Source organism: Catharus ustulatus, chromosome 5 (genome assembly GCF_009819885.2).
Source record: "Catharus ustulatus isolate bCatUst1 chromosome 5, bCatUst1.pri.v2, whole genome shotgun sequence".
NCBI classification, from domain to species: Eukaryota; Metazoa; Chordata; class Aves; order Passeriformes; family Turdidae; genus Catharus; species Catharus ustulatus.
Window position 1 is genome coordinate 49,895,402 of NC_046225.1, and position 288,358 is coordinate 50,183,759.

General features: G+C 38.5%; 2 protein-coding genes and 2 long non-coding RNA genes across 14 annotated transcripts; 3 read left to right on the forward strand and 1 right to left on the reverse strand.

The window, feature by feature from the left end:
* Positions 1–10,262: 10,262 nt before the first annotated feature.
* On the reverse strand, positions 10,263–73,931 carry LOC116996609. Of its 5 annotated transcripts, none has more exons than XR_004417967.1 (6): positions 73,847–73,931; positions 53,569–53,805; positions 34,051–34,227; positions 30,413–30,589; positions 11,775–11,859; positions 10,263–11,142 (listed from the first exon to the last, which is right to left on the reverse strand). It is a non-coding gene; the product is annotated as an uncharacterized LOC116996609 (long non-coding RNA). The 5 variants fall into 5 exon arrangements; XR_004417966.1 differs by having other exon boundaries at positions 11,775–11,856; positions 34,051–34,272; XR_004417965.1 differs by having other exon boundaries at positions 34,051–34,272.
* Positions 14,600–34,263, forward strand: LOC116996611. Its single transcript, XR_004417970.1, has 4 exons — positions 14,600–16,492; positions 17,389–17,579; positions 22,466–22,533; positions 34,177–34,263. It is a non-coding gene; the product is annotated as an uncharacterized LOC116996611 (long non-coding RNA).
* On the forward strand, positions 71,898–142,184 carry GABRA2 (gamma-aminobutyric acid type A receptor subunit alpha2). Of its 4 annotated transcripts, none has more exons than XM_033060458.2 (10): positions 71,898–72,337; positions 74,141–74,229; positions 76,745–76,860; positions 101,679–101,746; positions 116,213–116,433; positions 118,717–118,799; positions 121,642–121,785; positions 122,556–122,708; positions 130,950–131,152; positions 135,079–142,184. In XM_033060458.2, the coding sequence occupies exons 2-10, from the start codon at positions 74,159–74,161 to the stop codon at positions 135,385–135,387; spliced, it is 1,368 nt and encodes a 455-aa protein (XP_032916349.1). In that variant the 5' UTR covers positions 71,898–72,337; positions 74,141–74,158; the 3' UTR covers positions 135,388–142,184. The 4 variants fall into 4 exon arrangements, with proteins under 4 accessions (XP_032916349.1, XP_032916350.1, XP_032916347.1 ...); XM_033060459.1 differs by lacking the exon at positions 71,898–72,337 and adding an exon at positions 73,114–73,132; XM_033060456.1 differs by lacking the exon at positions 71,898–72,337 and adding an exon at positions 73,453–73,542.
* A 27,319-nt stretch (positions 142,185–169,503) lies between these two features.
* Positions 169,504–238,662, forward strand: GABRG1 (gamma-aminobutyric acid type A receptor subunit gamma1). Of its 4 annotated transcripts, none has more exons than XM_033059674.2 (9): positions 169,504–169,718; positions 189,429–189,577; positions 197,117–197,184; positions 213,498–213,718; positions 217,348–217,430; positions 218,603–218,740; positions 218,870–219,022; positions 223,811–224,022; positions 229,556–238,662. In XM_033059674.2, the coding sequence occupies exons 2-9, from the start codon at positions 189,466–189,468 to the stop codon at positions 229,832–229,834; spliced, it is 1,266 nt and encodes a 421-aa protein (XP_032915565.1). In that variant the 5' UTR covers positions 169,504–169,718; positions 189,429–189,465; the 3' UTR covers positions 229,835–238,662. The 4 variants fall into 4 exon arrangements, with proteins under 4 accessions (XP_032915565.1, XP_032915564.1, XP_032915563.1 ...); XM_033059672.1 differs by lacking the exon at positions 169,504–169,718 and adding an exon at positions 170,802–170,988; XM_033059675.1 differs by lacking the exons at positions 169,504–169,718; positions 218,870–219,022 and adding an exon at positions 170,802–170,988.
* The last annotated feature ends 49,696 nt before the right edge of the window (positions 238,663–288,358 follow it).

Genomic DNA, 288,358 nt, shown 5'->3' on the forward strand with positions numbered 1-288,358 from the left:
TCTAAACACTGATAAATATTAAACATGTTTTAGTGAACTTTTATATAAACATCTCCTTTAAATTTTCTGGTACTTTTAATGTGCAAATGAATGTCTTAAAGAAAACCCGAAGGTCACTTGGATACCTGGGAGTGCCGTAGTCTCCTACATTTGCATACACTATCACTCTACACTATAAGAAGCATGAACTGCATTCACACTAAGTTTATTTCATTCCTTTCTTTACAGCTGGCTCAGGATCTGCTTTTTCTGTGGAAATACAGGCATACCAATCCTATTTAATTTCCCTGAACTGTGCTGTAATTGCACCATAATAGAGTTTAAATTTGTTTAATTAAATCACTTACATTCTCAGTAATACCCCCATTTGAAGTGATAATAGAGGGACATAATACTTCTTAATCACAACTTTATAATCACAGTTGTAACTTTTAGACTTTTCATTAAGTGTGGTCAGTGATGAAGCACAGCATTGTTTCTCATAATCTACAGCTGCAAATTTTACCTACAACTGATGTCTGTGAGTAGACTACAACTGCTGCATCCACACCTGATGGAAACAGCTCTGCACAATAGATTTCTGCTTTCATAGCTCTTAAACATTCACCATACCATGCACTCACATGGCCTTCATTTATATTTGTCAGAGTAGCAAATGGCTTATTCTTTCTGATTTAAAGCATGACCCATGCAGTGACCATGGTAGGATTGAAGATTACTTCCAGTAGAACAGAAATTAATATATTAGTGGATCAGAGTTTTATTGTTATTTTCTCGAGGAAAGTAAAAGCCCTACCAAAATTCTAAAAACCAGTAACACTAAAAAAAGTGGTTAAATGGTGCTTGCAGTTCTTGCTTTGACAGGTTCTGTACTCCACTTCCTTCTACAAGCAACAGGTTTAGATTGCCTTAAAAAGATTACCTAGAAAGCATCACTAATTTTCTCTTTTGCATATGGATATTGTCTAATACTGCAACAAACATAGGACCTAAGAAATGTGTATTTGTTAGTAACAACTTAATGAGCTACTCTCAGAAAACTAATTAGTCAGTCTCAGGGTTACAGTAATTATTTTTTTAAAAAAGAAACACATTGATAAATCTTTTTTGTGGTGTTTCTTTGGGTAGATATTAGATGATGATGTCAGATTCAGTGCTGCACTCTTTTGCTAATGATTGCATTGGATCAAGGAGGACACGAACAATTATGAACTTGTCAGAAGCAAGAAAGTAAGTAGCTGAACCAATGCTTGAGCTGTAATTAAAAAGAGCCCTGTAGCTAACAAGAAAATTGTGATAAATGAAGCAAGAAATTGCTTTTTATCTGTTGTGTCATCTACTCTTTGCCATTAATATTTTTAGAATAAAAAAGTAATGAAAATCTTTTGTCATGTTTACAGTCACAAAGCCTAACAGCCATTATCATTATGAACAAGGCTGAAGCTTGGGATGGGCAAACTGACTAGGGGGAGAAAAAGGATAGCTGGTAATAATACTTATCTGTCTCCGATCAAAACAAAGTCATCTTTCACTGGTAATCTATTAGTGAGTTTGGCCTTTACCTGCTGCACAGTCGCTTTTGATTCTTCTGTTGCAATCTGACCACAAAGTGATTATGCAGGTTAGTACTGTGCATTGCTTTGAATCTTTACTTACTATGTTTTGTCTTAAAACCAGCTTTAAACTGGGAGCTATTCCTCTCTTAATAGAGCAGGCTTTATGATGACTGCAGACTATCCGGGTTGAAAATTTTGCTTCTGTTTGTCTTTTTGAAGTCTTATGAAAACTAATCAAGAAATTATAGTCCTAGTACAGTAATTTCACGAATACAAGCCGCACCAATTTGACCAAAAGTTTGGTGGAAACCCGGAAGTGCGGCTAATATTCGAGGGCGGCTAATACATGAACAATATTCTAAAAGCTGCCAACACGGAAGTGAGAGCCCGCGGCAGCCCCAAGCCAAGCTGGAGCCCGGCTGGCCCCGGCAGAGGTGGGAAAGCCTGGCAGAGGCGGGGCCAGCAGTGTGGGGGCGGGCGGCAGAGCCTGGGCCAGCAGGGCGGGGCAGGGAGGGTGGCAGAGCCCAGGCCAGCAGGGCGGGGGAGCCTGGGAGAACTGGGGCTAGCAGTGCAGGGGAGCATGGCAGAAGCAGGAAGCCCGGCGGGTGGGGCTGCCTGGCAGCGGGGGAAGCCCAGCAGAATTGGGGCCAGCAGCGTGGGGGAGCCCGGCGGTGCGGGGGCCTGCAGTGCCGGCCAGGGAAAGCAAACGCGGCGGCGGTGCAGACGGGAGGGGGCGGCCGGTGAGCCTGGCGGCGGCGGCAGCCCTGCCGGCCGGGCGAGCAAACATGGTGCGGGGCGACCGGCGTGCCTTGCAGCGGCGGCAGCGGCCGGCCCGCCGGCAGGGCGAGTAAACGCGGCAGCGGGGCGACCGGCGTGCCTGACAGTGGCGGTGGCGGCTGGCCCGCCGGCAGGGCGAGTAAACGCGGCAGCGGGGCGGCCGGCGTGCCTGACAGTGGCGGCGGCGGCTGGCCCGCCGGCAGGGCGAGTAAACGCAGCAACGGGGCGGCCGGCATGCCTGGCAGCAGCGGCGGCGGCTGGCCCGCCAGCAGGACGAGCAAACGCGGCAGCGAGGCGGTGCTGACGGGAGAGGGGGGGCCAGTGAGCCCGGCGGTGGCTGCAGCACCCCCCGGCCGGCCCCATCGGCAACCATGAGCGGGCCGAGCCTTCCTGGCCCCGCCCCGAGTCAGTAAACCCCACTATGCTGTGATCCTGTTACTAATTGGCCAATTTGTGAAAGCTGCGCACGGATTCTCGCTACGAACGAAAGTGCGGCTAATATTTGGGGTGCGGCTTATCTATTGACAAAGACAGCAACATTGTTGAGGCACCGGAAGTGCGGCTTATACTCCGTGCGGCTTGTATTCGTGAAACTACTGTAATTCTTACTTTGATGGTTAGGTGGTGTATTTGAATTATTCCATGGCTATATGATGAAACTAATCTCAGCAATATGTTGAATAATACAGCTCTGAACCTTAGACTTGTTGGTATTAATTACCTGCAGTGAGCTATAGAGATGAGTGAATGTTCATTCAGGCTTTGTGAAAGCAAAGATGTGTCAACAGTAGCTCTGACTGAAAAAAACACTGGGATGATTTTTAGGCTTGCTGTGTCAGCAACCTACTTGTGGTGCCATGTCCTGCATCCTTAACAATGACAACAAATGCTGAATGCCAGTCCCTGTGCCTCCTGCTCTGCCTCGGCCAGGCCTGAGCCCCAGGACCTGCCCCAAGCCTGTGGACCATGGCAGGCATGGTTCCCTCTTCCCATCCATGATAATCCAGTTGTTAAGGCTGGACACTCAGAAAGTGAGCTCCCATCTCCAGATTTCTCTCACTATTCCTGGTGTGGCGTGCTGAGCTAGTCCTCTTATCCCAGAGCTGCTCTCAAGCGAATTGTATTCTTGCACAAGGTAGCTCCAAAATCTCTGCAAGTCTCTTGTGTATGTGTGTGTGTTCAGTATGTTGAATATTTGAATACAATGTTTTACCTTTTTAGGAGTGAACCTTGATCTGTTCCTATTATCAGACACTGAAGAAAATCTGTGTGGTCTTGATGTTACAATCTTCTGAAAATAACAACAGAAAAGTGTTTTCATCTCCCCTGTTCTTTGCCAAAAGCATTTAAGTACAATTTATCTGAAAACATTCTAGTGTGTAACTACCAAGACAATCAATTGCCACGAGAAAGCTCTTAGATATGAGTGATTAGTGACTAGAGGCACTGATGTGTTTTTAATTATTTATTTTGTAAGTAATAGGATTTACTTGTAAAAGGGGTAAGAGCAACATAGCATTTATTATAAACCTCAATGCACTATTAATAAGGCAAATTTCCTTAATGGACTTAGAGAGAAATACTTTTTATTAATCTATTTGTTTTATACATGTGACAAAATAAATGACAATAAATGCATGAGAACCTTCATGTTTAGCTTAGATTACTTGTATCATCATACTAACAGAGATTCCTAGTGATGGATGATGCATATAGCATAATGCTTTCCCTAACTATCATTTCTTATGCACAGCTCTCTGTCACGATCTTGCTAAAGGATGTGGAAAAAAAAAACCCTTAAAAATGTTTAAGAAGATGATCTCTGCCACCATTAACTGGCCCGGAAAGACATCGTCATCAACAAATTTGCATTAAAAATGTTAAAACTGTTATTTCTTTCCAGTCTTCCCTTCTCCACTGAAATTCCTCTGCAAGCTTAACATGAGAAATTCCTGAGAAACTGCAGTGACAATACTCTGCAGCCACAGTATATTTCCTGTTACTCTTTAGTACACTTTAGAGCTTTGTAAAGTCAATGGCATGTGCTGTTTCTAATTTAGTTCACCCCTCTACACTGCTTGACAGTTTCATACTTTGCCCCTTCCCTCCTTGGAAAATCAGCAGTATACTAGAAAAAAAAACCTGCTTAGTGAAACATTTAGAGGATGTGGAAGAAAAATAAAAATCTGCCCAGAAATGAAAAGTAAGAGGCCATGATTTTTAGTGTAGTGTTTTGAATGATCATTTGATCATAGCTGATGCAACCTGTGCTGGGAAGTGATATCAGTTAGCAGGAAAACTCATAAGAAAAGTCAGCACTTTAAATTTGAAACTGAGCAAAACTTAAATTTGAAATGAAATCATTGAGGCCATTTGTGGCCCAAAAAGATATTATAGTCTTCACAGCAATTACAAGGTGACATACAGTGGCTTATTTATGGTACTGTATGTCACTACAGAGACTTTTAACATTCTGAGTGTAAAATTCTATTAAAATTAAGGAATAATACCAAGGGTTTCTGAATTGAGCACCTAAGGTTATTTTATGCTGTGCTTGTGCTGTTCCATCGATAAACAAATGCTCCAATTATGCTACATTTTGCCATATAACAATTGCTGAACTCTTTCAAAATAGAGCAATCTGTAAAAAAACCCATTTCTGTCATAATTATGCTTTGTTTTCCTTAAACATTTTGACAGTGTAATTTATCTCCTAAGTGCCAATGTCCAGGAAAAAAAAAAAATCTGTTTGCTAATCTCTTTAGTTCTAGGGTTTAATGTGATGTTAATAATCGTGCCCACAACTTGCATAGATTTAGCAAAGGCATGAATCACAGCACAATTATATCTCTGAATTGAGGAATTTGTAAGCAAGCCAAAGTACTTAGCAGTTCCTGCTGTAAAAGTAGTGTAAGAATATGGTACAGTGTTTCCAGATGCAGTTCTATTACAAGCTGCAGCAAGAAAAGTCAAGGGGAAAATTTCATATTTTTATGCGAAAGCAAAGAAGAAGCTGTTCATGCGAGGGTGGTCTTAGTAGCCACAGTAATTTCACAATTATAAGCCACATCATTTTGACTAAAATTTTGGTCCTAACCCGGAAGCGCGGCTTATAATCAGGTGCGGCTTATATACGGACAAAGAACAAAAAGTTGCTGTTTCAGTTTGGAGGACAGGTGTCTGCTGAGAAAGGCAGGAACTTCTCTTTGAAATGGAGAATGTAAACCCCCTCCTTCGAAATTATTAAAATTTTGAAATCAAGGGGCTTTCAGGCAAAAATATGGGAATAACAGTTCTTTTCTAGGGGAATTAAAATAGAAATACAATACTACAAAGAAAAAAACTCCAAACCCTGACAAAGTCAGAGTCCAACCTGACACCCCGTCAGGCAGGGTGTTGGTAGCAGTTCCATTAAATGATGGTTGCATCCTCCTGCAGTGACAGATGTGATTCACCTGGAGCAGTGCTCCTGCAGAAGGTGCAGTTTCCCTCCGGAGGTCCAGTGGTGATGTGGAGAAATCCGGTTTCCCTCTGGAGTCCAGTGGAGAAAGGGGCTCCCTTAGTGTCCCAAAACCTCTGTTTTTATCTTGGTAAGAAATGTTGGGCTCTTCCCCCTGGCTGGAGCAACTTCCAATGGGATGCAGTAATTTTATCATTCACACAGTGGGACTCAATGGGCCATTAGCAGAAAATGACTTGCTGGAGGAAGGATGGGTTGTGAAAAGATAAAGAACAATGCCCAACCTGGTTTCAATGGATGGCCTATTAGCAGAATATCTGCCGTTGAGATAAGGATCACTGCCCCCACCGTCAACAGATGGTGATAGAATAGATACCTTTTATCACACTCTGTGTTGTAACATGCGGTTTATAATCAGGTGCGGCTTATATATGGACAAAGAATGAAAAGTTGCCGACATCCGGAGATGCAGCTTATATTCAGTGTGGCTTGTAATCGTGAAATTACTGTAGTTTCAATTGAGGCAAGAACAATAGAAGTGTAATTATTAAATATAGAAACCTAGGAAATTCTAGTCTAAAACTACCCTGTAGTGATGCACGTTTGAAGGGTGCTTTATCCTGACTGCACAGTAGTTATTGGTTGCCCTATCTCACTACTGCCTGGCTTTTTATTGCTGAAGGAAGATTTACTGCCTTCAAGGATTGGTAGTGTTCTGGGAGCTTGTGCAGGCTCCCGTCCCACTGGAGGGAAAGGGAAAGGCCTGGCAAAGAAGGGGTGGGGAGATGCTCTTATACCCTTTGTTCTTCCTTCAAAGAAGTAACTTATATGAAAAAAGGTCTAAGGAACTGGGGAGGCTGTCTAGTCTGGTACAGCTGAAATAACTTGGCCAGTGCTTTACAACTAAGTGATGAGTTCCCCTCTGGCTTTCCAGGTTAAAGAAGGGAATGGAGTTTGCCCTGTGCCTCAGTTACCATAGAAGGGGCCTGTGGCTCTGGCCTCCAGAGTAAAGTAGGGAAACTTTGATGTATCCAGTTCTTCTGGCCCAAGCAGTACCAATTATGTATAAATAGTTTCTGACAGATGTTTGTGTGATGTGGTCTCAAAAGCTGCTAGTGATGGAGATTTCTCTGTTTCTAGGAAAACTGTCTTAGGAAAACTATCACAATGCTTAAGGTTAGAAATACATCTCTCTTGATCTCTAGACCAAATCCCTCAGGTGCAGTATAAGTCTGATGTTCCTTGACCTTCCTGCAATGGACACAGAAACAGATTGATCTATTCTCCTTGCAAGAAGATTTTGCATATCAGAAGGATGCTCGGTCTCCCTCTAGCTCTCTTCTCTCCAAACTAAGTAGCAATTAATTTAGTCATTCCCTATAGGATATTTCATAGCCTTCTGATTATTTTTCTTGTCTTCCTCTAGGTTCTCTCCAGCTGATCCACGGATTTCTTCAAACTGATACTCTGTGGGAAGCAGCAGTGCTGAACAGAACAAGTTGGATGCCTTGCCTAAACCCTCTTTTTTTCTATAACAGAGCTTTTAGATTGATGTTGTTGGGTACTTAAGTTAATTATTAGGTCAATAGACTTTCTTCTTGTGTTTGGGCAGCTAATCCCACTTAAGCAAAAATAGAAAATACTTTTTTTCCCAAAAAAACAATTTCAAAAATTTCTTGAGGTTGGTTTCGAATTTCAGGAATTGATTTAAAAAGTCACCCAAACTTCAGTAGAATCAAGCCAGAAAATGTCAGTCTGTTATACCTTTTGAGGTAAAATATACATCCTGCCTTCCCATATGTTTACAGATCAAGTACTCTACAGAACTGACATATCCATACCACAATTATGGGCAGTGAAAGCAGTAACCATACCACTGTTAACCACCTTTATCATAAAATCATTTAGGTTAGAAAAGAGCTTTAAGATCACTGAGAAAACCTAACCTAAATCCTGTACAGTTTGCTCCTACACAACTGTTTTATTATATTATGTTTAATTATATTCTGGTATTAGAGGGGTTTTAATAAAAAGAGCATTTTGTGACTAACCTTCTAGAACCTAACTGTTGAACTGCACAGACAAGCCAGATGTGGTCAAAATATTTAGAATATTTCTTAAGCAGATTTGAATATTCTGGACCAAACTCATCTTTTTCATACAAATCTTCATCTGTATATTAGTAAAATATCTTGTCCTAACTGAGTAGATGTGACCTTTTTTCTTACTCTTGTCTCTGTATTATTATTTTACTTTGATTGATAAAACTTACAGCAGAGCAATATTTTGCCTGTCAGTTTCTCTTTGTGAATGTTCTTCCATTACTTCCTTGAGTTTCCTGCTTTGTTTACTTCTGTCTCTATAATTCATTGCAGTCTTTTTGATCGTCTTTCAAATGTTAGGAAGCATCAGCATATTTTCTCTCTTTTGTTCAGTGACAGTTTGTCTGCAGCTGAAGTCAGATGATGTCTTTTCACTGTCGGTAATATTTTGGTTACATTAATTTCTGTTGTTACTATTTCTTAGCAGGTAGGCCACTGATAGGAGCAGCATAATAAACTGCCACCATTAGCATTAGCTACGTCTTAATGCAATAATGCTAATGTTGCAAATAATTTTCATTGCATGATGAATCAGAGAAATCTAGAGGCTTTTTCTAAGACTGTAAGTCATATCCCATATGCATTGTAGTTTGTTGAGCTGTACACAGTGATAAACAGAATCATTCTTGAATAGTGTTAGGGTGGCTGCAGATTCTTTTATTTTTTTCTGTTTAAGGTACGATGGGATCAGTATTTTTATTTCTTTTGTTGCCTGAGAGCTTTCTGGAAGTAGAGCTTCTGTATGCATTTAAGTTAGCAGAAAAATTTACTTTCTTCTCACCTATGCTATATGTACTACCAGTAAAAGAAGCAAATAAAAATTTAGAGGAGTAGAATGGTTGCAGCAATAACTTGGAACTGCCTAAGGACAAATGAATTAAGCTTGAGTACCTTAGACCACTTTGTAACAGCACTTTTTAATTTTCAGTCCAGAATTCATAGTTCAGTAGAGTTATCTCTACTGCTTATACACATCTTAGCAGTGTAGATAGTACATACAGTGTAGATGGTACAGTGTAGATGGTACCTACATAAAACTAAATGCAGTTGTACAGGAGAAGTCTTCCAAAGCCTTCTCTTTTTGTTGTGCCCTGAGCAGCCTTGCAGCTGATGTGGCTGAGCAGCTGGGCACTGACCATACTCTGAAGCCTCTGCAAGATCCTCAGGTCACTCTACCTCTCCACCTCCAACAAAACCATCCTCACAAACATGAACTCTCAGCACCCAAAGACTTACATGGGATCAATAAAAGCCATGAATCCTCTGGAAATGTCTTTCATATTAGTTGCTTTATCTGTAGGGTTTTTTCCCATGATCATCCAGTGCTTATTTTTATTGCTATTCAAAATGTAAGAGGGTGGGAAACAGGCAGAACTACCTTCCTAGCTTTGTAGGGTTCCTGAAAGAATAGCTCTGAGAGATGCTGAACAGTGCTGAACATTTTCTTAACTCTCAGTTTTAGTTGTTATGACACATTCAACACCTCTATTCAGTCTTTCAGGCAAAGCACACAAAAAAACGTATTGGGTGATCTATACAATTTACAGCAAATAACATCTAAATTGGATGCTAGACTGAATAGACCCTGGTTTGTTGGCAGGGTGTTACTTTTTCCTCATATGTAATGTCTGATTTGCTAACAAAACTCAGAAAAAGGGCTGTAATTGTAATTAAATAACATAGGCATGAATGGCGTAAAATATAAGTTTAATACAAATATATAAAGCAGAAACACTTGTCATTGTTTTTGTTCTTTTAATTCTTCCCAAAGATGTCATAACCCATCAGACTGTGGCCATTTGTCTGATTTGAAAATCTTTCCTTTCAACAAAAAGTGAAATGTTTCCATGGAGATCAGCCAGAGATAGCCAAATGACGAACTTCTTGGCTGTACTTTCGGTTTGGTTTCTATGGTTTCCAGACAAGGAGGGGGTAATGTGAAGTCACTGAGGTTCTCTTTCTTTTCTCTTTCTTTCTTTCTTTCTTTCTTTCTTTCTTTCTTTCTTTCTTTCTTTCTTTCTTTCTTTCTTTCTTTCTTTCTTTCTTTCTTTCTTTCTTTCTTTCTTTCTTTCTTTCTTTCTTTCTTTCTTTTTCTTTCTTTCTTTCTTTCTTTCTTCTTTCTTTCTTTCTTTCTTTCTTTCTTTCTTTCTTTCTTTCTTTCTTTCTTTCTTTCTTTCTTTCTTTCTTTTTCCTTCCTTCCTTCCTTCCTTCCTTCCTTCCTTCCTTCCTTCCTTCCTTCCTTCCTTCCTTCCTTCCTTCCTTCCTTCCTTCCTTCCTTCCTTCCTTCCTTCCTTCCTTCCTTCCTTCCTTCCATTTTTCTTTCTTTCTGTCTCTTTCTGTCTTTCTTTCCATCTTTATGTCTCTCTCTTTTCTTTTCTCCCTCTCTCTCTCTTTCTCTTCTCTCTCTTTCTTTTCCTTCCCCTTCTCCCACCTTCTATTTTTGCAGGTTAAAGGTTACTGCAAAACAAGTTGTGTGGGCCCACAACAAGCAAGGGTAATTGTTGGCATCTTGGTCCTTGAAAAACCTTACATAGGTCAATTGTGCAGTTTTACATTTGCCCTTATTCTAAGATAAAGAAATAAAGAAAAAGTGATAAGACTTTCTTAGCATTCTGAGCAAAGTTATAGGGAAAATAAGTTTATAATGACTACATTTACCTTGACTGTGCACACAATGAGAAAATGGTAATAGGATTGACACCACACACTCCTTTTTAAAGGATAAAAAAACTAACAGTGAAATACTGCATCTTGGAAACATCTCAAGGCCTTCAGAATAAGAAATGCTGCAGGTCTCACTAGCAATACCAAACTGAATGGAGAAATTGAGGTATTAGAGTAGTAAGCAGGGTAGCTAATGGATTTCTATACAGCAGCAAGAGAACTCCATAAAGCAAAAGATAATTGTCACCTTGGCATCTAAATTCTCATCTTTCTTCTCATTCTGCATGCCAAAATTGTTTTCTTCAAAAAGTGTCACGTGGTTGTTTGGAACTGGTAAATACATCCTCTCCATGTTACTTCAGAGAATGTTATAAAGCACACATTCCTTCTTCCAAAGAATCCAAAGGGTGTTTTGCTCTCCATCCTGCTTCACTGTTTCTTCCTTTCCCAAGTACAGTAATACAACTTATTTCCACTTCTTAATTTTTTTTTTGAGGGCTAGTTCAATTCTCATCTTTGCCGTGTTTCTCAGAAGGCAGCTTCTGTCTGTTGCCACCAATTGCATCCTTCTTTTTCTGGCTCCCTTGCAGATACAAATTTATGATATTGTAATAGAAGTCATAAATAAGAATAAAGAAAAAAAGACATGATGCTCTTGCTATTTGGAACCATCTGAAGTGAGAACTGAGTGAAGCTTGATGACTTAACAAAGGATCTTATATCTGCCCAGTATGTACCACTCTATAAATTTAACTGTCCATGCTGTCTCCAGACAAGAAACTGATAAAAATGAAGTATGTTACACAACCTGCTGTGAAGCCTAAACGCATTTCTTTCAAACAAACAAACAAACAAACAAACAAACACGAAAGAGGAAAGAGTTTAACAATTCAAGCTACTCCCTTTCCATCAAAAAGGCTGGTTAAAGAATTGAAAAAGCTGGTCACACACAATCCAACAACTTTGTGGTTCTAAATTAAAAAAAATAAATTAATTAAAAGGTGAAAACCCCCTAGATAAACACAGGGCACAATACATATTGAAAATAAGATCACAGAATATTATTCAGATATATAATCTCTTCTTTCTAAAAACTTTGAAAAGTATTTGAAATCTCTGCAGTAAACAGATGGTTGGTGGTAGTAGAATAAGAGAAAGAGACGAGAAGGCATCACCAGCCTGACCCACAGTAAATTAGCGAGGGGGCTACAATACCTTAAACATGTGTGCAGCAACGGAAGGTGGTTGGTGCTGCTGCTTATCCTCCAATTGATTCCTGGTCACAGCGTTCACTGTTCTGCTGGTGAAAGGAGATCAAGAGATGGGAATAAGCATTGTAAAAATGGCACAGGGAAGGGTCATCCCTTCCACTTATGGCAGTCTCCCCTTAAATTCTCTTGTGTATCACTACAAGACTGAAAACAGCTGGAAGTGGGAATATGGTACAATCGTTGTTTTAAATACCCTGAGGTGAGATGCAGTTTGCAGAAGTATTGTCAGGGGAATCCTGCTGAAATTGATTTGTGTGGTATGAAATCTGATTAATACAAACATCTAAAATATTCATCCTTTACTTCAAGATCACTCTATGAATGGAATTTTTTAGGTAATGAAATTTAATTGTTACCTGGATTAAGTAATAAAAAAATTAGTTCAAGACATTCACTAATGCCCATTTGTAAAGCATAAAAAACCAGGGTTTTCACCTATGTAACAATTCCTAATTGTGTGCAATACAGAGTAGAACTTATTATTGGCTTGCAGAATGGCGTCTTATCTCTTGTAGAAAAGATTCTCCATGACGGAAAATATTTTCCTGGAGGGTATAGACTGCATGCTGTTCAGTGCATTAGCTTTCAGTGAAGACTGTGCATTGTGTTATTCATTGCCATTACTCTGCTTTCCTTTAGTTATATAACCTGTTAAGAATGATAGATAATTTTCGAAGTTTTTGCTCATCAAAGCAGTATTAGTTGAGATGTGGCACATGTGCCAGATGTGCTTTATGTTCCAAGGCTTGACAACATTTTGGGAAGGAATTTTCCCTAAAAGTCAGTCTAAACCTCACCTGGAACAACTTGAGGCTGCTTGCTCTTCTCCTGTCACTTTTTACTTGGGAGAAGAGACTGACACCCATCAGGCTACAACCTCCTAACAAGCACTCATAGAGAGTGAGCCTCCTTTACTCCAGAATAACCAACTCTTTATCAACTCCATTGCCCTTCTCTGGACATGCTCCAGCTTCTTGTAGTGAGGGGCCCAGAAATGAACACAGGATGCACAGTGTGGCCCCACCAGTGCTGAGCACAGGGGGACAATCACTGCTCTGGTCCTGCTGGCCACACTATTGGTGATACAGGCCACTGGCCTGAGGCAATGGCCAGAGCCCAGAGCTGCATTTACTTTGCCACTACAGTCCCATGCCTGGAGTGGGTCACACTCCAGGAACAGGAGGCCTTAGGTGTGGCTTGAGCTATGGCTCCATGGCCTTTTTGGTTGCCAGACTGCATTCAAAGGAGGCAAGGAAGAGTGGAAGGTTTTTTGCATAGGATAAAAAGGATTTCTTACTTGGGTGAATCTGTGGGGCAAAAGACAAAGATGGTAAAGGTGCAACAACTTAAATATGGGGGAGGTTCAAGGGGAAGGTACAAATTCTTAGCAAATTGGAGAAATTCTGGGGAAGGGTAAAGGGTAGGGCTCACAAAGGCATTGTCCAATGAGGGAGGTAGGAGGGGAAACTGGGTCACACGGACTAATGAGACCTCAGTTTTAGGGGATTTCTAAAGGGGAATTCCAAGCAGGAGGCTTGCACAAAGTAGGATTGACAGGTAATTCAGGATAGATTGACAAGGTGGGTGGGAAGGTATAGTTTGGGACTAAACCATTAACTTGGGCTATAACAGAACATACCATTAACAAGAAACACACTGCAACCCTGGCCTTTTTGTCCTAACTGGCACATGCTAGCTCCTGCTTTGCCACTGTCAACCAGCACTCCCAGGTCCTTTCTACTGGCAGCTTTCCAGCTCTCTGCAGTAGTTTCTCTGCTATGACCAATCACATACCCGCTGTGTGAAAAGCAACGCTTCTTTTTAATGTGTGCCAGATGCGCGTCCTGCAACATCCATGACCTGCAAGAATGCACAGAGGAGCTAGCTGTTATGCCTGCTCCCCCACTCCACAGTCGTGTGACTGATGCTGCCACACAGCAAGGATGTGACTGCACTTTGACTGGGTACTGGATGTGCAAATAATCGTGACAGGAGAGGGGGATGCAGTTTCCAGTGCAGCAGAAATAAACCTATGGCCACCCTCTGGCTGCAAGTGTAGGTGTCACTTTCCTCCTCTGCACATTTTTGATAAGTTGAAATAGAATCGCATACCATAAATTATCTGCAACAATCCCTATCTCCTCAGTCATACCTTTCTGCAGTGATCTCTGTTACTTAGAAAAGGAGAATAAATTAACAAGCATGAGGGTTTTTACCTCTGATTGCAGCCCTGGGCTATCTCCTGTTACCAGAACTTCACATTAAAACTGTTGGTTTTCACCCTTCTGAGGAAATCTTTTCCACTTAAGCTCATGACTCTCCTTTGCCTCTTGGCAGAAAGTTCTCTCCAGTCTGAAGTTTAGCTAAACATGCTTGGAGATGACTGCAAGAATACTTGAGTGTTATTCTGCCAGCATAAAAAACAAGGAAAGACTTCTTATATGTTTGAATATTTGACTTTTGAATAAAAGACTGGAACAAAAAAAGCTTCATGAAAATGAGTCTGATGTCATCTAGCTAAAATTTAAAGACAAAGTGATGTTAACTACATGATTTTGCTTACAATCCCCAAAAGGATTCTGAGAGAGATTGTAACCAGTGAAGTCAGAAGAGCCACAAAAGCAGGTGGTTGATAAAGGTTTCAATCCATGGTGAACTAGATATGACTTTGTGAATTCCAAACAACAAAACTTTCTGATGGAAGGGAGAAAGAGGTAAAACAAACAAACAAGCAAACAAACAAAAAAACCCACCAAAAAAAAAAAAAAAAAAAAAAGAGTTCTTAAACCTGCAAGGAGAGCTGTGTGATGTGCTGAGGCACTTCCAGCTTGTCCAGTGCATATATTCCCCAACCTTGACCGCAAAATGAAAATGTCAGATCCCTCCACAAGTCTAGCCATATCTTTCCACTCAACTTACCATACCACCTAACAAGCATACTGTGACACTGCTGATAAGATGTCAGAATTTAATGTAATTTTAACTGTTACTGACATTTTAACTGCCATTTCTGTTGTAGACATGCAGCAGTCTCCTGACTGAGAACTCTACTGGATGTCAATGGCACTAACCCTGTTGCTGAAATCAGGACTGATTTTAGGCATCCAGAAGTCATGTTGTAGACCCTGCATTTTAAATCAGTCAATACCTGTGCAAGAAACTGCTAATTGCTCCAGAACTTGGGAAGCCTTAAGCAGAAATAATAGGTTGGTTACTGAAAAGAATAGCGAAATATTTTATTTCTTTGTAAAATTACTTCCTAAAAGTATATAGCATGGTGCAGGAAATTAAAGATCTGGAAGTCAGTGTTCTGAGTCCTTTTAATATTGAAATTGAATAATGAAATTCAAGATTCTTAACCTGAATGTTTTGAAGAAGGCGTATTTTCCTCTTTTACTGGATATTATCTGTTCAGGATATTATACTGAGACATCTTTTGTGTAAAAATGTTATTAATGATCTGCTTTAACAGTTTTGTAGCTTAAAAATTTACATTTATACACAGATATATCAAATATCATAGTAAAATCTGTCTCCCAAGCAGTCCCAACACAGTGTCTCCATTTGTATGGCAGCAGCAAGGCTCAGTCATATCCATTCCTGTTTTGCAGATCCTTCAGAGGTCACCAGATCACTTGGGCAGTTTAGATAACCTGTCCAACTCAGTGAGTTTACAACACGTGGGACAGCAAAGAGATGCTTTAATGTGAAGATTTTCACTCTAAGAGCATGAGAAATGACGAAAGGGGCGAAGAGACAGGAAAGGGGAATGTTAAGGAATGGTACGTGGCATGGTGTGGTGTTATTTGTGATTAAAGAGACATTCTGTGACTGGGAAAAGTATTATTTTGAACAGGTGAAGTGGCAAAACACGAAGTTAAATTGACAAAAAAAGAGTCACATTGAGTGCAAAGAGGGAGGATGCAGTAGTTTTGACACACTCCTGCAGTACTCATCTTTGCTAGGGAAAAGTTATTTTTAATAGACATTCAAATTTTCATGTAATATAAGTTGCATCTTTCTTCTAAACACACAAACTTGTCAAATTGTGTAGTGAGCTGTACAAAGTTTCATCCCTCGGAAGTTAAAAATTGAGGTTTAATTTGGTGCAAGTGGCATCCTGACCTGGTTTGACTATTGCTTTCTCTCGTTGTTATACACCATTTTGGGACTTCCACCCACACCAGTAAAGATCCAAGCAAGTTCGACGGTAAATAAACTGTATTTTAGTTCCTGTTGTTGACCTGTTGCCAATGCACTGCAAACACGTCGGAATATTTTTCTGAAGGGCCATCTCCATAGCGCTGCTTTGTCCCGAGTGCAGCCCGAGCCGTTCCCTGGCGAGCCGAGGCTGCTGAGCCCCGGTGTGTGCGCTCTGCTGGGAAACTCATCCTGGCTTCCCGCCGGGAGCGTTTCCTGGCTCGGGCACGGCACAGCCTTTCCTGGCTCCTTCAGGCAGAGCAGGAGCTCCTTGCTGCCATCTATTGATAGCACGGCCGAAAGTCAGCCCTTCGCGGGGCCGGGAGGCCTTCGGGGGGCCGGGAGGCGTCAGGGAGCCGCCCCACACCGCTTTTACGTCTCTGTTCGTAGAGCTAACATGGGGGAACGGGGGGTTCTTCTCAATGATTGAATTAGCAGAAGATAGTTTTAATTTGACGCAGGGTGAGCGAAACTTTTGCATAACCCAATCTTAACGCCGGTCGCGGCGTGTGAGGGTTCAGAGCCTCAGGGATAGGGAGAGAGGGAGGGAGGGAAGGGAGAAAGGCCTCTGGGGCTTTGCCAGAATGAATTTCACAGTGGATTGCAATAAGAGTTAAAAGAAGTGACACAGAGATCATAATAATTTTAAAGCAATAATTAGACAGTTTGGAAGCATGAAAATCCCTTTGCAGGGCTGTAGAAAAGGCAGAGGACCACGGAGGCTCCCTCAGAGAGCCCAGGGCAGAGCGCGCAAGAGCAGCGGCACAGCCACGGGACTGGGTGACAGGAGCTTTCTCCTGCGAGTAGAAGGAATCAAGTGATATTTTATCCTTACTATCTTTGCTCACAAACACCCACTTTAAGAGTAAAGTGCCACCAAACGTTATACACTCAAAGACGTTATACAGATATATGTGAGCTGCTTGCTGTTGACTTAATATTCATATGAAAATTCTAAAATTAGACAGGTAATGTGGAATAGATGAAAGGAAAAACTCTACCTTTAAAAATTAACCTAAAACCAACACACTGAGGTGTACTTGAGTCAAAATGTGGTTTTCTGTCTTACAAAGTTTTTTAATATTTTTTCCTGTTGTTAGTGTAATTAAGGATAATTAAAAGATCTGCAACAACTGCAGTCTACATCTGGAAGGGTAGCATATTAATGCCATTTTCATTTTTTCACAGGTCGTAGGGGTAAAGCAATATTGAATATTGCACAGATTATTTTTGTGTTATGTTTACATCAAAATAGAATGCATGTAGGAAAAAACATCTCTCTCAGAAATAACCCAGACTTTTTTTCCAGCAAAATATAATTAATAGATAAGAGTGAGAGTATTATTGTCTCTTACTAGGATCATACTATTCCTCAAAGTCTGTGGTCTTCCCCTTGGGACTCTCATTGAACCAAGCCAGCTGCTGAAGACAACACTTGGCTAAGACATAGCTGCTGATGCTCATGATGCATAGCCTGGTCTGTGTCTGCGTGATCTTGCAGAGCCCCAGTGTCAGAAACCTTGGACACCAGAACAGACACAGCCTCTGAGTGAGTGTTGCTGCTCTCATGCAAATGTGTGAGTGCCATTTGGTAAGGGTGGGAGGGTGCAGTTTGCATTGGCTCAGAGATGGCTCATGTGGCTACTTTGCCAAATGCCTCAGATCCTCATTTGCTGCCTGTCCTCATACTTGCATACTCCCTGTGCCAACTCATGGTGCTGGGGCCTGGCCCACTCTCCTGTTCCAAACATCCTGTGTAGGCATGATGTGTCCACTTTACTGGGAAACACCTAGGCTGCCTCTGACCAGGTGAAATGAGCAAGGTTTGCTGAGGTATCTCCTTTCTTGCTGGCATTCCAAGCCTAGCAGGAATAAATTATTCTTGATGATCTGCCTCTCACTGTCCACTCCCAGTGTCACCTTTACCATCCACCTTCCCAGTTTCATAGCTCCTTGTTCAAGCGGGTCAACCCACAAAGCATTTAACTTGGGTCCATTTGATTCAAATCAGGGAGAGCAAGCATCTACTTTGCAGTAATTAAGAGAAATCAAATTTTTTAGACTGCTTTTTTATCAGTCTTTTCACTTAAACTCTGCTAAACTTCTTCCCAAGGTGAACTTTTTCTGGAAAGCACAGAGAAAGAATGAGAGAAATAATAACCAGCATGTGTTTTTCAAAAAAATGTGCTCTAGGGGTTGTTAGTGACAACCTGAAGGGTTGGAAACCATTTTGCAAAGAACAACAGAATGGGAAGGTAGTGCCCAGAGAACTGGGACCTGTGGAGAGGCTTTGCAAGATAAACATTGTAAGGAGAATGTCAAATTGGTTTTTTCATGATGTGTTTTTCCACTGAGAATCTATACATGAGCTTAAGGAACAACGTCAAGACAATAATGTTTAATGCTGGAATTATAGATTCTCTGTTCTGTTTGATGTCGATGAGGCTACTGAATGCTATGTTCAGTTCTGAAGAATACTGCATTCAGTTCTGAAGTACATAATTTACAAACAAAACATTGGAGAAGATTCAGGAAAAAAAAAAACTGTGGGGGAACAAATAGAAAATAGGCCTTTACATAGTTCCCTGAAGACTTTCAGTCTGTTTAACTTATCAAGGAGAAATTTAAGTGCTGAAAAATCTATTTATAACAGTGAGAACAAACTTTGATAAGAGATGTTCAGTATCTGACTTGTGAAAGAAGAAATATTTAAACTTGAAAAAATGAAGTTTCTTATTAAAAAGACTTGTCAGAGTGGAGCAGGTTCCTCAGCTCTAGAAAGTTTCTATTGGTGTTTAATCATTCTTTTAGTTAATTATTTTGTTTGTGTTATGTGTTTGTTTAGCTTGACTTTTGTTTTTGTTTTTTGCTATTAACATTACCTATCAACATTTTACTTTCAGTCTTAAATGTTGAGCAAATCTTATCAAAATATAGTATTCTTTTGGGATATCAGAAGGTGGTACTGCCCTACTGCTATGTGTTCTCTGCTGAATTTTCATAAACTTCTGATAGCTTTTGGTGACCTTTGTTTAATTTCTGCTAGACAAGGCACCATGGTGGCTGACCATACAAGCATTACAAATCCACAACACTGGAATCTCTGAGAGCTAGAAATTTTATCTATGAACTAATTGGGGGTGCCTCAGAATGAGAGAGGTAGTATTCGGCATTCTGTGTGTGTGTTCATGTTTTTCATTTAATCCTCATTAATCATTACAGTTTCCATGTAGCTCACACTCACACACTGGTTATTTCATCTTCCATAAATCCCTGAGATATGGAAGGGTTGGTCAGTTGTGTAACAGGCTATTCCAGGTAAGAACTACTTTGTACCAGGTGAATTTTATCTGAAGTCAATGCAGAGAGTGAGCAGGACAGGTCATAAAAATCTATATTCTGTGTCTCTAATGCAGTGGAGGTGTAACTGCTTTCACCTCAGGAGTAGGAAAGCTCTTGGGACATCTTTTGAGTTGTTAATTCTTATACCATCTTTCTTAAGGATCTGTTTTATCTATTTATAAGGGTGAAGAGGTATCTTTATTTTCCACTCTGCAGTTGCCACAACATGGAGCAGGAGCAGACAAATATAATTCAAATTTTTTGGAACAGAACTTTGCAAAAATGAGAGGATAAAATATTTCCTGTATGACAAATTTTTGAAATCTAACCAGAAATACTCCTTTTAGATTATTTAGAATTTTTAATTATTCTTTGACTTTTCCAATTGCATGATCTTAAAAAAAATATTTCCAAATGTGAATTTATCCTGAGCTTACAGATGGCCTTTACTCACTGTACATAAATCCAGTTTTACTTCTGATGTACTTTTAAAAAAAAAACGTTTATTTGTCAGACTATCTACTTTTCAAAACATAGATGATTCTTAAGTAGTCTTTAATTAAGCACAACCTTTCAATAAGTTATGGCTTATTGCACCATTATATACAGCATTTTACCAGTATATAGCCAAAGTTTTGTGCAATTGTATGAAAGCTTGAAGACTTGCTTTTTAGAGCAGACATATCTGCAGGTAAAGTTGTAAAATAAGTGAGGACATTTGATGTTACAGCAACAAGAAAATTTTTTCTATTTTGGTAACACACAACTTACACTGTTTTTACCTGTATCCCAAGTATATTTTCATGGTTAATTAATGAATATTTTTGTCCCCTTTTCAGGCAGAAAGATGGGTATGGTAAACTTCTATGAGCTTTCAGCTCATAAGATATACCATCACTTCTGTTTTTGTGATTGCTGTCTGCTGTCTATTTCTTTTATACAGTATGCTTCCTTTATACATGCAGATCCCCTTCTAAACCATAAGCATGACTCAATTTTTTGACAAGTTATCTCGGTAAGTTGCTGCTACCTCTACAGCAGTGATGTATCCTTTATAGCAAGAAGATGCTCTTGTTGTTTTGTTTGTGTTTTGACCAAAGAGTTTTTAGATTTATAGCCATTTCTAGTATAGTTCAAATCAAACTTCTACCCAATGTTCCATACTTGATATGATTCGTAATGCCACATCCTTGTGTTTATTTAAAAACCTTGTTTAAAAAAGCACAGGATGTGAAGCAATACAACATTTACAAAACTTCCTTCTAGAATCACTGGCATTCCTTTAGATTGAGACATTTGGGTTCAGAGCTAAGTGGCTTCCCTTTGGCTTCTGTTAGTAAAAAACAGATTACTTATTGATTTCCGTAACTCGTTTAAGTATTTTGTGTCACCAAGAAAGCAGTCAAAACATAAACGCATGACAAATTGCTCTCTGAGTGTTAAGGCCATGAAGTTCACTGGAAATTTTCTTTCTTGTCACCTATAACAAATTAAAGGCAAAAAATTTACCTCAGGAAAATACAATGTCCTTATTTAAACAGGAAAGTCTGATTTATGTATCTTTTTCCTCATCATTTTTTCTTATTCTCTGTGTGTGCATGACTCCTGCAGCAAAAAGCATAAGATTAAGAGAGTAGCATGTCTGAGAGAGGCTATCTGAATTATTTTACGATTATTATGCATCTGTTCAAAGTCCACAGACAATGGAGAAGCTATTCATGAGCAGGTTTTAAAATAATGTTTATTATCATAAAAACAGATGTACTTTTGATTTCTGTTTCATTGCTTTTGAATACCTTAAAATTGGTGTAAAGGCTCTGAAATGTTTCCTGAGTTATTATTGTATCACTTTGCCATAATTTAAAAGAACTATTAAATGTGACTTATTAATTGAGTGGCTTGCCCACTGGATTTCATTGTTCATAAAATGCACAATTTTTTACAGGATTCTCAAAGTTGCTTTCTACTCAGCTTAGGGTTGGAATGTTTTTTGCCTTCTCCAAACATCAGTGCTTAGTGTTAAGACCAATAGCTTTACATGCCAGGTAAGCATCTCTCCAAAACCAGATGCCTGCCATGGAAAGACAATGCCAGGAAGATATGGGGGTGCTGGGGCTCTGTTAGAGCTGTAACCATTGACTGCAGGCACATGAGATGGATACACGTACTCACAACTACCTGATGAGATTTTAGCAGGCCGCAGCACCGAAAATCTTATTTTTACATGCTATGTCTTTGCAGCACATATGCCACAAAATTAAGTACTGTGTCACCTGCTTGAAATGGAGACGTTTCTCTATGTGATACTTCTGTTTACTGCATCTGGTAGGCTAATTAAGTGCTCATTCCTCAAAAACCACTGGCCTATGGAACTGCACAATGCTGATTTTGTAAGAAGAACTGGAAAGCAACCAGCCCAGTTGTGCTGACGTTTACCAATTCACCAGGCAGTCAGGGATTACTTCGAGGTCACTGACCACCAGGGACCACCAAAGAGTCTCCCAGGACAGAAGATTGGGTGTATAAAGGAGAGGGAAAATAGGTTAATGATTTTGGGGAAATAATTGTCATCTTTATATTTATTCTGGGAGAATCAATGAACATGAATGTAACATACAGTATATGAACAGGAGCTTTTTTTCTACTCAGTATGCTTGATTTTGGAGGAGATATCCCTTTGTGGTATCCCTTATTCTGTCTAAATAAATTCCTGCTTCTTAATGCTGCGTTGGTGTTAAGGTGTTTCATTGATTTTTGATAACACTTCTTTCATTGTTGCAGTTAGAAAACCTAAGTAAGGTAACAAGATACTGAATATAACAATTTTAAATGGCCAGATAGTTCACTACTGAAGTTAATGTGAAGGTTTTTTCATCCATTGCAGCTGTTTATGCTAACAGAGTTGATTTGGTAGAGTATTATCCTTTTATACACAAGAGTCAGATTTGTCCCAGTGATTTCAAAGCAAGTATGTCTACCAGACAGGAGCTGTTAAGTGTGCCAGAAGTCTGAGAGCAAATTAAGACAAATATTCTTTTATCCTCTCTGATTATAAGGATTAATTGTATGTATCCTTTCCTTTATCTCCTACAGTCATGTTGCTTTGATGAATGTTATATGGATTAGCAAAACAGCAGTGTCAGAGGAGCTGTGCTTTGCTGGTAAGTTTTAAGTGAAACACGTACTGTGGTTGTTGCTATTTGTATCCTGCCTCTCATTTGTTTTGAGGTGAAATTAAACGCCCAAGAGGGTTTAGAATTCTCTGCCTGGTGCTGGAACAGGCCACTTCTGCTTCATGCCAGGCGACACCAACACTTTTGGATGGTATGTGTGTATGGGTTTTTTGCTCTGTCTCTGGGAAAAATGGTGAAACCCTCAGTTACGATATTGCATGAAGCTTCCAAAGCAGTCTGAGAAAAACACCACTCTGAGACGCTTTCAAACTCTTGGAAAGAGTTGCAGAATGGGATGTTATATTAGGTAATAATCCATTCTACTTAAAGGAGAAGAAATTATTTATATTGCATGAAGGCAATCAAATATATTGTAAGTGTCAATCATAGACATGGCTGATGAAATCATGCAGAGGAATAATCAAATATCCATGACTACTTCAGCTAAAACTCATGCAAACATTCTTTGATGTATCTGAGGAATAAAAGTCCTTTGTTTAGAGACATAGCTGTTATTAAATGTTGGTTATAAATGCTTGCATCCGCAAGTGGTTCAAGAGCTAGCCCTGTTCTGAAGCAGAGTAATAGCTCCATCATTTAGGGTGTGGAAGGTAGGCTACCAATTTAACAAAGGAAGTTGTGAGACATTTATTTATGAAAATTAAACATTTACATGTTTTGACAGCATATACTTGGATCTTTAAAGGCACTCAAATTGTATTTTTACTCAACACTGTCTTTCAACCACGAATCCCTGAGGATGTTGGAACAATACAGCTGGGTGATATTAAAAAAACTCCACCAAACAAAAGCCTATCTCCCTCTCAAGCACAACATTCAATAATACCTGTGACCTCACCAAGAAGAAAGCCAAATATTCAATGGATGAGAATATTGCACAAATATTCACCAGAGAGGCATCAAGCCAGAAAGCTTGGTCCACTCCTGTCTCCATCAAAACCCAGGAGATGTAAGCTGAAATTAGAAATCTCCAGTTTCAAAGCAGCAGGCGCCTTCATAGGAGGATAATTCAGTATTTGAAAAGAGGGGCACTATTTTGAAAGATATGACACTGCACAATTTCTGGTACTTTAAAATTGAGGCAAAATATTTCCTACAATGTTTTTACATTTCCCACGATGGTTCTGTTTCTCTCTCCCTCTTTTTTTTTCCTTTCCTTTTTTTTTTTTTTTAAGGATGCAAAACTAAAACATGTATTTTACTTAGGATGATTTTAATATTTGCAACTACATAAAAGAGAGCTGGACATGAGCTGGCAATGGCACACTTGCAGCCTAGAAAATCAACCATGACCTGGGCTGCGTCAGGAGACTTTATAGTGGTTCTCTTCCTCTGCTCTGCTGTAGTGAAACCCCACCTGCAGAGCTGCATCCAGCTCTGGGGTCCCCAGCATCAGAAGGACATAGACCTGCTGGAACAAGCCCGGAGGAGGCCAAGATGGTTAGAGGGATAGAGCACCTCTCGTATGAGGAAATGTTAAGAGAAGTGGGATTGTTCAGAGTGGAGAAGGGAAGGCTTTGGATTTACCTAATTGCAGCCTTCGAGCACCTGAAAGGAGCCTACAAGAAAGTCAGTGGAAGATTTTTAAAAGGGCATGTAGTGACAGGATAGGAGGGAATGGCTTTAAACCGAAACAGAGTCAGTTTAGATTAGATACTAAGAAAAAGTACTTTACCGAGAGAGTAGCAAGGCACTCAAACAGGTTTCCCAGAAAAGTTGTGGATGCCCCATCCCTGGAAGTGTCCAAGTGTCTGGGATGCTGCCTTCCCTAGGTTTGGCTGGCAGGGGCTTTCTCTTGGAACTGAAGGTAGCAGTGGGGCTTTTGTAAATTAGTTTGGATGTTTAATTATTTCTTTGTCTTGGACATTGTTCTTTTGTTTGTTGTCTGTAAAAAATCTGTTTATTTATTCATGTAAGAAGTGTGTAAAACGTCAGTATAAATCAACTGATGGGGCTCTGTCTAGGTGTGTCTGCAAGAAATTACAATGATCCATGACAGCGGTTACCCAAGTTTTAAACCCTCATACATCATTGTGAAGTATTAGATTTACTTGTATCCTGCATGCAAGTCATAAAGAAATGAAGAATGTGTGCGTTTTGTTGTTTAGTAAGCTGTACATCAGCAGTGATAGGAAGGCCAGACAGATAAATGTAGGTAATGTAGTGCCTTTCTCTTTGTTTAAGCTCTGTAAACATGGCATAAAATTGGAGCTCTCTTGCTGTCTTTTGTTTAGTCACTTACATTTTTATTAGTTGACTGCTTTCTATCCCCATTTCATTCTTCTTTATTACCCTTCTCACCATTGCAAGAGATTGCTTCATAGATAACTAGACAAAATTGTTGGTAAGAAAGGACATTCTTTGAAATACTCCTGTTATTATTTGTAGAGGGCAAAGAAAAGTGACTTCTATAAACCATTTTTTTTTTTTTTACATTTTGTAGGAAAAAACAGTATTGAGTCATCTTTGATCCTATGAGCTTAGTCTACTTAGCTGTAGTGTGTCTGAGGGAATACATTTGGAAATATTTATTGCCTGAGAGACAAAAAAAACCAGGAAAAGTGGTGATCTAGTAAAGAGTAGAAAACATGAATCATAGTGTTTTGTTTTTTCTTCTCCTCAATCTAGTGTGAAATAAGAGCAATCAGACATTTGTATTCTTAGTTTTTTGGATAAACTACTTCTGAGTGACAGTATTCTAGGTAGTTCTGTCAAAATTACTATGCCTTGAAAAATGTATGGGAACACTCCAGGAATGTCTGGGCATCTCATTTGATACATAATAGAAAGTTATCCCAGAATGACTTCACATTAATTACTGCTGTTTTTCCAGTTAAGACAGGTGCAAACAAAAAATGGACTTGTTATAACGAAATAACACCCATTCTTATAACTTTCAATACTCAATGAAGTATGTTGAATGATTTTTTTGTTGTTGTTGAAAGTGGTATTTGACATACTAAGTTATGGAACTGATCTCTGGGTGGTGTAAAAATAAGTCTGCCAGTTGTATGCAAGCTACTTTACCTGTCATGCCTGTTCAAATATATTTTAATTTAGGTACAGCTAAAGATAAAAGCTTGAAGAAATAAACTTCAACCTATTGATGCATGTATTTATATTCCTGGATCACTGGTCAAGGGCAGTTAATTACTAAACCCAAAAGTCCTACCTAATTTGAGTCTGAAAATCTAAAACATGTTGTGACAGCAAGTTCTACCCTTTGCTGTGCCTCAGTGTGTGGCTGGAGCTCTGTCAGGTGCACGACAGTGTGCAAGGGGTTGGAGACCCTTCCTAAAGATGTATACTTTAACTAGGAGATAAGGAAACAACTTTTTCAGTCATTTTGGAAGAAACCTAAGAAAGGAGGGAAGCTAGGACTTTTTTGTGGAACATAAAGCATACTTGGTTCTTCAGTGGCTTTGGTAATAAATAATATTTTGCTTTAACTATTTACTTATGTATTTATTATTAAATGCATAAGTATATCCTTATGTATAATTAATATATAGGATTAATGTACATATATAAAGGATATGCGTGTATATTTATTTTTAAATATTACAGGTAGTCATCTTTTATGACATCAATATTACTGGTGGTAATTTAACTAGTAGTACAACCTGTGAGGTTGATGGGAAGGATACCATTGTGGTATCAAAGTACAAGATCAGAATGATTGATTCAGAAGCCTGTATAATTGAAGTCTTGATACAATGACATTAGTGGTATGAATTTGGTTTTGGTGCTCCTAGACAGGCGGAGTCCACTTTGAAAAGTGAATGTTTTCATGAGGAGACCTCACGTTAGGAAAAATAGTTACTGCTGTGAAACTCTGCTGGATTTTGGGGAAAATGGGAGCTTTGCTGTATGGTGTTCCATGAGAAATCTGCCTGGTTCTTTTCATCAGCACACTTAATTTGAAATGAAACATCTGTTATAAATGCTTATTCAACTTCACTGCTTTTAAACACCAAAAAAGGAATTCAGAGAAAAAATATGCTAAACTAACATCAAGGAGCCTGATTAAACTGGGAAGATGCAGAGGTAGGACGAAACAATTCTTATTTTTGTGCTGAGTTATTTTACACTGTTTAGTTTGCAAGGTTTCTTTCGTGATAGACTGTAACAGCTGCCAAAGGATAACTTTAATGAGGTAAGGACTGGTTTAGCCTTGACTGTAAATGGTTCCTATGTTGTGCTCCCCTGCATTAGCTGTATTCTTGAGACGCATCCTTTCATACAAAAGAGGTTTAGAGAGTAGAATGAGAAAGAACAGACTATAAAATGAACATGCTAACAGGAATTTAAATTTTAACATCTGCTGTTGTGTTGGTACTGTGGTTGATGGAAAGTTACACTTGAGCATGCTCACTGCAGAAGTACTTTTTGACTAAACAGGACTTTTGTATGGAAATAGGTGCTTTCCCCAGGAGGAGAGAATGACCTACAAAGGACAGATAAAGAATGAAGCACACAAATTTTCCTGGAAAAGCTACTGCAGTGTTTCCAAAGCTTCACCAAAATATTTAGATTATAATATTCTCTTTATCCTTGTGTAAAATCCAATATTTTGGTTATGGCTACAGGTACAAACTGAAGTCATAGATTCACTGGAAAACTTAAGAATGAAATACAAGAATGCATATACATCAGCAGAAACTAGGTAGCAATGAATTGAGTCAGAAGGGACTGCTGTGCACAATATTTTGTACATTACTCAGGGAGTTGGAGGGCAGATCAGATTTGGTAGTGAAAGGCTGGAAATGCTCTGAGTGATGAAGCTATCCATCATGAGGGTAAAGTCCTGGGTATGTTGTGTCAGTACTGACTTATTGAATGGCTCCATGCTATGAAATTTGCTTCTGTGGAAGCTTGCTTTAGTGCCAATGTATAGAGAAGTCAGCTAAACATTTCCAGATACCTCAGGGGTTTTTCATCTTGTTAGATGAGCAAGAAAATTTAGCACTTCCCTGAAGCTCAATGGGCTCTGACCCAGCAAATTATCTTGGATCCAAAAGCCATTTGAATACTGAATTTGGGCTATGCTTAAATCCATAGTCTTTTTGCCTTACCTGCTTTCCCATCAGAGATTTTTCTGGGAATGATTTTTGGTTTTTTTTTCTGTTCTTGAAGTCAGCCCTGTCCGTTGTGCATTCTTTTGTAGGAAAGGCAGCAAAAATTGCTGTGTGTATTTACAAATAGTAGGAATTTGTCCCTTGGGAACAACTGTAGAAATGAATTTAAAGACATCAAAACTGGATGCTGAAATTATGCTGAATGTTACTCAGGAATCATGGAATGACACTATTGAGGTTGTAAAGATAAGTGAAATTGGCTATTTTCTGTAGCGGCCCCCTTTTGCAATTTAAACTTAATAGGCAATGTTTAATCCTTACTGAATATAAGAAAAGACTTCAATCTGTTTTCAGAATAAAAAATTATTAGGTGATGTTTGTCCATCAAATACAACTTAAAACCTTCTAGTTGACAACAAGTGGTATTTATGTTCCTCTAAGAGAAGATTGATCTAGATGATTTCCTGGGTTCTCTTTTAGTCCTTCATGTTCACAGTTCCTAGATGCTGACAGCAAGGGAACATTCAATCAGTTCAACATGAAACTAAGTAAAAAATACTTACGATTTTTTTGTGATGCATAATTAAACTCTATCATGTATTGCCCCAAGATATCATTGCAGACAGATGGCAAACAGGAACCCAAAAAGTCTTAAAATTTTATATATCTCTTCACAGTATTTACAGTTGCACTAGAAGCAGGAATTACAGAAGGGATATAAACACTCATACTTCTGCTGTTTATCAGACAGGAAGATAAAATGAAGTTGGTTAGTGTCAAATGTTCTTATTTTAGAAAACCATACATTGTTTTATATGAGACAAGGTCTATGTCCTAAATTCTGTGCTCTTTAATTGAGTAATGGGTTTTTCGTGGCAATATGGAATTCAGATCAGTTATGCCTTCTCTATGTGAGTCTTTTTTCATGCAGTGCTTTGTGCTACAAATTAGGAGGCATTAATAATGACAATGCAAGTCCTAAAAAATTCACTGTTTTCATGGGTAGGAAATTATATCTTTTACCCATCATAAACCAGCAAACAGTGGCTTCTGTTCAGTATTCTATTCACCACAGAATAGTTTGACATGTCTTTGAACAGATGTTTTAGTGTTTTAGGTGTAAAAGATTCTGTGTTGCTGAACAGACATACAGCTGGCTGACTGGCTGTACTTTGAGCACTAGTGTAGTTAGACCACAGCTTTAGTGAAGTAAATAATAAAAAAATACTAACTTTTAAGGTTAGTCTTGGTTGTGATAAAATGAAAAGCATGTTCCCATAAGTTTAGGAAGACAGAGATTTGTATTGCTGTGACACTATAGCAGATTTAGCATTCATAGAAGATCTAATTTTTTTTTTACCATGATGAATGCTTTGAAAAAATCTGTTCAGAATGTTGCTAATTTACACTACTGGAATGAGCAAATTTAGAGGTGATTTGTATGTACACTATTCATAGCACATCTGAGTGCTGCATATGCTGAGAACCAAATTCCACCAAAGAGAATTCTCAATGAGACTCTGCATTAAGGAAAACACACTGCTGAGAGCAGGATTATTGTTTTTCAGAGAAAATATGCAGACAAACCGGGTGGATTTTCAACCCAGGGCTTACTAGAAAAAAAAAAGGAGTCAACTGTTTCTTAATATACTATGTTGTAACAGAATATACAGTCTATATTCTTCTTAAATAACTTTATATTTTATGAAGTATGTAATAATTTCGATTACTTCAATGTGTTGCCAGTGTTAAAGCTAACGTTATTGGTATAATCTATTTAAATCCTTTAGAGCTATTCCATCAACTTAGTGACTATTCCATGAATCAGTCAGGGAATGTGTGAAAATACACCTAGGTTTTGGAGAAGAAAACTTTCACTGTAATTTCAGAAATTCTCTTCAGATCATAGGAACTGTTTCTGACTCTAAACAAAGTCCTTTTTGTTTTTTTTCCCAGTATAATATTTTATTTGGATTTCTTTTTTAAATTAATCTTTTCTCTTAGGTAACGTAAAAAGGAGTAGAAAGGCAAGGAGATCTGTTGCAAGAATGACATATGCCTCATTGTGTATATGATGACATATGACCAAAATCTGGTTAGAAAGCAGAAAAGTGCTCTGGAGGGTTCTAAACAGGTAATAATATAGATATTTTTAAGTGGAGGAAAAGCAGAAGTTTGTGTTGCTCTTTTAAGCTTCTGTAGGAGTACTTCAGCTGTTGAAAAAAATGGCTCAGCTTCAGTGGTTATTAGCCCAGAGAGCGTTGTCAGTCATCTTGACTCCCTTGAACTGACACTGCAGAGTCAGTAACAGTAGTTGCCAGTGTTATTGGCAGTGTAATTTGGGGGATCCAAGTAGCTTTGGTTTGAAATCAATTTATAGAATTCTGATTTTTTTTTTCAGAAACATTCCCTTCTGGTTTGAGGTTGATTGAGAGCAAAGAGGAAAGCACTGTGCACATGCACACACTGAAGTGCACAGGTCTCCACAAAACCATGCACAACAGAAGCTTCTATAGCTTTCTGTCTGTGGCATCATCTCTCCTAGATGTACCAACATAGCATGAAATTATCTTTCGCAAATAGAGCAACTGGTTACTGTGAGAAATGTGGTGAAAGCAGAGTGAGAAAAACAGCAGGGAAGAAAAGAAGTTTCAGGAGGCTCAGGAAGAGCATTCAAAGCAAGGAGAAATCAAAGTGTACCTTCAGGGCTGGAAAACATTTTAGCTATTCTAGAAAACACTTTGGCTTCCTGCTACTTGATTTCTCACCAATAACACAAAATCCCACACTGCCATTGAAGACTGAAGAGTCAGCAAGAACCTCTTTTCCTTAGCTTGTTCAGGCACCCACACTTCTGCCCATGGCTCCTGAGCCTAGTAGGATTGGACATGCTCCTCTTCCCATATGGGTGTTGAACATGTGGCTCTGGATCCAGCTTTTGAAACCTGCTTAAAGAGAAATGCAACAGAAGGGAGACTTGTTTTAGTAGCTGACAGTGCACAAGGAATGAAGGAATTGTTATTTATTATTAGCTATTTTAATTGTAAAAATTGCCTATAGCAATCCAGCAGTCTTCCGGCTAGAATAATCCCTATATGATGGGTTTGTTTTTTTGTCTACACCTCTATGCATGAACAAGATGCTGTGCTATGTTCAGTAGTGTTTACAAAGCACTGGGATTCTGGGATGAATGTAGCCCGAAAAATATTTATAGGTATTTCTGAAAGAACCAAGCATTTCCTTTTGAAATTGATGTGTTCAGTGCTTTGAAGTCCCTTGAGAACACAACTAAGATAAAATCATCATCATTAGGTTGTGAGGTACCTTTGACAGCTGCAGCAAGGGTCCACACCAAATTTAAACTGAGATTTTCTAAGCTCACATGGCGAAGTGTAGGTCTGGTGTAACCAGGGTCTGTATTAACATTCAAATACAAATATTTTGGCTTTGTATATCTTACTTACTGGTGCTTACTAAAAACTACGTATACCTTTAAAGAACTTGGTCCATCACTTGTTTCTATTGATCATCTGTTGGCAAATAAGGAGTTTTTTGTAGACATATGAACTTAAAAATAATAAGATTCACAGCATTGTACAGTACCTGATGCCAGTTTTATTGTTGGAGTTATTTGGTACATTAGTCCTTATAACTCAGTGCTATTAGATCCACTTGTATAAAGAGCCATTGGTAGTAAGAAGTAATAATTAAAGTACTCAACACTTGAGTTATTTTTATTTAGGAGAGGAGAAGGAAAATGTATCATTTCTGAAGATACTAAGAGGTTAATGCTTGTAGTAGGGCAGCTCTGCACAGCTTTCTGAAAAGAGAGGGAAAATTTCCCTAGAGGGAACAGGAAAACTCTCTAATAGTTCTATTCTTTAAATTTGCTAGTGGTTATGCATAGTTAATGAAGTTAAATCAGTAAGAATTTTTCTTCTATTCAGATGAAATAAAGCTCATAATATAATAAGGTTGTGACATATTGCTGGCTGAAAAATGTCCAAGAGATTTAGAACCATCTTCCCACATGTAGTAGTATTTAATAGCTTGTTTTTAAACATCTTTTTCTAGTTTGTAAATTCAAAATGCTCTTTTATACCAAAAAAAAAAACCAAAAACCAAAAAACCCAATGGTATTTGAGCTTAAAACTACAAGGAGTATTTGTTTTGCATACAGACATAGAGTCAGAGGAACCATTTTCCATATAGAATTTAATAATTATTCCATGAATGTAGGAATATTTAAAAAAAAAAAGCTTAAAATTCTTAGTTAATTATATAATCTTGTATTTTATAACTGGATAACATCCTGATTTTCAATAAGAGCAAGAAAGAGGACCCCAGAAACTACAGACCTGTCAGTCTCAATTCGGTATCTGGTAAAATCATGAAAAAGATTATTTCAGGAGGTATTGAAAAAATTTCTAGGACAACACAGTGATTTGACACAGCCTACAGGGCTTCATAAGGGGAAAGTTCTGCTTGTCCAACCTAATTTCCTACTATGACAGGGTAATCTACCTAACTAATCTAGAACTCCAGTAGATACAATCTTTTTGGACTTCAGCAAAGCTGTTGATGTTGTGTCTCAGTGTCCTTGTGGACAGGGTGTCCATCCCACAGCTGAGTAACCATGTTAGGCATTGGGACAGCAACTGGCTCATGGGTCTGGCACAGAGAATTGTAGTGAATGGGGTCAGGCTGTGTCTGGACATCAGGCTGGTGTCTGGTCACCAGTGGGGTTCCACAGGGCTCCATCCTCAGCCCAACCCTCCTCAACATCTTCATTAACAACTTTTACATAGACCTCAGGAATACTAAGTAAGTTTGCTGATGACACTAAATTGGGAAGCACTGTTGACTCCCTCGAGGGCAAAGAGGCCTTGCAGAGAGACCTGGACAAATTAGAGATGGGCAATCACCAATCCTGTGAAGTTTAACAAGGCTGAGTGCCAGATTTTGCACCTGGGATGGGGCAACCCTGGTTGTATCTATAAACTGGGGAGTGAGAGGCTGGAAAGCAGTGCCACAGAAAGGGACCTGGGGGTCCTGGTCAGTGACAAGTTAAATATGAACCAGCAGTGTCCTGGCAGCCAGGAAGGCCAGCTGTGTCCTGTGGTGCATCAGGGACAGCATCACCAGCCAGGCAGGGGAGGGGATTGTCCTGCTCTGCTCTGCACTGGGGTGGCCTACCTTGAACACTGTGTGCAGTTCGGGGTCCCACAAAGAAAGACATTAAGTTATGTGGGGGCATCCAAAGGAGGGCAACAAGAATGGTGAAGGGTCTGGAGGGAAAGCCTTATGAAAAGTGGCTGAGGTCACTTGGTTGGTTCAGCCTGAAGAAGAAAAGACTGAGGAGAGATCTCATTGCAGTCTGCAGCTTTCTCACAAAAGGGAGATGAGGGGCAGGAACCTCATCTCTTCACTCGTGATAGGTGACAGGACTCAAGGAAATAGCATGAAGCTGAGTCAGGGGAGGTTTAGATTGATTGTTAGGTAAAGGTTCTTCATTCAGAGAGTGTTATGTGCTGGAACCAACTCTATGTGGCTTGGTGCTGGGGCCACCCAGAGAAGTGGTCACATCACCAAGGGTGGCAGAGTTCAAGAAGTGTCTGGACAATGCTCTCAGGCACATGATGTGACTCTTGGGGAATGATTCTGTGCAGGGCCAGGAGTTGGAATTGATGATCCTTGTGTGTCCCTTCCAACACAGCATATTCTGTGATTCTGTGTCTATAAATTATAGATCATGTGCTTTTTTCTAATTTGAAATTCAACAATGTATCTAAGTTGCCATCTATTTTAAACTAAGGCAACTTGTGCTTTAATACTTTCAGAAATCTTACTAGTTGACTATGTCAAGCTATTTGAAAGAATTGGCAGAATAAGTGGAGATAATGATCCCTGTAAATGACCTTGAACTGTGAAGCCATAAATAGACCATAAATGCCATTTTCAAAATATGACATGAAGTTTTATTCTCATTATACAGTATGCATGTAACTCCTAGAAGTGATTCAAGCAGAGATACATTCCCAGACTATACCAGCTTTACCATGAGAACAGAATGGGAAGTGAATTATAGTTTCTTCAGTTATAATGTCTTAATAAGATACAAAATGATTTATATGTGGAAAACTTAAAATGCTGACTTGTTCCACTTATCACTGGAGCTGCCACACTTCATATTTTCACATTTAATGTTTTCAAATAAACTGGTAACATTTTCAGTTATCCCTACTGAATATCTTTGATTGCTATATGGAAGAAAAGCAAAAATGTTATTTCAGAAAGAACTGGTGTAGCACTACATTTCAATTAAAGTTCAAATCTTTCCATCTAGGACCAATAAAATTAGTTTAATGACTGTGTAATTGGACTTTGTTCTGGTAACAAACAATACCTGTCAGGAAAATGCTGTCAGTATCCTAGTGATGTGTGGTACTCAAGAACATCTCTTCCTGGCTACTTTTTGAAGGCCTCAGAACAGCCATAAGAAGTAAACATTTTCTTTCACTTTTGCTTCTAGGTCCATACAGCCTTGGTCCAGTGAATATTTCCAGGGTCTTTTGTTGCTTCTCTTAAAATGTAAGGAGAGATTGAGGTGCTGAATTGCTTGGAACAACTGCACAAACAAAAAAAAGCTGACTTTTGATTTCTTGGTTCCTCAAAAATTACTGAAAGCTGTGCAAGGCAAGTTATTGCAATTTTATGTGTTTGATTTCTTTACAGGAATGGCCACACATTCTTTAGCAATTTATTTCTTGTATCTTTCCCTGAATTCAACACTAGTGGAATAAATAATTTTCCTGTGAATATATTAGCTCAATTAATGACTTCCTGCTCTAAGTATATACAAATGAAAAGTCACTGACAATTATAAGTATGAATTGACTCAAATTCTAATATAATTTTAATTTGAAATGTGGGCTTCAGCACCCAGTAACTTGTTTCCTTGCCAACAGTAACTATGATCTCTTGCTTACAGCTTGTGTGTCTGTGTATAGAAATACAATGTAAGTCTTCAGTAACAAAGCAATAAAGAAATCAAAATGGATAGACAGATCAAATTACAGTAATTTCACGAATACAAGCCGCACCAATTTGACTAAGATTTTGCTCCTAAACCGGAAATGCAGCCAATATTCAGGAGCGGCTAATATGTGAATAATTTTCTGACATTTACAACCTCAGAAGTGCCAGCCAGAGTGTCAAGCCGAGCTGCTGCAAAGCCGGCATTTTGCGATTGTTACAAATTGCTACTCTGTTGCACCGCGGGTGGAGCCTGGCTGCCTGCAGGCAGCACGGGGGGCGGGGAGAGAGGCGGGAGAGCTCCCTACCACAGCCCAGGGGAGAGACGGTGGGGCACCCGCGCCGCCATTGCCGCGGCTCGGGGAGACGGCGGGAGCTCCGTCCCTGCCTGCCACCACAGGGCAGCGCCGGGCCGTGGTGACCGAGCCCAGTGGCAGCGGCAGCTGGCCCCCAGTGGCCCCGCCGAGCGGCAGCGCCGGGCTGGGCTACCTGGCCCCGTCAGCAGCCCCTAGCGGGCCGAGCCTGCACAGCCTTAGCTGAACCAGTAAACCCCGCCCTGCTGCCGTTCTGTTACTATTTGGCAACTTTGTTGCACATGGGTCCTCGCTGCGAACGACAGAGCGGCTTATATTCAGGTGTGTCTTATTTATGGACAAAAACCGAAATATTTGCCAACACCCAGAGATGCGGCTTATACTCAGTGCGACTTGTATTCGTGAATTTACTGTATACTCCACTCTGAACATAGCTGAAGCAATCTGCTCTTATGCATCAGGCCTTGATTATAACTCTAATTCCTTCTCCACATAGTCTGCCTCCTATATTAATGTGTCAATTCAAGTACTCTTTATACTTGTCCTACATTTGATTAAAAAAGAAAAAAAAATCACATCTGGGCTATATAATTTTAGAATAGGCTCCATTAGTAATGATGACCTTGATTGACCTTATTTTTTGTTTTAGAAATGTGCATATCACATAGTCAAATGAGCTAAAGACCCATTTTCTAAGAGAACTTAGAAATGAGAACGTAATGTTAGTGAAAACAGAATGAGCCTGATCTGAAACCAGTGTGTAACATTCAATCATACAAGAGAGCAGGGAGAACAGGAGGCATGCATAATCCAGCAGATGTGGTTAGTGGCATGCAATATTCAAAAATGTCCCTGCAAGTAGTATGGATACAGTATCTCTGCTTACCACACTTCGCCTTACCTTGCAATATGTAGGAAAGAATGTGCAATTCGATCGGACTGTACATAGGGGAGAATTTGTATACGTAAATTGTGAGCCAAACCTGCACAACTGTGCTGCTCCAATATGGTAAAAGTTCCACTGGGACATAGTCTTCTATGCCTTAAAATTCCTGATTTAGACACCTGAAATCCTGAGCTTCCCATTCCAGGATGCTAATGATTATAAAAGGTTTTTTGTATAAAAATTCAAATAATTGCTTTCATGATCCTCAGAAAATAAATGCTATCCACATGTGTGAATTTGGGGAGACACATATTCAAAAGCTGTGAAGAAGATTTTGTCTGTAGATGTTTATAGGAGAATGGTTGAGGGGTTTGTTTCCCTCCTCTAAAGAGTCTAAACAGACTTACATGGCTTACAAGCAAGTCCAAAACACATCCGGTCCCAGTTTCCCCAAACATTCAGCTTCTGTTATTCACTGCTGTAGTGTGTGGATTCCTATGGGATTTAGGCCTCCAAACCATATTTCTTTACTGATGAGCCCTTCATGCACTGAAAAACTTCTGTCTTTTTTCTTTTTGAATACTTTAACCTTAGCAAGAAATCAGTTCATTAATAAATGAAGAAGAGTGAATTAATTATGAATTGAGAATGGCAAAGATTGAGATTCTCTGCAAAATTTGTCATATATGCACACAAACTAGAAAGAAGAAAAGGTCGTACAGAAATAATTTCAGCAGAGGACAGCTGAACAAGTGAGGAAACACTTGAAGAAGCAGAGCCTGGGGGACTTGCTGCTCTGAAGAATTCATGGCATTCTGTTGTGTTCAGGGTGAGCACTTAACCTGTCACTTGCTTGAAAATGGGAGAAAACCACACCTGTTTGTACTGATTAGTAAATTGAGAGTAGAGAAGAAAGAGATCGAGGTGAGCCTTCCATACACTTAACTTCTGCTTCTAGAAGCACAACAGAATTGTAGCAAAAAACATATTTCTAAACATATAAAACCATTTTGAGCAGAAGTGTTACGATTCTTATAAAGTTGTTTTGTATTAGGCATGCTTTGAATTGTTCTTTTCAAAGTGCAGTAGAAAATCGATGGCTGTACAGAGTGCAGCAAATGAAATTAAGTATCTTTGGATTTAATTTCAGAGTTTTATATCATTCTATGAAATCAGCTGGCAAAAATTAATTCACATTTACTTGAAAAGAGTAATATCACATGTTCCAAAAAGAAGTGCTGAAGGACTACCAGTTGTATTAAAAATAATAATATGTCAAACAATATAGTTATTTAATGACCTGTTTTAGGGACTAGCAATTTAACGGCATAAGTAACATATTTTTATGGAAATGATAAAACATATCCATGAGTTCCAAACATTCAAAGTAAATGTAAGGGAAACCATTGATTTAGAGTAAAAAGGTTGGACATACAGGCAAAAAAAGCAAAAAAAAAGAAAGACTGACAATATAGAAAGATGTCTGTAAAAATTTTGTAATTATAGTAATTTCACGACCATAAGGCGCACTGGACTGTAAGGCGCACTTTTTTTTTTCAATGAGGCTCCGCCCCCAGCTCCCCCTACGCGGTTGCTGGCCGAGGCCTCGCCTCAACCCGGCAACCATGGGCCCCCGGGCCCGCCCGGACCCGACAGGGTCCCAGGCCCACATCCACTTGGCAGGGGCGCCTCCACCCGGCTGCTGTGGCACTGCCAGCTCCCCCCACAGCTCGCAGCTCACACTTCTGGGGTGGCAAATGTCGCAACTTTGTACATTAGATAAGGCGCACCAGACTTTGTACATCGTATAAGGCACACTTCCGGGTTCGGGGCAAAATCTTAGTCAAAAGGGTGTGCCTTATAGTCGTGAAATTACTGTACTGTAGACACAGTAAAATATAACTTATCACTCCCAAGTGTGACCTTAAAAAGGAAAAGAAAATGCACACGGGCATGAAAGAAAACCTGTCCAGAAACAGTCTTCTCTATTTTGCAATTTTGACCTTAGGATTTGTATTATTTATTATGTTAATTCCACAGGTTTCAGAGAGCGTTTTTTCCCCAGAAGTGGAATGCCTTGAAAAATATCTTTGGAGGAAACTGTGAAGTTTCCCTCCTCCAAATCATCTCAATTAAAGATTTCATCATGGAATCTGTCCTTACGTGGTTACAGATGAATCAGGCTTTGCTGGAGAGTGAATTACCAGATACATAATCAGCTTAAGGTGAAGAAGAGCAACAGAAATAGATGGAATGACATATGGGAAAAGATAAAATGGCGTTAAAAAATGCATAACTTGTCTTCAGAAATGACTTCATCTGTGATGGGCTTTGACGATAGTTTGCAGCTATTGGGAAAAGTGTGAAATAAAAATAAGGAAAAAAATGGTGTGAAACTTAGAGTATTTTTGTTTACACCAAGATTGAATTCAGCCATATGTTTTCTGTAGAGGTGGCTGTACATTCCTTTCAGCCTATATCCACTAGATTTTTCAACAGTTTGTGCTCTGTCAATAAAGATGGTATACAGACCTAATATTTCATTAGCCCTTTGCCATCCAAATCTCTGCCCAGATCACATTTTTATAGGATGTGGAAGATTCTTATATTCATTCAACAGATAGGAAGGCTTTCAGTGTGACTGCAGGCAGTATCCCCATGCAGGCTTGTGCATCACCTGCACAGCCCAATGGAAAGCCATACCAAGACTATGAAATATAGGATACTGGAAGGACCTCAATTGCCTGAATTGCCTTGTAAGACTTTACACCAGAAGGGTGTGGCAGGGCAGGGAATTGAACCTGCTTGACTCCTCACTTCCCATGTTAATGTTACTGTGTCATGCTTCCTCCCTCTCTTTTGTTAGACATGTGGTTTTATTTGGGGCATGGCATGATGGGCAGTATTGCTGTGGTATGGAAGCAATCCTATCCTATGAACAGAAGTATCACTCAATTCAGCCCTTTTACAAACAGGAATAGGTAAGCAGTTAGTCCGAGGTGGCAAGTAATTCTATTCCTGTGATGATACCCCATTTTCTCCAGAAGGAACACAGATCTTTACATACCTGTAAATCTGTTTATTTCATTGTGAATGTTGCACTAAACCACATGAAGCTGTGGTCAAAACTGAATTAGTTGCAAGTAGTGTCTGCAATGTGTCCAAAACCTTCCTGCAGCTTTACCTTCAGGCTTCCCTTCTTCCCGCTTTTTCCTCTCAGTTCCTCTTATAATTGTATTGGTATGTGAAGCTGGTTATTGTTTTCTTCTCAGTGGTGCCAGGTGGTCACCTTTCCACTGTGGCAGTTTTAGTTAAGAGTTGGCTTCCTCGTAGCTGGATGTCTTTTCCCATTAGTTGGTCATTGCTTGTTAATGATTGAGCTGCTGTTTCATGTTTGCTGCTTTCCGTTCACAGCTCTCATCTTGTTTCTCCAGTTGACATGTCAGTAGACTCCCTGACAACATCAAGTATCCCCTTGTGTTACCTCTGCTTCTCTTGCTGCTTCTTCTCTTTCCTGTGCCTGGCATTCTGGTTCTTGTTCATCGGGTTTATTGTTTGGAACAAAAAGTCTACATATCAATGCTGCTTATATTTCTGAGGTTTTATTGCACTGTTTATCTTCCATTGTATTGTTAGCCTTAAGATCTAGAATTTTACTAAAGACAATTGGGCTATTTTGAATTTTTTTGCATAATTGTTGTACATAGTAAAACAGTGGGTAATTCTGGGTATGCCGTGGTGGTTAAATTATGTATGTTTTATTTGTGAAAATGCTTTGGACATTTTTAGAGTTTCTGTTCCTAACCAGCTCTCTGTGAATTTTATTTGTTAATGGTGTTAGCAAAAACTTGAGACTGGACTTTATCATCTATTTCAGAAATGCAATATAGGTAACATAATTAGGCTTCTTGATAAGGAAGCAAGATCTGTTTTCAGTTGAAATATATAGGTTAATTAGCATGGAATGTGGATCAGAGACACAGCGCAGCAAGACTTTGTTTTTCAAATTCTGATCTTCAGACATCAATATATATTTTTCTATTGACTGTGCCAATGAATGAATGAATGGTGTGTTTTACAAAATCAGACTTTAAAGTAGGCTGCTAGTAGTGTCAAATCTTTTAGAAAAAGAATTGAAGTCAGAGTATTTACCTCAGTGGAGAGCATTAGTCATGCATTAATGGGCTCCTCTAAAATCTTGTATCTGTGTCACACAGTTCCATTTTTGTCAAAAAGGTCTTTCTGCCTGCCCTGTGTTTGCAAGGAAGGTGCCCTAAAACTATGACTGCTTCATGTACGCTTATAATTATTTCTGTTCTGAGGAACAGAATAACTCTTAGGTGGCTAAACAGCTTTTGCCTTTACATGCATAGACCATGTTTGTGAGATGAAATGGTAGCAGCATAGAGAGAAAATGTCCTGGGATGTAGTGATTTTTTTTTCATTTATTTGAATTTCATTAATATTGTATGTGTACTTTATTGTATTGCCACTATGTATAATAACAGCAATAGCTTACGCTGCTTACATTGCTGATCACCAGCACACAACTAAAAGGTTAAAATCATGTGATATCCAGAATCAATGCAGCTGATGGGACTTGGATGATGAAGCCGTCTTGGATTGAGCCTCAGTTTTGAATCAGGCACTAAGCCAGAACGAACCTTCTGACTTGTGCTAGAAGCCAGGGTGTTTTTTTATCTTGGGTTGGTGGGTACCAGCCCATGATTTGGACATTGGATAGTTGTGTCCCTCTTACCTTTTTATGTCTGTTTTCATAATTCAGATGGCTTAGCTCTTTCTATCCTATGCAGACTAATATGTCAGCTATTCTTTTGTGCTGTTCCAGAGCTTTACCAAGACTCAGGCACTGTCAAAGCTGTCTGCAGTAATTTGTGTGGGAGGTGTGTGAGGGGACTTACGCATTAACTGTGCTGAAATAATTACTGCATTTGACTTGCCTAATAAGTGGTATTTTTTGCTACAAAAAAAATTCTGGACAGGGGATAGAGGAGTATTTTACTCATTAAACTCTCTACTCACTAATTCCACAAAGATGAAACTATATAATGCATTGATGTAAAGAACCAATTATTTCTAAAAGATGTAGGAAGCACTATTTATGAAATAGGTACAGTTTATTAGAATTTTTTGTGTGAAGTTTAAACTCAGAATATTGAAGTCTTTGGGGAATAAAATGTTAAGTAATTCTGCAGTCTTATTTTTTTTTTAAGATGCTGCAGTTTCCCTGTGTTGCCATGGTAACATACTTTCTGTATAATTGCCAGGCTGCCTTACAGTGATGCAAATAAGTAAAGAAGTTGTCACATGGCATGACCTAGACTTATATTTGAGTGGAGTCTTACTGCCCACAGAGCAGCAATAACACCAAAGATATCTGTCACCTGCAGAATAAGGAATTACATGTTGCTGAAGTGCTGCAGAAACAAATGGCAGGGAATGTGAAGTACTGGGACTTGCTGTTACACAGGACTAGAAACCCTCCCCCAAACCTGCTCCTGCTAAGCTTATTTTTTCTTGTGCTTTACATGTGTGAAGGATTAGAACTTTTATGGCTAACACCAACCCCAAGCAGGTTATTTAGGAATTTAATTTGTCTTGGAGATACAAAAAGTCTGGAGCAAAGAGATTTGCAAAGAAAGAGTTATAGCTCTAAACAGAAAAATATGGCCTCTTCTCGGAGATGAGTTTGTCCTGGGATCCAAAGAACTCCTCTCAAAAAGGGATGAGAAAAAGGGAGAATTGTGGATGGGAGAGGAGAAAGAGGAAACCAAAAGGGAACAAAAGCATTAACAAGTTTTCCTTAGTTTCTGTTTGATGAAGGCAGCAGTTACATCTTGCACACTTCAGGATATTTTTGATGTGATCCAATGGTTCCTGGCAATGCCCCCTTACAGGAGCCCTTCTCTTGGCCAAGCTTTCTGCCCTAAGTCCTCACTGTATCATAATGCGTTGCTCCAAAAGGAAGAAAGAACTGGGGTAATATCTGGTAACGTCTTAGTGATGAGTCCTGGGCACTTCTGACAAGTAGTCTGAGTATACTCATCACCCGATTCAGCTCAGGCTGAAATAAGTTTCTTAAAATACAAATTTTAAAACATAAAGGTCAGAAAAGAAATAAAACCGCCCAAACCAATAAGCCACCACAAAGTACAGTTCTGCCTCAGTCTTGGCACTGCAAGAATTCCCTAGTTGCTCCAAATTACCCATTGTTAGGGCACAGTAACTAGCTCAGATGTTCTGTATAGCATTTGCTTAGAGGTTTCCTCTCTTATTGGACCTCTTTGTTCATTTTTTGAAGGTGGATTCTGCTTAAGCTCCCTCTTTCACTGACTCAGCATTTCTGCTATGCTAGGTGCTGGGGGATTACACTATTTTGTTGGGGGTTTTAGCAGTTCTTTCTGTAAGATGTTCTTTTCGTCTTTCATTGTGTTCAATAGAATTTCTTCTTGATTTTCTTATGCATGGCTGTGAACTTCCTCTCTCGTGAGGCTACTTGGAGCACTAGTAGTAAGAATGATGATTTCTTATCCCTTGCTACCAGGGGTTAGGTTTATTTTCTCTTTCCCTCCAAATTTGCCTCTAATTACAATAATTTCACTATTATAAGCCGCGCCTGATTGTAAGCCACACCTCCGGGTGTCGGCAACATTTAGGTCTTCATCCATATATAAGCTGCACCTGATTATAAGCCGCATTTTTGTTGGCAGCAAACTTTACCGAAGTTGCCAATTAGTAACAGAATCACGGGATCACGGGGTTTACTGGCAGGTGCCGACCTTGGAAACATTATTTCCAAGTGAAAAAAGATACAAACAATAGCTGCAGCAGTGTACCCTGTAAGTTTATTTAAAAGCGGGAAAAGATACGAACAATAGTGTGGTCATTTTGCAAGCATTTTCAATGGATCCGCGTTGCCTTTAAACAGCTGCTCAGCTGCGCGGGTGGGCAGGCGGTCAGGCGGCGGAACTCTGAGCGGAGCCGCTCAGCCGTGCAGGTGGGCAGGTGGATGGCCGACGGAGCTCTGAGCGGAACCGCTCAGCTGTGCGCGCGAGCGGAGCCGTGCTGCTGCCACGCAGTGCTTTGCCACTGGCACCGGGCTCGATCGCCCCGGCCCACCGCCTGCACCACCACCGCCACTGGGCTCGCCCCAGCCCGGCGCTGCCCCGTGGTACCAGTGGGACCCTGCCTCCCGCCGCCGAGCAACAGAGTAACAGTCGTGCGATTGCGGGTTTTAGTGGTGGGTGCTCAATTTGCGAGTTCGGCTCAGCCCACAGCTCGCACTTCCGGGTTAAGGATGTTCCGAACTTTGTTCATATATTGGCTGCTCCAGAGTGTAAGCCACACTTCCGGGTTGGGACCGAAATTTCAGTCAAAATGGTGCGGCTTATAATTTGAAATTACTGTAATTAGAATTGTTGCAACCTCACACAGATATTTCTACCATGTTCCTTAATTAGTCTTCCTGGCTTCTGGCTCTTTCTTCAAATTATTTTAAGGCTGTAAGAGAACTTCATCTTCCTGGATTAGGAGAAGGATTCATTGCTCGTGCACAACAGAGAGTTTGTGACTTCCAGCTTCACATCAGCTTCTTTCTCAGACCATATGTGGCAAAATAGTGAAAAAAACCCCAAAAACCTGACATATCCTGCTTTCTGGGAAAAGGTCATATCATTGCAATATATATAATTGTAATTGTGAGTTATTATGGATACATCATGACTGTTTTTTTCCCTATGAGATTAGATGCAGAATAAAAAAATAGAAGTGCAAACCAGGGGTGCTACTATACATAAAACTACAGGATAGATTCAAATTGCATGTCCATTCAAGCCACATGGGAAGCATAATAATATTTTTTTCCTCTTCCTTACCCCTTGAGGAGAAGAGTATGGCAATTGAATAGCTGTATTTCAAATCATGATTGGATTTCAAGATTCACTTTTTGTTTTCACAGTATGGTTGGTCTTTATACTATCCTTTTTGCAGAAATGGATTATGCATCCAGAATGCAAAAAATAATGTCTGAGCATATCTGACAGAGAATATTACCCTAGAAAAACCGTTATACATCCCTCCTATGCAGGAACTATGAAAACATCACAATAAACGTTCTGAGCATGCAAACTGAAGACCATAGACTTATCACTGACACTAGGACAGGATAATTCAATCTTTAGTATTCAGGACACACAGCTGTACTAATATCAGTTTCTTCCTTTTTGCTTGTTTTAGAACAAGCAAATATCAGAATTTTAGAACTCTGATGTTTAAAAAGAGGTATTAATTGTCTGAATAAAAATGACCATGTCTATATTAATTCTCTATTAAGCTTGCTTTAAAAACTCTGGTTATTTAAATGTAATAGTAACAAGAAAAAAAAAGAAGTCTCTGAAGTTTCTGCACATGCCACCATTAATCAGGAAAATCACTGCAATTCAGAACTATTCCTCATTATAATATTTTACACATCCCATTAAAAAGAATGTGTAAGTTGTTTGAAGGCGGAATGATTTTGTTGTTGTCTGTATAATGGCAGGTTGGTCTACTGCTTGTACCCAATGCTAATAAAGATAATAGTCTATAATTGCTATGTTCAATAAAATTCTTGTAGATGGGAAACACATAAAAATTATTGTGTGAACCTCAGTAAGGTAGATGAAGACTTGCTTAGATGAGTCTGTTGGGAAAAAAACCAAGTATTTCAAATATAACACAGGAATTTTAAATTGCAAGTCAGATTTATTTCCATTCCTTTCTGATTATATTCTGTTTTGCCCTTTTTCACATTCTTTCTTTTTCATTATCCATCCTCTGTTGTTCAAATGAACCACTGATACTTAAAATCTCAAGGGAAAATATGAGACATTTTCAACTTATCCCAGCTCTTGTTTCATCCTCAAAGCACCAGCAAAGAGTTACTCTTCTCTCCCTACTATTTCTGAAATAAAAAACCAAACCAAAACATCCCAACTGTTATTTGTTTTTTACTTTGTTAAAGCAGCTTAAATTTCTATTAGTCATAGCCCTGAAAATAATGAAGGAAAGCAATGGATTTCCATCCTGAAAATTGCATCAATATTTTTAGATATCTTTCTATGGTACTTCAGTGTATGATATTCACTTCTAGGAACAGTGTGGTGACACACACACACAAAATAATTGTGTATGTTTATCTCCCACTTCACTCTGGTTCTGCCATTTTTATGACATGAATGCAGAACAGAAACCCAGAACCTCAGGAGTTCTTGCCCTTCTGTTCCTATCAAAGTGCTATTTAGTCTTGAGCATATTACAATGACAGCGTGTTTCCATGCTTGTAACCCCTTCTTCAAACTGAGCAGGAAACTATTTCTTACTAAGTCATCTCCCTGGGGTGTCCTAAGGATTAATTGCTATAAGTGCAGTTCCTGGAACACATAAAATTCCCTATAAGTATCCATTTATAAATGTTATATCATTTCATGTACTTAACCATATTAGAGGTTTTTTTTTACTTCAGTAGCCCCAGTGATATCTGTTTCTATTAATTATTTTTACTATTTTCCATTATTCTTAAACACAAACTAAATGGCTTTTGCTGTGAAAAAGCAAGTTCACCAGACTGATGCTTTCTTCTGTATTTATACATACCTCTGTCCTTTTTTGTTACTTTATTCACTTATGTTTATCTTTGTCAATAAACTTTTTACTCCAGTGGTTTTCTAACTCTTTTTATGTGTATTAGGGGAAGTAATTTAAAATATGGAAAGCAGAATAATTGCACAACCCAGTAGCAGAGAAATTAAGAAGAGAATCAAAAAGCATCTCACATCCTTGCAACTTGCAGAGTTCTCTGTATCAGTTTGAAGAATGAGAAAGATGTGGCAATGAAGATTTCAGGAAGCTATGACTTGAGCTGGCAGGCAAACAATAAGTATGTTTTAAAAAATAATTTCATTAAATTCTAATTAATTTAGCATCCAGTTAAAATTTTGCTTAGAAAGTTGTTCTTGAAACTCACTCCTTGTCCACCATTTTTCTATTCCTTTTATTCACTAGAGACCTGCCTCCTCTCTTCATGTGTAGTCTTACAAATGCAGACCGAAATTTTCTGTCCTGGAATCCTATAGGCAGAGGGTTCAATTTCCTGCATTTTTCTGATTTCCTATCAGCATTCCTAATGTATGTTCAAAAGTGTCTAAACATAATTAATGCATTTTCCAAAACCAAGTCAACCCATCCTCTTGTCTCCACTCTTTCCACTAAAAAAGTGCAGTGACTTCCTCCATTAAGTAAACAGAGTTTAAACAACTAATTTGGTTTAGTCTGCAAGAACAAATAGGTAGAGAGACCTAATGTGATGGTCTAAATGAATTCCTCACCAACAATGAAGGTACCTCATTATTTCTGCTTATGTGGTTGAATTCCTATCTTCAGGATTTTCTTTGTTTCATTGTCATTAGCCATTTATTTTGTAGTATTAGCAATGTCAAGATAACTCCACATTTAGAAGTCTTCCCTTGTCTTCTCGTTATTTAAAATAAATAAATTGATAAGTGTCATCATGAAGCTGGCTAATTACTTAGGACATTCATGGCCAGATCAAGATAACCCTGGTCCCTGCTGCACAAAAAATGTTCCAACCAAGATGTACTCCATATCTTCTTAAGAAGCGTTGATTAGGGCTAAAAACTAATTAAGGCTGAATTCCACATATGTCTAAGCATATTCCTTAGCTGGGGGACACATGCAGTTCTATTGACTCCACATTCTTGTCTGTAGCCTTAAATTTGAATACCTTGCTGAATCAGAACAAATTATGAAGATGCTAAAAGGGAAAAAAAGGTTCATTTGCTCTAAATGAAAGAATATACAAGATACATTTTGATTTTGGGAAATATATGCAGTCCTTTCCCACTCCACAGAAAAAAACCTCAACATATTGAACTTGCCAAGTACCAAAGGGATATTAAGGGCTTATTACTTTCAAATTTAAAATCTACCTTTGATTTGTCTTAGCTCAAAGCCTTGGAACTGTGATTAATTTCTGAATGACCTTATCTGACTTCTGATATGTCTTTGGCAAGGACACATATTTGAGGCAAATTAAAATCTTGGACATTCTATAGAACACTTATCCTGAGATTCTGTAAATAAATATCTTCCTTATGAATTTAAACTAGCCTATACTCATGTATTAATCGATTCATGTCTCAAACAATATAATGAGCATATGAAGCTGCTCAGAAACTGAGATCACAGGTGTTTGGTACACCAAAGATCACAACCCACATTTTTCTGTACAAGCAGTGATACTATGCAGCCAGTGCTTAAGATTCTACAGGAGAACTTCTATACTCCCAAACAATCATATGAAATGATTAGGTGATTTAAGCAGTTTTCCCCACCCTCTGGAGAGGAAAGATAGCACTGGGGGATTTTGTGCATTCTCTTTTTTTTCCCATCCAAGTGTATCCTGCTTTGTAGCAAGGGAAAATCATCATCTGGCTCCCAGCAGTAAAAAATGCAAAGCTGATCGAATCTGGCAAGAATTGACCTGGGTGAAAATAGTCAGTGTCTCATTTACTGCATGCTAAGATGGTTGCACCAGGAAAGTACTAATTACAGGTGTGAAAAATGGAAACATCTATGTCCTTCATGCCTCTTGGAATACTCATGATTTGCCTGCTTCTGACCATTCTCCTCCCACACCAGGAGTCTTAATTGCTCAGAAAAGAGCCTGAAATTAATCTTTCAAATTCATCTGGAATTCTTCCATGACACCCTAAAAGTTGCACTACATGTACAGTTTTACTGCTCTCAGATCACCTTCTAAGAGTGAGGATATGGTTTTCTTGTGGCAAGCTAGAGGCTCATTAAAAGAACATGCAATTCACTGTTTTTTCAACAAAATGTTAAGGTACAGTTTTAGTGGCAACTATCAGATCTCTGACTAAATTAGGTTTTCCAGTAGGAACCTCTATAGATTCCAAACATGTTCATATATATTAGCAGAAGTTAAATATGTGAGATAAAGATTTTGGCATCGTGAATTAGAATTGATATGTTATTTTTGACTTTAGAGTTTGAGTTTGTGCCTTTATGCAAGTTTATTAAAGAATATTCCACTGATTTTGAAAGGTACTGTAATAGGGTGATCTGTTCTCTGTATACATATCAGCATCTGGGACCAGCCAAACCTGTTAAAGACCTGCTGTTTCTAAGAAATAAAATTCTGTGAAACATCACCAAGCTTGGCTGGGATGGTGGAAGAAGGAGAATACAGGTTTCCTAATGTTGTGGTTATCTGCACATTGAAAGGCATGTTTTTATAACAGAAGAAAATTTAAGATCAGGACAAAACTTGTGATGACTTACCCTTTAAAGTACTTTATGCATAAATTGGGGTCAAAGACAATTAATTATTTGGATGCTATCTAATGTAGCTCTTTTGTTTTTTAAGCATTATATGTTTTGATGTTAGAAACTTCTTTTCCTTTCATGACTTACTCATCATTGTGGTTCACTAACTGATGACAGTGATCGTATATCATCCTTTAGGCACTGAGTCACTCTGGAAATGTGGATTTCCTGGCTTCTTCTCAAGAGAACAATATATTGAAATGACCAAATAAAGAAGATAGGAGAATAGTTCTTAATGGTAAATTTCTTAGGTTATCAGTAGGAGAGAAATTATTATTACAGAACTTAGGGTTGACTTCCCAAATAGTTTTGTTCTTACAAAATATGAAGTCCGTCTCTGAAACTCTCCCTCTGAGGCAGTAATGACTTGCATTAGGAGTTTGAGATACATCTACCAGTGGTCTGATAGTCTTAAAAGACCCAATGCACTCAATTGTTTGCATTAACAAGGAAGTGCAAACAGATTACATGTGATCACCCATTAGGCTAAAAATTCCTAAAAGCAAGCAAAAAAGCCCAGGTGGCTGCTACTTTTCCATAAATAATCTAGAAACATTGTGAACCACTGTGGTTTGGTTATGGTCCAACTGTTTACTAAGTTTACTAAAAATGGATGTCATGACACCTTTTGGGCACACAATTAATTCTGGGAAATTTATATTTTTCTGATCCTTTTGCTCTTGGATACACTGGAAGGCATTCTATCTGTTGCTTTTCTTGTCACAAGAGATGAAAAAAAGCTCTTACTCTTCATGGGGTTTTTTTATGCAGTCTATTGTCTAAAAATGTTTGCTGCTTATATCTTGATATAAATCTTTTCTCAGTCTTGTACTCCCTTCACAAATGTGGGCTAAATACAGCAAATTCAAGATAAACAAAGCCAGAAGTGTACAAATTCATATTGAAAATGAATCCTCTTTCTGCAAGGTATGGAGTCCTTTCCTCAGGCTGACAATTAATTGAGTCAATGGACACATAGAATCACAGAAAATTCTGAGCTGGAAGGGACCCACAAGGATTATTGAATCTAACTCCTGCCCCTGCCTGGCCCATGCCCGAGTCACACCATGTGCCTGACAGCATTGTCCTAACACTTCTTGGACTCTGCCAAGCTGCTGTTCTCACTACTTCCCTGGCGAACCTGTTCCAGTGTTCAACAACTCTGAGTGAAAAACCTTTTCCTGTTACCTAATCTAAACCTCCCCTGACTCAGTTTCATGTTGTTTCCTTGAGTCCTGTCAGTGGTATCACGAGAAAGAAGAGATAAGTGCCTGCTCCTCCTCTTCCTCTCACAAGGAAGGTGGAGACTGTGATGAAGTCTCCCCTCAGTGTCCTCTTCTCCAGTGACCTCAGCTGTCCCCCATACAGCCTCCCCTTAGGATCCTTCTAGGTGAGATTCTGTCCTGACACTGGACTGAGAAGAAAGTTCACTGTGGCTAGTCAGTGGTTAATGAGAAAAAAGTTTTTCAAATAAAAAGTAAAAATTGTGACCTGGTAGGTAAATTCCTTTATACACTACAGTTTGTGAACACATAATTAGAGACTCATTCAACTGTATGCTTCATTTATGGCAGACCAACTCAGGAATATATAAACAAGTTCTAGTCTTGCCTATTTAATTGATTGATGAGAAAGTATCTTGTTGTAATTTAATAAAACTGAAAGTAACAAACGTTTTCAAAGTGTTATTATTTGTCTTGGGATATAGACTATAAGATATGCAAGATGACCCTAATTTCTCGCTGGATTCCAAGACCCAGGCTGCTTTTCATGCATGGCTTCTTTTTTTTCCTCTGCATAGTAAATATCAGTCTTTCTTTTTCAACAGAGATTCAACATATTCAGGCTCGAAGTCTTATACATTGTGAGCACTCAAACTGCTTTATTGTCTATTTTTCCCAAGATTACCCTCACTTTCTCCCTTTTCCCAGAAAAAAAAAAAAAGACTACTAATGTCAGACCCCTTTACTGTATCTGTGAATATTTTCATACTACTTTTTCTTGGAATCTCCATATCCACTGCTTTCCATTTCCATATCTAGAGCAATTTTTTAATGGAATAAGTAGCAAGGAGAAAAATCATTATCATTCTTAATTTCTTAAGATATTTGTAAATGTTAACTAAAATCCTTTATTTTATTATTTGTGTATGGAAGGTTATGACCATTGAAGAAATTGTTCAGTCAAAAAAAGCCTCAGTGCAGAAACCATGTATCTGCTGGTGACACAAAACTTACTGTGTTTTGTAAGTGAACACAGCACACAGTATCACTAGGACATCATTGCAGAATGTTGCTGTATATTGTTTAATTACAGGTAATAAATATAAATATAGTATCTAGAAAGAAGTAGCTTAAGGATGTACTGTATTCTTGATCTTAGAGGAAGGTACAGAATAATATATTGCCACTGTCTTTGCCTTTTGAAAGGGGTTTGGTGCCGAGGCATTATTTTTACTTTGAAAACTTTCTTCTTAGATCAAATTTCATTGCTAAAAAACCATTCTAGTTGAGGCTAGCCCTCATGCTGGCTGCTCTCGTAAATCAGAATGGCTGAGTGTGCCCCATATGTCTTGGCAGTGAGGGTACCATGCACTACTACAAGAGCAGTTGTGGATGCCCCATCCCTGGAGGTGTTCAAGGCCAGGTTGGATGGAGCTGTGAGCAACTTGGTCTGGAGGAAGGTGTTTCACCCCATGGCAGAGAAATAGATGATCTTTAAGGTCCCTTCCAACCCAAGACATTTTTTGGTTCTATGATATGCTAGAGCTCAATGAAAAATTAGCAGCAGAAGCATCTCTGGTGGGAGGTGGCAGAAGTGGCTTGACTAGGAAAATGCAACAATTCAATTTCAAGATGAAGTTAAAAAGCATTTTTAGGGAAAGGTCCAAACAGGGGGGCAATAAAATGTCTAGCATGATGGCAGCAAGGATTAGCATTGCCTAGCAGCTATTCATTTTAGTATAGCTGTGTGGCAATCCAAGTACAGGAAACAATTAGTGCATAAAAATAACATCAATACAAAAACGGTGGTTGAAATCCTGTGTAACTTCAGAAACCATTCTTTGCCTAACTAGCTAAATTGAATCAGCTGTTAATAATGCAGTGATCTTCTGAGAGATTCTGTCCATAGAAATGATTTACAGTAATATCATGATTACAAGCCGCACTGACTATAAACCGTATCTCCAGGTGTCAGCAACATTTCGTTCTTTGTCCATACATAAGCCACACCTGATTATAAACTGCTCTGTCGTTCGCAGCGAGGACCTGCATGCAACAAAGTTGCCAATTAGTAACAGAATTGTGGGATCGTGGGGTTTACTGGCTCGGCTCGGACCATGTGGGCTCGGCCTGCTCAGGGCTGCCGATGGGGCCAGGTGACCCAACTCAGCGCTGCTGCTCGGCAGGGCCGCTCGGGGCTGGCCACCGCTGCCGCTGGGCTCGCTCACCCCTGCCCGGCGCGGCCCCATGGTGGCAGGTGGGGACGGAGCCTGCCGGCACCCGCGATGGTGGCGGCAGGCAGGGAAGGAGCCTCCCTGCTCTCGCGGCAGTGGTGGCAGGCAGGGACGGAGCTGCCTGCTCCTGCGGCGGCGACGGCAAGTGGAGGCAGGAGCCCCCCGCTTCCCCCCCGGGCCGTGGACATGGCAGCACGGAGTCCCCGCCTCTCCCCTGGGTTGCGCTGCCTGAAGGAGGGAGTCCCCGCCTCCCTCCTCCCCCGCACTACTGGTACGGAACCTGCCTCCACCTGCCACGCAACTCAGTAACCAATCTGTAACAATTGCGCAATGCCGGGTTTTACTGGTAGGTGCTCAGCTCGGCACCTCGACTGCACTTCTGGGGTTGGATATTTCAGAAAATTTTTCACGTATTAGCCACTCCTGAGTGTAAGCCACATTTCTGGAGTGGGAGCAAAATTTTAGTCAAAATGATGCGGCTTATAATCATGAAATTACTGTACTCTTCATATGCCCAGAAAGCAGTGTCCAAAAGGATAAGCAAAAGTTTCTGACTACAGAGGTTTCTTGCTACTTATGTATTTATGGTTCCTTCACTGAAAAGGAAGCAACAGGTATGTGCTGGGATCGTACTTTTGATGTGAGATTCAAGGTAAGACTGGATAGACATTACATCCTAAGAAGTAGAAAGTGTTCTAGTTTCAAATTGACACATGCATCTAAATCTATTTATTAATTGTATTTTCAAATCTTCAGGAATAAATCTTTCTGGTGTCAAAATGTATGTATGCAATAGTAGATATTATGTCCAACAACTCTCTGCTAAATAAAAATCTTCTTGGCTGACAGCATATTTGCAAGCCTGCCAAATAGCTGGTGGCTGACACAAAGGCCTTATGCCTCCCAGTTAAGCACCTTCCTTTCTGGATTCCAGTACAGCCTCACCATGGTGGGGTCCTGCTCAATGGTTAATTTATTCAGGGACCTGAGCTGACAGAAATTTGGGTAGAGTTGTGTAGTTTAGTGTTTGAAACTGGTCCATTGTAAGCAAGACAAATGCTAAGGATACAGTATAAGGAGAATGTTTGGACCACTTGATTACAGCTGGGGGTTAGTTTCCTTTAGCTGCAATATGAAACTACCTCTTACTTGCATATAAAAGCATATACACATATATACATAGATACAGATTAACAGATTACAAAGAAACAGTAAAGAAACAGCTGTGTCAGTAAAACTGCACGTGAGATGGACATCGCTTCTCTGCCTTTATGTTTACTGACATCTGTTGTCACCTCCCTTTTGCTATTTTATTCCTCTTCTCCCCTAGGACTGGCACATTTCCGAGTGGTATGGACCGGACATTAGCTCCACGTCCTAAAACCAATCACATCACTGGATGGTCTGGGGAAAGAGGGAGCCCTGTGCCATTGACAGAAGAGGTGGCTACTGCAGAAAGGCAGATGCTTGAGGACTGTGACTTTAGCCATGGTTCAGTGTAGTGAGTTACTGAACATTCCTATCATGCCTCTATTTTATTAACAAGAAGTCCAGACACTGTGATCAAATATTGGTCTTCTGACTATCTGAATTACTGAATTGATAGTTTGTTACCTGTACCTGTTTTGGACCATACCATCTCACTTGCTAAGTCAAAGTGTTCTTAAACATGTGGACACTTGTCTGCCTGGTTTTATTTAGCAATAGAGACATAGCTTATGTGATTAAGAGAAAAGTCTCCAGGGGAAAATGCTCTACATATCCCACAGCAGTAATTTAATCCCAGTTCTTTTAAGCAATAATCACCTTTCATATTCCCTCTAATGAGTCAAGTACTTCAGTGTGCAGGACTAAGGTGAAGGTTCCATTCCCATGTCTTGTGATTGGTATGAATGAGTCTTGGCTCTGCAGGCGTGAGGTCTCAGTTGTCAGTCCATGAAGGGGCTGGGCTCTTGGCTGTGATTCACATCTGTGAATCTGGCTGAAGTTTTGGATCAGATCATGGAGTGTGTTTCCACACTTATTTTCCTTCCATCAAATCAGCTATTGAAAGAAAATGAAATTTTGTCTGAGTTGTTGCATGGTAAACACTCAGGTCACATGCTGGCACCCTTGCATTCTAGGTACCTCTACTATCTAGGGTCAACCAACAATCCTACTGCAGTTAAATTAATAATGAGGATGTGACCTCAGAGAAAACAAAATCATCTGGACTCTCATGAGTATTTGGAAATGCAATTCTTTGAGATAAAGGCCCCACTAAATACTGAAAGTGCTAAAATCTTTGAAAGAGTGTTAAAGTTAGTATATTGTCTCTTGTTCTTGTAAACCTCTTGGACAGGATTTCATGGAGAAGCTGACTTTGGTTTAATTGAAACACATAAGAAGGCAGTGTTCTGGTGTTTTAATTACAGCAGAAGGAAAAAAACAGCAATAGCAAAAAGTACTTGAGTAGTAATTTCAAGAGGTACATTGGCAGTATTAAGAAATCTCATTCTTGCTTATCATTGTCAACAGGGGGGACATTGTTTCTTCAGCTCTTTCCAGTGAATCACCAGATTATCACAAATCAGTCTCCAAGTGCTACTGAAATAGCATGAATTGGAGAGATGAGCAATTTTCTGATGTACTCTCTATCTGTTCATTTTAAAATCTGTTCATTTAAAATGGCTTTTTCCTGTGGATAATATGGGAAATTAACTTTCTACATCCTCCTGTTGCCACCATAGACACATTATTTTTGGGGAGCAATATCTTCCAGACATATAGACTGCAGAAATTTCCATTACTACACGTCAGCACAAAGAATACATAGTGAATGCTTATTAAGTGCACGTAAAAAGGATGTTTGTTTGTAGTGGAGAGTAAATTGAGCTGAGGAATGTGATAGGACAGGATTTCTATCGCTTTCCCTTAAGATGCCCAAGCACTGATGAGAGCAAGATCAGACTGATCACCATGGTTCTACGTTAAGGAACGAGGGCATGCTCCAGTTTGGTGAAGGTTTTAATTGCAACTAAGCATAAAGACTCAAAATATTTGTATCTCTCCAGATTCTTTTAAGAGCTGGAATTAAAATTTCAAAGGGAAAAAGTGATCTTCTTTTCCAAGCTCTTAAGGAAAAAGATACATTTTCTGCATAAAGAAAGAAAAAGTTTTCCTTGTAAAACTTACCACGTGTACTTCACCCATACACTTTTGCATAGTAATCCTTATATTAGAGCTGTCTCAAATATATTTGAAAAAACAGTGTTCTCAGTTAGAAAGCCAGTGTCTGTAGGATGTCAGACTGCTGGGTTCCACTGAATTGTTTTATTAGAAGTTCCTTTCTTCCTTTTCGAGATAAATAATTTTCAAGGGGAAAAAAAATACAGCTAATGCCAATAATTTGACATTCCTACGTTCCCATCTCTTTTCTGATGTTGAAACTGAAACCTCATTTTACAAAGTAGTGTCTTTTGAATGAGACAAGGACAGTGAGCATGCTATGGATGTATTTCAGAGAGCAGCTGAAAAAGTCAATCAATTCAAATAAAGTCTCCTTCCTTCCACATTCTGTTACTCAAACATTTAATTGACTCAACTATAGTTATTATGAAGTGCCAATCTAAAATGTTAAAATAAGATTATTGGAAATGATTGTTTAAAAATCTTGGCTACAAGCAGGCAAACATAATCCAGGTTGTAATTTTATAGCAAAGTGTTAAAATTTGATTATATTTAACTCAGATTCTTTACCCAGAGTAACTCATGCAATCTTTGCACAAAAAACAGTAATTTATATGTGCAGTAGTGCCTCTGGGATGGAAGCAAATATTGCATATTATGGCAGAAATGTGCAGTCTGTATCACAAGAGTTCACTGGCAAAAATACTTATGATATGGAATATCAGTCATGTCTCTTGAAATCAGAGAGAAAATATTTCTGTTGGTCATGATCACTGAATTTATTAAATGGCTTTTCAGTCTACTGAATAAATTAATACCAAAGGGAACTTTATTGTGAAAGGCCCTAAATGAACACAATTTACTAATGTAGTTGGTTTCAAATACAGTAAATTCACAAATACAAACTGCACTGAGTATAAGCCGCATCGCTGGGTGTTGGCAAACATTTTGTTTTTTGTCCATAAATAAACCGCACCCGAGTATAAGCCGCTCTGTGTTCGCAGCGAGGACCCGCGTGCAACAAAGTTGTCAATTAGTAACAGAACCGCGGCAGGGCAGAGTTTACTGGCTCGGCTCGGGCCATGAGGGCTCAGGGCTGCCGACAGGGCTGGGTGGCCCAGCTCGGCGCTGCCGCTCGGCGGGCCCGCTCGGGGCCGGCCGCCGCCACCGCTGGGCTCGGTCACCCCGGCCCGGCGCTGCCCTGCGGTGGCAGGGGGGGCACAGAGCCCGCCGGCACCTGCGGCGGCCATGGGAGCCGGGGATGTAGCCTGCCTGCTCCTGTGGCGGCAGCACGCGGGGACGGGAGCCCCCTGAGCCACGACCAGCCGGAGATTCCCCCGAGCCGTGGGGCCAGCAGGAGAGAGCTGCCCCGCCTTCCCCACCTCCTGTGCTGCCTACACGGAGCAGCTCCACCCGCCGCGCAACAGAGTATCAATTTGTAACAACCACATAAATGCAGGGTTTTACTGGCAGGAGTTCGACTTTGCAGTTTGCACTGACTTGGTTTGCACTCCCAGGGTTGAAAATGTCAGAAAATTATTCACATATTGGCCACACCTGAATATTAACCGCATTCCTGGTATGGGAGCAAAATTTTGGTCAAAACGGTGCGGCTTGTATTCGTGAAATTACTGTATATCTGACATAGTTGTGTCCCTGGCTTGATGAAATGTAAGATTTTTTTTTTTTTGCTCTTGTTTGTTTAAACCTTTATTTGGACTGTAATGCTTATTAAGCATGCAAATACACCATAAAAAATCTTAGAGGGTAATAGCAGAACTATAGCTATAAATTCAGAGAAAGAAAAATACAGCAATGCCTTGGTTTACCTCTTCCCACACTTATTTTAAAGACTGATTATTTAACACAGTAATTCAACCTTATTAGTCATACTAAAACTTTACATGAAATCATATGCCCAGCATCTTCATGTTTTGAAACAAGTGATACAATCTCTTTGAAATGGCCAGGGAGACATTTGCTTTATATTCTAAAATGAATTTTTATGAAACTCCTACATGTGAATGAGAAGTTGGGTTAACAGCTCTTTTAAATACTCTAGTGAAATAGCTTTAAAAACCAGTGATTGCTTTGCAGAAACCTCTACACAGCACAGTTTGCAACATGCAACACTTTCCTGTCTCATGTTGCATAAGCCACTGGATACTAAACTTTTTCTCCAAAAAATGTTTTGTGTGACTTGTGTATCAGTCACCTTTGACAAAAGGAAGTATATCTCTCTGCAGCACAAGGAATTCAAATGCAAATTACTTTATTTTATAGTGTATATGATTTGAACTAATACATTGATTAAAAGGATTTGTACCAATGGGCACATAGGCAGAAACTTGGGCGTTAAGTTCAAGTAAGGATTTACAGATTTTGGTGTTTCTACTTTGCCAGCTACTTACACACTTTCTACTCTGCCAAAAGCAGAATGGATGTTGAGATTTTCTGTACAATTGGAGCAAATTTGAAAATCTAAAATACCCACCCACCACTCTTCAACCAAACTAGACAAATCTGAAGCATATGGGGAAAAGAAAGAATAACTTATCTCTCTCTCTTTTTTTTTTTCCCCAGGTAGATTCTTCAGAAATCTCAGTGAGAAGTGCAGAGTAATAAAAATCCTGTGTGTGTGTGGTGGGGGGTTATTTTTTTGTTTGTTCTTGGTTTTTGTTTTTCCTCCAGAACATATGTCTTCTGGAAATAGCTTTGAAGGAACATACCTTGATAGCAATATCTCTGAATCTTCTAACAATCTCCATCCTGTTTGGTTGTTTCTTTGTTTCTACACAGCAGCCTATGGTCCCATGACTGAGGTAGAGTTACTTCTGTTGGTATGTATGGTTGTTCTGTACATGGGTGGGAAAGTTCCCATAGTGTCACACAAAAGTAGGACAATGACTCTGGTGCCCTTATGGGAGAGGTGGGTCAGAATGTATTTGTCAGATAAATACCTGCCTAGGTAAGAACTAGTAAGAACTAAGTGCCCTCAGTATTTTCTGAAAATAGAAAACTACTTAATTTTTAAAGTGGTTGCAAACTCAGGAGAAGATGTGTGTAAGTAACAGGCAGCTGTTCTGGACATTGAGCTCTCCCTCTTTCTGCATGCCCTATGTGTTGAGGTATATAACATGAGGTCGAGATTCTGCTTAAGTCCTAGTTTGGATGCAGCCTCAATTGCCTGTCTCACCACAGAGTGCCTGGGACCTAGGGACTGTGCACACACCAATGACTAGAAAAGCTACGGACAGGCAAGACCATGACAGATCCGTTTTCCTCCTGGGTGCCCTATGTGAGGTGACAACTGCACATGCAAAGGGAAATTTACTTTCCAGAATACCACTCCTCTGGTTGTAAACTACATGCATAGAGGTTAAAGTGATTTCTTGAGTTTCTTGATATGTTTGCACTTGACTTTTAGAAATAAAGATATCTAGCTGAATAAAGGAAGAATTTCTTGTCGTTATATACCTTCAAAGTGAACCACCATTGGCAAAGTTCTGATGAGGAAATGCAAAATTGTCTCCAGTGTATCTATGTAAGTCAATTCTCATCAATTTTTTGCTGTTTAAATGGGAATGATATCCTTCTGTCTTTAGAAAGGCCTGTAAAATCAAATGGTACAACTGGAGTCACAGGGTACATTCACTGGTTGATTGCAATCACAATAGGGCTTGAACACTATGGTTTTAGTTTGTAAAGCCCATGGGTTCCTTCTCTAAGGGTCTGAGAAATGAAACTGTGAAATGCTGGCAAGCTTTAATTCACTATATACCTCCACAGGGAGGATTTTAGAGGTCTGCAAATTGTGAAATGCTTGAAACCAAAGTGCATTAGGTCATTATGTAACAGGAGAGAGAGAAGGATGATAAAAATACATATTTCAAAACTTTATATGGAGCTCTGAGTCCTTTATCGGAAACATAAAAGTATACAAGTTAAAACAGAGATCACTGTGTCTTCATAGTGGTCCAGTCTGCACTTGTAAAATGAAACAGAGAATGTGCGGAGAGGGCCAAAGGCTTGCCTCACAGGAGAGGGAGGAAGAGGAAGGGAAAGGAATGCTGGACACTGGCTTACTAGTAGTTTCAGCCTACATACAAACAGCCTGGATATTGCTGAGATTTAGTTGCTGTATAATTAATTAATTTAAGCCTGGAGAAATGTCTATGTCATTTTAAATCTAAATAAACCTCTTCATCCATTAGGGCACGATGCAGCATTTTGAGGCATGTGTGCATTCCTCGAGAGCTTGGGCACTTTACTGAATCTCCATGTGGACAGCTTTCATGGTGCAGTTTAGTATCAAAAGAAAACCCCCCTACCTGGCAGCAGTGCTGTCCTGGAAATGCCTTTCTGGCATAATTTAGGTAGCTTCTTCTGCTGGGCATAGCATGACTCAGACATCAGCAGTCCCTCTCCTGGCCAAGTGTGTGAACAACTATTCCTTGAACTCCAGAAGACATTTCCTTTTTCTTTTCCATTTCTTTTTTTTTTTCTTTTTTTTTTTTTTCTCCTGATACTTAATTGCTTTTTGCTGCAGAGAGACATATAGTCCAACTTCGAGTTTTATCAACGTCCTACTAAATTTATCTCTGTATGAAAATAGGAGAATTGTCTTTTATGATTTTTACAAAATTATAAAATAACATTTTGAAAAAGCTTTTCTGTGTTTCTGATTTGTAATCCTGGATAAGGACCCAGAAGTGAGTTGATAAAAGTTGTAAGCTACTCTGTTAACTGTATCCCATAGTAATAACAGCCCAAAGTGAGAGAAAACTGTTTGTTCTTTTTATTTATACTTACCTATTTATCTTCTTTCACTAATCAAGATTAAAAACAAGGCTTATAATTCCTGGGGGAATGCACCCTCTTGGTGAAAACAAGGAAGAGAGAGGGGACTCTTGACCTTTGAGACTGACTTTGACAGATGACCACACTGTAGAAAATACACAAATGTTCAATCCAGCTTTAATATAGCAATACAGCAGTATCCAATCCAGCTAGTAAAGAAGCTTTTTTGGTGGAATAAATACTTCTGTCCCTCTTCCACCTGTGTAAAACTGACTCCTCTCTACCAAAAAGCATTTTTGTTCTATATTTTCTAGTTTCAATGGCATACAATTCCATTTCCAGGTATCTCTGAATCTCTGTTTTCTACTTTTAGCCCTAGATATCAAAGTTCCTAAATGAATTCATGAGATAATTTTCTTTCCTTATTATGGTCTTCTATTAACCTTTCTCATTTCTCTGAGATTTATTATCTAATCTTTGCTTGCCAGTGGCTGGAATACATTTGCCCTTTGCTTTTGAGAGTTCTGGGTACAGTAAGAAGGATATGGATTCTAATGATATTCATTCTTAAATGACTTTGCTAACATTTTTCATTCATTTTTTACCTTCCATCCCTTTTTGGGATGGAAATGAACAGTGCATATCTGCTTAATCAAAATCAGGCCTAATCAATCACAGGTTTTTAGTGTGTAGATATAGATACACACACATCTATGTCATGGTTCATTCTCTCTAATAGAGAAAAAATAAATTTGAGGTAGTAGCATATCAAATAAATTATGGTGATGCTGCAGGGCCAGTAATTTTTACTATACAGTAAAATTATAGTCAGATACTATATTATTAAAAATATATTTTTTAAAAAGACTGACAGTTTTGTAAAAGTACTTTCCTGTTCAGCAGAAAATCTACAAAGTTGATCTTCATCCATGCATACATTTTCATGAACCTTGAGACACCTCACTTATTTCTAACTTCTGTCAGCATGTATCTTAATCTCCTGAGTTATTCAGAATATATGTTGCTATAAAATATACAACTGTGATGTCACTGAATCCATACTGAGCCTTAAGGGGAAAATCCTAATTTTACAAAACAAGGGAAAGAACTGAAGCTAGTTCTCTATTTCTTTTGGAAGAAGATAGAGTTTGTCTCATACCAACTAAGAAATTAAAAAAAAAAAAATCAAAAAAGAGATAATTTTGTGTTTAAAAGTTCAAGAGCAGTATGGTAACATATTGTAATACTATATCTTTTTCATAACCATAATGAACTGACATAGTGAGGTTGCTTAGAAAAAGGCAGGTTTCATGTGTAAGGAATCAGTAGGGCAAGTTTCATGTGTAAGGAATCAGTATACACATTATTTGTTTGAAAATAAGATTTTCTGCAATACAGCTCCATCCAAAAACTGGACAGAGATGGTATTTAAATATCTGTGCAATAGATGCTACCAGTGTTGCCAAACTAACAGACATCAGCAGTGTCTGTAGGTGCTTATGATAAAGTGTTCTTCTCAATTTCATACCATATTTGTTATAAAATTATTGTTATCATTAGTTTGATTTTTTCTTCTACCACCAAGCAATAGTGGTGCAACATTCAAGATGTATAGAAGTAAAATAACTCACTTGGATCCTGCCTATAGCTTTCCCAGTCAACATAGTTGAAAAAAATTTCCCAGAAAATATAGTTGAAGATGGTGAGAGGTTTCCAGTATTTTCAAAGTTTAATCAAAGAATGAGAAATATATCCTAAAACAACAAGCATCCAGAAAAATTATTCTCAAACAGTTGGTTTGCTCCCTTTTTCTTAACAACAGTTTTGTTTTTGTTTTTCTCTCTCACAGTCTCCTTTTTTAGCTGTCCCATTTTGCTAGAAATCCTCTATTTCCATGGGTACATCTATTTGAGACCTGTGATTACCCACCTCTTTTGTCCTTCAGCCACATCTCTTTTGCTATGATGTTTCCTAAATACAACTTATCAGAGCTGGCTACCTGTTTTTGCACCTCTGTCTTCAGCCTTCATTGTAGTAGGCACAAGGAAAAACTCTTGACCTTCTTCTGTAATACAAATAATCCTGTCATTTCCATGGCCCTTTTGGACAGATGTTCCAAGTTTCAATTCCTTCTTCTGAAACACCATTTAAAAGTTGATCATCATTCCTGACACGACCACATAAGCATCTTATGCTGAGGTACTAAAACTTCATTTCTCCTGCAAAAATCTTCCTGGTGTGTCCTAGGATCACAATTGCTTTACAGTGCCACTTTACGTCAGTGATTCAGGAGCACGTCTCTTCTCTGTTTCTGAATAATGAACACTGAATTTAGCAACAGTATAAAAGAAGGTACTTGCAGACATGAGACACACTGTGTGCTGAAGACCCTGACACAGCTGGAGCATCCGCCAGACATATCACCTAAGGGGTATCCAGCATTTCTGGACCCTTACACATGATCCTTTGACAATCTGCCTGTATCCATGCCCCTGTTAAGAGTGCAGTAGCAGTGGTCACTATTCCCTGAGTAGACTTTGAAGATCTTGAGGAATCTTTCCCTTCTGAAAGATCTTCCTTTCTCTTTTTCAGTTCTTTTTGTATACAGATTTATTTCTGTTCCTCTCGCCTTTGATGTTTCATGCCTTATGAAAAGAATATGGCCATTCACAAGGCCTCAACTATCCAAGACCATAAACGTTTAATTTTAAACTGTTACCGTTAAAGTCTTTGAACTCCCCCCAGTCCAGCATTAATTTTCCTGGGTTACTTGCCTTGAGTTAATTAGTTCTCTGTGCTCACTGCTCACATCTGTGATTTGTTTTAGAGGTTTCCTTACTTGCTCAGAAAAGGATTTCTTCTTTCTGCATGTGAGTGAAATGTAAAAATGGTCTTCAGTATTCTGCAGGATTATTACAGTAATTTCACGAATAAAAGCCGCAGCAATTTGACAAAAGTTTTGGTGGAAACCCGGAAGTGCGGCTAATAGTCGGGGGCGGCTAATATGTGAATAATTTTCTGACATTTACAACCCCAGACGTGCCAGCCAGGGCACCGAGCCAAGCACCGGCCAGTAAAAGCCGGCACTCCGTGATTGTTACAAAGTGTTACTGTGTTGCCCTGGCTCCCTGCAGGCAGCACGGGGGGCGGGGAGAGAGGTGGGAGAGCTCTCTTTCCTCCTCTGCCGCGGTTCGGGGAGGACGGGGGGGGGGGGGTGCGCCGCCATTGCCGTGGCCCGGGGAGGACGGGGGGGGGGGGTGCACCGCCATTACCGTGGCCCGGGGAGGACGGGGGGGGGGGGGGGGGCGCGCCGCCATTGCCGCGGCTCCGGGAGCTGACGAGGGCCCCACGCAGCCATTGCCGCGGCCCGGGCGGGGGGGGAAGTGCGCGCAGCCATTACCGTGGCTCGGGGAGGAGGCGGGGTGCTTTGTCCGCGCCTGCCGCCGGCGCCACGGGCGCGGGAAGGCTCCGTCCCCGCCCGCCGCCGCTGCCGTAGGAGCGAGGGAAACTCCGTCCCTGCCTGCCACCGCGGGGCAGCGCCGACCCGGGGTGACCGAGCCCAGTGGCAGCGGCGGCCGGCCCCGAGCGGCAGCACCGGGCTGGGCCACCTGGCCCCGTCAGCAGCCCCTAGCGGGCCGAACCTGCACAGCCTTAGCTCAGCCAGTAAACCCCGCCCTCCCGCGGTTCTGTTACTAATTGCACGCGGGTCCTCGCTGCGAACGACAGAGCGGCTTATATTCGGGTGCGGCTTATTTATGGACAAAAACCGACATGTTTGCCAACACCCAGAGATGCCGCTTATACTCAGTGCGGCTTGTATTCGTGAATTTACTGTAATTCAGGAAGATGAAAATCGTATTGTCATTCTCTTTGGGGAAAGCTATTATTATATCACCATTAAGTACTGATTAAATATACATTGTCCTTGTATAAATATATTATGTTAATAGTCCTTCCATTATCTTATAATACTTCAATACATGTAGAAAATTCCATTTCTTTTAGTTGATAATGTGTTAATTTTCCTTTACATCCTCAGTCCATCAGATAACAGAAAAGAGATTGTGGACCATATGCCAAACTTTAGATCTTAAATATGTTTCATAAATACTGTATGAAAATCATTAGGTTTTTGGGGGACTCATCCTGATACAACCAGTATAGAGCAACATGTAGACAAACCTAGGTTTATAGCACTGAAGCCATGGAATTTCCTACTGCTGAGTGTTCATCCTGCCATCTCAAAGATATAAACATTATCAAGCAACTTTTTTTGCTCCTATTGCCAAATTCCACACTGTTAACAGAATCTAAGCTGCTTTGAAGCTTCTTCACACTTCTTTCCCCAAAAATTGCAGTATACAGATGCTCTCACTCAAACACAGGTATTTGGGTGGAATAATGTGCTAGTTCCTCCCATTCTTCTGTGAAATACATCCAAAGAACTCACCTTCAAATTAGTCTCTGAAGAGAAAACCCTTGGAAAGAATTATGGGTCCTGTGGAAGTCATGAGAATTGGTTGGGATTTTACACTACAGCTTGGTTAGCCAGGTGATTGGAGTGCAGAAATACATAAAAAACTTGAGGAAACACACCAACAGTATGCAACCAGTGGCATATGATTAATGTTTCACAAAGTGCATTTTGACAGAGTTGAAGTACAAAACATAAAATAATGAAAAGTGCAAACAAGCAGTCTCTGTTTAAACAATATGTTTGAATAGTATTCAGGATCAACTTAAATTTACTCTTTCATTTTCAGCCAAATAGAACCATATTGTATAATTTGAGAAGACTTACATGGCTTTACAAGAACTGTTTATAATTTTTGAGACTTGTTCTAAATGTGGCTGGTGTATTAGTGAAGTACAAAATTCTTCATTGCCAAAATATTTTTTTCAGTTTAAGGGATGGAACACCACTGACTCATTTTACATTTAAAATAATGTTCACAAAATTAAAAGTAATCATAACAATTAGCTTTGAAATAGTAATTTTCTCAGTGTTTTGATGATGTAACACAGAAGCAACTTGAAGCCTGTGATATTTTTCTTAAAATGGAACAGGCTAGTAAAAATGCAGGAAGCTGAGAACAAAATTACTCTGAAAAATAAAGACAATTAGATAAGTAAATTATATTTAAATAATTTAAAAAAGTCTTTATAGTCTCTTTGAATATCTTGATCCATTTGATTTTTATTTTTTTAAATGCATGATAAGAATTAATTAGAGGAAACACTCTGTTTATACTGAATTAAAGATAGACCTGCTGCTGTGCAGAAAGAAAAACAAAATATCCTCCATTTCCTGAATGTACTCATGAGGGATTGGATTGAGTCCCTTATGAATAAAAAACTAGAGAAAAATTATCTTTTCTGCAATCCAAACTACTCCAATGAAAGTGTATGAAAGCTACAAGTCTGCCAAATTGGGTTGCAGACAGATACATCTCTAATATAAACTGAATAAAGACTATCTTGCATGTTTTCTTCCATTTCTTGAATGTCAACTGTTGGTGGTTTTTGGTAGACTGATCTCTTTTTTTTAGCTTCAGATTTTAATGTGGACTTTAGGTTCAGAGAAATAGAAAGGTCCTTATACAAATGGAATGCCCTGCTAGTCCTTTAAAATTTCAAAAACTGACTACGTTTTTTTTTCCTTGAAGAGAAACAGATTGGGAATTGTAACATCCACATAGACTTCTTTTTTTTTTTTTTTTTTTTTTGGTGGAAATAATCCTGTTGGGCAAATCATAATTCAAAAAATACACAGTCAAGGAAGTTCTTGGTGAACTGTTACTTGTGGTAAATGGGAAGCAAAAGAGAGGAGTGGGAATTCTGTGAGGACTGTAAAGTTGGAAGTTTAAGCTGTGAGACTTGGTCAACTGGATTAAAAAGATGACTCTTCCATGCCTCTTCAATCTCTTACATTCCAGATCACTGTCCCTCTGTCTCTGGTGTTTGTGACAACAGATTGAGATACCTAGGGAGAGTCAGCTAGCAAGCCTGTTTGTGACATCTGGCCATGCTCATACCTGCTTTTCAATACAGTGGCAATTTGGGGTTAGCTAAAAGCTTCCTTCATCAAATGTGGACCTGCACTCCCCAGGTAGGGTGGGGAAGGAACTGTCCCTGTGCACCCACAGCATCCCTGAGGGCTTTCCAGGGAAAAGGGACTCGCAATGCACCAAATCAAGAGTCTAAAGCCAGTTGGCACAGTGAGGAAATAGTGCAGAGAGAAAAAGGAAACCCAAACAGGGAAGAGGGGCCTGTTGCCACATTGCCAAAATGTGGCATGCAACTCGTCCACCCATGCCATGGGCTACGGGCCAGGCCAAGGTGAAAACCTGTCCAGATTATTAGACAGACAACAGAGAGCATCAGAATGAGCTTAGAGCACAAGGCCAGGTACCACAGAATCAATTAAAAAGGACACAACAAGCTCTCTTCTCAAATAATCTTGGTGATGTTGAATGAACTCTTACCCTAGGCCCCCCTCTTTGTGTGGTCAACTTGAATAGCAGCATGCAGAGCTTTTGGGTAACCTAGTTCTTGCTTTGTAGACAGTAGCATATTATTTTTATTGCAGATGCTCTCTTGTGTCCGGCAGTTGCTACCCAGACTCTCACAAACCAAATATTGTGTTGACATAAACTATCTGCCATGTGCAACTATTTATACATTCTCACTACATCTGTGAGATATGATGGCAGTTGTTTATACTTGAAAATTCCTTGCCAGTTACCAGCAGTTTTGACTCAGCTTTGCTGGAATGAATATTAAAATCCAGCCCAGTTTTCTCCCCCTTTGGAGCATGGATGGCTACTGCAGACTCACATATGAAAGAGAAAGCATGTTTTGGATTCCCCTAGTGAGTCATCACTCTTTCACTGGTGATTCATTGCTTGAAAGATGAGGAAGGTAAATCAGGACTATTTATATGAGCTGTCATCCATTTATCTGGTTATTTATTTATTTTGGCCTGGGGCATTCTCAAAGCAACCGAATGCAGCTGTGCTGACAGCGGCCAAGGTCTGAAGCTTTTTTTCAGGCTCTGGGCTGTACTTGGTATCTGCATGGTTGGAAGTGAGGAGAGATGAGATAGAGAACCTTCATCCACACAAAGATCTCTCGTGCTTACACAAGGAAGAGTGAAGGAAGGGTTCATACTGCCAACCTAGGTGCATGCTAGGAGAAGTCATTGGGTAATTCAACCTCCTCCAGCAGAACAGGCTGAGAACTCATCTAACCATGTCCTCAGGTGGTAGGGTGGTTCTCATCTGCCCAGCTTGGAAGCTTCCTGATCTCTCTATCTGTTGGTACAGCAAGGGGCTGTTTAGGAAACAGCAATACTTAGAGCAGGCACTGAAATCCATCAGTTTGTTTATGCAATTGTCTATACTGTGATTTAGTTGTCATCCTTCATAATATGTCATCTGCAGTGTGCTGAAAAGCTAAATTCTTCTTTTAAATGCATAAAAATAGTGTAATGGCAGTTAATGAACCCGGATATATATAGCTCCATGCTTCTGAAAAGTGTGAGCAGACTGCTATAAACTACAGCTATGCCCCTAAGCAATTATATGGTTTATGTTTTTTCCTAAAAAACAAGGGACATAGCACAACACTTCTCCTCCTAGATCCCATCAATGAAGAAGCTACATTTGTGTTCACGCAAGTATGGAGCAATGTGATTTTTTGTTGTTGTTGTTCTTGCTGAAGCTAGGCAAGACATTTCATGTTAGAACTCTCTTTCGATTATGTGTTGTTACTGATAGAAGAACACCTTTGTGTGCGTTTTAGCTAACATTAGTCAAAGACAGGAGTAAACTCTTTGAAGTCCTGGGAGGCAGAATAATTTTGAAAATGCAAACTTTTTGCCACCCAAGATAATATAGTCTTGGATCAGCAACAAAAGCTTTCCTGACTAGGAGCAGTTATTGAACAGACTGTTAAATGTATTCTGGCAATTTATATAAGCAGCACTGAAATAAGGTCAAAGGATGAACTTTTTTTAATAAGAAATTTAGAAAAGTGTCCATTAAAAAAATTTAAAATATAAATGGGCTCTTAGTAGGAATAAAGACTCTATTATTATTTTCTGCTCAAAATCTAGCACTGCCAGAACTGCCAGTTTCAGCAATTTTCAGGCAATCTTAAGGTCTGTATTGTGCTTCTTGTTCTAGAATTGTGCTTATTTACAAAAGACAATACGTTTTGAATCAGTTTGTCTGAAAAGTTCATCCCTTCTTAATTCCTTTCTTTGACATACTATACTCAATTTAGCTTTCTGCTTATTTTAACTGATCTTTCATGTTACTGAATCCCCAGAGGCAGAATTTAAGTTATTAAATAGATATTTTAAACACAGAAATATCACCACTCAATTGTATTATCTGCCTACAGCCTTCATTGTGGTGCAGGAAAGAAATGTGCAGAAACACATTCTCTAAGAAGTTGTCTCAGGCTCTGAGGCTGACCCTGTGGTCATTGATAAATTTGTGTGCATCAGACATTATTTAGGATGGCCAGTATCAGCTAGAGACAAGGGGAGATGAGGCCTTTGCAGAAACAAAGATAACCACAGACAAATGATTCCTCATATTACCAGGCTGCAAAGTCAGCACATGGCAACTTTTTAGGCCACACAAAGTGGCAGAAGTCTAGTGTCTTTCCCTTCTTTCTATTCCGGGAAAAAGGGTTTATTATAACTGGCCCTACATTTGCAAAATTTTCTCAGAATATCAATCTTATTGTAGCAATACAAAGGGTTTTGGGTTTTAACTTTAAAATGTATTTAAAATGAAACTCAAAGTAGTTCTATGCTGTAACACTAATTTTTAGAAATTAGGTATATTTCTATCTTTCTAATAAAAAAGTTGCCTCCAATTGGACACCTGAAACATGAAACATCATAGATCTGTGTTGCTTTACCTTAAAAACATCTTCAGAGTCCAATAAATACTTGAGTGAACAACTGAAAGATGAACTGTATTTGTACAAATAACACAAAAGTAATTATATTTACATAACAATTTAACATCTATCTTATTTGTCAGCATTTTGTCTTGTCTACTCAAACAAAGGTCTCATTTTGCAATAAACTCATTTTTAGACATAGCTATAAAGCAGAAAACAGGGATTTACAGATGAAGAAAAGTGTTGCTTTTATAAAAGCAGATCTCCCCTTCCTCTCAATTCAGACCAAGAGTCATTAACCAGTTCTATTTGCCTGAGTTTTCCTATCCCAGCGGGTAAATGTGTTACATTGCCCTCTGCCCCTTGTCTTACTTTTCTCCCTCCAAGGAAGATCTACTCTAAAAGGATGATGAACATTTCACTACTCCTGATAGACAGCAAAGACTCTCTGCTCACTCTTTCTGTAGATATCTTTGTATTTGGAGAAAACTAAAAATCGTCATGTGGCATTTAAGGTTCAAATCTGGGAGAAGTATAATCCTGGGAAAGAAGAAACATTCATCAATATTTAAGGTGGGAAAGCTCATTTCAATTTCCTGTTCTGCTGAACTTCTCAGTGCACATTGGAAAGCAACTTAAAGCCGATTACACACCGCTGAAATAAAGCTGGCAATGGCCCTTTGCTTTTGCTCTTCAGTCAGGAAGATGATATGATAGCTAGAGCTTTCAAACAAGCACAGAAACTCTCCACAGTCTGTAAGTGACACAGTCAAATGGAAAACTCTGAGTTGCTCAGACCCTTACAACGGTGGGTGCTTCATAAAGTTGTAAGGTTTTTTGTGATTCCTTGTTATACTAGCATCTACTGTTGGATGGTGCATCTCAAAATAATTTCAACTCTGAGAAATTTGGTCTTCAGTTTTGCATAAGGAGGAGTTTTGGACACCTGAGTCTTCTTACAAAGATCTGTTTTCCCTCATCATTTTATGGGGTTCCTGAAAAAACCCAGTTTCTTCCTTCTTTTTTCTCAGACTAGCAGTCATGTACCAACATGATGAGCCAGTGTAGGGACTGACTAGGTTAAAAACTAATTCCCCCGTCCAAAAACATAATGATGTTTGATTTCATCATTATTTACAGAAATAAGATAACATACATGTTTAAAATTACATAGAAATTATGTCTTGGATATATCTCAAACACTTAAACATATATTAACTATTTAATTAATATAAATAGAAATTTTAAAAGGATTAAACAGTCTATCAAGTAATTTTTTATCATATTGAAATATGTTTTAAGCCTTTTTAGCGATAAAAATATTTATAAAAAGCATTTATTTATTTATTTATACTAGAAAGATCCACTGCTTATCACATACAAAAATTTCTGATATATCACTTCAATTTTCACACATAAGCATCACTTCATTTAACTCCAGTGATTATTGTTTATATCCTTAGAGCTCAGAGTGCTGTTGGCCTAGATATAAGGGTGGGGATTATTCTCAAGCAGTACAAAGTAAATGCTGATTACCTCAATCTGCCAAATTTTTTCTGGAAATGTTATACTGCAGAATGTACACCAGATCAGAATTAAGTTCTATTTTGCATTACTTGATTATGTCCATGACATAAAATGATTACTGTGATCTCCCTAGTGGCTACAAATCGGAGGTATTGTTTTTGAGTAATTTATTTTGTCTGAAGGAAGGTGTAACTCTGTCATATAAATGATTCTTTTAAGCACAATTTTAAAGGAAGCATTCAATCTAGTGTTTTGCAGGCTGGATAATGACTAGGCCTTGGCTTAACCTCTCCTGTGTCTCTATTACCTCTAAACTCTAAGAAGTGCTTCTGAAATGTTACATACCTACCCTGCTATTCAATTTGTGCTCACAGAGGAAGTCATTCCAATCTCACAGAAGAATTCTGAAACATCATTTATCAGTGTGTGCAGAGTTTTGACATCCTTGGCAAGGGGGATAATAGGATTGTAAGGTCCTTTGTTTGTTTTTAACATTTTTAAAATATCGAAATAGGGATTGAATTCTATTTATATATTGCAGAAAATACAGCACAAAAAAATAAAACCTTTTAAGTAAAATATTTTATTTATATGTTGAAAGTAACAATTTGTAGACCTGCTGCCTTTCTGTGGACTATTTTAAGTCCTATTCAAACCAAGGGCATGACTCCCCACCTTGCAGGGTGCTTGCATTGGGACTCAGGGGAGTCTCACAAACCCTGATGTGTTGGATGCCTCGTATCACTTAGAGTTAACTGAAATTCAATAATGAATGACAGCATTCAATAGCATACCACAAATAATAATGCAGAAGGGAAGAAGGGCTCCCTGCTGACTGTGTACCTGAGGGGGCTCAAGTGCACTTTTTCTAACCACCTAGAACTAACAGATTTAATATTTTTGAGCTTGCTTGCATGTAACCCAACAAAACAACAGCTCCCCAGCAATACCAGTTTTCTCCCCAAATACTTTCCAGTTCATTGGCAGCACAGGTTGTAAGTGTGTGAGCCTAGCAGAAAAACCCTTCTGTCTGTTAGTAATTATATTGCCTCTGATTTTTCATGTTGCCACAGTAGTTTGTTTGTGTACTCAGCTTTCCTGTGATTTGGGATGCCTCACAGGGCTGTCCAACTTTTTAAAAATGGGTTTGAGGGGTTATTTTAAGATTTCAGATTTGAAACATGATTTCAGTGCATGAAGCTATACTAAATTTTAAAGAACATCACAGGTAATAACTAGATTAGAGCCAAAAACCCAGTACACTTTTCTTGGGAAGGTCTATGAGCACAAACTCATTAAAAATGCATACCTACTCCTTGTGGCCTTTGAAGAATGACAATATCCTATCACAGCAATAAGGAACCACTGTGACTGCTTCCCTTAATGAATGTGTTTTCCTATTTTTTGATGCAACTTACATATGAAAATTAGATTATAGCTTCAGTATTATTATTACTGGAAGTGTGCTTTGAGAAGGAATGCCATGAATACCTGTGGGAAAAAAAAATCATTCTGCTTGGATTACATAATGTGTTTAGTACAAGAATAAATCATGAAGACTCTTTCGTTTCAGTGATTCTTTGTTTTCCCCTCCATTTTGATGTCTGTGAAGTCACTTTTTCTTAGAACAAGTAGTTAAAACTTTTCTTTACTGTGAGTGTTGATTCTGCATCTAGTATCAGTTGTTAATTCCTAATACATGGGATTTATGGGCATATCCAAAGAAGACTTCAGATCGACCTTAGATACCTATCTGGCAATGAACACAGCGCATTTTCACTTCTGGACAGGGAAATATGAGGGCTCTGTGTCTTAGACACAGCCAAGGTTCGATGACTGCTGAAAGAGTTTCTCAGATTTCAGTTTTTGCTCCTGCGTCCTTATCTTTGTCGTTATCCACAGTTTGGGCTGTCACTTTATTAGCTACTCTGAAACAAAGCTATTCAGCTTATTCCCCCTCTCTTCTCAGTCTTTCTCCAAGTTACAAAATATCTGAGAGTTGGAAGGAACAAATTGTCTTGATAGCCCAAGTGTTTTTCTTTCTTCTTTTGTTTCTCATCCTCTGCTGTGGAGTCATTAAACCACTAAAGGAGAAGAAACCAAGGACACCTCTAATTGCAAACTGTAACAATTAGGAAGCAGGAGCATCCCAATTCTAGAGGTAACCTAAGAAATTTTTTCTCCTCTCCTATTTCCCCCTCGCCTCACCCCTCCACCCTCGCCCCCCATCCCCTTCCCTGTCTGTGCATCCTATTTCACATGTTCGTTTTGGAACTGGTATTGATTCAGGACCAGACTTCATCAGAATATTTTCAGTTAAGCACAATATGTGGGCCAGTAACATTAAGAGAGGATAATTGAGTTTGGTGCTGTGGGCAGTTAAAAGATTGAAAGAAAAGGAGATAGATAAGGTTTGGTTTAAAAAGAAAAATGAAATATTATTGCCAGTGTTATTTAATTATTTCCGAGTTAAAAATGCAAAATGAGGGTACGCTAAATATAAACCCTTATCTTTAATTATCAAGCCTGTCCTGTTCTACTTGTACTGGAAAACCTGAAATCAATGGAATGAATCCCAGCAGCGATCCAGTTACTACCAGAGAAGGACTGCATATACGAAAGGAGGGCAACGTGCTTTAAAAGACAATACAACAGAAAGTAATGCAATTTAAGGGGGGGGGGGGGGGGGGGAAGGAAAAAAAGGAAAAAAATTCCTTGTAAGCCTGCATCCTGAGCTCACATTAAATGACAGACTTTTCTTCTCTCTGCATTCCAATTAGACTGTGCCAATGGGTAAGTGGGGAAGGGAATGTTAATGAGGGAGCCGGGGAGCGGGGTGGGAGCCGGGGCTGGCGGCTCCCCGCTCCCGCCGCAGTCCGGGGGAGCGCGGCGCGGCTGCCGGGGCTGTGCCCGGGCGAGCGCACCCTTGACCGGAGGCGACTGAGAGCCTGCGGAGGCAGGGAGGGCTACGGAAAATGTCTTGTACCGGGCTGGGGAGCGCTTTTTGCCCCGTTTCTCGTTCGCGCACCGGCGACTCTGCCGCGCCCTCCTGTTCCGGGCTCCGAGGCCGCGGAAGCCGCCCCGGGCCGGCGCCGGTGCCGCCGCGGGCGGGGACCCCGAACCCTCCGTGCCCCGCGCCCCGGCACTCGCGGGCACGCGCGCGCGCGCTCGCCGCTCGGGAGGCGCTCGGTGCCGGCCGCGCTCGGTGCCGGTCGCGCTCGGTGCCGGCCGCGCTCGGTGCCGCCGCCTCCCCGCGTTCCCCGCCGCCGCCTGCCCCGCTCGCCGGCGGCACCCGCCTCCCATCCCTCCCTCCTTCCCTCCCTCCCTCTCTCCCTCCCTCCCCGCCTCAGCCGCCCGCTGCTCCAGGTAGGGTCCCCGGGGGTCCCCAGCTGCCGCGGGCAGCGCCCGCCCGTGTCGGGGGCTCTGCTGCGCTCCTCAACTTGTCTCCCTGCGGGAGCTGTCCCCTCCGCCCCCCGGCCGCCGGTGCTTTGCCGAGCAGCTGTCAAACGTGCCGGGCGCTCGGCGGCGACGGGGGGCGGCTCGCCCGCGGTCCCCGCACCGAGCCCCGGCGAATGGCATGACTGTGCCTCCCGCCCGCCCCCCGCCCCCCCGGCTGCGGTGTGCCGTAGTGAGGCGAGGGGTGGTTAAACCCCCATCCTCCCATACATACGGTTTTTATTTTTTGTTCCTTTTCGTCTCGGGGCTTTCACATCACGGAATAGGAAAGCATCTGATGCGCCGGCTCACATGCCACTTCTGATCATACGTTGCCTCCTTGCACAGAGCAGGATCGTTGGGAAAGATGGAGATACAATAAGTTGCTAGTACTGAAAAGTGCTGCGGAAATCCAGTGGTTTCCTTTCTCCAGTGAAGTGACATATTTTCCTCGGGTTAAGTTGAAAGCACTGCTTGGCGGAGACTGGCTGTGGCTGAGAACGGGTTTGTGTTTTTCTTGCACCGTTAGGTTTTGCGAAGAGCAGCGATGAAGAGGAAGCTGGCACTCTCCGAGATGCAGTTGGTTCTTCTCGTTTTATTGGTGTGGCTACCAACAAGGTGAGAGGATACGTAGTTTTCTTGTTCGGTGCGAACATATATGTTACAATCTGCAAAGGGTGAGCTTTTGTGAGGGGTTATAAAAGTATAGGATGTAGTAACGTAATAAAAAAAATCTTTCTTAGCTGGTTGAATGCAGTATTACACAGTTTCTAGAGCAAATGCAGTAGAATGTAGTTTAGGGACCATAAAAGCCTGATCTCTTGTCCTTAAACGGTTTGTGAATTGATGCTTCATTTCACCATTAAACTAACAATTTCTTCAAATGCTTTTTTGGATCTTAAAGAATTGAGTTACTGTATCACCGTGATTCCGTACTTTACAAAATGGAGAAATAGATTATCATGAAGTCACGGTGCAAATCACTGTCTTTAAAATAATGCTCACGTATTTATCAATATGGACATGCCTTTTTTTTTTTTCCTTGATTTTTTTTTGGTCAAACATAATAGAATTCAAAATGACGCTTAAGCTTTAAACCTCTAGGTGGAGATAGCATACAACTTCACAATCACATATAATAAAACAATAGCATCATTTATTAATCAACTTTTCTTATGTTGTTTAAAGTTCTCAATTTCTAAAGTGACAGCATAAGAGAAAGTAATTATTATTACATTATGCTTTTGTGTTGCTCACAGTTCCTAAACACTTAATTAATTGTAGTTTGTAACTTTGATATACTTGCTTTAGTTCTGGCTGCAGTAGGTCTTGTCCTAATATGGTAAAGATTGTATGCCATATAATGCAAGCTTCCTATGATTTAATGAGTCTCCAATATTTTTGTTTGCTTCCCAGCAAACAAAATATTTTCTGAAACTATGTTTTCTATTTCACTTTATACCTAACTATGGTGCAGTATTAGTTGAGTCACAGTGGGCCAGATCCTGCAAACCCTACTCAAGTGAGTAATCTTACTGACGTCAAAGGGACGATACGTGTTATTAAAGACTTTGTGCCTAAGTAAAGTTTGCAGGATGCGACCCTAATTTGATGTAATTGTATTGATTTAATTTATTTTAGTGGAATCTTGAGTTCAAAAACTGTTATATCTAAAAAGAAGCTTAAAAATGGCAGAGATGTATTCTGGTAGTCCATGAGTATAATGATATATTTTACAAACCAAAAATTGGAACTAAGAAAAAAACTGACACATGAGTAAAATCACACGACATTTTCGTGGGTTTTTTATAAGTTATCTGATTTGGGTCGATTCTATGGTTTGTATGATGGAAAGCACAGACTGCAATGATTTACATTTAAATACTTCTTTATGGTATTGAACTAGGGAACAACATACAGCCTTGTGTTTAATAATTTTGTAGCTTACTTTAGAGAAAATATCACCCAAACCTACTTTTGATTTGGAGAAGGAAAACATGCTTGGTATTATGGCATTCAGAATGCCGTCATTTTGAGATGATTAATACTCAAACACTTAGGATTAAAAATTTAGGTAGTTGAAAAAGATGTAAATGGTAATGTCTGTAGCATATGATGCTTTACTTCCTTGATATCAATATGCTGATTTTAAGTAGATAAAACTGATGAGCTCATGTATTTCACATGCACAGTGCTTAAAATTGTTGGCACGGTAGCATTTGCATGTGTAAGGCTTTCTGCGTGTCAGGGTTTCCCTGACACAAACCCTTTTGGTCTGGGGGGCCAGGTTCTGGAGAACTGTAGAGCACCATGACTGGCTGGGCAGCAGGTTCATATTCCAGCCCCTAGCATGTTCCACAGAGATTTGATCCATAAAGGCTGTAATGACTCTTTCTTGGGGAAGTTTGAAACAATCAGTGATCTACAGATTCTTCTTGACACTTCATTTATGATTCTTTTTCTGTCCAACTTTTATGAGGCTTTTCTGCATCTGATGGAATATCAGATAGTGCTTTTTATGACAAAATAGCATTTTAGAAAGATGAAGGCTATCCACAGCCATCCTGCAGCTTGCTAGTCAGCACTGGTGTTCCCTCCCACCGACTGCTGGCGTCAGAGGACTCCCTGAGCATGATCGCTGGAGTTTTCCCTCATGTTAGTTCTTCTGGTCATGTACATTGCATGACCATTGGGTGGAGGCAAATCCACAGGATTTATCCAGAGATAGAGTATACCTATGTGAGCACAGATAAGATAGAGCTGGAAGGAGGTGGGTTTGTGCGTGGGGTCCTGGGTTATCAGTTCAGGAGTGACATGGAGGGAAGCTCTTCTAGGGTTTTACACCAGCACAACCTCCACTAACAGTGTTAATGGAGCTTGAAGTAGCCCTCACGGTAATGCAGTGAGGCCCACAAGTAGAGACTTCTGGAAAATGACTTCCTGGATATTTTAAATAATATGCTGTTGATCCTTGTATGTCTGAACTTGTTATATATAAACTGTGTATTTGTATACTGTTAAATATGCCTTTCCTGTTGGAATGCAGCAAGTAAAGGCAGCCTGAAAAAAAAAGCATATTGAGTGTGTGTTAAAACAGACTTGGCACCTTCTAAAATGTAAAATATCCATTTAGATCAGTGCTGGCTGACTCCCTGGAAGACGAAGCTAAGAATAACATCACCATCTTTACAAGAATTCTAGACAGACTTCTGGATGGTTATGATAATCGCCTCAGACCTGGATTAGGAGGTAATAAAACCAATTAAAGATTGATTTTAAAAAATCAATTTTAATGTTCAGATTTTATGCAGTGATATTCTTCCTTCGGGGTTTTTTTCCCCTAACAACTGGTATGTATCTTGATAAATTATTTATAACTACATTCACCCAGATGAATCATTTGAAGTTTGAGGAAGATAACATCTATGAATGGAAAGAAGGCATTTTCACACATTTATCTTAAGTAAAAAGAAAAAAAGTCTGGTGTTTTAACATAGTAAAACAGAATGTTAACAAAAATAGCATCTAAAGCTGTTATTCCAACCAGGGAATTTTGGTTGAACAAGGAAGGCAGGCTTAATTCCCTGCAATGCGATCCGTGTATGTTTTCAGAAATCTGCAAAAGTGTTTTGGGTGATGTGTATAAATTCCACATTTTAGATTCATTCCTTGGCCCACTAAATTCAGTGAAAACTTTGTGATTTTGACTTCTTTGGAATTAAGGTGTCACTGGTAATATGCATTTAGTTTCTGAGCACCTTGCACTTATTTGGGCATTTGGAAAAAAAATACAGAAAAAGAGAATATTGGAGGACAGAGGTCACTGCACTCTTGTGCCATGACTGTCAGTTATTTTTCAAAATGTCAGTTCACATTTTGATTTTAAAGCTGTATGCCATCTTATGTCAGTATGTGTTATATAGGCAAGAAATTGAAATAATTTTTATACTGTTGAAAATACTACTGCATACAGAAAAATCTCTATGACATAGGGAGAGGCTGAATCTTTGTTTTGACAATGTTTTACCTACTATTGTTGTTTATCTGTATTTATACTATCTGACATGTATGATTCTAATATACACTTCTACTGTAACTATTATGATTTTTAACAGTTTTTGTAATTGTAATTTTTAACCTGGAGACTGTTTCAACTTGATGAAACTAGTTCTAGTGCAAAATCCTTGGGAACCATTCCTGTTCCTGTTGATTTCAGGAAGATCTGACCCAAAGCTAAAGGCATGCTCCAACTCCCATGGAAATTACCATAACAACTCTGATCAAATTAGACATTAGTTAAAGCTCAGAGTTTTATCCAGCACTATTCCGTCCTGACCTGTGGCTCTGTTTCTGTTCTGGTTCTGGAGAATTGTGACTTGCATCTGACACAGCAGAAAGTGGGAGCTGATGCTGACTGAAACAGCTTTCTCATTATACATTACTTTTAACCTAGGATGCCTTTTCATTTCCATTTCTGCCCCCTGCACAGTAGAGGCTTTTGAAATATTTTATATTTAAAGACTTTTAAATTTGGGTGATACATGGGACCTATAGCACTGTGGATGCGAGAATTTATATAGTCATGTTTTACGTGGAGTTTTGATTTTTTTGCAAATGCTCAAATTTAAGAATTTAGGCATGGTATAAACATACAATGACTTGCAGAAACATTTCATACCATCAAGCTCATGTTGAATTGGCAGGGCTTTTAAAATCATGCATTTTATTTGGAAAATAATCAAAGTTTTCTTTCTTACAAGGAATAAGCCATTTAATGAGAACAGTCTGCAGTTCCTTTGCATATCAAGTATTTTTTAAATATTGAAATTATATTGTTGAGAAAATGAAATAAAGAAAAAAACGAATGGATTTTTCTTTTACATTTTTCATTAAATTTGCTTCTAAATAACCTTCCTCTTTTTCTTTATGAAGCCTCATAGATAATTAAAACATACTCTGAGAGCAAAAAAATTAAAAAATTAACATCTGTTTGATATTGGTATACATGGCAATCAACCCATGCAGAATATGTGTGAAATGAAACTGTGTCATGCATATTAAACCGTGGTGATTCATGGCACATTAATCTTCAAGAATACTTCAGTTGTGGATCGATGGATTCTTACAGTTTAAAAGAACACATGTAAATGGCAATTGTGATAATTCATGATACAAAACATACCAAACAAGGCTTTTGTAAATAGTGCTTAGTAATTAGGTACTTTAATAATTCAGGAATTTTCCAGCAGTTTATTCCTTTTTCTATATTGACCTATAGTCTGAAAAGAGATGTGGAAATAATTAACCTTCCTTTTTTTAACACTACATGCCTAGTAAACTCTGGGGATTTCCAAAAGTGTTTTTCCAAGAGATTACTGCATTCTGACCACGCCATACGTCATTAATTTAAGATACCTAGTCTTAGTTATGTTTCACTTCCATTTATATGAATTTGAAACCAGTAGAATGTTTCCTTTGGTATAGCAGTTTGCATTATTGTGCACATATCACTGTTATGACTGGGATCACAATCTGGCCTTACATACTACAACTGAAATAGTCCAGGGTCTGAGATGAATTCTTCTAAAGTCGTCTGAAAGTAAGAGCTGTTCATCAGCTCACTTTCACTTGTTGTGAGAGACATTTTCAGAGAGGTCTTACAGCAAGAATTTAGATAATTTTGAAAGATTAGTCCTTTATTAATGAAATGTTTTGTGTTAATACTGGCATTTTATCTAGTTATTGACCAGCAGAAGGGAAATGTATAGGCTTCTTGAAGGACTGTGTATTAAATTCAGCTAAGTAAATGTCTGGTTGGGAGGTAGTTCCTGAATTAAAGGATAGATTTGTAATTCATTTTACTGGGAGACTTGGTGTGAGTACTGACAGTATGTAACTTGATGCTTTACTGATGCACTTCAAAACTGAGCACTGTTTTCTACAGATTGTTGAGGAAGGTTTAACTTTTACTGGTGCACCTCTGTCAGTTAAACAGCTTTTGGCTGTTGGCTATTGGCTGTCCTAACAGCTGGGATCCTTGAGTGATGTGTGAACACCACAGTGAGGAAATAACCTGCAAAATGGGTGTGGGCAGGGGGAAGATGACACTGCACCATCCTCTGAAGCTAGAGACATCTCATATGACTTAGATATATACCCCAGCCTACTGTACTGATATGGATAATCTTGGTTTTATTCAAGGGCAGATAATCTTTCCTCTGTACTCATTTTATGCTAAGCACAGGATTGCAGCTGGAACATTCTTGACTGCACTTTCAGCTCTGAAATGAATTATTTTACCCAAACATTCCATGCCATTTCTGTTTAGCCTTCAAAATAAATTGCAAGATTGACTTCAAAACAAATTTTCTGTATCATTAACATTAATTTGTATGAAATATAGCCATGCAAATGGCAAGTCATACAGACCTTATTTGTTTATGACTTTCTACAAATAATTAAGGTATTGTCTTCCTTTTATTTGCTGTAAGTTTGCAAGATAATTAGGGTAACACTTTTTAATAAACCTTTTGCTTTTTATTAGCAAGTAGAAAAGGAAATCCGCGCGTTAATGGGCATGAAAACTAAGCAAGGAACCACAATATCTGGAAGTGATTGAATTATCTCTCTGCTCTCCTCTGCCCCATGAACAGACATGATAATGCTGGATACTTCAGCATTTTATGTCCATAAGTTATTCAGAATTCTTTACTTTCTCACACCTGAAATTGGCCTTTCCAACCGCTATAGAACTTCTGTCTTTTCTGCTCTTCAAAACTTAAAAAACATAATTGAATAGAAAACTTAAATGTTGGAGAAAAAAACAAAACAAAGCAAAACAAAACAAAAGGGAAGTTACAAGGACAGAGAACTGGACTTCATAGCCTAAAGTTTCAAGTGCCATATTGACATTAATAAGATCTGTGGAAATGTCAGGATCCTTCTGCAAACTGTGGTCAGTCTCACCAGCTTCAGGAATGGCATTCTTATTGTAACCAAAGAGTTGAATACTGGTTGTTAAAAGAAAGAGGAAGATAAGACAGTAGGTAGGTGAAAATTAAATGTACTGTGATTCTGTTTTGAAGGAACCATCTCTACTTTCAAATGTTCTGATTGCTATAAGCAAGCATGTGCATTGTATTTCTCATATTGACAGACCAAATCCTCTTTTTTCCCAACATTTTGTAATCAATTGGACAGGAAAACTGAAGAGAATGGAGGGGAATTCTTGCTGACTATTGCTATCAGAGAGGTGGTGAGCAATGAGCCCTTGCAGGTGTGATCTTTCATCTTTGGAGCACTGGGTATTTCATTGCATAGAATCAGTGTAATGGTGTCAAATATCAGACCTGGTGATTAAAAGTTGTGTGATGTGCTTGACAATATGACCACAAGGGAAAACCATTTTTTCACAAATTATCTTGGTCTCCTGCCCTGACCAGGAAAGCTGCATGCATATATATATATATATGTGTGTGTGTGTGTGTATCAAATAGCTGGAGGTTTTCAGTTGCCAGGAAACACAGCCATGGTCATATGCTAATAATTTGGAATATGTTGAATTTAGGACACTGTATTTATACATTGCTGTGATTCAGAGTTTTTAATGAGCTATAGAAGAGTTGTAGCTATAGCAGTCCGTAGCTGGGGAACCCTGGTTTGGTTAGTCCCCTAACCAAACCCTAGAGGTGTTTGTCAGCCCCAAACATGCTTAATGCAAATTCGGAGTATCATAAAGGAAGGTTCTTTGACTATTTGGTTTTTTTTCTGCAGAACACTACTAGAAAGCTTTAACTACTGTTTTTAAAGGGCAAACGTGCAGCTCCCCATCTCAGTTCTGGTTGCTTCTGTAGTCTTTCTTTGCTCCAGGTTCATCATTTGGAAATGGTAGTATTTCTCTGCCAGTGCTAGTGCAGAGCAATTCAGACCAGCACTTGCATCTTCTAAAAGCCCACAATCTTTTTAGCTGTGCTGGGATACAAAGGGGTAAACTACTGTATGCTCCTCTTTTGGGCATACCTGGAAGGGCCACCTGGAATCTGGCCATAACAGTGCTTTCAGAGGAGTCAGACAGAAACTCAGGTTAATTTATGTTAGAGATGTGGATAATGTATGGTGGCAAAAAGCATTCCTTGTAAAAAATGGAAAAGCAATAGAGAGGAGGATATGCAAATCTCATTAATAACTTATCCAGGGCATGCAGACAGTGCTAAAATCCAAGAACAGAACTAACTCAGTAGCTATAAGCATTCCAGGGAATGATTCATTAGGAACATAGAAGGATAAAAAACCCACAGAAACCTCTTTGATACGAAAGAACAAACCAGAAAAATTATCTAGTATAGGATAGGGGCTGAGTAGCTAGACAGAGGTTATTTGGTTATTTATTTATGGAAAGTCTGTGAATAACAGTGAAGATGTAAAAATAAAACTAATGCTACAACTGTGCAGGGTTGTGCAAGTGGGTAAAGTATTGCATGATGCAAAGCAAAAAATTCACACAATCACAAAATAAACTGAGTTAGAAAGATCCACAGGGATCATTGAACCCTCCTCCTGGGCCTGCACAACACCATCCCAAAGAATCAAATGCTCTGCCTCAGATGAGTTAACAGAAATGTAGATACTTTACAGTAGTTATATATGCCTAGAGAGGAACTTGTCTGGGAGGCTCTCCCAGTTCACTGAACGTGTATATTTAGCACTTTTTTTTCCCCTCTCCTGGCAAAGCATCAGCATTTGCTTCTAATGCTAGAATTACTGCTGACGACACCAAGGCTGAATTAGAGCTTTGCTTACTTTTGTCTCATCTGCAAGGAAGCTGTGGAAGCAGATACTGCAGATTTCTGTGTAGCTCACTGGTGCTCATTTTAAATCAGACTGATGGGGTGGTTACATTTTCCAGCTAGATTTGGTGGACAAAGACATCAAAACCAGGCCCTTTTCTCTGTGATGCAGTTATTCTGGGTATTTAGGAAATTATTGAGAAACAGTGGTCTTGCTGATATCCAAGATATTCTGCTGTTGACTGCTTTCCACTGATGCCTTTTATCATGTTACATTTTGCAATGATGTTTTTTCTATCTGAAATGTACAACTACTTCTCATTCAGGCTGACTTGTTTAAATAGCTAAGTACCAAAGGAATGCAATATTGTAGTTCCAAAGTTTTTATTACCCTTGTGTAACGATGCAATTTGCATAAAGCCACCTGAATTGGAAGTATAATTATTATTAAATAATCTAACTCTAAAACATTTTCAGAAATATTTAAGCGCATTAGAAATTCATCCAGGATAACTTTGGGGATTTTAATGGATTTAATGGATTTTTACTAGTGTATTTTAACCAAGCAAAAAGTGAATTTAAAATGTAGTAATCAATGTATATGTTGTTTACAATAAAAAAATTATTAGTCAATGTGTAGCAATGAAGAGATTTTATAATACAAAATCAACAGTATTCTGGGTTACAATAAAAGGTGTACTTATAAAGAATGTCAGGGAAATCCTTTAATGTTTACTGCTGTGATACATCCATGGAGAACTCAGTTTTGTGTATTCTTTTTATAGGAGGCACACAGAAAATTGCATTTCAGATATTTTTTTCAACAAGATATACCTAAAAAAGAGTGCTAATTAAGCTGTAGAGATCTCTTATATAATCACCTAAAGATATTATATAATCACCTAAAGATATTGTGAAAATTTTGGTGAAGAGCTATTAAACCAGTTTATAATAAAACATTACTGGTCTTTGACATTTTGGGTTTAGATGTATAGGATGCAGACAATATTTGGAATACAGTGCCCTTCAGAAAGGTGAAAAAGTGGACCTTAAGAATATGTTTGATTTAAGGAAAAATGGCAATTATATCATACTGTGATATGATTAGCATCACTAGTGATGTTGATTTCTGCTTGTGTGACAACAACTAATATTTAAGCAAACAGTCATGCATAACTTTCAAGACAATTAATTGGCAAGTTCTGAAATTTTATTTTCAATGAAAACTAAACAATTTGGGATTAAATGGACATGGATAACTCCTTCAGCTTCTTTGTGTAGAAAAGGTTGTGTTTTTATAATCTTTGTTCTTAAGCCCTCTAATAACAAATATATATTTAAATATATTTTCTGTATTTTAGCACCCATAAAGAAAAAGCTGCCACAAGATTTTCTGCATAGCACTGCAGACTTCTACTACATTCAAGGCCTGATTGTGGCAAAACAGTGTAACAATGCTGTCTGTCTGTATGAGACATTATCTTACAGCACCAAAAAAAGAATTATTTTCTTCCCCTCCTTAGTTTTACTAGGCAAACTCATAGCTATTAGCCAATGCTGATGATTTTCATCAGTTGTAGAGATAATGGCTACTCAGAGTTGTGGTGGAGTTTCCGTCTTTCTGGAGATCCTCACAATTTGACAGGATATGACCCGGGCAACTTGCTGTGTCTTCAGAGATTGCTCTGCTTTGGACCTTCCAAAGGCTCTTTTTAGACTCAGTTCTTCTAAGATTCTTTAGCTGACAGCCAACAAGACATTGAAATAATGGCTGCAGCTTTCCGTCTTACTTAGAAAAGTTGAAAAAAAAGTTAGTATATTAGATCTTGAAGATATAGCTGAAGGAAAAAGTCTGTGTAAATGGAAGGTTTAAACTGCTTCAGAACAGCAGGATGCACAGTGTTGTACAACTCTTGAGCTTATTACTTATAAGGACCCCAGTGAAAAATATAAGATTTTGGGCAGACAGGCTCTGTGAAAATGAAGAGGAATTATCCTTGTTTATGGTCTTTGCCACATCTTTCCTATTATCACCTAATGCTGAAGTCCTGAAAAGGTTAAAAATGTGAAAAGACAGTATTTTAAAGGACAAGTACTGTATTGAATCCTTCTCAGTTTACTTTGGCAGTGTACAGGGAACTGAGAAGCTGCACAACCCTCTGTATCCTAGAGACCACCACCTCCTCAGGAAGCACCCAAGAGCCTCTAATCACTGCCCTTCTGAAGTGCCCTGAGACACCACCCAAAATCCCTCCTGCTTTATTCTTCTCTTTTTATACTGCCTTTTTCTTTTCTAAATACCTATCTATTTTTTCCATTAATATAAAAAATTCCCAACTGTCTTTTTTTTTTTTTCCCAGTGTTACTCAAGTCCAGGTGAGACCTGCCATGTAGATGCACCTGTGTACTTTTTTTTTTGTGGCTGGAAACCCAACCTTGCCATACCCTCCTCCCAGGTACAGCTGCTGACATCCAGCTGCCTGGAAGATTTCCAATGAAACTGGATGGAGGAGGTAGAAATTATATGAAAGCAGACTCCTAGGTAGGTAGAAAGCAAAGATTATCCCTTACCCACAGATTGTGTGGCCTTCCTTTTGTGCCAGAACAGTTCTCTGGTGTTGTTGACTGCTCTGAGACAGATCTGTTGCTTCTGGCAGTATTCTTGACTAGATATTCCTGTTTTTTTTTTCTTGCAATGTGACTGTTTTTAAGAATAACCTTTTCAATGCACAATCTAGTGCATCCAATTTTTAGAATTAATAGTGTGGAGAGAGAGAGAGAGGTATGTAATCAGAAAGGATCATGCAGAAGGACATTGTGTATTAAAATAGCACATGCTTTTTTTTAGTTTTTTACATTATTTTAGTCTGTTTTAATTGTCGGTATTAGTGGCTACAATTAATACCTAACAGTAGCTTCTAAATACTCCAAATAACATATATGAAGTAGAAAAAACCGCTGTTTTTCAATGATATAGCATTAGGGTAATAAAAGCCAAGGTGAGAAACCACTTTGAGCAAGAAACATGGGAAAGGGAAGGAGGGCAGAATAAAAGAGATGCTGAGTGAAGGAGGGAGATAAAATTGTCTTACTAACCATTAACCACTTTTAGACAACTGGCAGATTTAAACAGCTCTATGATATTTTTTTCAAATATCCTTTGGAAACTTGAAAGTAGAATAGATTTTATCATTATGGTATATGCATACATTTAAATTTCTGATATTAGTGTTGGCTCAACAATGAATCATCTATCTCAAGAAACAGCTATAGAGGATGTGTTGCTTTACTATTCACCAAACTTCTAAATTAAACCATCAGCAGAAGATTTTGAATTAATACTGTCAAAAGTCTAATAAATTTTAATTATAAGAACCAAAGCACTTTATTATGCCAGGATTAGTCTTTAAAAATATTTTTATATCTTTTTTTTTCCATGTTAACGCTCTAATGAAATTAATCACAAGCTAAATACACACTACACGATTATAAAAAACTTAATTTGCAGTCTGTAAAAACACACAGATTTAGCAGATGGAATATGGGACACCCAGGTTTTCCCAAACAAATTGCAGATAAGCACATGTGATGTCAACTGGTTCAACAAAACAAATGCATGGGGAGGACCACATATGTGTGCATATAAAAATGAATGCAATTTGGTCAGACAGGATCCAATCTCTGCAGCTGCACGACTTCACTAAAGTGTTTAATGTCCTCTGATGGGCACAATAATCCCAGGTAAGATGGGAATTGATTTACATTGCTTTCACAGTGTTAAATGCTCTAATTATTAAATAGCCCTCAACATATGGCAAGGAATTAAGGAATGATAATCAGGATCCATATGGTACACAGAAATCACATAGATGGTTCCCAAATAAAAACACCACTTCTGGAAGGTTAGCAGAATTATATTTTTCTGATTTGTACACAATTTCTGCAGACTAGTGGTGAAATACTCTGCGTGACAAAGCAAACTCTTAATAGGGTGGCAGTGGTAAACAAAATTTTCTTTAGCTTGTGATTAATTTCATTAGAGCATTAACATGGAAAAAAAATATAAAAATAGAGTTGAATAAAGATAAAATTCAGTGCTATGGACCACTGACATTCACATATGGTTCAATAGAAATCAGTTAAAAACTGATGTATGTTGCAAAATTTTATAGACTGCTTGCATTTGTGGTCTTTGATGTGAAAGTAGTTTCCTGGAGTTACCTATGTTCATTTAGCACCTTCTGTTTTAATTTTAAAAATTACATATTCCCATCTCTTAAATACCTAGATGACATGAAAACAATGTATCTTCTGGCTTAATGATTGCCCTGAATGCTGCTACTCCTTCTTCATCTCAATTGCTTGGTGCTGATTCTCTCATCCAAGGCAGGCAATTGTCTTCCAATACATTCCCTCCTTTTGCTTTCTTGTATCTATTCTCAGTTGTTCTAAGACAATAGATTCCTCAGACCACTCCTATCAGGAAACTGAGTGTTATTAGAGCTTATTACTATTATTATTACTATTACTGTTATTATTATTTCAATGTTTTTTCAAGAATGTAAGCCTCTCAGCACAACACCAGAGAGCAGAAAAGGAATGGAACAGTTGAGAAAGTCTGTGTTTATATTCAAGAATTTAGAGGTGGTTTGAAGGATCAGTTCCTACCCTTGATACACCACCATAATGTTCTAGATATTTCATTCTGAGTGACAATCTAAAGGCTTCTGTAGATGCCTGTTTATTGTCACTAGTTGAAATAATAATTTAAAGGCTCACTGAATGAGAAGCAGCTGAAGAGAGTTATGTTGTGGTGTATATAAATGAGAAAACCAAAGGTTTTAGTCTTAGATGCAATGCTGTGTTTATATAACCCCTCTGCCATCCTAAGGCATTCCATAGCTGAAAAGCTATGGACTTGTTTATGTCAATAATTTTAACTGAGCATCAAGTAGATCTTTTTACCAGATCTCTAAATGTGAACTTTTGGTGCTGCATCATCTCATGCAGTTTCTGAAAGGAAAAGGAAAGAGACTTCCACCTGGGAAAATAAATAAACAAATACATAAATAAACAAATAAATAAAGATGAGAAGGGAGAAATAGAAATGCCTGTTGTTTGAGATAAGGAAATGGTCACATTTGTAATAATCCCTTTCCATCTACTGGGTGCTAAAAGCTGTCAGAGAATTCTTTATGTTTTTACTAGACATTTTGTCTTTACTGACCATTAAAAGAAAAAAAAAAAAGACAGATAATCTCGTTTGCTACTGCACAATATTTTTAAAATAAATGACTATTTTGAAATAATATCTATAGTAGATATTATCTGCATTGTCACAAAGCCATAGTTTCTGCTTATAAGAATATGCACTTTTGGAAACTGGATTCTGATTAAACTCCTATTAGGCATTGTTTCAAATAAAAAAAACCCACCCTATTTTTAAATTTATGCCTGTAAAAGCATTTTTACATTCTTTTAATTTAATATTAAAAGCCCAAACTGTTAATTTAGTATTAAAAGGAGATTCCAGTCCCAAATATATAGTCTTTCCACATATAGAAGCCTAGTGGATTCTCGAAGTTCCGTGGACAGCCAGAGGCAAGTTCTCTTGTCACAGACAAAAATAAAAGACAAATTTGAGGCTGCTTAATCCAAGATCTTGGAATATCCTGGGAGTATGTTTTAGAGGAGATACTGGGAAACACTGTTATCTGTAAAGTAGCTTGGGGACATTCAAGTGACTCAGCTGTGGGACTTTTGAGTGCTACAGTACACTTCCTGTAGACACTTCACACAGCCTTAGACTAAAACCTTTCTTAGCATTAACTGGATAACAGAAGAATAACTGACAACTCTATAACATGTTAAAATGGGACTTTAAAACTGTTTCATTGCTGTCCATGTCAGTATTTTTTGCTTATTTGGGAGATGCTTGTTTAAGTATTAAAATGATTCACAGTTGGATGAAGCCATGAACTCGTTGTCTGTCAGGCCTCCTGTTTAGCAGGAAGGTTATTACCCATGACCATTTCCAGAGCTGTCTTGCCAAGAAAAAAATGTTAAGAATAAAAAATAAAGGAAAACTTGGCAGCCAGTCTGATTTGTGCTGTGTCTTGAAACTGTAACTCTACTCCTTCCTTCCCTGTATTTCAGCTCCTGTGAGGCTCAGGAAAGTGTGAGGAAAGTGTGTGTCTACATGTTCTTAAGCATGCTAGGTATTTAGGGTGTTAGCATGCACACAACCTCTGGCTGATTTTAGTAATTCCTCTGGCTAGCTTTTTTGAGGATAAAGAGTAATGTGGATAAGCATTAATTTCCTGTACTTCATAGTTATTTTACCTGGCTTGAAATAGGAAGTGCTGGTTGATAGAAGGATTAGGACACTGTCTACCTTTATTTTTTTTTTGATAGTGTGTCACAGTCTTCTGAAATACTATTATAGAATTTCATACAGAGTTACCTATTAAAAATGTATTTGAGGATCTTTCTGCAAAAAAAAACATTAAAAATGCCCACTAATATGCAGCTCTGTTAAATAAAGGCACTACCTCCTTCTGCCGTTGGTTCCTGTCATGCTTGAATGCAAAGTACAAGGCTTGCAAAAGATAAAAGAGCTGCAGCTCCATTTTTAATGACTATACAATCTGGGACTATAATACCCAGACACTAAGCACAGACATTAAGATTAACCTGTCTGAAAGGATCTTAATTTCCAATGCTTTCTTATGTCTGTTGATGTCTTCTGGACCTCCATCAGCCTTTGGGACTTGGGAGCCTAGGAATTTCATGCTTTGTTCTGATAGCCGCAAGCCTGGGAGGATGCCAGCTTCTGGTGACCTGAGTGCTTGCTGCAGAACAAGCAAGACAATCCTTCCCAGGGCTTCATCACAGTTTCTGTCAGCTCCAGGGTGGCAACTTTTTGCTATGGCTGACCACAGAGACAGACACAATCCAAAGGCTTCTGCTGAAGCTGGTAATCACTAGGGGAAAGCTTTTTCACTGACTTCAGTGGGCTCTGGCAGGCTACCCAAATTCCTTATTAAATAATTAATAAGGCTAATAAGCACTGTGACAGAGTCTGTTTTAGGTTAGAAAAATTCATGTGTAGCCAAAGAATGAAATGCTCTATGTATATCTATGTATTATCAGTTTCTTGGCCATCCCACTGAGTTCTGTGGCCATTTTACAGGTGCTTGATGCAGAAGACTTCTGATGTTCTTCCAGGAAGTTATGAGAATTTAGGGCTTTTTTTAATTTTTAGAATGTGGGAAGCTCCTGAAGGACAGTGTCCTTTCATAACTTGTACTTTCACTGGTAAGTTGATGTGTTACATATTTAATATATATATGAACCAAAGTGGCTTCTGAAATCTAACTTGGATAAAATCTAGGATGAGTGATCTTGATTAGAAAAGCAGCTGGGCCTATGCAAGTGGTGGGCAAGCAAATAAGGTAGCAACAAAGATGGAGTTTTTGGAGAGTCAGTAGCCACTATACAATAAAAGCACTTCTTAAGAAACCCAGACTTGGCTGTGTTATGACTGCAAAGAGAAGCGGAAAGCTGCTACTTTTTAAAAATGATACTGTTGTTTAATAGTAGATGTGGTTTGAAATGCAGGAGGGACTCCCAGAGTGAGTGTATCAAATGGGATGACTTATAAATGCTATGACTTGGAATAAAGCATGGAGATTAAACCTGAAATTAGCCTAGAAGTGCAAGGCAGTGGAATTTGCCAAGGTGTTCCATGACTCTGAAAACTGAGGTCATAAAATTCAAACATTTAAAAAAAAAGACGAGAGATAAAGACTTCTGAGCAGAATATAAGTTTCTACAACAATCTGAAATAAATTTGGGAATTCTTCTGCCTTACCTACATGTTATGGTTTTCTTTCTAATAACACAAAACCTCTAAGCAGAGTAGACAGAAATATGATCTCATGAGAATAATAACTTTACCCTCCCTACTTGTGTGATGACACCAATTCAGGTCAGTTCAAATAATTACTGCTCTACTTTATCTAAGTCTGCTCCCTTCCAGACTTCCAGACTTGAGTGCTCTTTTTGTCTTGCTCCGTCTCATTCTTTAGAGAGTGTTGGGGCAGTCTGGTTCATTTTAGCTCTGTCATGCTAATCCAATTGATCTAAACAATGCAGTAGTCATATCTATTACTCAGCCTGGTGATTATAAAAACTCCTCATCCTGATGGAAGCTGTAGTGTCTAAAGGGACAAGGTTTAGTGCTGATGTTCTACTTTTTGTCTGTGTGATGTGGTTTTGGTTTGCTGCCAAATCTGTTGTGTGTTATCTAAGTTCCTTTTACTTCAACATTTAAGTAACCCATTTCAGCAAGATTACATTTCTTGCAAACAAACTCAACTATGTTTTCAATTTCATGTTTCTATTGAACATTTATTGCAACTTTAGCTAAAAATTCATCACATTGGTAGTTTATTTTAGAGTTGGATGCTTTTAATTTTTTTTCCTTCATGGTATGTGTGGATATGTAATGAAAAGGGAAGAAAGGGAGATTTGGTGGATTTCATTATAGTCTTATGGTAACAAGTTTCATGTCGCCCATGTGTTTAGATTGTCCTTCCCAATGATTTAATTTACTTATTTTCAACATTTTGTCTCTCACTTTTTAAATTGAACCATGATCAACACTACTGTCCATAATTACCCAGTTATCACAAGTATTTATACATCCAAAGCATCCATATTATATTAATACCTTTACAATGAACCTGTAAATTGGAGGAATGAATACTCTGTTTAAATGATAGGGAAAAAATCCAAAAATCTGTCTAGATAGTTAATTGCTTTCTTAATCACTTGGCAGTCAATACCTCTGAGATTGTCAAAATGTTGCTGGAGGTGACAAAAGTCTATGAAGTCCAACAGTAATGAGTGAGAGTATCTAAATATCATTTTTTCCCAGTGCAAAGAACCAATTAAGTTATGCACTTTTGGGTTGTTTGAAATCTCTTTCATGTTGAAGTACTGGCAGGATTCAGGCTAGACACTGGTTGATTGATTGGCCCAGTGTGATATGAGCTGCACCAGGCAGTACAGTAGCCTTCGCATTAGGGATAAAGTACATTCTATCTTAAACATCTTAGTTGCTCCCTGCCTGATTTGGAAAAGGGATCTGAATTCATGTTTCACACTTTTCAAACCTTTTATGTGGACGTGGGGCTTTTGATCATTCTGAGAAAGAATCTTCCACTGAAGATGTTTTACTTGTTTATTTGTATAAAATAGTTACATTAGAAGATGGACTGAGATATCTTTTTTTCCTGCTGGCCTTTAGAAACATGGTCTTTGGCCAGTTGGCCCCACAAGACTGAGGGCTTAGGTTTGTCAGCTCCCACATCTCCTGGACCCCACATATAGCGGAATTCATTTCTTCCAATGGCTGGGCATCCTTTGTGGAACATGGCTAAAGCTGTTGAGAGATGTTGGCACATCTCAGAGATAGTGTGGGCAGAACTGTCTACAAATGTGGTTCTTAAAGTCGATAAACTGAGTAGGAATCTGTCAAGCTAAGTAATTAAAAATGCTGAAGAGGAGCATGCAACTGAAGCCTTTCCTTACCAATAACACATGTAGAAACCAAGTTTGGGTCTGAAACCAGTCTCCTTTACATCTGTTCACAGGATTGCTCCCTCTCTAGAGCTTATGTCATTCCTTCTTTCCTGAAAAGAGCCACGAGAGAAGCTGATAGTCAGGTTTAATGGAAACTTCTAAAATAGAGAGCTGCTCTAGTCAAGAACATGCTCTAATTTAAAGCAGAGACATGAACTCAGTTACTTTGTGTCAGGTTCTGTCTTGACCACAAAGGTGAATTTTCTAAGATAGAGCATGCTTCCTCAGTCTTTGAGAGGAATTGTTCTGCTTTGTGTAAATAATTAGATCTTGAGCAGAGGCTTCAATTTAAGTCTGCTCTATCCCATGAGTACTTCTAGGCTGTGGAATCAGTCTCTTGCTTGTTTTCTTGCTTTCTCTCTCAAAATCTTTCTGGCTCAGTAAATTTGTAATTATTTATAATTTGAGGAACTCATTGGGACTTGGTTAAGAGCCAGTTCTTTAGGCTGCTTGGCAGCATTGGGATATTTTTGCCTTAAGGTGGAAATATAAGCAGCCAGGGAATTTTAGGTATTGACAATGTTAGACAGCAACTTAGGAATAAAGGGGATTCAGATAAATAGAAATGCAAAATTTAGTCATTATGATCTGGTCTACAGAGACATTCAGATTAACTTTGATTGATTTAAATGGAAACTTGGAGCTTAAATAACTTTGTGGAGCTTGTCCAATATACTTTAAGAGATAATTGGGCGCCAAAATCAGTCTTAAGCTCTCTCCTTGAGCAACTTTCTCAAATTTGTGGAGAAATATATAAATATTTTAAAATATAAATATATAATAAAGTTAAAACTGCACCTCAAATGTCACTTGTATTCAAGGTTCTTAATTCTCATAGGACCTTTTGGAAATGTGTTTAAATTTGTGATTTGAAATATTAAGGTTTGCAAATTAAAGGTCTGTTGGGAGAGAGGGAAAAAAAAGTAGTAAATATAAAGTTTGTGTGTGTGTGTGATCTGCACTCTTCTTTTTGACAGACAGTTAAGCCTCAAATTTGTCATATACATGCGAAAATTGTCTTAGTGATGTGTAAATGTTCTCTCAGCACAGATTTTTTTTTTTCATTTGATATCTGGTAATGGTACTAAGGCAGTTTATACTGGTGACTTCTACATACAGGACAAAGTAAATACTGACTATGATAATACATCACATTATTTGTGTTGCAGATGTCCCTGCATATCATTCTGTGCACATTTTATGGGTAACCTACACCTAAAAAAAAGCTGTTAGTTTAGCTAAAAACATATCTGAGAACGCTTTCCCTAGTCATATTTTTGCAACAGTAGAAAATGGTGTTGACAGTTAAGCTAAATTCTTTTTTTCATGTCAGTGTGTTTTTCTGATGGTCAAAAAGTCTCACTCATCTCTAGAATAACACTAATGTTTAACTGAATTATTGTATTATAGTAAATTCCTGTTATTTTGAACCAGTTTCAATTATTTCAGAATAATAAATAGTACTTTGTTGAAATAAAATGGCAGCCCAAGTATTCTGTTGGTGTAAATGACATAGTAGTATTGATGGATCTGCTTTACAGGGCTACTGAATTTCATAAGTTCTGAATAGGGCTTCGGAGGGCCCCTGGTAGATTTTACATAGAGCTGTCAATTTAATTTGATATAATATCTGTTAATAGATATCATCTCTTCAGAGATAAGTCAACTGGCCTTTCTTAGCCTACGGGCTTTCAACTCCTGTCTCTTTCTCCAGACATTTTCTCCAGAATATATTCTTGTTCCAGTCAACACCATGAGAAATTAAGTACAATGTGATTCTGTTCTTATTTACACCAATGTGAATCAGTAGTGCAACTGTTAATATAATGCTTAGAGGTATTACTAGCTCCTACTGGTAAGTTTACTCTACATATACTTTGTTAAAGATGGAGATTTGAAAGAGATTCATGGCCCATATGAAGAAATTTTCTTGCTGATAGCTCATAGATAAAGTTAGGCCATTGGAAGTGAAGTGCTTATGTCAAGGGGAGAAATTAATTTTTTTCTTCTCACAGATTACTTAAATTTACAAATTGAAGGTGGTTTTATGTAGGGCATATATGGCTTTGAGACTGTTGTGATTCAATAGTGGATAATGAATGAAGATCCTGAAGTTGGATAAATAAAATTGTTGCATAAACCACCTAAACCAAAAATAAAGAACTGGCAGAATACGATTTTGAAATATCTGTGTTCCCACGGATTTTTCTGCTTTTACAGCTCCGTGTTGCATGACCTCCTCTGACCCCCATTCCCTGCCAGCCAGTCAGTGTCTTGAGCTGTCAACAGACACACTAAGGAGCTTGTCAGATAAGGGCAGCATGTTGAGTTGGAACAGGGTTTGATGGATTAAGACTCTGGCTGTTTCACCTGTGCAATTTCTGACTTGTATTATGAATGACATTTTCAAGGCCTTTGGGCAACATTGCCAAGCATGCCCCTGGATACCATATTACAATGTCAGAACAATGTCGATTCCAGTTAAATAATTTTTATAGAAAAATAATTTAATTAACATGAAGCTTTTGACAGCATTTCCACAAAAACTCAGAAATCCTCAGTTAAGTTTCCCATAGCACTGTAACTTGACCTCCTTTTATTTGTGGTTGTTGTTGACATAATTAAAGAGCAGTATTTTATTTTCACTTCTCTCTTTTTTTTTTTTTTGGCATGCATTAGCAGCCTTTCAGTTACAGCCTTGCAGTGTTCTCAAAGGCAGTATTAATTCTACATTTAGAATAATGTTTGTCTGAATTTTTTTTAGAGTATACATTAGAACTGCATAGGTATACTTTAAAAGATTTATCCCACCAAGAACACTTTTGATGGTTTTTGATTATCTCAAAGAGATTGCCTTCTATTTTAGCTGCCTAAAACCTGTATTTACAGATTTTTTTGATTAAAAATGAAAATTAAAAAGAATTCAAAGTTCAACCCAATCTACTAGGCCTGTTTTCTTGTGAAAACAGCCTTGACACATTATAGCCAATTTCATGCAAACATCTGGAGCCTTTCTGAAGATTTTGCAGGGCTCACACTCCTTCTTCTCTTCTTTTAAACATACATAGAATGAGCCATGCATTTTTTGTCCCTACTCTTTGCGAAAAAAGGGATGTAGATTATTTTGGTGAGTGGGGGAATGAGTAATACCCAGGTCGTTCTCAAATATGAAAAATACTCTGAAAATTTATTTCAATAAAGATAATGCTTTCTCAGCATTCTCCAGGAAAGGGAGAGCCCTCATGTCTGCAGAATCCTGCATGTCTAGCTACCTCACATCACAGACACTGTAACTCTGTGTACCCTGTCAGGGATGCAGGCAGCTGAGAAGGGACATATGAAAGAACTTGAAAAAATTTTGAAAACTGCTGTCAGACAGCAGACCAAAGGAACTCATTGAAAATTTAAATACCTCTGTGGAGTCTTACCATTTTGACAAACTGGTAAAGGCTCATGAGGAACCTTTTCATCTGACTTTTCTGATCATCTCTGTTACTCAGGCTAGGTTGGTTTAGACTTCAACCACTGCAAATTCTCTGCCTAGCAGCCTACTTCAGCTGAGCCAGCTCTTCTACTGAGGAGCAAGTGAGCAGGGTTTCAGACCATCAGAAAGGGTATCCCAACAGCAGGAGAGCTGCCATAAAAGAATTGGTGATGCCACTGATATCAACTCTAGCAGAGCTCTGTACCACTTTTCTAATTTTTTGACAAGTCGATGTTGACATTTTCCAGTGTTGCTACTTAGTGTTGGCAAACACCTGTACTTCACATTACTTACACGTAATGTAATCCTTCTGCCTCAGCTTCCCAAGTGTGGAAAATTGAGAATAATAAAATGATTATCTTCGTAGAGGAGTTATTATACAGTAATTTCACGATTATAAGCCGCACTGAGTATAAGACGCACTTCTGGGTGCCAGCAACTTTTCCTTCTTTGTCCATATATAAACCGCACCTGATTATAAGCTGCACGTTACAATACAGAGTGTGATAAAAGGTATCTATTCTATCACCATCTGTTGAGGGTGGGGGCAGTGATCCTTATCTCAATGGCAGATATTCTGCTAATGGGCCATCCATTGAAACCAGGCAGGGCATTGCTCTTTATCTTTTCACAACCCATCCTTCCTCCAGCGAGTCATTTTCTGCTAATGGCCCATTGAGTCCCACTGTGTGACTGATAAAATTACTGCATCCCATTGGGAGTTGCTCAAGCCAGGGGGAAGAGCCCAACGTTTCTTACCAAGATAAAAACAGAGGGTTTGGGACACTAAGGGAACCCCTTTCTCCACTGGACTCCAGAGGGAAATCGGATTTCTCCACATCACCACTGGACCTCTGGAGGGAAACTGCACCTTCTGCAGGAGCACTGCTTCAACTGAATCACATCTGTCACTGCAAGAGGATGCAGCCACCATTTAATGGGACTACTACCAACACCCTGCCTGGCGGGGTGTCAGGTTGTACTCTGACTTTGTCAGGGTTTGGAGTTTGCTTCTTTGTAGTATTGTATTTCTATTTTAATTTCCCTAGTAAAGAACTGTTATTCCTAATTCTGATATTTTTGCCTGAAAGCCCCTTGATTTCAAAATTCTAATAATTTGGAGGGAGGGGGTTTACCTTCTCCATTTAAAAGAGAAGTTCCTGCCTTTCTCAGCAGACACCTGTCCTCCAAACTAAAACAGCAACTTTTTGTTCTTTGTCCGTATATAAGCCGCAGCTGATTATAAGCCGCACTTTGGGTTAGGACCAAAATTTTTAGTCAAAACTGTGCGGCTTATAATCGTGAAATTACTGTAATTAACTTCTTAAAAATTCTAGATGTAATTAAAGTACACAGTAAACATTCCAGCTAAGGACAGATAAGGATGCATATCCTTAATAAATCCTGCAAGTTGGTATATGTATTGCTTTTTCTTCCTGTTTTATATTTATTCCAGTAATAATACCATGTCAGTTCAAGTAAGGAAAGGGAATCAGAGGAAACCAGTGCTAAAGAACGATGTGCAATTGAGAACCATGTGCAATATCATCTTAATAATTACAGTAGTTTCACGAATACAAGCCGCACGGATTATAAGCCGCACCCCCGGTGCCTCGACAATGTTGCTGTCTTTGTCAATAGATAAGCCGCACCTGGAATATTAGCCGCACTTTCGTTCGTAGCGAGAATCCGTGCGCAGCTTTCACAAATTGGCCAATTAGTAACAGGATCGCGGCATAGCGGGCTTTACTGGCTCGGGGCGGGGCCAGAAAGGCTCGGCCCGCTCATGGTTGCCGACGGGGCCGGGTGGCCCAGCTCAGCGCCACGGCTCGGCGGGGCTGGCCGGGTGGTACTGCCGCCGCCACCGGGCTCGCTGGCCCCCCTCCCCGTCAGCACCGCCCCGCTGCCACGTTCCCTAGCCCCGCCGGCGGGCTCGCCGGCCGCGGCGCGCCGCGTTCGCTAGACCCGCCGCCGGGCTCGCCGGCCGCGCCGCGTTCCCTAGCCCCGCCGGCGGGCTCGCCGGCCGCGGCGCGCCGCGTTCCCTAGCCCCGCCGCCGGGCTCGCCGGCCGCGGCGCGCCGCGGTCCCTAGCCCCGCCGCCGGGCTCGCCGGCCGCGCCGCGTTCCCTAGCCCCGCCGCCGGGCTCGCCGGTCGCGGCGCGCCGCATTCCCTAGCCCCGCCGCCGGGCTGCTGCCGCCGCTGCCGGGCTCGCCGGCCACCCCCTCCCGTCTGCACCACCGCCGCGTTTCCTCGCCCTGGCCGGCACTGCAGGCCCCCGCACCGCCGGGCTCCCCCATGCTGCTGGCCCCGATTCTGCTGGGCTTCCCCCACTGCCAGGCAGCCCCACCCGTCGGCCTTCCTGCTTCTGCCATGCTCCCCTGCACTGCTAGCCCCAGTTCTCCCGGGCTCCCCCGCCCTGCTGGCCCGGGCTCTGCCGTCCCCCCTGCCCCGCCCTGCTGGCTCAGGCTCTGCCGCCCGCCCCCCACACTGCTGGCCCCGCCTCTGCCAGGCTTTCCCACCTCTGCCGGGGCCGGCCGGGCTCCAGCTTGGCTTGGGGCTGCCGCGGGCTCTCACTTCTGTGTTGGCAGCTTTTAGAATATTGTTCATGTATTAACCGCCCTCGAATATTAGCCGCAGTTCCGGGTTTCCACCAAACTTTTGGTCAAATTGGTGCGGCTTGTATTCGTAAAATTACTGTACTGCTTTTTTTACTTCCATGGGATGTGCTTTTCTTCCTTCCTTTATCATTAACTTTATTGATTATATTTTGTCAGTTTACCTTTGACTTCGATCATCTGAGAAACTGGTGAGATCTAAGTCAGACAGAGCTTCTTTTTTAAAATTTATGACCATAGCAAATTAGAAATAGTGCTGTAATAGCCTTTGCAGAATTTTAGATGTGATGGTGGCAGCTACATGTTATATTCTTTGCCTGAGATTTTTTCCCCTAATAGAAGCATCTTAAGTAGCAATATATCCTTACCCTTTGCTGTTCTCATTTCTTTGTATAACCTTGCAAAAGCACTGATTCAGAATAACTTAAGAGCCCACAAATATAAATGTATCCGCCACTCTTCCTCCCAACAGAGGATTCTTTAAAATCTAGACTGTTGTTCAATATGGGCCTCCATTGATTTAGGCACTTTTGAAAAACAGGCCTTTTAGTTTCGTGCTTACATGTCACTTGAGGAAACAGATTTTATAATCCCAATAGCAAAAGATTGTTCTTAACTTTTCTCACAAAAACAAGTGAGATTTGTATGCACACACGTGTTTCATTGAACATCTTTTAGCTGAGTATATTGCTTGGCTTTTCCACAAGAACTGATGGTACAGAACTGATTGAATCTTTGGTGGGCTAAGTATGATGACTTGTGGTGTTCTTGACCGAATATGAGTTATAAAAACCTGTAACTGTGATGTCTGCTGGATGAATTTTGATTAGAGTCCATTTGAAATTGCTTTGTGCTTCTGAATTGTTTGTGTTACAAGAATATACGCCTTCAAAGCAATAGCTACAATATTTACTGTAAAAAAGGAGGATGTATTTTTTTCTTTTTGTATACATTGATTCTGACCCTCAAGTTCAAATTTTTTATTCAGAGGAACCTTTATTGTAACACTACGTAAAGTAACAAGGAAGAAACAAAGACAAGACTCAGGCTGCTAATAAAAATGGATGGTAACAGGAGAAATTCAAGATTTATTACATTTCAGCTTTTGTCTTTAATGACTTATTTTCTTGAAGACAGGGTATTAATAAAAACTTATTAATAAAACTACCTATGCCAAGAAAATAGGAGGTAAAAAAATAAAAATCTGCCATTTCTTCCTTAATGTTATTTTCTCTTTCTTAACACAAACCAACAGGGGGAATCCACAGACTGTTCTAATAGCATAAGTTGTGGTCAATATGTTTGTTCTCCTCTCTGTTTTCTCTACTCATTTCTGATGGAAGAGTAGATCCAGAAGAATTAAGAAATCATATAACAGAATATGGGATTTTTTTTTTTTAATTAAAACTTGGAATGCCAAGGCAAGCTTGAAGATTCCATGTCCTGTAGTTTATTATATACAAATACTAAAATCATTCTTCTGCATAAAATAATAAATTAGATAAAAATACCTGATAACAATAGAGTGAGGTCACAAGAGGACCATGTTTCCAAGCATTTAGGGGGTGGGGAGTGTGCAGGTAAGGATTTCTCAAGTGACTTTGTTGCCTATAGTGGGGTTCCTTCAAGTTATACAAATGTATTTGAAAATAGACTTGATTCTCTGCTGTTGGGATACTTAATTGTTAGTCATATTCTTGTAACTTTTCCTGGAATTATAATTGATATTTTGCAAAATCATCATAGTACAGGCCAAATTTCACAATTAGTCCCTGCAGCACCATTTTACCTCCTGAGGAGTAGCTCTCTTGTCACTCTCCCATTTCATTCCAGTCTGTGCCAGGTAACCATTTGGAGATAATATATTTATTTTTTTTTTCTGGAGAGTCTCCCACAGGCAGCATGAAGTCTCTAGTTCTCTGGAATGTACTTGTGGCTTCTGTAGGATACTTCAGCCAAGTATCTTGGTATTCTTGTTGAATACCAAGAACAATGCAGACTTGGCACCGTTTCTGTCCACTCACCTAAAATTTGTTTGTAAGATGTCTGGAGTAGAAATCAACTCACCTTGAGTAAGGATACTTCATAAGGGATTACAGAAGTCTCTATCATGCAAATAAACATATCTCAGGATGTGCAGAGGAATATAGGAGTCAGTCTTTATTTATTTGCTTAAAAGCAGACATGACCCTGGAAAAAAAGATTATTTTTGGTAGGAAGGGCTTTATAAAGTCCTGTATTCTAGTGTTTGACTGAAGAAGGAAGTTTCCTTATAGATGAGAACAGATGAATATTCCTAGCTCATGCTCCAGAAGTTGTCTGAAATCACTGTATATTTGCAGCTACATCCCTTTGAAAATGCACTGCTCCTTGTGCAGCTACTCATGGATCAGTCCCGGCCTTTTCCTGGTGGCTGGCAGAGACTCTACTGTCATAATGGAGCACCACTGGTTTGTTCCAGTAAAGAGCAGGGATTATACTATTGGCCTCAATATAATTAGAAGTAAAATTTGCTTATATCATGTATTTGTTAAAAGGCAGCTTTTAGGAAAACAGAAACTATTAACTACCCACATTTAATAAGGATTAAATATGGAAATATAATCATAACATAACAGCAGGATCATTTATACAACAGGCAGTTGTATTATTTTGGGGAATGGGAAATTCTGTGATGAGTCAAATTGCACCTAGTTATATTCCAATTTTTCTTTTCCAATCAGCAGCTGGCTTTAAGGCAGAGATATTGACTGTCTAGAATGCAGACTGTAGTTGGCAACTGCTGTAAAAAATTTCCTGTGCGTACCACTCCTCTTAGTGAATATAATTCTATTTTGAGCCTAATTGAAAACTGAAGATAGCAAATGAAGCAATTATTTTTCCCTGCAGTACAATACCTAATATTCTGATTTCATGGCTGTCTGACTGCAATGATTAGCAAGGACATTTTCTCAAAGTGTTCACAGTAGCACAGCAATGTTTCAGGAGCACTGTGTATCAAGGAAAGGAACTGTTATGTTAAAATATGTGCCACTCAAAACACACACCCAGCTGAAAAGTAGGATGCTGTTCTGTTACATTTGGTGCAGTCAATAATTGTCTTTTCTCATCTTTTTCAAAGAAAAGGCTATTAAGGTTGTGGAAACCAGCCTTCAACTAGAAAGGCTTTAATAGGAGAGATCTGCAGCAACAGAGGTAACACCTCTGCAACAAAGGCATTTTGTTTAGGCATAACTGTCCTTCCATGTTAAGTCAAAGATGCTGTGGTTGTTTTTGCTGGTAGAGAAATGAGATATATATGTGTAAATGCTGATGCTGGTGCTATAATTGAACAAACTGGAAAAGCTACTCCATGGGACAAATACTTGTTCATTAACCTCTGTGTTAAGTGGGAGAGAAGCCCCCATAATTTACAACAGGATACTGGTGAGGGGTAGTCAACAAAGGAGAAACCTTTTCCAAATGTCCCATAATCTTAGAAAAAATAGTATCAATTTAAAATGTTTGCTTGTTTTTTCTTTTCTTTTTATATCAGATAGTATCACTGAAGTCTTCACTAACATCTATGTGACCAGTTTTGGACCTGTGTCAGATACTGATATGGTGAGTTCCTGAATCTTTTGTATATATGGGTAAATGGGGTAAGATATATATAAACTTCCTTTAAACTTGTATTCTTCTTCTACTTATTGCGAATAAATTTGGAACAATTTCACTGAAATCAGAAAGTGCCAAACTACAATTTGGAAATTTGTTTACAGATTTTACATGATAAGTGTGCTTGTGTTAGCTGTTTAGTTTAGACATGTAAATCTTCTGATTGTCCCACTGACTGTACTTTGGTTTATATTCTGGAACAGTCTTGATATGGATGAACTGGATTCCTCTTGGTTGAAAACCTGGAGTGAAAGGAGCACTCTTAATATTGGCAATAGACTGAGGGACCTAATGGGAATCAAATCTAAATTAAACTTCTTGAAAGACATGGCTTGGAAGCTGAGTCATCAACATGATTGTGGTGTTTTACAGATCTGTCGTTGATAATTTGCATTGTTTAGTAATCATTTAAGGAAGTCAGTTACATTAAAAAAGAAACTTTCAGAATATTCATCTGAATTACCGGGAGTTGTTTGTAGGCTCAATGCAAACAAGACAGAAATTAGGGAGAATGTTTCACACTGGTTGGGAAGACCTTATGGATATAGCTACTCTAAAATGGAAGGGAAGAACAATCTCAAACTTACAGTAGTTTCACGAATACAAGCCACACGGAGTATAAGCCGCACTTCCGGTGCCTCGACAATGTTGCTGTCTTTGTCAACAGAAAAGCCGCACCCTGAATATTAGCTGCACTTTCGTTCGTAGCAAGAATCCGTGTGCAGCTTTCACAAATTGGCCAATTAGTAAGAGGATCGCGGCATAGCGGGGTTTACTGGCTCGGGGCGGGGCCAGGAAGGCTCGGCCCGCTCATGGTTGCTGACGGGGCCGGCCGGGTGGTGCTGCAGCCGCCGCCGCGCTCACTGGCCTCCCTCTCCCGTCAGCACCGCCCCGCTGCCGCGTTTGCTCGCCCTGCTGGCGGGCCAGCCGCCGCCGCCGCTGCAAGGTACGCCGGCTGCCCCGCTGCTGCGTTTACTCGCCCTGCCGGCGGGCCAGCCGCCGCCGCCACTGCGAGGCACGCCGGCCGCCGCGAGGCATGCCGGCCGCCCACTGCTGTGTTTACTCGCCCTGCCGGCGGGCCAGCCACTGCCGCCGCTGCGAGGCACGCCGGCCGCCCCGCTGCTGCGTTTACTCGCCCTGCCGGCAGGCCAGCCGCCGCCGCTGCTGCGAGGCACGCCGGCTACCCCGCGCCATGTTAGCTCGCCCGGCCGGCAGGGCTGCCGCCGCTGCCAGGCTCTGCCGGCGGGGCGGCCGCCGCCAGGCTCGCCGGCTGCCCCCTCCCGTCTGCACCGCCGCCGCGTTTCCTCGCCCTGGCCGGCACTGCAGGCCCCCGCACTGCCGGGCTCCCCCACGCTGCTGGCCCCGATTCTGCTGGTCTTCCCCCGCTGCCAGGCAGCCCTACCCCCCGGTCTTCCTGCTTCTGCCATGCTCCCCTGCACTGCTAGCCCCAGTTCTCCCGGGCTCCCCCGCCCTGCTGGCCCGGGCTCTGCCGCCCCCCCTGCCCCGCCCTGCTGGCTCAGGCTCAGCCGCCCGCCCCCACACTGCAGGCCTCGCCTCTGCCAGGCTTTCCCACCTCAACCGGGGCCGGCCGGGCTCCAGCTTGGCTTGGGGCTGCCGCGGGCTCTCACTTCTGTGTTGGCAGCTTTTAGAATATTGTTCATGTATTAACCGCCCTCGAATATTAGCCGCAGTTCCGGGTTTCCACCAAACTTTTGGTCAAATTGGTGCGGCTTGTATTCGTAAAATTACTGTACTTTAACTACAATATTTTCACGATTATAAGCCACACCATTTTGACTAAAATTTTGGTCCGAACCCGGAAGTGCAGCTTGTAATCCGGAGTGGCCAATATATGGACTGAGTTCAGAAATTTGCCAACCCGGAAGTGCGAGCCCACAGCAGCCCTGAGCCGAGCCCGCACGGCCCCAAGCAGAGTCAGTAAACCCCGTGATCCTGCGATTCTGTTACTAATTGACAACTTTGTGAAATTTGCACGCGGATCCTTGCTGCGAACGAAAGTGAGGCTTATAATCAGGTGTGGCTTATTTATGGACGAAGAATGCACTCGGAAGTGCAGCTTATACTCAGGTGCAGCTTATAATTGTGAAGTTACTGTACTTTTTATGCTCCTGTCCACTTGCCTGGTTTAAGGGAAGATGGTTTAATTGACTCTGGGCAATGTGTAGGAGAGAGCAGAATTCTCAGCAAATTCAGCAACAAATTTTAGTTGCAAAATTTAGAACATTAAGATAGAATAAAGTACTTGACAGATTTTGAAACAACATTCAGGCAAAGTAAGTACTTCACAAACTTTAATGTAGCAAACTTAAACTTAGCCAACCTTAACAAATCCAGACACGAGGCACTTACTAAGGCTTTGACAGGAATTTTTTAGTCTGATTTACAATGTACTTTTAGAAGAAAGGGAGAAAGAAAGAGAAAGAAAGGAGAAGAGTAGAATGGTATCACCATCCATGGATTTAGTAACAAGAGTTAATGCAATTTTGATGTCCTTTGGTCTCACACTACCCTTACCAATCCTGCAAGAAATTATTTTTGAAGTGTTTTGAACATTCTTTATTATGTATGAGATATAATAAAATGCTACTTAGGTATATCTGTAGATTATTGAAAATTACTATTTTTAAAAACAGACAACATTTCTTCTTCTATGAAAAAATTCAGGTTATGCATCATACAAAACAGAGAACATTATGATGTTATGAACAAGCTTATGAAGCTAAATTTTCCACGGTACATTGTACATTTAAAAAGTTATTTGCTTACTGAATACCAGGTAATCATAAATTTGGAGAATATATTCTGGTGGGGTTTTGTGTTTGTTTTTTGTGTGGGATAGTTTCAGTTTTCAAGCTCTGTTTTGATAGTTATGAATGCACTAGTAATGCTTCATATGAAAGACCATTTCATAAGAGAAATAGACTTTTGTTTTCATTACATGGTCCTGATTCTCTTGAGGTGTTTTTTTCGCATGATTTTAGGTTTATGAAATTTTTCTTATTTTGTTAATAATTTTGTTAAAAAGGTATCCACAGCTATGTGAAAAGATGATATGAGCATCCTTGACCTTGGTCTAGTATCTCATGACTTTAGAGTGGTAAAGTCTTGCATTATGGTAGTCCTGTATAATGGAGAGATGATATTAATCCACTTTTAAAGATGAATATTGAGGCACAAGGAGACTTACCCAAGGCTGTGCAAGTCATCTGTGCTTAAATGGAAATGTAATGAAAAGCTCCCTGAACCTATTCCCTCACTCCCAATACACTTCTGACATTAGTGGATAAATGTATGGAGAACTGGGTGTTTATTTGCATAGACATATAGACAGTGCAGTAAAGGGCCAGCTCCTTTGATGCTACAGCTCTAACAGATCTGTGCAGAGGTGTTAATCAAAGCAGAGTGCAGTGCATCAGAACAGCAGCTGTTACTCTAATGAGTAGGTTTATTTGCAGATAAGTAGATAGATATGTAAGAACAGTTTAATTCTTATTACTACAAGCTTCAGGGTTAATTTAGCTTGTTCTGTTGATAATTATAAAATAATTTTGACACGTATGAGCAGTCAATTAGAAAATTCCAACATGTGAGTTTTGAAATAATAGCTTCCAAACCATCACGTATTCTGTCGAACATGACGGTGACATTAGAGTTTTAACCATAAGTACTTTTTCATTTAGGAGCTGCATGATTGAATCAATAATGTAAGCTATTATACAGAGGATTCATTGATATTTTCTTACGTAAATGTGAAAAACTCTGGGATAGTATAATTTTTAAAATTTCATCCTTAAATGGTTTCATTGGAAGAATAAGTTTGACTCTTGCCCCTGTCCTCCAGAATTTTCAGAGGAACTCAAACTCAGATTTTTTTAGGAAAGTTGGGTTGGAGCCCCTGACTTCCTCTGCTGTCACAACATGAATGGTGAGGCCTTCAGTCATATGAGGTAATTAGGGTGAACATTGCTGCTATCCAAAACTCATGATTGTTGCTGCCCCTAGGATTCCTTCCACTGGGGTTTCTTACAGCAATAAAATCATCAGGTGTGTGACTGCACCTCTTTGCATGATTTATTTTCCAGTTTGTTTTTTCCTCCTTGGTTAGTATCTTATGAAAGATAATTGAGCTTAGAAGAAGAGGGGTGCTTTTGAAAAACAGGAAGGAGGCTCACTGATAAAGGAGATGTTTAATATGCATTTAGAATATGGAAGAAGGAAGTGGCACACAGGCAGCGATGGATGTATTGGAGCTAAGGAGGCAGTTCTCACAAAGTGCTGATTCACAGAGTTGATAAAATGTAATTCTAACCTTTGTTGTTGAATTGCTGTGAGTTTGTGAGGTTTCTGTTTTCCTCGCTAGCAGTTCCCATCAATGGTAATATAGTATGGTGTATGATCTGTGACTTGGTATGATTGCTAGAATGTGGGTTGTTTTTCACATTCAGTATATCTTTCCAGTATCATAGCTTTGCCAAAAAATAGTTATGTCCAGGGGAATTTGGTCTTTGACTGATTTTAAGAAAGCTGAAGTTGCCATTGATAAATTCAGGAAGTAGAAGCTGAGGCTGAGATTTTTCTCCAAATGTGTTAACAGCAAAAACATTTGGTCCTTGTAGCAGATTAACATTTTGACTAAGTTCAAAAGATGCTACTCTCTGTTCAAAATATTCAGCTACCAAATCTGCTCACCCTTGGCCAGGAGTCTGTTGCAAACTGTGCTTCAAATGAACAACAACATTTGGGTATCTATATAATTTGTGTCTAAGAAAAGCTATTGTATGTCAGCCACTCTGTTTAATGTCAAATATGCAGTGCCAGTATATAAAAATTTTCAGCTTCCTTTTGCAAACTAGTGAGAATCAAGGAGGGCAAAGCAAAACACGAGTTTAAACAGGTTTTACTTTCAGTCTTCTGTCTTTTTGAGCTGTTATTTCTCAGAAATGTTCGAGTTCAGTATTGTGATGCTATGCCTTATAGGCTTCCAACCCAATCAGTGATACAAATTTATTTTGACATTAGCCTGAGAGAAGAAAAGCTGTATTGTTTAGAAAAACAAACAAATGAAAAATTGGGCAGAGTAACTGAAGAACAAAGCATCTCTTAATTTTCTGAAGAGTTATAGCACTAAATTATTATTACAGAAGCTAATTAAAGCATTTATCATGAAATTAAAATGTTTAATATTTGAAAATTCAGAGGTAAAGGCTGAACTTGGTTGGATTATAATTTGTAGGATTAAAAGGATTGAACATTAAACCTGATTATTTTTCTGTTTTTAAAAATTAATTATTTGAAATCTGTTAGACTGCATCATCATTATAAATCTACATGCTGGTAAGTTAAATATCATCCCTGAAAGGAATGGTTTTTTTACCTCTTTTTCTAAGACTTGGTGTCTTTCCAGACTCTCCTGACACTTTGGCTCCTAAAATTTCTCCCATAGCCAGAGACATAGTAAATGTTGATGTCCACAACAGGAAAAAAAATGGATTTAATAAATGAGACCAATTTACCCCTCAAGTAAAAGTTATTTTATGTAAGACAGATTATGTAGGTACAGACACCCTTTAAAAAAAGTGTGCTGTGAAAAAAGGTTTGCCAAGATTTAGCAAATTTTACCTCATAACAGTGTTTCTGGTTGTTGCTGAGAATGGTCTTTCCTGCTTTCCTGCAACACACGGTTAGTAGGTGTCAGGGCTTGAATCAGTTTATTTTGAATATTAAGACTAAGAAGCTTTCTGAAACTTGTATTTCAACTTGCAGTTTTAGATTTTCATAGTTACTGGGGAGTTTTCTTTACTGTGGCTACATCTTTGTTCCCAAGTCTTTTGTAAACAAGAGTTTTTCCTAGTTTCTCAATGATGGAGTTCCTGTTTTTCACTTTGAAGTGAAGGAACAGGGACATTTCTCTGTAGAGATCATCATACACAGCTAGTTCATCACTACACACACTTCCATCTCATCAGTTTTCATCTGAAATGTCATAAGTGTTTCTGATTTTTCAAATCAGACAGAGTAGAATTTTTCAGTGAAGACTGAAAGTCAAATACAGAAATAACCAGACGGATTGTTACAGCATTCATCCCTACAACTGAGGATGTTCTTTAGAGACAGCGATTGCACTTGGAACCCTGTTTCTTTTTTTTCTGTCTTGTTTTTCTGATTTCCTTGTTTCAGTTTGTATTTCAGATTTTGTTTGGGTTTTTTTTCCTGTGCAACTTATTTTTAGCTCTGTTTCAGAGTCTCATTATTAGTTAGAATTCCTTAACTTCGGAGGAGCTGTACTGAGCTGGTATGATATTTAAGTCTAGATAAAATAAGGGGATGCATCAAGATGAGTTTTTTTTCAAAAATATTTTAAAAATACTGCAATTATTATTATCTAGTTATTATTTGAACTTGGTAAGAGAAGACTAAAGAGTTAAAGAAATGATAAATACGCTTGGACTTTTTGGCTTTTGGGGAGGATTGGGGAACATCTAGGTTGTGTCTTTATAATTGGTATGTTTCTGAAAACAATAAACTTTTTGCTTTTTTACCTTTTATTATTGGCCTTTGCAAGTTAAATCCATACACTGAAATTTTGATGAGACTATCTCACATGATCTCTTTCAGAGTTTCTGTCCTTTTATTCTGTTGGGAAGGCTTTTTCCTCTGTGCGCATCCTGCCAAGTGGATCAATATGGGAGATGGATTTGTTAGAGGCTGTGTCCAAGCCTGTCACTGCTGTTAGCTCTCTCTCTACCTTTGTTTGGATTCCTGTTCCTGGCACCAGACATCCGCTGTGTTTCAGGGTTGCTCTTTCTCCATGTCTGAATAAAAAAGGGATAATGGCAAGTGTTTTTATTTTCAGTGACAGCAGTAGGAAAAATATCCTGTAGTCTCTTTTCTAAGTAATCCCTATTCATATCTTTTACGGAACTCACTTATCCCTCCTTGGTGCTTCTTTTAGACTCAGAGTTCTCTCTACATCAGGTATATGGAAAAAGAGAGAGAGAAAATTATTCAGGGAAGGTCCTTCTCATAAATGAATATGAATAGAAAGATATTCTCTTCCCTAGACACTTTCATTCAAACTGGTTAAACACATTTTCTTCCAGATTTTTTTAATATTTTATGTTTAGACTAAATGCTTAGACAAAAATGACTGAAGTTGACAGATTAGACAGAAATAAAAGGCTTGAAACGAGTTCTTCAAATAGAGAAAAAATGTGCTGCAATTCCCTAGAAATATTGCACATATTCTTGATGGTATTAAAGGTCATATGTATCTGGCAGACATTACTTATATATTTAAAAATGAATACATATTCCTTTGAAATGCAGTGATGGGATTGTGTTTCAGTTTTTAAAAGGGCTGTTAAGGGTTTTGATAAAAAATAACCAACAGTGCAGTTTCAAACCACAGTCCTCCTTCATCAGAATATTTTCAAGGATTCTATTCACTTGTAGAAAGTGAGATGGATTGTCTGTCCGATCTGGTAGGTGGGCCTGGGTAAAGCCAAGCAGTGCAATGATGAAGTAGCTTATGCAGACTGTGGTGGTGTGTTAGTCCTTCTGTGTGCCATCTGCACCCTGCATAGATCTGCCCACAGAGAGAGCCACCAGGACAACCAGCTAATGATGTGGTCCTCCTACTGTAAAGCTAATTCCAGCACTCATTGAAAATGTCTAGTTTAATAAATTGAATTGCAGGAGTTGCATCACAAATATACACTTATCACACCGATGAGTATCAGGTTATGGTAAGTGTGCATATACTGGGCAGATAATTTTTCTTTGACTAATTACATTTTTTTGAATCTTCTGTCTAAACTTCTTGGTTTTCTTAAAAGTAATTTTGATGCTTAGATGCATACCAGTCATGTTAGTATTCTACAGCACTAGTTACATACTAAGATTGGTAATATTGTTAAACAAACCCACAAGAAAAATTACATGTTTCCTTAAGGCAGATATGAAAACAAGAATGCACATTTTTAGAATTAGAATGAATAAATTGTACTGATTTAAAAATAAATATTAATATGCAGTTCCTATGCTAGCTATGTAAGATTTAGGTCCATGAATCTGCACTACCTCATCAGTGTATCAACCACAGTATTTCTAACTGTTTTAAGGACTCAGTGAAAGGCTATATGTGCCATTTCCTCTTTGCTTGCTTTTAATTTTTTTATTTGTCTTTTAAAAGTTTTATCTCTTACAGTACTTAAAATTTGTTTTTGTAGTTATATATGTATGTCTTGTAATGGCTTTATGGGTAGTCAGGAAAAAGACAATTGGACTTTAAATAAATGACTAAGAAAAATCTCTACAAATAGGGAATGAGGAACTCTGGCTTGAACTATTCATTAAACAAAATGTTGTGTTCCAGAAGGTAATTAATAAAATGTTCTGTCTGCTTCAGGACAAGACTACTTGCTAATGGGCACTTACAATTTTTGAGATATTTGGAATACGTCCATCTTAACTCCAGGTGCTAAAACTGCCAAAATCTGCCAACAACTTTTGGGAAGGATGAGAGTTCATTTTTTGTTGAACTTCTCCCATACGAATCTGGCCTTAGAAAAAAAAAAAAAAAAAAAAAAGAAGTCTGCCATTCTGCCATGTAGCATGTAGTAGGGATGGATTGCTTATACTCAGGTCAGTTAAAGCTTCTGCCAGAGATACTAGCATCTTTTTTATGGTGCATGGTGTTATGCACAGCAACTGCATATTAAAAGAGAAATTAAATTTCTTCACCATTTTAATATTCTGTGCTTCAGAATATTAAAGTCAAGTACTTCTTAAAATTGTGGCAAGAATCTCATTATCTTTACCTAAAATTTCATGTAATGTAGTAAAATACATACAGTAATTTCACGGCTATAAGGCGCCCCCTTTTGACTAAAATTTTGGCCCAAAGCTGAAAGTGCACCTTATAGTCCAGTGTGCCTTATATAATGTACAAAGTTGGGAAATTTACCAACCCAGAAGTGCGAGCCGTGAGCTGGGTGGGAGCCGGCAGGGCCGTGGCTGGTGGGTGCAGGCGGGACTGCGGTGCCGCGGCAGCTGGGTGGAGACGGGGCTGCGGGGCCACAGCAGCCGGGTGGAGGTGGGTACAGGTGGGGCCGCGGTGCTGCGGCTGCAGGGTGGAGACCGGGCATCGGCCAGCAACCGTGCAGGGGGAGCCGGCGGCAGACCCTCGCTGCAAAAAAAAGAGTGCGCCTTATAGTCTGGTGTGCCTTATATATGGGCAAAAGTTCGGAAATTTGCCGACACTCCGGAAGTGCGCCTTATAATCCGGTGCACCTTATAGTCATGAAATTACTGTATTTAAAATATTATGTTTAATAATACTGCATTAGAGTCTGGCTGTATAAGCGCCATTTTAGACACAACACAGTAGGAAGCGCTTTCTTGTCTAGAAATTATCACAGGAATCCTCTGAAGATCTGGAAGTATGCTCCTGTGATTTTGCTGAGATATTGCACTATATACTGGAAAGTGGTTAGGTCAGATCCAGAGAGAGTAGGGGTTTGTTTTACAGAAGAATATCTGCAGAATGAATGAAATTAGTACCAGGTACTAATCTGAGTATTTTATTTCTAAAGTCCAGGTTTGCCTTTGTCATGGAATGTTAGTCTAGACTGAAAAGTAAACATTGCACAGCATTTACTACAAAGTGGTATATATCAAATATATTGAATAGGAATTAGTCTCAAAATCTTTATGTAGCATCTTTTTGTAGCTGGCTTATTTATCATATTGATTATATTCAAAATACTTCAATACCTTCCTATTTTTTAATTTTTTAATATGGTAAACATCAGTAGGGATATTTATGATCTACGTAGAATATATTTGGCACAGAAGGGAACATGGGATCAGTGAATATAGCACTGGGATGCAAAGGCAGGCATCGTATTTTGCTTTAAATAATCATTTTGAATGGACAATGATGAAACGGATATCCCAATACTTCCATTGAAAAAAGTGCAGAGAAGTCTGTAGAAAGATAAGTTATTTAAGAACTATGTGAGATTTTACTACTATTGTGGTAAATGGAAACAGAAGGTGTTTGTCATCATTCTCACCAAACCTTGGTTTATTCCCTGTTTTCGTCTTCTAAATGAGATGTTCTGAAATAAAGATCTCTAACACAGACTGGATGGTGTTACTAAAGGTGAGGGTAACTCGGGTTTTTATAAATTGATCCCTGGGAGCAGATTAGGGTGAAACAACACTGAATGATCAGTGTTTATAAATACATATATATGCATACATATATACATACATATAGTTTTGGAACATTTTGGTTGCAGTGGAAAGGAGATATGTAACCATTTTGGTTATTATCATCAATAGCAATAAAGCATAAAACAAAGCATAAAACAAAAGCATAAAAATAAAACTGAAGAAAATTTATAAGGAAATGAAAGAAAGAGAAAGAAGGCAGAAGAATAGACAGATATCACCACACATGGATTCAACAAGATTGATGTAGTTTCAGTGTTTGTCAGTCAAAGTGATGATCACAGTTTTGATCTGCCAGGGATGGGGGAAGCCCATGAAACACAGATTTCAATGGCTTGATATATGTTCAGGTTTACATGGGAGTGCCCAGACACCTCTCCTGGGGAGCAGAGTTTTACACTGACTCTTGCGACACCATTGGTCTGTTGCAGTTGTGGATCATGTGCACTCCTCTGGTGGAAGACCCCAGAAACAAGTCTGACAGCTACGGTCTCCCCCTGCCAGGGCTTATTTTCAGCACATCTGCTGAGCTGGCTTTTCTTGTGGATGCATTTCTCTCAGCGTTGTTTGCTTCTCCTTAGCCCTGAGATAATGGGACAATAGTAGCACCTTATCTCAAGTATCTTATCTCAAGTTCCCATCAGGAGGCTTAACTTACTGTCCAAATTTCCAGGAAGTCACAGAGACATACTGGGGAGAGGGAGAGAGAGGAGTGCTGTGGCATCAGAATAGCAGCTTTTTCAGATGAGCTTCTTCATACAGTTTCTCATGGTGGGCAAAGTCCTTCGGTGATAACCTTAACAGTGTTAGAGCCATTGACCATTACCTGTGGATCAGTCAGAGATTTCTCAGTAGGATCTCCCAAAGATGAAGCTCATTCTACTGCCATTCTTTCCTGCTCATTCTACTCCCTTAGCTGTTGCCATGCAGCAGGTGTGTTTTTGTGAAATGTTGCTGTTTTGATCTTGTGTCTTTTCATGTCTACTTTTTTTTTCTATTTTATTTCTCTTGTAATTCTTTTTATGTATGTTGGAAGACAGTAAAAAAAAAGCAGGATCTTTGAAGTTCTTTGTTGATGGAAACATTGAAAAAAAGTTGAGATTTATATTCTTATCTTTTATGTGCAGGGATGTTTGTCAAAAGAACCTGTAGGACATATCACTCACTGCTGTTGAATTTCAGTGGAATTTCAAAGTCTTAATTCCCTTCAGGTTCATCTTCCCAATTCTTTATGGCTCAAGGATCAGTCTTGCCATAAAAATGATTTATTGGTAAAGCCCCTCAGATGACAACCATGAGGAGGATCTTAGGACAATTGTTTTCCTTTAATTACCTGGTATTGCTATCCAGATTTCATATACTCCCCTGCTACTCCTGATCCTCCAGGATGTTATGCATTTTGTCACTTTCCCTGGTCTGCAACTGAACTGATAGGCAACTTGTTATTTGTAAATGGGATTTTAAGTCACATATTTAACAAATAAAACAACATATAAATCAGCAAATAAAAGAGGAGAATTAAATGTGATCTATTATAGCGAAGTGAGCAAAGCACTTGTTATGAGACAGTGTTTCTGACAGGGATGAGGTACTGAACAAAATCAAGTATATTATCAAAGGAATACAGTAATTTCATGAATACAAGCCGCAGCAATTTGACAAAAATTTTGGTGGAAACCCGGAAGTACGGCTAATAGTCGGGGGCGGCTAATATGTGAATAATTTTCTGACATTTACAACCCCAGATGTGCCAGCCAGAGTGCCGAGCCAAGCACCTACCAGTAAAAGCCGGCATTTCGCTATTGTTACAGTGTTACCGTGTTGCCCTGGCTCCCTGCAGGCAGCACGGGGGGCGGGGAGAGAAGCGGGAGAGCTCTCTTCTTCCCTCCTCTTCCGCAGCCCAGGGGAGGAGGGGGGGGGGGGGGCGCGCCGCCATTGCCGCGACCCGGGGAGCCGACGGGGGGGGCGCCGCCGTTGCCGCGGCTCCAGGAGCTGACGGGAGCCCCACGCAGCCATTCCCGCGGCTCGGGGAGGAGGCGGGGTGCTTTGTCCGTGCCCGCCGCCGGCGCCACAGGCGCGGGAAAGCTCCGTCCCCGCCCGCCGCTGCTGCCGTAGGAGTGGGGGAAGCTCCGTCCCTGCCTGCCACTGCGGGGCAGCGCCGACCCGGGGTGACCGAGCCCAGTGGCAGCGGCGGCCGGCCCCGAGTGGCAGCACCGGGCTGGGCCACCTGGCCCCATCAGCAGCCCCTAGCGGGCCGAGCCTACACAGCCTTAGCTCAGCCAGTAAACCCCGCCCTCCCGCGGTTCTGTTACTAATTGCACGCGGGTCCTCGCTGCGAACGACAGAGCGGCTTATATTTGGGTGCGGCTTATTTATGGACAAAAACCGAAATATTTGCCAACACCCAGAGATGCGGCTTATACTCAGTGCGGCTTGTATTCGTGAATTGACTGTACATGTTTTAGAGGTTAATGATTTGTATTAAACAGATGCATTTGCTAAAATATTTTTAGAGATATTAGAAAATGGGAATAAAGAAAACCAAGCAAATTAGTTTTCCATGTACTGTTGAGTTACTTTTATTAAATATTATTTTAAATATTTAAAATTTTAATTAGAAAAATGACAAAATGTTATTACATTAATGTACAAGCTCTTGATATAGATGAAACCTGAGCTTCTGGTTTGTGTCAGGTTAGTTTTTAAGTATCCATAATTTCCAAAATATCTCTTTTCATTTGTTGCCATTCCTAAAGAGAACTGCTTTCTCTCCTGCCCCTGTCATGCTCCTTCACGTAACAAAATTCTTGTTCCTTTATTCTGCATGCTCTCGTTAGCCTCTGGCCCTGACCTGGAAAAGGTCCTCTCAGCTCTTTGCCTCACAGACCGAGAGCTGTCACTTGTCGCTGTCTAGTCAGCACTCCTTTTGTATCACTGTATGATTGATGGAGGAGAACCTTAAGCCTTGTTAATCAGCACATAAGGGAGCCAGCAGAAGATGATAGAGGCTGATAAGTTTCTTGAAGTCACTTTTGTATTGAAATCCCCTGAAAAATTTATATTGGTTAAATTTTATCAGTCCTTGTGCATTCAAAGTATTTTACTTGAAAATGATTTATGCAGAGCAATTGCAGTAGTACAGACTGTTGCAGTGTACTAATATTTTGAAGTCATGAGACAAATTTTGTACCTGTCTAACAAAACAAGATTGCACCAAGGTAGCATTTGCCAATACACAAAATACAGTTTGCTTCCAACATAGTTTTTAAGCTCTCCCACATCCAACTGATATGCTGTGCTGACAGAAGCAAAACACCAAATCCATTTGCAGTTCCATTTTGAAGATAGCTGATGAATTTACATTATCAATGTCTAATCAGTTTTTTGCTTGTTTGTGCAACCAGTAGTAGCCAGCAAGTTGGTAGCCAGCAACCAATTGAACAACAACAAAACCCACCAGATGGGATACCCAGCACTGGTTGACACAGGCATCTGGTCTAGGTCATCAGTCTGTTTTTGCTTGCATCCTTTTTTCCCCAACTGTACTGCCTCCCCAAGACTAGGCATCAGAGTAAGGTTCACCAGGCAGCGTGTCACCTGTTAATCATCAGTTGTTTCTTACCTGTGTACTTTTCTTCATAAAACTCACACCACTACAGAGCCTTACATTCCCCTTTGGAAAAATCTTATATCACTCTCTTGTATATACTATGCCCTTTATGGATTGCCTTGTTTCTTTACTTCCAGGCTCAGCCATCCTCCATGCTCTTGAAATGCTAGGTTAGTCTACAGGAAAAGATACTGAAAGAACTATTTAGTGTCCTGTGTATTTTTTGCTTACTTTCCTTCCTTTCTGGTTTTACTGAAATTACCCCTGTCATAGATATCTTTTTTGTATCTGATACAGAACTCTAAATATTTAAAGAGTTCAATATAAAAACAACAACTAGCAATCATGAAGCAGAATGTCATACCTGTAGTACATTGACTTCCTGTTTATTATTCTCAGTACTATACAATTTTTTGTGATGACTGTTCCCCCTTGACAATTTTACCAAGGGAGTTTCGAAAACAAAGATTTTTTCTATTTTTGTTCTCAGAAAGCAGATTGGTGTTTCATTGTGTTAAAAAAAGCATATATTTATTCCATTACAGGAGTACACAATAGACGTTTTCTTCCGTCAGAGATGGAAGGATGAGAGATTAAAGTTTAAAGGCCCAATGAACATTCTTCGACTGAATAATCTAATGGCCAGCAAAATTTGGACCCCAGATACATTTTTTCACAATGGGAAGAAGTCAGTGGCTCATAATATGACGATGCCAAACAAGCTTCTACGGATCCAGGACGATGGGACACTCTTGTACACCATGAGGTATGTCTGTTCATCTCTACTTGATCTATTTCTTGATGTGATTTCTCCATTTAACAATTAAATCAGGTTTCAGGAGAAATCTCCTTTGTTTTATTTCTCTCTAAGCAGAAAGAAAGCTAGAAAAATGCATGGGTTTTTTCCAGTTCTTTTAAAGGTCTCTTGGCTGATAATGTGTTAGATCACTTTTCCTATGCGTGCCTCAGTTTTCAAATTTTTGTATTGAAGATATTTGAGACCTTCAGGTAGAGTTTACCAACTCTGTCTTAGAATGATTGAAATAAATTAGGAGTTTAGCTTGTTACTGCAGCTGTTGTAGTGAATATGTGAGCCCCTAAGCAAATTTTGATGAAGATCAGGGGCAATAAAAAAATAGTGCAAGAATAAAGAGGTAATAAGGTCTCAAATTCTTTCCAGCAAGAGCTAAAGGGAAAATATGTCTTACACTGTAATTACTGTTTCTTTATATCTAATTAAAATATTTAACTTAGAATTTTATTTTTCCATCTTGTGCACCATTTGTAGCTAAGATAAATATTTAGCTGGCAAAATGTTTTAAATTTGCTTAGAAAATAGAACATAGAATAGGAAAAAGTGTTTTAAAAATCATGTAGATTAGTAGCATTTTTATAAGACTGATTTTTTTCCTTGGTAACTCTTTTTGCAATAATGTTACCAACTATGTGATTTTTAAAAAATATTTACCCAAGTTTCCAGAAGCCCCTGACTTTTTTTCTTTTTCCTGAAGAATACTTAATAAATTCAAATTTTCGTGAATGTCAACTTAAAATCCCTAGCCTAAGTAAGATAGAAAACGTGAGCTTCGAAGTTAACATGAACTGTGGTACTTTTTCCATGCAGCCATGCCAGCATCCCTGAAACCCAGTTTTACTACACAGCTCTGAAACCCTTGGAATATTGAGTGTTGACTGGTCATGATATTGGATGATGTAATGGTTGGAGAGATTCAGAAAAGTTTGCTTGAAGTAAATTGAGACCCCTGTGTTTTATTTTTGCTTCGGCTCAAATCAATATTTGAGAATTTTCTGTATAAGCTGACTGAAATTCTCTTCCTCCAAAGGGTATAATAACCATATTCTATAAATAATAAGAAATACTGTTTGAAACCATTATGGAGTATAAGCTAGGTCAGGTTAATCATAATTAACTAAGCATTTTTTTTGCTTGTAAGTATGTTGGTTCTCAGGGTATGAGATTAATGTGTACACTGATCTAACTGTTTTGCCTAGATTTTAAACAGCTACTTTTATCATGTCTACATAAAATGATTGTGTGATTTACATCAGGAACTCATGCAGTTCTTTCCTTTGCCTTCAGCTGTTTGCTGATTCTTATCTCTCAGTGCCCCTTGAATTCAGATAAACATTCCTGGGGAGTGGAGGAATAGAAATATGAAATATTTTTTTGTGGAAGGCAATGAGAAAATAACAGAGAATGCAATGACTAGGAACCACTGGGAGTACAGAAGGATTAACTGATGTTTGAGGCTGGATGAAGAGGAAGAAAAGGCATACAGAAAAAATCTCTACCCAGAGAAAATTTACAGGATAGGAAGGAGAAACATGGGATTTTTTCTTGACTTTTTTTTTTTTTAATTAAAAATAATGGGGAAGTTCATTGAAAGCTTTCTTCAAATTGTTTTAAATTATTTTTTTATTGTACTAATCCCCATATATGATACTGGGATATTGCTGAGGTTTTTTTCACAAAATGAGCAGAAGTGGATGCCTTGTTAACATACTGTCACACTTTACATAAATATAAAGAATAATAAGTAGTAACATGGAGAATGAACAGCAGCAATCTTATAAAGAGCACAAAAATTTTTGCTCTGTATCTTCCATTAAAACTGTAAAAAAATTAAGTTCAGAAGACTGGAGTAGGGTTCCTTGGCAAGTTAATTGTATTTTAGATGCTTTTTAAAAGAGCCTTTAAGAGCCGTATTAGCACACATGTTCCTCAGAATATTATGAGAAGAAAATTATTGTTCTTAACAACCTAGCATTACTTAATTTGCATTTTTCTTTAAATGACCTTTCTTCATAATTTTGAGGTCAGCTTTTATAGATTCTTGCTGTGATAAGTAAATGCCTTTCAAAGGAGCACATAAAATGGAAAAAGTAAAAACTGATTTAAATTCTTGTTAGTTTAATATAAAATTTCAATTCAGTCTACTAAATCAGCATGAGCTCTCTCCATTTCTGCGGAACTGATTTTCTTGTCCTGTTAAATGACTTAAATGCATAGAGGTCTTTTGCCTTTTAGGCTTACAGTCCAAGCCGAATGTCCAATGCACTTGGAGGACTTCCCTATGGATGCTCACTCATGCCCACTGAAATTTGGCAGCTGTAAGTATATAATGTGAAGTACAGCCTTTGGTTAGGGAATATCTAACATTTCTCAGCACAATTTTGAGTAAATTGCTACATGAGAAATGTAAACCACAAGATGGGGCTTTAAAAAAAAAAATTGCAACCTGAAGCATAAAAATCTCTTTTCTCTGTTTAAGTGTTGTGCCTTCTAGTGTATTTGAAAGATTTCATTACTCCAAACAATAAAACCCTGTACCTGATCACCACTGCACTGGTCTTCCATTGCAGTGTGCAGATCATACTGATGACCACAGAACTGGATGCACATAGCCTGTGTGGTATTAACAAAGAGCAGATCAAAGACTTCAGTGTATGGGTTTTTCAAATTTACCCTGATAATTTAGTTTCTCTTTATTGTTAATGATATTTTTAATGTTCTTATTCAACAAAGGCAATAATGAATAGCTTTATGTGATAAAAAATTTCAGTCTTTAGTGCATCTGCATGCTACAGAGAGGTGGAATTTGACCTCACTGGTATTATTTTTAACAGCAGCATTATTTTACTTTCTTACTGAAATTCCAGACATTCTTTTTCTTCTTCATTATATCTGTTTCCTGGACTTTGTACACTAAAAGCTTTCTTTTTTTTTTTTTTACCCCATTGGCTGCAACCTACATTCTCTGCTGAGCCCAGAAAGGAAATTGGGTTTTTTTGAGAAAACAAGTTAAAACCTAGAAATCCTGGCTGAATTTACAATAATTGTAGCAACCACAGAATACAAAACAGGGGATATGCTACCACTAAGGACACCATTAACCACATGATGCTTTCCTCTCTGCACACTCTCTCCCTTGTGCTCCAATATCCCTTTTCCTTGGAGTTTGTAGCAAGTTAGACAAAACCTCCGCTTCTGATGATGTTTCCAATCTTTAGCTATGGAGATAAAAGATCATTAGAATGAATATTATTAGCATCATGGAGCCTTTTCCTGCCCCCCCAATATTATATTTGTGATACGTAATGCAGCCTAAATAACTAACACCAGAGATGTCACCCAAAATTGGCTACTGACTAATAAGGCATGTTGGATTTATAACGTGTTGCAGGAAAAAAAGACATATGTGGCCTCAAAACAACTTGAAAACTCCAGTAGTAATGAAACTTATACTCAGGGCAAAAGGCTACTTTCTTCATGAGCAGTTTTAGGTTGGAATCCCTCATGACTAGGTGTATTAGAGTTTGTGTGAACCAGTTCCTTTATTCTTTTTTTATTGGTCTTGATTGTTTGTTTTTCTTACCAGCTCACTGTTTTTTCTCTCTTTCTGGTTTTCTAATAATAGGAGGAATTCTAAATGTGAGCAATGTGATTTTCAAAAAAAGTGTCTTTCATTTCCCTCAAAGCCATCTGTGCTCCAGCCTGTTGGCACCTTCAGGGGACTCTTATTTCTGTTCATTTTGAATGGCTTCACACACATTTTATTTCTTTACCTAGGACTCATTTCTAGCAACTGTCCATTTTTCATCTTTTATTCTAGGATAGAATCTGAATGATGAATAGTGGTGAAAATAAGCAGGAATCCTGAGGATTTTGGTTTAACTAAGGCAAGTTTGCCAGTGGTATATATTTGTCACGGCTCTTCATATGCTGCTAATCTTGCGTTGCTAGGAGGATCATCAGCATTTATGAATGTCTCTTTTTATACATAAGAGAAAAGCCAAATTGAATGTATGGGAGAAGCTGTAGCTTAATAGATTGCTTTTCTTTATTCTTTTCAAAAAGTCTAGCTGACAGTGAAGAGAATGGAGACAAATCAACAATTTGCCATACTGCTGGTTTGCATTAAAGCTGAGATATTTTTGTGGAAAGCTGGAAGGGTAGATGGGAAGTGTTGAAAATCTCTACTTGCTACCACCTGCTAGATTTTGTTAGTCATGCAATTTATGGCTAGTTGCATGAAGAAGCTACTTTCTGAGAAGCCTCTAGAGAGTTCTCAAGTGAAAATGTTTGCAGACCAGCAGTAATGATGCTTTACTTTTTAATTGCACTGCAATTATGGTGTAAGATTTAAAATGTACTTGTCTCGGTCAATCAAAATGAACACATGACTCCTTCCATCAGTGGTTTACCCTTTTCCTTTTATATTCCATTTGTTAATAGATATTAGGCTGGAAAAACTTTCAGGACATACTCATTCTTTTTCTTACTTACTGGAGAGGCATTAGTGCTGTTTAAAATACAGTGTTGATTTACTTTCACAGTTTATTTTGAGAGACCAGGCTAAATGTATGTTTGATCATGAATGTACTGGGAGAGCAGCCTGTTTAATGTTGGTGTATCCCCCAAAATAATGGCAACTAGTGAGATTTCAGAGGTAGGTGGAACAAGGCACCAGGATGTTGTCACTGCTAGTCTGGATTTCAACTAATAATAAAATTCTTGTGATATGTCCCCAAAGTTGAGAGTGGAGACAATGGAAGGTCAGAACTACACTGAATGAATTTTTTTAAATTTTGTGTCCTAAATTTTGCAAATTGTATCTGTTTTCATCTGCCTTATCACAAATTATAGGATACATATAATATCTAATTTCTGACAAGACTTTTAACAGTGTAGAACAGATGTTGTTTGTAGTTTAATAGAAATAAGTTGTGGTTAATAAGATCACAAGTGAGTGCCCTGTTCCCATGCTGCAACAGGCACTTACTTTACAGTAAAGCTATTTTAAACAGCCAAATGTATGTTTTACCACATAATTTTAAATTCTTTGGGGTGAGTTTTTATTTTAAAAATAAGTAGATCTTGTAATTCTGTGAGTTTTGAGGGATGCTGTTTAATTTAAGTTGCTGACAAAATATTTTACCTTGTTTCTCACAGATGCATACACAACTTCAGAAGTGACATACATTTGGACTTATAATGCTTCAGATTCAGTGCAAGTGGCACCAGATGGCTCAAGATTGAATCAGTATGATCTTTTAGGCCAAACAATTGGAAAAGAGACAGTTAAGTCAAGTACAGGTTAGTAAAAGATATTTTGGAGAAAAAGGCAGCTACTGACTGCGAAGACTATATTCTAGGTGGTGTTAAAGGCTTCTGAAAAAGAATGTTGCAAAATGTGATCTATTAGGCATGTACTGTACAAGTAACACAAAACAACACTGATTCTTTCAAATGGTAATTAACTAGTGATGTCAGCGGTGAACTTGTCCTCAGTTACTGCTTTTTAAAATTCTCTCTGCAGCTCCATTTTAAATCCTAACATTTGTAACCCAGGGTTGGGATATTTTTTAAATTTCATATTCTAAATAATGTAGATTTTGTCTATTAAATGGTAAAGCAGACAGGTTTCAACCATGTTTCCCTTCCATCATATTTTTGACATTAAACACTGGACTATTCTGCTAGGCTCTAGACTGTTTTCCTGCACGTGCCAGGCTGTGGTGGACCCCCATGACTCCTTTCTAACCATGATCAAATTCTCAGAGAGCTCGTGTGAACGCAGAGAGTTGCTTATGAACAGAAGCCTTCAAGGCTGAACTACTTGTCAGTGCATACAGGAGTTCCTGGAAGTTCCTGAACACTCATCTTCCATGGAACAGTGAGAATAAGAAATAGCTGTACTCAAAATCTTTCTTGTATAGGATGTTTTCTATTACAAAGTACTGTTGGTACAGTATAACCCTAGAACATTTGTTTCACATAAATATAGCAAGCTCTTGTCAAAGAAGTGGACTTTCTTTAGATGATAACCTTTTGTTTCATTGTGTTTTGTTTGTTTGTGGCACCAGGTGAATATACAGTAATGACGGCTCATTTTCACTTGAAGAGAAAAATTGGTTATTTTGTCATTCAGACTTACCTCCCCTGTATCATGACTGTCATTCTGTCTCAAGTGTCATTTTGGCTGAACAGAGAATCTGTACCTGCCAGGACAGTCTTTGGTGAGTATACTGACTAGCATTAGCTCTGTTTGCAATAGCTGAAGATGCTAAAAAATACTTGTGAAGTAAAGGGTTTATTCATTCAAGTTAAAGTGCTTGTAGAATGTGATATGATTTCCAGTCCAACCAGTTTTCACCTGCACCTTACACATCTCCTGAGAAGCCCAAAGATTTTGGAAATTAGTATGTACAAGCAAACTATCCTCATATATCCTTGACCCTTTTAAGAGGAAAAAAAATTACAGAATAGAAAAATATGATAATGTTTTTATTTAAAAAATAAATTTAGTAAACTTAGATGATTTCCTGATATATCTTACCTTGATATTATCCAAGTATTCTGGTACTTGATAGATAAGAAAATTTCTAAAATTATTTGTAAATTAGGCAAATTAAATTTGAATTTGTTTTAATTACTTGTGTTTAAATTTCAAGTTGAAATTCTTTTAAAGAAACCCTGTTCTGGGGTTTTGGGCAACACTTTTTCACTAATTCAAGTTGGAGATTACTGTGAGGCAGCAGGCAGGTCTAGCAGAGCAGTAAAAAGGTGTCTCTCAGAGTAACAAAGGTTTTTCTTATTTTCAAAGCAAAGTTCATTTAGTTTGTTTGCTTTTAAAGAAAAAGAGAATAGCACAATGTCTGTGTGGAATCAACCATCAAAAATGCTGCATAAAATTGTATGATTAGTCATCAGTAAACATCATGTACTCTTCAAAAAATAGGCCAAACTCAAATGCATATTAAGTATGATGCACAAAAAAAGCATTTACTGTCACTCGTGCTAGAGAACATGCCACCCAAAGCATTGTGAATATTGCAGGTTTGAATATGAGCCTTATTGGAGTCAGATGAAACAGGTCAGTGGTTTCTGTGGGACCAGAATTCTACCATGGTTTTCCAGGCAGCTATCAGGCAGATTTTTTTTTGTCCTTCTTCAAAATCTTCTGTGAATTTATCTATTTTTGATTATGAAAATGTACCCTGTTTTCCAGCCTTGCAAGTACACTGTCAAACCTTCAATATCTCTGTCTTTGCCCTTTTCTCTATCCACTCCAATACATTTAGGACAGTGTGACTGGTTTCTCCAAAAAGTCGTGCATCTGCTCTTCCTAAAATGCGCTTTCTGTTACTGTGTCACTGTTAACAAGGCACTCCATCCATAACAAAGCCTTGGGATAATTTTCTTGAAATGTGTTCTTTCCTGCCCACCTCTTTCTTGTTCTTGATTTGTTTTTTGTTTAATTTATGTATTTTTTGGAAATAAGTAGTATCTGCATAGCAGCCTGCTGCTTTGCTCTCCTGGAGTTTAGTATAATGTGGATAATGAAGTGTCCTGCTTTAGGGTGTCTTAAGGGAAGAGCATAGGAGGGCTGCAAGAACAGAATCACACCACTCAGTGACACAAAACCTGAAATCTGTTCACTAAGAACCATGGGTTTATTGCAGACATAGCAGTTTTATGCTAGTATTTTGTTCCTGCTGCACAGACATGCACCCTGTGTGCCACTCAGGGCTCTGTCCCCTCCAGGCCAGTATAGACTGGCACCCTGAGCCCAGGGAAAGAAGACACATCCATGGTCTGCCTGTTGGAGAAATCTTAGCCCTAGCATGCAGCATTTGCTCCTCAGGCTTAGCCTTTTTCATTGGGTAGGGTTGGATTTTCCCTGAGGAGCTATTTCATTACATTCTCGATGAGATTGTCAGCATAAGCTGCCAACTGGCCCTCTAAACACGCAGCCTCAAGTGAATCTCTTTCTCCAGTCTTTCTCCATACCTACTGGCAGGAGCTGTCACTGGGGTTTCTGATTCCCTCTGCTCTCTTGCCTGAATGTGGTACAAAAATGAACAGTTGGTCAGCGTTTCATAACAAAGTTCGTCTATTGCTCTTTAGTGGTTTGGACTGTACTGAAATATTCTTGTCAGTTAGAGCTGGGCTGGTACACTCAGCATTTCATCTGGGTGGTACTTTGAAGCAGACTCCATCCAGTGACAAAAGAAGCCCATATTACAGTAGTAATGCAACAAGCTACATTCAGCAGGGAATATAAAAATTGTAGGGGGGGTATTCCTTTACACTTTTATTGATCATACTTAATTTTTGTTTTTTATATGGAGTAGTCACTTGCTTAAACAGAAGTTATTGGTTTGGACAAAGTGTTTCTGAAAATCCTTGAAAATCAATGAGAAATTTATTTCAATCACCTTCTTGAGAGCTAAGGACCAGCTACTGGAATACTGTTCTTTTCAAAGGAAGATAACTTCCAGTTATTACAAGCATGACTTAGCATGTATTATTTCATGGGTGAAAAAAGTTACTTTTCCCTTTCTATTCTCATGCAATGTGGTTTCAAGTTCTAGGTTAACACTAGGGGTTGGTATAATGAGGCTTATTTTACAGTTGAGCTCTTTAATTCTTTTTCTTTATGGGATCTACTTAATATTGTTGACCTACCCTATCCCAAAGGAATTATAGCCTAATGCTATATAGCTTCAATTTTGCTTAAGATATTGGAAGAAGAAAGTTTTGTCATTGTTGATAAGTCTTGAATGTGTTTCCTGTAGCAGATAAATCTGATTGCATTCTTAATGAAAGAGAATATGACTCGTTCATAATGCCTTCATTTAGTGCAAGATTACAATCTGTTTCATTTAGTAATGTGTTTATTGTTATGTATCTAGTGTCAACAATATTAGCAAAACTAATCTTGTGCAGCTTATTGGATCCTTGCTTCATTTTTAATGGGTCATAGCATTTAGAAGCATCACATATTTGAATAGCAGCATTAGATGCAGGTGACAGAAAATCAGGAATTAGTTTTCTTAGTGCTACAGTTATCTGTGTTTTAATTCACATGGAGTATCAATGAGAATGATAAAATAAAAGTAGTTAGGTGTATATTCTTTTTTAACTGAAGCAGGAAAGAACAAAAGTTAGTCTTAATATTTATTATATTGTCTGAGATGAAGGATTTTAAATTCACATAGCTATGTTCTTTGTCAGTTCACTGTGATAATTTTGTTGTTACTCTGCCTTCCTGTGTCTGTTTTCACTTGTTTTTGATGTGGGTCCTTTCCATGGCGTGCAGTCCTTCAGGAACAGACTGCTCCAGCGTGGGTCCCCTGTGGAGCTGCAGGTCCTGCTGGAAACCTGCTCCAGCACAGGTTTTGCATTGTGTCAAAGCCTCCTCCAGGTATTCCCCTGTTCTTTCCTGGGGACACAGCTGCTGCACCATGGTTTTTACCACAGACTGCAGGGACATCTCCTCTGGTGCTTGGAGCACCTCCTCCCTCTCCTCTGACCTGGCTGTCTGCAGAGTTGTTTCGGTCACATATTCTCACTTGTCTTCTCTGGCTGCAGTTGCTTCTGCTCAGTACAATTTTTTCTCCATATTAAATATGTCATCCCAGAGGCACTGCCAGTGATGCCCTTGGGCTTGGCCTTGGTCAGCAGTGGTGGGTCCCTCTTGGAGCTGGCTGGCTTTGGGTCTCTCAGGTATGGGAGAAGCTCCTGGTAGCTTGTTACAAAATCCACCACTGCAGTCCCCTTCTAGCAAAACCTTGCCATGCAAACCCAAAGCAACTTTTTAATTGTGACACTACAAAAGTGGAACCCAAGAAAATTTCAGATTTGTTCTGTGGTTATTTTTACATGGGAATTGAATAATAGAGACCGTCCTTTTGAACAATTCTATAGATACAAAGAACCTTTTCCCATTTCATTGAAAAGATACAAAGAACCTTTTCCCATTTCATTGAAAAATAATCTCAATTGCCTATTCTTCTCTCCTTTCACATGCTGCAGATTATCTTTTGTGCCTTTAGAGATATCCCACCACTTACACATTTCTGTTTATAGTTTCTTAATTGGGTGTTTCTGGTAAAAGATAATAATATAGCGATAGGCAGTGGGTAGTGGAAAACTAGCCCTAAGTAAGAGACTGAGCTGGCTGCAAATGAACTAATAGCTCTCCTCAACTTAGTGGTGTGTGAAGACTGATTCAGAGTGGTGGCATAATTGCATGCAACTTTTCCTGGGGTAAATAGCACTTGCCATTGGACTTTGGGAATAAGCTTGTCTATTGCTCAATGCAAAATCCTATTCCACTGCTCAGTACTGATATAGTGAAGCAACGTGGTACCACTTCACCATATGGATGGATACGTAGCTCACCCAACTGGTTGAATTCAACTTTTCTGGAAATAGATTTTGTTATGGTTCTTGCCTCCCAAGCTATTTAAAAAGGCTAGTTTGTGTTGCTGTTTTAGTAAAAAGGATAGACAGAATGCTTGACCTATTTTCTATAATCTTTCTCTCAATGGTTGTTCAGACTTACCTGCTGGTGTTCAACCAAAATCATGGTATCCTCCTTTTGTATTGCATTCTCTAGTAACACATACACATTGAGTAAATAAAAGCAAACAACATGTGTGTAGCCAAATGTTTTGGTGCAATACTTCGATATCATGCTACATACAGAACTGTTTAGCTTTTGTTTACACTTCTAACTATTTTGGTCTTGGAATGATAAAATGAAGTAGTAATCTGAAATGGTCAACAATCTTTTCTTTCTGCTGTTATTTGTATTTATGAATCTCTTTGGGTTTTGGACCAGGTTGGGATATCTAATTACCAAACCCATTTGCAATTGCTGTTAAAAAAATAAAACGATTAAATTAATTTCCTAAATTAAAAAGAAAAAAAAAAGTTTATCAATCCTTTTGTGATATGTTCTTCAACCATGATGTGTAACTTTGCAAATATCTGTGATGAAAGGATAAAACAGTGGGAGGAGTAGCCTGAAATTACAGGATACAAAGCACATTTAAAACATTTTGTACAAAGTATTTGCAAAGCTACAGTACCTCTTTATTACAGAACTGTCCTTTGGTAACTCATTAATTAGGCCATCCCCTTTCAAGGGAAGTGTCCATATTCTAGCACAAAAGGCTAGGATATGCTTAGTTGACTAAAGTGTCTTCAAATTAGAAAAATCAGCTAATACACAAGAGGTGAAATTAGGGTGCAAAAATTTGTCCCTGTCAAGGAGTACCCTGACTTTTGCACATAATATGGGCATAAAGTAGTCATCATGACAGATTTTGACTTTAATATATATGTGTTAGCTCCTCCAGTTTCCACTTTCTTTCTAGTTAGACATTTCTACTTTTTCAGGTTACCTCTTCCACTGTTACAAGCATAACAGAACTGGTATTTTCCAGGGGTACAAGTTTAGTGCCGGTGAAAAGTGTTGAATTTGCAGCTCTGGAAATGGATTTTCTCTCTCCAGTAAGCAAATGCCATTTCAAAAGCAGCACCATTTAAAAAAAAAAAAAAAAATCCCAGGCAATCAAATAGCTCCAGTCTTGGCTGGAATGGATAAACCTGTAGTGATAGAAGATATTTAGCTTTATAGGCATGCACTGCTGACAGCAAACCTAATAAGGATGCTTACTGTTAAGTAAAAAATGCTTGGGCTTCTTTGGAGAAAGGATATGTTGATGGTTTATATTTTGGATCGTATTCAAAGACAAACTGATGACTGCTCATAGTCCCTTACAAAATAATATGTGGCTGTTTCTTCTGGCATCAGTTCAGTTGCCACATCTGCTGGCTGCTGGGCTGTAGAAGATAGTTCTTGACCTGTATGTAAACTATGTTTTTTCTGCAACATAGGGAGATATGCAGCCTTTACATAGCCTTTTAAATATTTTTTGACTACTTCATTGTAGGGGTTACAATCTACTCTCTGATTTTTGTACCAATTTTAGTTCACTAGTGCTATGAATTACCAATGAGGAACAGTTTTGTTCTGATCAGTGCATGAGTATTGTGCAGTTTTAAGTTAAATCTTCGTGAAATAAATGAGTTTTGTTTTACAAGTTGACCATGTTCTTCCACATTAATAACTTTTCAGTCCTCTCAGGTTTAGCAGTGGCAAGAAGGCAGGTTAATTCCATTCAGTCCTTTTTCATAAAGAAGACTTGATAAAACTGATTTTTCAAATTAACTATAATGTGCAAAATCATCTGTCTTTTCTCTGAAGAATAATAGCAATATAAAAGGACTAGAGAATCCTAAACTGACAGATATTACAGATTAAATTTTCTGTCCAATTTTTTCCCATTCACTTCAGGTTAAATGACTGTGGTAGCTTGAGCATCACCGAATTTATAGAGTGAAGGAATAAATTAAAGTATGTCAGCAATAGTCTGACAGCATGCTGCGTGATTAGCATTTGGGTCACAAAGTGGTATAACTTGCTGAACTTTTTAGAGAAATTGTCAAGTGGCAGCAAGTGGTAACAAGATATAAATTCCCAATGTTTTAAGTGAGACTTGGAAAGGTCAGCAGTAAAACTTAAATCAGATTTCTGAAGAAGTCAATGTGGTTTCTAGAAGATTAATTTATTCTATAAAGTGGGATTTAAACTGAGCAGTACCTTAGCAACTGTATATATTTACATGTAGATAAGGTCACCTTATATCTGAGAAACATTCACTTTACTGATAATTCTGTATAATTATAATGATTTATCTGCAGCTCAGGACTGGTGTTAAAATTTACATGCGATAATTTTAAATGTAAGATAGGCTGTCTTTTTCCTGAGGTGCTAAAAATAATTATGCCATATGTTCTGTAAGTGTTAGGAGAGGCTAAGTTTTTGCAAAATATATTTTGTCTGCAGATTTTCATACTCTACTGTATGATAGCTGCTTCCTTTTCATCATGCAGGCTAGTAGATACCAACAGTGTCATGGCTGATTCCAGGCCAAATCCACTTCTTTAATTCATGGGAGTCTGAAAAATAGCAATTAGAGACTTGTGTTTGCTAAGGTGTCTCGATACTGTGTGACTCAGCAGGAGTTTCTGTGTGTGTGGTTTTCCCTGCTGCACAGACCTTTGAAAGCCCTGGGGCTGAGTCCACTTAACTTTGCTCTGCCACCCTTTGAAGCACTTTCAGAGATGGAGATTCTTTACTGGAGGGGTGAAAATGGTGAAGTCTGAGGAGGTCTCAGTAGATGTAATTGCTGCCTCTTGTCCCTTTCACACAGTGGTTAAAATTGCTTGTTCTCTTGTAGCAGAAGGAAAATCAGAGCTATGTCGATCCTCCAGAACCCAGGTGACAGATTGCTGACAGCAGAAGATCTGGCTTAGGGAGAGTCACTTTACTTTCTCTTGGGAAGCCTCCTACAACAATTTTATGAGTGTGTATTTGTCGAAGCTGTGATGTGCTGTTACTAATATTTCTGCCATGGCATCTCCTTTGCCTGTCACAGTGGAGTGTAGGTCTGCTGATCTGTGCTAAGTATATCACTTTGTGTCGCTTTTAATTCTGGAGATGTACTTAATGGTGTGCCACAAAGGGAATAGTTTAGTTTGCCTAAGTGTGATTCAGCCTGAGGTGGGAGAAGTGATTTACTTAAGGATAAGGCTATGGATTTCTGCTTGCTAAATCTGATTCAGAAAAAAGTTCTTCTCTTCCTTTCCTCCCATGTATCTTCTTCCTGATTCTTTTGGGAGGGATTTTTTTTTTATTTACTGGGTCCTCATTATGTAAAAAAGTACTGCAAAGTTTTTTAGTAACTGCCACAGTGAAGCAACAACCTTCCTGTATCACCAACTCTTGTTTTCTGAAATATAATACAGTTACAATAATGTCATTTCAAATAAATACTGTTCTAGAAAGCAATCCATGTCACCTGAATGAGAACTTGCCCTGTTTATGTCTTTGAGCTTGTCATTGAATGGTTAGTAAGAGAGCTACTTTAAAAAAAAAAGAAAAAAGAAAAAAGAAAATAATTCTCATAACAAAAGTGTATTTGTGTGGGAATTTCAGTAAATATACGTGCCAGACCTGCAGCCATTGCAGAGAAGCCAGCTACCAAACATTAACCTATTAATTTTTATTACGCTAATGTTGCTAAATATTATGAATCTGTGAAGAAATTATTAATTTTGCTCCTTAAAATATTTTTAACCTGATAGTTAAAAAAAAATTCTGTAAGTAAAATCATCTGCTCATTAAAAAAAGAAAGTTTAGGCAAGAAATTGAACTGAAACTACTTCAAAGGAAAATCCAGATACAACATTTAATATAATTTAAGCAATGTTTGTCACCAATTTAGAAAAAAAAATTTGCGCTGTGTTTCAAAAACATACCATAATATTTTTTAAAATAATTTTTGCTAAAATTCAAAAGCCAAGTTAAATTTATGTTCTGTTTTTGTGTCCACTTGCAGGAGTAACAACTGTGTTGACAATGACAACACTAAGCATCAGTGCTCGAAATTCACTCCCCAAAGTAGCATATGCAACAGCTATGGATTGGTTTATTGCTGTTTGTTATGCATTTGTATTCTCTGCATTAATTGAATTTGCAACTGTAAATTATTTCACAAAACGAGGATGGGCCTGGGATGGAAAAAGTGTAGTGAATGACAAGGTAAGTCCTAAGGAAATGATCCTATTTCCAATCAATTACCTAAACCAGCTCTAATAATATTGTTTTGATATTTTGCAACATACGAAAAAAAGGAAAGATGCTTTAAATCAAAAGAATGTATATGTAATTTCTGTCCTGAACTGAAATATATCTGTCCTTATGTAGCTAATCTCATTTGGTCGCACTAATCCATATCTGTCTAATGTCTGTCTTGTTTTTTGACTCCTCAAATACAACTGTTTATCTGGTCATTCATAAAGCTTAATCCAGATTATATTGGTTGACCACTTTTTAATTATTTTTAAATTCAATTGGGTTGAAAATAAGAAAAAAAAAGCAGAAATACGTATATTAATTTTCATGGTATGTGAGGTTTATTAAAAATTAATATCCATTTATTTAAGTACTATGAATAACAAAATGTAGAACTTCTGAACACTTCCCTAATTCTGAAAATTATCCCTAATGATAGATAGACATTAATTTTAAAACTACTTTGGATAGTCGATGTACAAAATTCTTCACCTATGATATAGTGATGCTTTGAGTACACAGAAAGAGTCATGGCTTAATTTTCTGGTTTTTATAATGGTGTAGCCATGATACAATAAAGAAGTTTTAACCTGCTAGAATTTCTTATTTCATGAACAGAATGAGCTGTTGACAAACCTAAATTTGGGTATTTGCAGCTTGGAATTGTAGAAACACAGAACAATTATTAAAGCTCACTCATTTTGACTGACAATATATTTTATCCTTTTTCCCTATCTTAGTCTTGGATTTTACCAATGAAAACAGACTTCTTCTGAAAAAGGCACAGATTTCTGTGATTCTTCTTAAAATAGGATAGAATTTTATTTGCTTCCTAAATGATGATAGTAAATGTGAAGCAGGTTTCATTAACTGATTTCTCATCATTTTGAATGCATACAAAAGCAAAATGTTCAGTTAATAGTAAAGGAGAATTAGGAGAAATGTTTGTTCTTCTTAATTCCCTGTGACTTCTGGAAGGGCATGAACTATCCATGACTTCAGGATCTCTTACCTCCTGCTAGAGGTAAATCAGGGGAAGTTTATCAACATGTCATGAGTGAAGCTTTTCAGACTGGCACACTGCCCTGGCATTGTAGCAATGTAGGGAGCCCTTATGAACTCTCTGATCTTCCTCTGGTTATTCCTCCCAAGTACTACAGTGTTTCATGATTTTAGAAGTGGCAACTCCTTAACAGCTAGGCAGTATTTCTTCCCTAGGAGTGACAGTAGTATCCATTACATTCTAAGATTCATATACCATCCATCTGTCCAGTTCTCTACTTTCCTCAAATTGACTTAACAAAAAGCTAAGCTTTTAACATAGTCATAGTTCCTTGTACAAAAATATGGTTCAGCTTTATTGCGCAGGTCTCATTAATGGTACTACAGATACCTTTTAAAAACACACTAATTGTGTCTGAAAGGAAGGACTTATAGATGAATTAAAGTGTTCCTCTCATAATTTGATTTGGTAATTTGCTCTTTTTTTAGCTGAATGCATCTGTACACCTAAAGCCAGGCTTACTCTTCACCAATTAAAATGAAATATATTTCCTCAGTGACAGTCGTCTGAGTTCACATTTTATGGAAATTCTTGTCTAAGTGTTGTTGACATGGAATTTGCCTCACAGAAAAGCAGCTGCAGGAAAAAGCTATATATTTGATCAACTATTTTTCCCTAGTCAATAAGGAAGAATACTGAATTCCCAACTGATTCCCAGATTTCCTTTTTATGTGACACTATCTCCTAAGAGAAGGTATTTTGGGCACAACATCTACCCATGAAGATCTTAGCAAGATTTTTAGATGGCCCAGATAAATATCAAATTGGGTGTAATTTAAAACCAAAATTGCAAATGGAATAGATGCCTCCCAGTGGAAGTAAAAAATTGAAATTCAGCTATATGAAAAATGTCACAGGAATTCCTTTACTTGTATCACTTCCATCAGATTAAAAATCAAAACAACCAATACAACAACTGATGATTTTTATATGATCCAGAAGTTAACTATTTCTTCATCTGCTTAATTCTGTATTTTGTGGAAGAGATGGACTAAATCTAAATCTAATATTTATTTGTTTGTCTCTAAATTACATACATATATTTTAAATTCATTATTTTATTGTATTATGTTTTATATATGATATACATTATATTTTTGTATATGTAAATAACATACATTGCTTCCTGAGAGACTGCCTTCCAGTCTTTTCTGTAGGTTATTAGAGATTCCTTAGTCTGAGATTGCTGCAAAAGACTGGATCAATTTACATCATCAGAGCCTTATTGCCGAGCTAGTCTGTGAACCTATGTACTGGTCTGAAACCCCAAGCCTGTATTCATTCCCTGTACATCCCTGTGCCCATGTGTACACATGTACTCTCCATTGAATGGCCCCGGTTGAACTTTAGCCCTTTGAAAGCATACACAATCCCATAACAACACAGAATTGGTGAAGTTGGAATTGACCTCTGGAGATCATTAAATTTATCTCCCCTGGTGTGAGCAGGATCATCTAGGGATGGTTATTCAGTGTCATTGTACAGATATTTTTTTAATATCTTTGAAGATGAAGATTCCACAACCTCTCTAGGTAACCTGTGCCAGTGCTGGGTCTTAGTAAAAATTGGAGGTTTTTTAATATTAAAGTGCAATATTCTGTATTTCGTTTTGTCCTCATTGCCTCTTGTCCTTCCACTGGATTTCACTGGAAAAAGTCTAATCTTCTTTATTCTCAGATGTTTGCATACATTGATAAGACTCCTCCCTGAGCCTCCTCTTTTCCATATTGAACAGCCCCAGCTCTCTTGGCCTTTTATATTTCAGATGCTTCAGGCTTTAAATCTGTGGTACTTCACTAGACTAGTTTCATTTTGTCCATGTCTCTCTTGAACTGGGAAGCACAGAAGTGGATCCAGCACTCCAGATGTGTCTCCTCAGAGCTGAGTTAAGGGCAATGATCCCTTCCCTTGGCTGGCTGGCTGCACTCTGTAATGCAGCCCAGGAGGCTGCTGACCTTTGTTTCTGCCAGGGCTCACTGCTGACCTGGTGTTCAACTTGGTGGCCACCCACACCTCCCGGGCTTTTTCTACAAAGCTGCTTTCTAACCCATTAGCCTCAACCTGCACTGGTGCATAGCTTATTCCTCCTCAGGTGCAGGACTTAAATTGCCCCATTCTGAACTTCATTAAATTAATTCCATCCTACTTTCCTTATCTTCTGCAGCTTTTTGGGTTCTTAGTCCTGTTTTCATCATTGGTATGCATTTTTTTAACCAATAATTTATGAAAAACAGAAATAGTGTTACGGCTAGATCTCAGCTCAGTTCTAAAACTATCAATCTGGATTCCTTCTTTTACTTAATTGCAATCTCTTCCTGACTTCTATATATGTGTCTCTATGTATATATTGGTGTAAAAACATTTCTAAAAAATGTATACCCTTAACTGAAATTAATTAATTTATTAGTGATATGACATGCCCAAATACTAGTCATGCTAGTTTTACATGAGAAAGGTGGCCCAATTTTAATTTTACTAGAACGATGGGTAATCTTCACAGAAAACATTGTAATAAACTTGCAATTCTGTTGTAAGGAGAGAGATGCAAAGCCACTACAGAAAGGCCAACCCTTTTCCAGTTATGCTTGCAATCACAGTAACAGAAATTTCCTCACATAACTTCAGTAGGGTGTTTGATGGTGCAAGAGCAATCTTATGTCACCTCAACCTTCTTTTTGGATAGACTGGAAATGTTTTTATATCTGAATTTACCATCATGGTATTTATTTTAATATGCTCACTTCTTTCTTTTACTTTTGAAATTGTGTTTTATTAAGTCTATTCTGGCAAATACACATGACATATTTAACTTCCTACTGTCTTCCAATAGAAAAAAGAAAAAGCATCTGTCATTAAGAAAAACAATGCCTATGCAGTGGCTGTTGCCAACTATGCTCCAAATATTACCAAGGACTCAGTGCTACCAACCATCTCCAAGAGTGCCACAACTGCAGAACCCAACAAGGCAAAACCAGAAGCGAAGCCACAAGAAGCAAAGAAGACATTCAACAGTGTTAGCAAAATTGACAGAATGTCTAGAATAGTGTTTCCAGTCTTATTTGGTACTTTTAATTTAGTGTATTGGGCTACATATTTAAACAGGGAGCCTGTCTTACTTGGCTTTGCGCCATCAACCTAAAAGCTGACTTGCACTGAGGACTTCAAGCATCATTCTAATCAGATAGGTTGTTCGCTATGTACAGTCCGACTAATAACTGCTAATCTGTGAACCATTATGTACAGTGTGTATATAAATGTCTTGTCTGTGTGTCTCCAAAGGAGGGACACAGTGTTAGTTCATGGGTCTGTAAACAGATAGCACCCATGGCAAATACAGCCAGCTCTTTAAAAGTTAAACCCAGGGGACTTCTGTTAAACTAGAATTCAAATATACAGAATTATATTCTCTCCGTACAATGAGATGAAGATGTGATCCTACATAATTATTTAGGAGCAGTATTTTTTTAATTTAAAGTTAAAATATTTTTCTATAAAGTGACTAATTCTACTTTAGTGAAAGAAACTGTCATTTAAAAAAGTGATTTTTTTAAAAGGTGAAATTGTTTCATACAATAGTAGTACCCATGTACATAACAGAGTACGGAGGTCGTACAGTTCTGCTCTTCACAAACATTCTGGATAAAAGTTAGATTGAAGAGGTAGTAAACACTACTATATGGCAAAAGCCACAAGTTTCTTACTTCTGTCCTCTTTGCAGCTGTTAATAGATTTGCCTAATTGATTTCAGGGAAAAGGGTTAATCAAAATCAATGTCAACCAACTTCTGCTAGTGAGATACTTATTTTTTCTCTGTTTTATTTATTTGATATTACTAAGCTGGATTGTCTGGTTCAGCAAAACTGGATTTATTTCTTTTTTTAAAATTTTTTTCTTAATTGAATAATTTTAAGGTTTACAGAATGACTTAGAATTTTTTCACATTTAAGTTTATTAATAATATAATATACTTTTTTTCTTTGCTTAATGTTTTCCTAAAGCCTGCCATTAAAATATTTACCTGTATTTGTCCCAGGAAGCACTGTTTTCAAGGGAAAAAAGAACCATGATTTAAGTTCAGGAATATATCCATATAATAAAATTTACTGCTGCTTTTGTAAATTGCAACTTTACATTTCGCTGACATAACTTTACAACAACTTTGTATACTAGAAATGATTTTGCTAAGATTTGAATGTTATTTTTTTAATAAAAGGTCATGCATCATCAGTAGGCATCAGCTGTATTTCATATACACAAATGCAACAAAATTGGATCTGCCATTGGCAATTTTATAAGAACATTTAATACTATCAGTAAAATTGTTTTTCTTCTGAGCCTTTGCAAAGATTCTTTATGCCCCTAAAGGCCTGGTAAATCATAGCATAAATAATAATTGTGTACTGTATTTAGATTTTAGTATACTTGGCCAATCAAAAATATTTTGATTCACACATACATTAGCAGTTATTAGTTGACCTTTAAAAGAGATACACCTTTATGATGATGTCTTCTAGTAGAGACATATGTAGTCGTATAGTGTCATTTATTGCAGTTTTGTACAGTAACTTGAGTATAGTGCATAAAATAGATATGTTCAGAGTTTAAAAAAAAGTTGTACAAATATTTCTAAAATCAAATAAAAGAGTATCTTAAGACATGGAAGTGTGCTAAAAACAACAAAGAGAAACACCGCTTTCTTTTGCTGTTTTATTTTCTTGCTTTTTCTTTGCTTTTGATGTGATTCTGTTTTGTACTTTGTGTGACAGTATAGATGCCAAGGTCACAAATGCATATTATAAATAGAATTAATAGCTGGGACAGAGTTGACATCAGTAAAATAAAGACATTTAGCAGGTTATGAAAGAAAGGGAGAAGCATGGGCAAGGTGTGTATCCCTTGAATTCCCTCTAATTAAACTGTCAGACTAAACCTTTCTCATCAACAGTAGCTTAAAAATGAGCACTTTATTCAGAACATTAAAATAAAAATATCCTTATTTTCATATATATTTATATGTAAATGTAGATCTTCCATGTAACATGGAGATGTGTGCAATAGTGTGATTATGAACAAAAGGCTAGAAGGCAAGCAATAAAAAAAAAAGGTTTTTTCATGGTATAAGCATGCATTTTTAAAATGTTTAATTTGTAAATTATAAATTTTCCCTTCAACATCGCATTGTCCAGGTATGAATAAATATATAAATATGTAGATATGTATAAATAATTGTAAATATTAGGACTATAGAAAAATCCCTTCACTTTTAGCTCAGTTTTTGGCAAAGGGCTCTGACTGTATAGTTAAATGGAGGCCCCTGCTAAAATGCTCTTGGACTTGAATAGCTTGATTATGTTTTCTGTGGCTGAGGTCTCCTTCCTGTGACCTAGTGAGAGTTCTTACCTTCTGTTCATGTGGGCAAGATCTAGGGACTCCTCAAACCTCACCGGACTGGGATATTGGAAACAGAGGCTTGTGTTTCACCCTTGCCTACATCCCAGGTACTCAAACCCTTTACAGTGTTGAAACTTTTGTGTATTTCTCCATGCACGACACTCTATAGTCGGAACTCTCCTCATGCCAAATATGAGTGTGCTCAGTCATGTTGAATCACCTTATAAGGAAGGATTTTGCATCCTTATCCAAGAATGGGACCTCCTCAAAGGCTTTTAATGGTGGAGTCTTCTCCGAGACTTCTCTAGAAAATAACATCTGGGTAACTCAGAGCTGCATGCAAAAAGCATATCTTCAGTTTGCACAAGAAGCCCAATGCTGTCTCATGTTAGTCAGCCCTGCTGCTACCGCTTTTGTTGGTACAACTATTTTTTCATTCACTGACCCTTTTTTCTAGACTTGCTTGAGTCAGTAGAAAAAAAAAAGGCATTTATCACACGATAGTTACATTTATTGCCCACTTATATAGAAAAGTAGGCATACCGTATAAACTCAGTGATAAAAAAACCAAAACATTTTAAATATTTACATGCAGTTATTGTGGGAATCAGTGAGGCTTTTAAATGGGCACGCTACAGAAAATTTAGTTAGTTGGTCTACATTAAAGCCATCTCCTTCTGTGGTAAGAAGGAATATGCTTTACTGTTTCACTGCTGAAAAATTTACAGTGGCCCAACATAACTTGCAAATTTGTACGACTACCAACTGGATAAGTGAATATAAATGTAAAGATTTAAGTGAATGGGAGCAATGTGCAAGGAATGCCAGAATGCAAGAGTTAGGCCTTATTTTCGTTTAGGAGTCCGTGTCATTTCATTTAGTATAGAATTTGTGTCTGGGATTTTAAAGCTAATGTCACATACTATGTGCCAAATACACAGAGGTTTCCTATAATTTGAGTAAATCTTGCAGGTCATAAATACTTAATGTGAGGAGTACGAGTGAGAAAATTAAAGTAACTTCTCTATCAAGGACTTGCACATGGAATTTGCCAGTGAATTTTTTGGTTGACATATTAATCTCATTTACTTCTCCCATTCTTCTTGGGCCAGCGTGTCATACTTTATCACTCAAGAAAGTAATAAAATAAATAAAAAGATAAAACACTGTGGTAAAGTTAGATTGAATTACAGTAATTCTAAATGAGGTTTATGAATAGGCTTCCAGTGTAGTACTGGGGCACATATTTCTGGATGCATGCGTCAGTTAATTTAACAGTAATTTATAAATCAGCATGAAAAATAGAGATCAGCACAGTTTATCAGCAGAGTTGTCTGCTGGAGACTTCATGACAGAAGAGTAGCTTTGAAACTTCTCAATTATGCTGTGGCCAATTAAATTACCTCCACCTGTCATATGTGAGCTAATTCTACTTGTAACTCCTGCATTGTTGAGCAATCTTTGAAAAAATAGTATGGTAGGCATTCTGAGATATGAGATTTAGTTTGGGAGACTACTCATACCACTAAGATTGTTCTAAATCGAAGAACCAATTTGCCCATACAGTCACAGGAAAGAGCATTTAGAGACTGATCAGGAGCCTTACTGAATCACCTTCCCTTCCCAGTGGTTACAGATAACATACAGGGTGGTGAGACTTTTCAAAAGTAACCAAAAACTGCCTGCATGAAATCAACCAGAAGCAGCAGGCAGGAGGTAGGGATGTATGGGGGAGGAAAGGAGAAAAGAGCGCACACAAATGGCTTTGTTACCATGGTAGTGGAATGTGAGATAACTGAGGAAGAAGTCACTGAGGGAGGTAATGCGTATTTTTGTTTCAGCTTCAGGTCTGAGCCTTCACTGCCACATGTGAGTTGTGGACAGTAACTTCTAGAGCACATAAAATGGAAATACTTGCATAATTCTAGTGAACTTGAGGGACACGAGTTGTGCCTTTGAAAGTGAGAGGCCTCTTCTGACTGCTTTGTGAAAACCGACCATGCAATGCTGTGTGTCTCCTGCTGTTTGGAACATCTTGGGTGGAAGGAGAAAAGAAGGTTCAGAAATTAAGTAGAATTTTGCTGATTCTACACTTTGTTTTCTTAAAAAGCATGGCTTTCACTTAAGCACAGAGAGTCAGCACTCATCCTCCATACCGCTCATTCCTATTCTGAAAGCTTAGTAGTGCACGGGTTTTGCCTTGGCCTTCACAAAATAGATGAAGTCTATGCTGCTGAATGTTACCACTCCTAACAAATTTGTATGAAAGATTATTTCAGTGTGGGTATGAAGCTATCATTATCTATGCCCAATTATGTGCAGACACATAATGTTAAAATTTATAAAGCCTTGTAATGAGTTTTAAAGTAGAGGAAAAAAACATTTTAAAATAAACCCAGTAAATGAAATAGCTTCATTTAAAAAACACAGTTTGACAATTATACAAATGTCTAAACATATCTAAATAGACTCTCTGAGTGTGGTATAATTTCATGTCACATATTAAGTTTTTCTCTTACACACATTTAAATGCTAAAATAATTATGTGAATTTATGTAAAAGTCAGATCACCCTTCAGCCTTGAGTAAAGTGAATAGTTCTTTATAAAGCAGTGTTAGGATTCCTTCCATCTCATCCCAGCAATTGTCAGCCTCCTGCTAGAATGCTCTTAGTGTGCAATATAAATTCAAGCTACATCCTTTAAACGTCTCTTCTTTTTTTTCTTCTTTTTAGTCAAGGAAACATCCACCTCAATCCACCTCAATCCACCTCATCCATTTCTGTAGATGACTCAAACTCCCTAACAAAAAGAACTTTAAATTATTTTCTAAATCAAATTTTTAGTTACGGCCATCTGAGAATCAGTGAGAGACTTTAGTAGTAGAAGTTAAAGGCTCAAAACTTTGTTACAATGCATGGCATATGTTAAACACATAAATATTTTTTCCCTCTACTTTAAACCACTTACTTTTCCAGATTTAAGTCCTTCTAGGTGAATCTTTTAACACATATTTTTGGGGTCTGTGACTATATCTTACTGTCCGAGGATAAATTTTGAGGGCTTGACATCTCTGATGGAGATCAGGGCAAAATTTGCACTGAAATTAAAATAAAACTGATTTACATCATCATCATGTTCATCTCTATCAATGAAGTCAGTCAGGACTTTTATAGAAAAGGAATTCACGTAACTACACCTGGGCTCTCCTTTGGATATGGATTGTCAGTTCTTTAATCCATGAAAATAAGCCCTTAAAAGAAGTGTCAACCATACTGAAATACAGGACTTATATCTATTTTTTCTTGATATTTATTAATGCCCTTTAATAATATTGTGAAAGTGCTATAAGTTAGGAGGAGGTGACAACACTAACAAAAAGGAATTTGGAGGATACTTTAAAATATGCAAGATAATGTATACTCTTCCTCTAGTGTTGGAGTCTACATAAATATATATGATTATATTTTTATTGTTGGATAATTCCAAAGTTCTATTTTGCTTTCAAATTCTTTACATAATGTTGTGAATACTTCACTCGATAAGGTGTTCTGGAGTGTGTCCTTATGCATTCAAGGTTTTTAATGATTACAATGAGTGCTTTCATCCATCTGATATTAGAAGAGGTGAGCTTCAACAGCTTGAAGTGCTACATTTGTTTTCCAATACTTTATCCATCAAACTATGCCATTGAGGATGGATGAAAATAGCGAATGGAACAAGATATTAGTTTGATGAACTGCTTTTGATATTCTTTATTAGATGTTCATTTGGGCTGAATTTATCAGTTTATAGGCTACTGTAGCTTAGCAATAGCACGGAATGCAATGTAGTACTTTACATCTATTAAAATACATATGCACCGTATCTATAAACTCTTTAAAAATCACTTCCTAAACTTCCCTTTACCCTCTCCCCTCCAAACAGTCACTTTATTAGGAAACATTGAAGGCACTTTAATTTTAATGGAAGTGATTACACTAAATGCTGTTATACTTGATTAAAAAATAGTAAAAGTAAAGTGGTCTCTGATTCATACATGGTTTGCAATTTCTCAGCTGGGCTGGAGTCAGAAAACATTTATGCATCGTATGACAAATCTACTTTAGTGAGTCACTTAGGTGTGAAAATGTATAGGACTTGGAAAATAGGCACTCCCAGTATATTAAAAAGAAATAAGGGAATGGGAAGAATGAAACCAATAATTTTGAAATTATACACCAATCAAATATGCACAGCAAGAAACTGCATGATAAATGTAAGTATACTTAACCTTGAACATCAATGTCATATAAAATCTTCTGGGTGACAGTTTACTTATTTAGTAGGTTTCATAGTTATAAATAATTAAAGAAGATGATAATATTCTGTAATTTGTGACCTTGTTTTAACTGGGAAAATTGTTACTTTTCTAAAATGTAAAAGAAATAACTGGATTTATGTTTGAATGTGTCACTGCTTGCTGTTGAAGAATATTTATTAACCACATGCAAAATATTGCTTAACATTATCTTTTTGTACTTCTTATTAAAGTTAATTTAAATATAGCACATTTTGTATTTTTGTTTTTAATGCTTTGACAGCACAAATATTTAATTCCCTTCATGTATTTTCTCTTAGGACTTGTGTGTGGGTTTTTCATTTTCTTCTTTTTAAACAACCCATTACAGCCTGTATGTAGGTGCTTTTTTATTAAAGACAGTATTTCCCAAAGGAAACAAACAATATATTGGAAAGAAAATATTCCTCAGCTTGGTGAGATTTTAACAGATTTCCTATTTATACAATGAGAATACCCTCATATATTCATATTAAAAATGGCAATGTTTCATATTTTCTGAAAGTTATAAAACATGTTGCTGCTGGGTACACGCTAACAACCGAATGATGTGGACCATAAGAAACCTCCTACCAGACAGCTTAATTTGTCAGAGGGAGTATATAGGGTAACAGAGCTTACTTAGAAACAAACAAAAGACTATGCTGTTATAAGGTGTGGGTTTGGGTTTGGTTTTTTTGTTTAAAAATGAACGTTCTGATTCCAAGTCTTTCAATGGGAAAGCTATAGATTTTTCTGGGATGACCCTTTATTTTCCTGTAAAGTCACATGTTCTCACAATAAACACATAAATGTTCTTCATGGATGATGAAGAACATGACATTCTTCGTCCAAATTGGAGAGACGTGGATTTGAGATTTGGATTATATGATGGGTATTGGGTATATGATGAGTATGACTTGGCTGGATGGACACAGACAGAAAGTTGTGGTATATGGCTCAATGTCTAGGTGGTGGCCAGTGAAAAGAGGTGTCCCTCAAGGCTCTGTTTTGGGATTGATACTCTTCAATATCTTTATCAAGCACACAGAAAATGAGGTCCAAGTTTCTCAATGACACAGAGCTAAGCAATGCAGGTGACTCAGTGGAAGTAAGGGATGCCATTCAGGGGACCAGGACACACTTGTAAAGTGGGCCCATGGGAACCCCATGAGGTTCAGCAAGTCCAGGTGCAATGTGCTGCACCTGGGTTGGGGCAGTCCCAGACTGAGAGAAGAGGTCATAGAGAGCAGCCCTGCAGAGAAGGGCTTGGGGGTTCTTGTGGATGAAAATGTGGCCATGACCCACCAGTGTGTGCTCACAACCCAGATGGTCAATGCCATCCTGGGTTGCATCAAAAGTAGCTCAAAGGAGGGGATTCTGCCCCTCTGCTCTGCCCTGGTGAGACCCCACCTGAAGTACAGAGTCCAGGTCTGTATCCTCCGCACATGGAAGACATGGACATATTGAGAAGGTCCAGAGGAGGCCATAAAAGTGCTGAGAGGGCTGGGACATCTCCCTTGAAGCAGGCTAAGAGAGCTGGGTTGTTCAGCCTGGAGAAGAGAAGGCTTTGGGAAGATCTCATTGTGGCCTTTCAGTACTTAAAGGGGGCCTGTTAAAAAGAGGAGGAAGGACTTTTTACATGGGCAGATAGTGATAGGAGAAGGAGCAATGGTTTTAAAGTAAAAGGCAAGAGGCTTAAATTAGATATTAGGAAGAAATTTTTTACTCTAAGAGTGGTGAGGAATTGGCATAAGTTGCGCAAAGAAGTTGTGGATGTCCCATCCCTGGAAGTGTTCAAAGCCAGGTTGGACAGGACTTTGAGTAACATGGACTAGTGGAAGGTGTCCCTGCTTATGGCAATTTATGGAGTGCTGAGGGCTTAATAGCAATGCAGAGAATGGTCTAAAATATAGTATATCTTTTCAGGAAACTCTTAATCCAAAAATCAGACTATAATGAATAAGGATTTAGTTTCATCAATGTGCTTTATGTATGGATAAGAAGCAAACAGGGCCCTGAGTAATATTTGCAGAGTTCATATGGGAGAAAAGAACCATTTAAGTAGATCCAGCGTGGAAAACATTTTGAACATTTTGTCCTGTGCATTTGTGGTGGATAGGAGTCAAAGATGAATATTCATAACATTTTAAATATTAAAAGCAACTCAGCTTTCAAGTTCTTTGCAGCTCTTTTGAGACCCTGGTATTACTTATTAAAGAGAAAGGAATTTAATGTCTCTTCAACTTTCCAAAGTTTAGCATCACTTTTTGATAATGCTGGACATGAGTGACAAATACAATGAATGTGACAATTTTATGAAGATTACTGGTTTTTGTACAGCAACATATTTAACTTCTACACTCCTCTCTCTCCCACCACATCAGTTGTTAGTATTGGAGGTAGTAAGAACCAGTAGTAAAAATTGCCCTCAAGTTGTGGCTTGATATAGTGCTCTTAAACCTTTCTGATGGAGCACATTTTCCTTCAAAACACCTTTCTGTTATTCCTTTCTACCACAGCCACCTGACACTAAACAGGTTAGTGTTCTCAGAAATGACAGTGGTGGGAGTTTAGAGTCAACCATGCTACAATATTCATTATAGGCAGAGTTCATCTGTTTTTACTGTAGATTGTATAGGTTGTATAGAAACTCTTTAGGTCAGTATTTCTATTTTTAAAAAAGGAATTCTGACAGCATTAATACATTAGAACAAGTGTTCAGTAATGAGCCAGTGATCAGGTGACACTGGGAACATAAAAGGCTAGATCCATCTGGCAACTCTGCCATTTACCAGTGAGAGTAACTTCACACCTCACACGAAGACACAGTATTAAACCCCACCAAAAAAAGAGTTGAAAAAACCCAGGGATAACAACTTCCTGGCTGAGGTGGTGGAGGAGTCAAGGAGCCCATGCAGCTCTGCTGCAGCTCGTACTTACAAAAGGAATGTACAGGATAGTGATGTGCAAGCCTTGGATGACCGTGAGATGAAGGTCTTCAGGATCCTTAGAGGAGGCAACGAGGCAAAAAACTGGATACCAGCCCTGAACTGCAAGAGAACAGACTGGCCCTGATGTCTGCACAGTGCTAATTCCATTCACAGCCCCAGGCAGCTGAGGGGTGGGCTTGAAAGGGTCCCTTGGTAGATGGTTCTGGGGACAAAAGAGGTCCAGAGCATCTGGTTGATTTTCAAGCACATTTTCCTCCAGCCTCAAGCAAAGTCCAACTTGGTAAGCAACAAGTCAAGCCAAAGTGGCAGGAGGCATCTAAAGATAAGTTTGCCTTGACTAAACTCAAATATAAAAAAGTAGAAGCAAGGCTGGATGACCTGGAAGGAATGTAGAGACACTCCCTGAGTTTTTAGAGACACACATGAGAAAACAAAAGTCTGAGGATGGGAAGAAAAGCAAATATTATTCCTACCTTCAGAGAGGGGTAGAAGGAAGGTCTGATGATCTACAGGTCATCTTTACCTTCGATTGGTTTCCTTGTAATGAAACAAATACTCCTGGAAAACAATTTCAAGCATTTTAAAGACAGCAAACCTATTGAACTCCATGTGTGTGACATTACATGTGAAAGTCTGGCATCAAGACTGTATCTTCTCCTGCAGTACTGGAGTATAACATTACTGTTAGGGTGCTCGGATTTTTTCTGATTCTGCAGATACTTTTTTTCCTACAATAAGAAGTTTAGAAAAAATCAGCTTTATCCCTCTTGCATTCCCACAACAGCCAACACAGTAGGCAACTCTTCACCATTGCCCCCTTTCTTACCTTGTGTGCTGATGTCTCATTTTGCCTTAGAACAACAGTTGCTATTCCTTGCAGCTACAAAGAAAGCCTCTGAAATGTGCAGTCAGCATCAGAAGATACAGCACTCTGAATCTGCAGACAATCTGACTCAATAGATCACTTCTGAGAAGTGTCATTTTGGTGTGTTGTGGAAAAATCAGTTAATAATTTAATTGGTACTCCAGTTAAGACAATTTAAGTAATTTGAGCATGGAAGAGGGTTTGTTTCCTCTGCTAGGCTACAAATACATATTTTTAACTTTAGTGCCTAGGAGATGGGAAAGAGGAAATCATAAAATAAGAGCCAACTGAGATTGATGCAGTGCTACGCTGTAATTAATCCAAAGGAGCTGAGTTTTGAAGGCTGTGAGGCAAGGAAGAACATATTTTAAAGTACCCTTTAAAATTATAAAGCTGTAACTTATATTAGCAGTACAAACACCTGCTCTTTAATAAGGACTTTTTCCCATGATATAACACATGCTACAATTGCAGGCCCATTTTGGTGTTGCTAAGGAGAACTCTTTCGCCATCACTGAAAACCAATGTTGAGAAGGCTTTTCATGTATTTCATGACTTTAGTAATTTCTTCTGTATTGAATGACTGTATCTCTCATTAAAATTTGATATCTTATGTTTATGACTTTAAAAGTGCATGAAATAGTCCTTTTAATGCTAAGATACTGTAACTGAATCAACATTTTGCCTGTTTTCCATTCTCCATTTTCACAATGAATATTTTGAAATTGTCCATTCATTTCTGTAGACAATTCATGGCAATGAGATGATTTCTGTTTATTGTGAGCTAATCACAATATCATAAAGAGATGACTGCTTGAAATATTGCCTTTCTCACTACTCATACATCACACTTGTTGCTAAAGCCTAAGTATTTATGTCTGAAATGTAATTTCTTTGTTGGCAAATTATAATGATGGCAAAAATTTCAAGACCTTTGAGCATGATGCACATATCAATATTATTGTAATTATTTCACTGTTGATGAAATAGTGATCATCAATGATAAATGAATAACCACATTGAATGAGAATCTGCTATGAATAATATTTTGTGAATTTTAGCAGTGTATTTGGGTTATGACAAGAAATATGCCTCAGCTTGACTTACCTCACTAACTCCCATTGCAGATGTTATTCTTTTCAACTCAGAGTTTCAACCTTTTTTTATTGACTGGATTTTTTTGTTTGTAAAGGTGAGTAAACTATTCCCTTTCCACAGAGAAGTATTACTTCTGACATTTTTTTCTTATATATGTCAGCATTTCATTTTTCACCACTGTAAATATTCCTGAATCCCTTACAACTGCTCTAGCACCAGTTGCTATATCCTTGCATCCAATTCAATTTTTCAGTAATAGTTATTTTTTTCCATTGTGCTAAGTGTTGCAATCAAAAATTAATACTACTTTCCAGAACATTTGTAAGTGTCCTTCATCAGAATTTATTTTGATTCATGGTGAAGGAATTTATAAGTTTTAAATCTCTGATTAATAGATGATACATGTGTTATTCACAATGATTAATGGTTTAATTGCAAGTTCATTTATTGATTACAATTTCTAAAATGCAGACCACATGTAAAATCTGAAACAAAAGTCTGTCTGCCTAAAGATTTCTTCAGCGGAGTAGTGGGTCATTGCATATCATAATTATGTATCTGTATTAGAAGGAAATACCACTCAGATGATAAAGTCTGCTTCCTGTCCATTCCTTGAGGAAAACCATACCATTTGAGTACAGAATTAAGGGCAGCATTCTACTGCAAACAAACCAAAAGCCTGGAGGGGCACAGGGAAGTAAGCATATTTGACCTGCTGAGCATCTGACATTATGATATATCTTACGTTCCCATTTTTAGTAGTCCACATGTTGCATTTCATTTAGAGAAAAGACCAAATTAAACATTATTAAGTACTAGACCTTCATCTTTGTGTCTCTTTAGCTCAGACCTCGGCTTGAATTGCAGAGCAAGCCCTCCCAGGTTAAAGGGGCCTGGTGTGGGCAGTGTTCCCACCTTGCTGAACTTCAGAGGCTCCCTATCACGGAGCAGCAGTGACCAGAAGACTGCCCAGGGGCAGGCCTTGTGTAACCCACATGTGTTAATGGGGTAATGCCCTCTTGCCCATATGGTGATGACTCTCCTCAGGTAATCCTGTTTAAATTAATGGACTTCACCTCTTTCCTAGTGGGCTGTGAGGGCAGGTCTGCTCTACATGACTTTGACTTTCCCCTCCAGGGTCTCTGGTTCCCTTCAACACCAACAGGCACCTCGTGGGACCACCTTAGGAGAGCAAAGCTTAACACCTCTTTGTCCTACATCCAGTGACATTTCATTCGGTTTGATACACAGTGAGTGAGCCACCAAAAACTGCCTGAGGAGGTTAAGAGCCCTGATGACCACCCTCTCATGGTGCAGGTGCACCAGTGAAAGGCCCACAGTTGTCTGCTATCTGACTAGCTCATTTATAAGTTTAATTGCAGTCCCAAAGGAAGCACAATGGGATGCAGTAAGGATGAGGCCAGTGCTCTTTCCTCCCATTATGGCACCTTGTTGAAGCAAAGAGAATAATTTCCATAGGTGTTGTACCAAGAATTGTTTTCAAACTACCTAATCCAGGATCAATGCCAGCAGTTAAGCCTGAAGGCATTATCCAACCTTCAAGGACCATTATTTTTTATAGTTTGCCATTTTGCATAAAAGCTTTTAAAATATAAAGAAATGTTGAGGCCATAAAATTACCTGGGTGTCTGTTTAGCAGCCTTTTGACATGGTATCTCGGTGAATTCCCCTACCCCATGCACCATTCTCCCCTCACTAAAAATGGTATAATTTAAAGAGCAAAAAGCTATAATGCATCTGTTTTGTGGTACAGTACCATAGAGGATAAAAGAAAATGAAATTAGCAAAGCATCTAAGAAAATAATTACTTTAATTGAGAAATAATTGGAAGGAAACTGTTCAAGTAGAATACTTCAGGATAATGACTCATACTATTTTCATAGCAAATTACAGAAAAAAAACTTGGCAATTTGGCATATCATTTGTATGTTTGAATATTTTGAATGGATTTTAAAATTAAAATGTTAGAAAATGTTCATGTTTCTAATCCAAACTGCCTCCCAGTCTGACTTACCTTTAAAGAATTGATGCTTATCATTTTCTTTTTCGCTTCAGAAAATCTGATTATGTTAAGGAACATGATTTATTGATGCATCTTTTTAAAAAGCAGTTCAGCAGAAAGCACAACAGACATATTTCTTGCTAAACCAAAATATGGTCATTTCAGTGAAGTCTTAGATTAGGGTTAAAAATGTAGATTGCACAAAGCACATAGTATACACAACCATGAAAACTAAGTTTCTTATTCATAGGAAGCACCTATAATAAAAATAAGTGAGATAAGTCTTCCATGAGAGAGATCACTGGTTCTTTAAGGATTACTTTCGAAGTAATCATCATTGATATGTAGAAAATAATAATAAAACGTGTATAAGTTTTCCATCTCACCTGCTCATGCAACTGTGTAATACTCTAAGGCATAAAAATATTTAACATGCACCTGGATTTCAAGAAATGTTTTTTGGGATAGCAGTATGTATTTTCATTTCATGGACTATTTCCCTCATTGTGAGTCAGAAACACAGTCTAGGTAATCGTCATTAGTTAGATAATTGGGGAGTAACTCAAAGTTATCTGACACAGAAAGCATCAGCATGTGAATAGCAGTACCTGTACTATTTGTGAATAGTTTGAAATTAGTATCTAAGTGTTTAGGAAAAGTTATTGCAATTTTCAACAGACAATATTTTGAGGCAACTCACATCCTAATGCAATCACTGAATAAACAGATCCTTGACTTAATATCTTGCCCCAAGCAGATAATGGTGCAGATGTGCAGCTCCAACATGGGCATAGTTCTTTCTGATAGAGGCATGCATAAGAAAGAAGAAGCGCAGATTCTTTAAAATTAATGAAGAAAAATATTTTTTTGTGAGTTATTCTTTTATACTGTTTTCTTCCCCAAAACATTAGTACTTAGATATGCCTTTTACTTGGAAGCTATCCCAGAGAGATTTTGGAAGAGGGGGCTGCAGCTGATTTGACTTCATACTCAACAGGGAGCTTGTCTTGCAGTTGAGTTTTAGAAAATCTTCCTCTACTTAAAGTGTAGTCCTTTTGTTCTTGGAGTCTTCTATCAGATTACAAGAGGCTATATGACAAAGGAGAGATTATGTAATAATGTACCACTTCAACTAAAATGCGTTTAATATCCATTCTTCAGTACTCTATATGTCTTTCATATAATCATATTTCAATAGTCTTGTTTCATAGTCACCATAAATAAATTCAGGGTTAGATTGTAGCTCTCAAGGTGACTTGTTCAGGATAAAGGCAGTTGTTATTGTGTTTCAGCTCTTTGTAATGCATGTACAAGGCAAAGAGGGTTTTATCAAAAGAAAAATACTTTAGCTTTGCGCTTTTTTTCCCATAATAGAAAGACAAACAGAGAGCTATTGAACTTGTACTTTCTCAAAGAAAACTTGCTAAACAACTGAGGAAGAATACCTTTTTACAAAACCAGTTTGTTTAGATTCCATTCGGTTAAGGGGTTTTTGTTTGCTTTTGTTTTTTCCTAACACATTTCATCCCAATGAATTTCTCCTTAGTTTAGTTGAAAATAATGTCTTTTTGGGGTCAGGATTTTCCTGTGCTTTTCCACTTTTTTACACCTTCAAACTTTTCTGAAAATAATTTGTTTAAATTCCATTCATTTTGAGTTTTGGGGGTTGTTTTCCGTTAGATTTGGTGTTGGTTGTTTTCCTGACCTGTTTCATTCTAGTGAATTCCTTCTTAGCTTAGTGAAATGAATTTTTCCGTGGATTCAATACATAATGTCATATTTCTTTCTATAAAAGTATGAGAGCTTACAAGAGCATTTCTGAGTCCCCTATCTCCCCTCAAGCCCAAGGAAGATTAGATTCAATGCACCTCTTATTTCTGAGGCACAGAACTCTGGGGAAGAAACGTTTTTGTTTACGGAAACTTCTGCATGCGTCGGAGAGAAGCCAGGCAAAATAACAGGCGAACCTCAACCACATAATACCCTCTGCAGATGGTTTGAAGGTATGAAGGTATAAGCATTTATAATATATGTAAAGCCATAATCCTTTCCTTAGCTCCTCTGAATCATCTGAGAAATTCTGCCTGGTTCCTGTAGGCTGGCTCAGCCACTGGCTCGCGGGGGGAGGGATACCCAGAGGTTTTTGGAGCTGCAGATGGGTCCAAAGAGCAGAGTGAGCCTCCTGCTCCTTGCAGGGCAGCAAGGGCAGGGAGGGAACTGCCAGCTGTCAGGGGGTTTGCTGTCTCCTCTTTTACCCTTGCAAACTGACTTAGGACTGCATAGGTTAGTGTGATCCATCCTTTTGCAGCAGAAGAGAGGGCTTGAGTAAGATGAAATAGCAGCCATGAAAGTTATCTCAAAAATCCATGGTGAAGAATTGTGAGGTTAAGAACCTCCAGCGCTCTCAAAACTCCCTTTGTGCTGGGTTATCTCTAAATGATTAAAGCAGCTAGTAGTTGCTAAAAAGGTTATTTATTGTAAAAGCGCATCAGTCTTCTAAGGCACAGTCATAGACATTGAAGTTTTAGCATAAAGTCCCAAAACAGAAGCTGTCCCTGGGGGTTCCAGAGAGGCTGGTGTTGCTGCTGGAGCTCTGGTCTTCTTCTTGGGTGTTGGAGACGCTGGCAGGCACAGCAAAGTGATGGCAAAAAGTGGTGGCAAAAGCAAAAAACAATGGCAAAAAAGCAAAAGGCAAAAAGCAAAAGTACTAACTTTCCCCAATACATAATCTTATATAGGGTTTTTCTAACAAGCTAACACATGAATTCAAACTACTTTTAACCTATGAAAATTCTAATTTTTTAACACTTTAGGATATGTATAAACTACATATACAATTTATCTTGTTGTATCTGAAAAATGTAAGCAATATTCTCACTGAAGTTCTATTTTGTCTAAGTCGTGTTTAAGAAAGAGCTCCTGGAGCCTCTACTGATAACATTAATGTGTTTGATAACCTTCACTAGAACTTGTTCTTCTATTCTGACATCTTAAACCTTTTACTTACTAAAAACACTACAGCTCTCACTGAAACTTACTGATTTACTGACTTATTTATCCTAAAACTCAAACTTACATCTAAACTTATACTCAAACTTGTACTTACTCTTCTACTTAAACTCCCATTCTATGTATGGGTAGCTTAATATGTTTCAATCCATCCAAGGGTTTTAATTCAATTCCTGCACTCTGGCTTCTGCCTGAAAGATTCAGGCAGACCCTTGACTCACTGACTCCAACAAAGAATTACAGTGAATTTGTTGGAGACTGTGGGAGAACTTATCAAGACATCAAGAAAACATGTGGCTAAGTCAAATAGAGGATCCATGCCATTAGATGTTTTTTTTCTACAGAAACCAGAATTTGCTCAGAAACCGCCTAGAGACAATTCAAACCCTTATTAATTCTTGGAAAATCCCATGTTAGTACTCCATAATGAAAATGATGGAGTATATTTGTTGTGTTAGTAAGATAGCCAGGTGCCTTAGAAGCACTTTAGGGAATAAAATTCCCTCTAGATGCATCAGATGTAAGCAATCACTTTACCTGGTGCATTCTGGCGAGGTATCTTGCTGTATTTTTTCCACTGAGAAGCAATTGAGATTTTTAATTACTGAATAATGTCGGAGAAACTTAGAATTGTAAGAAGTTTTAAATAGCCATAAAGGAGCTTCTTGGCTCAGTAAACTCACAATATTTTTATAAGGGATATTGAACTTAAATTTATTTAAGATATTTTCTACCTCTTCCAACTTGCATGGTGTTTCAAATTATTACTGAAATGTTGTGTGGGAGCGTATATTAATTCTTGCATATTGAACTGACCTCCAGAGAATTCTCTTGAAACAGATCACATTTTAGTTCTTGATAAAATACAGCTCAGATTTTACAATTTCCTTTCCTTCAGTATTTCCATTCCCAGTTCAGTTAGTATGAATTGCATGAAAAATAATTTTGTCTTGTTTGCCCTTTACCTTGCCTCACAAGAATTCTTCCCACTTATTTTGCATGCACAAAGAACACATCTGTACTTTCTTGTCTGAGCAGGAAGAGTGAAATGGCCCCATCACTTCCTTCTCTAGAAATAATAGCAAAGAAAGGTCAACCTCAAAGTCTCATTTCCTCAGATACCTTTTTTTAAGTTTGATTTTGAGATTTATGAAGCTTCTGCTAACTCAAGAGGCTCTTCCCTCCAACTGCCTCCTAGGAACCTGCAGTGCCCTGCTGCTTGTACTGCAGCCATGGAAGAGTAATTGCAGGGATATTGTACCAGAAATATAATTCCTCAGTTCTGCTACACATTTGTATTACTAGTTAGTTTACCTACAATACTTGCTTCAATTTTAGTTATGTTTTCATTGACATGAGCATTTTACGTTTATTGGCAAAAGAACATTTCTAGCTCGTTGTCTGCAAACAGTTAATTATTTGTTGGAATGTTAGGGCTGCTGCACAATATCCAGTCACCACAGCATCTTCAAGGTGCTGTGTTTAAAGCCCAGCTGGTAACTTTGCAATTCATTTTAAGTGAGAATGGTTTGTTTCCATTAGAAAGGCCTTTAAGCAGCAACAGGTAGAGTTGGGAGATGACTAAGCGTTACCTAAGCCCAGTGCTGCATATTGTAAGTGATAACAGAGCACAAGCAGCCTTTTTTTAAATCCCAGACACTTTCATTTAGTGCATGAAAAAAGGCTTGAGACGTATATTAATACCAGGTAGTGACTTTGCTCTGCAAGAGCTGTCTTTTGAAAGACTTGTTTGTCTACTATAGTATCCAAGAGTTATTTTTTTCCTAAAAGGACTTTTCACACTTAGATATCATTTCAGTCTTGAAGAACTATTACTTTAATCTGCTGAATGCTGGATCATCCCCAAGGGATTTCAGGACACCACTTAAAGTCAGTTTTTATAGGTCTTTGATGCTTTATGACTAAGTTTCTCAAAGTGGAAAGAATGTCTAATAAGTAGATACAGGGGGGAAAAGAAAGATTACGCTTAGGCAATTCAGAATGGGGTAAGTAACAAGCAAACACATTAATAATTTGCAATATTTAATCACAAGCTACTGTGTTGCTCCTTTTAAAAGAAGTTTCCTGAAGATATTCTCCTTTAAAATTATTTATTATGTTAGGATGCAGATTATTTAAGAACTCTGTAAAGGAATCAGACACATCAGGGATGTAAAAAGTCATGGATTTTCTGGAAAGGACTTTTGCAAGGTTATGTATTCCAGGAGGCCTGCTACAGATTACTAATGTGATATACAAAGTAGTTTGTTGTCTTTCAGTAACTGTCTTGGTCCGACTGGCCATGATTTTTATAAGGGATTCCTTCAAGTTCATTCCATGAGCATTTATCACTAATTTATAAATACTTGGTTTATGTAGTATGTCCCTACTTGTAAAAAATTATAATTATACTAAAAAAAATCAAAGATATTAGGAACATTTTTTCAGTGTGATTTCCTCACAGAAAAACCTTGGAAATGTTGTAATTTTAGACAGAATTCTTCTGCAGACAGGAGGAACTAGGATTTTCTGTGCAAAGAGAAGAGTTTGATCTCAGGTGCTTTACAGGAGCATTGGAAGAGGAACTGAGTGGGAAAGAATCCTCTGGCCAGACTTGCACCAAGATGGGATTAGAAATTCTGCATTTGCAGCAACTAGAGCATGTAGGCATTCCAGAGATGAAGTCATACAGTGTCTGTATGAGTGTACTGAGGGTACAGGTTACTTGTGTGTGTGTGACACAGGGCTTCTCACTCCTGTGAGTTAGGAAGTACCACTCAGTGCTGGCAGCATGTGCTCCTCCCTTGCTGCAGCTTGTGCCCTTACCCTGTGCTATCCCTGCTTGTCTCCAGAGCTTCAGGGGTATTAGGACAGCCTGTGGCAGAATTCTCACTATTCTCATTTTGATTATTATGGCATCAAAAGTGGTGAGGCATACTTACTCACTAGGCTTTCACATGTGCACAGCCTTTTGTTAAAAGAAAAGCTGTCCTATTAATTTTTCTATCATTACATTGGATAAATATGTAACGAAGAATAAAATACTTGAGATATTCTGCATAACTTAAAGGAGCAGTGCATTCAAATTACAATTAAGGGTAAGGTATCAGACCAAATGCTTTGCGTAGTGCATCTGGGCTAATGAAACACACACCTCATGCAAACTCAAGAATTTACTGTAAGTTCAATTAAAATATTAGAAATCTAATAAAAAAATTTCTTACTAATCTAACTACAATAATGCTAGAACATACAGTGGATATTTACCAGTTACAAGAATTTCTCATTTAAAATACAATTGTTGAACACAGATTTCCTAGTCTCTTTTGCACACACCTCTGTTATGCTGGGTCAGTAGACAGAAGGAGTTACTGTTAAGCAGAATATAATAGGGGAGTGTAGCTGTACTCTGGGTACAGCAACTGAGGTGCTTCACTGACAAGAAAATGGTGATTATTGTATTGCATTGAGGAAGAATTCCTCATCATTTCTGGTTTCACTTGGCATTATATTTATGTGTTTGCTAACAAACTTACTTGCTTTTTCTTCAATGGTCTGCAACTTTCATGTTATTGTTGGGTTTTAGCATATATAATGTGTTTTCCATGTCTTAGATACTTGACTTTTGCTGCCTTTGTTACCTCTGCATTCAGTACTACCCTCGTCTGCCACCCTGAGAGTTCTGATGCCATCCTGTTTTTTCACTTTCACGGTCCATTCTGCATCTTGTGCTTGAATTTTTGGAGACCACTGTTTTTCTTCAAAAGCTGTTCTTTCCCAGTAATTAGCATTATATTGGCACAATCCAGTCAAGCACACAGCCTCATTCAAGGGTAACCCAAGGGTTAATGCCGCAAGGATAAATGCTCTATGGGCACATCTATTTGTATACTTCTATATTTTGGTAATTGCTTGTTATTAATACCTATTATTTATGGAAGTGTCACGGTTATGGAAACTGCTTTACCAGAGGAGGGATTTCAGTCACTAGAAATGGAGTAGCAATTTTAAAAAGTTTACAGTGTGTTACTTTTGCTATTTATAACTTGTCAGTATGAGTTAGTAGCTTCTAGAGCTAAGGGCAGATTCGTACAGTTGAACTCAAATCCTTAGTGCACTTTGCACATTGTCAAAACTGTGTAGGATTAACTGTGGAGTAATTCTGTTTGAGTGCATTGCATGTGAAAAATTCATTGGTAGGTAGGACTGGGATGCTATTTCTAACTCATTGATTCCAGCTTGCTGTTATTATAACCATGATTAATTCTGGTCACAAACTTAACATTTGTTTCAATCCATTTATGTTTTGCATAGGTATTTACACCACCTCAAGCAGGTTGGCAACAGAATGAGGGCAGACCAATATGCTGATTACCAAGCCTTCTCCCATTCAAGACCAGACATTTTGACAGTTACAGTAATTTCACGACCATGAGGTGCACTGGACTATAAGACGCACCCCCCAGGAGTCGGAAAATTTCACAACTTTGTAGATCATATAAGGCGCACCGGACTATAACACGCACTTTTTTTTTCAGCGAGGAGCCGCGCAGCACACAACAAAGTAACAAATTACTAGCAGGTGCTCAATTTGCAAACATTTTTCAAAGATTGGTGTAGCCTTTAAATGCAGACCCAGGTGCCCTCCCTGGGCAGCGGGCCCTGGCACTCCCGCCCTCCCCCAGCACCGGCTGGCACAGTTCCTGACTCCCACCGCCTGGCCACGCTGCGTCCCGGCTTCTCCCCGGCCGGCAGTGGCGGCGCTTCTCACTGCTTCTATCCCCTTCCCCGCGGTCAGTGGCGGCGCTGCCGTTTCTCGCCCGTTCCCTGTGGCGGCACCACTTCTCACCGCTTCCCCGTGGCTGGCGGCTGCGCTGCTTCCCCCCGCTTCTCCTAGGCCAGCAGCAGTGCCATGTCCCCCCGACCAGCAGCCGCGCCACGTCCCAGTGTCCCCCCACCCGGCAGCCGTGGTTCCCGACTCGGCTCGCAGCTCACACTTCCGGGTTTGCAAATTTCACAACTTTGTACATTATATAAGGTGCACCAGACTATAAGGCGCACTTCCGGGTTCGGGCCGAAATTTTAGTCAAAAGGGTGCGCCTAATAGTCGTGAAATTACTGTACACTATTAAAATATTATTTGGAGCTCCTTAGGGAACTCTGTGGACTAGCTACATTAGAAAAAATAACAATAACAATAAAAAATTCTGGAAAGGACTAAAACTTGTTGCTGAAAAGAAAGAGAACTGGGAAAAAAACCTTCCAAAAGCTGCATTGGTGGAAGATATTCAAGGTAGTGGAGTTTGAGCTGGTTTTTCAAAAGGGTGTTTGAATAGATCTAGCAAGGAGTTAAAAAAGATTTAATGAAAGATTTAAAGGCATTAAAAGGTACTAAAACTTATAGCAATTGGTGGAAAAATATTGTCACCAAGACCTGCTGGTAGAACACTCCCCTGGTATTCTGAGAAATCAGCTCCAAAAAGTCAACCCTTCTTCAGACCTTCAGGCACCAATCATCAATTCTCTTAGTCCAGCAACCAAATATTCAGGGAACTATTCAATCCTAAAATTCAAACTGATCATCAAACCAACATACCTCATCTCCTACCTCCTGTAGTCCTTTGCTGAACAAGTCCTAAGTGCTCCTTGTTTTCAACTGGTCTGTTTGACAAATACAACCATGGTAAATCCAAAGCAACTGCACTTATCTGCTTTGCTTGGAATTTTTCACAATTTTTTTAGACTTGGTGAAGACATGGTTTACTTGCAAGCTTGTATGCTTTCTCCAGCTATTTCAGCTGCTCTAATAGACTATCTTACATTTGTTTCACTCCAAAAAGACATAAATTGATAGAACAGATGTGTTTCTGCTATCCTGTCTGTTACAGCTATATTGGGATGTCCTGATTTAGGGGACAGTATTGCCAGAAAAGAAAAAGGTGAGAGTTTTGGTTTTGTTTTCCCAAAATGGAGAGTAAAAAATTCCCTCCCTCCCTGTTTACTATAATATGGAAATTAAGGAACTCTCAGGCAAAAGGTATGGGTTTAGGAACAACAGTTCTTTACTGATATATCTACAAGACAAACAAGAACAACATCAGCTATGAAAAGATCAGTGACAAAACAAAACGAAACTCAGCCTCAGTCCTTTTGTCCAGTCAGGCTCCCTCCTCCTCCACACAGTCCCGGTGGAACCGGGGGGGCGGAGTGGCATTTTCTTTTCAGCCGTGGGAACTGCAGGAGCAGGCAGGTGAGGCGGCAGCAGCAGGTGAGGGTCCCAGGTGGGAGAAGGGTGAAGGAAAAAACTCCGCTCACCGTTTGCGTCCCGGTTCTCAGCACCGTTCTCAGAAGCAGGAAGCTGTAGCAGTGTCAGAGTGCAGGGCCTGGTCACACCACGGAGAAAAAAGAAGTTCTCTCCTCCGAGTTTGGGCCAGCGAGCCCCAGTGGCTCCTTGAAAGGACAAAGCAACTTACAGCTATTCTTCTCCACCTCCTCTTTTGTCTTGAGCAATCAGAAACAAGGGAGTTGCCTGGGTCAGGCTACTTTGACATGCTAATGGGAAAAATTCTCTCCACTGAGGAAAAGAGTAAAAAACTCCCCCAACCCCCAACAGGAGTTAAGGATGAAGAATCTGCATGCAGCATAAGGTTCCAGGCCTGCAATAGTTTGGGATTCCACACAAATGCAGAAGTGTGAAAATTAAAACAAGACTAGAAGCTATTGGAAAGTCACCATTATTTAGAAATATGAGGGCCATAAATGCTTCTATAGCCAAGGATAAAGGACTGAAATGGAAAAGTCACATGACTGGAGTGCTGCAATGGATGACTACATGCTTTTCACAAAGGGCAAGCAAGGAAGGAGAGCTGTTAGGGTACCTTGTATGTTAGGAAGTGTTTTAATTGTGTACTATTGCAGTGATGTGATGATAGAATTGAATGTTTATGGGAAAGAATCGGGAAAGAAGTCTTTTATAAACCACCAGGGTGAAGAGGTAAGTGAAGTATTCTGTGAGCAGCTGGCTGATGCTTCATGATTGCTAGCCCTTGTTCTTGTGGGAGACTTTAACATGCTGGATGTCTTTTGGAAACTCAACACAGAGGAGAGGAGGCAGCCTAGGAGGTTCCTGGAGTGTGTGGAAGAAAATTTCCTTTCCAGCTGGTGAGTGGGACCCCATTAGACCTGCTCTTTACAAACAGAGAAGGGCTGGTGGGAGATGTGGTGGTTGGAGGCTATATTGGACACAAGGACCATGAAATGAGAGAGCTCTCGATTCTTGGCGATATAATAAAAGTGGTCAGCAAAATCTCTACATTGAACTTCCAACGGGTGGTCATTTGCCTGTTCAGGACTCTGGTTCAGAGAGTCCCTTGGGAAAGAGACCTTAACAACAAAGAAATCCAAGAAGGTGGATCAAAAAGGAATCTACTACTTACTTTCAAAAAAGTAAGTACTACCTACTTTCAAAAGGGAATCTTAAAGGTGCCGGAGCAGGCTGTCCCTATGTGCTGAAATATAAACTATCATGGAAGAAGACTGACCTGGTTGAACAGAGGGCTTTTTCTGGAACTCAAAGAATAAAAAGAGAATTTATGACCTTTGGAAGAAGGGGTGGTCAACCCAGGAAGAGTTGTTGTATCTTGTTGCAAGGATTTTGCTAGGTCATGAAGAGAGAAAATTAGAAAAGCAAAAGCTCAACTAGAAGTCAATCTGGCTACTGCTGTGAAAGATAATAAAAAATGTTTTATAAATATATTAACAACAAAAGAAAAGGAATATCTACATCTTTTATTGGATGTGGAGGGCGACATTGACACCAAGGATAAGGAAAAGGCATGAGGTACTTAGGTACTACACACCTGTCGCCAGGGATGAGGTTCTTAATGCCTTCTTTACCTCAGTCTTTAACAGAAAGGCCAGCTATCCTCAGGACGACCAGCCTTCTCAGTTGGTAGACTGGGACAAGGATCCCCTGCAACCCAAGAGGAGGTTTTTAGTGACCTGTTCTACTCAGACACATATCTATGGAGCTGCAGGGTATTCACCTGTGGGTACTGAGGGTGCTGAAAATATGATTTTCTCTTACTCTGTGGGAAAATTACTGTTAAAAACCACCACCACAATTTACAATGTGAGAGTAGTGCCTGTGTGTATAGTAGTTACTTTACTTTTTCTGACCCATTCATTCCAGAAGCGCTCCAGCAATGCAGTCATGACTCTGTACTTACAGCTGAGAGAACAGGACAGTGCAACAGAGTGCTAAGGCATATGTGTTAACAAAGAAATGTGGTAGCTCCAATAATTTAGTATAATATATCAGTTTAATTTTAGATTAGCACTTGGTTACTGAAAAAATTTAACCTGTTCTCAGGAGCATCATTCAGTCTGCAGACATTGATGTTACTCAGGTCAAGTTGTGACAGCCTGAAGATAATCTATGACTTGGACTTAAGCACTTTGCTTTCCAAACACACATGCCAGTAAACCATACAGATGACTTTTAAAAACTATTTTTGGTTTTTTTTTCCTAGGTATAGATTAAAAAAGCAAGATTGTTTCAATATAGTGATTTCTTTTTGTACCAGACTGTTTCTCCAAGGAAAATTTGACATTATTTCAGGGAGCATTCTTACAGGATTAAAGGTTATTGTGCCTTGATGATGGGCAGGGTGGAGTTAATTTTTTGCAGTAGCTGGGAGAGGGTATCCATACCACATCACCTTGTTGTCCCAGGAGAAAGGGACTCTTCCCAGGAGAAGGGGATCCTCCAATTTGAGTAAACAGTTTGGAGGATGGAGTGATCTGGCGTTTGTTTATTGTTGGGAGCTTTGCATGCAAATTGTTTATTTGTCTTATACCTTTTGTTATTGTTATTGTTGCTGTTACTGTTTGCTTTCTCATCACATTGCTGTTTCCAGTAAATTGTTCTTATCTCAGCTCATGAAGGGGGTGGGAAGGGAAGCAGTATGTGGATTTAGTGAGAATGTTGAATTGACAAATACCATTCCTAAGCAACAATCATTTATTACAAGGGACAAATCCTACTTTGTTATAAACCCAGCATGTGGAGCTATAACAAAGATGAGAAAAAGAAAAACCTCCCATTCTTGCCATGATTTCCCAAGAGAGCACAGCGGGACTTCAGGCAGTGTCACAACCAGGCTACAAATGTCAAAACCTGGAGGTAGGACTTTATCAGATGATAATGCAGCATTCTACTGGAATCAATCTGTAATATGAGAAAAACCAAGCAAGGTTCATGATGGACACAGGTTCTGCAGAATGACAACACCAAAGAATGACTTCATATCTTCTTTCTTTTTTTGTCTTTTCATAAGATTTTCCTTCCAAACCCTACGCTTTTGACTAAGTGGACTTTGTGCAACTAGCTCAGAAATTTAATGAGGTAGTTTAAGAAACCATACAAAGTGTCTGACACTACAGTGGCTACTTTGAAAAATGGCTGGGGTGAAAAAGATTCAAGTTGGAGAAATGGAAGTAAGGGTATAGGCCTCTGCAAAGAATCTTTTCATAGCAGAAGCAGTGTGATGCAGGAAGAGCTGCAAATTCTGCTGGAAATAGGCATCCACATTCCAGTATTGACCTGGAAGGAAGTAGGAGCTGTCATAGAATATTATGAGTTGGAAGGCACCCACAGAGGGCATCCCCAAGAGTCACACCATGTGTCTGAGAGCATTGCCCAAACACTTCTTGAACTCTGTCAGGCTTGATGCTGTGACCGCTTCCCTGGGGAGCCTGTTCTAGTGCCCAATTACCCTCTGGGTGAAGAACCCTTTCTTGTTATGTAAGGTAGTTCTCCCCTGCTTCAGGCCATTCCCTCCTGTTCTGTAACTGGGCACCAGAGAGGAGATCAGTGCCTGCCCCTCCTCTTCCCCTTGTGAGGAAGCTGTGACTGCAATGAGGTCTCCCCTCAGTCTCCTCTCCTCCACACTGAACAGAGCAAGTGACCTCAGCCCCTCCTCACAGAGCTTCCCCTCCAGACCCTTCATCATTCTCATGGCCATGTTTTATACTCTCTAATGCCTTTATGTCTTTTTTACATTGTGGTGCCCAAAACTATATGCCGTGATAAAGATATATGGAAGAGAGATCATGGAAATTACTGAGCTCTGGGACACTGCAAAACTGCACAAATGTAGGTTTTCTTCTCAACACCTGTCATAAGCCTGTGGCACACTGAGACTGGCAGCCATTAACATACTGCAGCCTTTGCAATGCTTCCTAAAAAGTAAAGGTAATTCTCTGGTGATCAACGTTTTTCCAGGAGCTAATGAGAATTTAACAGAAAAGAAAAAGATTAGTAGTTTAGAAGAAATATTTTAATGTAAAGGAGATATGAAACTAAATAGATGAGAAAATTAAATTAAATTTTATTTTATTAAATCAGACTAAATTATAATGATTTTTATCAGACTAAGTAAAGCTGCTTTACATGGCTAATACAGTGTGATCACTGAGGTGAAGCTTCACAAAAGCATTCAATGCTTTTAACAGCTACTAGGGAAATCAAAGGCTCTGACATACAGAGTATCATTTGCAACACAGCTGAAGCAGAAGAAAATATAAGTATCACCAATCTTGTCAGTGATATTATTTTAGAAGTTACTTTCAGAAGAATAGTTGATTTAATCCAGAGAAGGATCATTCTTAAGAATAGTCATCAATGATGCAAACCAAAGCAGCTGTTTCATCAGTCTCCAATCAAGAGAGTGAATTGATATTGATAATCATAAATGATAATGGCCTTGTTGAGAGCATATGATAAACCATTGGAGAATTTTTCCACTTTCAAGAATAGTTGATTTCTCTGTTATTCACTAGAATTATCTCTGCACAACAACATTTTTTTGTCATGCTAGAGTGATGAATTTTCATCATATGGAAATGCTAGAATATGCAAGTCGGTAATTAAAGACAACCACAGAAAAAAGAGCTTGTCTAGGAGCAACAGACCTAAGACTAAGGGTCTTCTAGTCCTATTTTCTGGTATTGTTTGAGAGAAAAAATTATTCTTCTCTGGGATATGTTTAAAAAATATAAAAATCAAAGCACTTTCATACTGATAATGCAATGAAGTAGTTTTGAAAACACACCAAGAAATATGTATTTTAAATATTGGCAGACTTGTATTATGACCCAGTGGAATATACACATATTCTTTAACTCCATGCTATCCCAATGCTGTTAAATGTTCATGTTTGAAAATATTCACAAATTTTTTTTATGATCAGTGGTATTTACCTTACACTATCTAGTGAGAACCTGTCAGACTACTTTTCTCTCAATAGTTAAACTAGGGAGCAATGCTGTTTTTACATGATGTTTTCTAACCCACTGCAAAAAATGCAAACAAATCTATTGATATGACAGCTGAGTTTACACCAAGGTATATTGTAGGACAGTTCTATCTGATTTTGTATTGAATATTCAATAACGATTAAAATAATGTGAAGCTCAGCCAGATCTCTGCTTATTTATCTAGTAAACACAGGATATAATTGGGTTATTAAACATTTGTTCCATATGTAGTATAGTAACCAATAATTGGAAGATGGAAAAGGAATCTTACGAAAAGTAGAGATGCAAAAGGATAAATTTCGTGCAACTTTAGAAAATGTAAAAGGAAGCAAAATACAATCTAATATACCAAAAAGCAATCTCTAAATATCTGAGACTTTTGTCACAATTGAGAGACCTAGAGGTCAATTAATAGCAATTTTGGAAGTTCAGCAAGTGCCATAATATATTGCAGACAGAGTTAATGTTCTGGATAGAATTATTTCACCCTTCCTTTAGATTTGCTCTGGGATACCGTTACCAAGAGTTTAAATTGTCATTCTGGAGAAAATGTTTTTCAATTATCAGACAGACCAGTTTTCTGAAGAGACTTTTTTTATCTCTTGCGCTTTGCAGATTAAAAACTTATACTCTAAGGAGGATTGCCCAGGATAGGGTATACTGAAAAGCCACTTTCAACTTTCAACAAAGGCTGAGCCAAGTATCAACTGAATCCTTTTGAAACTGGAAGAAGTACAGACCACAGTCTTTGCCTGCCCCATTATTTTTCATTTTCACATGTCTTTGTCCTCCTGATCTGACTGGAACAGTAAGTGCTCATGGTAGTCAGGTAGAACAGCTGCCCTGGTTAGCCTCTAACAAAATAAGATCAGACAGATAATCAAATAGTATTCTCCCAAGAGCATCCTATAAGCTGTGAAATTATTCTTATTCTTAACCACTTGAAAGGAATTTTCATCCTAGCTGGAGACAAGAGGAATCAGCAAAAAAGAAAATATTTCTTTACTATGGGATTTCAAAGTGTGGGTGAACATGCATTGGCACGCTGTTTTGCCATGATTCATACCAGGGTTCTTGTCCTCTAATAATTCACAGTGGCTTTGGCTACATTGGCAAATACTGGAGTGAAATAGAAACAGATTTTCAGAGACAATCCTTTGGTAATGAGAACCCAGCACCCATAGTAAGAGTGGTTTGGAGGGGATTTGCTTTAGGGTAGCACCAACCTAATTCCATAGATGGAAGACCCATTAGTACTAAAGCATAGTGTATTCCAGCAATCCTGATAAGCACATCCAGGAATATGCTGCAATCATGTTCATGTACCTCATGGCTCACTCATTTGCATTGAAGTGCCAATGTAAATCAAGTACTCCATTACATTTGTGCCACTGGGGTCCACTGGGTTGAACTATGTCACTTCCTTGGCAGGGAAAACACAGCACAGACTGGAGAAGAGTTTGAATAGTCCTCACCTCCTGCACATGACTTGGGGTTATCCAATCTGGATTTAACTTCCTTAATGAACTAGAGTGCACTTTGGTGTCCCCTGTAAGACTCCTTGCCTCACACTTGGAAGTACCCCTCTTCCCCCTGTCACCATATTCCCTATCTAAGGGAACCTCTGCCTTCGAGGATGTGTTGTGACAGATGGTAAATCCTGAGAAATCCAGGTTCCTAGTCTCTGTTTACTGGGAAATTGATAGATGAGGGAGACGCAAAGGTAAAATTGTGCTCTAAGGGTGAAGAATACTTCCGGATTGTGGACTTATGCCTTGTGAAACAGGAAAGATCAAAATGTATGTATTTGCTGTTCGCTGGCTCATGTTGAAAATACTTGAAGGTCTAGTGAAAGGTAATGACAATAGTAATAGGCCAAGGGAATGTTTGTGGTTTGAAGTTATCTTTCTGTACTGAAGCACTTCAACCTACTCACCATAGATCTGTCTATACTTCAATTTGTTTTTCATGTCATCCTAACTTAAATGGAGAGGGAGTGTACCATGCTAAATGTAAAGGAATATTGTCTTATATGCTGTAACACATTCCCTTCCCCTGGATGCAAAGATAGGTGCAGTCTTCATTCTTCATCAGTTTTTTCTCTACTTGAGATTACTTCCCTTGCTTAATTTTTAAGTGCAGCTGAAGATGTGTGTGTGTGTGTGTGTGTGTGTGTGTGTGTGTGTGTGTGTGTTGGTAATCATTTTAATGAGTAATGTGAGTGAGCAGTTAAATCAATGTATCGCAGATGAAATCCTAATTAAAGTAGTATTTAGTTATGAAAAGTGAGAATTTTATAATTTATTTTCTATTAAGATGTTGACGGTTTCACTGAAAGCAATTATTTTGTGGTTCGATTCACAATATAAAAGCTGTACTGAAGTTACATTTCTGCATCTTTCTGTTCTCCTCCAGTGAATATTCACCACCTTCAAGTTTAAAGGCTCCTTTTAAAAAGGCCAGTACCAAAATGTTTACATTAGTTTTATTTATTTTTGAGATATATTTTAAATTTATTGTAGCACTAGGCTACTATGCTGTTCAAGATAGCTTTTAAAATTTATATTAGAGTAAACATTCAGGAAGGACTAACCATGATGATGCATATTTAATCCACATTTTCTAAATGTTCTTAAGAAGAATGGAACTGTTTTCATTTGGGTTGCAGGTTTTTAATATAATACGTGTGACTCTGTTATTATGTTTGTGCTTACTCAAATAGAAGCACACAAATGACATGTGTGTACTCTTTGAAATTGTCCCTGCCCATGACAGGGAGATTGGACTAGATTACCTTCAAAGGTCTCTTCCAACTTAAGTATTCTCTGATTCTATAAATCTGAGGTTTGAAGGGCACACAGGGATTTGTTTTGTGAATACACAGTTAAGGTCTACATATGCAATTTTGTCAAATATTGTTATGTAAACCTACCCTTTTGAGCTCTTGGTGTTCTACATGCTTTTTTTTTGGTGGAGGAGAGGACACCATAATAATTTGTTCTTCCATCTCCACACACTGGATAACTTTGCTCTCAGTAGGGTAAGTGCTCCTTACATAACCACATGAGAGTAATTGACTTCCCTCAAGCACACTGAATGAAGATGGGCCATCCACTAACTCTAGGTTTTCAAAGCCCTTATGCACTCAAGATAGTATGCAGGCATACAAATCTGGCATAAATTCTCATGTGTTCCTGTCAGAGAAGTAGCTATATCCAAGAGAAATACAGCAGATGTGGGATGTCAGCTATGTAAAATTACATATGAGTGTTTTTAAGTTCCTTTGTGGTCCTGAGCAATTTAATTATGAAGAATCAAAATGCTCTTCAATACTAAGTGTGAAGACTCCCAGGTGAAAAATACAGTGACATTTGCTGTTTATATATCGATGTGGTAGGTTTTTTCCTCTTCCTTCTATTAGACTTCAGCTTTACATATGAAAATTCTTTCTCATTTCCTTTTCGATAAATCACAGATTTTAGGCACCTTATGGTGGAATAGGTGGCTTCCGGACTGGAAATCAAGAGCTTGTGCTAAATGCTTTTGCTCCTTGTAGAGTGCATGAGACTAGGTGTATTACTAATGAAACAAAATCAACAATTAATACTTTTAAGAAATTAGGGAACTGGTAATCTAGTGCGGCTGTGTTTTGGATGTCTTTTACATTGGATTATCCTATTTTGCACTCCTTAAATCTGAAGACTAGAGAAAGTTTCCCAGTGAGCTTGGGCAGGGTGCTGAGCTGCTCAAATTAGTGCTCTTCTTGTTTGTATGGGTATTCCTCTACAGTCCTGGAGAAATTTCAGTTACAGTAATTTCACGACCATAAGGCGCACCGGACTATAAGGCCCACCTCTGGGAGTTGGCAAATTTCGCAACTTTGTACATTATATAAGGTGCCCCGGACTATGAGGTGGACATTTTTTTTGCCGCGAAGATCCGTACCGTGAGCAACAAAGTAACGAATTAGTAACAGAATCCCGCGATCGTGGAGTTTACTGGCAGGTGCTCAATTTGCAAACATTTTTCACAGATTGGTGTAACCTTTAAACGCAGTCCCAAGTGCCCTCCCTGTGTGCAGGGCCCGGCACTCCTGCCGGCTCCCGGTGCTGGCAGCTGAGGCGGGGCTCAGAGCGGCGGCAGTTTGGGGCGGCTTGGAGTGGCCGGGGCTGGCGGCAGCACGGAATGGGTGTGGCTCGTGGCGGCATGGAGCGGAGATGGCTTGGAGCGGCTCGGAGCGGGTGCAGCTCGGAGCGACTGGGGCTCGCGGCTTCTGCGGTAGCCCGCTCCCTCCCACCCCACACTGCCCCAGCATTCCGGCAGCCCTGTGCAGCTCCGGGAGCCCCGCGCACCCCCGGGCTTTTCCCCCGCACCGGCACAGCCCCAATGCCGGCAGGTTCACACTGTGCCACTGCTGCCTGGGCTGCGCCGCCACCGCCAGCTTTCCCCCTGTGCTGGCGCTGCTGTGATGCTGCTGCCAGGCGGGCTCTGCTCAGCTCAGGACTGTTGTGGGCTCGCACTTCTGGGTTGGCGAATTTCGCAACTTTGTACATTATATAAGGCGCACCGGACTATAAGGTGCACTTCTGGGTTCGGGGGAGAATTTTAGTCAAAAGGGTGCGCCTTATAGTCGTGAAATTACTGTAAGTCTGAATGCATATCTTCTCTGGATTTTCCACTACTAGGAAGCAGCAGAGCTTACAACTGAGATGTGATTTTACATCAAGGTGCTTACAATCCTTAATAAATTCAACCCGTTAATTATTTTTCTTTTTCCATTTGTCAGCATGTTATTCACTTCTGATTCTATAACTGATATTTTACACTGTGATGATTTAACAATATATTCACTTTTTTTTCTATAGACTTCACCAATCTGAAACTTTCATCTGCAAATTTTTGTATTTCTTCTCTTTGAAACCATTACTACTGTGAGTAATCTGTTAAATGCCATAATCTCAAGAGCAGATTTGTAAGAACTCAACTTTTTAACATAGAAAGCTAATTGCTGACAGCAGTTTCTGAAAGATGGCCTTACTTTCCTACTGACTCCAGAACTGTGCAGCTTCTTTAACAAATTCCTGATAGACTTGAAATGGTTTTGGAAGACAGTGAGTTATGAATCTCTGTTCTTCTATTGATAGACTCATTAAATATGACTGAAGAAGACAGACATGGTTTTCCTTTGCAGAAGCCATTCTGGTTTGCTGCTCCTTAGTAATAGTAGTGATGTGAATCCTACAGTTTTGCTTAACTTTGGTCAATTTGATGTTTCTGAAATGATGCCTAGCAGGTAGGAAGTGACAGGATTAGATAAGAAATATCTTCAGGCCTTAGTAACTAACTCACTATCTTTTAGTGTATTGTTCTGTGTCAATATCTCCTTTTGACACCCAACTAGGTGATTTCTCCAGCTTTTCTTTTTTTTTCTCAGTTTTCATTTTTCATTTCATGTTTTCTTCTAATGATGAAAGATTTTTCTGTTGTTTTCTGTTCCCTGTTTGATTTTTTTAATAGTACTTCTATGTGCCTTAGTGTTCTCAACCCTGAAATCAAATGAAAAATTCCATTTTCTCACCATTCATGCTACATGTTATTTTAGCTGTAATTTTCCACCTCTTTCACTCCTAGCAAGTTTCTGGATCTACACAGGGATGAAATTAAGTTTTTAAATAGATGCTCCAAACTGCTCATGTAGAGTGAAGATGTCTTGGAATCATGTACGTATGTTTAAGCTTCTTATGTCAAATTTTTGCAGTAGTCACTTTAATTGCATATCTTTTAGTTCAGGGTGGAATTTTATAGTCTGGTAAAGAGCATTAATGAATCTGTAAACATCAGATTGCAAAGACATAAGCATTCATTGTTTATTTGTTAAAATGCAGTCAATTTGACAGATCAATTTATAATAAACCTGAGGACCATGGCCATTTTCAGGGCAGAAGGACTTCCCAGAGAGAAAGGGACTTGGGGGTAGGCTGTGGTCATCGTCTTGCTGAGGGGGACAGCAATCCTGCTTCTTGGAGCTAGTGCCACCAGCTGCAACAGAGGAGCTGCTTCTGCACTCACTCTGTAATAAATGCATATGCTCTCCTCTGAGCTCATGCCTTTACCATCATGCTAGGATGCTGCCTGCTGTGTTAATCCACCAGTAAAGAGACCTCAGGTCATGCAATAATATGTGCCTTTACCGTCTGCCAGTACCCCCAGGACTGGCTATTAATTTTCAAGTCGTTGAATTTTCATTTAATGTACTGCAGCTCTCTGAAGCATGGTGAGTTTCTTTAACCATTAAAGCAGTAAGCTGTATATATAAAATAATAACCAGATGATGATGTGTAAAGAAGACAAAACGCTGCCTTTCATCGGAATAACCGCTGGATGGGGGATTATTTGCATTTCTGTACAGTGACAACTTGACTCGAAGGATGATGATGATGATGACTGTAAAACGGTTTGCTACTTCCACCGAGAACTCGGTGTACAGGTTACTCCGTAAGTGCCCTATAGAGAGCTGCGAACAAGGGTATCGCCGGGGCCAGGGATGTGGGTTGGTGACAGCCTGAAGCCGAGAGAAGACTTACACTGGTCCCTCCGGGACGTGCCCACCCGCCCCCACGGCCGCTCGCAGGCTGCGAGCGCGGAACCTCTGGTGTTCGCCGCGGCCGCGGTGCTTTTCCTGCCTCGGGTGCGGGGTGTGCATGTGCGGGGCTGCTGGGGGCATGTCTGGCTACTTTCCCGCCTCCTTCTCCTGAGAGCGACCAGGAGGAGGGGGCAGCCGAGAGGAGACAAGAAGGAAAAAAGAAATAAAACCCCCATACCCTTTTTTTGCATGCCCTGGCGCATTCCCAGCGCAGCACGGCGCCTCTGCCGCCCGTCCCCCCCGGCGCTCCGCAGAGCCACCCGCAGCCGCCGAGCCTGCGCCGCCCGGGGCTACCCCTGCGCCTCCAGCACGGCTCTGGGGACTGCGGCTGGGGGGCTGTGCTCCGGCTCCTGGGGACGAACTTGCGGATGGCGGATCCCCTTCCCCGCGGCCAGGGCCGCCCCCCTCAAAATCTCAATCGTGGAGACGCGCGGTGCCCGCGGGTGTTCGTGCGCATCCACGGGTGCTTTGCTCCTGACTGCGGCTCTCCGCTTGACAGGGTGGACCGGCTGCCTTTCGGAGAGTCGCCCTCTGAACAGCTCCAAAAATACAAATATTTAAATGTATATGTATAGCTTTAAACGTGTATTTAACATTTCTTTTAACATTTATCCTATCTATATTTAAATGTATATATGTATACATACATACATACATACATACATATATATATATATATATATATATGGTCCATTTCATTTCCCTCTTTGGAGGAAAATACCAAATCAATGCCATTCTTTCTCCCAGGCATGTTTCCCTTCTAGTAAAGGAGGCTCCACCTCTGCTAGGGATTGATTCGTCGAGCAGTTTTTAGGATAATTTATGAAGCAACCTGATGAGCCTATTGGGCGAGTTGCTCGGTCCTTGCAGAGTGGTTTTCTACCTGTTTGGGTGTTTTATTTTATTTTTTTCCCCCTTTCCCCTCCCCTCCCTCTCCCTGCCTTGTGCCGGCGGGTGGTGGGATTGGTAGGGTCGCTATTTCCCAGCCTCTCCGGAGAAAACTCGGGCAAGGGAGAGCGCCTGCACGCTCATGGATGCGTGGGGGGGCCCCGCGCCCCGCTGGATCCGCCGCCGCGGGGCCCGGCTGCTGCTGCTGCTGCTGACCGTGCGGCTGGGGAGCGGGTGAGTACGGCGGGCACCGCACCTGCCCCGCCGGCATCGCACCTGCGGAGCGCCCCACGCTGGGGCAGGGCTGGGGCAGGGCTGGGGCAGGAGCAGAGGCAGAGGCAGAGGCAGAGGCAGAGGCAGAGGCAGAGGCAGAGGCAGAGGCAGAGGCAGAGGCGGGAGAAGCGGCGTGTTGCGCCGCCAAACTTCAACCAAAAAAGGTGCCGGTGCTGCTGCTGTGGCTCCCGCGGGCGACTGCGGGGGGAGCCGGCACCGGCAAAGTTAAACTTCAGCCGCATCCCACTTGTTCGCTGGGCTGGCGCGTCCGGGCTCGGCTCGGTGTTGGAACAGCCCCCCCTGAGAGAGCGGCCCGGGGCACCGAGCTCCCCGCGCGGTGCCGCCCGTTCCCGCCGGCGATGTGCGGCTGGCGCGGCCGCTCCCGCAGCTACTGGTGCGGGCACCCATCCATCCATCCATCCATCCATCCATCCATCCATCCATCCATCCATCCATCCATCCATCCATCCATCCATCCATCCATCCATCCATCCATGCATCCCTGCAGCGGGACCTGCGCGGGGTCCTGCCCTGCAGCGCGCCGCAGGGTATCGAGCTCACGCGTGTAATGGAGCAGGGTAGCGGCTCAAGTCCCAGAAGTTGGAAAAAACGTGCGTTTTAAGGGAGAGTTCGAAAATTGAGCTGGAGACCTCTGAAGAAACAACAGTTTGGTACAGATGTGTACGTGTGTTATTAGTACCCGTAACAACGAAAAGCAATGTAACAATTCAACTCCATTAATAATGCGGAGCTAATGTGAGCCATTCCACAGGTTATACTCATAAAAATCACAAAGCAGCACTTTAGGTATAAATAAAGGGTATTTGACTGTTGCTCAGTGTGTATTTCTTTTAAATGAAAGACAAAGTTATCATTCTGGAGGATATAAAAATGTGTAGTGTACCGCTGGCAAAGAAAAAAAAAAAGAAAATAAATACAAAAAATCTCTTTTTAAAGTCTGTCATACTCTAGACCCCTTCCCCACACTGAATGACGATTTATCAGTCTGTGTGAGGTATGTTGATCTCATCACATCTCTCATGTTCAGAAGGCTGCTGTGTTATCCTAGTAGAAACACCACTGATTATTCTTTTCTTAACCTGTGTCTTTTAAAACCTTGATAAATTATGGAAATATTTTTCAAAGGCATTGATGAAAACAATACCAGTGCAGCTGTGCATCTTCTGAATGTTTCTTAATGATCATAGTGTACCTCAGGTGTGTAAGAAATTATCAAGTGGTTTGAGAGAAAAGAATATGCATGCTAATTTATCAGTTCAAAGACTTAGTTACAAAGCAGGAGGACTAGCCAAAAAAAATAATTTATTTTACTTTGCTTGTCAGACTGTGGTTGGGATTATAAAACTAGGTGTATGTTATTATGTATGCATCTCATTAATATTTCGATTTATAAGTTGATAAGAAGTGAGAAAAAGAGGTAACTTACATGCATTGTTTTGTTCTGTGTTCCAGGACATCTCAGATAAAAGGGAACCTTTGGTATGAATATCCATGTATCTGAATCAACTATTTTCAGCCTTGAGTTTTTTAAAAGGCTACATGAAAAAATGGTATTTGAAAGATTCCCCCCTCCCCTTCCTTTTTTTTTTTTAAGTGACCTCAAATGGACATATGTTGCAGATCATGATTCTTTGGTATGTAGTGCATTGCAATTCACGGGTGTTTGTGGGGAGCTCAGGACCTCTGGTACTCTTTAACAGTCTGCCACAAAGTAGGATGGAAATACTATTTTTCCGCTTCTTTGGATGCCTCTCTATAGTTTCAGCCCAAGATTTTCCTTGAAGATCAAACTAAAACTCAGGAGTAATGCTTTTTCTCAAGAATAGACCAACTCTGTAAATTTTTCTAAAACTATCTTGCACGAGCCAAGATATGACTTTTCAACACATACTTTTAAAAGGATACAAATTGCATCGTTTTTAGTATGCATGTATACACAAAGTACTTTGTCCTGAGTATGAGGAAAGTTGCTTCAGCTGGAATAAATGGAGCTGAAGCCTAAGCAAGGGCACTGAAAGTTGAGCTGAACCAAATTTTATTCTTTGAAGATACTGCCCCTAAAGCTGTTCCGAAACATTACACCAAACTTCCCACACCAAAGTGTGGGAACTCTTTGCCATAAAACAGTTGTTTACTCTCAGTTTTTCACCTTCAGCACTAACAGATCACAATGGCCAATGCGCTTGATTTAATTTCATGGGTCAGTGTTTTGAAGGACTACTTTTGTCAATAGCAGATATCTCTTCTGTAGCAGAAATTGGGCTGTGAGCCTTTCTACAGGATGTGTGCAGGGAAAGAGCACTTACCCAGCAGTCACTGCAGCCCTAAATGTTCGGCAAACCCGTTATTCTTGTCAAATTCAAATAAACAGATAATTGATAGGCAGAGCATAAGAACTGACAATATAATTAATGTTGTTTTCTTAGTTCCAACCATACAGGTGCACCATAACTGTAACATTTCTTCTAATTATACTTCTTTAAATGGTATGTGCTGCTCAGCATGCCTGAAAGTATATTGTAAGCTTAACTTAATTTTGGCCGTATCTTCCCTTACATTTTGTAATCCGATGATTTAAAAGCAATTATAAATGCTCTATTGAAATGCAACTCTCAGCAGGTACAAATGCCAACTAATATTTTCTTTTCAAAGTATCTGTTAGGAAAATATATAATACAGCCTACATTTTCTTCTCATATGAATTCCTGGATCAGAGTTAAGCCTGTCATAACAATGTTGGTTTCCCAGTGCTTGATAATAATGACTTACTGTTTCATTTGAACATCTGTGATGTTTATTCATTATCATCCTCACTCTTATGTGCTTTGTTCATGATGTGACAACAAAGAACTTGTTGTTCAGCAGTCCCAGTGCTTTAAAATGCAGTTTATTTTAATGAAAGTTTGTTAATATTTTCCCTTGTTAGTATAAAGTTTAAAGAGTCATAAATATTGAGCAATACTTATATTCTTTGCACATAATCTTCTTGCAGTGGTTTCAAGGAAACCTTCAAATTGTTGATCTGTTAAAGAAAAAAAAGGCTCTCAGCAAATTGGAACAGTTTTTCATTTACTTTTAACTTTCTTTCTATTAAATATACCCGATGTTTTAAAAAAAGCATCTTTGCTACAAATTCAAACCTTTTTGAGCTGGATCAAAAAGGTTAGATGTGGGCACTTGTTGACCTTGTTCAACTTCTTTTTCTGAGCACATAATTCTGTCTACGGGGTAGATTACAAGAGGATCAGGGGAATAGTGTTTTTTCTTTGAAGCTCTAGAAGAATTGTATTAATCTTTGTCAAACAGGACCCCGTGTAGGTAGGACCACTTAAATGGACTGGGTATATGCATTGTTTGAAAGTGAGTTGCTTTGGTTTGGGCTATCATATATATAAACTAAAAGAGTAGTGTGTTGAATTCACAGAAAACCAAAAGTGATCATCTCAAACCCCATTTTTGTAGTACCACTTATGATAGAACAGAGTAGCACTTTTAAAATTACTTTCGTAACTCTTTCTTGCCCTGCATCCTAAATTGATCACGTGTACGAGTAAAATAACGATATCATAACTTACTTGGTAAAGAGCAGCAGAGACAAGTACTAATTATAAATGACTGTAACACACTGACAGGAACTTTTAAAATGCTGGTAGATGACAATGACACTAACTTTTATTTCTTAACAATTTCTCTGAATAGTAATATTTTGTACAGAGTAATTCAGATGCAATTGAATTAATTGAAAGATGACAGAGAAGTCTGATTTTGCATTGTTACATGTGCAAACATTTTTAAAGACTGAAAATAGTGTGGTGAGTTTGGTGGCCTACAGGTCTATGTAAAAATTGATTTTATATATATATATATATATATATATATATATATATATATATAAACCTAATTTGGTGAATCATGGAGCAACACTGAACTAATAGAAGTAACTAGAGAGACTAGGAAGATCATCAGAAGTTCATCAGAACAAAGAAGAGGGCAATTTAAGTGATATGGATATGAAAGAAATAAATATTTTCTAAAATATTCTTTAATTGGGGATTTTCCAGTCAGTAGAGTCTGTTTGATAATCTGATCATATATAAGAATATGTAACAGGCTAAACAAAACTGGAGAATTTGCCCTGGCTTCTCTATCAGGTTCCTCCTTCAGTTTAACTAAGTCCCTGCATAAAGATTTGATGAGGAGGAATCTGATGCAATCTTATACAGTATTTCTAGTCTGAGGTTTCTCTGGCTTACAGCCAGTGGATCTTCCGTTCCCAGTATAACCTGTTGCACCTGACTCAGCCACTGGATTCCCATGTCCATCTCTTTGTGGGGAAATCCAGGTCTGTTTTAATACTTCTGGTTCTGCAGGGCAGCCTCAAGGTATAGAGCAATGGCTGCAGCTACTCTTCAGGAGCAGTGTGGTCTGCATCCATCTGCTCTTCAACAAGAAAACCAAAACCAGCCAGTCATCAAAGCTCTTCCTTGTTCTAATTGTCTCTGCCAAGCTTTGCCCTGACAAGAACTCAGAGCATCTCAAGTGAATCCTGAAAATTCTTAAAGGAATTAACATTTTGGTCAGAAAACATCCTGGCGCCATTCTCTTTCCAGCTGTCTTTCATAACATGTTGTAGAAACCTCCTCACCTCTGGGTGACAGGAAGCTCTGGTGTGGTTAAATTCCAAGCAGTTGTTGCAGGATGAATGATCTAGTCCAAAATGAAAGTTCTGTACAAATGTGTCACAATTGGAGACACTCCATGTGGTGTGAAAATTTCCCCTGAATTGGATTTACCCATTCTACAGTCATGTGAACTAATCTTCAAAGCACATCCCTGGTATATGTAGTTTTGAGAGACAACTTGACAGCCACTTACATTTTCCTCTCACATAAGTAAACTGAGATACCTACATTTCTTCAGAAAATATTTAATTATATGCTTAACCACTTTATAGTCCTTTCAATTTTTTGTCTGAAGAAGAGATACACATAGAATATTGCTTCACTACTACTTCATACCTCTCAGATACTCTCTCACAGGATTAGCTCTGATAAGGTGTAACTCATGTTCTTTTTGCTTTCTGCCTTGGTTGCCAAATCCTTTTATGTGTCACTATATTAGTGTCTGGTAAGGAGTGAATGGATAATTCTGTGTTTCTAAATTTATATGCTGCATCTTTTCTTTGTTTTCAGGAAGACAAACATAGTGGATAGGAGAAATAAGAGGTAGAAGGAGATACATCTCCTTTGGATTAAATTATTTGATGTCTCAAATAGATTGTTAGTCCTTTCCTTTTAATATGGTTTTCTTCTTGTCTAAGGCAGTGTACCATGAGGTGTTAAGTATTATTATTATTATTAATATGGTATTATTGCCCAATTTTTCTTTCTGAATAAAGTTCGACTGGATAGAATTTCTACTGGTAAAAAATTGTAGCATCAACTGTCCATTTAGGTGGTACACCATCAATGTAAGTCATGCAAATTTTTTGTTTCATTGTCCAATGTTAAATTTGCATGAAAGAATAAATTATGTAAATATTTTCTAAAATAAAGTGCCCTCAATGTTTTCTCTGGAGGACAGCTCTTTATATTATCACCATATAGCTATTGGATGTATAGTGGGTTATGCCAGACCTGCTGAGGGTGACCTATGGACCTGTAACCTGTACCTTAGGTTCTTGCTTTGCCAGTGAGGGCCATCCAGCTGATAGCCTGTGGGTTGTGACCAGCAGGGGACAACTCTGACTACCATATATTTTATTCACCATCTAACAAAAGGTGTAATTCTCCTGTTTTAAAGATATGTGTTTCATGTAATACACAATAAGTTACATCAAAAAGACATAAATTTGTGAATAGAGACAGACAGCAAGCTTTTGATTACATGGTTTAGGTATTTCCATTAGTTCTTACAGAGTATATTCACCTTTCTATGTAATTCAGAGTATATTCACCTTTCTATGTAATTCATTAACTTAATTGACCTTTGGATTAGTCCATAATTGCCTAATTTTACACTAAAATTTCTGTAGAACCTATTCATTGTATTTCTATTGGGAACATGCTGTCGTTGCCTAGTTATTGTAGTTGTATGTTTCTTTTTCTGTGATTTCAAGGCAGATTTACTTATATGCAGCTATTACAGTGAGCAATTCAATGCAAATCTCTGGTTCTGCTGCTGTTTCAGTCCATGCATATTTCTTTGGCTCTTGTGGGAGGAGGATGATACCTGCTCACATGTGTACCAGAATCTGGAACTGTTTCAAAGAAGTTTGGTTTTGTGGGTTGTGGTAGATTTCTTGTCACCTGAAGATTTTGCAGGAAATAGATGATGAATTGTGTTAGAATAAATGTTCAAATGGATATATTGAAATATGTACATTCAACTTAAATGACTGAAAATGCCTTATAAAGGATTGCTAATTTGATATATCCTTTGGGATGCTGATGATATTTTAAGGTAGAAAAATTGACTTTGCAATTTGGTGAATTTTGTAGTTAGTGTGGGATAGCATTTAATTAGGTTAACTGCTTTTTATTGAGGTTATCTCAGCATTCATTTATCAAAGGTTTAGTTTAAGTCTAATTCCACTATGGAAAGTGTATCATTGATCAAAACTCTTAGCCCATCAACAGTGTATCTGTTAATTTTTAACTTGATGGCGATTAGCCTTTCATCAGTTAAGTGTAGATAGTGTGTGAATAGTGTGCTGATGTGTGGCACATGGATTTATGTGTGTCTGTCTCTGTGTCTTTGTGTGATGATCAGTCTGAAACTCCCAGGAGATCTGGTGCTGCCATGATTAGTACATGTTTCACATACCCAGAGGAGTTACCAACACTATGTCCTTCCTTAGCAGTTTGGGAATACTTTGACCTTTATTTACTACCTGTTGTCCCTCTTCAGTTATATCTTCTTAAGTTCTATAATTTGCTTTGGTTATCCTCTTACCTTCTGTTCAAGTCTTCATTTGTTCCCTGGTGCTTTGTCTATGTGAACAGTGGACTACGGCTGTTTAAATTTTAATTATTTCATTGCATGGTATGGTCAAAACCCACAAAGAAGATAAAACTTAGCAACTGAGAAAATAAGATTGCACCTCAAGTCCTGTGTTCAGTTCTGGGCCCCTCATTTCAAACAAAACATTTAGGTGTTGGAGTGTGTCCAAAGAAGGGCAATGGAACTGGTGAAAGGTCTAGAGGTTAAGTCCTATGAGGAGCAGCTGAAGGAGCTGGGGCATTTATCCTGGAGAAAAGGAGGCTTAGGGGGACCCTTATCACTCTCTATAACTGCCTGAAAGGAGATTCTAAAGGTGGGGCTCAGCCTCTTCTCTCAGGCAACTAGAGACAGGCCAAGAGGAAGTGGCCTCACATTGTGCCAGGGGAGGTTCAGGTTGGACATCAGGATGAATTTGTTCCCAGAAAGGGTTGTTAAGCATTGGAAGGGGCTGAGCTGGGAGGTGGTGGAGTCACCATCCCTGGAGGTGTTCAAGAAACAACTCTGTGGCACTTGGTGCTATGGTCTAGTTGACAAGGTGGTGATCTGTCAAAGGTCAGACTTGATGATCTCAGGGGTCTTTTCCAAACTAAATGGTTCCACGATTCTGTGAAAACACATCATAGAACATGTTCTGCAAGTTTGTAATCAGAAGATGAAACAATTGCTGCAAGGAGAGAGAAGTGAAAAGTGTATCCTTTGTCTGGGGTAGAGCAAGAACTGATCAGAGCATCAGGAATAAAGATTTTAGCATACAGTAATTTCACGAATACAAGCCGCACCAATTTGACCAAAATTTTGGTGGAAACCCGGAAGTGCGGCTAATATTCCGGGGCGGCTAATCTATTAACAAAATTCTAAAAGCTGCCAACACGGAAGTGAGAGCCCGCGGCAGCCCCAAGCCAAGCTGGAGCCCGGCCGGCCCCGGCAGAGGTGGGAAAGCCTGGCAGAGGCAGGGCCAGCAGTGTGGGGGGCGGGCGGCAGAGCCTGAACCAGCAGGGCGGGGGAGCCCGGGAGAACTGGGGCTAGCAGTGCAGGGGAGCATGGCAGAAGCAGGAAGGCCGGCGGGTGGGGCTGCCTGGCAGCGGGGGAAGCCCAGCAGAATCGGGGCCAGCAGCGTGGGGGAGCCCGGCGGTGCGGGGGCCTGCAGTGCCGGCCAGGGCGAGGAAACGCGGCGGTGGTGCAGACGGGAGGGGGCGGCCGGCGAGCCTGGTGGCGGCGGCGGCAGCCCTGCCGGCGGGGCGAGCGAAAGCGGCGCTCGCGAAAGCGCCGCTCGCGAAAGCGGGGCGGGCGCGGCGCGGGGCGGGCGCGGCGCTCGCGAGGCGCTGCGCAGGGCGAGCGAACGCGGCAGCGGGGCGGTGCTGACGGGAGAGGGGGGCCAGCGAGCCCGGCGGCGGCGGCAGCACCACCCGGCCAGCCCCGCCGAGCCGTGGCGCTGAGCTGGGCCACCCGGCCCCGTCGGCAACCATGAGCGGGCCGAGCCTGCCTGGCCCCGCCCCAAGCCAGTAAAGCCCGCTATGCCGCGATCCTGTTACTAATTGGCCAATTTGTGAAAGCTGCGCACGGATTCTCGCGACGAATGAAAGTGCGGCTAATATTCGGGGTGCGGCTTATCTATTGACAAAGACAGCAACATTGTCGAGGCACCGGGGGTGCGGCTTATAATCCGTGCGGCTTGTATTCGTGAAACTACTGTAATGTTTCTTGAAGACAATTTTTTCCATCTTGAAATATTACTTTTTTATCAAGTTCATATGTTTTCAGACAGGACTGCTGTTCTGAGAGAGCAGGAGAGCCTGGGGTAATGGGTTGGCAGGAGCCTTATAAAAGTCATCAAGAGAGTGCTAAAGTCCTGCACCAGAATGGAAAATCCCCCTCAGCAGCTCTGGAGCTAGCTGGCTGGGGAGCAGCTCTTCCAAAAGGACCTGGAATTGCTGCTGGAGAGCATGGCAGCCTCCTGAGCTGTGGGATCAGGTACACATTCAGGAAAGTGACTCTCTCCCTCTGCTCAGCACCTGTGAAATTGCACATAGGTGCTGCATCCAGTTTGGGGTTTAAACTGGAGGGAGCCCAGGAGAAGGCTACCAAGCTGGTCAAGCAGCAGCGCCTGTCCTAAGAGGCAAAGCTGATCTGACTGGAGAAAAGATGACTTTGTGTGGATTCAGCATCAGTCCCCAACATTTACAGGGAGATGATCCAGAAAATAAAGGTAGGCACTTCCTAGTGGTGCGTGGTAAGAGAATGAGAAATAATGGTGATGAATGCATCTCAACCAGATATAAAGAAAAAAAAATGCTAGGAGGATAATTAAACAGCAGAACAAGATGTCCAGAGAAGTTTTGGGATGTCTTTCCATGGAATTGTATGCACCAGCTGGATTAGGCAGGCACCCTGGGCTAAATTCAGTATCAACCCTTCTTTGAACTAGAAGTAAACTTCTCAAGATGCCTTCTAAATTTTATGTGAAAAGTAATAATTTCTCTGGAAAATTGAAGTAGTCAGCTTGTATTTTTTGTTTTGTTTTGTTACTTGTGCAAAGTGCTTGCTCTCTATTGTGTAGCACAGAAAAGGGGGTTGTAGAAACAGGTAGTTTTCTGCCTCAGGACTAAAAAAACTGAATATTTTTGTTATCACGTATGGAGGTAAAGACATGGTCAAAGTAGGATTGCTATACTAATCAAGCTGAATATGTTTGAGAATCCAGCAACTCTGAAGTGGTGCAGAGAATTACCTGTACTTGGCTAGAAAAATTGTCAATTGATTTCTAGATTGCAGCTTGATAGGAGTAGAGGCAGCAGTTATCTGGTCTGACCATATCAGTTTTTGGATGAACTTTCAAGGAGAGAAGATAAACTTTGTATTATTTTGTGAGAAGACTGATGGATAAAGTATATCTGAGATGCTTTGAGTCTTTATGATAATTTTGTGAGATCTGTAAAATCCATTTGAATTAATAGCATTTGACCAGTGTAATTTCTAACAGTATGCAGCATTATGTGAAAATTGAGTTGGAGAAGAACAATTTGTGTGGATCTCAGAACAAAATTGTTCTCCTGGATGATGGCTTTAATAGTATCTGTTCTTCTTGTTAAAAATCCACATTTCTGTAAATATTCTTTGCAGTCAGATTGTACCTTTACTAAGTACTCAGAGTTAAGTCTGGTTTTATTGTTCAGTATTTTTGGATTAGCTTTTAGTATATAAGTTTCACAAAGATGTTGAAGATTTTAGGAGAAATGTGATAATATTTTAAGTGAAGGTATTGCTGGGATTAAAGTTAGTTGGACTGAAGTTATTGTGTATTGGAGAAAACGCTTCATATTTTTCAGAGATGTGCTTTAAAGATGTAATGATTCAAAAGATCTTAATCCCTTGATGCTTGTGATATATATTAAGTTATCACAAGGTTAATTGTCTGAACACTCAGACACATAGGCAACACTTTTTTTTACAGGGAGTGAACACCACAGGTACATGTTTTAATTATGTTATTGCTATGATTGCTTATTTTTTTAAAACAAAGCCTATTGAATACCAAGTGATCTGCACTAGGTAGCTGATACTTCTAATCTAGTGTTCAAATGTTTCTGTGTAGGAATTCCTAATATTTTTTCCACATTTTTCCTGATAATTAATGTCCAAATTAATCCTTTCATTAAACACTAAGGAAAAAGAATGGAAAGAAGAAGCAAGGTAGGAAATTATAAACAACCAAATATGAAATAAGACAAAGAGCACGAGGCACTATGTATGCTCAGAAGAAAAGTCAACCTAACAGTATGTGGTAGGTGTACTGTAAAAAAGATATAGGGAATAGGTAAAACATACTTCAGTGGGGGAGAGAAATACATTTTGACACACAAAAGAATATGCCCGGTCTGGCAAGGCAGAAAGGATGGGAAATTGATGAAAACATTGGAGATGGAACGGATGGGGGAAAATGAGATTTTTTTCAAGAGAATGTCTAAACCAGTTTAGGAAGGATAAAGAGAAAGGACTTCAACATCAGTGGCTCTATATCCCACAGAATTAAGAGGAGTAAGTAATGCTTTTTGGAGACATTTTCAGTAGCTGTACTTTTTTGCTTGCAGTTACATTTATTTTCCCCAAAATTTTCTGCGGCACATAAAGCATATCAGTGAAGACACTGATGATGAAATGCAAAAGAGTTCTCGTCCATAGAATTGTAGCAGAACTGGTGACTATGAAGTCAGTCTTGAGAGAAGAAGATAAGTCTTGAGAGATGTTTAAACCATTCACTTCTGACAGCTTGCAATGATAGTGAGCTTTCAAGGAAGTCTTTTGTAAAAAAAAAAAAAAAATGGAATTGAGTTCTAGTCAGCAGTCATAACTATGTGGTCCTACTTATTTTTGCCATTTGAGAGTAGTATTTGCACACATGAAGGAGTCCCAGTAATTTCTCAGCTTCTGAGGATACTACAAGTCTATCTGATATCCATGTTTTATCTTACGAAGATTCAAGAACATATGCAAATATGTAATTTAAATTGCTGACATGAGAGTATTACTCATTCCTTCCACGTTTTTCTCTGTATTTAAGGAATTTTTGTCTGTCTCAGGCATTTCTTAAGCTTATCATCCTGCTTCAGATTTTCATCTGCACCTGGTCCTATGCCTTGGTCATTCACATGACACATGACTAAGCACTTGCATTTTTATCTTCTGAGCTAGAATCATCACCAGCCTCTGTACAAATGTCTGACTCTGGACTTAGGTGTGTTTGTGACCATGTTTAGCATGTCAATAGAGCTTTAGGTCTTTTTTTCATGTGTGGAATTTGGCTAGTTCAGGTGAGCTCTGATAGCTCATTAATGGGGCCATGAAATATACAGTAATTTCACGATTATAAGCCACACCATTTTGACTAAAATTTTGGTCCTAACCCGGAAGTGTGGCTTATAATCAGTTGCGGCTTATATATGGACAAAGAACGAAAAGTTGCTGTTTTAGTTTGGAGGAAAGGTGTCTACTGAGAAAGGCAGGAACTTCTCTTTGAAATGGAGAATGTAAACCCCCTCCCTCCAAATTATTATAATTTTGAAATCAAGGGGCTTTCAGGCTAAGATATGGGAATTAGGAATAACAGTTCTTTACTAGGGAGATTAAAATAGAAATACAGTACTACAAAGAAACAAACTCCGAACCCTGACAGAGTCAGAGTACAACCTGACACCCCGTCAGGCAGGGTGTTGGTAGCAGTCCCATTAAATGGTGGCTGCATCCTCCTGCAGTGACAGATGTGATTCAGTTGAAGCAGTTGAAGCAGTGCTCCTGTAGAAGGTGCAGTTTCCCTCTGGACGTCCGGTGGTTATGTGGAGAAATCCGGTTTTCCTCTGGAGTCCAGTGGAGAAAGGGGCTACCTTAGTGTCCCAAAACCTCTGTTTTTATTTTGGTAAGAAATGTTGGGCTCTTCCCCCTGACTGGTCACACGGTGGGACCCAGTGGGCCATCAGCAGAAAATGACTCGCTTGAGGAAGATGAGTTGTGAAAAGATAAAGAACAATGCCCCACCTAGTTTCAATGGATGGCCCATTAGCAGAATATCTCACACGGAGATAAGGATCACTGCCCCCACCCTCAACAGATGGTGATAGAATAGATGCCTGTATTGTAACCCAAGACAGCTGCTGACACCCAGAAGTGTGGCTTATAATCATGAAATTACTGTACTTCTTTACCACATACAAGCATATAGTGCTTGGTGTCCTGGAGCAAGCTAGTGTCTGCTTAGATGATCTGCTGGAAAACTTCCCTGGGAACTTTGCCTGTCTTGATTGACTTGTTATGAAGGCCAGTTTGGTTAAATGCAGTATTTTTGTCAAACCTGTGAAACAGTACTGTTGCTAACAAAGTAATCTGTTATGTTTACACTTCAAGAAACATTAAAATTTTTCTGAAAGTTGAGAGAAATAGTTTGGTTTGGTATTTTTTTCTTTTCTCTCATTCTTTTTAAAGTAATAAAAAATAAAGGTTAAATTGCATTATATTTAGGCAGAGGACATATCCTGGGAAGCACAGCCAGTGAATAACAGTTGTTTTATGGCATGTTTCATCATTTAGGTAAGTGTCACTGTGCCCTACCCCTGTGTTGGTAAAACTCCTGAAGCAACTGAAGATCCTCAGGTAAATGAAGTAACACAACCAGCCTTACTGTTTTCATTCACACATGTAAGGTAACAAGGAAAAGAGTGTATTTGTTTTAGCTCATTCAGCATAGAAATTATCTCAAACACTTACTTTCCTCCTTATTTATTTATTAAATAGTCATCAGAGTATTCCTTGTACAGAAGGATCCCTACCTCCAAATACACAAGGCTGCTTTGAAGGTTGTCTAAACCGAGAGCTTGATTGAGTTGCTTGTGCACAGACTTCAAGCTTCAGCAGGGATAACTCAGGTTCTCTGACAAGTCTCTACTTTTCCAGAAGCCTACAGGTTCCCTATATACCAACCCATCTTGGAAGACTGGATATCCATTTTTGTGTTAGGACAGGAATAGGAGCCTGGGAGTGGACAACTAAATTGATGTTTAGCTATGTTTAAATACTCTCACTCATGCTATACATGTACTTCTGTGTGCAATACTTTGACATGGATGATACAAACAGCAGTCAGAACATTTTCACTATATTAATTTTTCTTCCAGTTCATTGCATAACTTGACAGATGTTAATTGCAACACAAAGCTCACCTGACTGATTTTTCTCATATTTTAAGGAGAACAAAAACCTATGATATTAATGACAGAAGAGGAACATGTTGCCTGGTGTTGAAATGACTTCTTTAGTCCTTAGTCACTTCTGCTCAGATATTTATTACTCATGGTAATGTCTCCAATTAGTTGAAGGACAGAGAGCATAACGGGGGCACTTTTTGCCTAATTGCTGGTATCTGTGTACATGCAGTTTATTGTTGAGTTTATGAGGGTAACTGTTACAACAGCAAGCATCTTAAGAAGTGAGGTCTCTTTCTTATCTATAAAATCATTAAAATGAGAATTAACACCTGCATTAATACATGCAAAGTAACACTGTGCCATGGAACAGAAATGTTTCAATGTTTGATGATGTATTTTTGTTCTAAATCATAATCTCTCCAGACCTTCTGAAAAAGACAGTGAGTGAATCTAGCTGGAACAAATATATTTTACAGTAAATGGAGAGATGATCAAGTGTTATGTTCTTTGTATAGTGAAATAACCTTTAGATGAACTTGGAAAGGAGAAGAATTCCTCTTTAATTAGGTTTGCCTTTTTTCTTGGGGTTGTGAAAGAGATGGGAAAGTGCTACCACTAAAGGGTGAGTGGAGTTAATTGACATTAATCTTCATAGGTTTCTTAGATTTATTTTAATGGCAAAAAAGTAAAAAGTTCCTCAGTCAAAGTTAACTGTCACTAAATAATTGAATGGCATACCTGAATTTTACATTTTATTTTCTGATTTGGAATGAAGTTTGCAGCCTTCTGTCTTTCCTTCTATTCCATTCCAAACCCTGGAGAAAATGCTGGAGATACACAGAAACCCGGTAAAAGATTAACGGTTTTGACACATTTTGTTTTCTAAAGTCAATGTTTCTTCATAGAATATGGTCTAGCAAGATCGATTAGATCATGATAACACCATCTCAACTGATCGTGCCTTTGTACATCTGAAGAGATTTCAATCTTTAAAAGAAACTAATTCAAACCTCCTTAGCATGGCAAATATTGGTAATTCAGATTCCTAGAAGTGAACATGTACACAGTGCCTGTACTGTTGCCTTCACATGACTAGATGCTCTTTTGAGGGAGCTTTGTGCAACTCCCCCCAAACCAACTGGATTGATAAGTAGGAACCTGGTGTGCTCTGCTTCATTGGAGGGTGTACAAAAGACATTCTATGCATTCTGGTCACTTCCTTCTTCCATCCAGCATCATTCCTTCTTACCACAGTTTTGTTGCTGCATATCAGTGGCTGTGGTTTAGGAATCAAAACTGTAGAACTGGATGCCATCAGCATTTCAGAGATATGTAATCTTTATTACATGCTTGGTGATCTTGAGCACATTTTAAAGAAGAGTTAAAAAAATGATATTCAGGCAGTGAGATGGATTAATCTCAGTTGATCACGTCTGAAAAGGAATAGAGTAAGTATAATTGTTTTCACCCTGTAGAACAGCAATAATTCAGGTCTTACACATTTGATTACATTATTGTCTGATTCATGTTGGTTTCTTTGCCAGTTAAGTGAATGGGTTAATGAGTCACAAGCTCTTGTTGGCCTTGTGTACTAGTAGAGAAGTCAGTTGTGGTTTTTTTGTAGTGGTTGGCACTTTTTTCAGTGTACAATAGATAAAATCAAATAGTTTCATGTAAATGGTTAGAAATGCACATTTTAAAACAAGACTTGTCAGACACTAAGTAAAGAAATGTTGCCTCTAACAAAACTATCTTCTTATATGGATTTATTTTACTAGTGTCAGGAAAATGGTTCAGATTCTCAGATGGAATTTTTCCTTCTCCCCCAGGAATTGCATTCATAACCTTCTATTGTATATGTCATTGTATAACTATTTGTAGTTCATAGTTTTAAAATTGGAGGAGGACCAGAGGTCCTCCAATTAAATAAGACAGAAAGTGAAAAAAATGAAAAATGAAAATTTGAAATGTGTTTTTATTTTCATTTTTTTTCTTGTTAATTTCAAGTCGATTTAAATGTAGTAAATAGTAAAAAGAGCCAAGTGGAGATCAGATTGCTCAGAGAAGTTTTGAAGCTTCCATTTTTGGATGTCTGCAATAACCAACCTGATCAAGCCAGGTGCCCTCAGAGCAAGCCCTGTTTTGAGCAGGAGGCTGGACTAGAGTGACCTCTCATGATCTCTGATGTGACTTGTCATGTGAATCTATAAATGAAATTAAAGACTCTTAGAAATGTCAGGATATTCAAGTGACTGTGAGTTGAGGTGCTGTGGTTGTAAATTCTATTTGGTTTAGGTGTCCATGGTATGACCTCTTGTGCTTTCCATTTTAATTAAATCTCTGCTGTTTTCAGTAGCATTGTGGCAAAAAAAATTAATGCAGAACATAAAAGTGTCATAATCACTTCAAATTCTCTGCAAATAACTGGGCTGATCTAGAGAATCAGGTGCCCTGTATCTGTAAGGAAGTCTGTTAATTTCACTATTCTTTCTACTTTTTATGGGATGGAAGACAAAAAGAAGTCAGTTTTGCAGTGGTTATGTCTCTTTGCTTAGAGAGCTACTTATAAATTTACTTTTTCCTCCTCATCATCTTAATGCCTCCGGGAAAAGACTGAGATTGCGTGTGCACTCTGAGCCACTGTCAACTAATTTATAAAGTAATTAGATGCCAAAAGGTGCAAGCAGACCATGAATGGATATATTAAAAAACAAAACAAAACAAAACAAAACAAACAAAAACAACAAACAACCCCCCCCAAAAAAACCTGCGTGGCAACAAAACATGAAAGAAATGGCAATAGGTAGCTCTGAGGGAAAAAGAGTGTACATTTACAAAACTTAGCTTCGTAGTTTTAGTGCTCCCATTAGTGGGATCCTGCTAATGGGAAATGTTAAATATTTAGTATCTGACATTTCTCTAATGTCTGTGTAGTGCAGTAAAGATTAGGTATTTTATGGTGCATTTCAATTTTAAAGAATGAAAGCACTATTCAGGCTGTTACAGGGAAGCTGTCAGTGAGCCTCATGTTTAGACCGCGTATTACTTTCCACTATAATAGACTCTTTCAACTTGTTTGCAGCAAGCTAGGTATGAGAACTCTGATATCCAAACAGTGCCTTTTGTTCATCATCTGGGATCCTACTGAGCTGTGGCAAGGTTTCTGTCATACTTCCCAAATTAAGCAGGCATGCCAAAACCACTGATAGTTTCCACAGCCATGACAGTTTTGATTTTCAGCAAGACTTGCTGGTGTTATCCAAGAGGTGATGCAAGGCCTTTCTATAACAGGCTGGTTTGAGGCATTCCCACAAAGGACTACAATAAAAGACAGGGATGCCTTCTCTTTCTTTGCCCTTTCCTGACTTTTTCTGTCCTTTCTTCACATGAACATACCACATGGAAGGTGTTCTTCTTTCCTGTAGTAAATTTGCTGAAAATTTCCACTCTTAGTTTTGAGGGCAGCATATGTCTAATTTAGAAGCCCTTAATAAAGCAGTAACATTTTTAATTTTGGTGTACGTTGTGAACTGGTACAAGGGTAGCGATTTAATTATTTTGTTTTACTGGAATATTGTACTTGTGTTAACATTGGATCTGATTTACAGGGGCTGCATATTTTCTGTAATTGCTAACCAGTGCCCATTTGTGAAAGTGGGTTGTGGGGCTGTTTGTTACTGCTATCAGTCTCATGCACTTAGCTTGACCTCAAGCCTCTAGCACCGCCTTGAAATAAACTGGATGAGTAATATAGATTGCAGTTTCTAGCACTGGAGGAATACTGAAGTCCATACTCATTTGATTGAAGTGAAAAGAAAACTACTTTCAGGCATTCTTTGACCTTTGGGTGATATCTGAGTGAATTTGCAGATGCAATGAAGGCATTACAATTGTTTTTAATGATCTAGGGATTAACTACTATTGCTACTTATTTAATTAAAAGATAGGTAATAAATGAATGTGTAATTATTTTCCTTGTACAATTGTTTAATCTTGATAAGATAGGGAGCTAACAAATGGTCTGAAAATGGTGTACCATTCCTTTCAGTGAGCTATACCATGCATATATACATAATTGACATAGGTCTGCAGCTTCTGCTGCTGCTAATGTGTAGCTGTAGCACATGGATGTAATGTTTGCTTGCTTAAAATGTGAATGCAAGTCGTATTTTTTCACATCATATAACAAAGGCTACTAGGAAGGAGATTCTGATGATGCTCTCTTAAGTAGCATACAATAGTTATGCTGTTATGAAGATTAAGCATCTTTTAGAAATATTAGCAGCATCACTTGAAAAAGAGATGCATGTAGAGAAAAACTTTAGAATTAACATTTGTTTTAAAACAGGAAAAGGCTGACGGTAAGATGACCCCTGCTGCTGCTGCTTTTATGGGTTTGACTCATGGCTTGAGTTTTCTGTATGGGTGATGTGGGAATGCCTCTATTAACACTTACACTCCCCACCACGATAAAACAAAATGTTGGTAAATATATATGTATTGTAAATAAGGGCCTACTTCTTTCTTTTGGCACCAGAATGCGTTTGTGTTTTCACAAACTATTCTAAATAATGTTCCATATCTTATCTCTTTCTTCTCCAACTCTTGTGTATTCAGTTTCACTGTGTCTTGTGTTTTTCCCAGTCTTTTTGTTTATTTATTTTTTTTTTAAATCACACAACATAGAGCTGATAAAGCAGATGATGAGGACGATGAAGATCTAATGGTGAATAAAACATGGGTCCTTGCACCAAAGATTCATGGCGGTGATGTAACTCACATACTGGATTCCTTACTTCAAGGATATGACAATAAACTTCGGCCAGATATTGGGGGTAAGCTCATAAAATGATTCAATGTAATAGAAAATGTGAACTAGAGATGGTGTGCATTTTTTCAAAGATGGAAAAACTATGCTTATTGCAATATGCAAAACTCAATATAGCAAGATAAATATAAGAGTAACAAAATGAAGTCATTTTCTGGAACTAGTAACAAAAAATTCTATGTAATATTAGACTTCATATTCTATTTATAATCTTTTTTTTTTTTCTTATGTAAAATACTGGTTTTGGAGGGCAGTGAGCAATGTGTAATAAATCACTAAAAGGTGATTATAATTTGCTTTGTTTAACAAAGGTCTTCTGTCAGAAAGAATTGTAGATATAAACCAGCCCTGGTCATTTGAAAAATTGATCTTAAGTCTGTAGGACTTTATTAAATAATTATCCCTAGACATTTTATTCTTACTGTAGGAAATGCATTGTGTCTATTTTGAGCAAATATAACTCAACTCAAGCGTCTTCTTCCCTTAAGTAAGACTGTGAAAAAAATTTCAAGAGTCTAAAAATATAACTTGGGACCCATTTTTTTCTAGTGGAATATAGGAAGAAAAAACTGCATTGCTACAGATCAAATTTTGCAGCTAGTAGGAAGGCAATTTTGTATTTCAATAACCAAAGCATTGATTTGCATATAGTTATTATGGGTAAATATTTGGAAGAATCTTGTTATGAAGACATGTAGAAACCTTGCCAGCTCCTGTCTACCCCTTGCATGCAGGATCAAATAAGAAAAACAATATATTTTCTCTGAGTTTTTTCCTGAAATGTAAAGGAAGAGGTGGAGGACATAAGTATTAGTGATGTACCTGGCACTCCCTACCAAAGGAATGCCACGTGAGTCTGTAAACTGCTTATGTCTTAAACAGCACAGCAATCTCGACCTGTCTCATTTATGTAGGGGAAGAAAATGATGCAATCTCAAACTGTACATTTTCCTTTGAAGGTTTCTGACAAATTGTTTTCTTTCCCAAACTTCTGTGTTCTGTTTTATTGGTGACTGTTATCTTAGAGATGCTGAAAGGCAATAATTCTCTCCCTGTCATAATATAATCACATGTGAATCTCATAAAGTTTGGTTTAAGTCTTTTTCTTCATGCTCATTTAATTGAATTACTACAAACATTTGGACAGCACAAAAAGTTCTCCAGCATGTTTTTCCTTAAATTCTCAATGTATGACAAATGTATAGCTTACTGTTGGCATTTTCCTGTTTGATGCAAAAGACAGAAAAATGGTTATGAGGAAATAAACTGTCTCTTCTAGGATTCCTTCTAATGATTAGCTTGTAGGTGGGGATGAAAGAAAAGACAATTATTTTTCTCTTCTCTCCCCATAAAACTTAGAAGTAAATGGAGCAAATACAGAGGAGGAATTTCTGACACGTTCAATGCATTTAGATAGGCATGGAAAAAATCTGATGTAATTCTTGCCTTTATTTTTCGGGTTATATTCTGAGGCGTGACAGGACAAAAACTCAGTCTTTTTGTGAGTATCTCAATATACAGCTTTTTGGATTCAAAATATCAGTCCCCAAAAGAAGACACTTAGTTCTAACTTCTGTCATATAAATGTACCCTTTCTCTTCTCAAAAGTTCTGTACCAATCCGACCTTTGCTATCTGGGCCCTGCCTCCATCCATTATACTAGAACACAAAGTTCATGAATAATCAACCAGAGTAATGAAAAAAGGGAAACATTTGAGAGTATTCACTTCCTTTTGAGGAGAACAAATGTTAAGTATGATTCTGCCACAAGGAAGAAATTTTGGACAACATAAGATGAAATTTCTAACTTCAGGTGAAGACACTGCATTCTGTCCAGTTTGGGAACTGCAAAAGATATTTGATAGAGAGAAAAACAAAATCAGGCTATAGTTTATTCATCTTAATCTGCTTCAATTATGTGGATAAAATCTGGTGTTAGATTCCTTTCTTCATTGTATGCCAGTTCTTGTACAACAAGGTTATTGAACTGGAATTTTCATTATCATTCAAACCATTAATATCCCACAGAACATTCTTATGATAGAATTACAAATCTCATTTACAATAGAAATATTTTTTTGTTTGGAACTTGGACTTTTTGGGTTTGAATCACAGAGCTGAATTTTGTTTTCTTCCTGGCGTTGACACAGAATTTCAGCATCTCAGAGTGAGATAGGAGTTTTATTGTTAAACATGTAGTGAGTTGAGGGAGATCCTAAAGGAGAGCCAAATGAAAATTGAAGTTTTGGAGGCAATACTGAAATTTAATAGGGAAAAATCACTCTGTCGTTTTCTGTTTGCTTCATTCAAATATACATGAGTTTTAGTAATGACTTAACTTCTACCCTTTGCTATTTTTAATAATCTTACTAGTCTTTAACTCAGTTTATGTAGTACGCTTGAGTAGGTTTGGAGCATAAATGTTCTAGCATTCTTCTATTCACTATGAAATAATAGTAGTTATCAGATAGTCTCCTATCTGTGGTATAAATACCTTTAATTACAGATACAATCCTGGAGTGTTGATATACTAATACAACAGTAATATTCTCACTGTAACATTACCTTTTGGCTGCATGATTTTATAACAACACTGTTCTAGCTCTAGTCTTGCATCAAAGTAGCTATTATTTTTGAACTTTCCTTTTTAAAGGAAAGAATTCTGACTGCTCATTTTTCACCTCTCTCATCTTAGGGACACTGATATATTAATATTATCCTATCAATGTACAGATCATTTTTTCCATCACTGACGTATGTATGGGTGAAACAAAACTGTGTTATTTGAAAATTTAATTAAAAATGGGAAACAATCATCAGATATCTACAACTCTAGTGAGTGTTGCCAATTAACAGAGTAAGACAAGTCATCATTGATGGAAATTTTAAAAATGGTGGGAATTTTAGGATAATTGCTCATAGATATTTTGGATAGTTGTTATTGCCATATAAGTAAGTCATGGGTAAATAATTAAATCTCTCAAGTGCACTAATGTGAATATTCATGTTCTAAGAGATATAAAGAACACATGGAAAGTACAGGACCTTCAAACTGAAGTGCTAATTCTCAAAAAATAAAGGTGTTAGAAGGTATTCTGTTGAACAGGTGATCTTAGTGTAGCAGCAATGAAAGTATGATATAGTCAGAAAAGTAATAAGCTCAAACTGATGCCTAAAGATTTTTAGATTTTTGTATATTTTGCATATATTTGTAATTTTGCCGACTGTTAATACATAGTTATGACTTCTAGTACTTTTCCTGACCTCTCCCATAGTTTAACAAATTCTTAGTAATGCATTCTTGAAATTCTGTTTATTAGTCTAGCAAGGGCACTTTGTTTTGCACTGTACACTGTAAACACAATAAGGTGGAGGGCTAAAAGATTTGGGGGGGGCAGAGGGGGCCAATGGGGCAGAACCCAGGGGAAATTACCTTACCAAAAATTCTTCTAATTGGACAATATTTGTTATGTATACTAGTTAAATGGATATATAAAAGTTGTAGAAATACTACATCACATGTGCATATTGCCATGTTGTGCCACTGTGAAAGCTTTTCATTAAAGACTTTTACATTATCATTTTCACACTATTTGGGAAGGTTTTGAGTTTTATTCCAGGCAGCAAAACAAGCAGGAGAATACCAATGAAAGGTAGAGAGAGAGAGACATATTTTGAGTTTAAGAATATCTACTAAGTATTGAAAAAAAAAAAAAGAAAATACAAGAGCACAATGCAGAAGTGCATATTCAGGGAATGTTGAAGGTGTTGGATGTGTGCACTGCATAGAAAATCATGGAAATAATAAAGATGTTGGGATAGGAGTATCTGCCAAAGTTGGATTTCTTTAAAATAGAAGGCTAAAGAGTTTGGAGAACAGGGCTCTGCTTTCATCAAAATCACTTTGAAAAAATTCTTCAGAGGTTGACCTGGAAGCCTGTTACAGACACTAGGCTGAATTTTCAATGTAAGTAGCCATACAAGTAATAATCTTAGGTGAGAATTGTATTATTCTATTAAAAGCTATTACAACCTGAATGACTCTGTTATTTCAGAATATGGTAGTCACCTAATTTATTTGCTGAATAACTGCTTTATCACTATAGGGGATGCTTCTTTAGGCAAGTAATGAGTAGTTATAGAAAATATGTTCGAAGAAAATAAGCCTGGATGAAGTTACAAAAGTGGTCTTAGTTAAAGAGCATAATTAGTACTAATTAAAAACAAAGGTGACTTAGACCTTCATTAGAAAATGAAGGAAATGTGGTAAACTATGGGGACTGGTTTGTGAATTTAGATGGACTACCACGCTCTTGGTTAATGGACTGAAGTAATGGATTGGAGGAATGAAAACAGGAGTATTAAGCAATAAAAAAGTGCAATGTTCTGGACTTTCACAAGAATGATAATTATTTCTGTCAGGAGCTAGGTGAATGAGAATAGCTGATAAGAAGAGCTCTTAAGTGTAGCAAGAAGAGCTATATCAAATATCAAAAGCTGAAAACTGAGCCTGCAAAAAATAGAGGCTAAAAACCAAGTACTTTAAATGTCAGAGGAAATTAGTAAAATAATTTGTCAGTGACTGAGGTAGATTTTTATCACTATGACTTGTCTTATCAGGAATAAACATTTTTTCAAAATTTTTAAAACCAGAAGTTTAGTCTAGTGAAAAACAGTCAAAGTAGGAAATCAGAAAGTGAGTATATCTCTCTCTATGTTGGGCTTACCAAACAGTTCCCTGTGACCTTGTGGTCAGCTGCTCCTTTTTGCTTTTCCTTCTCTGTCTCTTTCCTTCTTGAATATGCACTCTGTTGCCCTCTCACCTTCTTGCTTTACTCTAGCCTGCGTCATACTGTCTTTCAGTGTAAATATTTAAAGTGTTCAAGCCCTTTCTCCCCTTGTTTAGAACACTGATGGTCTGCACTTCATGCAGGATGTGTTAAATAGCCTTCTTCCTACTTGTGCTGTTTTCAGGGCTGATGCCAGATTTTAAAGTAAAGTAAGAAGCAGTCAGGGTAGAAACATCTTCACAATTGTTCTTCTCAAAGCATCAGGAAGGTATTTTCCTTTGTCATTTGTCATTTTCATGAACTCTTATCACTTCTACTTCAAGAACACTAGGAGTATCAATTAATCCTTCTAATTCAGATGTACATTTCTATGCACCAGCCAGAAGAACTAAGGTAACAAAATAGCTTCTTCCAGTCCTATTCAATTCAGTTTCTTTCTCTGGACAATTAAAATAATTTCAACAGCGGCAGATTTTCAAACTGTTCACTGTTTCCTAATACCCCTAGTAATCTTAGAGCAGTATGGAAAAGGGAAAATGAACCAAGTGGCTCACTGCAGGAAGGTCCGTCTCTGTGGCAGATGAAGTACTGCATGATGGAAGTTGGAATTTCTTAAAATTGACACAGCCCTCATCAAAAACAGTGTCACTGACAGCTCAAAATTTAGTTGCTAATAAAGGATGTCAGTGGCTGGGATATCTATAGAGTGGTCTCATAAGAAAGTTTTGAACAAGAATAATGATATTTTGAATGACTTCAGCAATTCATTTTTGTAGTAATGCTGGTAGATGACACAAAGACTGTTGGAAAGGGACTGGCTGCATCTGCAGAGTATTTAGCTCCTTCAGTATAACTGGAATTGAGAAGGGAAAAATGGTGAGAGATTCTTCTTAATGAAGCATTCAACATTACTTGAGGAATAAGGCAAGATATACTTTCATCCATCTACTTGTATTCTGGTCTAGCAGTGGGGCTGATGTTATAAAAATAAATAGGATTGCAAATTAAATTAAGAGGATATCTGTTTGCAGAATGTGATATATGTTAAAAGGATTTCATTATATGTATGGCTATTTACACACATTATAAACTTTTTTCTTACTCTGATATTTCAGTCTATGAGCTCTTGTGATGTCTCCCTTCCCTTGTGAGATCTGTAGAAATTGGAAACATTTACAACTCAGAATCAAACAATAACAGAATTAGAGAATATTTTGGGTTTGAAGGGATCCATAAGGATCATTGTAGGAAGTACACTTATTTTTTCCCTTGAGAAATAAATTGGTTTCCAGAATCTGTTTAAACTTTCTGTGAAGCATGCTGAGGACAGGATGGTGATCAAGCGACTCTGATCCTTTGTGTAGCCTCACTAGTGTGTCTTCCTGTCAGGCTTAGGTTCACACCTTTACCAGATTTGGAATCACAAAGAATTTCCTCCCAGGTGAGCTTGGCAGAGAAAAGGTATCTTGGGTTATTTAGGAAATACATCTTGCCTATCATTGTGTCTGGTAAGGATGTCAGTGTACAGTCTTTATGTATATCTGCTCAAGTTTTCAGAAATTTGAGAAATCTCCATACTTTAGGTTTGCTGTTAAACACTTGGGTAATTTCTGAACTTTTGCTGAAAATAAAATTGAATCTGATGACCTAGGGTCCCTCTCCTGTGGAATCAAAATGCCTTTTTGTTTGTACCTTCCCATTTTTTATCTGCAGATTGAAAGAGATGCTTATTTTATTGTGTCATATCATAAAAGTACCAGCAGAGCTCTATTATTATTATTATTATCCCTCTTCATTCCATTGGGTACAAGGACATATATCCTCTTCTGTCCATGTTCTGGTTTTCCAGCTCAAACTAGAAGAAAATGCTTGGTAATATGATGAAATTAAAACTCTTCCTCTCCTCTTTCATTTGTGCCTTTTTTTTTTCTGTATAAACCAGTTAGGAGAAAAAAAAGAACTGTCAGAGCCTCCTGTACTTCAGGTGTGCCTGTCATGGACTCTCCTGGACTTCGCATCCTTCAGTAAATGCACAAAGTAGAGAGTATGTTCTGTAATTGAATATATTTTTTAAAGTTTTTGATCTTTTGTCTACCCAGTAGCAGTGTTTTCCCTGTTCTTAAAAGTAAGTTTGGTAATGTTTAACTTTTAAATTACTTTCATTGAGGAGCTTTCAATTTGGTGTTTTAACCAGTGTATTAGTCAAGTTGATGAAAGAACATTAGTAATCCCTAGGTGTGCTATAGCTTCATGAATTGAAGAAACCTCTGGTGAAAAGTTATTTTGTATCTGTTACACATTCTCAGTAGAAATTGATGGACGGCACTTCATGTTGATTCCTTGCAGCTGATAAACACCTTTGACCCAGACCTCATGGTTTGTTGTATGAAAAAAATGTTCTAAACTTGTTTCCTGCTTAGGATTGTATTTTTATGTTGGAAGACAGTTTTAGGTTTCTTTGTTTCTTTTTTTCTCCCCTTACTTTACCTTTTAAATCTATCTTATATTTGATCAAAAAGCACAGGTGGAGATTGCATTATGAACTAAAGAGTTCAAGTTGATAATTCTAAAAAATAACATGAAATAAGAGAGCCAAGTAATAGATGATCCTTCACAAAATGGATAAACCAGAAATTTAATTATTCTGAATCTAATAAAAGAATACCAGATACGCTGTTTTTTAGTTAAATTAAATTGCTCTAACAATGCACAGAGTTAATTAAATATGTAATTATTACTGTTACTCTTTTGTTTAGTGAGAACTACGGTAATTGAAACAGATGTCTATGTTAACAGCATCGGTCCAGTTGACCCTATCAATATGGTAAGTTCTGATTATTGACAGAAAACATCATCTGCATGTTGCTATGGGTTAATTTTGTGAAATAATTCTAATCTCATTCAAATAAGTTTATTTCTTACCACATGTGTTTGTATGCTGTTGGTTATGAGTGTAGTTATTTCAGAGCTACATTTAGTCTCTCTGAAATTGCTGTAATTTTAAAAATACAATGTTTCTTTTAAAAATGTGAGGTCACATTGAGTACATTGTATTGGGTCCTTGTTCTAGTTTGCATTGAACATTTCCACAGTCTTTACCTGGTTTATCTCTGGCGCAGTTTGATTTCATGGAGCTACTCTGCAGAGCCAAAAAAAAAATAACAATTGACACAGCAGTTGTGAACAAAACTATTTTCAGTGAAGTGATCTATTTATTTGGTTGGTGTTTCTTCAAATTATTAGAAAGCAAGCAAAATTTGAAATTAACTCTTTTGTCCTTCTTTTTTTCCATTTAGTCTTTTGTGTCCTTTTCAGTGTGTGTGTGTGTACATGACTGGTTTCTTAGAAGTTAAGAAATGCATCTCACCTAGTTTGTGGTTACACCTGTTGAGATCTGACCTATCTGTTTAGTACCAACACTGAAGTAAAAGCATTTATGAGGAAGTTGAGGATGTGATATTTTCTTAGTTCTCTTAGACTATGAGTTGTATGAAATGGTGGAAGGTTTAGAAAGGCATTTGGCATGACTTCTGACAAGGACTAAGATGGGGACTTGCCCTTGGATAATTTTGAGTTTACCTCCTTTACTTCCTCCTACAAAATTGCTGACAATATTTAATTTGCATGGCAGAGAAGAGTTTAGTTCAGAGGCTGGAGCATGCCATGCAGGGGACTTCTGAGAATTTTCCTGAGAGTGCAGTAACTCTCAATTATCATTAAGGAGCTTGTGGTTTAGATGTATGTCATCGTGTGGGGGTGGAGAACAGTGACTCTCAGTGAGAGGAAGCCAAGCAAGAAAAACCAGTGGTACTCAGATACTGTGAAAAAGATGCAGATCTGTGGCAAAGGATATTCATTCTAGCATAATGGTCTAACCAGCTTAGGGCTGTGGTTACCTGGGGCTGTGGCAGGGAAGTCCATGACTCAGGCCAAGACTGTATATAATGAAATGTGTGATAGAGCATAAGAGTGACTGAGTGGGAAGCATTTTCCAGCTTCCATGTCTGGTGTAAGTGGTCTCCTTGCTTCTGTCCTCCTTCTGCAGTCTTTTCTCTTTTGCTTCTCTCTGTCCAATCCTCTTCCGAAGGAACTTACTCTGGAAGCAAACTGTGAGGATGTGTAAGGAGGATCTAGCAAGTGGTAGAGACTTCTTTTTCCAGTTACCTATGTAAGCTTTTCAGCCTATGGCCAGCAGGTATTGCACACACTGGAACTGAACATGAGAAATGCTTACAGCTTTGGTTTTTCTAGTTTTAAAGAGCCAGCACATGGCTGGGTCTGCAGAATAAGCCTGCCCCATCTCCCATGCCCTCCTCTTGTCCCTGCAGCCACTGGGCAGACATCCAGCTATGGTTCAGCCAAGAACCATGACCTCTCGTGTGCCCACAGTTTCCTTCTGTTTTCTCAGACCAGGGCCTAGGAGTACCAACAATGGAACTGCTGCATTCCAGTTGTTTAGAGGTCTCTCCACATGTGCTAGAGCTGTACTAGAGCTGTGGTGGTGATACCTTGCCATGCTGCTAGTAAAAGCCAGTCATACTGGCTTATAGCCCCAGATAAGGATTGACATCTTACTATAAAGGCAAATCACTTCACTAGAGAGTGGGATCTTAATAGTTAATAATGGATGTTTCTCTCCAACCTTCTGATTTCTCTTTAAAGAAAAAAAAAATCACACCCCCAAAGGGTAATAAGGTAAATGTTACTAAGATGTAGAAGTTTAAAAACTATTCTATGCTTTTCAAATATGGACAGAAAACTACTTAGCAATTTAAATTACAATCTAAAACTACTGTGGCCTTCATAAAAGGGCAATTGCTTTCACTGGGCTTGCACTTCAAGAACACGGCTTGTATGAGCATCTAACCTCAGTATAGAGATCAAAAATTTGTAAAAATAAGTAAAACCTTATACTTGAAAAGAATTTGATTAAGGTTTCAAAAAAAAATTATTCTGAGGAGCAACATTCTTGGCAAAATAAATAATAACAAATTTTACCCTGTAAGATCCTTTTATGTGAGCTGTTTATTTCATTAGGAAGGCACTTTCCCTGAAATCAATATTGTTTGCAATTTTTAATGAATAATCCAAAATTTGCTTCTATATCAAGGACTGTCCTTAGCCCCTGATTTGATCACTTAATAAGAGAACATGTTTTCTGTGATTTCCAATCCCTACTGGATTACTCATTTGCCAGATATATTAATTCACTCTGGTAAATTATTTCCTTTGACTATCAAGTTTGGATACAATATGACATGATGTAGAGGGTATTTTTTCTGACAATGATGCTGAAGCAGCATATCAAAGGAGTATGTTTGTCTGAAAGCTTTAGAGAACACATAATACGAGAGGAAACAGATTTGGTTTTTTAATTGTCTATTTTCCTCTTGATATTTGATAAACTTCCACTTTCATAATTGAGGTCTATGCATTACATTAATTAGAGCTTGTTTTTGAGGACTGTTGTATTTTGGCTTTTACTATTTAGCAAGATCTACACAACAATTTAGATTCTATAGTCACCTCATGATCAAGATACATTTTCCTGAAGCTTGTGATCTCTTGAGGCATCTGCATCCTGAGTAAACACTTTAAACAAGTGTTTGGATCAGTAGAGTGTTCAGGCTTACAATACTAGGTCCAAAGATTTTTGAATCTGTCTTTTAGGGCTAACCTGTGCTATGCATTTTGCAACAACCATGTAAAATGCAGCTAAGTGCCATAACATGGCACATTCAGGACTACCAGGATATCAAGCCCAACCAGCATGGACTTGTGAAAATAAGGTCCAGCTTGACCAACCTGATGTCCTTCCATGACAAACTGACCAACTTAGTAGACAAGGGAAAGGCTGTGTTCTATCTAGACTTCAATAAAATATTTTACTCCATCTCCCACAGCATCCTCCTGGAAAAATTGGCAGCTCATAGCTTGGATGGGTGGACTCTAGAATGGCTGACTGGCTGGTCCCAGAGAGCTGTGGTGCAGGGAGCTCAGTTCCGTTGGTGGCCAGTTGGTAGCAGTGTTCCCCAGGACTCAATACTGGGACAAGTTCTGTCTGTATTTATGATCTGGATGAGAGGATCAAAGGCACCCTCAGTAAATTTTCAGATGACACTAAGATGAGTGGGAGTGTTGATCTGCTTGAGGGTAGGAAGGGTCTGCAGGGAGACTTGGACAAACTTGATCAGTTGGCCAAGGACAACTGCAGAAAGTTCAGTAAGGCAAAGTGCTGGGTCCTGCCCTTGGGTCAAAACAACCCCAGTGCTACAGGCTGGGGGAAGAGTGGCTTGAGAGCTGTTCAGCAGAAAGGGACTTGGGGGTGCTGGTCAGCAGCAGCTGAACAGGAGCCAGTGTGTGCCTGCTGGCCTGCATCAGCAATATCACAATATCCTGTGGCCAGCAGGACCAGGGCAGTGATTACCCCCTGTACTCAGCACTGGTGGGGCTGCAGCTTGAGTGCTTCAGTTCTGACTCCCTCACTTTAAAAAGAACATTGAAGGGCTGGAACATGCCCAGCAAAGGGTAGTGAGGCCTATGAAAGATCTAGAAAACATGTCTTAGGAAATACAGCTGAGGGAACTGGGTTTGTTTACTCCGGAGAGGCTCAGGAGGGATCTCATCACTCTGTAAAACTCCCCGAAAGGAGGTTGTAGTGAGGTGGAGTTCAGTCTCTTCTACTGTGCCTACAGTGAGAGGACAAGAGGAACTGGCCTCAAGCTGAGACTAGTGATGGTTAGATTGGATATTGAAAAATTTTTTGACTGTTTGGATGGTCAGGCATTGGAATAGGTTTCCTGGAGAGGTTGTGGAGTCACCATCAGCAGTCACCTGGCACTGTTTAGGAGGTGTCTGGATGATGTAGTGCACTGGTTTAGGAGCTACAGTTCTGGGTTAATGGTCAGATTTTATGGTCTTACAGCTCTCTTCCAGCTTTGATGACTTAATGACTCTAAGTGCATTTTTATGAGCAAAATCTTGATCCTCAGTGTCTCTACAGTGGCCTAGGGATTTCTTTACAGAGTTTAAATATGCAGTGGATATCTAGAGTCTGTTTTTACTGTATGTTGAACACTATAAATAGAATAGGCTTTTACTTTCCAAACTTCCAAACTAGGACCAAGATGGAAAGAAACCATTGTTGGGTGGTGATACAAGCAGTATAGTCTGATATATTGTACCAGTGCAAAAATGCATGTTGATCCATGCTGCCTGTTACCCTCATTAGTTTTGTCTGCCCTGTATTCATCCCCCAAACCTTATGTATTCATAAATAGGCAAAGATTTTTGCTACTGATGCCCCAAACTGTCCAGGAGAGAACCATGTCAGCACCACAGCTCTTGTGGCTTGACAAGGCTGTTCAGGTGCACAGTTCAGAGGCATGGCACCCCTCCAAGACATTTCTGCCTTCCTTTAACTAAGAGATTATCTTTTCTTGTCATTTCTGTTTGATCAAAACTCTTACGACACGAAAGACTGAAATCACAAATGAGAAGAATTTTTTAAGAAGGAATGCAGGTGCAGCTCCTTAAGTAAGAAACAGAGTTGGATCATTCCGTCAAAAATGAAGAGCAAAGAGATAAGTTTATACTTGCACTGTGTTTGATGTATATTTACTCAAGTTTCATATAGCAAACAGATAGAAACAAGCAGATTGTTTCTATAGAGATTCACAGACATCATGACTGATTGACTAAAAACTAAAAGAAAGGGCTCTACCAGACTGTTTATATCTGTCTGTATAAAACTGAAATATATATAAATATATAGGTTTACAGAAACAAAATGATGTTTTTGAATTTCTTTGCTTTTAAAAGAGTTTCTAAATCATGATTTAACACTTTGAAGCATTCTGATATTATTTCCATTTTAGTATGTTTGACAGCTACTGTTTTTCATTTCCCTTCCTGTGGATGAGATGATGCTCTGTATTCCCTTTTTGTATTTATTATTGGAACCTGCTGTTAGAAGGCCAAATCTGAAAATTCCAGGATAAATTTTTAGGACTGCACTTCACTAGAGCAGCTCAGTTTCCTTGTTGTTTTCCAACATTTCTTTTCTGTGGATAATTTATCTTTTGTCACATGATCTTTCCTTATTAACCATTGAAAGCTACTCTGATCACAGATTGAAGCCATAATTTGACTCCTACCACTTTTATTTTTAACAAGAGAGCTAAACACTTAGCAAATCAGAGACTTACAATGTGCTACTTTGGTAGGCAGACTGCATGGCCTGGACATTGGTGTGATACAATTTTTCTTGTCATATTGTACCATTCCATTTATGACTTTATGTAGAATGTGCTGGGGCTGAGTTTTAAGTATCATTTGATCTCTAAATTCCAATTCACTCTCTAGTTACAGTCACTAGCTGCAGATTTTTACTTTTATTTTTTCTGGGTATCTGGGAATTAATGGGATCAGCATCCTAATACAGATTGCTCAACATTATATCAATATTATGCAAATGCTGCAATAATATTAATATTTCAGGACTAGGTGACCACTGCTTGAAAGGATTTTCATGGTTTGTGAAATGCACCTAAAGCTTATCCTGGAGGTTAGAATTGCTTTGTTTTTTGAAGAAGACTGTTTTGAGGACAACCACTGTCTTTATGAGCTTTATATAGACTGACTGAAAGGAAGATAATGAGGGATGCACTTTGGCCCGTATTTGAGAATTTATGAGGTTTCCTAAAGGTTGTGTGGATTCAGCATGCAAGCAATGGAAATTTTTGGAAACACAAATATATGTACTTTATGCAAATTAATTTAATTACCTTTCAAATGACAGGAATTCTGTGATCAATTTGTTCGTAAAACAGGGCAAAAGTACCAACAGGTCTTTGAATATTACCTCTTTCTTATTGTAGAGTATCTTCTTTGGAAGAAGTTAGAATTATATTTTTTTCCCAATGTACTCTTTTATTTCAATTAGGGAAGATAGATTCCAATCATTGAGGTGCCTGTCAGCACTGCAAGTGATCATGGTTAATTGGCTTACTCAAATGACTGAGATTGATGGACACTGTTCATGCACAGCAGCTGAATAAATATTTTTTTTCAGTAGCCTTGAGCATTGTGGAGTTTTTTATGGAATAGGCTTAAAAGTCAAACCCCAAAGTTCGGCTAGCATTTTTTATGTTGCCATCTCTAGAAACTGAGTAATACTTCACAAGTACAATTTCATGGTTGTTCTCTCTTTTTTTATTCCCCAAAAAGATTAACTTTAATTGATTAATCTGGTTCTTGCAGTTTTTTTGCTACTATTGGAAAATAGTTCTAAACTTGTCTTGTTCAGGGAGAATTGGCCAAATACATGCAGTATTCTGCTCATATTAGGGCTGCATAGCAGTTCCTTTGTTGGTCCCAATTCCTATGATCAATTTGAAGGGAATGGTGAGGGGTGAGCGAAAATGCAGTTACTGTACAACTGGTAAATGTTTCTGTAGCTTTCTGAAACCAAAGCAGAGAACAGACATCTTTTCAGTACCGACTTTAAACAGCATTCAATATTTTTCCTGTTTTCAGCTGCAGTTTACCAATTGTCACTTAATAGGTATGAAGCCAGGAGAGGTACTGCAGGTTCCATACAAGTCACCAGGAAATTCTATGCTCTTTGCTGTAAAACATGGCTTAATTTCTATGTACCATATAATAGCAATACTATATATAAGGATGCAGTCTTTTTGTGCTGTGACTGGTTCTTAAATCTTAGATTAGTTCATGCGTTGGGAAAGACTGGTTTTGTATTGTACCATTGCATCATTTAAGCCACAGCTTGCAGGGTTACTGTTATGATAATAATCAATATAGTAATAGTAGTACTACTGCTACAGCTACTGTTTATTTTTACTTCACTCCCCTGATTTCAGTAGAGTGTGCCAGCACACTGATTGGAAATCCAGTTTGTTTCGTCTCAGATTCACAGCATTCGCAGCCAGAGCAATAACCAAACTGCCTCTGAAGTACGTGAGATTTCAGATGTGAGTGCTCTGTAGCTGCACAAGGCTCATCTGTGATTCTGTAATTTGTTAAAGAAATGGCTGGAGTGCTGAGCTGTGGACGTGACTAGGTCGAGGCAACAATTCTGAAAACACTTTCTTTTTATCTGTGGTCAGTCTGTCAGTGTGCTGTGATAAAGTCTCTTAGTTTCTTGTGTTCCTAACATTTGATCTATTTAAGTGTTGATGGGAATGTATTTCTTAAAACTTTTCTTTTGTTGCTTTTGCACAGTATGTCTTCCATGGTCACCTTCTCTTCTCCTGTGCTCAGTGCCTTCTTGGAAAGTTTCATGCACAAATTTAGCCACCTTTTTATGTCAGTTGCCTACTACTCTGTCTCCTTTTGTCCAGTCTAAATTCTGTCTTGTGTCACTCATATGTGTTCACAGTTGTTTTGTTAGCTCAATATGGCTGAATCACAACCTTAAAGCTTACAACTTTTCACCTCTTACACACTCTCAGTTACTGTGAATAATCATTATTCTATGCCATTGAGCACTAAAATATAAAAATTTTCTGTGATGTGATGGATCTTAGAACCAGGAGTAGGGTCTCAGTTCTCAGTTTTAGTCTTGCAAATTCTGAATGCAAAGGGATTTTATATTCCTTTATTTTTTAAGCTGTCACATGACAACTCCTGTCCAAATTCCTGTTGTCATGCTAATGTATTTCTGTAACCTTTCCAGTTGCAGCTTGGATCCATTTGCGTCATCTAGAGATGTCCTATAGATAGAATTTTCCACTTTTTCTACTGACTTATCTCTTGTTCAAGTTCTTCTTTTGTCTTCTCTTTCATTGGATCTCACACATAAACCATTCCCTTTCAATTTCAAGGTACTTCAAAACCTGTCCTCAGCGATTTTTATTTGGTTGGGGTTTTTTTTGTGCGGTTTTTTTTTCCCCCTCAAGAGGCCATTTCCTGCCTCAGATCTTGCTAGCTTCTGCTCCCATACTTTCAACTTTTTATATCAATTTCTCCCAAGCTGCCCTTTATACTTGAAAGAAACTTTCTATAAATGTCTGCAAAGCCAGTTCATTGTTTCTCATTTTGTTTCTGTTTAAACTTACTTTTCCTTTTGCACTTTTCCCGTTTTTTCCTTTCTGTGAAGGTTACAAAATATCACAAAGAATTAAGCTGGTGTTGTACTAAAGTTGCTATCTGTAATTATGCCCCCATTGGCTTTCCAAATCTTGAATTTTATGTTGAATTCAAGTCATAAGCTCCTTGCAGAGTTTATGTATCCTGTATAAGCAACACTGAGTGCCTGCATAGTTCAGTTGTGATGAACTAAACCAAGAGTAATGTTATTGTAAGTATTACAAAGCACTTCATTAAAAATGTAAAGGTATTGACCAATGCTAAAGCTAACCCAAGCAGCACTTTACTCTTTCTTTTCACCCCAAAGTTGCACAGACTACTTGTCTGCTCTGATTTATATTTTATCTTTATTTCCTGTGCCCTAATATCGTCTCCAAATACTTTCTGTCTTCTCCAGCTGTGCTGGCCCCCTTGTGTCGGCAGCTAAGACAAGATACATTCAATTTTTGTCTGTACCTCTTATGTCTGTGCCAGCTATAAGAGAAATATTTTGAAGAACATTACACACCTGTTCTTAGTTATTAATTCCTTATCAGTCTGCCTGTATGGACATACATTGTGCTGCGTTCCAGTTGTGTGGATAATTCTACTGGCCTAGAATGGAGCTGGGTTTTGGAGAAGAGAGGCTGAGGGTGTGCTCTGCTTGTTGCAATAGCTCATAACAGGTTGTTGCAATAGAGGCTAGCCTCAGCAATGGCTCTTGTCACAGAGGTTTTCACAGCCACCTCGCTGCTGTGCACCAGCAAAAGCCGCAGTAATTCACTGGCCCCTACAAGGGCTGCTCTCAGGATCTGTGCTGACACTACAACACCTCATTCTCTCTTAAAAGCCAGGCAACTACAGCTGGGTTTTCCTCCTCACAGGGTTCCTCACTACAGGAAGTTTGCTTTGCTGAGAGGACACTGGTCTTGGAGCCTTGTCCTGCAGCAGCACCTCCAAGCTGTTTGCCGAGAAAGTAACCCTGACCCTGGGAAGAGTGTTGGCTTGCTGCCTTGGCAGGAGGGGTCACTGCGCTGACCACGTAGCTATTAAGGAATGGAATATGCTTCTGCTAATAAGTGAATGCAACTTCACTGCCTGTTGATCTTGGCTTCCATCTTACTCTGGTTTTGTGTGATTTTTAAATTTCATTGAGTCTTTCATGTCTAGGTGCATTTTTAGATCACCATGGAAAATGTATGTTCAAAATTTTCTCTAGGGCTATTTTGAAGTATGTCATTCACCAGCAGACAGTAAATGCTGATTGAGATGTTGCCTTTTTGAATAGCAGTAGTGTCTCTATTGTAGAGGTTTATCTCCACAACAAGTTATGCTCTTGAGAGCAGTAAATAAGTAGAGGCTCCTTTTAGGAAGTTCTTGATGGCTCTACATATTCTTACATATCTTCTATAGTGTAGCAGATGATTGATGTTTGGAGCTGCTTTCTACCTCAACCAGAAAACCAAATAGGTATGCTGTAGGATGTATGATGTAGGATTATGTATTTTACAGGAATTGCAGAGTAGAAATCAAGCCACAGATAAGTCTGTTTGCCAGCAATATTGGGATTTGGAGCCATGGCAGGAAAACCATGTGCATTAAAGACCAAACAGTAACTGTGCAATTAGTCTTGCTTTGAAAACAGTTGCACCACACTGAACTGTGAAGTATTCCCTTTAATTATACAGGGAAACTACAAAACCTTGTATGCTTGAGTACTGTATGGCTTTGTTGTTAAAGTTGCCTGTGATTCCAATTTTAGCTAGAGTGTCTCTAATCGCAGGGAGGTAAATGTAGCAGCTTACTTTAGAAAATACAGTCAATGGAGCTGATAAATCACTATTGACAATCTCTAAGACAAATCCTGAATCCATTTATTCCTGGGTTTTTGACATATATATATTTAAATATGTTTGGTGGTTGGTTTGTTTTTATTTTTGTGTGGTTTTTTTGTTGGGTTGGGCTTGTTTTGTTTCAGTTTTTTGTGTTTTTTTCCCCCCTGGTCATTGTTGTGGATTTTTGTTTTGTTTTGTTCTGAGTTCTCTTCTCCAGCTTTTTCTAGAATTTAATGTTTGTTCATTAGAGCTACTGATTGAAATATTCAATTTTCTATTGAAAAGTAAATTAAAACTTTTTACATACTTTTAACCATGAGAATGTATATAGATTATGTGTATAACTTACCTTCTTCTTCTCTTTATGCTCTCTTCAAATGACCAAAATTTAAGCTGATGACATAAAAGCATAGATTTTGCTGAAGTGCTTTAGTTACTTTTCTAGCTCATCTTTTCACTCTAGGCAAGATTTTAATGATAGTTCGTAATCTACAAAACATTGAAATAAGTCTTGCCTTTTATTCATACAACTGTTTGCATCTGTCAATTTGCATGTTCAAAATAAGGACTAGATTAGCACAGATGCAAAATTATGATGTGAAGAGTGAGATTTTTCAGAATTCTAACTATGTAGGTCTTGCTGGACTGCCTTACCTTCTGTAGATATGATTTGCCATATTTCCATTTACCCTGTTCATATGTTCTCATAGCATCCTCCAGTGTGATTATCTGTACAATTTCTCATAGCATCCTCCAGTGTGATTATCTGTACAATTATAGCAATCTGACTCGTTAAAAGACTCTGGAAGCAGAGGTTATGCACTTCTGTTCACTGCATTTTCTGCAGCCCTCACCTTTTCCACGGCTGTAGTGTCATCAATGTAATATTATGGGTATGTGTCAGAAGCACTGTGGTCTGTTGGATCTATTAGGTTTCACCTGAGGTCAATAACTGCAGATTGCTTTAGAGAACAAATTAAAATGGTTTACTAAACCAAGAAACTTTGCTTTTCGCTTTGGTCTCAGCCATAGGGACTAGGTTCTGAAACCAACATTGGCCCTGAAGCAGCTCAAAAAATCTCTTTAAAGGGCTTTAAAAGTAACCAACAAGGAGGGTAGCCACATTTTCAACATTTTGTTAAGAGAGGTTATACATCAAGGAGAGGTTACACATTTTAATAAATTACTTTATAGTCCCTTATTGATGTCAAAACAAATTTGGGTGAGGCAAAAGGTAAAGGTTACAAGTGTTTATTGGCAGCAACCTGGGAAGATGAAGATAAATTGGCTAATGCCTGGTGCTTTATTTTGTGCTTACCTCTTAGGAAAGCATGTGGTTACTAGTTTTGACTATGATATTTTTTGTTTTTAAAACTTTTCATCAGAATATTTAATTGATATTTGGTATCACTTCTCTTATCGTGGAAATATATAGACTGCTAGAATGCCTTCTTTAGTTTCTCGTTCTTAATTTTTTTTCTGAAAAATTCCCTGCCTCACTGATGCGGAATTCCAGTTTAAGGAGTTAGAATGCTGAATAGAATGATAAAATAACTGACTGAAGTGAAGTCATGTTAACCCATTAGTTGAACTGCTGTGAGAGGTTCCATATGAAAGAGATTTCAGAATGTGACATAACAGAAACATTTAGATGCCTTTCACACAAAATTTTGGATCTGGAAGAAAAGCTGGGATGGGTTTCTGAGCAAAGGTAAAATGATAGGAATACGTTTTATTCATTTTTCTATGAAATTCCCTGGTCATTAGCTGCATTGTAGGTCTATAGGTATATAGGTCTCTTTTTTTAGTTCTGAGTTTGGTTTTGGGACTCTTCCTTGATTTTCTGTTTGGCTTCATGAGACTAGACCGCTTTCTCCTGTTCTCAAATAAAATGTGTTGCATTTAACATAATCCAACCAGCAATTTAGCTACTTGTTACTTGCCTTCTCCTCAATTTTTTTATTGTGGAATATCAAATCTGTTGTTAGACTGTCAGGAAAAATATCCCAGAATTTTTTTCTTTATTTGTTAGATTTTTTCCTATTGTTATTGATACTATATTGGAATTTGTGTGATGCAGTTTATAATGAGAAACAGTTATATCAGATATCTGCCTCTCTTTCACAGCTTTCTGTTTAAAAAAAAAAAAAAGCAATTCATTGACCTGTTTTCAAGACTGACTGTAATTGAACATTCATGACAATGAAACATATTGAGGAATCTATTTGTTCCCCTTTAGTAGCTGTTCCTGCTTTGTTTGAAGTAATTGTTTTTATATATTTAATGACTTTCACTCAGGCTATGAATCTGTTTGTCAATAGTCACAGTTTGTGTCCTGCCTGGCCCTTTAATGGTAATCTCTGATTAGTCAAACTGTTCCCAGCCTTTGAAATTTGTTAGATCTTTTAGACAGGAAAGAGAGGGAGGAGGATTGAAGTTATCTGTAAATAATTATGCAGGTGGGCACTTCATGCCAGCTGTGAAAAAAAATTACTCAGTGATTTAATCAAAAGCAAAATATGAGCAAATATGTGCCATTGTTCTTGAACCCTGTGAGGCTAAATATAAATAAGCATGCATTCTGCTATGGCTGTGACTAACACAGCCATAGATGGATTCCACTTTATTCTACATGGCTATTTCATAATTCATTTAATTTGAAAGAGAGAGTAGTAAACCAATTTTTATGGTTGCACAGTGGCATTAAATGGTGAGTTGCATGAAAGACGAGTAGAAGTGATGTTAGTTTTAAATTTTGTAAGAAAACAAGGAAGGCAAAATAGTTGGCTAGAAAGATTTGTTGCACTAAAAAAATATTGTATAAATGTTGTTGTCATTGTGCTTGCTTACACAATCTCTAAAAAAAGATAGGGCTTTTATTCATCTTGTTTCAGAAATAAAGTACCCTCAGAAAAGACAGTATAGTGATTGTTCTACCTAATTTTTAACAAACTGTAGGGACCCAGATTTCCCCTTTCTTAAGAGGAAGTAGGAAATATTTTGGGCTAAAAATGTGATCCCATGTAAGATGCATTTTGTGAAGAATATGTGCCACCTCAGGATGTATTATGGACCTTCAAAAACAGAGAGGTCGCAGGGAGGCATTGGAAAAATAGCTATGTTGTACAAGTAGGTAGTAATGTCATCAAGGCAGATGGCAGAAGTGGAATAAGTGTTCTTGGATGAAATCAGAGCTCTGTCTCTGGGTCCCTGCTGAAGAACAGGGTGAGCTGCTGCTGCCACCCACCATGAGGTTGCAAGTCCATGTCCTTCAGGTGGGATGAATGGTAGGATTGTGCCTGTAGTGGGCTGATTCCAGAGGGAGAGGAGAGGAGAGGGATATTTCTGAGTGCAGAAGTGTGAGATTATAAATGGAGGACAAGTCTCTTCAGGTGTCTTACAGGAGGCTAGCACTTGGATCTCATTTGACATTCAGCAACTCACTTGGAAACAAACAGTTACTAATTTTCTGATGTTAAATTATTGTGTACTGGGTTATTTTTGACCAGTTTTAAATGTACCATGAAGAATTGTTCTTGGCTTTTTTTATATTTTCTTTCTTTCCAAAAGTTTTCTAAACAACTCCTCTAATACATGGCATACTGGTTTCATCTGGAATAGAGCTAATTTTCCTCTTAGTAGTTGGCACAGTGCTGCTGTTTGGATTTAACAGGAAACAAACTTGCACATTTAATACTGAAATGTAAAAGAATACAAACATCTGAGTCCGCTGAAGCTATTCCCTTATTTTTTGTCTTCAAAATAATCTTCCTTTTTTATTTGAATTTCTTAGGATGGCTGATATTCTATGACAAACTGTGTTTTCTTGCTTTGGTGGATTTGACTGTAATGACTCTTTGATAATTTTTTTTTCTCAAACCAGGCATTGTTACTGTGAAGTAGGTGCTTAGAGTAGCACCCTCAAACTCAGACAGTCTTAATCTTTTGTACTTTTCCTCATGTCTATTGATTCCGCTCACTTCTTTTTTTCCCCTCCTGTTTGTACTGTAAAGGCAATGCATAAATCTTTGTTCATTCTGTTCCATTAGAGCCCGTTAAAACACTTCTCTTGTGCTCTGCCTTGGGCTCTCCTTTCTACCACAGCAAGGCAAGTTTCACTTTCAGTTGCAACCACTACAAATGAGCACAGAAAGCTGAATTTTAAGGTTAAACAGTTCTAGGGCTTTCACAGGTATTTTGAATTCTGTTTACAAAAATAAAAAATAAGATCAAGGACTTGTTTTCACCTGCAGAATCTTCCTCTGATGGCAGTGACTCAAGAAATATGCAGTTTTAGAACAAAGTCACCTTAAAAATGCATTTTTATAGTCTTTTTGTCCTCTCTGTCTCTCCACTGTTTGTCTCATGCATTAGTTGTTCACAACCTTTGAAAAACACTGAGTTACGGCAGTTCAGGTGGTAATTCATCTGCCATACATCACAGAGAAAAAGGAAACCTCCCTCTAGCATATCTCCTGAACTTGCACTTCTCCCATCTAGAGAGGTGGGAAAATTAAAGAGATTGAGATAGTCCTGGAATATCTGCCTTGGTACTTCTCAAGGATGAAGTGCCAAATTTCTCAAACTTTCCTGAGAGATGGGTGGTACTAGTTGCTGAAATCAGTGAGGAATCTCTAATTTGTACAGTTAGCTGCTTTGATTGCTTATAAGAAAAATGAACAAAAAAATCCAGTCCAATCAATGAAACCTTCAGCTTTTATTTAAAACAGAATTGATTGACTGCACTATGTACAGTAATTTCACAACTAAAAGGCGCACCCTTTTGACTAAAATTTTGGTCCAAACCCGGAAGTCCGCCTTGTAATCTGGTGCACCTGATATATGGACAAAGTTCTGAAATTTGCCAACCGGGAGGGGCAAGCCGTGAACTGAGCCACGAGCCGAGCCGTGAGCCGAGCCACGGCAGCTGCATGAGCCGAGCCGTGAGCCGCGGCAGCTGCATGTGAGCCGAGCCGCAAGCCAAGCCGCAAACCGTGGCAACCGCACAAGCCGCGCTGCGAGCTGAGCCACACCAGCTGCGAGAGCCCTGCCAACCAGTGCCGGGGGTGGGCGGGAGTGCTGGGGACTGTGGCACGGGGAGGGTGCCTGGGGCTGTGTTTAAAGGCTACACCAATCTTTGAAAAATGTTTGCAAATTGAGCACCTGCCAGTAAAACCTGTGATCGTGCGATTCCGTTACTATTTAATTACTTTGTTGTGTGCGGATCCTCACTGCAAAAAAAAAAAAAGTGTGCCTTATAATCCGGTGCGCCTTATAGTTGTGAAATTGCTGTACTTTTATTGACCAAGTAAACCAGTACTAACCCCTTTGGCTCAAGCAAGAGTGTGAACACTGTCTCTTCCTCACTTTCTCCTCCTCTCCATTCTCCTGTCCATTCAGAGCTGCTGCTTTACCTCTTAGTCTGAAGTGCAGAAACAACTGTCTGGATTCTTCAAAAAGCAGAATTCTTTCATGCGTCTGTATTCCTTATCTCTCTCAAGTTTTACTGTGTCAAGAATTATTTCATAAAAGGGGATTTCCTTTTATTTATTTATTTTGTTTTTCACCTTTCTTTTCTGGCCATAGTCTACAGAGGGATTTGATTTTCTATTACAGAAGGAGGTTCCTAAAGTGGAATTTCTTTAGGAATTTCCTTCTTGATTATGATTATGTACACTTTTGTGTGTATGTTGCTAGGTATATAGGGCAGATGGTAACAGATAGTTCTGCAAACTGTCATGTTTAATTTCCACACAGTCATGAATTCTTAACAATCTGAAACTTATTGAAAAAACATTAAATTGTGTGTTGAAAAGTTTGGCAGAAAACATAGAAAGCTTGCTTCATTTGGTTCTTAAAAGATGCAGAATATCTGTCTTAACAAACATAGTCTAGCCCTGAAGTACTAAGGTTGCTCTTAACTTTCTGTCCAGGGCCCCCAGCGGTGATTGCACTGTGTGGGAATCTCTGAGATACACTCCCACCATATATCTTCTTCCTGAAGTAATCAGTGTGTGTCAGGGGAGAGGAGGTAGGGACAAGAAGGCTGTGTGCATCTTTTGTCTCATTCTGGGTTCACTGGCTGCTGGCTGCTATGCAAACAGTAACACAAAAGAGAACAGGGGAAGTTTGGATTTATATATGAGTCAAAAAAGAGCTGGCTTGCAGATGTTGGTAAACATAAACATATATATTGTTGTTTCTCTGTTTTTAGGAATACACTATAGATATAATTTTTGCCCAGACTTGGTATGACAGCCGTCTAAAATTTAACAGCTCAATGAAGGTGCTTATGCTTAATAGCAATATGGTTGGAAAAATTTGGATTCCAGACACTTTCTTCCGGAACTCAAGGAAATCTGATGCTCACTGGATTACAACTCCAAATCGTTTGCTTCGAATCTGGAGTGATGGAAGAGTATTATACACTCTAAGGTGGGTTTTTATTATTTGGGTAGAAAAAAACCTCAAAACCCTGTTATGACCAGGAATATGAAAATAATGAGTATGAATAAAATTCCCAGCATCTCTTTTGTTATGGACCACATGAATTTGCAAGGAGTTGATTAAAGAAGAAAATAAAAAAATATAATTTGATCATGAAAAAGATTAAATTTATAACATTGAAATATAATGCAAAGATACAGTAATTTCCCGAATACAAGCCGCAGCAATTTGACAAAAATTTTGGTGGAAACCCAGAAGTGTGGCTAATAGTCAGGGGCGGCTAATCTGTAAATAATTTTCTGACATTTACAACCCCAGACGTGCCAGCCAGGGCACCGAGCCAAGCACCTGCCAGTAAAAGCCGGCATTTCGCGATTGTTACAGTGTTACTGTGTTGCCCTGGCTCCCTGCAGGCAGCACGGGGGGCGGGGAGAGAGGCGGGAGAGCTCTCTTCTTCCCTCCTCTGCCGCAGCCCAGGGGAGAGACGGGGAGGCCCCGCGCCGCCATTGCCGCGGCCCAGGGTGGGGGGGAGCCCGCGCCGCCATTACCGTGGCTCGGGGAGGAGGCGGGGTGCTCTGTCCCCGCCCGCCGTGGCAGGAGCAGGCAGGCTCCATCCTGGCCCGCCGCCGCCGCGGCAGGAGCGGGGAAACTCCGACCCCGCCCACTGCCAGCGCCACGGACGCGGGAAAGCTCCGTCCCTGCCTGCCACCGCGGGGCAGCGCCGACCCGGGGTGACCGAGCCCAGTGGTAGCGGCGGCCGGCCCCGAGCCCAGTGGCAGCGGTGGCGACCGGCCCCGAGCGGCAGTGCCAGGCTGGGCCACCTGGCCCCGTCAGCAGCCCCTAGCAGGCCGAGCCTGCACAGCCTTAGCTCAGCCAGTAAACCCCGCCCTTCCCCCGGTTCTGGTACTAATTGCACGCGGGTCCTCGCTGCGAACGACAGAGCGGCTTATATTCGGGTGCGGCTTATTTATGGACAAAAACTGAAATGTTTGCCAACACCCAGTGATGCGGCTTATACTCAGTGCGGTTTGTATTCGTGAATTTACTGTAATTGCCTAAGGACAGCTGAAGGGGATAGCAAATTTTGGTCTCATTTAGACACAGACAAGATTTTGAAAAGGATCTTATATAGTATATGACATCATGATGGTCTGTCGCTAATACATTGCAGATAAATTATTTTTGTCTAAATACTTCATAATCTAATTTCCACCAAACTATATTCTGTAAGCAAATTATTAAAGTCTTCAAATAATAAAAGTTATGAGAAATTTGATTAAAGCTAAGGCCTCAGTCCTGCATGTACTTCTTAATATATTTATGCTTGCAAGCTATTAAAATCAACAGATCTCTTAATCCAAAATAGGCATAAGCAAACATATTAGTGATAATTCTACTTGGCAACTGGAAGATGCCTGTGCTGCTTTTAAGTTTAAGGCTATCTGTACTGATTTTTGAGTCACTTTTCAATCACTTCTTGAAAGGCTGCAGTCCACAAGAAAGTATTTTAGGGTCATCACTGTCATATTTTTTAAATATGCCGAAAAAATATTGTAAGAATTCAGGAGCTGATCAAGAAGTATTCCATGAAGAGCATACCATAAATACAATTCTGCTCTTAAAAGTTCATTTATTTATTTATTTATCTATTTAAAACCAAAAGTGGCACTTTTAATTACTTTCTTCTCAGTCATTTATGCTGTGTTCATATGCAGTCTGTGTTGTATGAACACTTTATAAATTTCTCCTGTATCGAACGAAAGAAGAATTAGAATGATTTACAAGAATTCTCTACACTGAATTTTTTCTTAGTATGCATCATTTGAGAACATACAGACATCTCTGAAGAGCATTTTTTAAATGGTTTGTTATGCCACTTTGTGTTTATAAAAGCCTCTAGAGAGTCCCTTCTGTTGACATGCTAATTTTTTTTTTATTTTTCTAATTAGCAATTGTAGAGCCATACTTGGATTTTACATCCATTGTCCATTCATTTTCAATGCAAAATTTCTTCTAAAGAGATTCGAAGTAACAGAAGGAAATAAATATGAGCTAAAAAATCATGTGAGCCCTCACAGAGCAATAGGTTAGAATTACCCTGTCAGAGTATCAGAAATAAAATGCAATGGGCTGGTAACAGAACAGCAGAACAGGCTTTCATCCAACACTGCAACACAAAACATCTGTATGGGTGAGGATATGGCCTGAATTTCACCTAAGGTAAAACAACATTGAGAGGTTAATGTCTTGCTTATTGAAGGGACAATAATATGATCTGACAATGCTCCAGGTTTGTGGGCTCCCCTGTATCACCACTCTTTCCTTGTCTTTAATTCAGGGGGCAGATGCGGTGAAAATGTTAATCAGCCTTACTGAATCTCCTCTGAGGGTAGCCCATGGTGTGCCCATTGCTCCAACAGTGATTCCAGATCTAGTTGCGGTGCTTTCAACACAAGGCTTAGCTTGTTTTCTTTTTCCTTGAGTGTTTAACCATAAAAAAATGAAAATGGAAAGCAAAGGCAATTAATGCATGAATCATAGCTGACAAATTTGGAAAGCGTCTCCATAGTGATGCAAATACTCTGCTTGAAAGTTTGGGGAAAAGTCTTTCTCTCTCTGTCCCACAGTGTATGGTAAGAAATACACTTTTCCTTATAAAACTGGTCAGTCATAGTGGCAGTTAGTGTAGAATAAATACTTCATTCAGAGACTTAAAGAACTATCTGGCAGCATGTCTCACAGTCTTTTCCCATCACTTCTTGTCTAATATATAAGCATTGCACACACTCAAGGATGTGAGCATTATGTCAATTCTTAATGTTGATTTTAGAAGACATTTTGACTTTCTACACAGTTTTGCCAACAAAGGAGGAAGTGTTCTAAATGCAAAGAAGTAATTTTGGAGTCTAGCCCCTTACTTTGGCTTACTAGGGAAAGGTAGAACTGGGTTTTGCACTCATTGTTTGGAAGTCCTGTGGAAATCTGTGATAGCCTTTTCAAAATCAGAAAGTGATTTTTTTCAGAAAATTATGAGTCCTAAATCAGTTCTAAAATGTTTATAAGTTCTGAATTATTTGAATGCCTTAGACATTAAATAAGTAGAAGCATTACTTGCTTTTTCCTATCCAAATACTGTCTCTACCAGAGCTGCTTCTATGAGTATAGAGAAGCCCAGTGTCCGCCATGATTATTCACTTATGTAAAGCCGCCAGATACAATGATGCCAAATGCAATTTGACTTGATAAATGTGTTCTACAAAAACTTCCTTAGGTGCTATCATAAGCTCCTCTCCTTCCCGTATCTTCAGACCCTACTTTTTATCCCCTATTTCTCATAGAGCTGAGAGGTGCCCCCAAATCAATTGAAATTTTTGAAATGGCTTGAAATACCAATTGAGACAACACAGACCCTCAAGTTGCATGCAATAATAATGCCTGTTTTGTTCTTTGCTGGTGCTAATGCTGGATGTTGTTTTTCTGATGCACATGAGGCTATTCATAATATCCATTTATTGGCAAAATTTATTTCTTTGCATGTTCTTCACTGTGTAGTCGGAAGTATCTGAAGTCTTGAATATAACCTATTTTCTTTTTTTTCCCCCTCATTTTCTAATTAGGCTGACAATTAATGCTGAATGTTACCTTCAGCTTCATAATTTTCCTATGGATGAACACTCCTGTCCTCTGGAGTTTTCAAGCTGTACGTAGTAAAACACTTTTTTTTGGTTGTCTTTACATTCAGGCTTTAAATTTACTTAAATTTTGGCATCAGGAGAGCAAATGTTTACTTTTTAAAGCCTTGAGGCAAAACAAATAACTGACAATTCATGTTTTAACTAGACTTATTGCATTATTAAATACACTAATGTATAAGTTGAATCACATGCATTTTTTGCAACTTTAAAAATAATGTTCTTAGGAGTCTAATACAATGCCTATTCCAGTTAATGGAAATGCATTGTCCTGGAAAATTATGTTTTCTTATGCCTGCAAGACTTGTCAGCTTTGAATTAGTTCAATATGGTATACTTAAAAGAAAAAAATATGATATGTCTTCTTCAACCTGCTCCTGGAAATGCTGAATTAGTGTAAGAATTCCTTTTCTTTTGAGTGGGACTTACTCTATATGACTCTTCAGGTTTGGTTTTTTTTTTCATGCAAGCTATGTTAAAAAAACCTGGGGAATTCTGCTATTGTAATCATAGAATCAGTAAGACTGGAGAAAAACTCCAGGATCATCAAGTTTAACCCAGGACTGGACATCAACTTCTCAATGAAACCATAGCACAAAGTACCACATGCAGTCATTTCCTGAGCACCTCCAGGGATGGGGACTGTACCATCTCCTGAGCAGCCTGTTTCAACACTGCACAACCATTCAGTGAAGAAATTCTCCCTGATATCCAGCCTGAACCTCTCCTGATGCAGACATGAGGCCATGTCCTGTCATCCTGCTGCTGACTGCATGGGAGAAGAGGCCAATTCCTATCTTGTTACAACTTCCTTTCAGGAGGTCATCCCTAAACCATCAAATTATCTACTATTAAGTGTCTGTAACAATAATGTAACGATATTTATGTTTTAATAGTGATGATTCTGGGCCAGTTTTTATTACTGGAGTTCAAGAATATCATGTAGATATTTATAAACATTTGTATTCACAAAGTTTTTGATTGATCTCACATTTACCTAGGCTTAAAATTGAGGCCATACATTATATAGTTTAATTTAAAATGTATCAGGTCTGAGATCCACTTTATGTAGAGCCCTGGTTTAGTTTAGTTTAGTTTAGTTTAAGTAACTTAAGAGATCAGATAACATGCTTTGGTACATTCATTGGCTGAATGTTTCATTTGTTTTGTTTTATTCTAGATGGATATCCCAGAAATGAAATTGAATACAAATGGAAAAAAACCTCTGTTGAAGTGGCAGATCCAAAGTACTGGAGATTGTATCAGTTTGCATTTGTAGGGCTACGAAATACAACTGAAATTTCCCATACCTTGTCTGGTAAGGCAAAGTGTGAAGTTTTATTTTGTGCAATATCTATTTAGATCATTACTAACAAATGAAGATACAACTGAAAACCATATTAGAAGTCGTATAAATATTTTTATTCTTGTTTTTTCTAATTTTTAGGTGATTATATTATTATGACAATATTCTTTGATCTCAGCAGACGTATGGGATATTTTACTATTCAGACATATATTCCTTGTATACTCACAGTTGTTCTTTCATGGGTGTCCTTTTGGATCAATAAGGATGCAGTTCCTGCCAGGACTTCTCTGGGTAAGAATGTCTTTTTCAACCTTGAAAGATCTGGTACGCCCAAAGAATATGAATGTGCAGCCGGGAGTAAATTAACCACAGTTTATTCCCCTTCAGATTGTGACCATTGGTCATTCTCTTGAACTGCAACATTGGGAGAAGGAGTGTGGGAACCCAGGATATTCCCCTGGCTTCCCTGGAGCCTGTACAGGGGGCTCAGAAGCCTTGGCAAGGTGCCAGAAATCTCTGTGAGTTCGATCTAAGTCCCTGGGAGAAATTACCATCTTTATATACAGAATTACAGAGTCACAGAAATAAGTAGAGTGTAAATTGATGTGTTAAAAGGTAGAAAAATAAAGTTTTAAAGATTGTTTACATTAAGGGGTTTTTAGACACAAGATGGAGGATTTGTGGCGTAGTAAGAAATTCTTCTTCTTCTTCATGGCATCCATCTTCTAGGTCGGGATGCCAACTCGGGATTGGTGAAAAGAAAACTGCTCGGTGTAAAGTGGGTATAAAATATTAGTGATTAATTGTAAATAAAGTAGACGTAAATTAGAGTATAAAAGATAAGTCCTGCCCCAGAGGGCAGGAGAACAGCCTTGGATGAGTTGCAGAGTGGACCGCTGTAAGGTAGACAGAAAATTCCTTAGATAAGGAAGAATAAACGACCTTGGAAACCTCAGAACAACAGCTCTCGAGTCTTCTTTCATACCCTGCTGCACCCTGCCTGCAAAATAAGAACTCTTAGACCACCCTTTACTGTGCAGGTGAGTGATCTCAGACCATAAAAAAGGTCGCCACCTGCCACAGTTTGGCGTCCCTGGGTGGGCACAAGAAGTGGGCACATGAAGTGGGCTCACGAAGTGAGCAACAAGCAGGTGTGAAGAGGGCCAGCACGAACAGGGGGAGAGCACAGTGAGCTTGAGGTGGCTTCACAAAGGTGAGCACCGTCGACCGAAGATATCCCAGAGGCAGGCACGCCAGAGAAGGCTGCAGAGAAGAGATTTTGACCTTCGCTGAGAGGAAGACAGCTCCAAGCCAGAATCGGAAGGGAGGAAACCCGGGACTCCTCTCCTGTGATCTGCTGGCCAGAGACCAGGAAAAACCATCCGGTTCGACTTAGAGGACTTGCTTTTGGTAAGACAGGTCAAAATTCAGAACATGGGGGGTGGATTCAGCCAGGAGCAAATCAATCTCCTAGCCACCTTAAAAGGGGAGATGTCAGCTCATCCTATGCCCACCCAGGGACGCCAAACTGTGGCAGGTGGTGACCTTTTTTATGGTCTGAGATCACTCACCTGCACAGTAAAGGGTGGTCTAAGAGTTCTTATTTTGCAGGCAGGGTGCAGCAGGGTATGAAAGAAGACTCGAGAGCTGTTGTTCTGAGGTTTCCAAGGTCGTTTATTCTTCCTTATCTAAGGAATTTTCTGTCTACCTTACAGCGGTCCACTCTGCAACTCATCCAAGGCTGTTCTCCTGCCCTCTGGGGCAGGACTTATCTTTTATACTCTAATTTACGTCTACTTTATTTACAATTAATCACTAATATTTTATACCCACTTTACACCGAGCAGTTTTCTTTTCACCAATCCCGAGTTGGCATCCCGACCTAGAAGATGGATGCCATGAAGAAGAAGAAGAATTTCTTACTACGCCACAAATCCTCCATCTTGTGTCTAAAAACCCCTTAATGTAAACAATCTTTAAAACTTTATTTTTCTACCTTTTAACACATCAATTTACACTCTACTTATTTCTGTGACTCTGTAATTCTGTATATAAAGATGGTAATTTCTCCCAGGGACTTAGATCGAACTCACAGAGATTTCTGGCACCTTGCCAAGGCTTCTGAGCCCCCTGTACAGGCTCCAGGGAAGCCAGGGGAATATCCTGGGTTCCCACAAAGGAGAATCCTGCTGTAGTTGCATGACGGAGTTTAAGGAAGATATAGTGAGCATGAAAATCCTGATCCAAATCTTGTGGGTCTGCTCTTGTTCACATATATCCATTTTTTCTTCTTTATGATTTTTTAATCATCTCCAGGGACTGTCATGTGACAATTATAAGTCTAACACTTAGCATAATGGAACAAATCAATTAATTACTACATGAACAAAAATGGTGAAAATCCGGTTTAGTTTTTTTATTTGTTATTGTCTGTTTTTTTTAATGTTATTGACATTGATTTTTTTTGTTGGTTTTTGTTTGTTTTTGTTTGGAGGGGTTGTTTGTTTGTTTGTTTTTAATATAATGATTCAATCATTCTTTTAGACCCAGGATAGGACAGAAAATTTGCGACCAAATTTGCACTTCAAGCAGTTAAGCCTCTAATTCACAAAAACTCCTGCTTTTACGACAGACAGTACTGAAGCGTGTTACAAGTTCTAATACAAAGATAATTCCCTGTTAGTGCCATCTTGGCCCACCTATTTAGCGTGGCATCAGTCTGCTAAGTGTGAAGTGTGACTTCAGGATTCGTGAGCTTTCTGGAGAAAAGCTGTAGTCCCCACATAAAGCCTGATAAACAGGTACATGGAGAGCACAGGACACAGCTTTGCGTTAGCAAAGAGAGATGCTTACAGCAGACCTCTTTTGGGGGAGACAACAAGAGCTGAGCTGTATCTTAGGAAGTTAGAGATGTGAGTTAATTGTCCTCATCAGTTATAGAGTTGTGAACACACCATTCCCACACTACAAGATCATTTACTACCAGAAGCATGAGTCCACACTTTAACTCCCTGACTTTCCCACTGAAACTGAACCACCAACAAGCCTGCCAGATTAATGAGTTAAGAAAGAAAGTAGGCAAAAATGAACATGGCTCAGTAGCCTAATGAAAACGTAAGGGAAGAAAATCTAAGTCTCAAATTCTAACTTTATGTTATTCGAAAATGCTGCAAAGTATAGTGATGAGAGTCTAAAAATGTTGAACAAATAAGTGAAAATTATTTTTGATAGTTTTAGACCTTGATGCAGAAATCTCATCAGATTTCTTTGACTGACTAATCATTGAACATCATTGTGGATTCTGACTAGTTATAATAGAATAGTTTTAACAGGAAAAAAGTGTTATCTTAGTATTCTTCTAGTTCTGTATCCAGCTTTTTCTTTTTACAAAGTACTTTTTATATGCCATGAACCTAGAACTCTGATGTCATGGTTAAGCTGAAGTCACTTCAGCAGTACTAATCTTCATCTACTTGAGATGAGATACAAACATTTGTATTATCTTATTTACAGTTCCCTGCAGGTAATTTTGAACTCCTTTCTTGTAAACACACAAAAACCATCACTTGACAGATTGTAGGATGACTTTTCGTAAATGCAAATGTTCTGGAGAAGGAGAAAGAGGGTACCTGTCAAATAGACACAATTTTGTGGAAAGATAAATTAATACAATACAGCCAAAACTAAGCAAGGTCTATCACGGCAGGTAGCTGTTTTTCTGTTGACAGTCCCCTATGCCTTTCACATAGCAGCCAAGGCTGGAAAAACTCGTGTCTCTTTTTGTCCTCTCTGAATGGAAGTCGGTACAGGGAATGCCACCTCCCACCTCGAGGGTGTACTGGGGTCTGGCCCGCTGAAAAGGACGGACCTTTTTCTCTTATATATATTGGAAGATCCTGGAAGATTGTGGTTTCCCAGAGCAAAAGATTTGAGGTGATTATAGATATTTAAATATTTAGCTATACAGAGAAATGCCAAATAGATTTTCAAAAGTATCTGGTGAGAGTGAAGCACTTTTGAAGAAGGAACTCTTTGGTTATCAATTTGCCCTTTTAGGCATGTAATTTCATTGGGAAATCTCTTGGAAAAACACTACTGCCTTCCTGCTGCAGGAACAGTCCATAGCGACCAGTGATTCCATGTTTTGATTTTTTTTGTTGTTTTTTTGTGGTTTTGTTTGTTGTTTTTAATAATCCCGTGCATGTAAATAACAAGTTATTTGTGTGTTCAAGTATTGTTCTCCAAAGGAAAGGTCACACCTTAATTTTGGACGACTATGTAAAAGGCTTTGCATCTCCCTGAAGCATCAAATGTAAGAGAAAAGTGTTAAAACCTTATAAATGCTAAACTAATGAAGAGTGGTATAGCGGAGATTTTGAACACGTATCTATTAAGGACAGTTTGTTCTTTTGATTAGCTTGTATGTAATTGGATCAAGGGAAACATTTTCTATTACTTAAGACACAGTGTTGAAAGCATATCTGGTAATTTAGTGAATGAGACCAGAAAACCGTGAATGTCATCAAATTAGTTCTATGTCTTCTTCTGAAACAGACAGTTGGAAACTTTATTCATTTTTTTTTGTGTTTTTATCAAAAGTTTGAAATAATTGATAAATAATACACCTTTTATTTCTGAATGCATCATTATAAACATTTTAAATTTTTGACATAAGGGACTGCCTTGTGATTATAAAATTTGTGTGCTTATTTGTACCTGTTTTTCTAATATATTTACATGTATATTTTATGTCAAGTTTATAAAATTTCACAAATTTAGTGTTCTTTATTTAGTATGTGTTGAAAATAGGAGGGATTTAAAGGGAAGTTGATATGTGCTGCTTTCTCTGACCCCATGGAGGCTGCTGCACCCACAGGGACGGATTCTTGCCAATGCACCAATGTATGTGGATGTAAATGGTGGTGAACCCACTGATCCCTCCTGTGGGTCAGTTCTTATACGACTCATCAATGAATTAAGAGCTAATATGATTACTTTTTTTGGTGACAATATGTTTTGATTACCTATTCATTTCCCTCTTTCTGTCTTCTGTTCCTTCTTTGTTTCTTTTTCAAACAGGGATCACAACGGTGCTGACCATGACAACACTGAGTACAATTGCTAGGAAGTCACTCCCAAAGGTTTCCTACGTGACAGCAATGGACCTTTTTGTTTCTGTTTGCTTTATTTTTGTGTTTGCTGCCTTGATGGAATATGGCACCTTACATTACTTTACCAGCAGCAGAAAAGGGGACAAAGGAAAAGAAAAGAAGGCAAAATCTAAGCCATCAGTAAGTTTAGTCAAACAAACAAATGAAAAAGAAATACAGAGGTTTTTTTATTGCAGCATTCATTTTGAGAGACTTCTTAAGTAGAAAAGCTAATGTTCAAAGATAATAAACACTAATATTTATTTTTTCATTTTGTTTTTTACAGTTGGAGGCTTGTACTAATCTTGTGTAGATACAACTAGTGAGCAAAGGGTTTAGATGATTTCACATACGTGAATTAGGTCACATGAGCCTAAGGTGGAGAGTGGTTTGATATAATATTCCATGCCCTTGGAATATTATATAGAACTGCCCATGAAGTGTGTGCCCATGGAGAGGGTTCTGTGGCACAGTGCTTCTGAAAACAACACCTGGCAGAGAACCACAGCTAAAACTTTCACAGTGAAGATAATGTGAATGGACTGAAGGCATGAGGATTTCTTTGGATCTGCATCACATAACTTAAGTCTTACAAAGCTTTGCAAAGGAAAAAATGCTTGATATTGGCCAGTATTCTGAATCCCACTACAGAAATTCTATCTTAATCTCTTTTCTAAATTGGTTTCCATGTTTCTTTCTGGTTAAATGAACCTTCTGTTTTACAAGTTGATGTTTTTATGGTAAACCTCCATACATCTCAGGATCAAGTATTCTTCAATTTTAAGAGGCTTTCTGTTTTGGTAGTAAGAGTACTGTAATGACCAAAGAATTTATTGTTGGAAGTCAGTTCAAATATATAAAAGTAGTCTTTAAAGTAAAAAAACATTGGAGAGAATAGAAAAAATGAAATTTTGGTAAAACTCCTTTCCAAATAATTACATCAAAACATGCAGGGGAATATCTGAACCATAATACCACTTGCCATTTCTGGATGAAGGCTGAACCAGCACTGTATGAGGTAAAACAGAAATTTATATGAAATTACAGAAGTAATTGCTGATATGTAAGTGCAGAAATTCTGTTATGAGCCATATCAATTCTGCAGCACATGTCAGCAAGAACTGATGCACCCATTCTGAGCAGCATTGCTGTGGGCCTTTCTCTTATGGGGTACTGCGAGGCTGTTGGGACTTGATTCCAGGGAAATGAGAGCCCTTAGGATTCCCTTGTTGAGCTGTTCTAAGGGGATCAGTTGTGTAGTTAGGACAAGGCTAGTGGTGAAGTGTTAATATTTCCCTGTGCTGCCTTGGTCAGACATCATTCTGATTCTTAGGGAATCCTGCAGAGCCAGGAAAACTGGAAAATGGAAACCTCAAACCTGCTTCCTGTTAGTGGTAGAAATAAATGTGGGGACAACAGAAGGGGCAGAATGCAGGCTTTGGCAAGGGCCAAGCTCAGTTACGAGGGTAAAAGGTAACAGCGGCTGTGGGGACACTGCAGTGTGAGCACAGAAGATTCAATTTCAGGTTGGTGCTGCAGCGAGGTCTCAACAGCACACAGTGAGCAGGGAGCTGAGCAGCGCTACTCTTGGCATGCACAACAGAGAGGAGGTGAAGATATCAGGAAATATTGCTTTATTCAGACCAGGCAGATATAAAAGATCAGCTGCTGACAAATCAAAAGACACTGAAGTGGTTTTCCAGTATGCTCTATTGAATGAAATAATTACATTTTGCAGAATCTGTTCACATATCACCTGTGTGTGCAACAATCTTCCAAGTGCTTTGAGATTTTCAGTGCATATGAAAATTTTGAATGTGGAATAATGATGAGATAGAAACTATGAAACTTACTGAAAAAATAGCTGGAATTTGCACTAAGATTAAAATTAGCAATATAATACTAAAAATATTGTTCAATTGTGTTTTACTGGGTTCTTAAAAGAGCCCAGTAAAAGGCTTTTTATTTCTAAAAAGGTGAAAAGAGAAATCTTTTTGCACGCAATTCTTTACATATGTTATGGTTATAAGACTATAAAAAAATAAAGAGATTACACTAAAAAAAGGGAGAATTAAATTTAATGTACTTAGATGTAAGGATTCTAATTTGATAGGAGTTTTTCTGGTAATGTTTTATAAAAAACTCTGACTTTTCTTGCTCCTCATAAATAAAGAAAGCAGCTAATTATTTAATGAGAAGTCATTCCATTAAAAATACTTTCTTTCTTTTTTCATTTTCTTTTTCCTCCTTTATTTTTGTCAAAGACTTCTATTAATTCTTTTTGTTTTGCAGTTATGGATATGTAACTCAAAAAACAGTTTAATTTTAAAAGTCAGTTTAATTCCTTCTGAAAACTCATTTACAAGTGATTTTTTCCTTGGGAAACTTGCCTTGCATAAATCTTCTATTTCTACTGCAAAATAAATGGTTACTATTCCAGGAACTGATGCCAGTAAGCCACAATAAATGATCTTATGATAAAAAGGGTGAGATTTCTATAAATTTTTTCAGCAGTTTTATCCTAGAAAATATGTGCTGGCATCATTCGAGAAAGGTAGTAGGAATTGGCTTATGCAAATCCGCATTAGTAAGGATAATGAGTTTGGGCAGGAAAGATTAAACTTCAGTAGTTGTGGATCTTGTTCTGATCATCATTTCACCTGAAATGAGTGTATCAACTGTGCCATGATCTCCAAAGACAGTGGCTTTCTTTTGTACTTGTATTAGTGTTATTGCAAAATAAGTGGGGTTTGATCCTATCACAGTGTATTATAAATGATCTCATAGTACATGGAGATTTATCTACAATTGCAGTAGGCATATCCATAAAAAATCAGCATGTACTTTTATATCTACATGTTGTGGGTGTTTTGTTGTTTTGTTTTGGGTTTTTTTTCAGTTTCTGCCAATTTATATAAAGGCATTTTCTTGTGAGGTGTTGGTCTTTTTTCCTCTTTTCCCTCACATTGCCTCTTACACACATTTTATGTATTTCCTGTAGGTAGTTAAGCCTACAGGATGACTGTTTGCCTCTCTCAAGCCACCTCTTCAAACTTGTAATTCAGTAGCCACCTCCAGTCTGTGCTTGTGATGTGAACAGTGGAAAGCAGTACTGTAATTTTTTCCTTCTCCCATGGTGTTTCTGTGTTGAGGATTCCTGTTTTATCCCACTAGTAGAAGCAACTCATGCCATAAATCTTACATGTGCAAAACCAACAGTGAGAAAATTTTTGTAAAACCAGAGTAGGTGTGAATCAGAAAAAGGCATCTTTCCATGCTTGTTTTCAGCAGAATAGAGATTTTTTCTTAAGTTCAAAAAATTAAAATTATTTTTCATGTTTTATAAAAATAAACCCTCTTTGCAATGCCTCAAATTAGGATAGAAGCATGTAACTCCTGTTTCTTAGTATTGCCAGTATTTTATCATAACTGAAAAGAATAATAAAGTCCTTAAGGATGATACAGTAATTTCATGATTACAAGCCGCACTGATTATAAGCCGCATTTCCAGGGTGTCGGCAATGTTTAGGTCTTTGTCCATACATAAACCGCAACGGATTATTAGCCGCTCTTTCGTTCGTAGAGAGGGTCCGAGTGCAACTTTCACAAATTTGCCAATTAGTAACAGAATCGTGGCATAGAGGGGTTTACTGGCTTGGGGCGGGGCCAGGCAGGCTTGACCCGCTCATGGTTGCCAACGGGGCCGGGTGGCCCAGCTCGGCATTACGGTTCAGCAAGACCGCTCGGGGCCGGCCGGGCGGTGCTGCCGCTGCCGCCAGGTTCGCTTGTCCCCCCTCCCGTCTGCACCGCTGCCGCCGTGTTTGCTCACCCTGGCTGGCACTGCTGGCCCCCACGCCACCGGGCTCCCCCACGCTGCTAGCCACGGTTCTGCTGGGCTCCCCCATACTACTGGCTCGGGCTCTGCTGCCTGCCCCCCATGCTGCTGGCCCCGCCTCTGCCAGGCTTTCCCACCTCTCTCGGGGCCGGCCAGGCTCCAGCTTGGCTTGGGGCTGCCGCAGGCTCTCACTTCCGTGTTGATAACTTTTAGAATATTGTTCATATATTGGCCGCTCTGGAGTATAGGCCGCACTTCCGGGTATGAACCAAAACTGTAGTCAAAATGGTGCGGCTTTTAATTGTGAAATTACTGTAATTAGCTCCAAGGGTCATCATGTAGAATACATTTTGAAACAGCAGTCTATGTGAAACTTTCTCTGGTAAAGACACTAATTATATAAAGCTATTTGAAAACATGGTGGATACTGCTCTGCATTAACACCATCCCTTGGCATATTGGGTAAAATGCTCCTGAAGAAATAGAGTGTCACCTTAACAATGTACAGAGGTCTGTGTACTGGCCAAAGTAATTCCCAGAAAGTGGGACAACAGGACCTTAAAGCATAACAAGAAGATAAATGATGGCTCCCATCTTCCCATATTTTTTCATGTGTTTTCATTGCCTATCACGTATAAATGGTTAAGGGACATAAATATCCAGTTATATTTTCTTACTGCTTCCTTTTCTGCTGTTTTATACCCTTACATGACAAAATATGAAGAATGTAGAGAAGAGAGAACACAATCTAAGAGTAGTGTTAATGTAACCCTCCTCTTTGGTGTGAAGATTTTAGAAGAGATGCTATTCCGTAATATTCCAAATGTGAAATGGGATGGTGTAAGTTGAAAGAAGATTATGGAATAGTCTGAAACTGCCATGAGATTTAGTAAGAGAAGATAAAGGACAGATGAAAAAAGAGAATATCTTTTGAAACAATGAGGAAAACAAAGGGGATGCATATAAAACTATGGAGAGACAAAGAAATAAGAGGGGGAAAGGTGGGTTGTATTAGTGTAAGTAAAAGGAAGGTGGAAAGGCAAAAGTCACAAGTAAGGGAAGAGTAAACACTATATGTATCTGGCAATAAGCCACCCAGATTTCTTCAATGAGAATTATTAACATATATTACACTGAGTTTTTGTCAGATACAAGAAGGCCGTTATGCCCACATGAAGTGAAAGTAAGAATTAAGAACTGAATTAATCAGTGACTTGAGTGGCATTCTCCTAAGGAGTCATGTCTTGGATTCTAAAGGGGGGCTGTATTGTTTAGGGATTTAGCATCTGAGCGTTTGGTGGTGTAGTCTGGCCTTATATGTCTCAGTCTGCTAAACTTCACCAGTGATGCTGTGCTAAACCCATCAGCTTTTATATTTTTTGTGAAAATATAGCTTCCAGAAACACATTCAGCCTCCTTGTGAAAACTCTAAAAGATGGGAGGACATAATTTCTTTGTTAGTGATTATTATAGTTTTGTGGACTTGGTTGTGACCCAGTTGTCAAGAAGTGAGTGACTTCAAAATGTTTGTCTGTGTTGTGTAGATGGGATCAGCTAACCCTGTCTGTGTAACTAATTATCTGCTATTCCCAAATCCCAGCACAACCCAATTTTCACTGTGGCAGGTGAAAGTCGTTCATGATCTTTTGCCTGCATGCGCTAATTACATACAGCAGTTCATAATTTTCTAAGCTCCCCAAACTCTTTTCTTTAACATAAGAATTTCTATATATTGTACTGAAGGGGACTATATTGGCAGGGAAAGCCTATGGAATTATTTAATGTCAGACTAAAACCACACAAGACTATATTTCCCTTTTTTTTTTTCTTTTCCTTAAGAAACCACCTGCAATTGCTGTTCGACCTGGATCAACACTAATTCCAATTAATAACATTAATCATCTCCCTGAACGTGATGATGATAATGGATATGAGTGCCTAGAAGGAAAAGACTGTGCTAGTTTCTTTTGTTGTTTTGAAGACTGCCGCACAGGATCTTGGCGAGAAGGAAGAATACACATCCGTATAGCAAAAATTGACTCCTATTCTCGAATCTTCTTTCCAACTGCCTTTGCACTGTTTAATCTTGTTTACTGGATTGGCTATCTTTATCTGTAACTTTCAGAGGTTTGACAAACTCAGAAAAAAGTACTAATTGAATGATCATTAATACTTTTAACTGAGCAAAGATTAGAGCTGGTCCAAAATGACTCAAATTGTTTGTATGCTTTAAAAATTTGAAACAATGAGAGGAAATAGGATGGTGTAGTCTCCCTCTTGTGATCAACTGTAGAACTGATACTGGTATTTTGAAGAGAACATTTTAAAATAAATATCCCTAAGATTTATCTTTTCTGAACACACATGCATATATTTTTTTCCAGCTCTAAGAAAATGCAGAATCACAGGCTACGTTATTTAACTGAACCATCCTACATTCGCTCTCAATTTTAATCCTAAATGACAATGCAGAAGGATTTTGTAGCATCTCTTACACCTTTATAAAAAAGCCTTAATTAAATGAGATTAATTGCTCTCATCTATTTCATCCATAAGGTGATGATTTTATTAATCCCTAATTTTAAAAAGTTGAAATATAATATTTCTGTTTTCAATCAGTCATTTGTTCTCTCCAGTATGTTAAAAAGTGTGATTAGATGATAATTAACCAATTCAGATTTATATGGAGTGAAGATATTAGAGCAGCAAAGAATGGATATATCAAAACACCCAAGGATCATTCTGAGCTTGTCTTATCCTGACCATGGATACAGACTTTTTGCTTTCAAACTTAGATTACATTTATATCTGTGCTCCATTTCCTGTTACTTCAGTGTCGTGAGTTTCCCAAAGCTGTCCAAGAGGTCTACAAATTCCAAAAATTCTTATTCAGCCGCCATTGCTTGCTCGTTTCATGGAAGACAGACTGATGTTGGCCAGGATTCTGGCCATTAAGCAGAATGATCTTCACATACTCAGCGTTGGAGAAAAAGTCATAATGCTACATTTGGAAGAATTTGTACTGGCAGAATTTGGAAGGATGCTATAGTCAATGTACTCAAAGTCACTGTGTTAAATTCTCAGTCCTCAAAGTGCAATGTGGGTTCTGGTCCAATTTGCACACAGCATGGTTCTGTAGATTCGGTTTGTTACTGTACAAGCCACTCACTGAACCCAAGCCAAGTGGTATTAATGCATTGAATGAGTGGTGTGGATTGCTGGGTAATCACCTTCATGATATTTGTTTGTTTCTAACAGAAAAGACGTGTTATGGAGGGGGACTTAATATAAGCCTTGTGCATTGCAGAACCTTCTCCAAGATGGGATACATTCCCCCAAAATTGTAGGACCAGTTCCATCCTTTCTGTGGTGAGAACTTTGGTAGAAATTCTTCAGTGAGGTCTTTCTGGACTAGTTTTTTGTTGCTGGCTATTGCTGGATGGCAACACTTGGTATCTAATTTCTATTTCTAAATCCATTGTCTTCATTATAGAAAAGTGTAGTCTTTCCTCCTTTCTCAAAAAGAAACTGGTCTCAAGTGAGTTTACAAAAATCACTGTAAAATTAAGATATGCATTAAGTAAAAGTCAGCATTACACAGAAGACCTTACAGATCTTTAAAGAGGATTAATGGGATTAGCATTTGGCTGTAGGTAAGGATGTTCAGTACTAAAGATAAAGACATGATTAATAGCTAAGAATAGAAAATATTACATGAAGGGTTGCACCCCTCCTCCCCAATATTTCTGTTGAATATGCTCCCTCCTCTGAATTTCTGAGATAGGATTACTGTATTTACAGTCCAGTTGGTTCCAGATATAATAAGATATGATACACAATACACATTTCAGAGGAAATGTTATTCCAGTGTTCAGCCCCAAAGTTTAAATAGAAAATGGGAGAATATGTGCATTTGTACTGGAAGGAAGTGTGACAGAAGATCCAATTTTAATGAACAATTTATTCCAGTATTTAGCTGATAAAATATAGGAGTGGTTGAGACAGTCTGAAAGCCCAGATTATGAGGATGGCTGGCCTTATTTGTGGAATGACCTTTCTGAGTACCAAGTTCTTCTGACTATTGGATTGAGCATAGCAGTGTGGTATCATTAACAAAACTGGTCTGCTGTAATTTATTGGATTTTTAGAGTCTCATTTTCATAAGAAGTTCAGTCCAAACGAAACGTGTCAGTTTTAATTCCGTAATGTAGGTTGATGCTTTTTGACAGCATGCTGAAAACATTCCTCTGTAGGAGGGATGAAGGTGGCTTCAGCAGTGTGTTGGATATGTGCTTGAAAAGCAGTCAGCTTGATGTGCAATGCAAGGCCCAGATTTAGTGAGTTCCTGAGTTTCATTAATTCCCCTTTAAACAAAGGAAAATTAAAAGAACTTGGCACTTCACAAGAGGAAATACAAATTTCACAGTCTGCTCTCCTCTGGCTCATCTAGTTAGCTTTTTCTATTCATGTGGTTGTCAGTTGCCAATCAGCCTTCAGTGACTGAATTGGAGAACAGAAAACATTCAGAATTGGCAAGGGATGGCTAAGAAGTCTTTCATCTCTAATTTCTGTGGAACAGTGTAATGGAGTATTAAGCCTATTGAATGTTATGGCTGTTTGGCTTATGGATACACTTGCTTCTGTCTGTTGACAAACTTCTGTGTACTCCATTTGTTTCTGATGAAATATTTTAAGTTTCTAATAGCATTGTGAGCGCAAATTGGAATGAGAATGCAGTGAACTGTAACATGGAATGTAATAAATATATGATTTTAGTCCTATGTATTTTCTTTCTAATCTGCATGTAAACACTTGATTCCAAGAAATCTAAGTGATACTTAAAAAAATTGTCAAGAAACAGAGAGTATAATTAATTTGAGTTAGATCTTGCAATAATTTTTTCAAACTTACCTGAATAAAAACTTTGTTTACTCTTAGCTGGGATCACTTTTTTTGGGAGCCATATTATTCTGACCATCACTGCATAAGCACACACTTAAGCATATTCCTAATTAGTACTGTTATTAGACCAGAATTCAGAAAAGAGAGTGTTTATGTACTGCCATAAAGAGTGATGCTATCATGAATTGATGCCATTAACACATGCTTAATTTGCGCTAATTTCAATAATGAGTGTTCAGTAGCTCAAATAATTGAACATTAAGGATGTGAGCCAGAGCCTTTTCAATAAGAGATTTTCTCACTGAAAGAGAGGGACATAAGAGCAAAAATTGCTGTAAAGGCAGAGAGTAGAAAAATTCTGGGAAAACTGTTTTATACTGCACCTATCTTTGGCATCTCTTGAAATGTATTTTTCAAAAAAAGAGACTTTTCCTTGATATTTCTGTATTAGTGTTTACCACTTGTCTGTTTTAGTAGTGAGTACAGATCAGTGTGTTATTTTTGGTAAGGTTCTGTCTATGATTGTACCTCACTGATCTTCAGTGCATGTCTTCTGTGTCTGAATGAATCTGTTTTATGTGGTGGCAGTGCAACCAAAGCATGAACTCTGGGTGACGTATTTTGTATTCACATGTTGATGTGCTTCAAAGAGTTTAACCTTATCCAGTTTTCTGGCATTCAGAGATATAGGATTGTGTAAGACTTTGAAGAAGAATCTCCTCCAACAGTATTTTTATAACTCTGTCCTTTATTTGGTATGGTAGTAAAACATTTGTTTAAAATTGATGTATGGACTGTGCTTTGTAATTTGTGAATACCTTACAATTGAAAGCAAACAGGAGGAGCCTGGATTTAAATATCTATCTGCCTAAAGCAAGATTCGTTTCATTTAATTGTATCGATCATAATTTCTGTCTATTGTTTCCAAATAGCTGAGAACTAGTGCAAATGCATTTTTCTGTTAGTATATTTATTTCTTTAGAATTCATTGTAGTTTCTCTCAGTTATGCATTTAATGTGGTCTTTCATGCTTATGAAATAATATTGTATAATTTTTTAGTCATTATAATAGATAGAGAAGATATAAACTAATGTAGAATTCCACAGCTGAAAAATACAAAGCCAGGAATCAGAAAGAATTACTGTGCTTCTTTTCATGAAAAAGCTCAGTGGATGTCCTCATGCCTCATGAATGTGCTGGAGGGGGAGACTGACTCATGTGGAGAGGTAGAATAGTCTCCAGAGTGTAGAAAAGGCTTTTGCATTGGTTCATGCTCTGGATTTGCTACATAGGTGGTTCAAATGGAGGAAAGGAATATATCTATCCTTCCTCTTTCAGTGATCTCTTGTTTCTTCTTCATTTCCATCAGCAACAGCAGTTCTAATGCTCTGTTGCCAGATGAAATAAAACCTGAAAAATTATCTTTATTTTGCTTTTATTTAGTTAATATTTCACACAAATGGGTGGGATTATCTGATTGAACACACAAGATTATGACCAAATTTTTCTCCAAGGAAGGTGGTGGGAGTTTGCAGCTGGAGGATGAAGGATGGCTTATTTTGATGAGCATTTTTCATTCAGTTGAGAATCTGCACTGAAAACTGGTGATAGGAAAGGAAACAATGGTATGAGGGAAAGATTGATGGTGGTAGTGATCCCAGAATCAAGTTACATGATTCTCAGTGACTTATACTTAGTTCATAGGTTTCTCACTGATATTTGTGATAATGCTCTTGATTTCTCTGCAACATAATTAAACATTTGTAATGTTTTAAATAAAAAGGAAAATATTGTATATTTCTTGTACATTAACTACAGACTGAATGAGCAATAGAAAGTTATCTTGAGTGAACATTCTGGTGAAATGTCAGACGGAAAACAGAGATCAGGTTAAATGAGATTGTTTTTTGTAATCTCCATTTATTATTAGAGATAAAACCATTTTTAAAATTACTGAGTATTAATTAGTGCAGTAGGCACTGGGAAAGGCCTGATGCCCAGTCTAAACTGCTGTATTGCCCTCAAGGGCTAAAATATTTGAGAACAGAAACCTGACTCAGACTGCACTCAGTTATCATCCCCTATTTTCATCAGGAAATGAGAAAAATGAATCGTGATTATGCCAGACATGAACTAGGATAGCTAGGGTGCTCCAGGGAGATTGGTTTCTTGTTAATAGGAAGGGTCATTTCTGCGTGAGACTGTAATTTGAAACATTCTTCCCTTAGAAGATGGGTCTGTGCTGTGACTTCCATGATGTCGGAAAAGCATCCTTGCATTTAATGTTTATCTTTGCACAAGAGCAGTTTCACTGAATTGCCTGTCCTGCTGTGAGGCACCAAGGCATTCCCTGTGTGGTATGGAAGAGTTTTGGTGGCACTCCTGGGCAAGATGTTTAAATCTTGTCAAAGGGATCAGTCACAGTTGTCTTTTGGATGTTATGATGCTAGTGAAAGGGTAGTAAATAAACTTTTGATTTTACTTACTAGTAAAGCTCAATGAGTAAGTCAGAGGGGTAATGAAAGCTATTGCAGAAATCTCAATGACCCCTGGAGACTGGAGATTGGCTAAAACTGAAGTACACTGAACAATATACCCCTTTTTCTATGGTATGATATACCATAGATGGGTCCTGTTCACTAGTAATATATTGATTCTAAAAAAACTCTGAAAGCCTCATGGTATTTTGAGGGGAAATAAAAGATCTTTAAAATTATTATTCTCCATCTCAGTGACAAATCTTGCTTTGCCTGAAGATTTTGCTTACAGTGCATCAACCTCACTTATGCTGCATGAAGAGAGCCATGGGGGTAAGACAGAAGACCTGTAAACTGTTCTACCTTGTTCTGTCTCAGTTCCTTTTCTTCAGCAAAGAAAAGAGTTTCATAAGGGTATGCATTTGCCATGTGTAAATGAGGACAATTTTTCTACTGACAACAGGGCCGGAGTCCCACTGACAGGATCAAAGGAATGAGACTCACAATAATAAGACTTCTCTTGTAATTCTTTGTAGCAGCTACTTTTCCATACATCACTGCAGGCCTATTTGAGATTCAAAATATTTTTCAGGTTGGAAGCAATTCTTTTGTGCGTTTCTGGCTTCATACAATGTCTTCAATTATCAGGGTTTGAGCCTTGCTGGATTCCAAAGGAAAGGTTTCCTCTTGAAGTTTCCTTGTCCAGGCATTGCAGGTAGGAGATGTCTTCCTGCCAAACATTGGGAAAAGTGATTTTCAGTTGATCCTGCTGAGGAGACAGACTGGCTCTCTGGGGTGGTATTAGGATTCTTTTGTCATTTAGACCTGAGAAGTTGAAGGCTGTTAAAAGCAATGACCAATACTGCCTCCACAGAGGATGTATTACTTTTGCCAATTTGATATTGAAAAACAAAATCCAAAACTGTTACTGTGGGTGGGAAATGAGGATGAGTCATCATTTTACTACAGACATATATTTCCTCTTGAATTGTTTTTCTTCCTTACGAAAGATGATATATAGGAGTCTTTTGGTCTGTGAAATATTCAGAAAAGAGATGATAGTAATTTTAAACAGTAAAATCATGTTAGTCCATCTGTCCAACAATGGCCTAAGAGCAGTAGAAATTAAAGCACTTACTCTATAATTCAGAGTTTCCAAGAAAGATAAGTGTGGAAATTTGCATATTTATAGACTCAGTATTAATATACAATCTGTGTTCACACTTTAGTCACTGAAAAAATCTTAATGGTTTGTGAATCTTCACAGTATCTTTTATATTTCTCTCTGTTGTCCACTACAAACACTTGGACTCTTTGTCTGAACATGAAGAGTTGTGTTTTCATACCTTCAATTACAGTTTAAATTGCTATAGAAAATACTTCAGAATCTGGTAATTTCACAGTGATTCCTCAGTTTAAAAAACCTAATATATTTACTTAATTTACTTAAGCAGATAATACCGCTTTAATTTCTATTTCCCTATATTAAAGTTTTATAAACAATTGCAATTTATGGTCTAAACCCTAATTTACAGAAATATTTTTCAAAAATAACACTTGCTGATTTATGATGTGTCTTGGTATTTATTATATTGAGGGTCTAGTATTCAAATGCACCCTTAATCCAAATCTCTGTCTTGGCATCTACTGTTCACATAATGTTTCAGTTACTCAGATTCATGCCTTACTAGTAGATCCTTGTTTTTCATTCATTGCTTAAAAAAAATGCTGATGTTTTTAACTACCTGTGTGAATATTTATACTATGCACTTAATTTGATAGTGTTTTGGCATCAATGGACAATGTTGCAATATTATGCATCAGTGTTCCTTTTAAAGTTATTAATGGAACATAAGATAAATGTTGCAACTCTCTGTGCTGCTTCTAAGGTTTATGTGTAAAGTACATGGTACTGAAGCAAATTTATTCTTCTATTTCAGTTTTCCTTCCAAAAACATCCTTGTTTGGGGTATTATTATTATTATTTTCATTATTACAATTATTATCATCATGCTGATATTTGCAATTCCACTTAGTTATTTGGTACTGTTCCAATAGTACTTTTCCAACAGTATTCATCCATTATTATATTCAATTACCTGGAAACATCAAGGTATCCTCACAGTCTTTTAATATGATTAAACCATGACTTCTTCAGCCTCTCTTAAAATGCCATAATCTTCTCAGTGCAACACCAAAACTAACGCATTTTCAGGTATTAAATTGAGTTTTGCTTGCTTCTCAATTTTGAAAAAACCTGTCTGCTGGGTTATAATGAAACACTGATATCATCATTTTTATATTTGACAACATTATTAATCAGCATGGCTGAACCAGAAGAATTCAGAGATGACAAACAGATGATACTCTTGGCTAAATCTCATGTGCAGCTACAACTTTATGGGTGTTATAGAAATTATAGTGGCAATGGCAACAATATATAGATATCTATATGTAGACTGGAAAGCAAGATATGAGAACTTATAAATCAGTTTCTGGTTGTCAGAGTTTTGAATTTTTCAGTATACTCAGTTTTTGGATGCCTCATTTTCTGATGTGCAGTTTAAGACATGAAAAAAAAAAATCTACTTTTCAGAAGTTTAGCCCTTTTTAAAAGTTATCCCTTGGGCATTTGGTTTCAAGTACTTCAAAAAAGTAACTAGGCATCACTGAGTATTTTAAATAAATTAAATTGCTATAGAATAGTGCAGAAAGTTCAATTATGGTTCAAGGCTAGAATTTTGTAGCCTTTGGGGGAATTTTCTTTCTTTCTTTTTTTTTTTTTTTTTTTTAATTTTCTTGACATCTTGGGAGATGTGAAAGCAAAGGGAGGGATTTCATCCTATGGTTGCTTCATTTTTTTGTTTTCAGCAACATAGCTCATGCAGAATAGTGTATCAGCTACTAAAAGATGATTTTATTGAAGTGCAAATGAGACTTTGAGACTGGTAACAAGAATATTAGTAAGAGGCTCAGAAAGGAGATGCTTGTGGCCCTCATTATCAGAAGGGGCTTGGCAGCACAAGATCCTGAAAACAATTCTTTGGAATTTTTTTCCAGTTTTCTTTGGAAATTCTGAAGTAAGATTATGAGAAAGAGTTGGCTTATAATGACCTCTAGAGAAAAAAATCTCAGAAACCTTTTGCCAGGAGACTAATAGTGGTTTAAAGGATAGGTTTTATAGTTCATAACTCGACTGTGAATGTTAACATCAATTGAATTTTCATATAAATGTTGCACTAGTCCTTGTGCATTGAAAGGAAATGTGCTTGCACCCTGGTACATGGTTCATACAGATGTAACTGAGATGTAAGCTATAATCTTCTAAATGTAAAACTCTGAAAGCCATAGTCTTAAAAAAAAATATACCCCACCATTGAATAACTTGTGTTCTGTGCAAAATAAATAGTTTACATGTTTGTGCTCTGATGTCTCTTAAATTGATAAGAATCAAGAGAGTTTCAACACTGAATTTTGCAAATCAGTTGTAATGCATTGTTTTTACTGTATCTGCTGTGAAGTTGATTAGTTACATTGTGAAAAAATAAATAGTGCCTGGCTACTTACTTTCTTATGCTATTTATTTTCTATATACTGTACATTCTTTTCTCTTTACGACAATGATGACAATTGCCATTCTGTTGAAAATTGTTTTATGCACTGCTCTGATATACAGCAATCCTTTATTTGCTTTAAATTTTTTCCTTCCCCTCCTTCCTTTCCCCTCATCTTTTTTTCGTTTGATAATAATGTGGAAACAGCACCAGTCATGCCATAATAAAGCTCTGGAACTAAAATTCCACTTTTATCAACCTTTTTTTTTTTTATTTTGGGACCAGTTTTATAACTAATCAGTATGTAACTGCCAGGAGGAGTGGTCTTGCTCTCCCACACAACTCCTTCACTTCAGCCAGCACTGATGCTTGGCTAATTTCACTCTCTTTCCCGTTCCAGAATCCCTCATGACCATGAAGCGTGGCTCACTCTTCTTTGTTCTACCACTTTAGGAAAAGTTGTAATGCTCTATTAGACATGCTTCAGATCAAGGAGCAGGGCTCATGCTGAAGCAAATATCCACAGGAAAATCACTTCTCATTATTTTCCTCAAATACACTCTGTTCTCTGGCCTGACTGCCCCACCAGAGGATGTGACTGTAAGTGTCATCTTCCTCATGTACTCAGTCTCTGAAAATATTTTTAATGCATTCTAAACTGACTGTGGAAAGGTGATGAAAAAGGGATTCAGTCAACATAAAAACCCTGGGAAAGGGGTCAAAGATGTTTAAAGTTTCTGGTAGCTCTGGAAAATGCCACAGATTTCTGCAGGCTCTTACACATCCTTTTCAGATTAAATTTAGAGATCCTGACATTCCCTTTAGCTTTTTATGTTCTTTTTTCCCCTGGTAACTACCTCCAATATCATGTCTTGACAGATGTTATTTAATTATTAATTTTTTTTTCTTTAAGATTGTTGATGCCCTGTCCATTGTACACATACTGAAAAGAACTGTGGTATTTCATAACAAGAAACCTCTGAGTGCAAAATGTTTTGAATGGCTTTTTAGGTCAAAAGAATCAAACCTCTAGCTTCCACAGTGTTGTTGATGAATGAAGGAATTAGGCAAAACCTGTATGTACAGACTTCAAAGCAAAATCTGTCAGCTGTATTTTTAAGGTTAACATTTTTCAGTATTATTGTCAATATGATAAATTCCAGTTATATGTGTAAGGAGCTGAAATGACTTAATTTCTTATGAAAAAGGCAAAGAATATAATTTTCCACCAAACTATGACTTGGGGTGACATAACCTTGCTGACTGAAATTACTAAATGTCAGTGCAGAGTCAGAACGAGAAAGTATATTTTAAGAGTTCCCAACTACTTCATCTTATTAATATATAAAATAACCTTTCATTTTGTAAGAATTGTAAACAAATGTCATACTAAATAAATAAATGTTTCTTCATAATATCCAATTTTATTATTTGGTAATAATATCTGCAGTAGAAATTAAAAGAGGTCTTCTAAAGTGTGTATCAGGAACTCAAAATGTGTAAATGAAACCTGTGGATATTAAAAAATCCTAGTCAAAAGAAATGACTGCTGCTTTTCAAAGTAGTAGGTAAAACTGTCTCTGCAATCCCTCTCATGCCCTAAGGTCCAGCACAGATTTTTTGTGAGGGAGTAAGCCAATCCACATGCCCTGACACTGCCAACAGAGCTTCTTTTGGTAAGGTAACACCTGTGGTGCTCCCACTTCTCTTTTGGGAAGGGAACTGTGAGCATTGAAGTAATTCCAGACAGGCCAGTGGGCAGGCAGCATATGGTAAGAGTTTTCAGACCTGACCAGCTAATGTTAGGTACATACTGGCATCTGAATGTTTTCATGATCAGCACCAGTCACTCATGGATTGTGTCAGGTCAGGTGCTACTCTTCTGTTTTCTGTCCCTTGAGAAACACTTCAGGTTTCTTCATCCCTTCTCCTTGTTTTGAGCTTTGGCTACCATCTTCTCATAACTTTTCTCACTTGCATTATAAATCACTGATGTTTCCTAAACTTGCTCTGCACTCTCCATCACTTTACCATTTTCTGCACCTTTGTTTTCTCATTTTCTGTTATTGCTGGGTTAATTCGCATTCACAGTGAGAATTGTGGAGGGTGAGAGGTGATCACTGTGAAAGTGATGCTGGCATAAGAAATGAGACATTTCCTCACACACCATGAGCAGTCAGACAATGTAGTATATTAGCCTCCTGTTGTGCAAAGAACATCTCAGAGACTTTTGTCTGGTGTAAGTCATCTGATAAGAAATATAAAATAAGCAGTAGATCTTTCTCAACAGTCTCCTAAGGTGGTTATAAGACAAAAAGGACCAAAAACCCTTGAGAATGATTTTTGTTTAGGTTGTTTATTACATGTTCCTGCTGTTGAGGGCAGTGGGCTCTCAGCAGCAGAGCCTCCAAAGGTGGTTGGGTTCCTGAATGCTGGGGATTCCTTATGACATGTTCGGGCAGATAACCTTACTTTTGTAAGCTTCCTGCCAGCTGTACCTAAAGAAAAGAGGGTACCAGTACCTCAGCAGTGACCTTATTTCCCTGTTCCTAACAGTTATTTTCCATGGAGACCCCTACAAGAAGCACTGGAGTCTGTGCTCAGAGCATGAATCAAAGGTTAGATATGAGTCTTAAGACTTGGAATTCAACCCTGTCCTTTTCCTATACTGACACTGAATCTACAAGACTCAAATATTTTCTGTTTTATTTGAGATAAATAATTTTGTGTCTCTCAGTTTACATCTAGAAGATGTCGATAATGCTACTCATAAAGCTGTTAAAATTAACACCAACCTAAAGAATGCAAAGTACTCAGCTTTTTCTTTTTGGAAGGGATTTGTCAGAGAACTAGAGCAAATTACAGTAATTTCACGACCATAAGGCGCACCGGACTATAAGGCGCATGCCCCGGAAGTTGGCAAAATTTGCAACTTTGTAGATCGTGTAAGGCGTACTGGACAATAAGGTGCACTTTTTTTTTGCAACGAGGCTCTGCCCCCAACTCCCCCCGTGCAGTTACTGGCCGAGGCCCCGCCTCAACCCGGCAGCCATTGGCCCCCGGGCCCACCTGGACCCAGAAGGGGCAGTGCCGCGGGCCCCTGGGCCCGCCTTCACCCGGCTGCCGCGGCACTGCCGGCTCCCCCCAGGGCTCACGGCTCACACTTCCAGGGTGGCAAATGTCACAACTTTGTACATCATATAATGCGCACCGGACTATAAGGCGTACTTCTGGATTTGGGGGAAAATTTTAGTCAAAAGGGTGCGCCTTATAGTCATGAAATTACTGTGTATTTTTGAACTTAAATTCTGAGAAACATATGTATCCCCTTAGTCAGAAGTATACTGATTAAGCAGATGAGGGATACTTCTACACCTAGAACTTTCCTAAGGTAAATAAATCGGTAATTAATGAAGACAAATCCTCAGAATTTATCAATCAGTGTTCCCCTCAGGAAATAATCAGGAGCAGAGATACCCGGCTAGTAAATTCTGAATCTGAAAACTCTTCAGAAAGAGGTGTGAAATTAAGAACTCTGATATCTTTCTGTTATTAATGATAATACACACAAGTAATTTTATCCTGCTTATCTGCTGCTTGTTTTGGGTCTGCTGCTGATAACAAAGCATGCTATCTTAATAATGGGCTTATTTGTAGTTTGTCCTATAGGCAGTATTGGAACTCTAAGACCTTCATAGTTGCAGTAAATTAAACTGTAGTTGCAAGTACAGTTCATCACTGCCTGAGGTTTGAATGAGTGGGGAAAAAAATCTGTCAGCCAATAAATAAAGTTAATAGCAAAGTTTAGTTGCTGTAGTGAGATTGCTGATCTAATTTTATTTGAAAGTTGACAGGACCAGAGTCTCCGTGTAAGGCAGCATTGCTCCTCTGTAATCAATAGAACTGATTTACAGCTGCAGCTGCAGGACCAAAATTATTTTGTAACTAAGAGCTATATGTCCTGATGTGACTGAGAAGTATAAGCAATGTTTTGCATCAAAATATTTGGCTTGGAATTATAGCCTTCTCAGCACATAATAAAGTCACAGTGAGATCATATGTTCATCATTCAGACTGTCAATGAGCATCCAGCACTGTTTCCATCAGAAGCTGCTATTTAATCCATGCAGTCAGTTGCACTGAGTACATACATTTGTGGCTTAACAACAGAGTCACCTCTGCTGAGAAATTAGTTTGATTCCCTATATTTGGAATTTCTGCTGCAACATGCAAAAGGGCTTTGAAATATTATTTACTGAAATGTTTTCACCATGTGGCATTTGTTGGGCTTGAGATTTTTTGCTGCCTTCTGATAACCCAGAGTCCTTTAAAATTCTAACATAATTATTTAACTAAATGGGAAAATCTTGTTAGAGACAACCTTCACATTTCCCAGCAGCAACAATGAAGATGAATGTGAGTGTGTTATCGCCACAGCATTCCAAAAAACACATTAAGGGAAGTGATACATCAAAGCTGATGTGTCCTACAGGCTGCCAGGGATTAGTGGTCAATAACTGGGCAGCAGGGCCAGAAGAGTGCAGGCAGCCATGACTGGTGCCCTGGCTGTCAGAAGCAGTGCCCTGTAACAAAGGTAGCACTTAGAAACTTGCAAAAACTTGGAAGTTGTGCAGATGTTAAAGTCGGTTTTCTGCACCATTGCCATGTATGGCCAAGGGTCCCACTTCAAGCCCATGCGCTGTCATGTCCCTTAGAGGAGGACCTCTGTGAGGGGAAGGTGACCCTGGGGACACACAGAGAATTCCCCTGCCCTGCTCTCCTGAGCAAATCACTGTACTCTAGTCCATATACCTGAGTGATCCTCCAGCCTTTGGGGTGAAGCAATCACATCTTCTTGGAACCCTGGAATGAGAGGCCTCTGTGCATGCGTGTGCACGCACATTTTGGGTGATTTTTCTTGTCCGTGTGGTTACAGTATTCCTGATGGGAACCCTGAACCTCTGACCTGTTAAATTACATTGCAGTGTCTCTGGTGACCTCCTCCACGTTTGTTAGTTTTGGGAATTGGCTTTAATTGCCCATTTGACTTTTTTCTCTCTGTGAGGTTGTTTTTATATGCTTTACTGACAACTCTGCAGCCTTTATGTCCAGAAGCATTTCAGCTTGCTCCTCTCCAGGAGCAAATCTCTTAATGTCTCTGTTTAGCACAGAGCCAGTACCATCCTATTGCTGCCTTAGGAAACAGGGCAGGAGCTACTTAGTGAGAACTTGATGAAGAACATTGGTGTAATTTTCACCTCTTGCAATGTCAGAGGGGCCTTAATAAAAAGAGGAAGAACAGTTTCTTGCATGGACGAATAGTGACAGGATAAGCCGCAATGGTTTTAAACTGAAAGAAGGCTTATTTAGATTGGATGATAGGATGAAATTCTTTACTCAGAGTATGGTAAGGTACTGGAATAGACTGCTTAGAGAGGTTGTGGATGTGCCCATGGAAAGGTTCAAGACCGGACTGGATGGGGGCCTGAGCAGCCTGGTCTAGTTAATGGAATCCCTACCTAAGGCAAAAGACTGAAATCTCTCAGATCTCTGAAAGGGATCTTTAAGATCCTTTCCACCCCAACTGTGCTGTGATTCTAGGATTTAATTGTAGTGAAGAGAACACACAATAGAAATGTCCTTAGCTAACTCCTTCAGACTGGAAGATAGGTTTGCTAATGCTGAATGCGTATTTGCCCAATGACTCTGTACTAGAGACATATTTATTCTGTTACAAGCACTGTTTAGATATTTTATACCATTGTGTTGAACAAGCAAAGATTGTTCAATCATGATACAGTTCCCTTCTTCTAAACAACTATTGGTGTTCACTACTTACATAAACAATTAGAAGTCATAAAATAATCAACGACTTTAAAAGAGATGCGAGTTATTGACAGTCCACTATTGTAGAATAGCCTACATGGCTAAAATGCCCCCTTTATAGGATTAAGTACCTGCTAAAATTCAATTTCTGATACTTAGTTAAAATTTAGTAAAAGTTTGTGATGTTTTCACATGATTTAAAATAGATTTTCCCCTCCATTGGTTTCTATTTTGACTTTGCAAATATTTTTCTAACCTTCAGTCTGTTCCTGCAGGTCTAGCATCTGGTGATACCACTGCTTCCCATCTCTCACATGTACAAGAGAGCTTAATGATTTTGTACTTTCATGTCTCCTCTTCCTCTCTCTAATGCCACTTGTCCTTTTGGGAAACTCAGGTGCAGCAGCAGAACTAGTACTCAAAAAACTCTATCAACCTATACAGTGATGCTTGCTTTGCATTTTGAGCTATCAGGCAGGTATATAAACAGCTCAACATTTTGGGTACACAAATAAAGTTCAAAGATAGATAAATGGGCAGGGCTGGACCAAGAAATTAAAGCCTACCACTAAAATAAAATTTAAATCTTGAAATTCTTGTTTTATAACAAAAAAGGCACCTGCACAATCTCATTTGAGCCTTGCATCTCAAAGCATGAAAATGGTTTAAAAGACAGGTGTCTGCTAAGGAAGGAGGACCCTCTCTTGAAATGGAAAATGCAACTCCCCCTCCCTCCAAATTATTATAATATTGAAATTAAGGTGCTCTCAGGCAAAGATATGGGAATAGGAATAACAGTTCTTTAATAGGAAAATTAAAATAAAAATACGGTAACAAAAAACAACAACAAAAAATCAAGCAAAACAAAATGCTGACAGAGTCAGAATACAACCTGATATCCCATCAGTCAGGGTGTTGGTAGTAGTCCCATTAAATGGTGGTTGCAGTCCTCCTGGAGTGACAGATGTGGTTCAGTTGAAGCAGTGGTCCTTTAGAAGATGCAGTTTCCCTCAGATGGTCCAGTGATGATGAAGAAGGGTCTGATTTTCCTCTGGGAATCCAGTGGAAAAAGGCTGCTCTGATGTTCCAAATGTCAGGTTTTATCTAGGTAGTGATATCTTGGCTCCCCCTGGGTGGAGCATCTTCCAATAGGATGATGTAATTTTATCAGTCATGCAGTGGGACTCAATGACTCATTAACAGAAGATATCTCCTTGGAGGAAGGACAGGTTGTGGAAAAGATGAAGATGACTGCCCCACCTGGTTTTAACAGACGGTGATAAAATATACACTTTTGGTTACATTTTTCATTGCAACCCAAGACACCTTGGTAAAGCTATGCTAATACTTCTTTCCCAGAGCTGGGTATAGTTGCATCCTGTCTCAGTTCTGTGATCAGAGAGGGAAGAGAAATTGGGACAGGACCCAAACAAACTCTTCTCCTTATTTGCTGGTTACTGTGGGTAGGAGGCCCAGGTGGACCATTGACCTGGTCCCAGAGGTCCAGACCAAGGCTGGTGGTATGCTGCAGGCATATCTGCCCCATGTTGCATACAGAGCCTCAGTGATAAATGCTTTGCTTAGTGTGAGTCTTACCAGCACTTCTGCTTAGTGCAGCAGGGAAAGAAGCTTTAAAACAGTCAGAATTCCCATTATTCCTCCAGTCCCCTTTTTTCTGTGAGAAAGGCAGTGGTGCTATCTACTTAGAGACTAATGGCTCACAGGCAGGACAGACAGTATTATCTTTCTTTCTCCCCACCAACCACACAGTCTATATTGGCTTTTTTTTCAGGGCTATCTGGTGCCATACTTCAGAATGAAACCAGAAATGAGTATCTAAGAAAATATCTATATTCTTGCTCGGTAAAAAACCTGTAGTGTTCCTTTGGCAGAATACCTCCTGGCCAATGCTATCAGAGAACACAAAATCATGTATTTTACCTTTCTCCAGGGCAAGTTGTATTTTTACTTATGAGTTTGTTTCAGTTTTACCAGCACTACTGTTTCTTCTTAGCGTTTTATCTTGCTTGACACCATTTCACTTTCAGGCAGGTTCACAACTGTACATTTTAAATGGATTACAGCAGAAGAGTAAAGGAAAATTTCTGTATTCAAGGCCTTTCCCACCCTTAGAGGCTCTGGACCTCATGGAGAAGGTAAAAACTCTGCACCAAGAAGAGATTAACCTTTATTTGTTTTGTATTTCTAAACTTTTTTGCCCTCTCAATTAAAAATATTGCTTTTGAAGACTTTCCCTCGTGAAACAGATTATTGCTTGCCTGAGAAAAAATAATTAGCTGATAATTTAGCCTGAAAATAAATAAATCACTAGTTCTTAATTCATAATACAGCAGGGAAATTATAGTTGCCTGTGAGGTAATCCAAAACTGCATTCTAATAGCTATTATCCCCTTTGGTAAAAACTGTGAAAGCCACGTTTTACCTGGAGACACCTTCATTGGGAGATGGAAGCTGAGGGTTTCTCCTTGCTCCTTTTTCCTACCCAGACAAAGCTTTCCAAGAGCAGTCTCTTCACAATTTCCTTCTACAGGGGAACTTCCTAGAAAGAGGAAGCAATATGAAGCAGGAAGATTGAGATCCAAGCACTGAAGGAGATAAACCAATCTTTAAATGTCAGAGGAAGACACTATACCTTTCAGTGCATCCTCAAATGATGTACCACCCAGAGTGATGGTGAATAAAGTTAAATCCAGCCGGCAGTGGTCACCAGTGGTGCTTCCCAGGGCTCTGCAGAGGGATTTGGACAAGCTGGATTATGCATTGATGGGCCAAGGCCAATGGTATGAGGTTCAAGAAGGCGAAGTACCAGGTCCTACACTTGGTTTACAACTCCAAGCAGCACTATAGGCTGTGGGAAGAGTAGTTGGAAAGCTGCCCAGCAGAAAAGGACCTGGGGCTGCTGGTCAGCAGCAGCTGAACCTGAGCCAATGTGTGCCCAGGTAGCCAAGAAGGCCAAAGGCACCCTGGCCTGTATCAGCAATAGTGTGGCCAGCAGGATCAGGGAAGTGACTCTGTATTCGGAACTAGTGAGGCCACACTTAAATCCTGTGTCGAGTTCTGGGTCTGTCAATACAGAAAAAGACATTGTGGTGCTGGATTTTGTCCAGAGAAGGGCAACAAGGTTGGTGAAGGGATTGGAGTGCAGGTGTTGTGAAGAGGGCTGAGGGAACTAGGAGTATTTGCTTGGAGAAAGGGCAGCTTGGGAGGAACCTTATCACTTTCTACAACTCCCTGGAAGGAGATTGTAGCCAATCTGAAGGACAGTCAGTTCTCCCATGTAACAAATAAGAGGACAAGACTAAATGGTCTCAGGTTGCACCAGGAGAGGTTTAGATTGGATATTAGGAAAAAATTCTTGATAGAGATGTTTGTCAATCATTGGAACAGGAAAGAGCTGCCCAGGGAAGAGCTCTTGTCACCATTCCTGAAAGTATTTAATAGATGTGTAGAAGTGACGCTTGAGGACCTGGTTTAGTGATGAGTGCAGTGGGTTGATCTGGGCTGGATGAAATGCCTTGTGCGTCTATGGGGAGCTAAGCTCACCCAGAATTACCAGGTTCTTTGGAGTTGCGCTTCTGGACATGGATTTAACCTAAGTGTGGTGCAAGAACATTTGTAGAACTAATTAGAAAGAGCAATCCATTCTATATGACCTGAATGAAACCATCAGCTGGGTTAAGTCTATGGCTTGAACAGAAGATAAGGACAAACTGTTTTGGACCTCAAAGAGTTTACTTTGAACTTGAATTGCACTCTCTTTATAGGCACTATGGATGATTTTTTTAAAATTCTGTGGTTCACAAACAGAAAAATAAGCATGGAAATAGAATATAATTATTAAGGAAGACTTCCTTTACAATTGAAGCACGGTCAGCCTTAGTTATTGATGTGCAGAACAGTTATTGATCTGCAGAATGTCTTCCTGACATTGTATTTCTGTTACTTGTATAGTGGAAAATCTAGTAAGCCCCCTTTTTTTAGTGGCCAATCTTTCACAAATTCCTTGCTGTGCCTGAAAATTACGTTGAGAAGTAAACTTTGTGAAGGTATTTTGAAACATTTTATTTTGTATTGTTAAAGAGTCATGACTGTATTGAGAGGACCGTTCTCACTCTTGAAGTCCTCTGGGACCCAAGAATGGATGGTTGTAGTAAGCACACATTCCTCATCACAGGAGGTTAAAAATCAGTAATTTATTTTCATGAATGATAGTTACAGTCTGAAATTGTACTTTTTAATCAAAATATAGAATATTTTCACTGAGTGCCAGTGATTTAAACCATTTTTTTAAATCAGTGATGAATTACAAATTCTGCAAGTATAACTCAGAGTTTAGAGATAAATCCTGAGAGTCATTAAGCTGCAATCCTCTGACCAATTTTTATATACTTTTCATACTATTAGATCATTGTCACTGCTTGAACAATGTTAAAAAAATCCATTAGTATGAATCTACTGCTAGCAAAACTTTGCAGTGAAGTCTGTTAACTAACTAAATTTTCCTTCAGACAGAAGAATGTAATTTATAGCACCTAAATAGTTTTTCAGACCACAGTGTTTTGATTTCATCCTGTAGATGCACAATACTTATCCTGTTTTATCTGAGAATAGCATCTATCATGAGACTGATTATTTACTATTTCTAAGTCCTAGCCCCCTTGATAATATTTGCTATAATTATTAAAATGTAAATTAAAAATTTCTACTGTTCTGAGTACACCAGCAGGGAAAGGCCAGACTGTCGATCAGTCTAATGCAGAGAGATACTGACAGCAGAATATTTATTTACCATTTCTAAGTCCTAGTCTGCCCCAAAAGGTGTCATTTGTTTTTAGCAATGATTCAAGCTGACATTTGCATTCCATTGAACTATATTAAGCAGTGTTGTGGTCCGGAGAAACACTAAGCTACATAGGTAGAGCACACAATTTTAAACAGCAGCTTTAAATGAGAGACATGGCTAAGAAAAGACCCTTGTGGTTTAGCACAGCTGTTGGAGGAAGGTTGAATGGAATTTAGTCTATAATGACTGGAAGACACCATTTCAGAAAGATAAGTGGTCTCATCAACTCAGCTAGAGCCCAGAGCTTCTTTCTGAGGTGCTCAAGCTGATTAAATCTGCCTGAGAAGATGTATGCATGCAAAATGGTTATTTCATGAAATGCCTGTTAGTGTAGTTAAAAAAAATTGTCTCAATTGAACCAGTACACATTTTTATTAGTTTGCTATACATTCTTTTAGCCATAAATCAGACGAAACCCAAAAATACTCCCAGCTGACGTCTAAACAGACTTCCATATTCTGCTTTGCATTAGTCTCAACAATCTAGTAGAAGGTGAAAATTTCTTTTACCTTCAATGCCTTGTTCCTTTCTTTCAATGGAAGCTTGCCATCTTCCAGTTGGCTTTATACTGAGCAGGTCTTGTTTTTATTATTTACCCCTGTATTTGCCCTTGGAAAGATATTTAAGAAGCTCTAGCATGAGCTTTAGGGAATCTAAAGTAATTTTACTCAAGGTAATGTTACAAGGTAATGTTACTCAGCAGTGGAAATGTGCTTAGATGCTCAGAAACGTGTCAGTTTAGTGAGTTTTTGTAGGAAAAAAAATTCAAATCAGCTCAATGGACAAAAGTTAATATGCAGCAGCAATTTGAGCATGGGCAAGTCTGCTCATTCAGAGCTTTGTATTTAAGGTTATGTCAGATAAGCAAGAACTGCACACACAGATATTGAATCTTGTGTGACAAACTGAGGAACATGGAACAGGCTTTCTACCTCTTGTGCATCTTCAGCTGATGACCATGCTGCAGAGATGGGTGAGTTGAAGGCAGTGCATTTTGCCTTTCTAGCTACTGTTGTCACCATCCCTGATCAGTAGATCTTTGTCAACCTCATCCTGAGAATGAGCTAACCAAAATAAGTCAGCAGATTGATACTTCTACAGCTGAACTTCACAACAGAAGATTTGAATGTGAAATAGAGAATCCTCTCTTATTTCTCCTGTTCCTTCCCCAGACACTTTTATTTTCTCTCCCCATCTCCATTTGCATTCTGCTGACTGACAGACTGAGTTTCTTTAACAAAAATGATTTACTCTTCTGAATGGAAAGGTAGTATTACAAAGGATTAAAATTCCTAGAGCAGGATTCATACAGACGTTTAGTGATGAAATCCAAAATTGTGACCTCAAATTGTATGTCCTTAATCTTGAAGCTGTCTGAAATCACGAAGACTTAATTTCTGCCAGTGCAAAATCTATTCTTAGACTGATGATATATGTGTGCAGCTCCACACATATTTTGTTCCCAGATATATTTTCAAAAACCAGAATGTCAGAGGAGCACCATATTGCAGCACTCTGACCTGTATATTAGATATCATCAGATAATACTGCCTACTTCTATTTAGGAGAGGAGCGTCAGGGGAGAACTGATGAGTCTGGAGAGTCCTAAAACCGTATTTCTTTTTCAGAGGCCTAATTTTTGTTGATTTAAGAGTCCTAGAGATTAAAGGTGACAAGAGCAGAGTAAGAACTCTTAAAAATAGTGATGAAAGTGTTCTCTTCAGCCATTTTAAGTGCTGTGGGCTAGGTCAGCCAACTGGGTTTGAAATGTAGACTGCTCTTAACTTTTTTTACTTTTCAGATCTCTCTGACATTCCCATAGTGCCCACAACTCTTGAAACTTCTTCAATAGCTTTTATTTTGAATATAGCTACCTGAAATGTATTGGCAAGGTGAAGTTCAGTCAGACTGTTTAGAAGTGAGTGTTTCTGACTGAGATTAAAAAAAGCTGTATTTAGCTCCTCTCAGCTGTGAGCTCTGTTTGCCTAACACAAGTTTAGAAGGGCAAAACTACTCTCTGTCTCTGATTATGCAGAAACATCTTTGCTACAACTGAGCTGCAAAGACCAATTGGTTCTACAGAGATTCATTTGTGTCTAAGAGTATACAGATAAAGACAACTGATAGAAAAAAGATGAGATGCTGATAGAAAGATGTGATGTCATTTAAATGCGTATTTCTGTATGCTTACTTATTTTCAATTATTAAAAATAATTTGAAGATTGTAACTGCAGGAATGACAATGGCATTGTTATTTAATAATCCCAGTGGTTTTATATGAGTAAATTTCCTTTCATGTCAATTAGGTATCATGGGAAAAATGAAGAAGAATCTTTAACAATGTGATACAAGTTAAAAAAACCAAACAAACCTTCTTAGGCATTGTTAGCTCAAACTAAAGCCTGTCTGAAAACGGGAAAACTATGTTCATTTGGAAAATGACAGTAGGTAACTATGAATTCTCATTAAAGAAGAGACTGCAGTTAAAACTTGGATCTTGATTTCGAATTTTCTGGCAAATTATTTTGAGGCAGTTATACTTAATGGTAAAGTGCTAAGGAAAACTTGTCAAGCACCCTATTAATTACAAAATTCGGAAAAGCAGTAGAGAAAGGTTTTAAATCTTGTATTAAAGTTCAGATTAAAGGAAAATTATTATATTGTATTCTGGATGGTGGAGAGAGATGTGTTTTGTTTTTTGGATTCTTTTGGTTTTTTTGATGGGGTTTGCTTTGCTTTGTTTTCTTTAGACCAATGCTTCCTGCAAAGAAAGTCAAGCTTTGTGCAAATTTTGTCATATGTGAAATAATTTTTTCACCAATAGAATCAGTATTTCAGTATTACGGCAAAATGGTCACCACTTTGACCAATGATGGTGTTAAATTTAGTATAGAGTAAATATCATCTCTTCACTGAATTTGATGATGGGGGACCAGGCTGTTCAAAACTGATTGGAGATTTGGCCAGTTGACTTCATCCTGTAGTGAATAATGGGATTTGTCATTCCTTCCTGTGACTATCAGCACTTCTATTTGGAAGAGAATAGAATTTGGAATGTATTCATCAGATAAGTATGGAGCTTTTACACTATATCTTTGTGTTCTTCTTAGTAAGTACTTTTATATTGGTACCTATTTAGAACTTCTCCTCTGTAGTTTGTATATGTGTAACAAAGAGTCAAGTCATGCAAAGGAAAGAAGACCCGTAAAATTGTGTATGCTGCATTGGTGGCTGTAGAATAAAGAAATAAAACGGTAAGAAGAATTTGTGATTTTTACTATCTACTATTTGGTTTAAAAATGTGTGTTCTAAATTTATTTTAAGTCAGGACCAGAGCCTTTTCCTTTTAGAAAGGCAAATGTTTGGTCGGCAAAACAGACAAAAGTTTCTAAGTTTCTAAATTCAGTACCTTAATTTCTTCACTCCATGACATTTGCAAAGAGCAAGTGGTAGACTTGGTAATAAGCTCTAATAATTCATCATGGTTGAAATTACATTATTTAACATCTCTATACTAAGAAATCTATTAAAAAAGGAAGAAAAAATCTTTCAGCACTGCTTGGAATGAGCAAAATGCATTCAGTATGTGGCAAGTATTATGCCATGGTACTTACACTTTGAAATTGAATCAGCTCTTATTTCCCTGCAGAATCTTACTTGAAATTCAGATGCTTAGAAAGATGGTCAGGAGAAACAGAGGAGCACATATTTGTGCCTGTCATTCTATACTTGTTCCACAGGTAGTGGTTATTGGGCAGCTGAGTTAGCAGCAGAATAAAACCACATTTTCAGAAGAAGTTCAAGGTAGGATGCCTTTAAAGCTCTAGTCATATTAGTGAAAGAACAGAGAAACTGAAAGCTCTCCTTAGATGCTATTAACAACATTTTTTAAACTAAATTTTAATCTTTGATGTCATTTCAGTTTACTGTTGACCATGAAATTACTGATGTATTGTTTGAAGAAAGTGCTGTGTCTTGGGGTGGAGGGGTAAAAGGTATATGGTTTAGGTTCTTTATAACAAGGCAGTGGCCAGGTTCTATACTCCCAGTGTGTAGCCTCCCAGATGTGAAGTCAGTGTTGGTTTTCTTTGCTCATTTTCAGAATTTATATACAACCATTAGCTGAGATGGGCAGATTGTGCATGCTGGGTGGTATATCTTATCCTGCATCATGTGTAGCTCCAGACTTGCTGCAAAATGACCTAGAGCACATAAAAGGCCAACTCATGGGTGAATGACAGCTGGCTAAAGCTGAACCCAGATGTCTGGATTTGTTTTGAATTTGCGCCCTAGTTTTGTTTTCTATTTGGATTGTTCAGTACTAAGCTTCCCCCCTAGATACTAGAGTAATGCTCAGTTCTTCACATTCTTATGAGGAAAGCAATCCTCTGCTGTTTATACATGAAACTGCTGCTGGTTGGACTGCAACAACAGACTGTATCTGAAGTGCTGTGTGCTTACAAGATTCTTGTGCAGAGCACTGGAATGATTATTCTCAGAAACAAAAGACTTAGACTATTTTTTCACAATGCTTCCTCTATTTCTCATCTATTGACAAAACATTTTCTCAGCCATAAAGGTCAGTATCAAATCTAGGCTGCTCACAGTGGATGGAGTCTTCTCAGAAGTGATGGGATAAAAAGGAAATACCTATAACTTTATGACGCAAACTCTACTTTGCCTTGGCAGCTCCAGTTCATTAAAACAATGTTTTCTTTGTGATCTATTTGAGTCAATAAACCTTGGTACCCATAAAACACAGTATTCATCTATTCCCCTCAGCAGTACAGCAATGCTTATTTATGACCAGAGTGCTCTGCAGAAGGTATATCCATGCCAATTGCATGCTGCCCATCGCAGCTAATTAAAGTTTCCTGTATTAATATTAGTCTGATTGAAGTCAATTTGCTAGCAGACACATAGTCAGAGGCATGCCAAGACCTGTGTAAGTCCTAGGAGGTGTCTGAAACATATTTTTCTCTGACTCAGTTTGCATTAAGCCACTCTATAAGCCGCAAATTCAAAGAGAAAAGGTAGGTCTAAAATCATTCATATGTAGAAAATAAAATTTTAAAGTACTTTTAGGGATCACAGGATAATCTCCTGCTTTCTTGGATTTTGTTTCTAGTTCTCCTAGGTTCCCCTGTAATTTAATAATTTCATGTTTTATTGTTAATATAGGGACTTGGCTGATAGAAAAGCAACTGGCAATTTGCATTGTTAGATCACAATTTTGATCAATATAAACTTAAATGTTTAGTCTTATACCCATGAAAAGGTCAGGAGTGACCCTGTCCAAGTGAAACTGATGCTCTGTTGCTGTGCACTCTAGAAATGGACAGCATTCGTGAAGGTGAGCCAGTCCAGATATATATCATGAAGGTGGTGATAACTGAAACATTGAGTAAATGTCTTCTTTTCCTGTATTTTATAAGCAATAAAGATCTAGTTTTTAAAAAGTTTTTATTGTTTTAGACTTAAATATCACACCTTTAATTATAGCTTACATAGCTAGAGGTGTAGTTCATCCTGATAAGGCCAGAAGAAAATAATTTGAAATAATTTGCCTTTGTTAAGTGAGCATGTCCCATTGATTATGCACCAACAATTATGCAATGCAAGGAGGGACAATTAAACTCTGTAGATTTAAACTATTTTATTATATTGAGTTATATTATGTGGTTTGTGGAAAGAACATGACACATTTAGTGTCGTAATAACAATTTTCCAGCTCACAAGTCATTTAAATGGAGATAGATCTAATAATAGTCAGCAAAAGTGGCTTTACTGAAGCTCACTCATACTCCATTTCAGTTTCACTGCCTAGAGCTTATGAGGAATGGCATTTCAACATCCTTTTTCATGGCCTTTGCAGGAATGAAGTGGCACCTCATTAAGATAACTAAAATATGCTGCAATGAGTAGATTATGGTCATTTCTGGGAGGTTGCAGGTATGGAGAAGTTGTTCTCACATTTTCTATGCCTCTTACAGAGAAATTGAAAGGATTGAAACTTGGCTTTTCTTTACATTTCATTACCACCTTGACAAAGAAGCACATCTGTCTTCATCATGTGCAAACATTATAGGCAACATTTTCATGTTTTCATTGATACTTTATAAATACAGGAAAAAGCAAAGAATAAGCATGAAGACATCTGAAGGAACACGAAAAAACTGAAAACCACACTGGGAGCCAGATGTTCATTGCCCTTAATCGTGAGGTCTTGAATAACAGTTCTCCTAGGTTATTTGTGTGACATTGCTTGAACCACAAAGTAAGGAAAAGAACTGGAGTCATATTTTCATGGTCCTGTTTTCAGCCAGGACAGGGTTAATTTTTTGCAAGCGAAGGGGTGTGGCCAGGGGCCTTATGGTATTGGTTACAACCTCATGTCATTGCCTGGATGGGGAAGAGGGGCTCTCACTTCATGGGAGAAGGGCATTCCTTCAGGTGGAGAAAACATGGTGGGAGAGACCTCTGATTTACCCTTTTAAGTTGAAATAGGGAGATGAAACACTACAGGAAGAGAATAAATTTGTACCTAACATCAGAAGATTCGAATTGAGCTTGCAAGATGAGTACAGTAATTTCATTACAAGCCACACGTGATTATAAGCCACTCTGTCGTTCGCAGTGAGGACCCGCGTGCAACAAAGTTGCCAGTTAGTAACAGAATCACAGGATCGCGGGGTTTACTGGCTCGGTTCAGGTCGTGTGGGCTTGGCCTGCTCGGAGCTGCCGATGGGGCCAGGTGGCCTAGCTTGGTGGGGCTGCTCGGTGGCAGGCAGGCACGGAGACCCCCTGCCTTCCCCCCGGGTTGTGGGGCCGGCAGGAAGGAGCCCCCCGCCTCCTCCCCTGCGCTGCTGGCATGGAGCCTGCCTCCACCCGCCGTGCAACACAGTTACCAATTTATAACAATCGTGCAATCCTGGGTTTTACTGGCAGGTGCTCGGCTCCGCACCTCGGATTGCACTTCCGGGGTTGGAAATTTCAGAAATTTTTTCACATATTAGCCGCTCCTGAGTGTAAGCCGCATTTCTGGGGTGGGATTAAAATTTTAGTCAAGATGGTGCGGCTTATAATCATGAAATTACTCTATTTGTTTATTTGGGGGACTTTTAGAATAAATTGTTTCCTTATCTTATACATTTTGTTATGAATATTTTTGCTGTTACTGTTCATTTTCTTATCTCACTGCTGTTTCCAATAAATTGTTCTTATCTGAACCCATGACCTTTACCTTTTGTGTTTCCAGTTGGAGGGGGAAAGGGTCAGTGGAGGTTATGGTGTGAGTACTAAATTGGAGAATACCATTACAAAACCATGACACTTGGTCATTGAAAATCTATAGAAATCAGAAGTTGGAAGTAAACAGAATTGAATTTCCAAGGTATGGCCATCAGTATTCTAGAATACCGAAGTTACAGTTGTGTTTAAACCTACCTGACTTATGAGCAGTGTAGGAATTGTTTGCAGTACGTTAATTTTAAAAGAGAAAGAGGACCAGGATTCATTTTTTATGCAGCACAAAAATGTGCTATGGAGGAATTGTTTCCAACTGCTAGATTCTTATAAAGGAGGGGAAATTTTCCAATAATAAATTTGACTTCTTTTTATCTTTCTATAGGGAGAAACCAAGAATTTCTGAATTCTTGCTCTTTGGTACCTGCAGAGACACCGAACTCTGTTGTTCAGGTTATTGTAGCAAGGACATACTTGTCACTATGTACAAAATATAAACCACTTTTTCATCCTTATCCTCTCCCTTCACAAATCTATGGATAAATATAGTTAAGCATTATGCATTCACCAGATGTTTTTAGATGTCATCTTAAAAAGAAAAGAAATAAAGAAACTTCTTTATACAAACACATGCAAATTTTTCTTCTTAATACTTTGGAAATGTTCTTTTCTTGTTGAAAGACACAAGGTTGTTGAATACAAAACGACCTTTTCTTTATGAACCTCTGTAAGGGGGATTTGAAACCTAAGAAAAAAATGTTTTCTTCAGATTTTCATGTTAGAGCTAATCTTCACAGAGATAGTGTTTACTTTTTACTTCTGAGGTAAAAGCTTTATACTCTCTTGGAAAAAAAATTACTGCAGTCACTAAACAGTGTCCACTTACCCCACTCTAGAAATGCAGATTTCTCTCAAACAATATTTTTCTCACAAGCAATCATGGGAGGAGTTACTTTAGGTAAAAATATATATTGTCTTTTTCTATTCATTATGAAGGGGAAACCAGTGATAATATTACTTACCTGCTTTGCTAGAAAATAGCTGTCCCCAGGAAGTTAAATCATCCAATCTAATTGCAATAATTAATTTCATCAGGATAGATGCAGCACTTAGACTTCATTAGACTATGCATTATGTATTGTCTAGAACACTATAAAAATTAAATATGCAGAGATTGTGATTTTTTAAAATAAATGTGTCTATATGCATATTTATGTCAAGAAATCATACAGGAAAGAAAACTATAAAATTGTTTTCCCTCATGAGTTGAAACAAAATGCATTAGTGTTTTTCTGTTCAAGATTTCTTTTTCTATTTTATTTTTGCTGTGTGAAAACACCTTCCATGCTGAAGGTTGAGATACCTTATTTACCCCTTCAAGTTGAAAAAATGAGGTGAAACACTACAGTGGAAGAGAATAGGTTTGTACCCAACTACGGATGATTGGAATTGAAATTGAAAAAAATTTCAGTGCTACTTTGCCTAGATTTGTAATTATTAATAAAAACCAAATGGTTGCAAAACTCCGATAGCCAAACATCTATTGCAGTGATATTATTGTCTACAGATTTTTACAAGCCACCATATTAGCAGAAATATTTTTACTTGGCTTTAATAGCAGCTATAGTTCTTAATATCAGGCAGAACAGGTGCCAATTCAGTTCGGGGAATTTTTGAGGGTAAAAGATCTCCGTGGAGAAAAAATAATGGATAAAATAGGGGAAAAGATAGGTTTTGTAAGGCTTTGTCTCCATTAACAGGTAGTTTACGTTAACAGAAGGGGTCTGAGAAGCATTTGTCCCTGAGGACCTGTCAGCCACATTCTAATCATCTTGGAGGTAATACAAAATAGCTCTTGTCTATTTTACAGTTTGGTTTTATACAAAAGATGTGCATTGAAGCCACTTTCATTCCTCTCCACAATGCTCATCAAGGTGCAGCAGGTGGTAGCAAGCACAAGGTTCAGTTCCAAAGTGCAGTCCTCAAATTCTCTAAAATGCTAATACAGGTGCATATTGTTTCATCTTTTAGTGTGTGCTGACTAGATCTTCTTAATGATGCTCTGTAAAACTGGGACACGTGGGTGTTAATTTGCCAGAAAAAAATCTGCTAATCCTTTTATTATTTTATGAGAAAGCAAAGAAAACCCATAAAATTAAAGGTTTGGTTTTTCTCTATAAAAGGTTAATTTATTGTGTAACTGCCAAAGATATGAAATAAAGTGCTTTGAAATCTATCCTTATATTTTGAAGATTTAATGAACTTGTCACTGGCAGAGACAATCTATAGTTGCTCCAGTAAACCCCATTATTTGTGAATCTGTGTTTGTGAAAATTCCTACTGAACTCATACTTTAAGTGTTGAAATAGCAAATTGTACTATCTCTGAATGAGGCCAGATTTACATTGTAACTCACACTGTGTGCATCAGAGATCTTATTGAATGTGAACAGAATTGACAGTGCCAAATTTTTCTAATCAGAAATTAAGCCTAGCTGCACCCAGCCCCTCTGATCTCTGAGGACTAACTGGAAAGCAAGAGCATTTATTTTCTGCCAAATTTCTGTACCCTAAACAAAACAGTATACTGAATCATCTGTGCTCTCAGGATGTCATTAAACTGTTAAAGGTATTCTACAGATAAGGCATGCATGTTTCTAGGGCTGATTTTTGCTCCTTTCTCCTCCTGCTAGGGAACTCCCAAAAGCTTGAGTTTTGAAGTTTCTACTTCACTCTAGGAAAATCAGTACGCCTTCTAAAGCCACAGGCAAATGCCAAAAGTTGATTTTTAGATGTAGGATTCTGACTAAAAAAAGTTATAAAAATGAAAGTCTTCTGATTTCTTGGAAAAAACTACATCTTTCCAAGTTAAATACAAACCTTGGGTTCAGTATGCTTGAGTCAGTGCCAATCCCATTCACTATGGTGCCTCCAGAGGCCTTGTTTATACCCAGGAAGATAAGTTGGCAATTAGAAGCAAGCAAACGAAACTGCCTAAACCAAGAATACACACATTTCATACTCAGAATATGAAAAATGTTATACATAACTTTAGTTGAAAACTGTTTTAAACTTCACTTATTCACAGAGGCTGTCTTGGCAAGGACACTCAGTAAAATTTATGTTGAAGAATTATGCTTTCAAGCACAAAACCAAAGTTTTTAATTTTACAATGAATAGATTTCAATGGTGTTGAATCTACAAAACTAGTATGGTTTTTGTCTTGTAAATTTAGCAAAACATTCTCAACAAATGACAAATAAAAGCTTCATAAATATTTATATGGATTCTTGGTGCAATGTTACAATTTAAGTGGCAATATTAATACATACTTTTCCTATTGGTTTCCACCAACTGTATCAGAAACAAGACTACTAGACATACCAAAAATAAGGCATAATGTTGTTTCTATGAACTAGGTGTTTCTTCAAAGGAAAGCTAAATTTGGTGTACTTCCAGCTTTATGTTAAATTCCAGCAAACTGGCTAAGCTGGCTGATTTCCTTTGGGTGATGTGGAAATTGTAAGGTTTATCATAACTTTGGAGTATGGCTGTTATCATTAGGGACTGGAACATCTCTCCTATGAGGAGAGGCTGGGAGAGCTGGGATTGTTTAGCCATGACAGAGTAGTTGGAACTAGAGTATCTACAAGGTACCTTCCAACTCTAGGCTGTCTGTGGTTCTCTGGTTCTATGGTTCTATGATGTGTAAGAGCTGGAACTAACCGAGGACAGAGCCAACATGCAAAGTTTTTTTCTGCCCCTATGTCACCAACTGTGACATAGTAGAACTGGCTACACGCTGAAGCGGAAGCTGCTGCCTGTGGCTTAAGGACAGGTCGCCAGAATCCTGGCATGGACACGCAACGCTATCTGAAGGGGTTCCTTTTGCTGTTACTACATCAGGGCACTTACAGTCATGTGCAATTGCCTGCCTTCTCTGGTTGCCTCGCTGCCTGGAATTATCATCATTTGTGGCTTGGCTGCTTTGTTCTGCATTGCGCTTTTTGACACCACACCTGCTCGTGGACAAAAGAAAACTGCCAAGAAGTTCACGGAACCAGGAAAGATTGAACGTGATATCCATAACATAACTACCAACCCAGAGGCACCTCAAGAAACCATTGAATTTGATATAGACGATTTACTAGTCAAGGTGGAGAAGATCAGTCCTGACCACAATGTGGTGAGTAGCAGGATTTTTATTATTATTATTATTATTATTATTATTACTATTTCATCTTCACCATCAAAATGATAAATTTTCTTTTATTTGTTTTTTGCTGTTAGATGATCAGCTTAAAGTGGAATTTAATTCTATTTTTAATTCATCTTGATATTTAGGGCAAACAAGGGGTCTCTTTACAGAAAGTAGTGTAAATTAATAATATTAATATAAGTTGTTTGTAAAAACTATGAGGTGATATTGAGAAGATGTCATATATTGTTTATAGATTAAGCATTTGAAAATATTTCGTCATCTTTGAATTCAAAATTGGTATTTGTATGTCTCTGAATATGAAGGCAGGCCTGGAAATCAGTTGGTGTATTTAAAGGCAATACATTTATAGCAGATGTAAATATCCAGTGCTAGTCTCTTTTATTTCTATGTGTGTGTATACATATACTTACAAATTTATGTCATATATGTGTATATATATGTTAGAACATGGCTTCTTTAGATATAGGATTTATTATTTGTAGTGCTTGAGAAGATGGATTCATCTGCTCCTTTTAAGCATCCTTCCATAAACTCGCTGTATTTTTCATCCTTTTATTCCAGTTGTTCTCTGTATGTTACTAGTTTATGTCTGAGGGAAAAAAAAAGTATGGTGACATTTGTATTGTAAATATTGTCCAAATTTATACTGTCAACAGTATGAATATTAAAAAAAAAAAAGAAGTATTCTTTATGTTTATGGAAAAGTCTGCAGGTTTTAAAATACAAATTGCTTTGGAATTCATCCATCTGGCACCATAAGTTGTATCATCTGTTGATTCCTTCTTGCTCAGAGTCCCATATAATGGAAAGAATGCAATCTGTAAATATTTATATATATTCATACATATATGCCCACAGGCATATATATATACATAGTAGATGCTGGGGTCTAGCAGTGCTGATCAATTTTTAAACATCACCTTCTAAGGGGAGAGGAGCAGGCAATTCCCAAATGTTGGAGGTCAAGCAGACGAGGCAGAAGGCATCACTTATGGCACAGAAGTCACTGTTTCATACTGGGTTCCAGAGACGGTGGTTGCCATGCTCATAATGAAGCTGTCTTCTCTTAATGGTCCTACAGTGTGTAAACTTTGAATAGCTATCATTTGTAGGTAATGGAGTTTTCTATAATGGTGCCCTGTAAAAGATAATGATGAAGTTAAATCTTTTCACTTTTAGAACCATCTGTGGTAATGTAAGTGCTTTAGACAAACAATAGAAATACTGTTTCTGGTCCATTTGAAACTGCTGAGAACATTATTAAAATGAACAGGAGAAAATTATTCAACAACAGTAGATGGTAACTTTGCAAAATAATCTGACTTTTCTGTTTATACTATGCAGAACTCTGTAGATAAAAGAAGGGGAAAATAGCCTGGCATAATGAAAGTGGGAATTGCTTGTTGATTGGTGCAGCCTACCTAAATATTTTTCTGAGAACTGCAGAGCCTGCAAGAGCTCTTTCTGGTCTTTGTGAGTTTTTTGTATGTGCAAAACCAGATATTACAGAAATCCAGTTGTGGATTGGATTTTTAGATGCTAGCACAGTATTAATGAACATAGGTAGAATAATTTTGAGGCAGTGATCAATCTGACATATTTTTACTAAAATAATTGAGGTGGAGAATATAACTGCTGTTACCAGTGCTTACCAGGCATTTGTCCACCCTTATGAAAATGAATGCTAATATTTCCTTTTTATTAGAACTGTAAATATTACTAAGTTATGAGACTCAGTATTGAACTTCAGTAAGATAGGTAAATGTTATTCTTCTGGGCCATTACTATCAAAATACTGAAATGAACCTGTTTTTATTAAGACCTTAGATTAACTTAAGTTCATTTGTTTTTACTTATAAAGTGCCCACAGATCTTTCCAAAAGAGCAGTTTGTGCCTGGCAGCAAAGTATGGCAAGTACAACTGATGAGTGATGCCCAGGAAGAGAGAAGTTCAGATGAGCAAAGTTATGTTTTGACTTTCCAGTCCTTGCAGAACACTTTGCGGATCTTCTTGGAGATCATTTCTGGCACTTCCCAGAAGAGAGGTGATGTGAGATCCAGCACCATCAGTAAGAACAGAAAGTCCAAGTAGGCAGCAAAAGCCAAGCCAAGAGGCAGCAAAAATGAAGTAAAAAAGAGAGAAGCTACCCTGTTTTTAGTTTGGCAGCTCGCTTTTCTACAACATTCAGTGCAAAGAACCTTCTCTCCTTTGTCACCTAAGTTTGTGGGTGTGTTTCTCACTCTTTCATTAAAAATTCACTGTGTTTGACACTCATACTAGATGTTTGGGTTTATTTATAGCTTTTTGTGTTTAAATGTGATACACTCACATTGTTGGTATAATTGAAACCCAAATTAATTATTTTAACTGCAGTGCAGAGAAAACTATGGAGAAGTAAATGTTTTTATTTTACTTTTTCATTTGAGTACTAGAAACACTGATTTTAAAAAGGATTTTCTCTTAGCATTAACAAATTTGTCTCCATCTATTAATTGATACCTGGACAAAAATTCCCGCTGACACCTGTCAAAAGGGAGAAAATCAAGTAACAAGTGTCCTAGTAAAATAGCTGACACTTATTTTTAAGCCTATGCTTACTGCTATAACATTAAGATGACATGTACCTGTTAGCATCTAGTTGGATACTACTGCTGTTATGTCTGAGGGAAAGCTTAACATTTTGTCTTCTGTATTAGCTGTGGAGAAGGTTTCTTTTCAATAGGTAGGTAGACCACTCAAAGAATCACCGTTAAAGGTGAACTTTAATAGAGTTTCATAGCAAGGTTCACTTTATAACTTACTACATTAATGAAATATACATAAGAAAATCAGATTCAAAGTAGTTTAGAAAGATTTTCAGAGCCTGGTGATGCAAGACATTAAAGGTATGAAGGATATGAATAAAAAATAGTAAGGTGCTAAAGGGTTTAGCAACACTTAATCATCGACTAATTTAACATTTATGAGGTGAGTCAGTAGAATTTGCTAGAATTATAACAGTGAATTAATTACAGACTCACGATAACCTTCATACCACAATAAATAGACATGCATACACTGGCAAAAAGAAGTATACATCTATATCTATGTGTGTAAAGATACCTACCAAAAATTCTCCATTTGTTCAGTGAAATACAACAGATTTCTTAGCATTTCTCAACAGGCACGAGTTGCACCTCAAGTGTGTCTGTGTATTCTATCAGACTAGGCTTCATCATCAGCAACAGTCTTTTGAGTGTGGCAAACCTGAAGGTTCACGAGCTCTGAGAGGTGTCCTGTTCAGAGGGAGTCGCTGGTGCAGCCCACTGCAGTCCAGGAGAGTTCAAAGGGCCTCTCTTAGGACCATTGTTCATAGGGTTGCTAGAAGATTGGCTTCAGTCATCAGTAATTTTCTGTTCAGGGCATAACTCAAGCTGGTAATTACTGTAGTTTCCAAAATTCCGTCAGGAATGTTGCTGTTCCACTTGGGCTACTTTCCAGGTAAGGAATGTTGCAATGCTGTTATTGTACAGCTGATTATCCTTTGTTCTCCACTTTGGCTGGGCAGCTGATGTTCCTCTTATGGTCAGTGTTCCACCTATATTATGTAAGACAGGCTGATTGTCAGAGACACTTCACCACCCAACTGGCACAGAAAAGGGGCAGTTCAACACTCATCTGATTCAGTCAAGGATTGTTAGGAGCACCTGAGACTGCAGAGCAGGCCTGAAGGTGGGGGGAAGCACCACCACAATCTTAAGAGACAAAGTGGCAAATAATCCAGATTATAGTTTGGAAGAGGAATGTGAAGGGACTGAACAATTTATCTGTGATTTGCAGATGGCTCATCATGACTTCTGATCCTGCTCATTGTCCAAAGCCTAGTTTTAAGCCTAAGTGTATAAATTTAATTTATTTAATCATTGTTTGGAATATTTCAGCAAGTTATTGAGTTATAGGCCAGATTTGTAACTGGTGGAAAATGGACACAGTCCACTAACTTTGGTGAAGAGGCATTTGTCCCTATTATCTGAAGCTGTGTTACAATGCATTGATAAGCATAAAGAGACAAAGGTGTGAAGTCAAAGAAGAAATACCAAAATTCTCATGGTCTGTCTTTTCAACTTACCTGTATGAAATTACCATTCAGATGCCCTGTTAAGTAACTGGAAATTCTAAATATCTGGTTAAATGAATAATTGCAAATTTTGTTTTTTAACTTTATAAATTTGACCTTCTGTTGCATTTTTCACTCCAGTTGTGTGGAGAACAAAATTGGATTAGAGAAACTTACCAAAGGTGTTTGTGTGAACTAGAGACAGATAACAGGAAATTTGTATCTACTTTAGAGGATTACTTTCACCTAGTTTTGTGCAGAGGAATCAGTATTTCCTTGCTATACATGCAGTTGAAGTTTTTGTTAGCAAGCTTGAGTAATTCAGACTTAGTTTCCTCACTCAAAGTCAGACTTTGCATCCCCAGAAATCCATTTTCTCTCTTTTAATCCTATGAAAAAAAAATATAAGGTTTTACACTGGAGGTCAGAGCAGTGTTCTTTTGATGTAGCAGTTTTACTGTTCAACTAACTCCAGTTTTGAAATAGCATGTGAATTTCAGGAGTAGTGTATAGTTTGTGAAATTATAATTTGCTATTTGCGTAAATTTAAGACTGCTTTTGGTAATGCAAGAGTGCCTCCCACTATTTCTAATGTTCATGATGAGGACGTAGCCTTTCAGTGTAGGAAGTCTGCTGTTAGGTGAGACTTCATCCATGTTTGTCTTCTTCCTGTCTGGGATTTTAGTTGTTAAGTACCTTTTGAGCGATTCCCTCTTTAGAATCCAAGGCTATACACACACAGTCTGGAACTAAGGATGAAAGAAGTTCCAGACAATAAGGGAGATGCACCTGGTACACAGAAATATGTCCAAGGACTTCCAGTCTGGTATATATTCAATACAGTAGAGTTTGCACTATGCAAGCAAGACTGTATATGGAAATTCAGAAATATCAACTGGAAGCTTTTCTGTTGATGGAGTCTTCGAACTTCCTGTACATTTAACATGTACTTGGGCAGTTCCTAGTTCTAATATAGTACAACATGGCTTGCAGATAAACTTGAACATGCACTTTTTATTGAAGACGTGTGTTTCCTTTTTGGAGACTTCCGTCATCAGTTTTTTCACCCTAGACATTTTGTCATGATAATGTATATTGTCCTTAAAAATTAATGAAGAACTCATGGGGTTATAGCAACCTTGTAAATGGTCACTAGTTAGGTTCTGTAGGCCTCCATTTTATGAACAGTGCTCCTCAACCTCTCTGTAGAGTAGTTGGATGCAGGACCCAAAGGTATATGAATTAAATTGGCCAATGACAATAAATTGGGAGGAGTTGTTGACTCTCTTGAGGGAAGAGAGATCTTGATAAATTAGAAGGCTGGGAATTCACCAGCATGTGAAGTTTAACAAGGGCAAGTGCCAGATTCTGCACCTGGGATGGGGCAGCCCTGGATGCGCATATAGACTGGAGAATGAGATGCTGGAGAGTGGTGCTGCAGGAAGGACCTGGGGGTCCTGGTCAGTGACAAGTTCAATATGAACCAGCTTTGTCCTGGCAGCCAGGAAGGCCAACCCTGTCCTAGGGTGCATCAGGCTCAGCATCACCAGCCAGGCAAGGGAGGGGATTGTCCCGCTCTGCTCTGCACTGGGGCTGCCTCACCTCGAGTGCTGGGGGCAGTCTTGGGCAGCATAATATAAAATAGTCAAAATATTCTTAGGGAGTGTGCATAGGAGAGCCACAAAGATAGTGAAGAGTCTGAAGGGGAAGCCATCTGAGGAGTGGCTGAGGTCACTTGGTTTTTTCAGTCTAAAGAAGAGGAGACTGAGGGTTAACTTTACAACTTCCTCATTAGGGGAAGTGAAGACACTGATTTCTTCTGTCTGGTGACCAGTATTCCTCAGGATCTGGAGGGAACAACATGAAACTGAGTCAGGGGACATTTAAGGGGGATATGAAAAAGAAGGTTCTTCACCCAAACAGTGAAGTTTTTTCAGGTGAGCACTGGCACAGCTCTCCAGGGAAGTGGTCACAGCTCCAAGCCTGACAGACTTAGGAAGCATTTGGACAATGTTCTCAGGCACATGGTGTGACTCTTGGGGTCATCCTTTGCAGGGCCAGGATTTGAATTGTGATGATTCTTCTGAATTCATTTCAACTCAGGATATTCTATGAGACTAAGATTCATGTACGAAACACGTATGTTAGCTCTAGGTTTTTCCCACAGTAGCAGGATTACATTTTTTTGGTGATAGATAGAAGTCCAAGGAGTGTATGAATGTTGTTTGTTGTGGATGGGCACTCTTTTTTTCTATTACTGGGACCTGTAAAATTTTTATAAAATTACATTTTAATTTACAGTAGTTTCACGAATACAAGCCGCACGGATTATAAGCCGCACCCCCGGTGCCTCGACAATGTTGCTGTCTTTGTCAATAGATAAGCCGCACCCCGAATATTAGCCGCACTTTCGTTCGTCGCGAGAATTCGTGCGCAGCTTTCACAAATTGGCCAATTAGTAACAGGATCGCGGCATAGCGGGCTTTACTGGCTCGGGGCGGGGCCAGGCAGGCTTGGCCCGCTCATGGTTGCTGACGGGGCCGGGTGGCCCAGCTCAGCGCCACGGCTCGGCGGGGCTGGCCGGGTGGTGCTGCCGCCGCCGCCGGGCTCGCTGGCCCCCCTCTCCCGTCACCACCGCCCCGCTGCCGCGTTCGCTCGCCCGGCTGGCAGGGCTGCCGCCGCCGGGCTCGCCGCCCGCCCCGCTGCCGCTTTCGCTCGCCCCGCTGCCGCTTTCGCTCGCCCCGCGCCGCGCCTCGCGAGCGCCGCGCCCGCCCCGCGCCGCGCCCGCCCCGCGGCGCTTTCGCGAGCGGCGGCGCTTTCGCGAGCGCCGCCGGCAGGGCTGCCGCCGCCGCCACCAGGCTCGCCGGCCGCCCCCTCCCGTCTGCACCGCCGCCGCGTTTCCTCGCCCTGGCCGGCACTGCAGGCCCCCGCACCGCCGGGCTCCCCCACGCTGCTGGCCCCGATTATGCTGGGCTTCCCCCGCTGCCAGGCAGCCCCACCCGCCAGCCTTCCTGCTTCTGCCATGCTCCCCTGCACTGCTAGCCCCAGTTCTCCCGGGCTCCCCCGCCCTGCTGGCTCAGGCTCTGCCGCCCGCCCCCCACACTGCTGGCCCCGCCTCTGCCAGGCTTTCCCACCTCTGCCGGGGCCGGCCGGGCTCCAGCTTGGCTTGGGGCTGCCGCGGGCTCTCACTTCCGTGTTGGCAGCTTTTAGAATTTTGTTAATAGATTAGCCGCCCTGGAATATTAGCCGCACTTCCGGGTTTCCACCAAAATTTTGGTCAAATTGGTGCGGCTTGTATTCGTGAAATTACTGTATCTTTTAAAGGGTCTTTTGTTTCTTTGAGTTTTGTCTTTTTTTTTACCTTTTAAGTATCACTGAAGGATTTTCACATAATTTAAAAGACCCTTGTATGAGCTTTCAGATTCCAACTTTTGTGAAAAGAAAAATCCATGCCAAGAATATGAAAGGATTCTTGATTAAAAATCTCATTCTAAAAATAAAGGTCTTCTCAGATGTCTGGGAAAGATACTATTACAATTCTTTTTGTTTTCAGTAATATCTGGGAAAATGCTAGTTCAGATTGATTGCTGGGTTATTTAAGTTCCAGAGCTATTAAAATAGCATAGAATAGATACTCCTCTGCAATTATATTCACATTTGTTTTCCTTTAAATTTAAAACTTTTTCAAATATTAAGAATTAATAGTTAATGAATTAATAGTGAAATAATGAATTACTTTGTTTCTCCAGAAACATTTTGGAACTTGGTGAAGATCATGTATGCAAACACATCATTTAAAAAATTTATTCACTTCAGTCTCAGGGAGAAGTTAAAGGAGGAATTTCACATTACATTCTTTCTTTTTTTATGGTTGATCCAACCTATCAAGCCTTCTTAGACCTGTGGTGGCTACCTTGTCAACACTTTACCTCCTCACTTTTCAGTAGCTGGAGAAATGCTGCTTTGAATGTCTTCCCCTCAGTGCCCCAACCTACTCAGTCTCAGTCATTCACTTCTCTTCCAGCAACCTTTAGACTCCTGACAGGTGTCTTGGTATCTCATTTTCTTTAAATTCCTCCTTTTGTATTTCTTTTTTTACAATCTTTACTCCTTGCCAGAAACTGTCAAGGAAAATAAAGTGTCTGATTATAGAATCACAAAATTGCTAAGTTTGGCAAAGACCTCGAAGGTTATTTAGTCCAACCATTAACCTCATGCTGCCAGGTCCCCCACTAAACCATGTTCCTAAACACCACATTATTAGTGACATGACAGTTATGCACTTAGTATGCTGCAAAAGCTCAACATTTTTTTAGATTTCTTTTGTAGTTGGCTGGTGGTTTGTTTGCTTGTTTTATTTTGTGGTGTTTTGACTTTTTTTTTTTTTTGCTACAATATCTTTATTTAGCTATGCAAAAGTTTTGAAACTTTCTGAACTGCACACAGACTTCAGTACAACACTTGTCTCAGAAGTATACTATATAGTAGGTATAACATCTTCTTAAATCTTTTTATATGAAGAATCCCATGTTGACTTCATAACTGTTTTTGTAAACTTAAAAGTATTTCTGAGCGGAGGTGGGTGGAAATGTGAAGAATTGAGAGGTGGTTCTTAGTGCTAGCAGTGAATGATCAAAAACACTTTCCCACCTGAAAGATAAGAAAGAGGCGATACAGTGTCCTCCAGTGTGCTGACATACTAACCTGATTTCCTTATGCAGCAACAGAAAATTAATCACTGGTGGCTGAATATCTTGCTCATTCATCAGATTGTGGTATGCAGAGATAGACATTTTGGACTGTTCACTGTCTATGAATAATTAGATCTTAGAAAAAAAAAAGTAACTTACTTTTACCCCAATAATATTATAGTTGCCCAATACTAAAAAAAAACAAAAAAAGAGAAGATAATTGTTGTTTAACCACACTTGGAAATGGCCCAGGGAAAATGAAAGCTAGTCCTTGAAAACTCTTCTTTCAAGAACAAAGACTGCAGCCTTTTCAAAAGCAACCTACTTTGTTCTGGCAATGTGTCAATGTTTCCCTCAGAGACTTCACGCTTCGCTTTGCTTTCCTTCTCATTCATTCAATAACTGTAGAGATGAACATATGATTATGCATATATGATACATATATACAAAGATATAATTATGTATGCCATAAGAAAATCACAAGAATCTGAAAATACCTTGATGTGGAAAATAATTTAATGGAAGTTATGCCTCCTTTGTCTTTGATTATGAGTGATAATTGTTGTTGTTGTTATGATAGATGAAAATATTGAAGAGGTTAATCTAATGAAAAAGTTGTTTAATGAAACAATAATTGAATTCTAGGTGGGATCTGATGTGTTAAATAACAGACAACTAATTAATAATGTCTAAGACCAACACTAGTAAAAGAAAGAGTAAGCACTGAATAAAACTAACCTGTGGCAAGAGAGCAAAACTAGGTCTGTCGCTTCACCAAATTCTCAGAACTGGCACATCCAAATTTAACCTCATTTACTATAGCTGATCCACAGAAAAAGATTCTTTATTGTAGATGTATTTAATTAGAATCAAATAGTTTCAGAGCGGTTTTCAGCTTTGCAAATTTGCAGAACATAGGACTTAGACTTTTCCTCCTATCACAGGCTGTCAAACCTTAGCTCAGACTTGGCTCACACACAGTGCAAAAACTGCCCTCTTTCCCCATTGTCCCTTACTTAAGCTTGGTAGCAGGAACTTTTCCAGGATGCTAACAATCTGTGCAGCTGTAAAAGGAATAGCAAAATTATTTCCAGTCTAAATGGCAAGTTTCACCAGGACAAAGCCACTATTAGGGCTGTTAGAACTTTCAAGCTTTGGTTTCCCTACAAAGTGTGTATCTCATTGTTTTACGGAGGACTTTCTTCTTATCTTTCTCTGCTTAATATTTTGTCTAATTCTCAAAGAATTTAAAAACTGAGAAAAGGGCTTTTAAATATTTTTGGTTTTGTTTAAATATTTAATAATTTTATAATTTTCATTCGAGATTTTTTTTAGTGTTCTTTCTTAAAGAAAAACAGAATCAACTTAGATAAAGTTTTTTCTTTGACGTTTATAATTTTTTAAATTCTTAAATGTGCCACAGAAAGGTACATGTTATGCTGACTCCCTTAAAGGCAGGGAGGCCCTGCAGAGAATATCTTGTGCAGTTTAAGAGTTGGATCCAATGATCCTTCCAACTCAGAAAATCTTATCATTCTGTGATTAACCCCTGGTACAGTGCATTGTATCTCCTCTTAGACAGCTGAAAGATGACTCAGTAAATAGAGCTAACAGTAATTACAGTCATGATTTGGATTTGGGCAGTTAAAGCATTTTACTAGGGTGACTTCATTAACTTTTTCTCATAATGCATCTACATTTTTGTCTCAATTCATGACATATCACATAATTTTACTCTTTCACGGACAAATAGTTTCACCCAAATTCACCTGAATTCATTAATTAATATGTTTCCTGTCAAATGAGTTGAAAAAAGTGTAGAATCTCCTTATATAATCCCTGGAATTTGTAAATCTCTAATGGACTTTAAAGACACTAAAGAACTTGGATAATGCAACAACACTACTGATTTCACTGCTACCACTTTTTCTTTGTCCTAAATATTTTTATTCCGTTTCTCTATATATCTCCCAAAATCCCAGAAGGTAAGATGGTAGAAGGTGCTACCTTCAGCATGCATGTCTCTGAAACATGCAACCATCCAGCTTCTCTCCCACCACGGCTCTTCTGGACTAAAAGAGGTGAGTTTATATCTTCTTAGCTCTATTAGCTCATTATTCTAGGGTGATTTGATAGATCTACTATTCTACCTGGGGAGGCATGATGGTGATCCTGAAGGAACCTGGTAACCTTCAGGATTCCAGGACTTCCTGTGTATCACAAAGGCAGGACTGGACATTAGCATACAAAAAAGTAATATCACATAGAAATTTTATTGTTATGGTGCTCCTAACAGAGATGGTCAGTTAAAATGTTCAAGTCATCATGAACATCATATGCTGAGAGCACTGACAGAACTTAAAGAAAATAATTATTCCAGTTAGTTTGTTCATTCTGGAGCATTCAGACTAAACAGTAATTTCATTCTGAAACTTGACTATCAAAATCTGAGTTCTGATTTTTTTGTTTGTGTAACTAAGGTTGATAAATTGCACATTAATTCAGCTTTTGCAGTTATTTACACCTTGGGCAAACATCAAATCATATTGCACTTAGACAAAACCTGAAATAAAATAACTTTCCAGTTTTTCAATTTTAGCAAAACCTGTAAGAGATTGCAGTAAAAATGGAAATAAAATATAAAGAATAAATAGAATAAAAGTTTCCTTCTGCTACTTGAATTTGTTGAATGGAATTGTCCTTTGTTTGAAAAAAAAAATGGGATGCAAAACACATCACAGCTCTCCCCATAGATATGCTTTTGGCCAGTGCCTTTTCTTTTTCAGTTGTATGTCAGAGCCTGCCTCAGGGTTCGAGTAACAATTACTTAAAGGAGTTTGCAAGGTGAAAAGCAGATTCTTTCAGTTATTGAACCTAATGAGAAATTTTTGCCACAGTTAGAGAATTTTTAAAAAACATCTTTCCTTCTGTAAAGTTCTAATTGTTTCTGTCCACAACACAAACCTACCTGAAAGACATAATTATGCAGTAAGTCACCACTGTGTAGCTTTGTGATTCTGTACAATGATATTTTAAATGTAGTTCAAACTAATACTAGAGTTATTTTTATTCAAATGTCTTCCTTTGGTGTGTCACACTATTATAAGTAACATTAATATTCAAACATAATGTGTTATATTTAATTCTACTACAGGGATAAATCATTATAAAGACTGAGTTTTTAAAAGGGTTGCCATTCGTCCTGCTCTTTGCTACCATGAGTGCATTTTCAAGTACATGGCTGTACAGTGACCCACATATGCTTGCATGTGTTCACAGGGCTTCCAGTCAGGGAAAATTATCTTTACATTGCAACTGGAGAAATTGAGCTAAAAAGCACTGTGACATAATGAATATGGAGCAGCAGAATTTAATTCTGAATGCCATTCTAACTTTTGTTATGTTCACATTAAAAACAAACAAAAAAATAAAGTAACCCCCCAAAACACCAGGAACTGTCTACATCAAAATAGGACTGACTGTGGATGCTGTTGGCCTCCATGGGAAACAAATGAAAGTAGGAATTTTAATAGGATACTGCAAGAGTTGTGCTCAAAACTTAAAGTAATTTTAGGATGCACTTTCATCTGGCTTGATTTTGAACATAATTTTGAGAGAAAGGAAAAATTTATTTAAGCTTGGGAACTGTCATGGAACTGACATGTGGCTGCTGACTGATCTGAGGAAGATAATAATTTGTAGACATGGTACACCATTAGGAATGACAGTGAGTCAGTGTGTAAGCTCTGGTTTCTGGCTGCTTAACATTTGAGGCAGAATTGTTATACCTCCCAGAAAACACAATTTATCATCCCTTTTTTCTTTTTTTTTTTTTTTTTTTCATAAAAAACTGTACATTGCTAGGAACAAGCCAGTTCAGAACTTAGAATTTTTAAACTCATAGAACTGAGTGATAAAAGCTAGTTAAATTAAGCAGAAAATGTTGCTGATCATTTGGGCCATATAGACTTGATAAAATTAATAAAGTTGAAGTAATCTGAAAGCCTTTAGATTCTAAGCAGGAGCTTTATTTTCCCCATGAGAAGCCATTCTATTCTTTGAATGTAATTAATCTTATCAGGCCACTTTTGGTTGCAGTTCAGTTACACCACTAACATTAACTTGTGAACATCTGGAACAATTATTCCTTCTTCTTGGCTGATCAGTGGGTAGCACAAACCAAAGGGAGGTGTTACTAAAGACACCAAGCAGTATTGATTATATACTCTACCTACAATGCCAGAAGCATGTGGGAGGACTTCATTGCCATGGTGCTCTATTGCAATAAGCAAACAGAATTTAGATTTCATTGTTGGCAAGGGAATTAGCTGGAAATTTAGAACCTACTAGACTGTGAGAAGGCTATTAGTAATCTGAAGTGAAATCTTAGTATTAATTTAATTAAAATTAATCCAAGGTACTCCTTTATCTTAGATGATGTGCATTGTTCTGAATATCTGCCTCTCCCACACTCCTCCCTTTACAAAAAGAGAATTATAAAGTTAGAAAAAGTTCAGAGAGGGGCAAAAAAATTCAGAGTATGATCAAAAATATAGAATACTTTTCTACAAGGCATAGATTGGAAAAGTAGGACCCCTTGCTTAGAAAAGAAATAGTGTGAAAAATAGGTAATGACCTGTAAAAACATACACATCATGGCAAAGATGCAGCTCAAAATTTTTTCTGGTAAAAGAGCAAGGAGCCAGATGAAACTCTTGATTCTTATGCAAAAGGAACTAAAGGAAGTGATTCTGTCCATGATGGCTAGGTGAGCTATGGAGCTCCATGGCAGGACATGCAGTGACTGTTAAAAGTTTACATGAGTGCAAAAAGCCATTAGGCAAATCAATGAAATCCAAAAAGACTATAAAATTCAAACATATATATTTTCACAGAGTAAGTACCTGAGCTGAAAATATTGGAGTCTGCAGAGAGTTCTGGGAAAGCATTCCTGCCCACTTGGTTGATCCTAGTATTTTTCCCTGACATCTGCTCTTGACCACCATGTTGGATAAGAAATATTAAGCAGAGAGACTTGTCTGGATGCAGACAGTCATTCATTCTAATTACAAAATATTAATCCTGTTGAAAGAAGTCTTTTTGGGATTTGAAAACAATATAAAATACTACAATTATAGAATGCCCTAAATTGAAAGGTCCCAAAAGGATCATCAAAGTCCAGCTCCTGGTCCTGTACAGGATATGGCCAAGAGTCACCATCTGCCTGAGAGAATCGTCCAAACTCTTCTTGCATTGAGACAGGTTTAGTGCTTTGACCACTTCCCTGGGGAGCGTGTTCCAGTGCCAACATCCTCAGGGACAAGAACCTTCTCCTAATATTCAACCTAAACCTCTCCTGACACAAATTTGGGTCAGTCCCTCAGGTCCTGTCACTGGTCACTTCAGAGAGAGATCAGTGCCTGCCCCTCCTCTTCCCCTCATGAGGACACTGCAGACTCAATGAGATCTCACCCCAGTCTCCTCTTCTATAGGATGAACAGGCCAAGCAGCCTCAGCTGCACTTCAGCTTCCTCTTGAGGCTTTCACCACCTTTGTTGCCCTCCTTTGGATGCTCTTAATAGGTCAATATCTTTCTGATATTGTGGTGACCACAACTGCACACAATACTCAAGGTGAGGCTGCCTCAGAGCAGAGCAGGACAATCCCTCCCTTGCCTGGCTGGTGATGCTGTCCCTGATGCCCCCCAGGACAGGACTGTCCCTCCTGGCTGCCAGAGCACTGCTGACTCATGTTCAGCTTGCCATTGACCAGGACCCCCATGTTCCTTCCTAAGACTAGGAAAAACAAAGCTCTGAAAGCACTGCCTCAGTATTCCTATAAGGTTGCCAAGTTACTATGTACTTCATTATCTGCCTGCAGAGACACTTGCACATCTGCAGGAAAGGGGAAAATAGGTCATCAGACTTGAAATGCTAATCCAACAGCTTTCCTAAGTTCATAATTACGATTGAGGAGCAAGTATTTATAATTTAATACTTCACATAAATTATAGGACTGTGAACTGAATTATCACACTTTTTTTCTTTATTAGAAATGAGCTGTATGTTTAAATCAAATGTTTAAGGTTTAAATGCGGCATTGTTTTCTGAAACATCTTAGGACATCACTGGAAAAAGAATTGGTGAGGGAAATTGTCCATTCATTATTATTGAAGAATCAAAACCTCCATTTGTCCATTCATTATTATTGAAGAATCAAAACCTCCATTTGTCCATTCATTATTATTGAAGAATCAAAACCTCTATTTCTATATCCACCTGATACTTTCTTCCCCACGTCTACCATATGCTGTCTTTGAAACTGTAAAAGACAAATTTTCTTTTCGGAATGTTCTCTGACTCAGAGACTGCCTGCTAGGGCACACAAGCAACCTGGGTAACATGCTGAAAGAAGTGTGGATTTTTTTCCCCTTGAAAGGTTCACAGTATTCCAGAACATAAAGCATGATTCATTCTTCACTTTGCAAATTTTAATTAGACAGACCCGTGTTATCTAATGACGAGTTTTACACTTCCTGCTACAATTCATCCTTGCTGATGCCTTGCATTCATGGAAATCTCATTATAACCCTTCTATGTTTTAAATCTGGTTAACTGTCATGGTGTAAGCCCCAGCTAGGCACCACATCTGCTCCCCATACCCTCCTTCCCTGGTAGAATGGAGAGTAGAATCAGAAAGAATGCAAAAATTATAGGTTAAGAACAGTTTAATAATTGAGATAAAATTTTAAAAAATTAAAATAAAAATAACAATTATAATAAAAAGGGGAGACAACACAAAACAAACAAACAAACAAAAAAACAAAAAAAACCAACAAAAAACCCCCAAAGATAAATAAAGTCCAAGATAGACAAACCATGCCCAATGCAATCACGTAGCACCTGGAGATAGAGACCAGGTCCATACCCAAGCAGTGACTGATCAGTAGCTCCTGGCCATTCTTCACAATTTATATACTGAGTACGACATTCCATGGCATAAATTATCTCTTTGGCCAGTTTGGGTCATCTGTCCTGTCCATGTTCCCTCACAGCTTCCTGTCCACCTGCTCAGTGGTATAACATGGGAAACTGGAAAGTCCTTGACTTAGAGTAAGCAGTACTTAGCAACAATAAAAGTGTGTAGTCATTAATCTCATGCTAAATCCAAAACATAGCCCTGTACCAGATACTAGAACAAAAACTAACTCTATTACGGGTGAAACCAGGACATTAACTCAAAACAGCAGGCAAAATTTCATCTTTGGATGTAATTCTGAATTCTGAAAACTTGGACACATTTAGAAGCAATGCAATTTCAAATGAGAGCATGTAGATCAACATCTCACTGCAACAAATGGATCTCTTTTTGAGGATGTGGAGTTGATTTCAGAAATGAAGATTTTGGCATTAAGAAGAAGCTATTCATTTCAGGTCGACTACAATAAATTGTTTCAGAATGAGCATTTATTAATTTTGGAAATAGGAAGCACTTTGTATTTATTTTATGCATGGCCTGAATGAATGCTTGTCCCTTCTTGAAGGCACAGCACCAAAAGAAAAAAAGAAGTTAAAGCTGTCTAAAAGCAAGAAATTCACTGTTCTCTTTTTTTTGGCCAAGGATTTGTGACTTATTACAAGTAATACCTTGTTTCCTGTTCTCCTTCAGCCTAGAATGCCTTCCACGATGAAGCAAGTGTATGCAAGAAGAAAGGCAGCATGCATGATGTGCCAATCATTCTGGCTGACACAGCAACTTTATGGCAACTTCACCCAGTGCATTTTCCATTATAGGTCTCTGAAACGGCAGAGGAAACATATCTAAGCATTGTGCCAATGAGAGAATTAGGGACATCTGTGATTCCAGTTCTCAGTGAGTTTTGTGGCCATCTCTATTCCCAAGTAACTGCCTAACTATCTGACTTAAATTAATTTTCCACCCATTAAAATGTTGGTATAATATTGAAAGGATGACACTTCAGACACCATATTTATCTTGTTTTCACTCAATCTCATGATTAATACTTTTCTACTCTTGCTCCTGTCATGATTGACAAATATATGTTTATATTTTAGGTTATTATCTCCTGGGGAAAGAAGGAGAAATCTTTAATATTAGGAGATATTTAGGTAAAGTGGAAAAAGGGTTCTGATAATCTAAAATAAAGAGAAAATGTACCTGCCATGCATTGCTACATAGAGAAACAGTATTTTACTGGGTAATTTTGAGTATCTGCAAACTGCGAATAATACTGAAAGTTTTACCTAGCAAACCCAGTGTGCATATATATATATACAGGTATCCTTCTGTGGCAGCTGCTGGAATGGGTAGAAAGTATTTTGGCTTTACATTCCAAATGACATTATTTATTGGAATTTTCAGTACTACTTGTGGATCAGTTGTAAGTAAAATATTTAGATCTGTTATTTTAAGGTGTTAAATTTTTAATGCAATGTGTCAGTTGCCAAAGATTTTACACTATTTTAGTGGTGATTGAAAATTACTTGAGATAATCTCTAATTTTGAGGCAGACTTGAATTAAAAATTTCTGTAATGGTTCATTTTGTATGGACTACTAAAGAGGAGGAAGCACAGTTGTTTTGTCCTTTTTAAAAGGAGAAACATTGTAGCAGTCTTAACTTTAATAGTGCTGTTGTGGTAATGATTTAATGATTGCATTTGCTTTTATCTTGCACATTCTAGTTCATAAGTCAGCAGGGATATCTCTAAGCTTATGAAGTTTTCTAAAGATCAGAACTGGATCTATAAGTTTGAATCAAAGCACCCACTAATAACAACTATAATGGGTTGGTTACCTTGTTTGCTTCTGCTTTCTCTTTCTTTCATCCCCTTAGAGAATTCATGAAAAGTTTTACACTGTACTAGCCTTGTAAGGCTAGTACACTTAGAGAAATCTGTCATGTGTAAATTAGCCTGAATGGCAGCTATATAATTCAAAGAAAATTCTCTATTTAGATCAGAAGTCTTACATATAATGAATTCGAATTGCATTCACTTTCCTTAGCATGGAAATGTTAAAAGGGTGTTAAAAATGGGCTAATGGAATTTATTGACTTTTCTAATTCATCTGATAATACACATAATTTCTTGCTAATAAATATTACTAAAGTTAAATAGGAATTCAAATAAGATATAATGATCTTTAAGATATAAAACTCACTGCACAAACTTTGAAATGTTCTGATCAAATTTGTCACTTTCTTTACACTTTTGGAGAATTGAAAATCCAAAATCACATCTACAGCTGGCAGTAGTTACTCCTGAAACACACCACGAGTCCCAGGCCTCCAGCTGGGCACTGAACACAACCCTCTGGGACCTGCCATTCAGCTATTGCTCAATCTACTGCTCTGTCCCCTCATTCAGCCTGCACTTGCTAAGTTTGCTAATGAATATGTTGTGGGAAACAGCATCAAAAACCTTGCTGAAATCAAGGTTAACATTTTCCTCATCTACCAGGCAGTCATTCCAGGATATTGCATAGGTCAAACAATATTTTCCCTTGCTGAATCCATGTTGACTACTCCTGTTAAATTTCTTTTCCTCCACGTGGTCAATGACATCCAGAACGAGCAGCTGTTCCACCCCTTTCCCAGGGACTGAGGTGAGGCTGACTGTCCTGTGGTTTCCTGGGTTCTCCTTTCTGCCCTTTTGAAGACTGAAGTGACACTGGCTTTCCTACACTTCTCAGGCACCTTTGCAGTTTTCCATGACCTTTCAAACATGATGGAGAGTGCTTATCAATAGCATCCATGCATGTGTTCCATCAGGGCCCATGGATTTGCCATTATCAAGTTTGCCTAATTGATCTCTAGCTCTGTCCTACTCTATAAAGAGAAGCCCTTCCTTTCTCCAGAGCTTCCTGGTCTCCTGGGGCAGGGATTCTTGAGGTCCAGACATAGTGGTAAAGGCTCAAACTAGGAAGACATTCAGTAACCACCTTCTCTGTGTCCATCATCACCAGGTCACCAACGTCATTCAGCAGTGGGCTGACATTTTCTCTGGCGTTCCCTTTCTTACAGATACAATTGAGTAAGTTCTTCTAATTATCTTTGTCATCCCTTGCCAGTTTCATCCCAAATGGATCTTAGCCTTCCTTGTCACATCCCTGCACGCTCTGACAACATTCCTATATTTCTTCAAAGTGGCCTGTCCCTTTTTCAACATTCCATACACTTTCTTCTTCTGTTGGAGTTTTGCCAGAAGCTTCTTGCTCATCTATGCAAGTCTCCTGATCCCTGATTTCTTACTTAGAGATATACAAAGATACTGAGCATTAAGGAAGTGAAGCCTGAATATTAACTAGCTCACTTCCAGAAACCTAACCTACACAGGAATTTCTCCAAGTAGGACCATCAAGAAAACAAAGTTAGCTCTCCTGAAGTCTGGGGTTGGAATCCTACTTATTGGCTTCCTTCTTGCATGCAGGATCCTGAACACCATCATCAAATGATCACTGTGACCAAGGCTGCCTCCAGCCTTCACATCCACAATCAGTCCTTATTTGTTAGTGCAAGGTCCATATTAAGTTCAGACGACCAGTAAAAATGTCTTACAAAATGCAGGATTGCCTAGTGTAAATACTAGTCATGAACTACAGGTGTCTTTGGGTGATTACTGCCTCTGTGGCTAGCACTGGAGAACAACAGGAACTGTTGAAGTTTTCTTTGAAAGTAAACTCCTCTACTTAGATTTTCTGACCTTGAGTATTTCTACTGATTGGTTTTGAGTATTTGCTGCTTTTTCTATGCTGGCCAAGGTTGAGGCTTTATGCCTGCGTATGACAAGAAAGTGGTGGATCTTGGAAGCTAAAAGTATGAATATAAATTTCAGAGATACCCAAGTGACTTACAGTTTGTAAATCCACAAAAAAAGGAGGGAAATAATTTGTAGCACCACTTTCTTTCTGGGCAGCTTCTAAATTACATCAGAAAAGCACTTGTAGATTGGACTCACAAAGGTTAACATTAGGCTAGCATGGTTAATTTCCCAAGGCTTCTCTAAACTCACAGAAAGAGATAACTTAATCTAGGGTGGAACTCAGCATGGGACCCCTTATCACAAAATGACATTTTCCAGTCATGGAATTAGAATGAAGAAATTGGTGTGGTGTAATCATAATGCACTAATTGGGCCATGTACACAAGTATTTAAAAATCTATGTTTTATTTTCATCCAAAAAAAGCAAATTCTTATTTAAAAGTGTCTTTTGAAATTCAAGTTGACATATTTTTCACTGATTATGCCAGAGATTTTGCATGTTGTTTTGTTGAAAACTCTGACAGGCAATACTCAACTTTCTCCTTTACTATTGGGGATTATTTGCAAAATGTAGTTGCTCCAGTTTCCATTCTTCACTTCTTCTAGGAAGAATATATTATTCTTATTAGACCAAGTTCAATCGTTCCTTTTTCACTGTCAGAGACTGAGATGTTAATGGTGAGTGACTGGACCAGCCATTTGCAAAAGCAGCAGGTGCTTTGCTGGGGATGAGCACAGTAACAGCTCAGGTGCAGAGGGTGTGAGCACCGGGGGGTGACCATGACAAAGCAACCTTTGTTTAACAAGAATCTGGGGTTTGAGATAGATCAGGGAAGAGGCCAAAAAGAAGCAGACCCTGTCAGGTGAATTAATACTTTTTTGTCATGTTGATGTCCTTCCTCACACAAGCGACTCAGTTGTAAAAGTCTTGTCCTACCCCACACTATCAGCTGGGGAAGGTATTGGAACATTTGCATTATTCATCCCTTCTTATGGGGCACAACTGGTTCAGCTACCCTGACATGAAAGGTAGCTGCAGCTATCACATTTTAGATGCATCATATACCATCAAAGACCCCCCCAAGCATGCCCAAACTAAATTTTGGGAGGACTGCCCATGATCAACACAGCCACAGTGTAAAAGACGCAGCAAAAGACAGTATAAAACTGCCCCTCAGGGGAGGTACCTGCGTGTTTCCACATAACCTGGGCATATATTAACCCATTGAAATTTGTTACACAGGCTTTCCCCATGGCTGATGGGTCAAGACTACAACCGTAACTCTTGACCAACCAGCATCAAAATTGCACTAATCAAGTCTTGCCACTGGATGCCTAAGTGGCGATATCTTTCTACTCTTATCCTTTCCTTCTATTTTTTTTTTCCTTTTCCTAATAAATTTTCCTCATTTTCTTATGTAGGCTTTTATATTAGTATATTACCATAAATAATAACAACCATAATGGCTACATACCCCCTTTCCATTGCAACCAAATTGTTCTAAAATTAACCCGACACATGTATATATTTATAAACACTGATCATTTACTGCTGTTTCACTGTAATCTGCTCCAAGGGAACTATTCACAAGAACCTGAGTCACTCTTGCCTTCAGGTGCACTTCCATAATGGTCAAAAATAAAAAGATAAAAAGAGATATAGGTATCATCCTGTAAAAAGGAGACACAGTTTCCTATGATATCTGTAAAAGGAGAAATCTTGCTGCTTGGAAACACACAGATGAATAAATGACTGGGGATAATTACATTGCCAGCAGCTGAATTTATCAAGAACTTTGTCAGCCAAAATGTCATTCATGTCTCAAATGGCATAGTCAATTAAATCAGTTATAATATATGCAACAACAATTAAAATGCTTAATTTTCAACATTTTGTGTTAAGTACATTGTTAAAAATCAGTGGTTCTATCCCATGTAGTCCTTTAGAAGGACATGTGCATCCTATCATTAATTCTACAATGAAAGTTTCTTTTCTCTTCCTTTGAAAGTGGCTATCCATCCACTTTTAGGTGAAAAATCACTAGCATGATCAGCACCAAATATTTTTGGAAACCTTAATGTATTTTGCCCTTTCTGAAAGCATAAATGTGGGCAGTTAGAATTAGAGATAATAACATGAAAAATGGTAGCAACACCACCGCTCACATATCCCTTCTCAAATGAAGCTTATCATGAGAAACAACCCAGAACATTTTATATCCCAAGGAAGCCCAAGTTGGATGACAATTATTAATTTGATAAACCATAAAGAAATAACAGAGACACATATTTATTATCTACCATCTGTATGAAAAAGCTACAGCTGTGTGATTAGAGGTTGTAACAACAAATATCTGTGGACATTTGACATTAAGAGACACTTAACAAACACTTGACAGCTTATTAAAGCTGCTTTGCTAAGATGGATAAAGGCAAAGGCATTCATAATTAAAGCAACTGCTTTCCTTAATTATCCTCTAGCTGCCTGCTTGCTAGATGTCCTGAGGGACAAGAATCTGGAGACAGGTCATGTCAGATAGGCACATTACTCAGAACACATATTTTCTATAATTCATTGTTGCCTGCCTTTGTGCAAACTAAAGGATATTCCAGTTTGGGCTAACTCTAGAAGGCAGGTATGTAGGGACAACTTTTGCTTTTGTTGCAGCAATGCAACATACAACCCAGTAAGAAATGGGCTTCTCCCATCACTGTCAAGTCATATGGTGATTTCTACATCTAAAGCAGTGGTAAGCTCCCTGAGCAGAGTAACTTTATTTTCAAAGTGGACCTGATACTGTCAAGAACAAGAGCATTACAGCTTCCTGCCAAGTACAAGAGCATTACAGACTGATGACATTTGAAATACAAATGGGAGCAAGGTTTGTGTCTGTTCTTGGGTCAAATTAACCCCCATCACTTTCCCCCAAAGACCTAGTGAATGCCCTCTAAGCATGCTCTGCTAATCTCCCTAATTTGAGATGCACAGGGATTTAGAATACCTAAATCCAGAAGGATCAGGAGATTGATATGCAGCTGATCCCCAGCTAGCCCATTCCTGTGCCCATTAACTGGTTTGGCTACTGTTTGACTGCCAAAAAGCCAGTCTTAATTGGAAAGAATCAAGACAGAGAGAGGAAATCTATCACTTCCTCTGATAATTGTTTTTCCATTCATCAATCAATATTAAAAGTCTGTGTGTTTTCATAATGGATTTGTCTGGTTTTAGCTTCCAGACATTGGGGTTTGCATTTCTTTCTCTCATAGCTCGCCAAGTGCCTTAACAGAGATTTTCTCTGTAGGACATTTTGAAGCTATTCACATTAACTGTCATTAACTTTCTTTTGCATAAACTATAGTGATTGAATTCTTTCTATCTCCTTCAGGATGACATTTTCTTTAACGTTTGAATGCTTTCCTGCACCCATTGTGATTTCTCAGTAATGTTTTTGTGTAGCGTGAATCCCTATTGCTACTCATTATGCTTGTGTTGGTCTTTTCATTACTTAAGGAAAGGTGAAAATCACTTTGCTGTTGTTGCTTTGTAATCCCAGTTATATATCTTCTTTGAAAACAATTTAAAGATTTAAAGTATTTAAAGCATATGTTTTTCACATTTTTTCAACATATATTCAGTATTTCATACTCTTAATGTGTTTCTTTGTCAGCACCTGAAAAAACTACGTTCAGTGTGATTGAACCTTGTTTATCACAGTAGGAACATTGCCCTGTCCTTTTACTTTGTCTCTACTACTATTTATGATGTGACCACCCTTTGTGCTGCCTGCACAGCTTATATGTAATAACTGTTCTGTTAATTCACTGAGTATACTTCAAATGCAGTTGAATACCTTTGAGTTGTGCTCTTCTGCCTCACTTTTAATTATATTTCTCCACAGCTGCCAGGTACACTTTTCCTAACCATCTCTGTTCTCTCACAATGCTGTTCAGTTGAAACACTGAAACAATATTCGAACACTGAACAATAAGGTTCATATTTAAACAAAGTGAAGCATTCACAGTAGACAAAATAATTTTTTGAAAGGATTTGTGTTTTCAAGACTTCTCAGTCTTTCCTCCATCCCCACTGGCATAACTCTCTGAGCCATCCGTTTTTTCCTCTATCCCTTCCTGTATCTCTTTTGACTGATCCTGGCAGCAAAAACTCACATTGGTACCAGGTTAATGATGGTAAGAGCCATTCCACCTTTGTCAGAAGTGCTCTTCCATTCTGTTTTTCTGATGAATTAATTTTTTTAAATATCTAAAGATGTAAAGAAAATAGTCCCCCTTTCCTTTAGTAAGCTTGCACTAATCATGCTTGCTTTTCTGTAAAACCGGATTAAAGAAGGTGGGCCCTCTGATTGTCTTTGTCTCTGTCCCTAGGCAGACCCCAACAGGCTTCTGTCCTTATAATGAACTTTAAAGGCTGTTTCTCTTTCACATTAAAATATTTTCTCTAACTTCCTAATTTTCTCCTTCCACAACACTTTCATCATCTTCCTTCTTTCAGCATTTTCTATTACCCCTTTTTCTGGTCTCTTAAATTTCTCAGTAGGCTAGACATAAATGCTTCCTTCAGCAGAATTTGCACTAGACGTTTCTCCCTGTGTCTGTACATTTACTGCTCTTCGCAATGAGTCCTTCTTGATTTCTCATCTAGGAAAGTAAAAAACTGAAATTCGGCAATGAGTAATGACTTACTCCCATCAAACTCTGTAATAAATCAGAATTTCCTTTTGATGAGGTTGAGGAGATGGGAGACAACCCTGCAGGTGGGAGAAATCTGTGACCACGTCATTTAGCAGGTAATTATTACCAAGCTCAAAGTCACTTTATTGCTTTTTCTTACCCATATGAGATTAATTGGTTGATTATATTGGTTATATTGATATTAGTATAGACACTTCTAATACGTCTCCTTTGTTCTCTCTCCTTCTTTCTTCACTGCTAATACCTTGAGCTAATTCTTCTTTCACCTTGGGAAGCCTAGAGTGAGAAAAAATGGAGGGAACAGATTGTTTAGTAAACTCTGGATCACAAAATGCAAGAACACGTTAAAGAGTTTTCTGTGTCTGCACATTTTTGGCCCCATTTCCTTTACTTGAGGTAGTCAAGGACTTCCTAAATTCACCACAAAAATTTATTTGCATCTTGATTAAACTGAGCTAAACATGAATTGCACTTCATGGTATTAAATTAGGGGAAACTTTGGGTTACTGACATTAGAATTAGACTTTTACACTGTACAACTTCTGATCTTCTGGTAAGCTGGTTAGAAGAACTTCCTCTGAATTTCTGTAATCCTGGGAAAATCTGCAGTTGCTATTGAAAAGTAATTCTTTTGGAAAACTTTACTTTGTGTGTTTGATAGGATGGTTGTTCTAACAACATTATATTTCATGTGGGTTCTTTGTGACCTTATCCCAGGATACCATGAAACTACTTAACTTTAATTGAATTAACAAACATATAATTCAAAATACTGTTGTGGAAATTAAATTTATTTTTTTCTTTTGTATTATTTTTCAATCAATAAGTTTAGAGGGTCCTTTTCTGGACTAAATACAGATTCCTAGTGCCAGGCAGGAGCAACACCAGTAATTTTTATATTTAGATGTGTAATACGTTTGAACTGATTTCCAGTTGCCTATATTTGAATCATTTGGGCACATGTGCAAAAATTAAATTAAAGCCAATATTATGTTCTAGACCAGCATGATTAAAAGCAGTATATATTGAAAGATATTAGGCTTAATATGAAACTCAGGTTTAATTCCTGGGTTTTTGTTCAAAGTTACGACCTTGACATCTTAGACATGCCACCAAACCTTAGATGTGCCTTTCCATACCTTTCTCCTCAACAGGTTTTATTTTGGTATCTGAGAATATTTCTGTTCACTCTCAGAACTACTCAATTTTGACATCAAAGGCGTTTTCATCTCTTAATTCTAAGGCCAGTAGTATTTCTTTAAGGAGTAAGCAATATGTTTTTTTCTTGCTGGAAAAGAGAAGAGAGTTTGCAATGTGACTTTTCTTCTGAATTACACTTTATATAAGTGTCTAGAATATTATTAAATTTTCTCTGAAGTATAGATTTTCCTTCAAACATTGAGTTCAGTTATTATGAAATAATTTATGATCAGATTTAATATGTCTAGCACTAAAAAATTAAAAATTCATACAATATGAAAGAATATAATCTGAAGCTTTGCTTTAAGAAAATCAACATTTAAAAAACTCTCTGCCCCTTTAAAAAAAAAAAATTCTGATACTGAATTTGAGGTACTATTGGGAATAATATACTTCAGACATTAAGACATTAAAGAAAACCAGGTTAAAATCAGTATTATACCACTAATGAAAAATTCTTCAACTCTGCATCGTCATTGTAATAAAACTCTCTGTGTATAATTCTTAAAACCAGTCCATATTTAGCCTTTGGTCTGGAGTCAAGATTGAAAATATACTATTAAGGGTTTTTTTTGTTTGTTTGTGTGGGGTTTTTTTTTATTTTGTTTTCTTGTTTGTTTGATTTGGGGAGGGTTGGTTGGTTGGTTGGTTTTTTAATTTTGGGGCTTTTTTTGGTCAAGGACTGTGGCTGAATTTGATTAAAATATTTTTTTCCTTAGATTTAGATAGTAAGTCAAATATCTGAGGGTTCATGTATACCTCTGAAAGAAATCTCTTCTGATTTTTTCTGCTTTGTCACAATTCATTTTAGGTGATATATTTATGACCACAACATGTCTCTTCATTTCTGAGCTGTAATTTTCCATTTTATGAATGCATTCTTGTCCCAGATTTCATACTCAGTAAGATCAATTATCAGAGGTATGAGATTACTGTATTAAAGGTACTTACTTTCAGAACCTGAAAGTCTCCATCCTTCATACTTATCTTTAAATTTAAAAAATTTAGAAAGTTCTATTTGAACTTACTTGCTATTCAAAGTAATTTCTAATAACAGGAAAAACTTTTAATATTCTTTAATTACAAAGTGCTAGCCATACAGCCTGCACATTCTGTACTAGCAGAAGCAAAATATTTTCTGTAATTTTGAAAGTCTTCTGATGACTGAGAGAAGTTATTGTGTAACAGAAGATTCAGTTTTCAAGAGAAAATTTTGACTTATATACAGTGCACTTTGCCGTCTTAAGCAGATCGTTACTTGGACAATTATCTAGAAGCAAAGTAATTCTCTTTTGGCATTGATTTGTGCTCACCTCATTTGGAACCAATGATATTCTGCCAAATTTCAAGCCATTTATTTTTAACACACCTCCTAATAAAATTAAAATGTGGCTACTTTCAAAGTAATCAAACAGTCACAGTGTGTAATATTATTACTTTTTTAGCTGTACTTAAATAAAATATGCTGGAAATATGTTAATACTTTATGTACTAGGACAACAGCAATTATGGGAATTTCCTAATAATTTTTGGTTTTTTACAACAGATAGGGTAAGTGCTAAAATAATGGTATTCAAAATGTAAAGAGGAAAAACAATTTAATCCTCTGTCCTGTGCTTAAAAAGAACTGAGTCACCATTAATACACAAGCTCTGCATTTTTTGAGCTCTGCCAAAACCCACTGAGGTATAGGAGGAAAGGCTTGAGATCCATGCAACAGGCCTAGTTTCTGGTGAAAGTGTCACTAAAATTACAATTTTTCCATTAAAAATGTCAGATTCAATAAACAACTGTGCTGGTATCAAAACTGTATAGAGACAATGACACTTTTAGAGGTGTTGATTCATAAGCAGTCTGGAATCCTCCTTAATTTAAACTACAAAGAGTGATACTTCAGATAAGCCTGTATAGTAAATTACCATGTACAAATGATGTTCAGGGCAAATGCTAGAGATAAATAAACCAATGACATTTTTTCCTGGCTAAGGCCCTTCCTTCAGATGAGAGGAGGCCAGGCTGAATCTCTTTTATTTAGCTGTCCATACAAGAGGCATGGTTTCAACAGGAAA

Excerpts from the sequence above, each read along its gene's own strand:
- GABRG1 (XM_033059672.1), top strand. The coding sequence starts at position 170,897 with ATGGATGCGTGGGGGGGCCCCGCGCCCCGCTGGATCCGCCGCCGCGGG. Across the intron at positions 189,578-197,116 it reads ACTTCGGCCAGATATTGGGG|TGAGAACTACGGTAATTGAA; the intron begins GTAAGCTCATAA and ends TCTTTTGTTTAG. Across the intron at positions 213,719-217,347 it reads AGAGTATTATACACTCTAAG|GCTGACAATTAATGCTGAAT; the intron begins GTGGGTTTTTAT and ends TTTTCTAATTAG.
- GABRA2 (XM_033060458.2), top strand. The coding sequence starts at position 74,159 with ATGAAGAGGAAGCTGGCACTCTCCGAGATGCAGTTGGTTCTTCTCGTT. Across the intron at positions 121,786-122,555 it reads GACAGTTAAGTCAAGTACAG|GTGAATATACAGTAATGACG; the intron begins GTTAGTAAAAGA and ends TTGTGGCACCAG. Across the intron at positions 122,709-130,949 it reads ACCTGCCAGGACAGTCTTTG|GAGTAACAACTGTGTTGACA; the intron begins GTGAGTATACTG and ends GTCCACTTGCAG.